Below are 278,152 nucleotides of genomic sequence, written 5' to 3' on the forward strand. Positions count from 1 at the left end.
ACAGCCTTACAGCCCAATTCTATGCGTGTATTGAGTTCAGTATGACGTACTCCCAAGTAATTTTATATAAGATTGCAGCCTTAATCCGCTCTGACAACCAGCACTTTTAACATTTATTTAAAATGTAACAACAGATCTACACTTTGAGCAAAAGTAACTCCAATTGTGTTAAATGTGACTTGTTATCATGAAGGATTTTATAGGATTGTAGCCTTATGTCCCACTCCTAACTAGTGATAGCACTGGCAGAATGTAATCCTAACTAGTGCTAGCACCAGCAGAATGCCTACAGGCACAGGCTGCCCCAAAGCAGCTGTAAAACTGTGGCAGTGCTAGAAGCCGGTGGGAAGGCAAAAGTCTTCCTGTGCATCCTGGCAGACTTTGGGAATCCTGCCCAGTGCAGGGGCTGTAAGCCCAGTGCAGGGGTGGAATGGGGAAGGGTGGAATGAGAAGGAAATGGGATGAGAAGGAAATGGGATTGGGGATGTTCCATAGCACTAACTTGTTCCATTGGTTTCACTGGACCTTGTTGCATCTAACTTTAGCAGGATTAAAGTCTAAACGACTAGAAATTATGTCTGGCTTGTACAGATTTCTCCATATGGGCTTGCTGCTTATTCAGCAGTGGGATTACTGTGATTTGTGATGTCCAACCGCTTGCTCATTTTGATTTTGTTAAAACCCATCCCTTAAAGATCTGGCTGGAAAATCTGGAGAATGCTGCTCGTATTGATCAAGTATTTGTCCAGTTCCTGGGAGTCCCTTGGCTTGGGTATAGCCACTAGCAGTCTGTACATGTGGCCACAGAAAAGAACACTCCTTGTGTGATCTAGGTAACAAGCAGTTCCCAGAATTCTGTTCATCCCTTGGCACATCAGTGATAAATAAATGCCTTTTCATATGAGCTGAGATTTTGCCATTCATACTCAAAATTAAGCACCTATTATTTCTCCATTTCTGGCATCACTGCTTTCCAGCTAATAGCAATTCATGAAGCAGTTTTGGTTGGGGGTTTTTTAGGCCTTAACTGGATATTTCTGTAAATATCACACATTTGAATGGAGTGATTTATCAATGTCACTCAATTCCTTTAGTATCAAGAGAGCATCCACATGGTATAACAGAACTGGTTTGCATACCTGGCCTTTAAATCCAAGTCTCTTATTAGGAAAATAGCGTTGAAGGTCTCTGTCATCTCAGCGCCTCTCTGGGGCCATTGTTCTCTCATATTTGCACTGTGTTGTTCAGATGTCTGCCCTTTTTCAATGGGTTAGAGAGCTGAAACAATGTAGTCATTCAGGACTTATCTCACTAAAGCAGGTTCTCAGGAGGAAGGTATGTTTGTAGGGAGCATTCTCTTGGAGCGCCCATTAGCACAGAATGTTTTTTAAAAATCAAATGCAGGTTCACGGCACTTGACATGTCACTGGTAAGTGAAATTGGGTAGGTTTTGTTAATGGCCTGCTTCACTGCATTGATGCTGTGGCTCACAGGGCCTGGCATACAGTTCCTAGGACTGGTGTGATGGGGTAGTTTGTCCCCTTGCATTACCATTTGAATCCATCCTTGGTTCAGCAGCTGACAAGTGCCTCTGAACTGATATTTTCACACACACATACATGCATGCACACACATGCCCTAAGAGAAGGGCATCACAGAACTATTGCACCATTTTGAAGGGACTGTATACTCTCCCACATCTCATGCAACATCCTATAAACTAATTCAGACTCTGAAAGTTAACTGACTCTATGAAAGAGCAAGAAATAGAATCATATTTGAGGAGGTTTGAGCATTTTGATGTGATCTGAATGATGTTGGATTCTGATGGTTCATTGGCACATGTAAGTCACTACTTAATGCTGTTTTGGTGACCGTTTGCTTTTGTCCTCTCTGCTACAGTTATCAAATATTGATGTTGCCATAGATGGTGATTTATATTACCTGATGTCAATTCAAATACATTTTTGCAGAGACAATTTGCACATTAGTCTGAGAGTTGCCGAGTGCTCGTTCACAAATCACTCGCGTCTATGCTGACTCGTTCACATATGCCAGTCATCAGGTGATACTGCAGTCAGCAACACCATGCAAGTGTGGCCCACCCTTTAGTTGTATTTAGCAAGTCTATGGGATACTTCTTCTTCAGTCACCACAGAGGCCTCCTAAAACCACATCCATGCATTTAGTGGGCCTAAATGCATGGATGTGGTTTTAGGAGGCCTCCATGGTGACTGAAGAAGTATCCCATAGACTTCCTAAATGGTTCATCACCATAACACCACAAGCTGCCATTAGGAATGATCAGCAGAGGTGAAAAAAAGACAAACGAAATGTTGGCACTGAAGGTGGTGAATTGCCACATGCAAAATGATTCATCATGTTTAGCAGCTGCTACAGGACAACAGCCTCAGGCAACTTCCATTCAGTGGCCATATTGTGAAAAGCAATTGTTTGCTTCAGACAATTGTTTTCTAGAGTTAGGTGTGTTTGAGAATTGTAGTGTTTTCATGCGGACAGTTTTTGTTGTTGTTTATTGTTTTGTATGGTCCTTTACATTCACAGGGTGACAACTCTAGATAAGCTAATATTGTCAAGACAGCAGGTTGATTCACAGGAGCCTGTTAGCCAGCCACTGTACGCACAGAGTTCTCCAGCTGTCTGCCCCAGCTATCAGCTCTGAGACTTGCTACAGCCAGCCTGTTCCTGCCCTCTCAGCACTGCTGACACTTCTGCCACTTTTTGACTCAAAGATGAGTCGGAAACAGCAGCTTGTGGCCTCTTTGGGCATCAGAAAAGAAGAACTAGGAAGTTGTCGTACACTTATCTGCAGATCGAGTCTGCGCCCCCCCCCCACGTGCACCCTCACCACACGCTTCCTCCAATGGTAAGAGAAGCTCTGCTCCCCTCGCCTCCAGCAGAGGCCACACGTGTCCATTAACAGCCTCTACCAGGCTCAGAATGACTCAAAAACACATGACTTCTGGTGTTTTTGAGTATGAGGAAAATATGAAGGCTTTGTCATTTCTAGTTTTCTGCAATTCCAAATTCAGAATCCCTGTACAGTAATTTTCATCTGAAGCATAATTCATCAGAGGTCTGCCTTTTACATTTTACTTTCCTTTACAGGGATGACCTGGAAGTTTAGCATTATTACCCCAATCAGAATCACTCAATTGCTTGTGAGCAGAATTGCTGCCTGGGACATATATGCCAGTAATATCAAAAAACCTCTCTCTTTGATTCTGTTCTTAGTTCACATGAAGCCAAAAAGGTGGCTTTTGATGGGGAAAAAATGGTATGTATGTAGAAAATCAAGGTATGCTATTGAAGACACACACATGATATCTGAAACATATAGGTTATTCAGCAAAGCAAATAAAGTTTAGGCCTACACCAAATTTCCAGCTATTCTGTGGGAAAATACATTTGTGAGTTGCATCTCTGAGTTTCAAAAAACAAGGGATTTGGGATCACCTATTACCACAATCCAAGGCTTTCTTTGAGACAACAGCTGTGCTAGTCCCTCCTCCAGTGTAGGTGGGGCCTCAGAATCTGCGAGGGATCCGATAAGCAAATCAGCAGTTTTTGGCCCCTTAAACTCCTGAAACTCTCCAAAGGGGACCGGAGCTCTGCTCCAGTTGCCTCCAGAGGGTTTTCTGAAGCCCACAGAGACTGCGTGCGTCTGCCCACCCACAGCCTCTGCGGGCTTCAGAATGACCAAAAAGGTTAAAAAAAACAAAAAAACAACTACTTCCAGTTTTCCTCTGGAAACTAGAAGTGGCTCTTTTTTCCTACCTTTTTGGCCTTTCTGAAGCCTGCAGAGGCTGTGGGCAGATGCGCGTGGCCTCTGTGGGCTTCAGAGAGGCCTGCAGCAGAGCTCCAGTCCCCTTCAGAGGATTCAGGTGGAGCCAAGTTTGGCTGAACACAGATCTGGGAACCCATGTTGAGCCAGGTCGTGGATAGAAAATCTGTGGATAAACAGGCTCCACCTGTACTTCCAATCATCCTTTGGCAGGATTCCTGTGTTTGAATGTATACCAGCAGCATTTGCCAGTCAAAAGTGATGGGAGCTTCCCCTTGAATTTTTGCCCTTCTGTTGGCAGCAAGGATTACAAGTGACAGCAGGATTCACCTGCTCTTTTTTTTCTGTGCCAGCATTCATATGCCTGGCCAACTCTCGCGGAACGAAATTGCTGGCCTGTCCTTGGTGCTTCCAAGTAAATGGGCATAGGATCATGCCCCAAAGCTGGCATCCTCCTGTCCCCTCCCCCATGCCCAGACAAGCAGACAAAGATATTCCAATTTCATTGTCCCTTGCCTATCTGTCATTCATACCTCTCCACTATGCAATCCTGTACACACTTTTCTGGTAGTAAGCCCCATTGAACACAATGAACAGAATTACTTCTGAGTAATCATAATTAGGTTTTATCACTAATGACATCCATCCTCCCCAGGGTCAAATGCGGGGGGGAGGTGATGATGGGAGAGGGAGAGGCAGCTAAGGAGAAGGGGAGCAGGAAAGGTGCCATTGCCACCTCACTGCCTGGGCTGCCACCCAATATACACGTTTCCAGAAGTAAGTCCTATTGTACATAATGAGATTTACTCCTGATAGGCATACCTAGGATAATATAAACAGATGGCACCTCCCCTCTCTAGCAGGAGGAAGGGGTTTGGAGTGCTGTTGGCTTCCCTTCTTTCTCCTCTCTCTCTCTCTAGATATTAAGCAGAGCAAAATATCAAGCAAAAACCACATTTTATGCCACCTGCCACAAAAGCAAGGGGATGGCACAAGCAAGGAGGTCAACAACTGCTTTTTAAAGCTGAAAACAAGGAGAAGAGGAACTGTGGCAAAGTTCTCTGACAGCCACCAGTCTAGTGTGCCATCTTGCTTACCAAACTCATGGATGTGAAGTCACATGTTCAAAAACCCACATGGAAGAATCCAAACTTACATATTAAAAGGGCAATGAGTGGCAAAGGGTTACTTGGATATCAGCACAAAATTCTCAGAAGAAGGAAAACACTTGAGTTTTGCATCCTATTGTGTGCTTATTCGGTGGAAAATGCCCATTCTCACATGGATTTCTGCTTGTGTGGTTTGAACCTCAGCCTTGGGGTCCTATCCCAAATTTATCCACTGCCTTTGCAAATGGCACTATGTACAGGATGGCTTACAAAATGAAATATTTAAAAACATGCCTGGAATTAGTGCACCATGAGTTCAGCTGAGCACATGCTCACAAACCATATGTGGAATAAGAGGCGCCTGAGGGGGGCATGATTGAGACATACAAAATTATGCATAGAAAGGATTGAGTGGATAGAGAGATGCTCTTTCCACTCTCACACAGAATCAGAACCAGGGGACATCCACTAAAATTGAGTGTTGGGTTAGGACAGACAAAAGAAAATACTTCTTTGCTCAGCGTGTAGTTGGTCTGTGGAACTCCTTGCCATAGGATGTGGTGATGGCATTGGGCCTAGATGCCTTTAAAAGAGGATTGAACAAATTTCTGCAGGAAAAATCCATTATGGGTTACAAGCCATGATGTGTATGTGCAACCTCCTGATTTTAGAAATGGGCGATGTCAGAATGCCAGATGCAAGGGAGGGCACCAGGATGCAGGTCTCTTGTTGTCTTGTGTGCTCCCAGAGGGGTTTGGTGGGCCACTGTGAGATACAGGAAGCTGGACTAGATGGGCCTATGGCCTGACACAGCGGGCTGTTCTTATGTTCTAATAAGCCTCACAGGGTTCAACACCATTCTGTCCCCCACCATACAGTACACCATTCAGTACATCAATAGAGCTGCAAGGAATGGAAGGTCTATGTGCATCTCCTATATCTCCACCCAACCTTCCAATCATGGACCAAACAGGCAGTGGCATTGCTAGGGGGTGCGGGGGGTGCGGTCTGCACTGGGTGACACTCACAGGGGGATGACGCACACTGGGGGATGACACGCTAAAATTGCAGTGGTTAGGAGTAGCCCCATCTTATTATATGCCGTTGGATGTGGAATTTTGAGCGGAAGGCAATGCAAAAAACCAGAATGAAATATCTCCTTTCTATCAAGAGTTATGGCCAAAACACTGGAGAACAAAAAATGCATGGATCTCTATGGAAAGTGAAAGTGAGCCGTATCGTGTGTTTACTTGCGAGTAGGTGAACTTGCCTTAGTCCTTCGGAAAGGGCAGGCTGAGAGATATCCAAAGACATCAGAATGGTCCTGATCCAATGAATGCAGCCCCCAAAAACATCTGAAAAGGAAGTCCCTCCCTCCATACAGATGAATGTATTGAGCCCTATGGAAAGCTAAACTAAGCCTCAAGTTCGCGTTTACTCATGAGTAAGCAGACATGCCTTGGCTGGTGTGGAAGATCAGGTGAAGGAGAGTGCAAGGATACCAGAATGGTCCTGATCCTATGCACCTGGAGCTAAACAAGTGCTCCAGAAGGTAGCCCCCCCTAAAAAGGATCAAAAGAAGCTTTAGCTGATCAGGTGAACCTTTTTGAGACTTGCAAAGCTAGGTGGATCCTGACAGTGATCTGGTTTAAGCAGAAGTTCTTAAATTGAACTGGGCACTGGGTGGGACTGAAAACCTTACTGGTTTTGGAGGGGGGGTATTATTGCAGGCAGGCTACAGAGGAAATTTACTTGGAACAGGGCTGGCTTCTGCTTATTTAATTATTTGTTTTACTTTAATTATTTATACTTATTTATTTTAATTTGTCTGATGATGTCACTTCCACCATTACATGACTTCTGGTGGTTCTTAGACAGATTGTCATTCTAAAAAGTGGGTTCCAGTGCTAAAAGTTTGAGAACTGCTGCAATAAGGTGTTAGTAAATTCACACCCTGGGGGGATGTGACACCACTAGTGACCAAAATAACTAAAATCACAGTTTGGAGGAATAATACCATCAAGTTATATATCAATCAATGCGTAATTTCATGCAGAATGTGTTCTATCTTTATTCTATCAAAAGGTAAAGTCAAAAAACCAGTGGGGGTGGAGTGATGGTACATCACCACGCCCATCACCTGGGGGCGTGTGACACGCTGGCATCCTGCACCGGGTGACATGAACCCTAGTGACAGCACTGCACACAGGCTATATCTGTTCCAGGGCACAAACAATATAGAGCGTGTAGAGGCTATATTTGAATTGTTCACCTGCAGTGGCTCACTACATCATCACAAATACCAAAATAGAAGATTTGTGATAGCATGGCAAAAATTACTCAAATTCTAAATGAGGTGGACAACTCTCTGTATAGTAATAATCACTGCATGTTTCAAATGGAGGTGACATAGTATTTGCAATATGCAAATACTATGGAGAAAGATAATAACTAGAAGCAAGAATTTTTTTTATTTTTTTCTGGAAGGAGGGTAAAAACTGCATCTTACTTCAGGTGAGCATACCTGGACAGAGATGTAATGCATATACCTAACCATCTCAGCCTTCCTGTTCCCTGGGTGACCTTGGGCAAATTGATAAATCTCTTTTCTAACTACTACTAGGATAACACTGAGAATGGGCTAGCTTGAAACTCACACTCAGCCCTTGAGATAGGTCAAGAATGAAACATAAATAAGCAGATAATCCCCTATGTGTGCAAGTGCTTCTCATTGCAAATTCATACCCTACAAGTTGCAATTTCCAGGCATGATTTGTTTAATTTCACTATAAGTTTTTTAAAGGGGAAAAACCAGTTTTCCATGTACAGTCTCTGAGGGAACCTGTGTTTTTTAATGGAAAGCCTGCAGGTCTTGTAAAGATTTCTAACACATCCTTTTCTTTTTAAAAACGTTTTTGCTTGTGATTTAGTAGTCTTCTCAGCTATTACATCAAAACAAAATGTTGCCTTTTTTTGGAGTTCAGTACATAGTGATAAATTGCTCTCAGGGGAGCAAGTGACTGAAGATGATGAATGTGAAAAGTATATTCATTATTAACCGAGACAGTAAATAATTCCATTTTCAGAAATTCAGGAAGTTGGTAACTGGTTTTTCTTAAAGATGATTACCCTGATGACACACACATTTGCCTTTCAAAGGCAAGTTGATATGGCATCTCTTTTCCTTCTCTCAGAAGAGAATTGATGGTACTGTGTGCCCTAAGATTGGGAAATTAGTTACATTTTCAATCTTTAAACCCATGGCTTAGATCCAATGAGTAGAAGGAGAAAATGACTTTCAGTACAATCCTGTGCATGTTTACTTGGAAGTAAGTTTCACAATGTTCAATGGGACTTACTCCCAGGCAAGTGTGGTTAGGATTGCAGCCCTCATTTAGCAACAGAATATTTGTGTCCTGTTCAAGTGCATCCCTGAACATTTGTGACTGCTTTTTTTGTGTGTATCCTGGTTATTTGCATCCCACTATAACTGGGCAATAAACTAACTATAACTGGGCAACTAACCCATGATATATATCCTAAGGACCCAATACTAACCAGTGCGCACTGGCTTACTGCCGGCGTACACTGTCGCAAACATGCCATAAGGCACGTTTGCAAGGCTCTAGCACTGGCAGAGCGCCAGTGGCTCAGCTAGTTGGCTCTGGGCTAGTGCCAGTGGATCATCACGGTGGTTGTGCAGACCGCCAGGTGGCTATGAGGTAGGTGTGGGTATGGGGGAAAGTGGGGAGAGGCGTTCTGGGGTGGGAAGAGGTGGATGGAGGACAGGGAGGAGGCATGCTGGGGGGAGGGAACTGGACGGGAGGGAGGCGGGACCTGTGGAGCTCTGCTATTGGGCCAGCTATTCTATCCCTTTCCCTCTCCGCTGCCATTAGGGATAGACTATTCTGGCTGTTGCCACTCTCCCTGTTCTATTTTGCCAGTTTGGGAAGGAACCCAAAAGAAATTTTGTACCCCCTGATGAAATTCCTTTTAGAGGCCCTGTCAGTGTGTACTCCATGCTTCAAAAATCCTTTCTTTCAGTAATCAGCTTTCAAGGCAGAAAACTCTCAAGGTCTCAGGCTGGGGGCTGCGCAGGGCACGGCACCTTGATTCCCTGCACTCCTGGGGCTGCTCTCATGTGACACCACTGCATGCTTTATCATGCTTAGTTTATAATTACCTTAAAAGAGAGCATGGTGCTGGTGGACATGCATTGGCAACTGTATGAAATTGCTCTGTTAAGAAACTGACATAAGGATCATGTCCATTTCTCCCTGAGTAGCCTTTTTAGATCATGATACCATTTCAATACCTATCTTATGTGAATTAAAGTGAATTAAGATTGCATATTTGAGTGTGGTCCTATGCTGCTGACTATCAGAATTCTAGTAATGGCAGGTACCCATGGCACTCTAAGGGCACAATCCTAACCAAGACTACTCAGAACTAAGTCCCATTGTGTTCAATAGGATTTACTCCCAGGAAAGTGAGGTTAGGATTGCAGCCTAAGCCACTGCAGTTTATGACATTATCTTCCCCAAAGAAAATCTGGAATTGTAGGTCTATGTGTAGCTTCACATCCAATCCAGTGCTTGTCCTGTGTCAACTGAGCATGCACTAGACAGCACAGGGACTGTAAAGCACTTTGCAACAGCATAGGAGTTTGTGGCACAAGCGGGAAGGCCTATGCTGGCCTGCCAGCATCAGTGTAAGGAACGCAACGCACCAGAGCAAGTAAGACCTGTGAGGGAAGGTGGTTTTGTGATTGAAAACTGGAAGAGGGTCACAATTGCTATTCTTAGCTTTTCTGAAGCTTGGGAAGAGGTCTACAGGCTTCGTACACTCTCTAGGGCAGGGGTGCTCAGAGTTTTTGGCAGCAGGGCCACATCGTCTCTCTGACACTGTTGGGGGCCGGAAAAAAAAAAAAGAATTAATTTACATTTCAGATTTGAATAAATTTACGTAAATGAATATATTAGAGACGGAAAATGAATGAATGAATTCAAACCAGCATAAACACTTCCTAATACAGAAGGGGGGAATTTTCAAGCCAGTTCATAAACACATTCACACACTCAAAGGGGGTGTTGGGATCTTCCAGCCTTTCTCTCTCTCTCTCTCTCTCTCTCTCTCACACACACACACACACACACACACACAAGCTCGCTCGCTCGCTTGCTGCCCCCTCGCCTTCCTTCCCTCCCTCCCTCACTTGCGCGGCATGTGCTTCTGCCTGGCCACCCACTGGCCTGCTCGCTTGCCCAGCTGCCTGCCTGCCTCCCTGCATGCCAGCCCGTCCTCCGCTCCTTGCACAGGATCTCTCTCTCTCTCTCTCTCTCTCTCTCTCCTGCGCTCTCCCATTTCCCAGTCTTGACCCTCCGGCTCCACAAGCATCCTGCCCATGGGCCAGGCAGGGGGAGACGGGTCCAGCACACAAGCAGGGCCTTTTATAGTGGGAAGTAACGCGAGACCTGCACGTCTTGCTTTACCTTCCCACTATAAAAGGCCCTGCGCACCTGCTGGGCTTGTCTTTCTTTCGTTGCCACTGAGCTCAGCTGCAGCGAAGGAAAGCAAGACATGGAACTTGCACGTTAGGCCAGCGCAGGCTGGGGTGAGGGCGGAGTGCCTGTTGGAGATGGGGGAACACCCTGGGGGCCGGATGGGGAACCCCAGCGGTTCCCCAAGTTTGACCAGCCCTGCTCTAAGAACCAGCATTGCCAGGGGTAAATAAGAACTTTTGTTCCTGTCAGTGGCACAGTCATGGTGCCCCCCCCCCACAAGTACTTTCAATGGTTTCCAAATTGCAAGAGAGTTTGGGAAGTGCTGCTGTAGGCCATTTGAATGTATAGATAAATTCCCTTCTACTTTTTCCAATCCAGGCAGTAGAAGGCAAAGGAGGGGTAGTAAAGGCAAGTAAGCAGACCAAGATGCGCGCACACATTCCCACCAATCTATGGATGGGCCAGCCGTGAAAAAGTCACAGCACATTGAAAGTGATTCAGGAGTATGTCCCTAACAAGAATAGGATGCTTTTGTGGCTTTTAACATTCCGAGTCATTGCTACTGTTGGACTTGACTGTTTAAGCTGAAAGTGTATAGGATAAGGATAGGTAAGGATTCTCCTTACTTGTATCTAGCTGCCAATTTACAATTCATGGAAAATGTATTCTATATGGCTATAAATACATGGCTATACATCCTTATTCCTCCTAGGCATTAAGCATTTTTTCCTGATAATTTAAAGAAATTGTAGTTAGATTAACAGGTGTGGTCACTTGTAGTGGTTCACTAATTTTTATGAAAAAACACCCACACCCACGTGAGTAAGAGCCCTGTTCTTTGTTGTAAGCATATACACATGCCTAGGCTGGCGAAGTGGCACTGAGAGCCATGCGTAGCCACCAGTGATGAAAGCTTTGCCACTAAACTGATGGATTCCTGAGTGTTACGTCAGAATTTTCATAATGCAGTGTAACTCAAGAAATGCTATTAATGGCTATTCTCTATTCTTTTTCTTGTGACATGTTCCCCTAGTAGTTGCTACATACCATGGACTTGTCGTAGGTTGAGCCTCATGGGAACAGAGAAACATTTTAAATATAACATAACCAATGAATCAGAATTCATTATCTGATCAAATGGTATTATATCTAAAGTGCTATTTACCTCACTAATACCCCTACTTAAAAAAATATTTTTTAATAGAGAATAGAGCAGAGGTTTTTCAGACTGGGGCGTCGCAATGCCCCAACCTGAGGGCCCTGGCCTCTTTGCCCTTAAGGGATGGGGGCAGCCAGGAGACAGGGAGGAGGCAGCAGCGCGATCCCCAGGATCGCGCCACTCAGGGGGCCGCAGGGGCTTAGCTTCACTTACCAGAGCCTCCTGCAGCCTCCCGGGGGTGTGGGGAGCCCTGCATGAGCCTCTGCAGGGCTCCCCAGGTCAGCAGCAGTGAAAGTGGGGCAAATCGCGCCCTGTCTCTGCTAAACCAGAAGCGGAGCGCGATCGCTCCACTTACACTTCTGACAGGGCTGCTGGGACTGGGGTGCACTCACCAGTCCCTGCAGCAGGCGTCCCTGGGTGGGGGGAGCCATGCATGAGCCTGTGCAGGGCTCCCCAGGTTGTCAAAAGTGAAAGTGGAGCGATCGAGCAACACTTCCAGTTTTGCGGAGGCAGAGTGCGATCGCTCACTTTCACTGCTGCTGACCTGGGGAGCCCTGCAGAGGCTTGCACAGGGCTCTCTGCACCCAGGGACGGCTGCTGCAGGGACTGGTGAGTGTACCCCAGTCCCTGCAGCCCCCCTGAGCGGCGCGATCCTGGGAATCGCATCGCTGCCTTCCCCCCAACCCTGCCGCATCCCCCCGCCCCTGCAAGGACTTACTTTGGGTTTCAAACTCCGTGATTGTTTGAAACGCAGGAATAGAGAATAAACTATATATATTGCTGAAGAGTTTTGTCTAGTACAAAATGGAAATTTAATTTGGAACAATTAAACTCCTGCAGCTTCACTTGCCAGATTATAAGTGGGTGCTCTGTGTAGTAATTACATTTGATAAATCTATGGAGTTCTTTTTTAAACTCTGTTCTTGAAAGAGCATAAATTATGCCTTCTGGAGAATTCTCTTGAGGAAAAAATGGGCAATTGATCCTCAGGATCATCTTTCACTTTCTTATATTATAAAATGAAAGTGATTGGGGAAAAATGGATTTTTACTGTAGACATTAAACGAAAATAACTTATTCAAACTGTTATAGAATTTTTTAAAAATCTATGAGCCTAGTCTTGTTTTTCCATCAGACTAATGCTTTTTCCTTCTGCATTTGAATGCCTTTCTTTTTCATCTGAATAACATAGAAGACATATGCAAATAAGTGAGATTTAATTTGCTATATCCTTTTCATATAACTGTTCTTATTTCAGTTTCACCACATATTTTCCCACCAGTGAGCAAAGAATCCCAAACTGAAAGAATGCTCGTCAGCCAAATCTACCTAACTTCCCCCCCCCCCCATGCAGGCATTCCAGGGGAGCACACACTGCATCCTAGGGTGGGAGGGCAGTTGAAGAGGTCTCCTCAAGGTAAGAGAAAGCCTCTGCTTTCCTTATGAGTCTCCTCAGCCTTGTGGCAGCTTTTGCTTGTTCAGAACTGAGGATTGTAATGGCAGCAGAGTGGGTAAGGGATAGAATTTGAATGCCATAGATCCCATCGCTCCACGTCCTGTTCTGACTCACATTCCACACAGTCCCCACCTATGGGTCTCTTTGGACACACATCAGCTATATAAGTCTTGGGAGAGGAAGGAGTGGGGCAGATTAGAAAATGGTGGATAGGATCCGACATGTGCTTTTGCCACCAAGATCCATCCACTCTCCACTCCCTGGTTCCTTCTTCAATCCTCCCCTAAACCACCCACAGCCTGCCCCCTCTGCCAGCTTACTAGCTCCAGTGCAGGGGTGTCCAAACATTTTGGCAGGAGGGCCACATCATCTCTCTGACACTGTGTTGGGGGCAGGGGGGAAAAAGAATTAATTTACATTTAAAATTTGAATAAATTTACACAAATGAATTTATAAGAGATGGAAGTTATATGAATGATTGAAGGTCTTGCAGTAGCTCAAGGCCTATAAAAAGCCTTGTACAAAGCAAGGCCAGCCTTTCCTTTGCTGGCATTGCTGCATCACAGATGTGAAACAGCAAGTAGCGGAGGGAGCCCTCATCCCACAGCTCAGGTGAAAGGTCGAACAGTCGTCCTCATGCTGAGAGCAGTTGCGTCAAGCCAGCACAGGCTCCTACAAGTCTCTGGAGGGCCAGAAGCTCATTGGAGACAGGGGCTCCCTGCGGGCCTGATTGGGAGCCGCAAGTGGCCCCTGGGCCAGGGTTTGGGCACCCCTGCTCTAGTGCATCCTGGATGGGTCACTGGCAGGCGTGTGGTCTTTATATCATCTACTTAAGAGCATTTGATTGGGATGCACCTTTCACACCATCCTAAGTGGCCTTATAGCAGCAGATCACAAGATCCACTGATGTAAACAGGGGATAGAATTTGGCCATTAGTCACACTTGTGTATTATATAAGCAAGGAACCAAGCCTCTAGAAAACATTTACATTTTAGGTATGGTGCTACTGCAAGGGCCCTACTTTGACAAGCAAATGACAAGAAAACAAACTCAGAATATGCAGCTTACCTTTAATACTGTTCTCGTGAGCAGCATACACAGGGGGTGCCTTTTTGTTCCTGCAGTGAAACTTTTAGGGTTCCTCTTCAGTCTGAGGAGGAAAAATGTCTGGATTTTTAAAAATTATTTTAATAATGAGAACATCTATTCAATTCCTTATAGTTCACCCAAATCCAAATATTAGAAGAACTGCACAAGTACCAAATACTTAGGTCACATGATGGGTTCTTATGTTAGTCACCTCAGAAACCTCAACTCATCATAGAATGTTTTACTACTACTACTACTACTACTACTACTACTACTATTATTACTATTAATAATCTAATAATAATAATATATTTCTCTGTGAGGCTATTTTTCACCAAGCAGTGATTTGAAAAGAATGCCTTGGGCACTGGATTTCCACAGTCAGTCCACAAAGCAACTCAGCAATTTCCATCCTATCTAACAGATCCAATCTTCCCCCCACCCCAAGCGTTCCTTATTTAATGAATCAACGGTGGCTCCACACAACCACTAATTTCAACCCACTTGTCCAAAGGGACAGGCAAAAACATGCAATTTTGCAGCAATTATAATCAGGGAAGAATCCTTAGTGGTAATAGTAAGCAGAAAATTTGACAGTCGAGAATTTAAATCAGCATTTGCTACTTCTCCTGCTTCATATTCAATCCAATAAGGCTTTGACAGCCTCCATTAAATCTAGTTAATGGTAATTCATGACAGTGCTGGCATGCTGCACAACACAACTGCCAACACAGTTGAATACATAGGTGTACAGATTTATGCATGAATGTGTGTGTGTACATAAACACATACACACTCAGAAGTTATGCTTCCAGAAAAACTGAATACAGTGCCGGTTAGGATTAGGCTGTTAATGGGGAAGTCCAGGGACCTTACATTTCATCTTTTGGGGTATGTAGCTTGTAACAGCTGCAGATTTACATTCCCGGGTAGGATTGCAAATCCCTCTCTAGCCCAGGTTTGCTAATCTAAATATTTGAAGAAGAAGAGCCCCACACTCGTTCAGTTCTGCCCGATGGCTTTGCTAAAGGGATGACTGGTTTTATGAACCACAAATTTTGGAAGTGAGAATAGAAAGGTGGAGAATGCATGGAATCTCAGGGTCCAAACCTGAAGCGTAGACCCTGGTTTCAGTTTTTCATTCAAGCCTGCGCTTCGAATTGCATCCAGAGTTTATTTGTAAAAAGTGGAGAAGGGGCTGTCTTTTAACAGACCTTGAATTTAATGAGGGAACCCTGTTAATGAAATGAAGTCTATAATGGCAGTCTACAAAAGCGTTAACACTGCATTTTCTGAGTCTGTTCATATTGTACAAGCATTTTATTTGGGCTTTAGGGTTAAAGTCAAAGTAAGTGCAAATCCATAAATACCCTTTTCATGCCATAATTACTGATTAGCATAATTATGTCCTAATGTAATTTCCTTAATTTATGTCTTGGCAGATTGGCAGAAAGTTGCTTTCTTCTTGAGCAGTTTAGAATTTGGTTATTAGATGAGGCCGTTGATCTACAATTAAGTCATTTTTTCCCTTGTAGCACTAATATTAATGGAGCCCTTCATCATGGAAAGGCCATCTTAGCTCTCCGGTAAAATAAGGGAGGAAGTCCTATGGGGATTTCGCTTCCCTTTCCATTGCTACATTTGTGAGAGACATTTGCTAGACATTAAATGTCAAAACCAGACCACTGCTTCTTTTGTAACAATGAACTGACATTTTTCCTCTGTTGCAATGCTACTCCACTCATAAGCTGAAATGTATGAGATCCTTCTAATTTATAACTTTGAAAATTACTATTCCGCATAGATACCCCTCTGCTGTTTCTCTCATGCTACTACTGCTCTCTCTTCTGTTGCCAGTTACCAAATTGCTCTGTGTTGCAGTGTTGTCCTAAATGCCTTCCCTAGATTAAAATCACAGGACGGGAAAGTTATGTACAAAGCATTTCAAAACAATTACTTGTCTATAAGTCAGTTGATCTTTAAGTTCTTTTTCTGTCTTGTATATACTGTATACTATGGACGTTGTTATTTCATTTCCCTTCTAATTTTAAAGAGCCAGTTGCTTTTGAAGTCAAAAAAATAAAATGAGAAAGCTGTGCACGCATACAGCCTCTGTAGCCCTGCCTTGTGTAAACACAGGAAAATACTGTGGCAGCCACACATGTGGTTCTGTTAGGCTGTCTCCACTGATGATATGGGAACAATTGTGGCAGGTACCTGTTCAATTGGAAGCAATTATTGTTTGGGCAAATCCTAAATCACAAAGTAGCACTGTATTATGGCAAATAAAACTCAAAATGCTATTCTCCCTCAGGCCTGGTTTATCCTCTCCTTTTTCACTTTGTGGTTTACACAGTTAGAAAACAAATATATTTTGTGGCACATTACCTCCAAATATAAATATTGCACAGTTTAACAGAAATTACTAAACAATTGCCTTGTGATTTGGTTAGTCTTCTAGGAAAACAGTGTACCTATGTGCAAAGTGCAGCTGTAATAACAGAGCTTCTAATAATCACTGGATTTGCTTGTTTGGTAAAGAGTGGTTAAGTACTGTAGATACTCAACTATAGTACCTAAAATTTTTGCCAAGTAATCAAGCTCCAATTATCACTTTGACTTATCTCCAGGTCAATCAGAGGGCAGAGCCTTTCAACTCTGAAAAATTCCTTTCTTTCTCAAGCAGCAAGCAGGCACCACTCATTAGAAGCAATTTGTTTCTGCAGCAACTTCACTGGGAAATTCCAGCCAAAGTTAACCTTTTTTTCTCCTTCCTTCCTTGCCTCTTGCAAATGCTGTTGCAGCCTGGTTCCATTTTGCAAATGCTTGCAAAGCAGGTCTGCCTTTTTCAACACCAGGATGGGATCCTCCTTTCCATTTGAAACAAGTCCCAGGCTACAATTCAGTGCACCATCATTTAAGAATAACACCCATGGAAAGCAGTGGGTCTACTTCTGAGTAAAAAGGGTTGCAAGTATATGCAGCTGCATCTCTGCCTTTGCCCTGTTTTGCACCAGAAGTGTGCTGAGAAATTCTGGGTGATTGATCACTTTCCATATTATGTTCCAGCTTTTTTACTGTGCTGGTTTTCAATCACTGGTTCATACATGAATTGATGACCAAAAACTAGCAATTGGTGGGACTTTCACAGCCAACTAGCTGCCTCCTTCCTGCCTTGCTGGTCCTTGCAAGGCATTCCTGCCTTGCACGGCATTCTGGAGCAGGACCTGCCTTTTTCTGCCATTATTCCATTATTTTTCAAGTACCCCTAAAGGTCCTGTTGAGTGTCCCTGGGAGTACGTGAATACCTGGTTGGGAAGCACTGCTTTACTGGTATGTTGTTTACAGTGCACTTACTCTGATAGTGTTTACAAAAAGGTGGTGAAGACCAGAATTTAAAAAGTGTAAAAATGTATCTTATGATCTTTTACTATGTTTTTAATAAATTAGAGACTACAGTTCTTGGGTAACAATTAGTGGTAGGTTATTTTTCAGGATCTGGCCTCAGGTAAAATCAGACAAAACTATAGTCAGTCACCCCCCTAAGTTTCCCCTGTTCTGGGAACAGAACCCCTACAGATGCAGAGCCACCACCTGTATTTCTTAAATATAAACATAAGAGTTTTTTCTCTAAGAGCCTGATCCTGTGTTCCTTGGTGCAGCTCCGTGCTGCAGACCACAGTCACAAATGTGCTGTAAGGCACGTTTGCAGGGCTTACTGCCGGGCTCCTGCTGGAGCTAGCTCAACACCAGCTGGTGCTGGGCTAGTGCCTGGCAGGCGCCTGGGTTCCGCGGCTCGGCGGTCTGCTGGACCACCAGGCTGTGGAACAGGAGGTGGGGGCATGGCCGGGAGTGTGGGGGAGGCGTTCCGGGGGGCGGGGGGAGGCGGATCTGCGGAGCTGAGCACTACAGGATTCAAGGTGCTTGGGCAGGGCTGCTCACCCTACACGAGCGCCTTTACTTTAGCGGCGACCAAAAGGTCACTGCTAAAGTGAGTAGCCCCATTGCCGGTCTGCTTCCCTTATTCGGGGGAAGGGGACAAACGTCCCCTTCTCCTGAGGAGCCTCCTGCGGTAGCACAGGAGGTGCAGGATCCAGCGGGAGGCCGCCATGGAGCCACCAGACCTGGGTGCTGCGGGCAGCCAGGATTGGGCTGCCCGGGCGCAATCAGAGAAGTACTTGGCCCAGTGCAAGTCCCTTGCGCTGGCACAGGAGGGTCGCCCTATGGCATGTTTGTGCCTCCTCGTGAGTTGGCAAGGCTGGTGTGAGGAGGTGAGCCAGCCCGTGGAGGCTGACGCAAGCCTCCATGCCAACAGAGGCACCAAGTCTTGCATCGGCCAAGCTCAGCTGATGCAAGACACTGGGTAGGGCGGAGAGAAGGCCCAGGAGGTGGTGCAAGTCTGAAGAGGCCCATAGGAGCCAGGGTGCCTTACCCGGGGGTAAGGGGAAAAGTTTCCCCAAAGGGTGAGCCACTTTGGGCCCCTGTCCTGTGCTGGATTCAGCGCAAGCCTCTTGGCTTGCCTGTTCCAGAGCAGGATCAGATTGTGCCCTCAATCATTTCAAGTGGCTTTTTGTCCGAAATGCATCACACCCATGTGAATGCCAAGGCTGGCCATCTTCCACATGCTTTGCGTACACAGTATTTGTGCCTGATTGCTGAATCCCTGGGACTAAGCCCTACACTGGATCCTCCATGATGCCCCCTAATGGTGCATGCATGGGTACCATAACTAAGACTGGTACTGAGGGTTCAGGTGCCAGCCTGGACAGGTAGGCTCTCTGATGAGTGTGGGCCCCCAGCCAGTGCCCCTCTTGGCCAGTCCCTGACATCATCATTGCACAGATCTATTAAGAGCAGAGTATCTAAGAATATCCCCAAGAATAATCTGCAATTTAGCTTCCATTATTTTCCACTTGTAATGGGGTTACAGCCAGGCCCAGGTCCCCCTGGATCTCTAGGTCCTAGAAAAATGTACCCTTCCCCCCATTGCATGCTTTGGTCCTGTTACCAGAATTCATACTCACCACTCAGTACAGCAAAGGAAAAAATGTGGAACACCAGGATAATTCTCAAACAACTTGGCATTTTTTGTTTTGTTTTGGCGGCTGAGTGCATATTTAACTACTGGTCTTATGGATTATTCATGTGTATCCTGACGGTTTTACTCTGCAGTGTGTGTGTGTTAAAACGGTGTCGTGCACCACTTCATTCGTCTGCCTGTGAGGGAAAGAAAGGTTGCTCTGCAGCAAAGTTGAAAATGCTTAAAAACAATTGGTGAACTGATTGCCTTTCCAACTGGGAATTGGAGCAGTTCCTATAACTTTTTGTCTGAGACCCAAGGACAGTTGTGGCTGCTTTGTGATAAGGAAGAATTATTTATGCATTCTGACTGGCAGGCAGATCTCTTCCTTTTATGTAAAACTGCTGAAGGAGATAAAAAGCCAGCAATGCAAAAGTTTTCACAGCCTCAAAACAAACATTTTACAATTCTGTGTTGGGCCAACCATTTTCCAACTCCTTTCTCCCAAGTGTACTTATTTGAGTCATTGGGATTGCTCTAGAAGAAGCAGCATGAAGATTTTAATCTGCTTCTGTGGAAGTCTGATTAAAATGAAGTTGATTTTTAAAAAAATATCCTGGTAACAATACCTTTCTCCAAGCTCCGAAGGGGAGAAACTGGGTATATGATTTCTTGGCTTCCTCTGGTATAGTTGCAGTTGCATGCTGTGTTTGGTAAGTCTCACAAGGCATTCTGCTGCTTTGTGTGTCAGTACAATTATGAGTACACATGTGCCCCGATATCCGACGGGATTCCAGACCGGAAGCACCCGCCCCGCAGTTAACTGAAACCACAGATAACAGAGAAGGCCCCCTCACTCTCTGGAGTCAAGGGGAGCTCCACATCCCTCACCTCCAGAGGGTCCTGTGAGCCCAGCAGAGTCTGTGCACATCCGTCCAAGGTCTCTGCCAGGTTCAGACTGACTCTTAGAGTCAAAAACACATAACTTCTTATAAAAGCTGGAAGGGATGTTTTTAATGTCTTATAAGGGAAGCCCTTGTGTGTGGCCTCCGCTGGGCTCAGAGGACTCTCTATAGGTGATGGGACGCATGGAGGTGCCTCTTGGACCCAGTCTGTGGATAAGTGAATCTGCAGATATGGGATCCACAGATATGGAGGGACTCCTGTATAATTTTAAAAAAAGAGACTGGTTTGCTACACAAATTTTGAAAGAGCTGCTTTGTGAATTTTGCTGTTGAATATTTTCGGTTTATTCTCTGAATGCTCAAATACTCTCTTTTTCCTGCGTTAGTGCCTGAATTTCACATCCAGTAATGGTCTGTTTCTCTTTGTGATATCTAACTGTTGGTATCTGTTGACTCTATTTGATCATTGACTTATAATTGTAGATAGTATTTGACAGCACTGTTAATTGATTGGAATTGGTGTATCACAGTGATTTTCAAGCTCTATACCAGGGGTGCCCAAACCCCGGCCCGGGGACCACTTGCGGCCCTCGGGGGCTCCCAGTTCAGCCCTGGGAGAGCCCCCAGTCTCCAATGAACTTCTGGCCCTCCGGAGACTTGCTGGAGCCCGTGCTGGCCCAACGCAACTGCTCTCAGCATGAGGATGACTGTTTGACCTCTCACCTGAGCTGTGGGACAAGGGCTCCCTCCACTACTTGTTTTTTCACATCTGTGATGCAGCAGTAGCAGCAAAGGAAAGGCTGACCTTGCTTTGCGCAAGGTCTTTTATAGGCCTTGAACTACTGCAAGAGCTTCATTCATTCATATAAGTTCCATCTCTAATAAATTCATTTATGTAAATTTATACAAATTTTAAATGTAAATTAATTCTTTTTTTTTCCGGGCCCCCAACACAGTGTCAGAGAGATAATGTGGCCCTCGTGCCAAAATGTTTGGACACCCCTGCTCTATATCATCAGGGAGAACTTCCCACAGTGTCATCTGTGAAGAAAACTCTGAACATTTGCAATGGAATTGCAAAGGATTCTGCAGAATGTTAGGGTACACGTATAGCAGAGTTGGTGCCAGGTTGCCTGTGGGTCCTGGGCATGCACATGCAAAGCCACCCATGATTTTGCTATCCTCCCTCTCACCATGCAGATTTCTCATTCCTCATCTCCTCAGTGCAACTTCTTCCCTCCCCCCACAGCCTCCCTACCATCCACTTACCAGAGCTAGTGACAGTTCCTCCCTCAGAGGATGGAGAAGGAGATGGTGCAAGGAGCTAAAGAAATGTACGGGGTGATCCAAAAGTTCCATTACCCCCATATAGATTGTTCAAATGCCTGCAAAATATTACTGTATCATGAACAGAAAGGAAAATAATCTGTTGCCTGTTGACAAGATTTATTCCTTCAATACAGTTGCAGTCAGAAAACACAATCATTAGTAATGGTTAGTAATGATTTCTGTAATCCATGAGTGTACAGTCAACATGTCACTGTAGTCAACAAATTACTACAGCCAACTATTTACTCAAATGTAATTTTAACTGTTTCATTGGGGTTTGCTTTGTTTTAATTGTTTAAACTGTTTTTAATTTTTTTTTTACTGATTGCCCTTACTGGGAGAAAGAGAGGGTACAAATTCTTTAAATAAAAATAAATAAATTTTGAGGTCATCCATGGTCTGAGCGCCTCAATGGGGGGCTATGAGCATTCAGCATGTACCCAGTAGATCTGCCCTTTGAGGCTGCCATTAGTGGTTGGTTCCCACAAGGCAGTTTTGGGCCTCACCGTTTCCTATTTTAAACTGCGAGGGTACCCTGAAACACACCAAATATATGCCCCATGGCTGCATATTTTAGGAATGGTGGTTGGCAAGCTGTCTTTCAGCAATTATTTGTGTCATTGACAAACAACGATAAGCATCCAAAAACTGCAGGATTTCTGCCAAAAACTAAAAAAAAAAAAAAGGCCCTCAATAACCGTTGATTTGGAACCTGCAGACTTGATCATCCGCAGATTCTGAACTTGTGCATTTGGTTACTCCAAGCCCTTCGAACATGATTGGAGCTGTGCTCTGGTCAGGTCTAGAGGGTGATCTGAGAGGCATGGAGGCCACATGTAGCCACATGTGGCCTCCATGACCCTCAGAACGCCCGTTTTGGGCAAAAAACGTGTTTTCTGATTTCTTGGGGAAACTGGAAGAGATGTTTTTATGTCCTTATAAGGCATTCTGAGACTCGGGGAAGTCAGGTCTTCCCTGGGCCTCAGAATGCCTTGTAAGGGCATAAAACATCACTTCCTAATTTTACCCAAAATCAGATCACCCTCCAGACCTGACCAGAGTACAGCTCCAGTCAAGTCTGGAGGGTTTGGAGTGCCCAAATATGTGGAATTGAACATCCGTGGATTTCGGAATCTGCAGGGGTTTCATTCCTGGAACTCCTGAGGATAACAATTGATATTAACTGCATAATATTTAACTGCATAATATTTAACTGTTCTTAAAGATAGACCTGCAATAGTCTTTGATATTAAATTGTATTTGATAGCTGATATGCAGTGGTATTTAGTATCTAATAGCATTTGATTGAGAATATGAAATGGTAATAATATGTGACAGTTGACTGCATATGCCATTTCAACTCTGAAACCTCCCCCCCCCCCCCAAAATTGAGAGATGTCATAAATGGCATTTATTCTATAGCCATTCACATTTTGAGTTAAATATTTCACATTCAAAATCAGCAGAACAATTTGCCCACTTTGGAATGTGTTTGAATATTCATTTCAGCTCTTATTTGTACGTACTGTATCAGTGTGACCTGAATATTTGTGTGAGGATGACAAATGTTCACTAATGAGCAGGCAGAGAGAGGAGGTCAAGCCAACCAAATTTTTTTGCACACCCCAAACAAGACCAACTTGAAAAAAGGAAGGAGGCCTAAGGTTGCAATTCTTCCTTGGGAGTAAGTCCTATTGGAAGTAATGGGCCTTACTTCATGCCCATGCATAGCCTTGCACTGTAATTGATGTTGTATACAAGAATAAAGATAAAGAGAGCCAGCACATGGCTGTTTGTTGTTTCATTTTGTGAGCTACCTGAGCTGTCCCTCGTTTACTTTCCTTCCTTGCTGATGGCATGTCAGGGCAAGCAGAAGGCTGTGCTTGAGTTCACTGAGCTGGAACAGCATATTGATACACAGACCTGAATTCTGCTCAGTTATGCACTTGGCAATAAGCGGCCCCTTGAGTTCAGGCAGACGCACATCTGTGCCTCATTGATAATGTAATAGCCTTCATTACATTTTTGGCTGGGAGCACCTGCACAGCCCTAAGAAGTCAGCCCAGGGCAGCCATTTTGATTGAGGTGATATTAACAACTCTCATTAAAAGTGATGGCTGTAGCGCTGCCCTGCAGTCTTGCTGCAGTGAAGCGTCTGCCACTATTTCTGTTATCAGGCTCTATTTTGAGGAGTTCATAAAGCAGTAATAAAAAAAAAAGTTTGCTCAGCTCTGAGGTGAAATTGCAATACAAAAATAAATTTTAAAAACGTCCAGGATCATTTGAACCAAGCTGGTGTTCATTCTGATGTAGTCATAAGCTCAGAGCATTGTAGGCTTTGAGGAGGCATGCCAAGTACTCGCGTGGTTTATTTAATATAATAGACAGATTCAGATGAGATAAGAGCTTGAAACAATTGGCAAGAGGTTTCCTCTTGGACTATAATGTAGCTCCTGGCTGCAGGCCTAAGACTGGCAGCTGGATTTTGCCCCATATCATTCGTAGATGTGAGAAAATTACTGTATTGCAAACACTGAGGTTGGCCTCAGAGAGGTAGCCCACATCAGACTTGCCAATCAGGCAAAGAAGACTGGGAGATTGAGGAAGCAGGCTCAGCTAGGCCTGGGCAATGGAGTCTAATGGTATACTGGTAGTTAGATGAGACAGGCTAAGCCAGTGATTTTCAACCTTTTTCATCTCACGGCACATTGAGAAGGCATTAAAATCGTCAAGGCACACCATCAGGTTTTTGACAATTGAAAAGGCACACCATGCTGCCAGTGGGAGCTCCCATCCCCCATTGGCCCTACTAATAAATGACCTTCCCTCAAATTTCTGTGGACCACTCGCGGTACACCAGTGTGCCACGGCATCAGTGGTGTAGCTAATGATGGTGTAGCCCGGTGCCAAGCTCAAAATGTTGCCCCGGAAGTGATGTCACAACAGGAAGTGACATCACACCAGGGTTTTTTGAAAAGTGAAAATTGGGAGGAACCCACCTCCTCCTCCCAGCAGCTCACCACCCACTTGCTCTGCTGTCCCCCCTCAGTCAGTGCCATACTAAGGTATCTATCTGCTACCTGCAGTCAAACAAGATTTGTAGCCCCCCCAGACAAAATCAAATTTAATTAAGTGAATAAATAAAAAGTATGCCCCTTATCTGTCAGAGACACTGTGCTGCGGTGAAGAGGGATGGTTATTCTCTCCTTGCTAAATATAAGAGGGGCACCACTTGAAAAAGTGCCTTTTTATCCAGTTAGCAGGGGTAAATGTATTATGATACACGGAAATGAGAGCTGACTCATATTAACACCTTATTGGTTTCATGCTGTATCATGATAACATGTCATTGCAACATGTCAATTACATAATAACATGTCATTGCCTCTCAGAACAATCAGTTTCATTGGTCAGTTTTGAGTTAAGAAATCCATTTTTGTTCCATAAGGCAGTTGTGTTTTCAATTTATGGTTAACTGGCCATAACTTCTGATAGAATACAGATATTCCAATGCAGTTTGTTTCATTGCATTCAGCATAAAATTACCTTTCCAATGATATATAACATGATGGTATTATTCATACGTACATGCCAAGATTTTCACAATTTTGGTCACTGGTGTCAAGCTCAGCTTGTTGCCCCCCTAAAGCTTGATGCCCGCTGCAGCTGCTACCCCCTGCACCCCCTTAGCTATGCCACTGCACGCCATAGTGGTTGAAAATGGCTGGGCTAAGCGTATATAGGGGTATCTCAGCCAGTTAGTAGAATGCTTTGGGAACCAATTGAGGGCTGAGATATTCTTGAAATGAGATCAAGAGATAGGAAGGGTTAAGTAACAGGTGGGGGGTGTGCTTCTTCAGGTGAGCCCTCAGGTTGTTCTTCAGTGCAGTGAGACTGTAGGAAACCATGAGATCTGGAGCAGCACTCTTCCAAACCTCATAAGGAGAGGCAAATCCCACACTGGAATAATGATTATTGCCTGAGGTCTGGATCATGACACATTGAGAGCAAGATTAATAGTTATTTCAAATGTATTAGTCATTCCAGGGAAACAGAAATGTGAAAATGAAATATAGTCCTTCAGGCACTCAAAACAATGTATTAAAAGATGAGCTGCAATCTATGCCACGTGAGAGACTGTGTCCACTCCAGAACATGTTTTTAAGTTTGAGGAAGTCATTGTACCAATTCTAGGGGATAATAAAATGGACACCTATGAGAAGGTAGAGTAGTGTAAGAGCTGAGGATGAATGGCTCATTTTTCTGTCATTAAATGTTTTCCTTTGTTTTTAACATCTTTATCTTTTCTCTGATCAAGGAAAAACTTTGAAACGAGAGACATTTTGTTTCTCATAGTAATGGATTCTACTAAAAATGTTTTTTTAGGACATCAATCAGATTAGCATTTTGTTTTCTTACTTCCAATTGCAGCTTCTGAATTCTTATTTTGACTTTACTAAATAAGCTGCATCATGCCCAACAATCCTCTAAGAGGCAGTATAAATCCTGAATATTACTGACTGGAAACGGCAATGCCCAGAAATACAGGCAAATTTTTTTTATCCAAATATTTAGTGCCTGACCTTGTTGTACTATCCTCCTATCCCCTCTTCCCATGGCGACAACTTCATATCTTCTGGTTGGGAAAAGGATACGGCCCCAAGGAATGAAGGCTATCAGACATTTACAGAGCACTCTTTCTTTTTAATATAAGAACTCAAATGCAGCCTGTCTGGGGAATAACTCAAACACCAGCAAACTGTACCCTTATTGCCCCTTACTGGAAAAAAAATGAGGGGAGACCTCCTGGTGCATTCTTCAGGTAGTGGTCGACCTGACCCAGTAGGGTTATGAGGCAGCCATAGATTTTGCTTGGCAGAATTATTCTAGCCCCAGAGTCCTTGGGGTGCCCTCTGCAGGTGCCCCCTGCAGGTGCCCTCTGGAGCCCTCCCCAATCAAGGGGTTTTCCCATGGTTCCCTGTCTGGAGTGTCCCTCTCACAGGGTGGGCATAGCTATCAGAATTAGCCCCATGTTGGGGTCTTTGGGGCTGGAAGACCAACTCCCCTTTCCTTCTGCTGCCTTTGGCCTCTGCCAGCCATCCTTGCCTTCTCTTCTTTGTCTATCTTCGTCCCTCTCTGCCAGTTCCTTCCTCTCCTTGGATTCCTCTGCTCAGTCTAACCATCTTCTCCTTCATTTCTCAACATGTTCTGTCTTCCCTAAGATTGGGAGATGCAGCACAGTTCAGTTTCCTCAACCCTTCAGGCATAGGCTGTCAGTTGATTGCCTCTATCTTGGAGTCAGAGTGGGAATGCCTGGAAGGGAAGAGGAAATAGTTGTTGTCTCCTCTTGGTTAGATGCCCACACTTTAGTGGGGAGAAGTGTGACACAGGACTCACTGCTGATTTGTTAAGATTTATGACCAGCTTTATATGGCCCAGTTGTATTCCTTGTCTCACATGTTTATTACTTGTATCATGTATTTTTAAGGGATGTAAGGGCAAAACTGAATTTTGTTCTTAGTCTGGAATCCCATTGTTTGGTTAAGACACAGAGGGCTAAAACAAATCTATAGCATAAATACCCAAACTTAGCCAATGAATTCACCTCACTGGACAAGGCCTATTAGAGTGATTCGTTGGCAACCTTCAGTCTCGAAAGACTATGGTATAAGCCTACAGCACCCAGTATTGCCAGGCGGTCTCCAATCCAAGTACTAACCAGGCCTGACCCTGCTTAGCTTCTGAGATCAGGCATGTGCAGGGCTGATTTATGAAAATGGACACTGCAGGGTTAGAACCTATGAGGACCTGGAGTTATGTTTTGTGTGTCTGCTGAAAGTGGCAGCTTTACTAGAATATCACCTTCCGGGAGTTGGTGACAAGAGAGTCGAAGAATTATTTTGCCTAGGTTTCACAGTCCTACTTCTTGTGAATGGTGACCCTTTGATGTGCCTCATGTTTTACTTTTAGAATGTTTGTGCATTATTCTAGTCACAAGCAGTGATCGATTTATGCTAATAACATTAAAAGAAAAGGAATGTTTTTCAAACTCACTCAGTAGGAGCCATCTTTAGATTCTTAACTTCAAATTACCACATTCTTTTGTGAGTAACTATTTGCAGTATGTTTTTGTTTCTATTGATCTCATTGTACAGTCTGGCATTTGTCTTCTATGTGCTGAGCTCAACAGAAACAAGCTCTAAGTTTTCAAATATGTCCACAGACTAATTTAGTGAAAGTGCAGAGCTAAGACAAAGAACATAATCAAGACAAAAATAAAGGTGATTTGATTGTCTTTCATATCTTTCACTGTTAGGTAGAAAATATGTAGTACTTAAGAGATATGAACTACATGTAAATATTTATTTGTACTCAAGTCTATGTGTAACATAGTATGCCTTTTTAAAAATTTATTTGAGAATCCAAGCATTCTACAGATATGTATGAATTTAAACATAGCACACAGTCTATTTTGTACTTCCCTATGTTGACAATAAGAATGTAGAAGATAAATTTCCACAAAATATCACAGAGAGAACGAGGAAGAGAAGACAGAGATCTTTTAATGTGAAGTCACAAGGCAAAGCTTCCAACAGACATTAATAGCTTTGGTTCGCACTAAGCATTCCACTCCTGTAGATGTGAGTAGGGTACAATACTACATACAGCTCAGCTCAAAAGATACACCTGCAGACCCATCCTAAAGACCTGGAGGCAAAACATAAGCAGGCACATCTCTCTCCACCTGGTGCAACAGGATGACAAACTAGCTGGAACACATGCACACCCACACTTGTCCTCTCCCATGTGATTCAGAGGGTTGATAGACATATCATTCACATAATCTGGGTTTGTTTTATGCCAGAGTAAATGTCTGGAGGACTTTGTGATTTGTTTTTTCCATCTGCAAATCCAAAATCAGTTAAAATCCAGTGTTTCCTGAACAGGATCAGCTTTGTGGAAATGCTTGAAGCTAGAGTGCTTAAACTATAAAACTGACCTAGAATGAATTTTGTAATGGTGCAAAAGTCAACTGCAACTGATTTTTTTTTAACTTTCTCACTACACTGGACCACGTTGTGACTGCAGACATCCCGCCCCCCCCCATCTATGGTTTCACTTCTCCATGGTTATCTACCCCATGGATTCATTACTTATCTGTCTTCCTTCAACATTCTTCTTTTGCAGCCCTTCCTGTTCTAGAATGCTAGAGAAAAACTGCAAGAAGCAGTCAGCTAGAACTGTAGAGGAGGGAGATGGCCAGATCGCTAACACAAACAAGAAGCTGTTAGCGTTCTGGTTTTCTCCCTCCTCTAGTGCTCTGGTTGATTGCTTCTTGTATTCCTCCTCTAGTGTTCTGTAATAGAAAGGGCTTCAAAAGAAGAGCACTGAAGGAAGACGCATAAATAATGAATGATGGGGTGGATAACCACGGATGAGAGTGCTGCAAAGGAAGAGGCATAGGAACACGTGGTGCCACAGTAAATAAAGGGTTTGCTTTTATCTGTGGTTTTGGTATCTGTGCAGGGGGGAGGTGGGAACATATCCGCAATAGATGGAGGGCACCTGTACTGTCATTGGAAGTGGCTCTCTGAGCAGCCAGAGGACTTTCTCAATCCTGCTACTGTATATGCCAGGGACCTTCTACCTCTGACCCACACACTCACAGTTTAAAGCAGGGGTGTCCAAACATTTTGGCAGGAGGGCCACATCATCTCTCTGACACTGTGTCAGGGGCCGGGGAAAAAATTAATTAATTTACATTTAAAATTTGAATAAATTTACATAAATGAATTTATTAGAGATGGAACTTATATGAATGAGTGAAGGTCTTGCAATAGCTCATGGCCTATAAAAGGCCTTGCACAAAGCAAGGCTAGCCTTTCCTTCGCTGCCACTGCTGCATCACAGACATGAAACAGCAAGTAGTGGAGAGAGCCTTCGTCCCACAGCTCATGTGAGAGGTCAAACAGTTGTCCTCATGCTGAGAGCAGTTGCATTGGGCCAGCATGGGCTCTAGCAAGTCTCCGGAAGGCCAGAGGCTCATTGGAGACTGGGATTTCCCCGAGGGCTGGATTGGACACCCCCGAGGGCCGCAAGTGGCCCCCGGGCTGGGGTTTGGGCACCCATGGTTTAAAGCAATGGCATAATAACCTCACCATATAACCCTGCACAAGTTCAGGTTGTTCCATAGAATGAATGTGGATTGAGATGTCTGGGCATGTAATGGAGTACTTTCGTAACTACATGGCTATGTACAAATAATTGGCATGTATCTGCTTCACCGACGCATCTGCTTCACGTCATATTTGTTGCTGCAGAGTTGGTAAAACGATGCCTCATAGACTGCAGTGTGGAATAAATAAATTTTACTTAACACTGTATAACTACTACACCTGATCCCAGAGTACAGCTGCCCTAGTTTTCAATTCCCTGCTGGCATTTGCCAGAACATCTTCCCTCCTTGCACCCACTTCCTAGTACCATCATTTCCCACCACATCACTTAGTTATCTGGCCTAAAATAGCACACTTATCACACAGAAAGTTAGTGGTAAAGTATAGCAATGATAATTTGTAACCCAATAGACCAGGTAATCGTTTTATTTAGTATGACAAGGCAGTTACACTGTATTACATTTATATTTTGGAAAGTTGCCTGAATGAAGAGGCACATCTAGAAGCCTGATGCTCTGAACTCCAGAGATGTTCATGTAGAGCAATGGGCTACTTGCATTTCTTATTGTCTCTATATCTAAACCGTTAAATTATTAATATTGATGGATTTTACCTCCATGAGGATGGCCTCACTGCCACTTCTTAAATAGTCAATTGGGAATTTCACAAATGAAATATTGACCAACGATCAGAGCGTGGCTCTCAGTCCAGCAATGGGAACATTAGCTCTGGTTGCAACCATCCAACTAGGTCTTGTGTTGCATTTCATGCATTTTGTTTTCCTTATGATATCCTATTGTGGATCCATTCCTTGATCGTAATCAGGATTGCCTTTGATGGTAAGCTTCTCAATCCTGGGATACCTGCTGAACTAGAGGCTAGAAGGTATTTGAGAAAAAGAATCAGAATATTTTTGCTGTAAGCCTGGGCAGAGCAGTTCAATAAGTGTTCATTTTAAGTTTTCAGCCCTTAGTGTCTTTTGCTTCTGATGGTCTTAGTACACCCAGACACACTAAACTGCCCTTCTCCCTGACCTTCAGAGACTAATTGTGCTGGCAGCAACACATTCAGTTCCTCCAGCTTATAACATTATCACAGGCATTTTAAAAATCAAAATATCAAATACTCTGTAGGGATAATTTTGGAAAGTTTTGGTTATGTCTTACATTGAGTGATAATCTCCAGTATAAACTGCTTTTTATAGTAATAAAAGGATTGGCATCATAGACTGTTTCCTGCCCATTTATACGTTTTTAAAAATAAAATTTCTTTGAAGTTCTAAAGATTTAAGTAACTTGTTCAATAAATTTGTAATCTTATTAAACAGATCCATAATTTGGCTGCACTCATAACCACACTTTCCTGAGAGTAAGCCCCACTGAACAAAATAGGATTTACTCCTGAGTAGACCTGGTTAGGATTGTGTCCTTTGTTAACTGTGTGTCCAGATCTGAACTCACTCCTTGCAAGTCTGCAGTAGAGTAGAAGTGGGGGATGTAGCCTGGTGCAGGCTTCCATAGGCTGGCTGGGATGTTGTCTGGCATGCTGCTGGGCTGCTCAATGCCCTGTGCACCTGTGTGACTCACCTGGGCCTCCCTGGTTGGCAAGCCTACATGCTGGCAAACCCACTTGGGCTGGCAAGCCAACAGGCAGTTGTTCAGGCCTCAGGAGCCTACTGAGCCAGGAGGGAACACACTGACAAGGTGAGTTGTCAACACCCCCAGGAGAAAGAAGTTCTTGCCCCACCTCTCCAAAGGGGGGAGAAGTGAAGCTCCCAATGGAAGGGCTGGGCCAGGGAGGAGAGAAGAAGCCAAAGTAGGTGGAACATGGGGATAAAAGCTTGCTTGGTTCAAAAAGCCTTCTGCAGACAATGGATGAGGTCAGTAGAGGCTGAGGGAGTGACTGGTTGGAGAAGATCCAGAAAGGAGGCTCAGTTGCTCCCAAGGAGGCAAAACTACTGTGAGGTGGTGGAAGAGGACCAAGGGTGGGGATCAGTCCCCTCCCCGCAGCAAACTCTGAGACCTAGTGGGGACTTCAGGTAGTACAGGACCACCCTGGGCGTTGTGGGTTTGCACAAACCATGGTCTCCTATATTCAAGTAAAATGAGAAAGTGCCATTTGCTACAAATTACAAAAGGAACTTTTCATTTCTTCCTCTCACCTATGAAGGAGAGGAAAAGGGGATGGGGGAGCGTGCAAGTCCAAGGCTCACTTCAGCATAATCCCATAACAAGAAATTATGGTAACCAAAATGTGCCATTGTGTACACATGCTGAAGTGTACACAGGCCAAAAAGTATTGTTATACCAATATAGGAAACAGTATGACACATGCAGCTTACAGGCATATACTTTCTAATGTATGAAATGGTCCTTAATCTGGAGCTTTCAGTGCTTCTGTTTGATTTCTCTTGCCGTTAGTAAGAGTTAAGAGTGTTGTCCTAAGGGAAATAACTCCCCATTTATCTGATTCAGTGGAAACTTCACCATAGCATTTCCAGTCCAGCATACTTTATTTTGTTTTAGCTTCTCTGACCTGTGTTTTGTGCTTTGTGCTTTGTTTGAGAAAGTTGCTGTCCTTATAAGTAGGCAATAAATGCCAATAAACCACTCGCAATAAATTTTTGTCTGTAAATCCTGCGGTCAGTCCATGGTACGCCTGCAGTCTTGGTGGCAGAGTATAGAATATGTTGTTCTATTGTCCATATAACATAAAACTCAGAAGTAATACCCAGTAGAAACCAACTATAGTCACAGATTTGTGTTTTCCAGTATAATGATTGATATGGAAGAGTGAGCCATTTCTCTCCTTTAAGGCATTCCTTATTGTAATTTAAAATTAGTGAAGCTTTTGTTCTGACACTATGCAATATATATTTTGGTGATGTATTATGAAGAACAGAAAGTAAGTGAGAAAGTGGGATTAAGACATTTGAGGTTTATAGGTCATAAAGTATATTAGCTGGATCTCATAGTTTGGCCAGTGTTTTGGAAAAGAGTTTAAATAATCATGCTTCAATTTGCCAATATGCCCTTGACGGCGTGCTTAAATCTGTGGTTTCCCCATATTAAGTATAGAAGCAGTGTCTTTTTCTGAACCAAAGTCTTTTTTAAATAGCCTTGAATGTATATTCAGCTTACTTGGCCCAGGATACAGTGAACTACTGAGAAAGGGTGTTTACCACTGTGTACCCTGGCATCAGTGTTCTTCCTCTGCAGCTGCTATTTACCAGACAGTATTTGTACTGAACGTAGCTGGCAGGAAACTTGGTCTGGTAATGCTGAGAAGGGTTGAGAAATTCTCACACCAGTCCTGCTGCTGGCCACTTCAAAGCATTCAGAATCAGAGTAGTTTTACAGCAACACTGTGCAGTAACAAGTTCACGTGAAGATGATTCATTCATTTCAAATATCATTTTGACTGTGCGATACAAACCAGACAACAGAGCCATCCCTAGGAGGGTGCAGGCAGGTTGTGGGCATGAGGCAACAACCAGTGTAGGGCCCCCTATTATGGCTATGAAAGTGCGGGGCACCCCAGGGCATCCTCCCCCAGTTGCCCTACTCAAGAGATGGCTCTGTTAGGCAAGGTAATATGTTTTGTTGGATCAGACCTGTGTTGGCGCAAGAATATGTGTGATTCTGAATTAGACAGAACTCCTAATACTTCATGCCAAACAAGGAATCGTTTTTTGTGCAAAACCTTGCCTATTTTTACACCCAAAATTGGTCCAATAAGCCACACATTAGCCTATTTGTATTTCTTGTTCTCTGAGACCACACAATGTACCTATATTTATAGTGGAAGAGAGTTAACACATACAGTCAGCATTCTGCTATAATGATGTACATAATGGACTGAACTGATGATGAGTACAAATAAGCTTGTGGTTCAAGTCAGTAGAGGCAGAGTCGTGATTCAGATGCTATGCATTCTTCTTCCAGGCAAAATGGAGTAAGAAAATATTTTATTGAAGTGGCTGTTTTGAAACCTCTAAAACAGTAATGATATTTTAAAAAATTAAGAGACAGGTGTTCATTTCTAGTTAATTGGAGCTCTTTTCCATTTACCTTGGTGGATGCAGTGCTGGCTTGACATGTGTGCTCGCGCATGAGTGTTTCATTTAAACCAGTGTCATTCATCATCAGAGTTGGTTTTATTTTCCTTGAAAGTATCTCTTCAAGAATTGTCCCATTTAATTCAGCGTGTGTGTGGTTTGAGTAATAAACTTCACTCTTTGACAAATCTGGATGTTGACAATCAGCTAACCAGAGATATTCAAACTTTGGGTTGCAGACTTAATGAGAGGAACTTACTTTACCCCTGCTAATTATGGACCTTCAAAATGAGTGTCATTGGTAACTGAAGTTCTTCATATGTCCACTGGAATATGAGAAGATAACAGCCTTGCTGGATCAGGCCAAGGGCCTGTCTTGTCCACCTTCCTGTATATCTCGCTGGTCCACCAGATGCCTCAAGGAGCACTTAAGACAACCAGATATCAGTATCCTGTTGTCACTCCCTTGCATCTGACATTCTGAGATAGGCTACTTCTAAATTGCGGAGGGTGCATATTGTCATCATGACTTGCAACTTGTGATAGACTTTCCCACCATAAATCAGTCCAATGCTCTTTGAAAGGCATCTAGGCCAGGTGCCATCACAATATGCTTCACAAAATAGTTTCACAGATTAATTATAACTCTGGGTAAAGAAATAAAATGGAGAGGAAGAGTAACTTAATAAGAATAAGAGAGGAAGAGTAACTAAGAAGGAACTGTAAATGTTCCTTCTTAGAAGAATGTGCATGCATGATCTTCCTCCATAATCAATCTGATACTTTTGCACAAATATGGGAAACACTGTCTTTAAAAAATAAACAAAAAGCAGGCACATATTGTTCAGGATTATGCATAACATTTCTTGGTTTGAACATTCTCACCTTTGTTGATCTGGTGATTGATTGATTTCCATACCTCTAGAGCAGTGATTTTCAACCAGTGTGCCATGGAACGTTGGTGTGCTGCAAATGATCTGCTGGTGTGCCACCAGAGTTTGGAGGTGGGTCATTTGTTAGCAGGGCTTTTGGGAGATGTGAGCCTTCCCACCGGCAGTGCAGTGTGCCTTATCAATTGCAAAAAAAAACAAACCTGATGGTATGATTACAACTAATTTTAGTGCCTTGTCAGCATGCCATGAAATGACAAAAGTTGAAAATTGCTGGTCCTTGTTGCTGAAAGCCCAGCTGAGTGAGATAGCAAGCAGCCCTGCAGCTGCAAGTAGTTTATAAATTTTTTTTCTCCTATTGTGACAATTACATACAAAATGTATGTTGTTCGTTGACCCACTCCAACCCACCATACGAGCAGGACTGAGGGCCCAATCCTATCCAACTTTTCACCACTGATGTAGCCATAACAACAAGTGCTGTGTCCTGTGGTGGTTGGGGGGCAGTCATGGAAGCCTCCTCAAGGTAGGGGAACATTTGTTCTCTTACCTCGGGGCTGCATTGTGGCTGCATTGACACTGGAATAGTTATATCGGATTGGGCCCTGAGTGATGTAGCCCTGGCAGTGGGAAGTTTAGGGACACCTGCTCTGGAGAGAGTGACAGTGATCCTTATTGAACCGTAAGTATCCTTTTCTTACATTAGAATTACAGTCACAATCGTTAGCATAAACAGAAGACTTGCCAAAGGAGTGTCTAGATATAGATGTTATCCTTGATCCTTTATGCAGTTGTGCTGCACTCTATCAAGATCCATTACTGTTAAAGCAGTGTGCAACACGGGGTTGTGCCAGCCTGCTTTCCGCAGCACCCACATGCACTAGACCAGAGAAGCTATGTTTCTTTGTTTCTAGACCAGAGAAGCTATGGAACTGCTGAAGTAAACAAATGAACAATAAAGCCTGTGTGTGTGTGTGTGTTTGTGCATACTCATTTGGGTGCATGTATGTGTACAGAATGGATTCATTCTTCTTCCGTATTCTGATTGTTGACTTGAGTTCTTCTCAACATTGCTCCTTATTTTCAAAGATAGACAAAGCAGAATAAGAATAATACAAATCAGAAAGCCCGTAGATGTTTCCTATAACAGTATGAAATACTGGTAAAGTCTTTTTGCATAACTGACCAGTATACAACAATGAAGGTTGTTTAAACAGCAGTGGAACAAAGATCCCCAACATATTATGGGGATGCTTGCTTAAGAATTTTGAATGCTAAAAAGACATTTTCAGCCTACCTTTAAATATATTTAACAGTACATGGGATTAAGTCACACTGAGTTTGATGAGACATATGCTCTAGGGAACATGCTTAGGATTGCAGTGTCTGTAAGAGGAAGACAACTATTTGGTTGGTCAACTCAAAATTTATCATCTTGGATAAAAGTTCTGGATATACTCTACTTTGCCTGGTGCACATAGCCTTTTGTGTAACAATCCCTGCACTGTTACCTGCTGTTACTCTTACCTTAGGGCTGCACTGCGATTGTATTGGCATTGGAAAGTTGGATAGAATTGGATCCATAGCTGAGCATCTAGAGCCCGGTATTGGCACATCACAGCATTTGGCAGAATTATAATATCCAAAAATCTTAGTGTTCATTTTTCAGCAGCCTTTCATGCAGGCTTTAAAAAGTCCTTACCATTCAGAATGCGGGGAGCAAGTAATCCTCATAATGGGACAGGACCTTATTCCTAGTTGTATATGTATGTAGAATGACTTGTTGACTCCTGTCCTTGATATTTTATATGAGAGGCTTGTGTATTTTGAACACTAGAGAGCTGGCTCATGGAATCGCCAAGGGTCGGACTGGATGGATAATTTGATTCGAACCCTATTTGAGTATAATATGTGATATGAGAATTAACCTTACTTATTGGGTTCTTCCAGAATAATGTTTGCTTCTCTTAACCACCAACAATATTTGTTGTAAACAAATCAAAGATATGAGTCAGGAAAGCATACTCTCAGGAAGGTCAGGGTTGCAAAGTGGTAGAGGGATGCATTAGCCCTAACAATGAGACAGAATGAGCAGGGCAAAAGCACTTGGTATATCACTAACTGTTTTTAGGATTAGTAGGACTTTCATTAACCAAAGGAGGTGTGAGACAATTAGCTGGGCTGCTGGGAGAGCTTGTCAGGAAGTCAGTCAATTATAGGAAGTTCTGTCATTCAGGCCATCTGCCTTTGTTTGTTAGTAAGCTGCACTGGAAATGGCACTTAAATTGCACAAGTGGTGGGGGAAGGTATGTGTAGAAGGAAAGGCCAGAGGCTGAACTGCTGCTGGGAGGCCCAGCCTTCCTTTGAAGTTAAGTCAAGAGGAGCCAGGAAGGTCTTCCCACAATTCCTAAGTCTCCTTGAATTTGTACCAGGTCTCTCTCCAGTATTTTTCTCACTGTATCCGTAGATTTATTTTTCCCTGATTGGGATAGCGTCTGTGAGTGCAATGGGAAGCATTAACCCTGAATTTGGAGTTTATAAAATAAAGTGCCACTGTTTTGAGAGTGGTGATGCATAACTGAAGGCCAAATAGATATGTTGTGAAGTACAGAACTGTGTCTAAAGAAGGACACATTTGAAGAAGGTTGCTTTTCTTTGGCATGCAGTGGTAAGTAGAAGGCTTTTTTACACACTTATTTAAAGCTGAGATTGTTGCACTGATGAATTCTCAATTATGTATGCAAAGTCAGTTGCAGCTGAATATAATACCGATTATGTATTTGGAGAGTGTAATTTCCAGGTTTCAAACTTGTTTTTTTAATGTAGCATTTCGAAAAGAAACGTAGTTTGCAGTTCAGCAGCAACTCCAGCTGCATGCCAAGGAATTTTAAATTGTAAGTTACACTGATTAAATGAATTATTTCTCATTCTCAAGCAAATGGGTTTAGGTTCAGCATATAAAATATATATAATTGTGGTGTAACGTTAACACCATGTACTGTTTAAAAAAATGTCTGATTAACCTTAACGATGGGTTTCATAATATGATGGAAGAAATAAAAGCAAGTGTTGTTTTTTTAAGGGTAGTCACAATTTTTAATTGTTATTTAAATACTTTTTAGTCAGAGGCTCCTATAGTATTATAGATTCTACTACCTGCAGCTTTTATTTTATGATAAAATAAAATTTAATTATTTTATGACCAAATTCCAGTGTTGGGAAAACCCAGCCTGCCTTGACTCGAGTCGAGTCACCAAGTTACTGCCCCCCATGACTTGACTCAAAAATGAGTCATAACAGGGGCACTTTCCAAGTCACCTTTAAGTGATGATCTTGAGTTGAGTCACTCCCCCTTAAAAAGACCCCCTTTAAAAAAGTGTGAAAACCTGGGCTGTTGCCAGGGAGTGTGTGTGTGTGTTTTGGAGCTCTCTTTGAACACTCCCCTGCTGTCCCTGCCCATCTGTAAAGAGGGCAGAAGGGGTGGGAGGGAGTGAGAGAGCTGGGACAGTAGCTGCAAGAGCAAGGAGGAGTGTGAATGAACCAATCCTTGCAGCTCTATTCAGAAGTAGTTCCACTGCAGCTGGTCATTCAATGGGGCTTCCTCCTCCAAGTAACAACAGAGCCACGCCTGCAAAGCGTGATTGCTCCCCTGCCTCCTCTCTCTCCCTGGGCTGAGTTGCCCCCATTAAAAAGCCAGATGTGGGAAAAAGGGGGCTGCTGCCAGATGTCTGTGAGTTCTCTTTACTCAGTTCCCTGCTGCCCCCTTCCGTCTGTAACAGGGTGGGAGTGACTGAGTGAGAGCCGGGACAGAAGCAGCGAGAGGGAGGAGGGTCACAAGCAGCAGCTGGGAGGCTTACCAGGAAGACCCAATCCTTGGCATCCCTACTCATAAGTAGTCCCATTTGTGCCTCAGTGAGGATTGTCGCTCCCCTGCCCTTCCTCCTGCCCTCTCTCATCCAATGGAAATATGAGAATACCCATCCTTAATTCAATGATCATCAGTTTCTTCCTTCCTTCCTATATAGGAAAAGAGAACCCAGTCCCACCTCCCCCTCCTGCTCTTTCTTGCCTTTCTTGCCTCTGCTCTTTCCTCCTTTCTTGCCTCCCCACTTGAACTCCCTGCTGCTCGCCATCAGAATGCTTGCCCCACAAGGTTTTCACGTGGCAAAATCAGTAAGCAGGCACCCACAGACACAGGCAGATTTGAGTCAGCACGCATGGGGACAAGTGCCAAGTCAGGGAGGCCCTGACTCGAGTCTTCCATGCGCGCAAGTCACCTAAATCACGGATTTTTGCAACTCGAGTCCGAGTCACTGACTTGAGTTCCCAACACTGCCAAATTCTATCAGGGCTGCCAGCAGTGGAACATGCATTCTGCTGCTGGCTACTGCTGAAAAAGTGCCATAAAATGCTTTCCAGCAGTGCACTGTGCAACATGATGCTGGCAGGAAGGCAGGAGCCTTCTCTCTCTCTCATTGTTGGCTCTCCCGCTGTCAGCCAGAGCAGGTGAGTCAGTGGGAGAGGTCAGAGGGGTGGGGGAGAGTGGACTGGGGCAAGGAGGAATGAAACTGGGTGGGGAAGGGTAGAGAGGCTCAGGGAAGGGTGAATCCAGCTGCAATGATGCACGCTGGATTCTATCTCTCTTTCCTGCAGCCTCGCTACTCCCTTTTCTCTCCATGGGCTTGTGCTAGTGAAATTTCTACTGCAGGTCTGAGGAGACTCATTGCAGAGCGGGAGGCTTACAGAAGTGTAAGGGAATTGATATCCCCCTTCGCCTCTGAAGCCTTCCCCTGCTGCACCAGTGGGGGCAGAAGGATAGTATTGGACTGTAGGGCTGTAATCCTAAACACACTTATTTGGAAGTAAACTTCTTTTGAAGTCAATTAACATACTTCAATAAATATATTGAGGTAAACAACAACATATGAGGGTGAAGAAAATGATTACATTTAAAGAGTTGTTTGTTCAGAGTATGCCCAAAGGACTAAACCTGCCTGGAGGACAAATGTAACCTTGTGGTATGCAGTGGGCCCTTGCTATCCACAGGTGATCAGTTTCACAACTCCCATGGATACTAAAATCCATGATTACTGAGATCCGCAGGTGGGGGGAGGGAATGCAAAAACTTACCTGGAAGTGGCACCAGGCCCTCCATTGGTCATGCTGGCCTCCCCGTGCCTCAGAACACCATCTGGGTGCGACTGAAAGTCGCTGGCATGAACCGGAAGTGGATTCCACTTGTGTCGAGGAGGGCCTCTGAGGTATGGGTTCTGCATCCAAGGATGATCAGATCTGCAGGTGCCAAGCCCACGCATAAGGAGGAGATGATGCACAATATTCCCTTCCATCTCCTGGAACTGGAGGAACAAAGGCTTTATTTTCCTTTTACAAAAATCAAGAGCTAAACATTGCAATTATTTAATTTTATTTAAACAAAGCTGTGATTTGGATCACAGTTACTCATTGTACACTGATCTATCTGGCTTGTATGCCTGACAAAGTTTGCAACAAATAGTTTCCCGTTGGTTCAGTTTGGAGACTATATATTTTTTTCCTAATCTAATCAGTCTGCAAGAATTTCCTTCACCACCATCCTAAATCTGAAACAAACTGCTGACAGGGTTAAATGCAATGCCTTGTCCTAAAAACAACTTTGGCATTTTTTTTTTTATTTCAAGGCTGATGAAAGAGCTTGCACATACCACATACTTAAGTTGGTATTTTTTTTTATTGTCTGTGAAGAATTGCTATAAGAGCTGTTGAAGCTTACTGACTAACAAACAGCCCAGTCTTAACAAGGAGGCCCATGCTGTTGTACAGTGGCATCGAAACAGACGCCACTGTATCCCATGGGAGCAGCGAGCAGCCAGAGGTCTCCTCAAGGTAAGGGAACATTCCATTACCTCATGTCGATCCCCAGCCTGCCCAATGGGGCTACTAGGGTCTGGACCAGCTCAAATGCTGGTGCAGAAACAAGTAGCCCTGTGTACGGCTTTCAGGCTTGGGGAGGTTAGGATCTATCTGAGGCCTCCTTTGCCATCCCCACTCCCTTCTGGGCCTGAACTGCCCTCCTCCCATCCAGTTTTGCCCCCTCTCTGTCCCCTGCCCTCTCCCCACTCTGGAACTGCCTCTCTGTCACTCAGTGGGGAACTTACCAGCAACAGCTCCTGGGACTCCTCTGACCAGCACCGAGGCCCAACTCCCACCTGTGCTGGCTTCCCCACCAATGCCTCCATCGTTCTGGCTGCCATGATATGTCTTATGCCATTTCTGTCACAGCTATCTCCTGGGCAACATACTGGCCCGGGCTAGGATTATGCTGTAAGCCTGCAATCCTATGCCCACTTACTTAGAAGTAAGTCCCTTTACTATATTGGAACTTCTGGGTAAGAATGCATAGGCTTGTAGTTTAAGAGACTGAGCGCAGAATCATAACCTTGTGTTAGGCTGGCGCGTGGCACAAGTCTTAAATCTTGTTTGTGCCTCCTCATGAGTCGGCCGGGTCGGCGCAGGGACGTGTGCTGGCCCACGGAAGCTGCATCTAGCTTCCACATTGACCTGGGAAGGGAAGGCTGCATCAGCTAAGCTGGGCCAATGCAGGAGTCTGGGGAGGGTGGGAGGAGGTGGGAGGGAGGCATTCTGGGGTGGGCAGGGGGTGTTCCAGGGGCAGGCGGGCAGGGAGTGGGAGGCAGGGCTGGGACTGAGCAGTTATGTCAGATCCCAACCCCATTCCCCAAGCAGCGCAGAGCAGTTCCAAGCTACTCCGTTCTCCTCAGGCTTGTGCCACCTCCTGAGATTGTGCAGGTCCAAGGAGACCCATTGGGGCTGTGGTGGCTTACCTGGGGGTAAGGGGAAGAGTTTTCACTTGCCTCCAGCTGAGTCATTTCTGGCCCCAATCTTTCACTGAATATAGCACAGGACTCCTGGCCTGCCTATTCCAGCAGAAGATAAGATTGATATGTGAGCTGCAAATTGGGACTTTCCTGATTCAAATTGCACTTGTACCATGGACTGTCTAGGTGGCCTTAGGCAAGCCATTCCCCTCTATCCCAACTACAATATGGGGATAATCGTATGTCCTTACCTTACAGGATGTATCAAGATAACACATGTGAAATAATTTGCACATTCACAAAATGCTATGCAATTGCTAAGTATTATTTTTGTTATTAGTGTCACTTCTGATTAACAAACAGTGCCAAAATGCTGTTGGCTATAGGGTGTTGCTGTTAATGTAAATACATGTACAGTACATTAAACAACAGTAGTAGCAGCATTAGCTATAAGAGTAACCCACAGAGCTCATCTGATGTCTCCCTCACTTGGGAACTACAAAGTCTAACCTATTGATGATGTACAGGATAACCTAATTATCCATGGATTTTTCACCTGCAGTTTTATCTCAATGAGTTGAGAAGGGCCCTTTTAAATTAAAGGGGGAAAGTTGTTTAATAATAATTAATGCAAGAAAGGGCAGCTGGCAGGCAATCCATCAATCATTCTCTCTCCAGGCATTTAGAACAGCTTCACACTTAGAACAGCATGTGACCCTCCCTTTCCCCAAGCCCCTGAAAGAAATCACTATGCATTCTTTCCCAGCGCTGGGCTCTGGGTGAAGGGAGGGGTCCCTGTCTTGTAGTGAAGCCTTTCTAAGCGCATAGCACAAAGGTCAGCAAGGCTGTTTTTAAATCGCCTAGCAAAGGGACATTGTTTTTTAAATGGATTTGCTTTAATTCGATTTTTGCTATTCACATGAGTTCAGGGAACAGAACCCTGCAAAATGGAAGTGCTTTGTGCCCGTTTTTAGCGAACTGGGAGTGCTGTGCAGGGCTGTGCAGGGCTCCCCGCACTTCCTGCAGCCTGTTGCAGCCCTGCCTTCTTGAAGTAAGTGCAAAGCACCCCCCTCGCCCCCTTTAGTGATGTGATCCTGGGGATCGCATCGCTGCCTCCCTCCCCTTCCCCCTTAAATGGGTGGAGGAAGCGTTGCACAAACTTGTGGGTGTGCTCTTTGGCAGGGACGTGCAGCAAGTGAGGCAGAACTGCCGCACCAGATCCTTTCAAAAAATTGTCACCGCTGCTGCCACCATGTGAAATGCACAAGCGCTCACAACCCACGCACTCTGAATAGTGAATTGAGACTGTTCTGGTGGCCTTGCATTTTCTTCTGCCTGCACTTCCAAAAGAGCTGAGGCACATTCTCTACTCATGAGTAAATGGTGCATGTTCTAGTACTTGATATTGTTAACTGGAAGGTCCCAGTCCTATCCAACTTTCCAATGTCAATGCAGCTGTAATGCAGCTCCAAGGGAACAAATATTCCCTTACTTTGAGGAGGCCTCCATGACTGCTCCCCCTACCCCACTGCAGGATGCAGTGCATGCCCTGTTGGCTTGGGTGTGTCAGTGCTGAAAAATTGGATAGGATTGAGCTCAAGGTGTATTTCACTCACTCACTCATTCACTCCCCTGCTTCATCTTCCCAAAGGGCATTCAAAGTGGCTTCTATTCCTTCTAACAGTGAAGAAAAGATCCTCAGGAGGCAGGGCCAGAGAAAACTGATCATTCTTTAGACCCCACTACTGAGGGCTGCCTCCCCCTTTAGGCTTGCCTTTCTGATTCTAACACCCTGAATCCTCACATTGTCCTCTGCTTGGATTGGATGAGGCCTTCCTGCCCAGTTATATACATTCTAGGTGAGCTTCTGTTACCATGGTTTCCAAGAATCTCCATGTGTTCTGAAGCTTTTTCATCCTTTTGGCTTTCCTTGCTCGCTTCCTTTTTATTAGTCCTCTCATGTTTGAGAAGCCCTGTCCTTTGAAGTCAAATGTTTATGGGTAGTACGTCCTTGGAAACTTTTCAGTCACGCACATGGTTGACTGGAGTATAGTATGGGTGCTGTTCCTATTGGTTCAAAACTCATGCTAGGTCATGGGCTCCACGTTAGTGCCAGATCCTGGCCTCACCCCACCACTCAACCGCAGCCTGCCCATGAGCCTGCCCACTACCCACCCTCCATCTGCCCTCCCAGACCCCCGCACCAGCCTGGTTCAGCTGGTGCTGTTTTATCTTTTGCACCAGCTCCATGGGGCTTGGGCCAGCTTCCCTCCTCACTAGGTGGTGCAAACGTGCCTTATGGCATGTTTGTGACACCTCTGGGCACCAGAGGTGGTGTTTGTGACACCACATCTTTTGTGGATTGAGCCCTTAGTCTAGTCAGGTCTTTCAGAGCAAAATCTCTGCATTTAAAAAAAAACAAAAAACCCTCTGAACTAAAAATTGGGTGTGAGCATAAATAAGCACTGAGTCTCAAAACGAATCAAAAGCAGTGAAATTTGTTGTGCAAAGGTTCATAATTTCAGTCAACTAAATCGCTTTGTGAACTTTCTGTTGAAAAGTGGTATATAAGTACTGTTAATAATAATGATGAATTGGCTAGAAAACCCAATCATACTGATTAAACATGGCACGCATTCGCATGGGAGATTGATGGGCTTGTTGTTCTTATGAGGCATGTGAGGTTACAGTTTTCCCTGTCAATTAAATTTTCATTGTACTGCCAAATAATACAAATAACTTTTTGCATCATTGGCTTTCATGTTGAACTGCACACAGAATTGTACACTAAAGCAGCCAACACTGATTCTGCTGCTTAGTGCTCTCTTAAATAGTTGCTGTCACAGTCCTGCTCCATTACTTGCATGTGTGCTGGTAGACATTCTTTCTGGAGGTCAGTCCAGGATATTGTTGCTGCCACGTGAACCGTTCTTTCTAATCATTTAGTTTGGGGTACATTGATTTGCTACCTTTGATCGCAGCGTCAGGCAAACCCTGTTTCCATTTGGGACTGTCTCCAGTCATCTAGATTTTATACAACAGTGTTTATAATACACATGAAGTTGTTCTCTCTCTCATATGTGCATCTACTCGCATGCATACATACACACTTGCCCTATGCAGTTTTTGGATTCAAGAAAGAATCAGAATCCTAGGTACATACCCTTTCCTAGACCATCTCTCTCTTCTTGTAGATTTGATTCTAGCAGTTAACATCTGTATCACCAGAACCCGAGTGTGTCTGTCCATGGACTTGATCCGATAATAGCAGTCCCTGTCTTTGCATCTGATTTTCCTCTGTAAAGCATCTGATTTTCTTCCATGCTGAAAATTCTGCAAAAACAAAGAGGCTGGAGTGAGACCAGAAAGACTTACTCTGAGGAAGTTCCACGTCTGTGATTTACGACTTGCTCGTCTAAATATATCTGCGTCCATACACAGAAATCAATATATGCTGGCACATTTGAATTTAAAAATGCAAATTAAAAAAGGACATTTTTAAAATTGGTTGTCTTCTTATATTTAGTAGGGGGAGAGCAACTGTCCCTATTCATCCAGCACTGTGTCTTTTTTAGTGTCTGTTTGCTGGTGTTTCTTCTGCATCTTTTTTGAGTTTGAGCCTTTTGGGGCCAGGAAACTATCTATCTATTTATTCATTTATTTTGCTGTGTAAATTGCTTTGTGAACTTTGTTGTTGAAAAGTAGTTCATAAATATTCATCATCATCACAGATATTACAGAGGCCAAGATTCATACGTATCTGCTCAGATGTAAAACCTACACTGGGTACAATGTATGTGTATCTGTGGAATTAACTGCTGGATGAGATAGCGCAGCTGTACCTGCACCAGCGCAGAGTGTTGCAAATGTGCCCTACTGCACGTCTGCAATGACTTGTGAGGTGGCAGCACTGGCCTGCCGGTGCTGCATCCAGGAGCAGCGCTGGCTGGCACAGGTAAGGGTGTGCCAAGTAGTGCAGGGGTTTAAAGAAGGTGACAGGAAGGCAGGGAGGAGGCATTTCTGGGCCGGGGAGGGTGTAATGGGGGGCAGATCAGACCCAGGAGGGGGTGGGATTGGCGGAGCAGGCTTCACCATATCATAACCCCACCCAGAGTTACACCAGGCTTTTCAGATTTACACCAGGTGTATAGCAAGGTAGCATCCATAACACCTAGGTAAGTGAATGGGTCCCAGTGAGAATCAGTACTGATATTTGTGAATGGCAGAGGAACACAGGAAGCTCATTGGTGGGATGGACTGAGACCACTACTGTGATTTTGGATGAAGACTTTACAATTTTACAGTTTCTAAACTATCTACCCTAACCATGTGGCCAGAAAATAGATAAATCCAGAAAAAGAGAAATATGTTCTCATAATGAATACAACCAAGTCCTAGAGGAGGGAGAATACCACTCCTCTGGAACTACTCTCTAGGAAAATGAGACTAAATATGGTGTTACTCGTGCAAAAGCCTTGAATACTTTAGTCCTGGGCAGAGAGAGGTGTCACGCAATGACTTTTATTTTCTTTAAGAAAATAATTCCTTGTAACCTTCCGTGGTTCTCGCTTATTGGAGAGAATATAATTTTTCTTCCTTAAAAAAAAAAAAAAAGATTCTGTTCCATAGAATATGAGAACTAAAAGCTTTTGAGTGACTCTAAAATGCTAGTCTTTTGTTTAACACTAAAGTGTTGAACATTACTAAAATGCATTAGGCACGCTATCATTGTCATCATGTATAAATGTAGAAATGTTTTCTATTATTGCCACGTACAAGTTTTCTCTGAAGCCAGTAACCATGGCTCATCAGGGACTTGGTTCTATACTGTACTATCTTCCGAATTCTGTAATTTTAGAAAGGAAATTGCTTATGAAATGGGGTTACAGTCAGGCACTGGGTAATTTCTGAAAATCTCATTCATGTAAGTTCGTAATGTAATGTGTTCATAAAATTTGAAGTATAATTTTCTGAAGATCCTTGAAAGAGAAGTTTTATTGAGGTTAGTGAAGTATTGCTGTGCATTGTTCACTCCCCAGGATGAGACAATCAAAACAAGATGTGTGACATTCAGAGAGAAACAATAGATGGTGGGACTTTCATAACACACTTTTTAGTCAATTCCTATAAGTGGTCATGCTGGTATCCATGTTTCCAACTGGGATGTTTCTGTAGTAACGTAGGAATCTACAAGGAGACCGGATCTGAATTAGAGATAGGAGGATTTGCCCATTGATTTCTGCCTCTGTTCTGATTCTACTGGAGTTTTATCCACTTTATAAAAATGTGCTTGTCATGAGCTGTTGGCTTGGTTTGGAAAAGGAAAGAGAAGGGCACTTGGTGGCCCAGTTAGGGTAAGTGTGCCCATTTTCCAGTCTTCCTTTGTGGCTAGAGAAAACAACATTTTTATGTGCTTTCCGCAACCTCTGTACACAGTGCTGCCATCCTGCTGCTGTTTGGACTGACAGTTCACACCTTTGTTTCATGTGTCCTGGTAATCCCATTAAGGGTTACCACATACAGTAGATGCTTTCCCTGGTAGTAGTTTTCAGATTACATTCCAGGAAGCCCTGGGGTTTCTCAGACACTTGAATAAACCTGCAGCCACAAATATCCTCTGCAGTGTGTTGATTCCATGGTAGACAATGTGGACAGGGCTCTCAGCAGGTTAAAAAAAAATGCTGTATAGTGTTCTTGATAGGGTGTTGTTTTTTCCTTCATTCTGACTGGCCCTGAGGGGAAGGTCAGTTAAAATGTGATAGATCTTGACTCCGTGCTGTGTCAAAAAGGGACTTCATGGTCATCCTCCCCACAGGATGGAGCACATGTCCTGTTGGAATGGTTGCATCAGTGCTGGAAAGTTTGATAGAATTGGGCCCTAAGTGAGCAAAAGAGACAGCTACAACATATAACAAGACATATAACTTTAGGCATAATCAAACTTTTTTTGGAGCCCATAACATATTCAGAACAAGCAACTTTTCATCTCTGAGACAACTGTCATGTTTGGGAAAGTGAAAAACAGCATCAGAGGTCTCAAGGTCTGTGTTTTGCCTTCTGCAACCCACAAGTCATTGCTTCTCTCTGAGGAGGCCACGAGTTCTACCTTGCAGTATTGAAGATTCTCCACCTTATGATGATGATGATTTATATACTGCTTTTCAACAACAACAAAACGTTCACAGCGGTTTACAGAGAAAATCAAATAAATAAATGGCCCCCTGTCCCAAAAGGGCTCACAGCCTAAAGAAAAAAGATTAAGAAAAAAGATGAGCAAACAGCCCCTAGCAGTGACACTCTGCTGGAATGAATAGGAATCCACTGCCAAACATCGCTTGAGAAAGTGCCTATTTGCCCAGTTAAGTTATACATTATGGCCTTAAATCTTGTGACTCCCCAACCATTTTCCAATAAGACAGGGCTTTTTGACTTTAGACTCTTCTAACCAACTTTTGAAGAGACAAATCCTAACCAACAGACAAATCTGACTTTAGACAAATCCTAACCAACTTTCCACTTTGCTAGTTAATTAATTTTTTAGCTATACTTTTCCATGAGTTGGGAGAGGGAACACTTGTTAAGGCCTCATGCTCATGTGACCTGACCCTGTTAAAAGTACCAAAAAAAGGACAACTTTTTAGAATTAAACTTTTTATTCTTAAACAGGTTAAAAGTTTTTCATTTTTAAAACCCACCAGGGATTTTTGATCAACACTACACTAGTAATTGCAAGGGAGGCAGTTCAAAGTCTGTTTTATTCACAAGCTTAAAATATGTCCTAGAAATATTCCAAAACTTTCCATGACTGCTGCTGTGGTAAGTGCTAACACAAGAGTTTCTTTGTATTAAAGAAATGCCCAAAACTCTAGCAAAGTGTTTGCTCTTTCTCCGCCCTAAGCAGGTGCCCTGGGAATGTGCACATTTGTTGAGCAGATAAATTGCCCCCAGCAGCCTAACACCAGCACTGCAGTGATCAGAACAAGGAATAGGAGCTAACCAGAGCCCTTATGCCAGATACAAGTTGCTCAGGCTGAAGAGCAAGCTCTGAAGTTTGCATTGACTCGGATGCATTGGAATTAGGCCCTGCAGTCAGCTGATGGAATGCTCAGGAAGGGCTGGTTTGCAGTCTGTTGTTGTTGAAGTCCAGAGAGCCTTTGAACAGGCTCAGAGTAGGTACATATAAGATAGTAGAACTGGGCTTCTGGGAGCACCATTTGTAGCACATGCATTTGGGTGTCTTATAGTGCCTGCGGGTGAACATAGTGCACACTGTGGGGGAGGACTTGGATTTAAATGGGAGGTAAGAAACATTTTTACTTAACTACTTGTAAGCCCTCAGGCCGCCTGTAGGACTCTTTGGACATACACCATCAAAAGCAGTGGCATATGTCCAAGGAGAGAAAAGAAGCAGGGAGGTTTTAAGAAGGGATGAGATGTAGTGTGTGTGACTGCCGCCTGATCCACTCCTCCCTCCCCCTCTCTGGTTTCTTCTCCAACACACCCTGTTCCTTCCCTCACCCACAGCCTTTGCTCCCATACTAACCTACTGGCTTCAGGGGATCACGGAGGGCCATGTCCACGTGACCAGCGCCGCTTGTTGTTTGTGGCAGCAGCCTGGGAATAAGCAATAGCACACCAAATTTTGTGATGTTGCACGCTGAACTGCACAGCTAGAACATGAGTTCTGGCAGTGCCGCCTGATAATAGGGTTTGACAATAAATTTAGGTTTTAATTTGTGACCAAGTCAGAGACTTGCTTTTGTAAAAGAGATATTTTCATTCCAAAACAGAAGAGCTGGGATGAAGTTGAGATGCACAAAGGAGTGACAGTATCCAAGTGAACTATAAATACATTTTAATTGCAGGGTATGAGTGAGCTAATAACAAATCCTTGCCCCCCCCCAGCAGCTGTAACTTAGTGGATCCTTCGCTGCTGAAACACATGGAGAATGAGATTTTGGCTTTCTTTGGCTTCAGGCTGTCCCTGTGGCAACTGTCATCCATAATCATATCAATTACATCCAACCAGACTCGTCCAACCATCTTGTCAAAATACAGTACTGGCAGTCTAATAATCTGACCTGCTCATGACTACTTCTGGCTGAATTTCCAAAGGAAATGGAAGAAACAGACACATCTATACTGACAGCCTGCATGATTCCAAACTGATTTTTCTCTCTCTACTACACCGAAATGGAAAACAAAAAACAACCCCACTTCATCATACTCTGCAATATTCATTATAAACACCTTCTAATCTATAGTGCAGTGATGGCAAACCTTTTAGAGACCGAGTGCCCAAACTGCAACCCAAAACCCACTTATTTATCTCAAAGTGCCAACATGGCAATTTAACCTGAATTGTTTTAGTTTAGAAAAAACAACTCATACGTTAACATCTTTTACCTACTATTACTTGTAACCGTAATGAACTTTTCCTCTAGAACTTTGTCCAATCCCTTCTTAAAGGCATCTAGGCAAGTTGTCATCACTACTTCCTGTGGCAAGGAGTTCCACAGACTAATTACATGCTGGGTAAAGAAATATTGGCAGGGAGGGATGGCTGCAAGACCTTGCCGCTGCTCATTTTCTCAAACAAGAAATTTTTTTTTTAAAGCCCCACTAAGTCTTCAATCCCAGTCTAAGTCTTCAATCCCAGCCACTTTTTCCTAGAAGTAAGCCGCATCGACTCTAATGGGGCTTACTTCTGAATAGACACGCACAGGAGTGGGCTCCAAGGCTGCAATGCCAGCCACCCTTGCTTGGGAGTAAGCCTCATCCACTGTAATGGGGCTTACTTCTGAGTACACACACACTAATGGGGCTTACTTCTGAGTAGACGTGCACAGGAGCGGGCTCCAAGGCTGTCATCCTAGCCACGCTTTCCTGGGAGCAAGCCCCGTTGACTTTAATGAGACTGACTCCTGAGTAGGCATGCGTAGGATTGGGCTCTCAGGCTGCCATCCAACCACACTGTCCTGGGAGCAAGCCCCATTGACTATAATGGGGCTGACTCTTGAGTAGGCATGAAACCAGGTAAACTGAAGCCAGGTGAAGTCTTAAGGCTGCAGTCCAATACATGCTCATCCGGGACAAAGCCGGTATTAAATGGGATGAGACTTCTGAGTAGACATACATGGATATGTGCTGTGAGTCATATACATTTAGGGTCAGGGGTTTTGTAGTTTCGTAAATTGCTCAGAAAATGAAGCTAGTTACTTTGTTTGCACAGAGTTTTTATCTTATGTTGTGGTTAAAAATTAGATCAGTGGTTCTCAAACTTTTAGGAAGTATTACTCCTTAAGTGAGGAGGAGGGGTGAGGGCAGCGACACGATCCCCAGGATCGTATCGCTAAGGGGGCCAAGGGGGTGCTTTCACTTACTCTGGGTGTCGAACGTGGTGTGCGCTCTTTGTTTCTCAATATTCTAATGCTCGGGGAACCCTGCAGAAGGCTGCGTGGGGCTTCCCATACCTCCTGCTGCTTGCAGACACCCAAAGTCAGTAAAAGCACCCTTCCTCACCCCCCTTAGTGATGCGATCCTGGGGGTCGTGTCGCTGCCTCCCCCCACCCCTTAAAGGGAGGTGTACACGAACTGGTGGGTCATGATCCATCAGTGAACCACTGGATTAGGTTATTAATGTGTAAAAGTACTACATTCCGTTTTGTGGGTAAATCTCCTTAAGTTTTTTGCAGAAAGAAAGCAATTTTTGTTTCTCTGCAATTGCAAAATTAGTCTTTTATATATTTTCAGCCTGAGCACATCGGCATGATCTTTGAAAGCATCCAGTCATCCACATGTGCTCTCACCCCTTGTCCATCCTGATTTGTGGAATGAGAGGATTGGGTAGAGGGCAGTTCTTCTTCCTTTATTGAGGAGTCACCTCCACATGAATCTGCCCATCCTGTGAGATCATCTCAGGAGATCCTGCTGCAAGCACTGTCACCTTTTGGTAGTTGGGTGGTGGTGACCCACAACAGGGCTTTCTCTGTGGTGGTGTCTGGCCTTTTGAATTCTGTGCTGCCGGAGTTTAAACCTGCCCCCTTTTTAGTGCCCTTTTTGTAATGGCTTTAAAACGTTCTTCTCCCACCAAGCTTTTGGTTAATGTCTTTTCTTTTAACTCTGGTTGATATTTCATTGGCTGTTGTTATTGTTGTTTGTTGTTGTTTTGCAATGGTGAATTAGTGCTTTGTTTTATTTTTGTATTATTTTTATTATATTTACATTGAGAACTGCCTTGAGCTCCTGCAAGAATAGAAAGGCAGGATAGAGAAGTGTGTGTGTGTGTGAGTTTTTAAATAAATAAAAATAAGTAAATATTTTCTGAAGTCTCTTTGCTGCTGAAAGTTGTTTGTGGTTGTTCCAAGTTATTTGTGATTGTTTGTACTGATGACATAAGTGTTTGTTACCTAAAACAAACATTGGTACAAATCACATGTATTGGAACGTGTGCTGAAAGTTTGTGAGACAAACTGGGCAGTGGTGTTCTTTTCAAGCAAGGCTCTCCTGACTTTCAGCTGCCAGGGCTGCATTATAGTCTTGCTCAAGCAGAAAATAATATATACGTTTTGTACATAACTAAGAATTTTCACAATAGGAGAAAAATAAGAATGTGAGAACATAAGAAGAGCCCTGCTGGATCAGACCCAGGGCCCATCTATCCCGCTTCCTGTATCTCACAGCGGCCCACCAGATGCCTGAGGGAGCATGTAAGAGCTTGAGAAAAATATCTGCAGCCTTTGCAGCTGCTGGCCTGTCTGTTTTCTAGGTTTTCAGTGTTTTCTAGCAATTGCAGCCCAGCCCAGCAATTGCTTCTTCAGGAGGAAGAAGGTGCATGGTGGAGGTGGGGCTGAGGGGAGGAGTAGGGAGGGGCAACATTGAATTATAATGCCACTGGGCTCACCAAGCCAATTAAAATGCACTGGTGGACCAGATGGAGCTTGCTGGCAGTAGTTTGGGGATTCCAGTTCTAAGTTCGCAACTAGTAACTAGATGGTTATTTTTCTGTGGGCTGATTCATGTAAACATTTTTGGGGGGGGGAGGGTATATTCCAGCTGTTGGCAACTTTTACTTTATCACCACAGTCTGTGATGACAAATGAGTGAAATGAAGTATTTGTCTAAACCAGGGGTGGGCAAACTTTCACCTTTGGGGATCCTGGGCCTTTAACAACTCTATGAGATGGCAAGCTGCACCTGCTGAAATTCCCTTTTTTATTCAATTGTTAAAGGTCCTGGATCCCTAAAGTTGAAAGTTTGCCCACCCCTGGTCTAAACTGCCCAGAACATCAAAGGCCTATATTCCAAAGGCATGTTACAATAATGATCAATCTTTTAAAAAATATTGGTCATCGCACACTAACAGCCCAATCCTAACAAAATCCCGCTTCCACTGATGTAGCTGTGCTGCATCCAGCAGGGGAGCAGTCCAGAGGTCTTCTCAAGGTAAGCCTCCGCTGTCCCAGTGGCAGCTATTTGTGCCACAGTGGCAGCTGCTATCTGTGGCAGCTATTTTGCTGGCGCATAACCGAGGAGAGTAAAGGAGAGGGAATTGGGTTCGTATCCTGGTTCATGCTGGTGCTGCTGGGATCCACCCCCTGCCTCCCCATTCCGCCTCCCGTGTGCGCAGACAGTCCCTTGTTTCCGCCTCCCCACTCTGGCCTACCTCCTCTTCCACTGGTAGCCTGCTGCAGCAGCAGGCTGCCGACCCCACCACCATTTGCCGAAAAATCAGGGACTATTTAGAATCTCTCTCACCAAGACAATGTTCAGTCTGAGGTCACAAATAAAGACAGAACATACAAAAAATTAAGAAATCTAAACTGGTGGTGTGAATTGGCCCTGTGTCAGGAGCTAAAAGGGATTAAAAATACATTCTCTTGCTACTGGTCACTTCTTAACACCACTTCTCAGTTTGTCTCACAAATTAGCCTGCCTTCAGCACATATTCCAATGCATTCAACTTATACCAGCAGTTTATTTTAAATAACAAACATGTTTTTAAGTTGTCGATGTAAATTTCATTAATAGAACAGCAAAATTCTTTGGCATTTTCCAGATTTATTCTGTAGCTATTTGTCATCATTTTGCATTAATCTGTCCCATGACCATGGAAGGGGAGAAGGAAATGGAGGCAGCCTTGAGGAGTATTTATGGTAGACTGTGGAGGAGAAAAGGATGATCTGTGTATTGCATGTTGAGGAAGGCAGGGCTGGGGCACAAAAGAAGGCAAGCAGGGCGTGACTCCAAGAGGAAGTGCAGAAGTGGCATTCAGCCAGAACGACAACATGCTGTATACACTATTATTTACAAAATATAATAAATTGTTGATTCTGGGGTCATGAAATTAAAAGAACAATGTTAGGCTGCTATGCTATACACATTTACATGCAAGGTGCAGTTCAATCCAGCGCAACTTCCCCTGCACTATTGTAGCTGCACCCTGCAGGGGAATTTTACAGGCTGGAAGTCTCTGCGAGCCAAGGATGGGAACTTGAGTCAGGTGACTTGATTCTGAGTCATGAAAATCAGCTTTTTTGCTGACTCATGCAGACATGAGTCATCTGCGTCGACGACTCATGTATTGACTCAAGTCTGAGGCCACTTGACTTGGCACTGATTCCCCAAGCATGCGCACTGGAGTCTGTCTGTGTCTGGATGTGCTTGCTTCCTTTTTTGTGGTGTGAAAGACCTCGTGGAGCCATCATTCAGACTGGGTGAGCAGCAGGGAGGTTCCAGCAAGGAAGCAGGGAAGGGTTAATGTTTTGGTTTTGCATCAAGTGGGGTGGTGAGGTCTTTTCCTTTAATGATCACTGGAGGAAGGCATGCAGGCGTGTAAGCAGCCCCCACTCCTTCAGAGCAGGGGCGGCAGGTGAGGCAGAACCGCCCCATCGTTATCTGTGGAAAAGCACTGCAGCAGCCCTGCCTCCTTACACCCAAGGAGACTCTCCTTATGCATGAGGAGGCTTTTCTTACACCCGCTATCAGGTGTAAGGAGAGTCTCCTCAGGTGTAAGCAGGCGGGGCAGCTGTGGTCTCACCAGTTGCCCCCACACTGCATATCCCTGCTTTGAAGGGAAAGGAGCTGCTTGCATGCCTGTGGTGAGGCTCCATACAACACATAGTGCTTTGCAAACCAAAGTGCTTTGCAAACCAAACTAAGTGCTTTGTACCCCCTCTGGCTACCCTACTCGTGGACTCCATTGTTATTTGGGAGGAGGAAGCCTCATTGAACAACTGGCACAAATGGGACTACTTCTGAGTACAGCTGAAAAGGATTGGGTCATTCTGGTAAGCCTCTCAGCTACTCCATGTGACCTCCTTCCCTATTGCCTCTTCTGACCCTGCTCTAACACAGCCCCTCCCACCCCTTCCTGCCTTGTTTACAGATGGAATGAGAACATCAGGGGAGTGGTTAAAGAGAACTCTCTCTCTCTCACACACACACACCCAGTAGCAGCCCTGTTTTTTTTTCCGTGGCTGGGTTTTTAAAGGGAATGACTCATGACTTGAATCTTTTTTGAGTTTCGAAAACACAACTTGGGCGACTTGGAAAGTGCCCCCATTAGGACTCGTTTTTGAGTCAAGACTTGTGACTCAACTAGAATCAAGTTGCACTGGACTTGCCCATCCCTGCTGCAAGCTAAGGGGACATTCATTCCCTTACACCAGGGAAAGCTCCGGCAACTGCAGTGGGGCAACTTTGACCTACATGGTGTAAATAGTTGGTGCAAGTCCACATTGTCCCATGTCAGTTAATCAGGGCTGGGAAGGGGGATAGGATACAGCGTGCACCACTGCCACCTATACAACCCCTCCTGGGCCAAATCCACCCATTCCCCATTGCATTCCCACCATCTCCCCACCTTCTTACACCCTTTCCCCAGCCTTCCTCCACACCACTCAGCATGGAACTTACTGCATTTGGCATGCACTGGGTCTTCTGCTGGCATGTGTGGGCTGGCACAAGCCCCTGCAACTGCTATGTTATCACAAAGTGTTTTACAGCACTTTTGCAATGGCAGGCAGTGGTGCAGTACACACTCTGCTGGCACAGAGGTTGCTTCGGATTCTACTATAAGTCCAATTGAAAGCAGTGGGGCTTCCTTCTGAGTAGCATGCATCGGTTTGCATTGCTTTAAAAAAATTTTTTTTTTTAAAGAAAAAATAATGTAGAAATGAATGCATTTCATTATTAATAAAGTATTTGTATACTGCTTTTCAACAAAAGAGTTTACAAAGCAGTTTACATAGCAAATGAAAAAGATGGCTCCCTGGCTAGGGGGTTCATAATCTGAAAAGTACACAAAAGAGTCAACAACAAAAGATCACTAGAAAAGACAGTATGTTGAAGTGAGTAGGAACAGTTGCTTTGCCCTTGCTGATGATAAAATATTCACTAAGAGCCCAGTCCTATCCAACTTTCCAGCACTGATGCAACTCTGTCAATGGGGCGTACACTGCCTCCTGCAGTGGGGAGGCAGTCACAGAGACCTCCTCAAGGCAAGGGAATGTTTGTTCCCTTACCTTGGGACTGCGTTGTGGCTGCGCAGGTGCTGGAAAGTTGGATAGGATTGGGCCCTTAGAAAGTGCCTTTTAGCCCAGTTAGCAGGTTTGAACTAGATTGAGCACAAGATGATCATGCCTCTATAAATATTGTATTTTTAGAGAAAGACACCAACTTAAAGGTAGTGTATATGAGCACAGAATCTCAAAACATCAACTTAAAAAAAGATTTTCAAAGGAATAGTTATTTGAAGTACTGGTATTGGTAATAACAACTGAGAAATGTTTCAAACTAAAATCAGCATAATAAATCTTATGAAAAAAGTGTTTGAGAAAGCTATGGAGGATACTGTTACACAGATTTCCTCTTTTCACCCAACCCTGTGTGAGCTTCCTTGTGATTCATCCACATACAAATTCTATATATAATATGTAAAGATCTTTATCTTTATGAGTTTGGACTTGCATGTTAAAAAAGAAAATGGCAGACTTTCCTTACTAATTATTGAGGGTAGTTAGAGCCAAATAAGAGTAAAACAAATGAACACACATTACCTGTGTTCTAAGATTATCTAGTATTTGCAGACTATTTTCAGAACTTCTAGATAAATAATCTATATAGAGACATTTTTTCCTCTTCCTTGGTTAGGAGGCCTTGTAAACAGAAGACATAAGTTCCAAGGAAAACATCTGGGCTGTAACCAGAACTTCTTTTTAAAAATATAGCTGCTGTTCTAATTTATTTCTTCCTTCTTAGCTTTACAATGGTAAAATGTCTCGGCCTTGTTTTTGGAGTATTTGCAAAGGCTTAGGCCACGAACTTCTATTGGAACTATTATGGTGAGATTACAAGTCAGTGAATTGATTAGGAACCACACTGTTGCTTCCTCACAATGTCACCCATGCAACCCAATTCTGCATGTATTGACCTTAAGTAAATTCCAGAATGTTCAACAGAGCTTACTCTCAGGTAAAGGTGCACAGGCTTTCTCTTTACCCTGCAGTATTGTGCACACTTACCTTGGAGGTGTAAACATAGGGGGCCTGTCTTCTGAATAAAAATATATGGGAATGCACTCTACATCCACCCCACTGCACATGCTTTTTAAACTCTGCTTAAAGGGTGAGAAAGTGGTAATATTTAAATTTTTTTCTGTAAACAGTGGTGTCATTAAGGTTTGCGTCACTCGGTGCAAGAGGCCAGCGCTTTACTTCCATGATGGACCTCTTCCCATGCATTGGGTGAGGCAACACCCCGGCAGTGGGTATGGTAATGCGCTATTGCCCTGCCCCCACAGTTTTTTGGCTATAACTTTTGATAGCATAGAGATATTTCAATGTGGTTTATTTCATTGCATTCTGCATTAAATTACATATTGAATGATATATAACATGATGGTATTGTTTGAAAATATGAAGATTTTGAAAAATTTTGGCCAGTACTGGTGTCACCTTCCTGTGCATGTCACCCAGTGCAGTCCGTACCCCCTAGTGATGCCATTGACTATAAATGTTTGTTTTCTAACATGTAGGAAAAAGTCCTGTAAGCCACTCCTAGCCCATGGAGTATCCCATGGAGTGGGATAACAAACAGTGTTTGTTATGAGTTGCCCTTGTGTTTCTAATTTTGGGCTTTGAAACTAAAGGCCCCATCTGACTCTAGTCATGCTACACATGAATAGTTCTGTCAGTGTGTAGCTAAAGATGCCCATTCAAATGTGCATTTGAATGAACACTATGTTGAAAGCAGATGGCACTGGCATTTGAACCTGCTACTAATGAGCATTTCGGTATACCTCAAATTTTGTCTCTGTGCTTTCTGATACCGCAAATCCCATGCATGTGTAGGCCTGGCCAAGCTCTTCTGCTGCCCCCCCCCACCAGTGCTAGAAAAAGACTGTGCAACATAAAAGCATATTTACATGGACTCATTTCCCATGCATGCTCCCAGACCAGGGAGCTGACTTATCCATTATATTCATCTAATTTCTCCAATTAAATAAAAAATACAGGTGGAGTCTCTTTATCTGTGGATTTGGGACATGCAATTTTACCTCACCACGGTCCCAAACCCACAGTTCTGTCCCACCTATTGTCCGCTGACCGTCCGCTGACCGTGCACAGCCTCCATGACCCTCAGGTCTTCTGAGGCCTCTGGAAGGCCGAAAATCAGCACTTCTGGTTTTCGACTGACCAGAGCACAGCTCCAGTAGCGATCGGAGGATAGGTGCCGCAATACGCGGAGTTAATTGTTAGCAAATTTCTGTATCTGTGGGGGGTCCGGGAACGGATTCCCTGTGGATACCGAGGCACCACTTGTACTTGTATCTCACTGCTGTAAAAAGTTTCTTACATCCCAATCTGCGATAAGGGATCAAATGTTTCCTTACCTTGAGGAGGCTTCCATAACTCTCCTCCCTCCATGGAAGGATTCCACACACCCCCATTGGCATGGCTGTATAGGTGCTGGAAAATTACTTAGGATTGGGCTGTTAGCTGTAAACTGCCACCATTAATTATATTTGATTGTTATACCATTCTTTATAACAGATGCAAAGTTTTGTTATGTTTCTAAGGGGAGGAAAAGATAACAACAGCCTTCTCATACCTGTCAAACAAAAAGAGAAAACTTTCCTAAAGTGTAACTCAACCCAATCTGCTTCATGGCCCTGCAAGGTTCTTGTATCATCACTGATGCATTTGACTGATCTTGGAGAGAAAAATTCCTCCCACTCATCATTCTCCCATAATAATAATCCTTCTGTTCACCAACTCCTTAGAATATTAATTGAGAGAATAGCTTGGAGACACATTCTGAGTGATGTTTAAACCTGTGTTCACTTGCCTTTCTGTTCTCTCTGTCTCTTTCAAATAAATCTTGGCTGTTGATTGGCTAGTTCTGAGAATCCCGTTTATGATATAAGGCCTCTCCTCACTTTAATTATTGTTTGACAGGCACATTTTCGTTCCAGCTGAGCTGACCTAGCTGAAAGCAGCTGCTTTTCTAAATTACTCTCATTCCAAATCCCTACCTTAAATTTTTTCAGGAGATGATAACTCTGCCTGGGGATTGCATCTTGCCTGATTTATGACACTAAAAATGCTATTTTCTGGTGTCACTGCACTGGTCTTCACATGAGGCAAAAAGTCCTCCAGTTTCCTGAAGCTTGAGGAAATGATGGATGCTTGCTGAGGTTTTAGCCTGTTGTTTATCATGCATTCTAAGGTTTTGCAGATGAAAATAGGAACATTCTTATAACATCCCAGTTTGATCACTGATTCCCCCTCCCCCCACTGTCACACATTGCTGATCTCTACTCCAGCTCTTGTGAGACTTGTTTTGTTCACCTTCCACTACCCTGTCTCCCACTGATTGAAAGGGTGTGTATGTGTGTGTGGTATTTTTGCTCATGCTCAGTATATAACTGATAAGCATATTGTCTGCAATATGTTCTTAGCAATTCAAAATATACTTCAGGAGTTGCAGTATGTGAGGTCCAGTCCAAGACCTCATGATACCTTTGGCAGCATGTCAAGTGGTGCCCCCTTTACCCACTTTCTGATGTTTTAGATGAGCACTATCCTTAGCATTTGGAGACACATCAAATTTCCCCCTGTGTTCTCTGAGGCTGCAATCCTATCCACACTTTCCTGGGAGTATGCCTAATTGACTATAATGGGACTCACTTCTGAGTAGACTTGTATAGGCTTAGGCTCTGATACAACATCTCATATGCATATACAGGCCTGGCCCAAGCTCTCCTGCTGTCCTCATCACCACTTCATCTTTCTCTCTGTCCCCCCTCTTTCTTTTCCAAACCGGGGTGTAGAAGGAGAAAAAAGGAGCAGGCAAGTAGGCAGACAGAAATTGGTGCCCTCCATCAATCTGCTGCCTGAGGTGTTTCACTTGGCCTCATGGATGGGTCAGCCCTAGTGAGCAACATGGTGCTTTGCAGCACAATCCTATACATGTCTCCTCCAAAGTAAGTCCAGTGGAGATCAATGGTACTTATTCCCAGGTAAGTGTGTCTAGGATTGCAGTCTTAGTATCCATGCACATGCAATTATAGACAAGGTGCATTCATTCCATGCTCAGAGATTTAACTTCCAGTGATTCTGGGTTTAGAAGCTGTATCCTGAAGAAATATAACAATTCAAACAACATTGTATTGTATTGTATTGGCAACCTTCAGTCTCGAAAGACTATGGTATCGCGCTCTGAAAGGTGGTTCTGGCACAGCGTCTAGTGTGGCTGAAAAGGCCAATCCGGGAGTGACAATCCCTTCCACACCGGGAGCAAGTGCAGTCTGTCCCTGGTCTGTCTCCCTGGCTATGGGCCTTCCTTCTTTGCCTCTTAGCCTCAGACTGTTGGCCAAGTGTCTCTTCAAACTGGGAAAGGCCATGCTGCACAGCCTGCCTCCAAGCGGACCGCTCAGAGGCCAGGGACAAACAATTAATAAGCCATTCCCCAATCACAAAAACAGGAACAATGATTTACCAAGAAAAGGGATCAGATAATCAGGTCTCTAATAAACAGGGAGAATTGGAATGTACTGTTTATTCATGTGAGCTGTAGTAAAAATATCTCGTTAGATTTAGCGTTGCCATAGACATGTAGATCTCTGACCCGGGATCAGAGAAAAGTGGAGGAATTTGCACAAGCGCTTGAGGAATCTCTTCCAGGCCCGGCCGACGCAAACGCATCCAACAGATGGGAACATTTCAAGAATACCGTTTACAACACCGCCTTGTCCATATTCGGCAAGAAGACCAACAAGGCGGCAGACTGGTTTGAAGCCCACTCTGAGGAGTTGACACCAGACATTGAGGAAAAGAGGAGAGCTCAAGCAGCATACAAGGCCTGTCCCAGTGAGCGCAACCTGCAGGTCCTCCGAACTGCTCGCAGCAAAGTCCAACAGACTGCCAGGAGATGTGCTAACGACTACTGACTCCAGCTCTGTTCCGAGATACAGATAGCAGCTGACACGGGCAACATCAAGGGGATGTATGATGGTATCAAGCAGGCCCTAGGTCCAACACAGAAGAAAATTGCCCCTCTGAAGTCTGCCACAGGCGAGGTCATCCAGGATCGGGCGCAGCAGATGGAACGCTGGGTGCAGCACTACTCTGAGCTATATTCCAGAGAAAATGTAGTCACCGAAGAAGCACTGAACAACATTGAGTGCCTGCCTGTGCTGGAAGAGCTTGACAGTGAACCAACCCTAGAAGAACTTCACGTGGCCCTGGACTCCCTTGCCTTTGGCAAGGCACCTGGAAAAGACAGCATCCCTGCTGAAAGTCCTAAAATGCTGCAAAGAGATCATCGTCACTGAGCTGCATGAAATCCTCTGTCTCTGCTGGAGAGAAGGTGGAGTACCTCAAGACATGAGGGATGCAAACATCATCACGCTGTACAAGAACAAAGGTGACAGGGGTGACTGCAACAACTACCGCGGCATCTCTCTCCTTAGCGTTGTAGGAAAGCTGTTTGCCCGAGTTGTACTAAAGAGGCTCCAGGTACTTGCAGAGAGCGTCTATCCAGAATCGCAGTGTGGATTCCGAGCCAACAGGTCCACCACTGATATGGTATTCTCCCTTAGACAACTGCAGGAGAAATGCAGGGAACAACGACAGCCACTCTTTATAGCCTTCATAGATCTCACAAAGGCTTTCGACCTGGTCAGCAGAGACGGCCTCTTCAAGATTCTACCCAAGATTGGATGTCCACCCAGGCTCCTCAGCATCATCAGATCTTTCCACAAGGACATGAAGGGCACTGTTGTCTTCGATGGCTCCACATCAGACCCTTTTGACATCCGAAGCGGAGTGAAGCAGGGCTGTGTTCTTGCACCAACCTTGTTTGGGATTTTCTTTGCTGTCCTGCTGAAGCATGCCTTTGGAACTGCAACAGAAGGCATCTATCTCCGGACCAGATCAGACGGAAAGCTCTTCAACCTCTCCAGACTGAGAGCAAAATCCAAAGTCCAGCTGAAATGTCTGCGTGACTTCCTCTTTGCCGACGATGCAGCTGTCACTACCCACTCTGCCAAAGATCTCCAGCAGCTCATGGATCGTTTTAGCAAGGCCTGCCAAGATTTTGGACTGACAATCAGCCTGAAGAAAACACAGGTCATGGTTCAGGATGTGGACTCACCTCCCTGCATTACAATCTCTGCGCATGAACTGGAGGTTGTCCATGACTTTGTGTACCTTGGCTCAACGATCTCTGACACTCATTCTCTCGATACCGAGCTAAACAAGCGCATCGGTAAAGCAGCTACCACGTTTTCCAGACTCACAAAGAGAGTCTGGTCCAACAAGAAGCTGACGGAACATACCAAGATCCAGGTCTACAGAGCTTGCGTCCTGAGTACACTTCTGTACTGCAGCGAGTCATGGACTCTTCGCTCACAACAGGAGAGGAAACTGAGCGCTTTCCACATGCGCTGCCTCCGACGCATCCTCGGCATCACCTGGCAGGACAAAGTTCCAAACAACACAGTCCTGGAACGTGCTGGAATCCCTAGCATGTATTCACTGCTGAAACAGAGACGCCTGCGTTGGCTTGGTCATGTCGTGAGAATGGATGATGGCCGGATCCCAAAGGATCTCCTCTATGGAGAACTCGTGCAAGGAAAGCGCCCTACAGGTAGACCACAGCTGCGATACAAGGACATCTGCAAGAGGGATCTGAAGGCCTTAGGGATGGACCTCAACAAGTGGGAAACTTGTTGAAGGTTGCCAATACAGACATGTAGGCAGAGAAACCAACAGATATACTCTTCATGGACTGATTTTTTTCATTGGCTGTATTCAGGTGTAATGGTTTGGCCCTACACAAACAAACCTGAACTTTGTGTGTTCCATCATCCCACTTTGTTTCTTCATGTGTCATGGTTGCTGCTTTCTGTTTTGTTGGCAAGTCATAGATTGCTATTGGGTGAGAACCTGGCAAACTGTGGTTTGCACAAGTCACAGATTGCCCATGGTTTGACACTGATTTGGGAACCTGGTTTTGGGGCAAACCATAGTTTGCCAAGTTTGTGTACAACAGCAGAATATGATTTGCCAAAAAGCAAGCTTCAGAATTGAAGGGAAGAGGATTCTCTTGGGCCCAACTTTTCCTCTAGGCTTATTTACATAGTACTAAACCATGGTTTGGCATTACATCTTAATGCAATCATTATCTTATACATTGAGTTGCCAGCTGTAGATTTAAAATGCCAATTATTAAGGTTATCACACCAAATATGGACCATGAAATGTGCTTTTGGGGTGTAATATAAACATCACAGTTCTGATGAGTGGCCAAGAAATATTGTGATTCAACTGTTAATTGAATGAAAAAAATCAATCCTGCATAATATAGCAGTGAAAAACTCCACGTATTCCAAGTAAATTAACTCAGATTCAAATACTTGCTGATATTTCTTCAGAACATTAAAAAAAAAAAAGAGAGAGAAGGAACATGCATATTCTTAACACTTTTTGCAAAAGAAAAATATTAGTTTCCCTTGAAAGTGTCTATTCAGTCTTATGGTATTTTGTAAATGGCAAACAATTTACATTTGGAAGAGAGCAATTTATTTCTTGTTCATTTTAAAATAAACAGGAAGGGACACAGAGACTCAAGTGATTGATCCTTTTCCAGAAACAGATGTAACTGGTGCAAAATTGGATTAGAGATATTCAGTAGATTGATTTTATTGCTGCTTGCTGAGTTATTAATATAAGGTATCATTGTAAATATGCCCAGTCTAACTAGTTAATCTAAAAGTTTTGTGATTAAATGCTGAATGTAAGGCAAATAGAGATATTGAAATAGAACACTAATTGTAATTGATTTGACTGTTTCCTATTTGGACCAAAACAATTTTTATACAGTATATGAAATATGTGCTGTCCGGATCTATATCGGTGTCCTATTTGGGTTCCTCAATTAAAACAAATGAGATCAAACAAAATGTTTTTCTAAGGGGGAATTTTGCACCAGTAGGATTTCACAACATGTTTCTAATTCGTACACCAGATGGCAAGAGACTTAATAATTGGGCAGTATCTTACAGTTTCACCAAAATGTTCACCCATGTCCTTGGAATACGTGTTGAATCCAAATTAATGAGGTTGGTACTCTAGCTTTAGAGCCCAATCCTCTCCTCCCCGCCCCTTTGCTCTCTTCTGTCCACTCCCAGCTTCCTGCCCACCCCACACTCACAAGCATTGGTGGTCAGTGGTGGGCTGCTGACAAGCGACCACAAACATTCACTACTTGTAGCAGTGACCTGGCTGTGCTGAATGCCGTGTTCCCATTTGTGTTCCCATTTGACAGCTGTAAAGGACCTTACGCTGCCAGAACATTTGGTAGTTAGGAGACTACGCGCTAACAAGCAAGCATGAAGAGGTAGCAATTTAGAGTGCTTGCCCAGAGCAACATTAAGTTTAGGGTTCACTGCTATCCGCAGTTTAGGGTATCTATGGTAGCAGCAGGAACATATACCGTGGGGATGCGGGATGACAACTGCATTTAAGGTAATGAATTTTCCATACTTCTTTGGGGACTATGTTAGTTACCTAATAGGTTTTGTTTTGTCAAATGCTGGATTTATTCCCTGATTAGTTGCTATTGCCCTTTCCACTCATGTCCCTGTCCCTTGCTTCCTGGATTTATTTATATACATATATTTACATTCCTTCTCCAGAGGATGGCTTGAGGCAGTATGCCAAATGCTGCCCACCCCTGACCTGGTGCTCCTCTCACTCCCTGGATTGAAAAAGGATGAGGGGATGAAGCAGCTCTAGCCTACCACTGTCTTCCACACTTCCATTCCGTCCAGCCTTTTCCAAACCAGGGAACAGAATTCCGGTGGGGCCCTTGCAGCCCCGCTGCCATTGCACTGCCCCTCCCCATCTGCACATGAGGCAAAGGTGGGAAAATACAGGCAATAGGCAATGGGCTGCCTTTTGGAACAGAGGGGTGTGGTGCAGCTGTTGCTGGGGCTGGCAGGCTGCCCAGCTTCAATCTGCACCGATCTGGCAAGCCCCGCCCACACACCCTATGTTCAGTCTGAGGTTGGCTGGCCGCCTTTTACAGGCCAGGTAGGAATTGTTTGCTGCTAACCTGATTGGCTGTTGGTTGGCAGTTTTTTCACCTACCCCAGACTGGCATTTGGATGTGGTTGAACTGTGAGTTTTTTGCAAATATGTTTGGGTTAGGCAGGTGGCGTGCTGGCTGGGTAGCCAGGAGTGGGGGCCGGCGTACATGCTGAGGTTAGCAAGGCCAAGGGGTAAGCCAGAACTGCTCTGACAACACTTGTCCAGGTGTTGAGGCTGGCTGGCGAGCCCCTTGGCTGGTTCAAGCAAAGGCTTACACAAGGTTTTCCGGTGTGGGTCTGTGCTGACCGGCTGCCTCGACCCTTTGGGGTTGGCTGTGATAGGATAACTCAGTCCTCGACTGAGTGACACCTTGAGCCAGGATGTAACGCCCTATTGGGGTCAGGGGGAGGTAGATGGCCAGCACCATTTCCCCCGAGCTATTAGATGCCAGCATGCTGGGGGACTTTAGACAAATTTTTCCCTGCTGCAGGTTTGTTTTTTATTAATAAAGTTTAAATCATTCCAAGCCTGTGTCTCATGTGCCTCTTTGGGGGGCGCCAGTGTAAGGAGCAACAACAGCACATGAGTGGAATGAGAGAAGTGGGTACCCCCACCAGTCAGCTACCTGAGACTATTAGTCAGCCTCATGGATAGGCCAACCCTACCTTCTCCCTCCTTACCATTCTGCACACAAGAAGTTCCTACCACATTTATCTTGAGCTACTATGATACAGGAAGATGCTCTGTGTGCAGTACCTGGTAGCTTAGCAGTAATAGAGCACTTGCTTTGCATGGAGGAGTCCCAGGTCCAATCCCCAGCATCGCCAAGAAAAGTAGGGAATGATTCCTCTCTGAAGCCTTGGAGAGTTACTAGTCCATGTCAGCAGTAGTGAACTGACATGGTCTGGCTCAGTATAAGGCAGCTTCATAATGTCCTCTGCTTCAAAGTCAGAGAGAAGGCTTAGTGGTGTTTCTTAGTTGTCAGGCTTATGCACCCTGCACAGCTCCCTGCATCTCCCCCATGACTAGCAGAAGCAGAACAAGCTGCGTCAAAGAAGTTCATCTATTGTATGCCCAAATTCATAATTTCCGCAGGTTTTGGAAGTCAGTTTTTCTTGAACTGAATGGGGTGATTTTGTTGATGCTTTTTGCGTAGGACATGCATAGCACAGATAGAGTGATTCACATTTTACATGTTAATAAAATCAGGTGAAGGAATGAGTTTGTGTGGAGCCCTGTCCTACCCTGTGCAGTCAGAGGACCTAAGTGAAGTTCTCCTGGTTACCTGTCCAGCTTCAGTGCAATAGGCATTGATGTAATGTCATCATGGGGCGTGCAGATCCTTCAAGGGTCAGATAGACAGGTCAGCTGATTGAGAGGGGCTGGGACTGCGAAAAGTGGGAAGTCTCAAAAGCTGAAAGGATACAAATGGTGGAAGACAGAGGAAGAAGGGAGCTGGTTAGATATGAGAAGGAGAGCGAGAGAAAAGAAGAATGGGGGCCCTTTTGCCCAGTAGCCACCTGTCTGACCGCTAATAGGAGCTACCAGTGAGGGGTTAATGAACAACATTTTTTTTAATATACTGTATATGGAGAACTTCTGCAATAACAAAAATATATACTGCAGTATATAATCCAAGGCGGTTTACATAGGCAGGCTGTTCTAAACCCCCCTTGGGATTTTTACAATTGAATAGTTCTAGTCTTTCATATATATATGTCCCCTGGGGGCTGGGGCTAAGAATAGGCCCTCAGTTTGGCTGTACTTGTCGTAAGAGGCGACTAAACAGCCACCGGGTAGATGGGACTCGTCAGCCTAGGAAGGCAGCTCATCTAAGAGAAGGAAACTCTGACCTCAAACCTCCACTGCCTTGTGGCTACATCCAGTTCTGGAAAAGGCTTCAGGAGTCAACCTCGAGGCAAAATCAGGAGCCGGAGTCCCTTAGGCAGTTCATGGCTGAATACAGTCACGTTCTGGCAACTCCTGCGTCGCCACTGGAACGAACCGTATTGGCTTCTGCCTTTCCATTGGACCATTCCAGCGACGTGGAGAGGGGGGATTTGCTGCATGGGTAACAGCCTATCCTCCATACCTTCTTTACCCAGGCTTCGCGCACTGGAGAGGACACTCCAACTTCGCCATACGGCGTCGGCACAACACGGGAAGCAGCAGTTTACCGGTTATAAGTCTTTGCTCGATTGGCGTAGAGCATGACGCCAGGGGCTGCTTCCGACGGTGGGAGAGATCATTGCATCTCATTGGGCAGCTACCGCCCGCCTTAAGCTGGGCAGTCCCCAGCCAGTAAGGTGTTGCCTCGCCACGGTCCGTTAACCTCATGGGGTGCGTGGGGTTTAGGGTGAAAACCGACAAGCGGATCGACAACTCTGCACCATGCAACCGAAAACAGAAAACTACTGCCCTAAAGCTGGGCACCTGGAACGTTAGGACAATGACACCTGGCTTCTCTGATGACCTGCAAGAAATAGACGACGCACGCAAAACAGCTGTCATCGACATGGAGCTGAGCAGACTGCAGATGGACATCGTCGCCCTTCAAGAGACTAGGCTGCCAGATTCCGGATCTGTCAAGGAGAGAAATTTCTCATTTTTCTGGCAGGGAAAACCACCAAACGAAACCAGGGAACATGGCGTTGGCTTTGCGGTCAGAAATACCCTGCTGAAATCCATCATCCCACCTACTGTGGGAAGTGAAAGAATTTTGTCCCTGCAGCTCCAGTCATCAGCAGGACCTATCACTCTCATCAGTGCTTATGCACCGACTCTGTCGTCTCCAGCAGAAGCCAAAGACAAATTCTATGATGACCTGGCCACCACTGTCAAGAAAATCCCTGTAAAAGAGCCATTGTTCATCCTCGGCGATTTCAATGCTAGAGTTGGTGCTGATAACAGTTCATGGCCCACTTGCTTAGGTCAGTTTGGCACTGGGAGGATGAACGAAAATGGCCAACGCCTGCTAGAGTTTTGCTGTCATCACGGTCTCTGTGTCAGCAACACGTTCTTCAACACAAAGCCCCAACATAGAGTCTCTTGGAGACATCCAAGATCAAAGCACTGGCACCAGCTCGACCTGATCCTCACCAGACGCTCCAGCCTTCCCAGCATCAAGATCACACGCAGTTATCATGGTGCTGCCTGCGACACTGACCACTCCCTGGTGTGCAGCAGAGTGAAACTGCAAACAAAGCGACTGTATCACACGAAAAAGGAAGGAAGACCTCGCATTGATACCAGCAAGACCCGGGATCAGAGAAAAGTGGAGGAATTTGCACAAGCGCTTGAGGAACCTCTTCCAGGCCCGGCCGACGCAAACGCATCCAACAGATGGGAACATTTCAAGAATACCGTTTACAACACCGCCTTGTCCATATTCGGCAAGAAGACCAACAAGGCGACAGACTGGTTTGAAGCCCACTCTGAGGAGTTGACACCAGTCATTGAGGAAAAGAGGAGAGCTCAAGCAGCATACAAGGTCTGTCCCAGTGAGCGCAACCTGCAGGTCCTCCGAACTGCTCGCAGCAAAGTCCAACAGACTGCCAGGAGATGTGCTAACGACTACTGGCTCCAGCTCTGTTCCGAGATACAGATAGCAGCTGACACGGGCAACATCAAGGGGATGTATGATGGTATCAAGCAGGCCCTAGGTCCAACACAGAGGAAAATTGCCCCTCTGAAGTCTGCCACAGGCGAGGTCATCCAGGATCGGGCGCAGCAGATGGAACGCTGGGTGCAGCACTACTCTGAGCTATATTCCAGAGAAAATGTAGTCACCGAAGAAGCACTGAACAACATTGAGTGCCTGCCTGTGCTGGAAGAGCTTGACAGCGAACCAACCCTAGAAGAACTTCACGTGGCCCTGGACTCCCTTGCCTTTGGCAAGGCACCTGGAAAAGACAGCATCCCTGCTGAAGTCCTAAAATGCTGCAAAGAGATCATTGTCACTGAGCTGCATGAAATCCTCTGTCTCTGCTGGAGAGAAGGTGGAGTACCTCAAGACATGAGGGATGCAAACATCATCACGCTGTACAAGAACAAAGGTGACAGGGGTGACTGCAACAACTACCGCGGCATCTCTCTCCTTAGCGTTGTAGGAAAGCTGTTTGCCCGAGTTGTACTAAAGAGGCTCCAGGTACTTGCAGAGAGCGTCTATCCAGAATCGCAGTGTGGATTCCGAGCCAACAGGTCCACCACTGATATGGTATTCTCCCTTAGACAACTGCAGGAGAAATGCAGGGAACAACGACAGCCACTCTTTATAGCCTTCATAGATCTCACAAAGGCTTTCGACCTGGTCAGCAGAGACGGCCTCTTCAAGATTCTCCCCAAGATTGGATGTCCACCCAGGCTCCTCAGCATCATCAGATCTTGCCACAAAGACATGAAGGGCACTGTTGTCTTCGATGGCTCCACATCAGACCCTTTTGACATCCGAAGCGGAGTGAAGCAGGGCTGTGTTCTTGCACCAACCTTGTTTGGGATTTTCTTCGCTGTCCTGCTGAAGCAGGCCTTTGGAACTGCAACAGAAGGCATCTATATCCGGACCAGATCAGCTGGAAAGCTCTTCAACCTCTCCAGACTGAGAGCAAAATCCAAAGTCCAGCTGAAATGTCTGCGTGACTTCCTCTTTGCCGACGATGCAGCTGTCACTACCCACTCTGCCAAAGATCTCCAGCAGCTCATGGATCGTTTTAGCAAGGCCTGCCAAGATTTTGGACTGACAATCAGCCTGAAGAAAACACAGGTCATGGTTCAGGATGTGGACTCACCTCCCTGCATTACAATCTCTGAGCATGAACTGGAGGTTGTCCATGACTTTGTGTACCTTGGCTCAACGATCTCCGACACTCATTCTCTCGATGCCGAGCTAAACAGGCGCATCGGTAAAGCAGCTACCACGTTTTCCAGACTCACAAAGAGAGTCTGGTCCAACAAGAAGCTGACGGAACATACCAAGATCCAGGTCTACAGAGCTTGCGTCCTGAGTACACTTCTGTACTGCAGCGAGTCATGGACTCTTCGCCCACAACAGGAGAGGAAACTGAGCGCTTTCCACATGCGCTGCCTCCGACGCATCCTCGGCATCACCTGGCAGGACAAAGTTCCAAACAACACAGTCCTGGAACGTGCTGGAATCCCTAGCATGTATTTACTGCTGAAACAGAGACGCCTGCGTTGGCTTGGTCATGTCGTGAGAATGGATGATGGCCGGATCCCAAAGGATCTCCTCTATGGAGAACTCGTGCAAGGAAAGCGCTCTACAGGTAGACCACAGCTGCGATACAAGGACATCTGCAAGAGGGATCTGAAGGCCTTAGGGATGGACCTCAACAAGTGGGAAACCCTGGCCTCTGAGCGGCCCGCTTGGAGGCAGGCTGTGCAGCATGGCCTTTCCCAGTTTGAAGAGACACTTTGCCAACAGTCTGAGGCTAAGAGGCAAAGAAGGAAGGCCCATAGCCAGGGAGACAGACCAGGGACAGACTGCACTTGCTCCTGGTGTGGAAGGGATTGTCACTCCCGGATTGGCCTTTTCAGCCACACTAGACGCTGTGCCAGAACCACCTTTCAGAGCGCGATACCATAGTCTTTCGAGACTGAAGGTTGCCAATACATACTATGATTTACTTATGCATTCGTCATAAATATGGTTGCTCATCATGATTATAACACAAGGTCTTCAACAGGACTGGCTTCTGGTAAATGTGTGTTTTATAATTACTCTTTTGTCAGGAGCTGTTCCTCATTGGGAAAGTACATCATGCAGAGTGCCTGCAAAATTTATTAAGAGGGGCTCTTTGATTATGCAAAATATGGTGTTTTGTATTTAGAATACCAAGTAGCCTGCAACATTGGTTTTTGAATGAAATAACAAGGCTCTGAGTGGGTTGGATAGGATATAAACAATTACAAATAGTAATTGGGCAATGCTTGTAACCTCATAATCATCTCCCTTTCCCTCCAAAGTCTTGGGTGAACATGGAATGATGAGAGGACTGATTCAAGTTAGAGTTTTGGTTTAGAAACCTGCTATGTCGTTTTGGGAGAGGCCTGAAATGCTGTTGCTTCATAAATAGCATACTAATTAATCAGAACTGTACAGGACATGAGACTATTGTTGCAGAACAAAAGGATGTGATGCTTTCCTTTTCCTTCCTTGGAGATGTTGAGACAATCTTAGAAGTCTGTGTTTAGCGTGGCCTAAATGCTGTGAGATGAATGTATATTTATTTAGAGATATACTGCATGCATTTCAGACTCCTGAGAGGTGCCAAGGTGGCTCACGTAATAAAAACAGTTTCATAAGATCAATAACAAAAACCAAAATGTATAACCAGATTCAAGGGAACAAACCATAAGCAATCATGAGCATTTGAGTTGAGCTGAGTTGAGCAAATGAGCATTTGACTCAACTCAGCAGAGATGGGCAATATTTCACATCTAGATGTCTTTTTTTGTCTGGATGCCTAGACAAAAAAGAGTCTTGACCAGATGCCAAAATAATGAGGGAGATCCAGGTACTGCAGTCTAGGGGCCACAGCCAAAGAGGTACTCTCCTGCATTACCCCAAGTTCACATCAGATACTGAGGCAGATAGAGAACAGAGATGGTGGGCAGGTTTGCCACGCCCCAGAGCAAAGGTCTGTGATGCTGTCCCCCCCCCACGTGATGCAACCCTCAAACTTACCCAGCGGAACAGAGCCTCGCATGATACTAGGAGTGACTGAGAAAACCTTCTGAGGCTTCCCCAGGTTCTTAAACAGTACTTCAGAGAAACCAGAAGTACTGTTAAGATTGGGTCAGAAGCTTCAGAAGGCTTCCTGTGCGATCTGGAGCACCATGCGGACACAGTGCTCAGGGCGTTTACCCCCTGCCCCCTCTCCAGGCCCGCCACTGTTCGTAAGTGAGTAGCAGTCTCTCAGGCAACCTAGTCCCAGGCCATTTAAGATCGAACATCCCCATCCTAACCAACTTTCCAGTGCTGCATTCTACATCCGGTGGTGGTGGGCGCAGTCAAAGCGTCCTCCCCAAGTTAAGGGAACATTTGTTCGCTTACCTCAGGGCTGCATTGCAGTTTTGCATCTATACTGAAAAGTTAGTTAGAATTGGGCTGAAAATCACCACTCTGAATGGAGCCTGGAAGCATACTGGTAACCATTTCCTTGGATATGAAATGGAAGTCGCATGCTCCCAGGCACTAGCCCCGACCAGGACATGCTGCCACATTCTGGAAAAGTTTGAAGCTTCCAAATATGTTGAAGGAACACATTTTGTCTTTGTGAATTTGGATCAGGCACCTGTTTCAGATCTGTAGGATGAAAAACTATAAGCATAAGTTTCTAGTTCTGTTTTGCATACCGTTGACTTTTTTATTTGTAAGACAGGAAAGGGTGGTTTTTTAGGGTTTAAATAAGAATTTCTGTTACAATGCACACAAGAAACTATTGCTTTTGGTAACCACTTTCCATAGATAGGTGGCACCCGTCTAGTTTCTGGATCTGGGTTGAAGGGTTCGACTCTGATTCTGTGACATAATGTAGCATAATTTTTGAAGGTAGCACCTATAGCACTCATGTAATTGATAGGCGATTTGTACTCTTTTTTTTTTTAGTGATGTATATGATCTGGGGGCTGGGGATAAGAATAGGCCCTCAGTTTGGCTGTACTTGTCGTAAGACTAAACAGCCATCGGGTCGATGGGACTCGTCAGCCTGGGAAGGCAGCTCATCTGAGAGAAGGAAAACTCTCATCCCAAACCTCCACTGCCTTGTGGCTACATCCAGTTATGGAAAAGGTTTCAGGAGTCAACCTCGGGGCAAAATCCAGAGCCGGAGTCCCTAAGGCAGTTCATGGTTGAACACAGTCACGTTCTGGCAACTCCTGCGACGCTGCTAGAACCAACCATATTCACCTCTGCCTTTCCGTTGGACCATTTCAGCGACGTGGAGAGGGGGTATTTGCTGCATGGGTAACAGTCTATCCTCCATATCTACTTTACCCAGGCTTCGCGCACTGGAGTGGACACTCTGTCCCAGAAGCACCATTCAGAGCGTGGTACCATAGTGTTCTGAGACTGAAGGATGCCAAGAAGATATGATCTTCATGTTAATTATTTTCATGGGCCTCATACAAACATATAAATCATATCCAGGGGTGGCACAACCTGGAAAGTTGCCTGATGCTGCCTCAAGTCCTCTGCCTCTATACATTTTTTTAAAAAATTGCATCCACTTACCACACTCCTTAGTGATTTCTTCAGTTGCAGATGCAGGACTTCCATGTTAGATTTAGAGCGACCATGCAAATGAAGGAGTCCCTTCATTTGTGCGTAAGTCAAATTGCAAGGCCTGCATTTCTGCGTTTAAAACAACCATGCGAGGAGCATGGTAAGGAGGCTGGTGAGACACTTTCCATTCCCTTTCAGTGCAGGTTGCATTTGCAGCATGCTGGAGAGAGGCAGTGGTGCCAGCAGACTTCCAGTGAAGGGCATCTCCATTCCACTAGCTACTAGTCCCCCCCCCCCCATGATCTGCTGCTAATGCAACCCGCAACATCTTGCCTAATGGCTAGGCTACCCGGATCACACCATAAATGCAAGTACCAATGTGATCTATCAAATAGGGTGTTGGACTTTTCCCTAACAGGTCTGGGTTCAGTTTCAACTTTTGGGACAGGTTTTCAAAGCAGCCTTGAACGAGTCACTCTCAGCCTCACATTCCCACAACTTAAAGTAGTGGTTCTCAAACTAGCACCAGGATCTGCTTTTAAGAATGAGAATCTGTCAGGACCCACTGGAAGTGATGTCATGACTGGAAGTGACATCATCAAGTGGGAAAATTTTTAACAGTCCTAGGCTGCAATTCTACCCATACTTACCCAGTAGTAAGCCCCATTGGCTATCATTGTTAAAAGCACATACATAGGAGCCTGGTAAAAGTACAGATCTGTAACATTTTCCCAAATGCAGTCACATTCCATGGTAGCATCAAGTCTAATATATTAGAAATAAAATATTGAAATGAATGGGGACCCACCTGAAATTGTTTCACGACCCACCTAGTGGGTCCCGACTCACAATTTGCAAAACACTGCCTTAGAGTAATAACTGTTTGCCTCACAAGAATGTTGTGAAGGAAAAAAATAAAACAAGTCAGGGAGGAAGGTGTCACATAACAGACTGGGGGTCCAATCCTATCCAACTTTCCAGCACCAGTGCAGCCACAATGCAGCCCCGAGGTAAGGAGACAAGTGTTCCCATACCTTGAGGAGGTCTCTTTGACTGCTTCCCCACCACAGGATGCAGCACAGACCCCATGGACACAGCTGCAGCAGCACTGAAAAATTGGATAGGATTGGCTCTGATAGCAGCCTTCTAGTATCACTCTTTCTGGGTGAAAAAAGACCCAGATGAAATTATCCTCTGTTGTTATTTGTGGCCTGGAGGAAAGCAGCATTGAGATTGCCTGAGAGAATAGTAGTGAGGTGTGAAGGAACAGGCATTGGGGATAAGAGGGTGGGTGTGGCACAATAGTGGAAGAGATAGAAAAGCCATGCAGCTTGAAAGCTGGGAGGCACCTCTTTTGTTTGCAAGGCTGGTATAAACAATCAAGACAATAACCACATCAAGGGACCTTGCTTATCATGCATAGTCAGCAGCTGCCAGAGGCAAGCTTTTCAAATGATAAGCAGTCCCCTTAACTGCACCTTGTAAAATGGGGAAACAATGTGTGATTGTTAATCCTTGGTGTCCCAGATATCTAAGGAAGTCACCTATTTGGGAGATCTTGAGCACAAACAAGGTTGAAGCATTTTACTCCAGATGAATTAAAGTAGAGTAACATTTACTGCCTAGTTCTGTTCCTATAACCATTAATTCAAATTACAGTATACATTGATGAACATAGCCTACATAGACACTTTGGCTTTTTACTGCTCTATAACCATCCTGCTTAAGGATTCAAAAGGATTATTGTAGCATGTTATGGAATAAATAGTCCTTGTTAAGTGACCTTGCCCTTCATGCCAGAGGATGCATGCTCACAGCCCAGTGCTTTAATTTTTAATTTTTGTAATGTTCATCTGGCCACTATGGATTTGAGGTTCTTTCTGAAAGAACATTTTATTATCTGTTAGATTATCCTGAGGATTCAGAAATACATTGTTAGTGTGTTGATACACCAAGTTATATCAATGTAAGCTGAATGAATGCCTTGAGAATTATGGGCAATGTGCCAGTGAAAAATCAAGTGTGACAAAGGAGAGAATAAAGTCTAGCATCTGGCTTTGCATTGACATGTCTCCAGCCTACAGAAAGATGTAGGCCAGTGTTTATTGTTCTGGAGGACATCATAAAAGGCCCTTGAGGTTGAAACAGTCACTGAAGAGAAACTGGAGCCAGCGTTTGCTTGTACAACACAAGCATTTTCAAAATTAGGGCCAACTCAGATGCACTAAAAAGACAACAACAACCTTTTGCCTTCCACCCTTCCTGGGGGCTGGGGGATAAGAATAGGCCCTCAGTTTGGCTGTACTTGTCGTAAGAGGCGACTAAACAGCTACCGGGTAGATGGGACTCGTCAGCCTGGGAAGGCAGCTCATCTGAGAGAAGGAAAACTCTGATCCCAAACCTCCACTGCCTTGTGGCTACATCCAGTTATGGAACAGGCTTCAGGAGTCAACCTCGGGGCAAAATCCAGAGCCGGAGTCCCTGAGGCAGTTCATGGCTGAACACAGTCACGTTCTGGCAACTCCTGCGACGCCGCTGGAACCAACCCTATTGGCTTCTGCCTTTCCATTAGACCATTTCAGCGACGTGGAGAGGGGGTATTTGCTGCGTGGGTAACAGTCTATCCTCCATATCTACTTGACCCAGGCTTTGCGCACTGGAGAGGACACTCTGTTCCAGAACCACCATTCAGAGCGCAATACCATAGTCTTCCGAGACTGAAGGATGCCAACACATATTAATATAACAAAGTAAAAAAATATACTTTAAAAAAAACAACCAGTATTAATTGGTATTGCTTCAAGACAAGTGGTGGGTGTCCTGTGGAATTCCTTGGACATGATGCACCTACCGATTGTTTGGCCCTGCACACCTCTGCCATATAATTTTGTGGTGCCCAATTATATGGTGCACAGTTTTCCATTATTGTGTGCAAACCCCATTGAAATAAATGGGAAAATCACAAGATGGTTCTAAGAACCATCTTGTGGTTATTTAAAAATCATTTAAAAATTTTTAATTATTTAATTTATTATTTTTAATATATTATTAATATATATATTAATTAGAACCATATATTATATATATTAATATATTAATTATATATATATATAAATAAATTAGAACCATATATTATTAGAACCATTATTATTAGAACCATATATTATTAATATATATATTAATTAGAACCATAGAGCTGGAAGGGACCTTCAAGATCGATTCCAACCACCTGCCAGTGCAGGCTGTCCAGAGCTACAGCATCCCTGACAGATGGCTATCTAGCCTCTGCATAAAGGCATCCATGAAAGGAACATCTACTATCTTCCAAGCAGACTGTTCTGCTGCCGAACAGTCCATGCAATCAGTAAATTCTTCTTGATGTTTAATTAAAATCTGCCATGTTGTAATTTAAAACCATTTAAATTACCCTATAGCAACTGAGAATAACTGCTCCATCTTCCACATGTTAGCCCCTGAGATATTTATAGAAAGTTAACTGTCTCTTCTTGACCCACTCCAATTTGTGAATAGCCTTCTTAAACTGTAGTGCTTGGAACTGGACACTGAGGTAATGTGAAGTGTGTCACATTTATTTATTTATTTATTTATTTATTTATTTATTAATTATTAATTCCTGTTGGCAACCTTCAGTCTCGAAAGACTATGGTATCTGAAAGGTGGTTCTGGAACAGCGTCTAGTGTGGCTGAAAAGGCCAATTCAGGAGTGACCGTCCCTTCCACACTGGGAGCAAATGTGGTCTGTCCCTGGTCTGTCTCCCTGGCTATGGGCCTTCCTTCTTTGCCTCTTTGCCTCAGTCTGTTATTATCTATTACCTTTATTATTAATTTTTAAATAACCACCACCACTGCCGCCGCCTCCTTCCAGGCCTAGTCTGCTCTCCACTCTGCCCCCATCTCTTCCCTTGTTCTGCATTGCCCCCCCCATTACACCCGCTGCTTCAGCAGGTCTTTGGTCACATGGAGGCTGCTCTGGCCTCCCTGCCAGTAACCCGGTAGTGCACATTGGCGGAGTCTGCTTTGCAGCTGCTGTTAAGCAGCCACTGCAACATGTGAAATGTTGGCACCTGGCCAGCATAGGATGGGGCTATAAGGATGCAATTCTATACAGATTTACCAGCAAAAGAGAGACCAATCCTGTGTAGATCTACTCAAAAGTAAGTTCCATTATAGTAAATGGAGCTTACTCTCAGGAAAGTGTGGATAGCCTTAGGCTGCAATCCTAAACACACTTTCTTGGGAGTAAGTCCCATTGACTATAATGGGACTTACTTCTGAGTAGATATGCATAGGATTGGGTCTTAGTCCCTTACTACTTCTGAGTAGACACACATAGCATTGCTCTGCAGTCTAGAAACAGATGTTCTGTATAATTTGCATGCTTGCCTACCTAATTGCTATTGCATGGCAAGAACCATGTCTGGGCTGTCCATCACCAAAGTCTTTTCACATTACCTGTTTTGTAACCACCTCCTACCCCTTTTTTACCTGTTACACCTGTTTTAATAAACACTCCTCATATTTTGATCCTTAACCTACCTGATCTGGTTGACTCAGTGGAGAGAGTATTGCCCTGTTACAGTGCCTGCTGGCCCTATGGCTTTTTGGGAAATCTGTGGGACTTCTGCTATGGACCTGGGAGGAAGGAATCCCAAGACAACCCCTTCTGAATAGTTGTGGCTTTGGAGGTAGCAGTGTTTGCTACATTATATTCCTGAGTAAAGCTGAGATGGGCGGGGGGGGGGGGAGGATGGTGCACGGCCCCTTCCCCTTGACCATTACACTAAGGCATCTGCTGGGTGCCTCAGATGCTGAATGTGAAAGGACCTGCAACAGAATGTGCCATGCTAGGGACAGCAAGCCAACGGTCTTCCTGGGTACGCAGACAAAAGCGCCAGGCATTGCTAAATTCCAGTGGTGATTTGTTTGTTTATTTTGTCTGACAGGAGGCGGGTGAGAATTTCGATGGACTTAAGTAGTGGCGTCACTGGGGGAAAGGGGGGGGCATTCCTGAAATCCTTTGCAAGAGGCAAGGCTGGCTTAAGCTTTAAGTCTGTTGATTTAAAGCTCTGATTTAAACTCTGGCTTAAGCTTTAACTCAGGTGATTGCTGCATCCTGTGGCGGAGAGGCCTCCTCAAGGTGTGGGAACGTACTTCAGGGCTGCACCGCAGTTGCATCAGTGCTGGAAAGTTGAAGAGGATCGGGCCCGACTCCCTTGTGAGCCTGGAAACTCGGCTCGCCAGGACCTTTGGCGAGGCTGTGCTTTCAAGGGGCGATTTGTTCGCCTGCCTGCCTGCCGGGGCTCATTGCCATGCAAAGGGGCTGACATCAGAGCACCTTTTGTTGTCCGAAGCTTTCCATCTCCCCAGAAAGAGACAGAGAAAGCAGTCATGCCGAGCTGGGAGAGCCCATTCGGAAGAAAGCGGGGAGGCGAAGGACTCCAAAGAAGGGACTGAAAGCGCCACAGCCGGCCCAAGCCCAGCTGGGAGGAGTGGAAACTTGCCCGGGGAGCGGGGCCTTGTGGCAGATGCTTTCGGTGCCTGCGCGAAGGGGGCGGGGGTTCCCGGGGAGGCCGTCGCAGCTCCTCTGAGCTCCCCCTTGGGAAGGCGCGTGGTTGCGCCCTGCCGGGCTTGCCACCCTGTTGCGCACCGCTCCGAGCCTGCAAAGTTTGCGCAGGGCAGGGAAGTTCCTGGCTGCGCCCAGAGCTGAGCGCGGGACCTGTGCAGGGGAGGGGCTGGCTGGCTGCTGAGGAGGGGAAGCGGCGGCATGCTGCAGCGCCCCAGGAGGGGGTCCGGCTTGCAAGGCGAGGCGTGAAGGGTCGTGCCCGGGCAGTCGCGCTCTGCTTGGCGAGGCCACCATGGAGGAGGAACAGGCCGCCAGTGCGGAGCCCCAGGGAGACGGCGACATGTCGGAGAGCTTCTCCCGGCTTTGGACGGAGGTCATGGGGATCCTGGTGAGTGGCTCGCGGGAGAAAGGGCGGCAGGCGCGGACATCTCCAGGCGCGCGGAGCAACTCTGGCTGGCCGTGCCCGCGGGTAGTGCGTGCAGAGCCCCTCCCCACCCCCGGAGCCCCTCCGGAGCAGCACCTGTTGGAGAAGTTTACCCGGTGCAAGAAACTTGGCGCGCCTGCTTTGCTCCCTCAGTTGGATATTGAGGGCAAAGCATGATGTGGGGAGGGGGGGCGTTGATCACTCCATCCAGGGTTTTGTAACACTGTTGCTAGTATTATGTGTGTATGATCCGTCCGAGAGTGTTACTATCAAAGGCTGCAATCCTAGCCACACTTTCCTGGGAGTAAGCCCCGTTGACTCTAAGGGGACTGACTTCTGAGTAGACTGCGCTCAAAGTTCGGTTTAGTAAATCTCTGTCTTAAAACTCGTGCCAATGAACCCCGCTCGCCTGTTGATCTGTAAAGCTGCCACTCTTTGCTCTGCAGCCTACAATGCGTGACAATTGAAGAGGGACTCGCTGTGGGTTGGTAATTTGTGCACAGAACGCAAAACTATCAAGTTTGTGTGCCAATTTAGGTAAAGTTTTAAGTTGACACTCAATTTTTAGAGAGAATTTCAGAGTGATTCATCAGGTTTGCATAAAACACACATATGGAATATGCAGGGAGTTAACTATTTCTAAGGTCCTTTTCATGTTGCTTTCTCCCTCCCCTGAGGTTCAATAATTCCATAGCTAAGGCAGATCAAAAATGTTCAGCAAACACTATACATGCCCTGAATTTAATTAGTTCAACCACTGTAACCACACCAGTTGCAGTGAGGGGGGGGCAGAGTTAGCTAATGGAATACTTAACTCTTTCCACCATTTGTTGCCTGCGCAGAACTGCTGTGATCCAATACTGTACTTACAATATAGGTTAAATAATCAAATGTACTGTAATCAGGTATTGTTTTACGCATGGCATATAGTTAGGATAGTATTCACCCTGTGACCCTCCCCATATCAGTCCTCAAGATATGCAAGAAGCATTTTCAGTTATCTTCATAGTTCATTGTCTGACAATTGTGGAAGGGTGAACTCGGGTCATTCAAATTAAACTAAAATAAGTTGTAGGATTTAGAAGAAACTGTCCTGGCAAAATACCATGTTTTTGCAAAACAAACAAAAAACCCATGCCATAGTTTCCCTCTACTATTGAATTTCTTGAGTTTTAAAAGTTGGCTTGCTTCTGTTTCAGTTGGCAGTCATCAGTGATTCTCAGAAGTCCACTTTGAAGATGTTTTTGAAATCCTCTTTGGAGAAATTGAGGAGTAGAACCAATGTAGGTTTAATATTTTAAAATAAAAGCTAACAAAAATAGTCTTCTGTGCCACCAGCACATACCATACCAGCATCATGTAACACTTAAAACATGCATGTTTACTCAGCAGCAAATTCCAGTGGGACTTACTCCCTGATAAGTGTGTTTAGGATTGCATCCTTAGTATTTCATTAAAATGACCAAGGGCACAATCCTAACCAGGTCTACTCAGAAGTAAGTCCTATTTTGTTCAGTGGGACTTACTCTCAGGAAGTGTGGTTAGGATTGCAGCCTAAAACATACTGGGTCCTTACAGGAATGAGAGCTAGCTTGCATTAGATACAAAAGAGGAAAGAAGAGTGTATTACATTTGTCCAGAACTGGTGCAAGACTTTGACAGGTTTTTAATTCCTTAAATTCTTCATCCTTGAAATATTTCAACATGTACATACAGGTATATATTTTAACAGCACCCACATAACTTCCTGTTTTTTGTACTGACTTTTTTTAAAATGAAAGCAGGGTTGGACTTTATGAATCTCTATAGAGCACAATTTTGGTCATATTTAAATGCAGCATGAAATTGATTGTGGGGAACATGCATAATGAATTAAGCAGAATATCAGAGTTAAACTGATTTAAATGGGATGTATGAAGAAAGAAATGGAATGTATGTACTGCAATACCTTGCATATTCGTCAGGTTAGGGACCAGAACATGGATGAAAGTCAAAAATGGATGAATGTCAAAGCATGACCTTATTTAGCTTGCAAATTTATTTTTGCCAGCAAAAACAGCAAATAACTATATTACACATGTGAATGTGTGCAAAACATAAACAGAAATAGAAGAAAAGTAAACATAAGAATGTAAACGGATATCATTTTGGATAAAATTGGATAAAGAAGAAGCACGTGGATGAAATTTGAAATGTGGCTGAAAGAGCAAAGTGATGAAAGTCAAGTGGATGAAAGTCAAGATATTGCTGTATAAAGAAAACACTCACTTTAGTCTTTTCAGTTTGATGGTGCAACTCGCAGGCAAAATTACCAGCTGTTGTTACTGATTCAGTGGTATGGATGGCTCCAGAATTATAGTGATGGAGCAGCTAACTATCTCCTTAAGCAGTGCTTTTAACATTTGAGAAAGGGATGGCTAGAGATGTCTTTATGCCCACATCTGTGAGAACATCTTGGGTGGACTAAGGAATGTTGAGAAAGTGCTCTTCTTCCTTTTCAGGAGTCAGTGTGCTTTAAATTTGACAGACATTTACTAGCAGTAAATGAGAACATTGCATGGGATCAAGAGACAATAGATTTTGTGGGAAATCCCATACTTTCTCAGGAGATTGTTGAAGTTCAACTTTCTACTTAGGTATGTTCTGCAAAAATTCTTTGCAGACATTTAAAAAAATTTATATATTTTTCAACAGTATTTTAAGGTATTTTTCAGGCAACAAATGGAACACTAAAACTAGAGCGAGGACTGAGGCTGAGGATGCTGTTCAGATGCGCTACTGAGTGCAGTAGGAATACAGTAACTGAAATAAAAAGAAATGTTCAATTTTTTCTCATTTTATCAGCATGCTGATTGTGAGTTAATCGTACATTTTTTTCTTTAATAATCTTTTCTCCAAGTGGAAACTGCATGCATTGTGCAATGCATCTTTTGTTAATACAGCAATTAAACTGTGCAGTATTTAGTGTTTATGGTCAAGCCTATCTCATCTGATTCAGAATGGGGGTGTTTCATTTGGATTAATTTGGAGCGTATTGTTAGATGCCCTAAATTAATTCAATTTAAAAGCTTTCCCATTTGAAATTGGCCTTATTGAGCTCCCAGTGATGCCATTAGGAACATGATGATATCAGATGTCTTCCTTTCTTCCCTCCAGCCAAGAGCCCTACCAGTTCCCTATGTCTTTCCCAGACTTACTGAGAGATGCTGGCGGAATGGATAAATGAATCCATTTTGGCAGATCCCTTTCTCTTCCCCAAACTGAAGGGCTCCAGCTAGCATGGATTCTCAGCATTGTTAGTAGTGCTAGTACCTCCAAATCCTTCTATCCCATAGATATATGATTGCAGGTGGTTCATTGGAAACCCATGGGAGTTAGATTACAAATGGTTTTCAGGAGCTGTGAATGCTACTGTGCTTGCTCAGAGCAGCATCAAAGAGCAAGATACTGAGGTTCTTCTAGTAACTGTGCCAGGAACCCTTCACTGCAGGAAGCTTGTAAAATGGGAATGGGTTGAAATGAATCCATCTGAAGTTTTGTTTGGACTCCAAAAGGGTCTGGGTCTCTCTAAATTGATTTGTGAATGCAGACCCATGAAAATTGAACCTGCTCATTTCAAATTTCACCCTCATCACTAGTATTGCAGATTGATTTGTTCCTTGAACTTAAAGAAAACTAACTTTCCTTATCTCGACTGGTGGCACGTCTAAGTCATGTGTGGATTGCACAGTGGAAGAAGCACAGAGAAATGCAGACAGTGTTTTTATTTGGACTTACTAATAATTCAAATTTTGCAAGCAAGCTTTTCATCCGGCTGCATTTTGAGAGAGGAAAAAAGGGTATTATTTTGCCAAATCACTGATCATACAGCCATGTTTCCATACTTTTGGTGCCAAGAAAGAAGAAATAGGAAATAGACATGTTAATGCATTATATGCAAGTCATAGCAGTAAAACTGAGTCAATCTGCAGAAGAGGCTATCTTAAGTTTTTTTGAAAGCATCAGACATATGGCTAGTCCTTTTTTTCTGTAAATAGTAATACTGTAATGCTATAAAGGAAGTTGGGGGGAAAACAGGAGCAGTTCCTAGTACAGGTCCAGCCTATTTATACACAAATTTTTTATACACTGATTTGAGTCAACACGAATGGCCACTGCAAATGAGAAGGAATGTGGTGATCCCTGGAGAAGGGGAAAATGCACCCCTTTAAAATCAGTTTAAAAAACTGAACAGTCCTTTAACAATAGCCTCCTTAATGAGGGGGGTGGGCAGCTGGCTGACAATCCATCAATCCTTCTCACTCCAGCAGACCCTTCCCTTCCCCCTGAGCACCTGAAAGAAAGGTGATTACTTTGCATGGGTGAAGCTAGGGGCTGAGTGAGATGCCTTTGTAAGTGCTTGGAGGAGGACTGATTGATGGATTGTCTTCTTAATGACTCTTTATTTTACATCACAAAGGTTAGCAAGGTTGTTTTTAAATCACAGGAGCAAAGAAACTTTGTTTTTTAAATTGATTTGCTATTTTGCCATCCATGGGGAATAATGAGGCTCAACCTGTAGTTAGTGATGGCTCCTACTATTTTCTTCACTCTTACTGGTTAAACTGGGAAAAGATAGGTCATTGCTACTACCCAAGGCTAAAAATCCCAGGACAAAAGTGACTGTCTTGAGAAAAGCCTCTCTCCTAGGTCAACAGACCCCCCCCCCCCAAATTCAAAGGATTGCTTAAAGTAAATCAGCAGTACCTGATGGTTTGAGATGGCAATCCCACTCCTTCCCAACTGAGCTGGGTAAAACAGTAAGACCACAAGAAGTTTATTAAAAGTCTGAAAAATTGACTTAAAAAGGGGGGAAGAAGGAATGGTAGTAGAACACTGATCAACTGACAAATGGGAAAAGGGGGGCTGGCACAGGATAAAAACAAGGTACTGATCAATGAACGAAAGTAGAAGAAAGGGGCAGATGAGCAGCAAAGTTTGACACGGGGTTAAAGGCCAAGCTAACATAAGCAAATAACTGGGCACTTTTCTTACCCTAATTATTCACGTTGTTTTAGAGCAGGGTCTCCAAACTTTTTGGCCAGAGGGCAGCATCAAATATCTGGCGTGGTGTGGAGGGCCGGAAAAACAATTTAAATATAAAATTTAAAGATTAGAGGTGGAACTTAGATGAGTGAATAAATGACTGAATGGGCTCATTCATTCAACCTCTCTGGCCCTCAGAACACCCTCCAGACACAATCAGAGCACAGTTCTGGTCAAGTTCAGTTGAATGGGTCAGAGGCTTTCAGGGGACAAGAGGTTGGCCGTGGGCTGGAAAGAGGCTTGCTGTGGGACACATCTGGCCCCCGGACCGGGGTTTGGAGACCCCTGTTTTAGAAGGCAGAGGTTTGTGGTGGGAGCAGATGAGCCTTTACGAAACAGCAGCTGCATCCAGTGACAGACCAGGGCAGTAACGGGATCCTTGACTTCAGGTTATATACTGTAGTCTGTGGGTGTTACCTAACTGCACCTGGGGGAGTAGTCATTTAGGGTGTTGCTTGGTTTCTGAATTTCCAGCTTATGGACATCAGGTGGGCTTAATGAGTCCCTGAACTGGCTCACTGTCAAGTTATTTGTTTGCTAGTTAAGGGGGAAGATTGATGCTCAAACAGAGGACAATGGTTCCTGCATCTAGATTACTCTGCAGCCTTTAAAAAAAGATGCTGGGGCATCTTACAAGCCTTTGGAAGAAGGGGTTAGAAGGAAAATTGGAAACTTTCACTACAAATGCAAACAAAACAATCAGAATGTTCCCTCTTGGAGCCAGCAGTGGGACACGTAGCTGTCTCTAGTAATATTTGGACCTCTTGGAGCCTTTGCAGGATAGCAAAAAGAAGCATAGCGTAGGAAGCCATTTCAGAGTATTTATGTAGAAATGAAATGAGAATCTTCTGATTTCACAGCTTGAAGCTGTTGCTTGGAGTCCCTGGAGTCCTGAGTTCCTTGAACTTATCTGTACAGGAAACTAGAGCAAGTAAGGGAAAATGGATTGGAAGTGTGTTTCGGAAGTAAGCCCTGTGGAAAAAAAAGTTGTGCTATGAACACACTTCCTAAATGGCCAATGACCTCATGCTCTTACTACTCTGAAACATTTTGCATCCGATTCTCTTGCTGCCCACATGCATCAGAAAAATACTAATTGGTTCTTTGAGGTTTTGTAATAGAATAAGTTAATAATTCAATGCAATACTGTTCAGATTTTGTAGCTAACCTGCCTTGCTAGTTTCTCTACCAAAAGTTAGTGCTACTAGTCTGGGTTGCATATAACAGTTCAGACTCTGCTGCAACTGGTTCTTTGTCCTTCAGTTATTTAAATTAGACTTTTTAAGTAATAATAATTAGTGAAATATTCTGTTGGTTGATGATGACTGAATCTGGCTCTTGGTCAAAAGATATATGCTGATCAGGACCTGCTGAGAAGCGCTTGCTTTGATGCCACACCTCCTGCAGCTGAGAGATGCAGCAGGAACATGAGTTACTGTATGGATTTGCTGAACTGGAAATGACTGCCCTGTTGTGTTGCTTGTCCTTTCTAATTAACCTCATGAAATATTCCTATTTTAGACACAGGAATCTAAGCCTTTAAGAATAGTTTTCTCTGTTATTGGACTAATTAATAGCAGAAATCATTGCTTCAAAAACCTCAGCTCTCTCCGCCTGCCTCTTTGATGCAGGTGTGTGTTTACATATTCCTGTTGGATTAATAGGGTGCAGTCTGCTGAGAAGTTCTCTGGCACAAGCCACACTAAGGTGAGTGGAAGCAGCCCAATAGCACAGTAGTGCTCTTGTGAAGCTCAATCTCATTTGTGTGGCTCATGCAGTAGTACTTCCAGTGGATTTGTAAGGAGCCCTAAAAAAAAAACTCACTACAGCTACAATCTTAAGTATACTTTTCTGAGTGTAAGCCCTATTGAACTCAGTGTTCAATAGACCAGTGATTTTCAACCTTTTACATCTCATTGACAAGTCACTAAAATGGTCAAGGCACACCACCAGGTTTTTAAATGCCATTGTGAGAAACTGTTGACATGCTTTGTATTTTTTTTTGTGAGAATGTAAGTGCAACTAGAACTTGTGATTTTTCTAAATGAAGCATCACGTTAAAATGTCCTTCAATTTTACTTTTTTTGGGGGGGAGGTAGATTCATTTCTTTTAATTAAGTGCGGGAAGTGATGCAGATCAGAATCTTAGACTTTTTTCCTGTATTCACAGATCAGTAATGTAATAGCTACAGCTTACAGCAGTGGTTCCCAAACTTTTTAGCACTGGGACCCACTTTTAAAAATGGCACTCAGGACCCACCTAGGTTTATCAGACTTTCAAAAAATGAGATCTAGAAAGAAATATTTTTATTTATAAGTAATAATCAGAAAAAAGACCCCAAAACATTTATCTTCCTATTTTTACACATGCTTGCAAACTGCAGGAGCTAAGCTATTTGCAGGGAAATTAGCAGCGATTTTCAATCTTTTTCATCTCATGGCACACTGACAAGGCACTAAAATTGTCAAGACACACATCAGCTTTTTGACAATTGACAAGGCACACCATACTGCCAGCAGGGGATTCACATTCCCCATTCAACCTAGTAATAAATGACTTTCCCTACTCCTGGCACACCAATGTGCCATGGCACAGTGGTTGAAAATAGCTGAGCTGTAGTATCTCAGGTTTTGAAGCAGTTAGTTATTTTTCCATCAACCATTGGCAACCTACTGAAAATCAGGTCGACTCAGACGTAAGTCCTGAGCCACAGTTTGGGAACCACTGTTTTACAGAAGTAATGAGATGTTTAGAAACCTGAAGAAGTTTGAAAGTTTACTAGTAAAGTTAGAAACCTATTAAGAAGTTTTGTCTAAAACGTATACTGTACAATTGTAATGGAAGCTGTATCTGTAGATATTGGGTTTGAAAAAGAATAGGAAGAAAATTGAGAAGTCCTGCTTTCTATATCTTAGAAGATGTATGTAGAACTGGTTGCAGATTTTTCTGTTAACTTCACAGTGTAATCTTTCTTTCTTTCAATATTGGTGGCATCATATACTTGCCAAGATCAAAAATAATGTACCTGACTGATTGCTTTGGGGCAGTGCTGAAGATGTAATCAAGAAGATGCAGATTTTGTTCCCTGTTGGTGGCAATCAAGATTTAAAAAAGTTATGCAAGATATCATAGGAAGTATTGATCATCCTTGTTGAACCCCACCTTTAATTATACTGTTAGGTTAAAAAAACAAATCCATACTCAGAGTCTCTGGAATACCAAGAGCATTGGGCAACCTTTTGATTGCTACAAGGATGCTGATAGCTAACAATTGGAAGAATCTTAATCTTTCAACTGTGAAAGAATGGGAAAGGTGATCTTGGCAGGTGTTATGATTGAAATAAATCTCATTTTAAACCATAATTGGAAAGCAGATCCTCTGCAATCTCATATTTGCTGAAAGAAAGGCAGCCTTTTATTAGAGTTTGGAAGAACATCAAATGACAGGGAAATGTGGTCAATACGTTCTGCAAATGAAATAAAGGTCTTGGAAAACATAATTTTCCTTTTTTGTTCCTGAAAACAGTAACTAAAATGTACAAAATTCTGCTACCAGATTACTTCTGCTCTGTGCCTCATAAGGCACCTGTGTGTTCTACTTAGTGCAACAGGCAGAACTGAGAGACCCCTTCATTTTAAATTTTAAAAAAAATGTACAGCCATTATTGCATCTTTGTCCCAGTAGCCATGAGTCAGCGTTGCCCAAACCAAAGGATGAGATGGCACCTCCCCACACAAACAACTTAAAATCATAGATGCTTGTCTTGGTTCACAAGAAGAAATATCTACAGATCAAAGGAGATTGATACAGGGGTGCCCCCATATCCATGGATTGGGTCTGCAGGGCCCCCACATGTAGCCCCCCCTCGTGTGCCCCCTCTGGAGGCAAGGGGAGCAGAGCTTGGATCAGGTCTGCAGGGCCCCAACACGTACCCCTCGCCTCATGTGCCCTCTCTGAAGGCAGCCTGAATGCTATTATTAACAGTATTTATTAATTATTAATTATTAATGCTAGAGGAGGGAGGAATGCTAGAGGAGGGAGAATAAGAGAACAGAAACAGGGAGCTTCCTGTTAGCGTTCTCCCGCCTCCAGCATTCTGTGTGGCTGCTTCTCATGTTCCTCTTCTAGCATTCTGCAAAGGAAGGAAAGGACACAAGTGCTTGGCCCCACAGTAAGTATAGGGTTCTGTTTTACCTGTGGTTTGGTACCCATAATGTATCCCCTGTGTATGCAGGGGGCACCTATATATTTAAGTTTTTTAAACCTTTTTTCCACTTTGACCATCTGTGTATTGTGTGTACAGACATGCCCCATTATCTGTGGGGGGGTTCCGGAACTACCTCGGTTACATGAAACCACAGATACCATGGACACCCCACCCCCACTCTCTAAGGGGAGGGGATCTGTGCTTCCCTTTCATCTGGAGGGTATTTTGAGCCCTGCAGAGCCTGTGTGCTTCTGCTCACGACCTCTGTGGACCTCGGAATGACCATTTAAAGGAAAGAAACATGTTTTGTCAAAACCAGAAGTCACTTTTTTCCCTTTAAACAGTCATTCTGAAGCCCACAGAGGCTGTGGGCAGATGCTCAGAATATGCTCTGAAGATGACGGGGGCACAGCTCCCCTTGCCTTCAGAGGGCCCACAGATAAGTTAATCCACAGATACAGGGGCTTCTGTATTTTTGTAAATCTTTACTGGAAAAGACAATAAAGATATATATTAAGAAAAGTGGTAATAGGATCTGTTTTAGGTGGTCCAAAAGATATAAAAATTTGCCTACAGTATAAGCAAATAGTTATTTTGTCAACTGTTGTCTGTGCTAGTTAAAATGCTTTATAATATTGAGGCAAACGACTTCAGCTTACATTTGTATCTGGTGTATTGTTGTTGGCACACATAAGATTGTCATTTGATGCAGCACCTCCACCCACATCTTTAAAAATAATTAGATTGAGCTTCTGCCCAGAGGACCCCAAAACTTAACTTTCTGTAGAAGATGCTGCCAAAATCCACTTTTGTAGAGGGTGTTAATGTAAGATCCATGTGACAGTTCAGAGATGAGGCAAATTTATAGTTTTGTTTTTAAAATAAATTTAAAAACAAAATAAATTACTTAAGAAAATACACTAAGTTGAATTCCATAGTAACATTTCTTTGAGCTTGAATGCTGAACCTGTTGCTCACTGGCCCACTGCTTTGAAGGGTCACTTGAGGAGTAGGTCAAAACAATCTGTATGTTTTGAGGCTGAACATTTATGTAGGTGCCTAACAGAGAAGGAATTTTAAATGTCTGGTCAAAAATAAGACTGCTTCCCAAAGGCCTTAATCTACTGAATGGGCTTGCTATTTAACTTCTAAAATTGAGATATCCTGATTCAAAGCTATTCAGTGCTATGGCAATGAGTAACTTCTTCAGATGCATGATTATTGGGACTAAAAAAATACTTGGCCTATAATTTTGTCATTAGATGCATTTTTCTGGTTCACAGAAATGTTTTTTAGAATAGAGCAACTGACTGGAACAAAATGGGAGGGATCCAGAGAGCCGTGCAGGGTATTTTGTGTATGTACTGGCGGTTTTCTGCTTCCCTCTTTGGTCTGCAACAGCCATTTACAATCTCTGAAAAGCCACTGCTAAGGGTCAACAGGCTCTCCATACAGGCATACAGTGTAGTGTATGTGGGGCAGGGGGTGTTGCTGGCAGGGTAGACAGCAGCCCTTCCAAGCATTGTGAATGCGCTTCATGAACCAGCTCTTTGCTGGATGACAATGTCTGTTAATTTGATGCACCGTCAGATAACTATGGCTAGAAACCAATGGAATTTATTTAGAGTAATTGGCTAATCTGGTTATCTGTGGTGAATAATATAAGCCATACAAGTGACAGGTCTTCTACAGCTGTTGTGTGGAAGCTGTTCTGGCATGGAGTAGAAGAAACATACCAAATGACAGAAGCAAAATGGGAGGAAAAAAGACAGTAGACATCTAAAGCAGTGCACATGCGCTCTCTCTCTCTCTCTCTCTCTCTCTGTGTGTACGTACACTGATCTCTTTATAGACCCAGGCAGCTGAATGCGATAACATATGATTCAGGATTTTTCTTCTGTGTCATCTTGCATTGCCCTATTACTTCAGTTCAAGAGTCAATCTTCTTAAGAATCTTATTCTTTTTTTATGGTTCCCTTTTTGATTGCTTTCTTCTCACTTTCGTGAGGAGTAAGAGAACAGCATTGCCATTAAAAACCAATTTTTTTCTGTTACAATTGCTTTTTAAAATTTTAAATTCTCTTCTAGTGTAATTGTTTTACAGTTATTAAAAATGCACTTGTTTGGTTTCAAACATTTTTCAGAGTGTCACAGACCAATGCAATAAACGTTCTTCAATATGTGCAATGAAAATGAGAAAAACGCGTACCTTGCTGAAGTTTTTATTTGGTGGGTGGGAAAAGATGTCCATAAGAATCCAGTGTTGGGATTGCCAATCTGGAAATGGACTATTCCAACTGCTCTCAAACTTTAGGTTAGGGACCCACCAGTGGATCGTGACCCAATCTTTGGTGGTTCATGAAACTGACTGGGCAGATTAGGCTATGTGCATCAAGGGTTAAACAAGCTGCTTCTTATAGCTATGCCCCTTGGCATTCATAAATCAGGCACCAGCCTTTGAAAAGTTCGGTAACTGCAGGTCTGTTCTATACTGGGTACAACAATGCAAGACGGCTGATAGTTAAGGAGATCCATCGGGAAAAGGATTGGAATGCTAGTTTTTGTTTGTACAGCACAAAGCAGCATACTTGAATCGACATACGCCTCTTTTTATTTTCACTTCTGCTACCCTGACCTGCATTATGTGTTGCTTCTTCCTGCACAACGTTGCTGAAATATTTCGCTGTCTGAGTAGCCTTTGCAACTTAGATTTTTTTCAAACATTGGAAGTTTCTCATGATTATCCATACAGCTTCTTTTTCAGTGGTCCTTTTGTCCCCACCTTGACCTCCTTTGTGCAGGCATCTGCTGCCAAAATGAATAGCTGATGAACCAATTTGAAACCACTCTAAGGCTTACTTCATAAACTTCTTGTTCATGATGTGGAAGCATCCCATTGCATAGCATTGTTGAAGCTCAATATTATCAGTCCTTCATCCCTGCAACTGTTTCTTTTGGCTCCATCACCAAAACTATTTCTGCTTGATTCATGCTCACTCTTTCCATGAAAAGGCTTTCTATCAGCCATTGTAGCTAAATGGAACCTCCATGATCGGAGATAGTATGTCTGAATACTAAAGAGATTTGACTGGCCACTGTTAGAAATGGAATAGTTGCACAAGATAAAGGCAAGTGACTTGCCCAAGACCAGGAACTCAGTAGAAGGCATGAATGAAAGTTGAGCTCCAAGCATTGGCTGCCCTCAACAAACAAAAAAATCATTTCCCCAAACTACTTTCAAACTCTGTTAGAACTTAAGTTATAATTTGCACATGGGTGGGAATGAGGCCTGTTAAACTCCATGGAACTTCTCTCATATGTATCAAGCAAAGAGCAACTGTCCCTTTTCATCCCAGCTTATTGTTTCTCCCAGTGGCTGTTGCTGGCGCTTCCTTAGTCCTTCATTTTACATAGTGAGCCACTTTGGTGGCCATCTTCTTATTCCCATTGCTACTTAAGCTTCTTTGAGAACTGTTTTTGTTGGAAGGCAGGTGTCCATACAGTATTCTAATAAGATGACTACCTTGGATCTTAGAATTTTGAAGCAGCGTGACAACTTGGAAGTAGGTTATAATGCCATTTTAAAAAAAACATTTTTTAAAAGTTGTGTGATTTTTGTTCAGTTTGTCCCCAAAATGTCTAATTTTCAATTGGAACATATTCCTGAGGAAAAACATAGCTTATTTCCTGAATGGTTCCATTTATTTTTCCTGGCCTTAACAAGTCTAACGGGTCTGCTTGCTTCCATCTCAGCCTTCTAGCTTTTCTGCCTGCCTACCTACCTGCCTCCCTGCTTTTTTACTTTCCCTAAGGGTGAAGACCAACTGTCAAAAGTATGTTGCCACTCAGATACCAAGTGGCAAAAAGGATTGCAGAGGTGGCATCAATTAAAACACAGACAAAGCTTAAGAAGGTGGGAGAGGAGTGCTTTGGCTTTTTAAAGTAGAACATACTTTATGAAAGATTCTGAAGTAGAGGACTACTTAATGTATTTAAAGATATGAGAAGGAATGTCCATAAGGATTTCCTGAGATTCAGCAAGTCCTCCTAATGTCAGAGGATCCCAGAAAAAGAATGGCTTTCATGCCTCATAAACAGCTAGGCTTTATGAAGGTTTTAACACATCACATCACAATGACAAAACTACTCTTAAGAACATAAGAAGAGTCTTGCTGGATCTGGCCAAAGGTCCAGCTTCCGGTATTTCAATGGCCCACCAGATGCATGCAAGACCACAAGAGACCTGCATCCCTTGCATCTGGCATTCTGAGGTAGCCTATTTCTAAAACCAGGAGGTTGCACATACCCATTATGCTTTGTAACCTGTGTATCCTTGTGGAGAGGAAAAGAACATTTAAAAAAAAGGATTTTGGGACCTTACCAGTAATGAAACATTTTTTTAAAAATGGAATAAATGTATTGAAGCTTATTTCATATGAAAAAATTAGCTTTGTGTAACTGGTATTTTGATGCAAAATGCTTACAAAAATAAAGTGCACAATTTGTGCTTCCAAAATAATTGATGATTGGCCCAGATGTGTGCCTAGCTTAATTTTCTTGGATTCAGAGAACATATTTTCCTTTATCCTGATTAGAGTTCTTGATTTAACAAACCTCAGCTACTAAAGGAGAGTTTGAAAACACAATCTTATATTGTGTCTCATTGGGTACATGATCTGATAATTACACGTATTTGTTGTAATTTTATTGTTGTTGGATAAACTGTTGGAGTACATGACAGATTTTATAAACCTTTTTAACAGGAGAAGCATAAGGCCCTCACCATTGCTACTTCAACTATGCATTTTCATGTTGGGTGTGTCAGGAAAATAGGATATTTGTATGATGTTTTTGGAAGCCAAGTTAAAAGGTTAAGGATCTAGTAAGATTCATATTTATACCTTCTCATGTGTTTTCTGAATGTGCTTCAGATTCTGGATCTGAGTTTTGGCTTTGGCATTGCCTCTTACACTTTTTAGACTTGGCCCTGTGTATATGTGCTCATTCTTACCCATGAAGACTTGTATTTGAATTCCTTTCATTTTGTAAGAATGTGTTTGTGGGAATCTGTTCTACAGGATGAAAGACTAAAGATTAAAACATTATGAATGAAGACAGATGTAATATAAAAGATTCCCAGTAGGTCCTTCAGCTGTGGTGTGAGTTCAGCATGACAGATGTACATACCAGTGCTGGTTCAGCTGTTAATCTTGTCCCTCTGCCTGTACTACAGGAAGGCTGTCTGCTTTGTAAAAAGTGCTTTAAAGGGTTATATGAAGTCTATCCATATATACGTGTCTGTCTTTTTCTTTATTCATATCAAGGGAAGCATGGTGTTTATGATGTTTATCTGTGGTTTTATGTAAGCCACCTTGACAGCACAAGTTTGTGAAGGAAAGGTGGGTGAGAAATGTATTGTGTTTAATTTGTGTAGAACGGCTCAGAATATAGAGAAGGGAAAGGCTTCTTGTTGATCTGTGCTGTCCACAGCCAGTTTTTGCTGCAGATTTTCAGAAGTGTGTGTGTTTTATAAAGAACTTGGCCTGAGAGAGGAAGAGTAGATGTGCAGTGCTTCCAGACTCTACCCCACTGCTCTAAAAATGTTGTGCAGTCTAAAAATGTTGTGCAGTAGCCAACACACGCAGGTCTCTTCCATGGCTGTTGCCCTTTGTGGAAGACTCTGGGGCCTTCTTGCACTGCTTTATTCACCTCTCGTTATGGGAGATCTTGTAGCAAGGCTCTTTCAAGAATTGCAAAACTTTTTTTTATATATTAAATCCAGGGCACCTGGGAGAAGCCCACTTTATGGCCCACTTTATGGTCCAGCATTATCCCTCCTGAACTATTCTGGCAACACAGGTGTGGGAATGAGTTTCTCCCATAGCTTACTTAATTTATTTTTCACTTTTTTATACAAGCCTTCCTTCTTCAAGGAGCTCAAGATGTATAAGGTTCCTTCCCTTCTTTTGCCTTTGCAGTAACCCTATGAGCTAGGTTAGGCTGAGCCATAGTAACTGGTCCTCCAGTCTGTGTGCCCCAGGTCTTTGAATGTCAATCTTTGTGGCATGGGAAGGAGTTTTGCTGCAGGGGCACCTGTGTTTGGGAAGAGACCCATTGGTGTGTAAAACAAACAAACAAACAAACCCACAGAGAATCCAAGACTTTCCAGTGACATGGGAAGCTCAGTGAAATGAGTAACTATTATTTTCAGCAGAAAAGTGTGTTTACAGTTCAGCTAAAAACTGTCCTAATGGGTGGTTTAGTGGACATCCAAACCAGCAGTGTGTTTTCCAGACCAGCTGCTTCCATGAAGAGATGTATAAACCATGAGATGAAGTGTACTTGGTTCATGTAGTTGATAATTAACAGTTGCCATGTTGACCTATCTTTTATTTATTCTTCTGCCCTAGCACTGGATGCCATATTTTTAGAGTTGTAGCTAGATCCTAACATGAAAGCTGGGAACTCATCCATAATGCCTTTGGCCATTTTTGGATCTCAGTAACAGACAAAGTGTGGCAGCAGCAGAAATGGATTTGGGTGACATTTGGAGAGTCACAGTACAGGGAGACGTGATCTTTCAGCAGAAGTGCTGTGGCCCGTCTAGTGCCCAGGATTATACTGGTCCACTGACCCGTGTAGTTGTTCACCATGTTTATAGATTTAAAGCCTTAGGCAAACTTTACAAACCTGTACTGATTATTTTTTCATAACAAGCCAATGTAACATGTTTTTCTGTAGGAAAATAGAGTGAGAGATTAAATTCTGTTTACTTGAGAAAGCAGTCGTTTAGCCTCATCACCAGCCACTTTGGCAATGATGAAACAATATGGGCATATAAGAATATAAACGAATAAAAATACCAGATCCAAGAGTCGAAAAGCTTATAAATTGGCAAGACATAAAGGTTTTATTAGCAAGCAGATATCCCTAATTGATATAAACATGATGCTCTGCACAGTCTCTAGTACTTAGAAGATAAGCATCTAAATAATATTTAAATAGATATTTGCAGTTTAAAAGCCCACAGGGGTGTGATTGTACTTGGCTTAATTAAATGAGTTGAACCCCTGATAACTGTACATTATTGCAACTAAACAAAATAGTTTTTATGCCCAGGCCTCTTTGTGTTTGGCTGGGACAATAAAAAGGCAAGCTCTAGTACTATACAAGTGAGCAGCTTTTATATAGCTAATTTGTCATGCTCCAAAAGCACGGATTATAATAACCACTGCCACTAGGTTCCTGAAGTGAAGTACATATTGGACAGTTCAACTTTTATATGGGGTCACTATGGTAGAATGTAAGCAGTACTGAGTGAATAATTTTCCACCACCATAAGCCCCATGCAGGCGCTCAGTATCCTCTTTCTCTGTGCATGGAGGTGGTGATTTTGATTTTAGAGGCAGGCCCACCTTCTTTATTTAGTCTATATACATGTGAGCCCTTTGTTTATCTGTGAGTTGAGAACTGCACTTGCCCTCCTGGAAGCACCCAGGAGGGTTTCTGAGGCCCGGAGAGGCCATGCACGGCCTCTCCAGGCCTCAGTACACCCCCAAAACAGATTCAGTTATTTGCTGATTTCAGCATTTGCTAGGGTTCCAGGCCAATTGTATGTAGATTCAGTTTGTATGATCTGTATGTTACAGGGAATTGCAAAATGTACATGAATTACACATTTCAATGTGATCATATGGATACACGCTTAGTGATCTGGACAGGTTATGTGTATATGTGCTCCCCAGAATGGCAGACAAGATGGAAGCATCACAAAGCTTCACATTTATCCTGACAAAGTATATTGTATAAGGGTGCTGTCCAGTAGTATAAGCAGTAATATTTTTTTATTAAGGATTTTTTCTCCTCTCCCCTCCATGTCCAGTTTACTGTGGAAATGAATCTGAACCTGAAAGAAGCTAAAGAATTCTATCTGAATAAATGTCTAAATAAATCTGAGGGCAACTGTACTTCGCCCACTTCTTTATGTGGGACTCTTGCAGACATGGCAAGTGGTGCACGTTGGATGTCTCAGCTGTTCTCCTTCTTACATTGGTAAGGCCTTTGGAGACCAACAGAAAAAAGGAACTATAACTAATTGATTTACTAGTCATAGTTAGGATTTTGAGAAATATTCTGCCGACTCTGGCTGAATATTGCTGCTTCTTTTTTATCTCTGCACTGCCAAAAAATCTTTGTCCCTCTGACCTTATAAGTCAAAAAGCTAAACAGAATGTTATTGTTTATATCCTTTAGGCTGTGACACCCAATTTTATAGCAGTAAGGACTTCCACAGGAAACCTTTCTGGAAGTGGGTGGGGTGCAGCTAGTAGGACCAGGATACATCATTTGCATCTGTGTACCCTGCTAAAAAGAAATGTTATGTGACTTGCATCATGAGAGTTATGGGAAACTATGTCTCCTGCTTTGGAAAGTATATGAGGTTTATACAGTAGTTACAGGGAATAGATTTGTCATGTTCCGTAGTAGCCATTCCCATTTCTGATCTTTGTGTTGCTAAAAATCCAGCCCATGGTTACCTTCTGTGCATTTCCTATTGGAATCTGTAGATTTAGGCACGTATAACTGTCAGTTAGATTGATTGGAATCTTTGGGGTTAAAAGTGCTGTGTGACAAGTAATCTTGCATGCTGTGTTGTAAATGCCTGGCTTCAGCTCCAAAGTGCTGAGCATCAACAGACCATGGAGCAGATTACTGAAGCCTTAAACCCCACGAGTAGTCAACAGAACATTTCTAGGAGAACTATTTAAATATGACTGTTTGTTTTCACTAGTTGATTGCTAAACATATACTTCCTGGTGCTTATTTATGTGCATAGATCAATAGAAATATTTCCAGAGTTCACAATATGCTCAGCATGGAGCTCTGTAACCAGGACAACAGATTCCTGTAACTGTGCACCAAATGGGGGAGAAAAATTAAATTGCCTCCTTTGATACAGCAGGCCATTAGGTGCAGCCTGCAAGATGGAAATATTGGGTAGAGTCAGAAATGTCACTATTACTGTTATCCAGATGAGGAAAGGATGCTCTTGGCCTCCAAAGCATGTATATACCTGCATACTCTTCTCCCCACTGTACCACAAATTTAATAAATGGTAATTTGGAGGGGTTGGAGATTTGCTGAACCTTGTGTTGTTCCACTGTACAAACATGCATTTTTACCTTAGTCAACCAGCTATCCCTGCTGCCAGCCCCGTTCCGCACCACCACTGGGCGTTCCACTGCTCACATACACCTAAAACTGGTGTTTAGTGCACAATTGTTCTTATTTGTCCACCCCCACATCCATGTAAAGTGCCAAACTGGGATTATCCTGAGAGTCAGACTTCTGTGCTCCTCCCATCCTCCCCACTCAACCACTGTACACGAAACAGTAGAGGAGAAAAAACATTCTTCCAACATTCAGAAAAGTGCTGGGGAGGAAAGGATATCAGCGGCAGTGGAGCTAGAGGAGGTAACTCTTCTCCCCCCCCCCAATCATCTTCTCACATGTTCTCCAATGCTTGACAAGCGAATGGGGCAGCAGCTGGGCAGACACTGAGCTTGAGAAGTGATGGGCAGGTAATGAGGTACCTCCCACCAGTTGCCACCTCCCCAAGCTACTGCTTAAAGTGGCCTCTCCTGGGCCACTCCTGTCCATATCATTTCCATATGAATCTCAACACAGAGAGTGTTAAACAATGTATAAGAATCTTGTCCATGGTTTGATAAAGTCATGTCATTTTTAGGAGGGTGAAATAAGAGGAACACGTGAATTTGTTTTTGTTTTCAAGTAGCTTCACTATCTTTTATGCCAGTGGTTCTCAAAATTGTGGGTCACAACCTACCGTTGGAACCAAAATGGGTCAGTTTCCCCTTAAGGGGAGTGACCCATAAATGGGTGTCCCAACAGCGCCACAGTGATTGCAGCACTGTGGGCACCCAGGCACATTTCAACATTTCGGGGGGGGGCACTGTGCAGCCTCCCATAGGAGGCTCACAACCCCCTTTGCAACCCTCCCCTCCATTGCAGTGGCCTCTGATCTGCAGTTGGAGCCCACTTCTGTTTTTAGAAACTCTGCCCTCCAGAGCAAACCAGAAGTGGAGTCCGACTGCAGATTGGAGCTCATTGCAGTGGAGGGGAGGCTCGTGGAAGGGGCTGGTTCCTCCAGGAGGCTGCACAGTCTCCCAGGTATGTTGAAATGCGCCTGGGTACCCACGGCACCGTGATCGCTGCGGCACTGTCAGGACATGCCCCATCCCAGTCTGCCCCTGTCAAGACTTACCAGTGCTTCTCAGACTCCCAGAGAGTTTGAGAACCACTGTTTTATGCTCTTTCTAGTTTGTACAAACAGGCATTAGGTATTTGTCTAAGCAAATGCAAAGTCAAGCATCCCTGTGTTTGTTCAAATCTCTCCTTAAAAGTTTCTTCCTTTGTTGCTTCAGATCATACATATGAGAACACTGCCTCTTATTTCTTTGGCTACTACTGTCGTGAAGTTTCTTAGCGCATCCTTTCTAACTGTATTGATCTGGGATCCAGTGCTTAAGCCTTCATGTTCCAAAGTCATGAAAACACAAAATTTGAGTTTTAATGTAGAGCACTGGTCTGATGAAAAAAATAATTATTCATAATGCAGCTCAAAGCCTTAGTCAGCTTTGCTTGGTGCTGCAAAGGACAATTCTTCTATACGTGCGAAGGCCATATTATTAGTAAAATAACTCAACCTTGAAACTAGTAAAATCAGGAAGTGATTCATAGTCATAAAACAAGATAATCTGCCGACTTCTGGGCAGTTTTCACAATCAGTAATTGAGTTTTGATTTTACAGCTTCTTCATCATGCTAAAATACGAAGTCCCACTCAAGTTTTGTACAGTAGAATAGATATTGAACAGTTGTTGGATGACTTAACAACTGAGCCTGAGCCAGTCAAGATCTGTATCAAGATCTGGTCAACTAGAGCAGTGGTTCTCACCCTTTTCAGCCTGGGACCCACTTCTGAGAATGATTGTCTGTCTGGGACCCGCCGGAAGTGATGTCATCAACCTGGAAGTGATGTCATGGCAGGAAGTGATTTCATCACGCAGGAAGTGACATCACCTTTCTTACCTAGGAACTCAAACTGTAAATGACAAAAGAGAATATTCCAACTCAGAAGCTTCTTCCAATTCTCCCTCCCCGCTACCATTGCTATCAAGCAAAAAGAATAAAAATAAAACAACATCTGGAACAAAATATTTGTGTGTTTATTTACTATTGTTTTTTATTTTCTTCTTTATTACAAAAACTCAAGCTACTTCTTGTATTGAGGTGTGTGACTAGGGTGGGTGCACGTGCATCCTACTCACTCACTTACAAGGAGTGAGCCTTGTGGGCTTTGAAATCGCACAGCTGCCAGGACAGCCACCACCATTCCCATCATCAGTATTGCACCCCATTTCACAAATTACCCTGAAGATTCCAAATGCTTCTCTGCTACACACTCTGACTTTACTTTCAGTCAGTTTCACATACAACCCCAAAGATCACCAAAATCGTGGAGCTGGAAGTGAAGTAAGAGGTCACCTAGTCCACCCCCTGTCTGTAGCTTCTCAGACATATGCTCCGTGTAGAAGAGATGGCCAAGGCACTTGGAGACACGTATCATATCTGTTTGACTACTTTTAATAGCATCCCTCTCACAGCTGGGAAGATAGGGATGCCCTACTATTCTCCTCCCAGCTGCTAAAAGGAGCCAGACAGTGGGTAGCTATATTGGAAGGGAGCACTCCCTTGTCCTGGCTTCTCCACACCCCCTCTCGCCTGACTGAGCGTGTGCCAGCAGAGTATGGGTGCTGAAGCCTCCACTGCCACCATCCATGGTCCCCACTCCAGGGCGCTTCTCCACTCTCACTCTCGCCTGCCTAAGATTAAAGGGAGCCAACAAAGGGGTCCTGCACGCCCCCAAGAATGAGGGAGCATGCACCTGAAAATCTCCAAGCATGTTCTCCTCTCCCCTCCTTTGAATGGGGCTGGGCAGCAGCACACTCGCAGAGGAAAAGCGGCACACTGCCTTCCCTGCGCATGTGCAAGCTGCTCTTTCTGTTTGTTTACTCTGTGCCTGGAAGCCTAAAATGGCTCCCCAAGGGTTTGTTCTCCCTTTTTCAAAATGGTGCTGCCTGAGTCTCTTTGCCCTTTTTCAAAATGGTGGCCGTCATCACAACCCACCAGAAATTCATGCGCGACCCACTTGGTGGGTCGCAACCCACTGTTTGAGAACCTTTGAACTAGAGCCTTCAGCTTTGCAACAACCTTGTGTTGGGGCCTGATAGGATTTCAGGCAACCAACTTGGGGCAAAGGTCTGGTGGTCAGTTCTAGAGAGCACAGATAATGTTCTGACTATGTAGTCAAGAACAAGTTGCCATGGGCAACAGTGATCCAAGACTTGGAAGCCAGGCTCAGGGAATTCTTATACAGGCATGAGCCAGTTAACAACCTTCTGCTTAATGATGGTCCGCATATACTATGGTGGTCAAAGCAGGACAAAGAGGCTCTTAATGAGGCAGTCAGGTTTCCCATAACCTGCAGCAGAGTGTCTCTTTATACAACAAAGAGGCTCTTAATGCAAAGAAGATGCAAGCCATCTTCAGTAGCCTGTGCAGCCAGCTAATGTCTAGCAGGGAGTGTCTGTTGACACAACAAAGGCACTAGACTGGGCTGAATGTTCACTTAACGACCTAATCACATAGCAGGAATAAGAGAATGTATCCCTGTTAAGTGGCACACACCTGTATAGGGCCAACATGTATCCCGTTGGCTCCATAACGAGCCAGATTCTTCCAGGGTTGGTTGGATGTAGTTTTCTTCCGGGCTCTATTGGAGATGCTTTAAACAGACTGTGTGCTGCAGAGAGAAGCAACTAAGGAAATGCCAAAGGTACGGTTTTTTAAAAACTTGTTGGGTTCTTTTTTATTTTTACTTGCTGGGTCAGGTGAGACTCTGACTACCCTGACTACACGTCACTGCATCCTGTCCTCCTAACTCACTCCCTGACCTTAAATCCCTTGGCTCTCCCAAACCCACCTTATTATAGAGGCTGGATGGGGTCCCCTGTCTCTGCTGGTGTCTGCTCACAGTGACATCACTGAGTGGTCAAAACAGAGAGACAAGCTGCTTCTCAGCATATTGGGACATGGGATGCCATGGTGGTGTGTGGTTCCACAATAAGGAATTAATCAAATGAACTAAAACAGACATGTATCAGCTGTACTGATCTATGGTGGTATTCTGAACCTTGGATGGTATTTTAGTTGCTCCTTTGCTCCTGGTTGATGTTTTAAAACTTTTATATTCCTGTGGTGGGTGAACGTGAAAGTAGATTTCAACAGAAGACAGCAGCATTGGTATTGCAGAAGTGGACAACTTTGCAGGATAGTCAATAAAGGTGCCAAATGCACCTGTTGGCATCATTGTGCAGGTTTTCAAAAAAGTATTGTGAAGAAATATATGTTGGAGCATCAAATGTAACTTGTGTTTATCACATTGACATATAACACAAGGAGAACACCCAACTGCATAGTTTCAGTACCACTAAGAGCAGGTGTATGTGAAATAATATATGGAGATCGATTGTGTTCCTTGCTTTCATTCTTGAGGTCCTTTGCTGCTGGGAGTCAAGTGATGGAAGGCACAGAGGATTTGTCTGTTACCATGTTACAAATGATCATTGATAAAATACTTTTATACTTTAACTATAAATCAGGGGTCTCCAAACCCCGACCCAGGGGCCAGATGCGGCTCGCGGCCAGCCTCTGATCCCCTGAGAGCCTCTGGCCCAGTTGACCAAACACAACTGAAGTCGTGCTTGTGGGGTGGGGGAATGGGGGTCCATTTAAGTATGTGCTTTATTTCTTGGCTGTGTTGGTGCTTGGAGAAATCCTAGACATTTGAGCCGATTCATTCATCTAAATTTTATATTTAATTTTGTTTTCCGGCCCTCAACACTGTGCCAGATATTTGATGCAGCCCTTTGGCCGAAAAGTTTAGAGACCCTTATAATTATCAAAATTGAGAGCAATGAAACCAAACAATAAGGTATGAACACCAGCGAACGCTAGCATTTCAGTCAAGTTCCTTGTATAATTCCTCTGGAATCTCTTCTGCCAGAGATTCCATTTCTACAGTATTAAACATCATGTCTGTACAAAGCCTGAGTTGGGTAACACAATATAGAGACTGTTTCTGACTGGAAGGATCAGTGCAATGGTGTTTTTACAGAGATTAAGCTGGTTAAATAACTTTTCTGAAGTACCATATATAGTTACATCCAGGTGTCCTCAGCCCAGCCAGCTTTTATTTCTTTTTTTTTAACCCTTATTTTCAATGGCTTAGATCCTACTATTCCTGTTTGTATTTCTTGCTGTGTCCAAACCAAAGTTACGTTCGTAAAGTACAAGGTTATATTCCACATATTTCTTTGTGGCCATTTTTCCTCTTCAGACCTAAGTTCTTAGATAAATGGCTGGTGTTTTGCAGTGGTTTTCCACATAGTAATTCTTGTGTTCCAGGACAGCTCAAATGGTATACTTCTCTCTTGATTTATTTATTTGTGTGTATAGTCATGTCTTAATATTTCATAGAAGAGAACTCCCTTTCCATATTTTCCAGTTGCACATTTGCAGGAAAAGACTGCCAGCTTTCAGTCTGCCATTTTGTTTTGTTTTCCTTGCTTTTTGATTAGGCAGTCATTATGACTCCTTTGTCATTTATGACTTTGTCATATTATGACTCCTATGAGTCATTTGTCCCCTGGGGGCTGGGGATAAGAATAGGCCCTCAGTTTGGCTGTACTTGTCGTAAGAGGCGACTAAACAGCCACCGGGTAGATGGGACTCATCAGCTTGGGAAGGCAGCTCATCTGAGAGAAGGAAAACTCTGATCCCAAACCTCCACTGCCTTGTGGCTACATCCAGTTATGGAAAAGGCTTCAGGAGTCAACCTCGAGGCAAAATCCGGAGTCCCTGAGGCAGTTCATGGCTGAACACAGTCACGTTCTGGCAACTCCTGCGACGCCGCTGGAACGAACCGTATTGGCCTCTGCCTTTCCATTGGACTATTTCAGCGACGTGGAGAGGGGGGATTTGCTGCATGGGTAACAGCCTATCCTCCATACCTACTTTACCCAGGCTTTGTGCACTGGAGAGGACACTCTGTTCCAGAACCACCATTCAGAGCGTGACACCATAGTCTTCCGAGACTGAAGGATGCCAACACCATGACTCCTTCGTAGAGGCGATTGCAAAACTTGCTTCCCCCCCCCAAATGTGACCAGATTATATAATTAGTAAGCATGCTTTCACTGAATGTTGTAGCGAGAGGTAAGTAGAATTAACCTCCGTTATTAAGCCTGTGGAAAGCTAGGGAGCTGAACTCCATCTTCAGGTCTAGGTCCTGAACATTTCATTTTCTCTGAGCTGGAAAAAAGGCACCCAGAATTATTTCTGAGAGCATCACCCGGGCAGGTCAGACGAAGTTCTTTGAGGACTCTCTTTTGACCCTGTCTGTTTTATTTGGTCACCCCACTGCTCTTTTTGTGCCAGTAAAAGAGACCTGTTTTATCCTCTCCAAGATCTTTCCTTGCAAGTGGTTGAATGTACTTGGATTGTGTCCTGCCTGCATCTTTCTCCATGGAAGGCTAAAATGTCTTCCTCAGTCACATTAGTACAACAAAATGGCAACAGCAGAACATAAACTGAATTGGCGTTTTAGTTCTGTGCCTGGATCCTGCTTTTTCTTACTTTTAATTTAGCTCAAAGCAGAATTTTAGCTCTTTAGAGGGAACCTTGATGTGCAACAACTTTATATCCTCTATCTCTTCTGCTTATGGGGAGATTGCACTCTCATCCTAGGGCTTTGATCACATCTGTATGCATTTCGGCCAGCACCAATCACATTGTAGACTGCAGAGGTCCAGTGAAGTGTTGGAGTGTACTCAGTGTATTTTTCAAGGCTTAGTGGATTCTTGGTACAGAGCTGTTTCATAAAAATACCATTGTGTGCCTTGAGGACATGTGATTCAGCCACCTTGCTGAAGCTAAGCAGGTGTAGGTTTGATCAGTACCTGGATGGGTGATTGCCTGGGAACTCCCTGATGCCACCTTGAGTTCCATGATGGAAGAAAGGCTGTAAATATATCTTTATAAGGACACAATCCTAACCGACTTTCCAGCACAGAGGTAAGGGCAGTGCAACTCCAAGGTAAGGAACAAACATTGCCGTGCCTTGAGGAGGCCTCCGTGACTGCCTCCCAACTGCAGGATGCAGCACATGCCCCACTGGCACAGCTATGCCAGTGCTGGAAAGTTGGTTAGGATTGCACCCTAATAAATATAATACCAAACTGAATGCATTTCAAAACAGCTAAATTAAACTGAGCTAATGACTCATGGGGTTGATTTCATTTATTTAATGCAAGGTGTCTGACAAAATGTTGCTCACAATTTTCTTTTAACTTCAAGTACAAATGATTTTGCTAACGCGTTCACGGGCTGATGTGCAGTGACCAATAAATCTAGTTCAGTAAGCTCCAGATCGTTATAACTTGTCTTTGTTATTCACTCCATTAACATCAATCATGATGGATGTTTCCCGGTATTCACATGCTATCAGACTAATTCCCTAGGAATTCTATGATAATTCATCACTTATATTATGTGTTAATGTCATCAGAAAATCCTGAGCATGTGTATTTATAAGAAGGGAGTATTCCAATGTGCAAGACAATCTCAGAAGGAAATATTGGACAACTGCTGTCCTGAAAATGTTTAAAAGTACTTGACTTTATTAGAAGTTTGTTTTCTCCCCCACTTTAAAATACTAGAATATTTCCTCTATTGAGCCTTGCATTCCTGTGAGCATGCTGTGAAATAGTATGTAGAAGCTGCTAACCCACTTTTTACATTCTGTATTTTATTACATTCTAAAGTTATTTGATTCAAGAGTTATTCAACTTATCTTATGGCAGCAGTTCTTGGCAATGGAGCAGTGATAATACTGTATGAATTTGCAAGACAGTAGTGCTGATATTAGCAATCACTCTCATGTTAAGGGGTTTACGTGGGTTTTTGTACCTGAAGGGATAAGATATTGCTGGGAACATTTTTTTTTTTTTCCTCCAAATACTCTTGATAATTTTTTAGGCCAAGTTAATTTCAAAGATAAATTTTTAATTAGGCCTTTTAAAAACCTAGATAAAGTCTTTGAATTGAGCTCAGATATTGGAATTAGCATGACACCATTGGAATTTTAAATTCTATTATGTACTTATCTACAGCTGAATATATCTTGTTATGATAACAATCATAATATGTGCCATCTAAACTACACTAATGTTGTCGTGATTTTCTGAATATTTAGCTAGCACTTTTCAACACTGATGACTATAACTGTTCATTTATGTAGCTTTTATGTTTTTAATTGGATTTTGAGAGATATTATTTTAATCATGAGCTACTGTGAGTCTGGATACACATTTTTTTAAGTGAATGGCAGAATTCATTGATTTGAACCTACAAAAATATACAATACACAGGATGTAGAATACATGGTTATGCATGTCTTTATATACTTGACAAAAGCTGTTAACTGCTTGACACTTATGGTACTGACTATAGGCCACAGTACTGAAGTAGGTGACAACTCACAAGAATCTGGTCTAAAATACTTGCATTTTTAAAATTATTTTTCTTTTCGGGCATTTTTTTCCTATAATTAGCTACGTCTGGAGGAACATTGAAATGGTCTAGTCCCCTGCCTTTTGTCTGAAAGTGTCAAAGGGGTAAGGCTGTGGGATGCTTGAAATCCCAGCCGTGAGTGGGGCTGTAAAACTTCTCAGGTCAATAACAGCGAAGAGCTCACAATGGTAGTTCAGCATCAGGACCTGGGATGGCACACTGTGAGAACTAACATCATGACTCCAGCTAACCAGCAGACTGCAGGCCAGAGTAGGTAATAGGGTGGGGGATCCTAGACCAGCTAACCCCTTTGGGGAAGAGTAGTCAATTAAAAAGGGCACTGCTCTGGTTCTGCAATGTGCAGTCTGCCAAGACTAAAAGGTCATGACTTCCAGTCATACCGGCATGGTGACTTGAGGCTAGGAGGGCTTCCCCAGAAGCATTGTTGGCAAATAAGGATGTTCACAAGAAGCAGGAGATGTATGTATCCTCCCTTGGGATTCTTCATCTTTGGTAGCTAGTGCCAAAACAAGGTGTCCCCCCTCCGTTATTGAGATCCTTGGATGTCTCAGTTCATCTCACCAGATGCAGAAGTGCCCAGTATGCCATGACATTTCAGGTTTCTGAAATGCACATTTGGAGTTACTTTTCAGTACAATAACTGAAAATGCTACATCTAGCTTGACTTCTAAGGCACATCTAGATAGTGTCTCAGAAGTCAAAAGCTTAAAATAATGAATTTCCTTACATTTCTGAAGATCGTTTCTTGCCCTGGAATAGCTCAGCATTTTGTGCAGAGTAACTTACACTGGCTTAAATTATTTTCTCTCTGTCTTTGTTTTAATACATCAACTCCAGCCACAGTCAAGTTGGCCTAATGTGTTTTGTGTATATTCAAAATATTTATTGATGGTAAGCTTAGAACTTTAGGGAATGCAAATACAGTCTGTACAGAATGCCTATAAAAATTTTCTCCCTGTAGCAATGCAATTCTGTGCACACTTTCCTAGGAGTAAGCTCACTGAACACAGTGGGACTTTATTCTGAGTAAACCTGCCTAGGCTTGCACTGTTAATATTTCATTAGGACAGGGGCGGCCAACCTTTCAACTTTAGGGCTTCTGGACCTTTAACAATTGTGCAGAGGAGGGAATTTCAGCAGGTGCAGCTTGTCATCTGTGAGATGACAGCCCTGCATTTGGACTTCAGTTGTATGGGTTCTCCTTCCAGAGATGTTACTTTTTTCTTATCAAATTGTCCCCCAGGCATCGTGATTTATGCACAGTAAAAACAGGAGATTGTTGCTGAGGTGATATTTTGTGCACCTATTCTCAAATGCTTCCCAATATTTTCAGCACATTCCCTAAGGATGCCATATTGCTAGATCAGTACTAACTAAATTTAGGATACAACCTTTAGTATGTAAAATAAATGATAATTTAAAACAATGATTACCAATGATCTTTGAAAGAATACTCTCTCAATATACCATTAGATTGGAATATGTAAATTTAACTGATGAAGAAGCCGGTACTACTGCCAGGAGTACCATTTCTTTAAGCCATTTCTTTAAGCCATTTCTGCTCAGTGTTGCGTATATGCAAACCTTTGGGCCAGGCAAAAATGGGTTAAGGAAGTTTTTAGCTGGGGTAAGACCTTAAACAAGCTAATGGGCTTGTGAGGGGGAGGGCTCTTAGCAACCTGGCCCTTTAAAAAAACAAAAAAACTACAGATGAAGGTTAACAGGAAGTAGTTAAGATCTGCTTCTTCTTAACCTCTAGCTAGTTATTTATAAGTGACCAGGCTGCCTAGAGGCAGCCTCAAGGTCTTAATCTTGCAGTGGCCTTGTTGAAGCAAGAATTTTGCCTGGTCATTTTAATCATGTGGGGTGGTAGGGGGAAGACAGGAGTCCGCGGTTTCCAGTATCTGCAGGGGGGGGGGGTCCAGAACAGAACCCCTGTGGATACTGGGGCATGCCTGTATTTACAAGTTACAATATTTTTATTTACTAAAAATTTGATCCATTTATTTTAATGAGGCAGCCTTAATGAATGCTGTCCTTTCTTTCCCATTTCTCCCCAGAAAATAATAATAATAAATCTTCTGGGTTTTTTCAATTCTTTATTGGGGGACATCAAGTAATGCACATTTATCTCTCTATATTTACACATGCTTGCAAACTGCAGAAGCTGAGCTCTTTTGTAGGGCAGCTATGTTGCAAACTCCAGGTGCTAAGGTGTTTGCATTGTAATTAGAAGCAGTCTGAATTGTGAATAGCCTCAGGGCTTGAGGCAATTACTTTTCTCATCTTGCTATCACTGTCCTTACATTGGAAGTTCTGCTCATTGCTTAGTGACCCACCTCCCAATTCACCCCCCCCCCCCATTGGTTGCAATCCACAGTTTGGGAAATGCTGGATTAGTATTTCCAACTTTATTGATCTCCATGGCAGAGGTAAAAAAAATGTTCTGAAGGGAAGTATTGGTTCATCAGTTAATTTAAGCATTCCAATCTAATGGTTTATTGAGAAAGTATCCTTTTAAACAGCTTTGATAATCATTGTCTTGTATTATTGTTTATTTTAAATACTAAGGGTTGTATCCTATAGTTAGTCCTGACTAAAGAAATTAGCCATGACTTACGTTCCGCTGAAATCAGACTCCTTATGATTGGCTAAACTCTTGAGTCCAAGTCTATGCATATCTGCACAGAAGTCCCATTCTTGTCAGTGGGGCTTACTCCCAGGTAAGTGTGGATAGGACTGAAGTCTTCCAATGGTATTTTTTAATTGGGAAAATGACAATTCATGTAAGTACAATACCCTCTTTAAATCCACTAAATATGGTTTAAAAATTGTTATTCCTGCTGTGTCTTTCTACAGGATGGGTCATTGGGCAACATTGATGACTTGGCTCAGCAGTATGCAGATTATTATAATACCTGCTTGACAGATGTCTGTGAGAGGATGGAAGAGCTGCGCAAACGGAGAGTTTCCCAAGACCTTGAGGTGGTAAGTATAAAAAGAAGAGTAATAGTGCTCATTTTCAAACTAATTGCACATTTTAAGAACTCAGGAATACAGTTGGGCCTCTGTGTTTGTGAATTTGGTACCCATGGATTTGACTCTCCATGGGTCCTGAACGCATAGGGTCAGTCCAACCTGGGCCCTCCAGAAGCTACCAGAGGAGCACTTCGGTGACCTTCGGAGGGTATTCTGAGGCCTTTGGGAGGCCTTAAAAGGTCACTTCCAGTTTTGGCCAGGTAAATGGGAAGTGACATTTTAGACCAGGGGTGTCAAATATAAGGCCTGGGGGCCGCGTGTGTCCGGCCCTCAGGCTCTCAGCTGCTGAGTAGTGCTGAGGTGTTACTGCTGAAAAGCAGCTTACATGGAAATTGGGGACCCCAATATCTTGAAACATGATTCAAATTTGGTATTTTCTCTTCTGTCATTTGCAGTTAATTAGGTTTTTTTTTGTGAGAACAAAGTGCTGATTTCTGGCCATCAGCTGCTTAATGATGTCACTTTCTGCTTAATGACCACTTCCAGCCCTCAGCAGGTGCCCTGAGTGCTAACTTCAGCCCTCTGTATAAAACAAGTTTGACACCCCTGTTTTAGACCTTTAGAAGGCCTTCTGAGACCTGGCCCTTAGAATACCCTCTGAGTTAAAGGTGCCAAGACCTGTAAATTTGATTGTCTGCGGGTTTCAGCATGCATGGGGTTTCCAGGAATGGAACCCTCAGCTTTGTGGGTTCAGCTTTGTGTATAGGAACAAATATTCAGGATCAGTCCTGCATTTCATTTTATCTACAGATATTTTCTGGAAATCGAACCTTTGCAAGGTAGAAAATATTTTTTTCAATTGTATTTTGAAATAACGGGGGAAAAAGTCTGTTTAACCCAAGCTGAGTGTATGAATAAAAGGATTGTAAAAAGAAAGGCTGACCTTTCCAGTGTTTTTTCAGCTTTCTATTCAGGAAATAATCTATCTGCTCCATCTGCAAATCGCACACTCACCCTGAACTATCTGTGCACTGCAGCAGTTTCTATAGATATCCTCACCACCTGTACACCACTTGCTTTTTGTAATTCACCGGTTAACCCCCAGCCAGTCTCAAGCAAACACTAAGTACTGAGGTTAATCCCATATTGGTAACCTGGAGGTTTTCTTTATTGGTGTCAAAAATCCTGTGATGACTTTGTAAGCATTCAAATGATGGATTCTTCTGCAGGATCACAAAATAAGTGAATTCTTATACCCAGACTGCTGGACCTTTGCATTTCAAATGAGTGAACAGGCTATGTTAATTAGATTATAAAGCTACTTTCCCTGAAGGAATGACTAGGAGTCGAAACTCTTAAACAATGCAACCAATTAAAAATATACAGGAAATTAAAATGTAATAAGCAGAGACACAAAAAATATTTGTTAGCAAAGTTAGAAGTTTAATTTTAACCATGCTGTGTTAAGAATCCATTCAGATGAAATTCGATGTTGTTATCAAGTGTTTGTGATATTTGTGATGTGCTAGGGAGGTTACTGTCAAGGCTCAACTTATCAAAGCTGTAGTACTTATTAATATGATCATGTGAATGCCCCATGGGGTAAAGGCACACAGCATGACTTAACTCTTCTAAATTGAATGTCTTAATTATTTTGTGTGACTGAGGAAGAGAGTGAACTATTGTTATTAGTCATGAGGTCTATGACAGTCCTTTAATTGTTCTTTGAGTCACTACATTACTTGTTATTATCTGCTTGCACAAATTAAGTTTCAGAAATTGACACAATACGAAATGCCAGATCTGTTTAGCTGGGCTGACCATAGCTGTTTTCTCATCTTGGGCAGACTAAATTCTTTGTTTCCAACACAGTACAGAAGATAGTACCAGGCCTATCAGGAAAACACACAGCTGACCATCTTGTAGACCAAATATGCACTACACAGATGGAGAGACTACATCAGCTGAGCATATATGACACAGAATTGTACATGGGTAAATTAGCAGCCTGTGCGCATGTGTAATGGCAAACCCATACTGATGAGTTTTGAACTTTTTTGAACATAAGGACTTTATGTCCAGTATTTGAACAAATGTTTTAATATGGTGATAGAGGATTATTTATTTGTTTGTTTATATTTTTATTTCAAGAAATTTATACCCTGCCTTTCCCATGCTGAAGCAAATGTCCAAGGTGGCTTACAAAGTATTTTAAACAACTACAAAGTATCACAACAAGCAAAAACAAGTAATAGGAGTAATGTGGTTCCTGTTCACTTAAGAATGGCTACATTTACATGCGCACTCTTGCTCAAACAATGACATACTTCGGTCTTATATTGCAAGGTAGAAATACAAATAAATTGCTTTAGAAGTTTTAAATTCAATTCCATTGTTACCTGGAGTGACCCACTTAGAGAAGAATTGTGCTTTAGAGGCAGGTTCAAACAGAGTAGATTGAGGCTACAAATCTATGCACACTTTCCTGGGATTAAGATAAAATGGGACTTCTGAATAAACATGTTTAGGATTGTACTGTATTTTTTATGTTTGCAAATGTTTACATACTGCTTTTCAGCAAAAAAAAAATTGCTGATCTTTTGCTCATCAAAGTTAAGGTAATTGACGGAATATAATATTAGTTATACTGTTGTAGTGGGTTTGTGTCTATTTGTATTTTTCTAAGATAATATTAAAAACAAAACCACAGAATCATAGGGGTGAAGGTAACACGAGGTAACAATTAAAACAAGACCCTGTGCAAATTAACACATTTCCACATTCTAGAACAGTTTCATGATTTATATATCCATCCATAGGTAGAGGATATGTGTTTATATAAAATATTTCTATTCTGTCTTTCAGCTTCACAATGAAGCTTCCAATGCAGTGAATATCAGTGTGTGTGTTTTAATCAGTCTTTAAATGACAATAATATAATCAGAAACAAGAGCAATTAGCGACATCAACAACTCATTATTAAAAATAGCAGGTAGCTGGCAAATACGAATTCTACATACATACCTAAATGCAGAGCATTTCAAGATTAGTTGTGTGTTTTTATATATTCTACTGGCTAATAGGATTGTGTGGATGTGGTACCTGGTCTTGGCAAGAGTGAGACAAGAAGAGGGACAAAGAGCCTGTTAGGGTGTCTATCATTTTATTTCACACAAGGATGTGCCTTGTTTTGGAAGTGGCATTTAAGTTTCAAGGCTCTGCTTTCTGCTTGCAACTCCCCATGCAACTCTCATGCAAACTTGCATGAGAAGTGGTATTGTCCAAGTATGTGAGAGGAATTATTGTGCATTACTTTTGATTTGGCTTATGCGTCTTCATGCAGAAAGCCTGCCCCTGAGGCCTTTATATTGTTGTGGAGGTCTCAGAAGGACGTGATATAACTTTCCATAGCACTCCAGTCAGGTTAGAAGTTACTTGCAAGTCTTCAAGTTACTATAACTTTAGAATTCTCTGATTTCTCCTTGTCATGTGTAAAGATATTGATGAACTTTATCTTTCTCCAACTGCATATGATTTTCAACATGTGCTTGTCAAGTGTCATTGATCTGGCCATTTTGATAAGTATGTGGAAAACTTTGATTTCATTTCCAGAGTCCAGTTCCATTATCTTCTCTAATTCTAAGTTGTCGATAGAATTTGAACATGGCATGAGATGAACAGTTTGATCCAAGACAAACAGTTGATGGAGATGAGGAAGCAATGACATCTGACCTTATCTGAAATTATATGATGCAGCAGTGTTACTGAAGCTAAGAAAGTGTGGATCTGGCCGGTGCCTGGATGGGAAACCTTCTGAAAGCCCTGTGTACATTGCCTTGAGTTTTGTGGAAGAATAGTGGGATATGACCATCATAATTTATGCTTTTTCTTAATGGATTTTAAAACCACTTAACATTGGCCCAAATCCTAACCAACGTTCCAGCACTGACATAGCTGTACCAATGGGACGTGTGCTGCATCCTGCAGTTGGGGGGCACTTATGGAGAACTCCACAAGATAAGGAAATGTTTGTTCCCTTATCTCGGTGCTGCATTGCCCTTATGTCGGTGCTGGAAAGTGGATTAGGATTGCACCCTTAACCACTTAACTTCGTGTGACTGCCATACATGTGACAAGTCTTCACAGGGACACATGTTCAATATTTATTCAAGCCATGGTGTCTACTTGCTGCGCAGCATGATAAATATTCAGAATATTTCTAGAGCTGAGTCAGCTGCATTCAACTTTTCAGTTCTTCTACTCCAAGCTTATTGATCTGTGCTGATTTTGTAAGTTAGTAACATTTTTTAAACAAAGTAATGGCTGTGTAATGGTTTCTCAAGAAAGGTCTTTGAAGTGGAAATGCTAACTTTGTGAGATACATTTCAGTTTTTACCTGCAGTGCATTGAAAACTATAGAACCATCAGACAAAGCTGAACCTCTTTCATGACAGGATGGCATGGATAGAACAGTTCTAGTTCTTTAATACTATTTTGTCTTCCAAGCAGCTGTGTACTATCTATTCCAGATGATAATTGACAACGATGAAATCTTTTTCCTGGCACTCAGGAATTTTGGAAGGCAGCTTCTGTCGGCTTATGTGTCAGTTAATGAAGTATGGTTTATGGCTAGAAGACTCCCTTCCATTTAGACAGATGGGCCTAATTTGGCTCTCTTCATTACACAACTGAGGAAGGTGATCTGGAAAAAGCCATGTGAGTTGGATTAGATCACATCAAAGGTGCAGAAGTAGGGGAGTGTTAAATAGATATGAGCAAATGCAAGTCAGGCCTGCATATGATTCAATAGCTCTTCCTTGAAATGGCAACTTGGGGCATATTTCCATATCCATAGTATATTTTGAGTCAAATGTTCTGTTAAATACTGCATTTTTTACCAGTTCCTGACAGTGTATGATCATTGTTGCTAGAGAAATTTCTGAAATGACTGTTGTTTTATTCTGTGAATATGAAAACAAAGTAGAATGTAAAGTTAGTTTGCCTCCTATTTTTCTGTTACTGCATTTTCAATGTTGTCTGTAACAGCAGAGAGAATGTTTAAAAAAAAATTATGGGGCTCCCAAGAATATAGTGTTCTTTCAAACAGTGCAAGGTATTTGAACACTCAAGGCAAAATGATATAGCTTCTCCAATTCCTCTGTAGTGCTGAGCTACCAAGTTCCTTACTCTAATGTCTGTGGTTCCAGGCTGCCTGGTCCTGAGACTTTGTTAGGATGTAGTGCACACCCCATTGGTATGGCTGCATCCATGCTGGAAAGTTGAATAGGACTGGGCCCTTAAACAATTTCTGCCCAACGTCGCATATACGCAACAGGTATCAAATGTGTACACCTGTGTGCTGGGCAAGAAATGTTTAAACTTAAACTGCCCTGACTATTCTATACCAACAGAACTGAATTTCTAAGTGGATAAGTGTGTGAGCACTGTGGACACCAATTTTGTTTTCTTCAGTGAATTCAGATTTTATTAGTTGATAACCCAAACCTTATCTTCACAGTTGGAATCTTGTTTGAAGCATAATCTAGTCTATGGAAAAATGCAGGGTACAGACATCTGAGAAGTTCCATATGTTTTCAAACATTTGACTTGTTCTTGTACTTCTTGTGTTTTGCTGAAAACCATTCCAATGAAAAATATGAGTGAGTTTTCTTAACCTATAATAGGATGTATCACTGCTGAGGTTCAACTGGAAAATTTTGGCTTGAAAATTGAACTGTGAAGATGATGCTTTGTTAGTGACTTTATCTGTTTTCTTTCTGACTTTGAGATTGCATCTCTGACAAAAACTAGTTTGTACAGCTATATCGTTGGAGCACTGAAGAGCAACTATAACTGCGAAAGATCAAGCTGTGTTGTGCTGTATCAGTGGCCACAGACAGTGGCCAACTTGTTACTTGCAGAGGCTACTATCTAGTTGTGTACATTATAACTTTCTGTTATACTTCCCTGTATCTTTAGGTATGGGCATAACTATTGAGGGCACCTATAGTTTCAATGCGGAAAAAGTTATTTGGACGAGCAGTGACATTTTAGAATAAGCTGTGGAAAAATTAAAGAAAATGCTCTTCCCCATGGTTAGAATTCTTCTCTTCTTTGGAATTATGATTACAGTAGAAACAAAATGCTTATGCTGGTTGCCTATCTGTTCTAAGCTGAAATTTGTTCTTCTAGGGTGCAATCCTGTGCAGACCTACTTCTACATACTTCTAAGAAGTCTTATTATGTGTAATAGGGCTTATTCCCAGGAAATTGTGCATAGGATTGTAGCCTTAAGGTTAGTTAATGTCCAACAAGAAGCTGACGGAACATACCAAGATCCAGGTCTACAGAGCTTGCGTCCTGAGTACACTTCTGTACTGCAGCAAGTCATGGACCCTTCGCTCACAACAGGAGAGGAAACTGAACGCTTTCCACATGCGCTGCCTCTGACGCATTCTCGGCATCACCTGGCAGGAAAAAGTTCCAAACAACACAGTCCTGGAACGAGCTAGAATCTCCAGCATGTATGCAATGCTGAAACAGAGACGCCTGTGTTGGCTCGGTCATGTCCTGAGAATGGATGATGGCTGGATCCCAAAGGATCTCCTCTATGGAGAACTCGTGCAAGGAAAGCCCCCTACAGGTAGACCAGAGCTGCGATACAAGGACCATCTGCAAGAGGGATCTGAAGGCCTTAGGAGTAGACCTCAACAGGTGGGAAACCCTGGCCTCTGAGCGGCCCGCTTGGAGGCAGGCTGTGCAGCATGACCTTTCCCAGTTTGAAGAAACGCTTGGCCAATAGACTGAGGCAAAGAGGCAAAGAAGGAAGGCCCATAGCCAGGGAGACAGACCAGGGACAGACTGCACTTGCTCCTAGTGTGGAAGGGATTGTCACTCCCGAATCGGCCTTTTCAGCCACACTAGACGCTGTTCCAGAACCACTATTCAGAGCACGATACCAGAGTCTTTCGAGACTGAAGGTTGACAACTACTGTGGCTTACTACATTATCCATAGAGGTTCTGTTCCTGGAACCCACGTGGATAAGGAAAACCATGGGTATTGAAAACCTGTGGTTTTTGGCCTGCCCTCTAAACCCGACCAGAACTCAACTCTGGCTCTTCTGAAGAGGGTCTTCTGAAGCCTGTCCACCTGAGGCCTCTGTGACTTCATAATTAAGCCTGGAGCCATTTAAAGGCAACTTCCGGTGTTCAGTACCCACGAAAGCACAGCTTCCCTCATCTCCGGAGGTTCCAGGTCAGCCAGCATTATGTGTTAAGGGACCTGTGGATGAAGAAATCCGTGAGTACTAAACCTGTGGATAACGCGGGCCTCCAGCACTGAGGACCTAAAATGTCAGCCCCATCCCTTGCTTACTTTGCATGTTTACTCTGAAGTAAATCTCACTGTGCTCAATATGTGTGTTTAGAATTGCAGCATCGTTTTTTTTAAAGGCTACTTGGTAAATTGCAGATCTTTCTGTTCTTGAAAAATAAGATTTGATAGATGTACATAGGGATAATCTGGAGTTCTAGGTGAAGTTATAGTTGCTGTGATAACGGTTAAAACATGTGGATGCTAATCAACTGCAGCTCTGAAAGTGAATTTAAAACACACTATGAAATATTTTTCAACATCTGGATTTGTTTTGGATTATGGTTTTTAAGACCAAAAATATGATGTTTTCCCCCTCCTCTCCCCCCAGATAGGCAGAGGACAGTTGGTTTATAACTGAGAATTCAAAGGGATTTTATTCTGCTCCTCATACTCCTTATGTTTTAAGTTATGGGACCACATGGCTTACAGACCTTTTGATCTCTTCCCCTTTTTTCAGCTTTATGCAGTCTTGATTTCTTTACAATAGTCTTAAGGGCAATGATTGTAGTGATAATTTGCTTTATGAGGCACTTTTAAAAAGGCATTAGTTGGGGCAAGAATAGTCCAAGTTAATTTGGGTTATTTAAAAAGTCCTTATAGAAGACTTAAAAGCAGATTGTTTAAACTTTGATGCACATAGTCTAATCTGCTCTGTCAGTTTCACGAACCATCAAAAATTGGGTCACAACTCACTGGTGGGTCCTAGACCCACAGTTTGAGAACTGCTGCCCTAAGCCCTACACTGTATCCTTTGGTACTGCAGTGCTATGTAAAGGTTTTGGAACCACTGAGGTGAAATTGTTTAGACTGAGGTTAAATGCCGTCTCCCATTCTTAACTTCTCCAAGGCTGCCTATACCCAATTACCCTATACTGAATGACCTGGGAGTAAGTCCCATTGAACTCTGTGACTTATGTTTGAGTAGACCTGCATAGGGTTGTACTGCAAGAAAATCAGATGCAGTTTGTTTCTCAACAGTTTTACAGGCAGTGGGCCGAACTCATTGATTTCAGAGGAACCTAATATCTGTCGCATTCTGCCACAATACTGTCCCACTCTCTTGCTCACTGTGGCATTTGGTCACAGTTGGATGTTTTCTGTATTGTATTCAGTGGGTCTCTTCTTGATGTTCTCTGTACACGAGACAAATAATTTCATTAGAAAAATTCATTCTGGTACTGTACATGTTTTGACATGTGTTGGGGTAAAGGTTTACTGCTTTTTAACAATATATGGCCTGCTTTCTTAAAATTTTTGACCACTTAATACATAAGGGGACAAAACATGTCGTGCATTGGTCAGTTCCCTGGGTTTGACATTGTGGAAGACTGCAATCCAGCTGGCTCAGGAAATAACTTTACTCATGACTGAATGGATGCCTGTGTTTCCTTTTAGCCTCTTGGACCCTTTTGAAGCCAAACTGTTTTGGTGTCATACTGCTGATACTGAGCAATTCATACATATGACCCTAAACTCTGTCTGGATATTTCAAAGTAGCAGAAAAAGCTGCCATACAGAGAACGCTTTATTAGAAACAAATGTGAAGAACTACTAGTAGTAAGTCTGTATTGCTTGGTACAAGCAAGGGTCCCCAGTGAGACTGGCAATGATAAATAAACATGTCAAGATCTTCTTTTAACCATCAACTGATATTTCTTTATAGACAGAGGGGTGTCTAATGCACCATAAGTGTTGCAGATTCCCTTTTAAGGCACATTTTACATTATTAAGTCTTGCACAAGAAAAATTTCTGTGAGGCTACTCTTCTTGATAGGATTTGGGGAAACTGACTTGTGGCCCTTATTGCTTATAAGAATATCCTGAATCTTTAGGATATTCTCATATGTGTAACAGTGAATGAAAAGCAGCAAGTTTGTTCCCAGGTCTTTCATAACCCAGCACCAAAGCAGCTGTCATCTGTATCTGTTTACAGAGAATATGAGTGTATTGTCATGCCAAAAAAGATAACTTCTCATGGTGGTGGTGAACACAAAATTTGATGAGAACTGTGGCGTTGGAGAGCTCATAAGGAATAGGGAGGTTTGAGAGATGACAACCTCATTTATGCACGCATGCTACAAAAAAACCTGCAATCATTTAAATGCAATGATACATAGGCAAGTCTCATCCTGTTTCGTAGATTTTCCCTGAAGAAATGTCACGTCTTGCATTAAGACATCAAAGATATTGAAGGAGGTGTCAGAGCTGTCAGATTGTTTTCAGTGACACTGTCAGTGAGACATGCATTCCTTTGAACATTGTTATGGAAAAGAGAATATGTAGTGAGCTAAAGTAGCTCTGTGTCTTCATTCTTTTTTAACAGTTAAGAATGCCTGTTTTTAATAATTCACGTCAAAGATTGGAGCTGGGCACAACTGCCGCTTGCAGTTTATAGTGTTTCAAATGAGTTAGTAGGTGCTGCTCAACCTGGCCCTACAGCTTTGGTTTCCAGTAACGATCATGTTACTGATTAGTGGTTGCTAATTTCCTCTAAAATGCAGTTGGCTGTAAAGGCATTGCTCACCCGAGAGTCAAACTAATTTGTCCTGGTGGCTAGGATCCAAGAAGCCATTTGTACTGTGTTCTGTGCACGCAAAGTGGTTGTTGACTTCCACTTTCTGCTTGCAGGCACTGGTACTGCAGAGGGTTCTTCAGCGTTCCCAAGTGGCTTCTTGGAGAGCAGGAGGTACTACAGTGGAAATAGAGGACCAGTAAAAGTATGCACAAAACACCATGCACCATCTTTTTGGATCCTAGCAGCTATTTAAATGGCATGGACTGATGTTACCTTGGGAGATGCATATGTAGCTGCAACATTACTAAGACAAAGGATTATTCCATGCTAAATATTGCATGAGGTACCTGAGAAGAAAGGGGAACTGAAGAAAGATTCAGTGATGCAGAGAAAAATATTTATAAGGCTTTGCCACACACTTAGTAGAAAGACATTCTTCATCTGGTGTGCATGTGCTTCAAAGAGTGATCAGGGCTGTTCTAAGGTCTGAATATAGAAATCTTTCACCCCAACAATTGGCTGTTTTTGTTTTGTTTTTATTTTTTTGCTTTCCCTTCTCTTTTTTTTCAAGCACGTGCTGAACATGGTATTGATTATCAGCAAGAAAAGCAGAGACTTTTATTTATTTTGCTTATGTTTGACACTGAAACAGGCAGCTTGTTCCATGCTAAAAATAGACTGGAAACATATCATTATCTGGAAAATGGTATCCAATTGTGTCTCTGTACCCTATTTCAGTGGTTCCCAAAGTCTCTGGGAGTATGGGATCTGCTGTAAGTTCCTGTGGGGGAGGGGCAAAGGCAGTGATGCAGTTGGAACAATAGAGCCAATGGCAGGGGTAAAAGGGCCTTTTAAAGCTCACCTTTGGAAGTGCTGGCTTCCTTGGGGGTTCGGGGAGCCTGCAGACCCCTCTGCAGGGCTTCCCGTGCCTCCAAATTTGTCTTTTTCATCGCAAAACCAGGGGTGGGTGGGTGGGTGTGTGTGTGTGTGTGTGTGTGTTTTACTATTTGCAGAAGTTTGGAGGCTCAGGGAGGCCTGCAGAGGAATCCACAGGCTCCCCAGACCCCTCAAGATGCCAGCACTGCCTGGGGTGGGTTTAAAAAAAACCCCTTTTCTTCTGGCAGCAGCACCATTGCTGTGATTGAGTTGCTGCCTTTGCCCTCCCCCTACCCCTTTAGGGGACTGAGAAGAACTTCCCTGGCTGGGGCATTGTGACGTTCCAGTTTGGGAACCTCTGCCATATTCTATGTTGCTAATATAACTTTGAAGAACAGAGTGAGCATCCAGTCATCTGGAGCAGGGGTGCTCAAATGCCAGCCCTGGGTCCACTTGTGGCCCTCGGGGACTCCCAATCCGGCCCGCGTGGAGCCCCCAGTCTCCAATGAGCCTCTGGCCTTCCAGAGACTTGCTGGAGCCCGTGCTGGCCCAGCGCAACTGCTTTCAGCATGAGAGCAACTGTTCAACCTCTTGCGTGAGCTGTAGAACGAGGGCACTCTCCACTGCTTGCTGTTTCATGTGGTGACGGCATCTGGCCTGGATGCCTTTAAAAGGGGATTGGACAAGTTTCTGGAGGAAAAATCCATTACGGGTTACAAGTCATGATGTGTATGTACATCCTCCTGTTTTTAGAAATGGGCTATGTCAGATGCAGGGGAGGGCACCAGGATGAGGTCTCTTGTTATCTGGTGTGCTCCCTGGGGCATTTGGTGGGCCGCTGTGAGATACAGGAAGCTGGACTAGATGGGCCTATGGCCTGATCCAGTGGGGCTGTTATGTGAAGCAGCAGTGGCAGCAAAGGAAAGGCCGGCCTTGCAAGACCTTCATTCATTCATATAAGTTCCATCTCTAATATATTCATTTATGTAAATTTATTCAAATTTGAAATTCAAATTACCCCACCCCCCCAACACAGTGTCAGAGAGATGATGTGGCCCTCCTGTGTAAAAGTTTGGACACCCCTGATCTGGAGTGACCAAGTCTTTTAATATGGGTACCCCTTAAGTGAGTGAATTTATGGTTTTTGAATGCTTGGAAAAGAAAATGGATTTAGGAATCCATTTGCTTTAATTGTAGATATGATTAGTCGCTAAAAATTATTGGATGTGTCTTTGGGCATTTCTTTGGGATGAAAGGCACCACTGTTTGATCAATTTTATCTTTGCTAACAGAAAGACTTGAAACATGTTTCCAAAGCTAGAAGTTGAGATGTTTCAGGATATTAGGGCGTTCCAGGTCATAGGAAAGTTCATTGGAGCAGAGGAGGAAAGGGATGTCCTTGTCTGCAGCAGGCTCTATGTTGGTCACCACTGGCATGACCTCTTGTGGTCTGAGTTTTGCTTTCTTCCTCTGCATTCCCTAAGAAGATCAGAAAAAGTTCTCCTTTTCCTGATCTTCTCGGGGAGTACAGAGAGTTATATTTTATAGAGTGGGAGGATGTTTCCGGGGACTTGCAGGAAAGGTGCAGTTTCCTTGAACTTTGCAGCCTCTGTGAAATTGCATGGGCATTAATAATAGTTAGCAGCAGCAAGGATTTCCTAACACTGCTGCGGAAAGGATTTTCTCCTGTGGACAAATTTTGAAAGATGAGAACTTATTGACCTGTACTCATCGGATCAAGATCCTCTCTGGGTTTACCTGCTCTTATATACCAGCATTTCAGCCTTTTCTACAGATTTTCTGTGGGAACCTGAGACTTGTAAAGCTTTGCGCTTTGAAGTGCAGTTGCCCAACAATGCAAATGGTTAAAGAGCCTGTACCAACACAACAGAGTATTGGCCTGTAAACCTTTGAATTAGTCACTGATAATGAGTCATGTAATGCTTAATAAACAGCTGCTTTTAAGGCATAAGAACACATGCTATGGCAGTCACGTAGTATTGCCAAAATGAATTTCCATGCAGTCGCTTCTTGCGCTAAACGGATTTTCTACTAAAACTCTGGAGTGCTTTGGGAAACGTTTGAAAGCTGTTGGTAGAATCGTTTTGTCTCCGCTCTCCCTTCCCTGAAGCCTTGTTGTCACTCTGTCGCTAGCAACCAGTGTCATTATACGAATGATTGTATGTGCCCTCTGACTAAGCACACTCTTTGAAAATCAGTAGCAAGAAATTAGGCTACTAACTGGACCAAAACTATGTCTTGGGAATGTCCAGTTCTTTCATGGTTTTGTTATTTGCTCTTCACTAACAGCGAAATCATATTCAGATTCCTCCCCAACAGCACACTGAGACCGGTGCAACATCTGTCATTTGTTCACCATGAAGATGGGGGGCGAGATACAAGAATCTAGGCAATTGGACATTGATGCGGCCCTCCCGTTAATGCTGCCAGGATCCATGGAAACCTCAGGAAATCATGAAGAGGCAACACAACATCAGGCTGCCCAAAATGCAAGCAGTCAATCATTGCATCTACCAGCCCCAATGTGCGTGACTCGAGAAGCTCTGCCAGGGTGAACCAAGCAGGGAGTACAGGCAAGTACAGGCCAAGGAATGGCCACTGCTGGGTTCACACGCCACCCAGCTCCCAGGAGTGAATACCATATTGACAGTCACCAGCACTAACCATGGGGGAAGATACCACAGTGACACGCCACACACACATGCATGACACAAAGATGCCACAGCATCTCTAGCTCCTACAGGAGCTACAGTGGCCCAGAAAGCAAGGAAGCAAAAGCAGAGAACTTGCAAGGAATACTAGCATCCAAGGATCAAGTCCTTTTATACCCTGCACACAAACACACACATCCAAACATCACTTTTTTTTAACAACCATGGATGGAAGATGGTTGTTTTTAACAACCATGGATGGAAGATGGATGCCCTTCGAAATGAGCAACCAGGTGAATCCGTAGATGTTTCACTCTATTGGCATAGCATAGTGTAGCATTTTTTTGTATGTTGGAGCATGTCTATCATCTGAAGGAGGGTTTAGGATATGGCATGTTCTGACTCTTCCTTATGTCTACCAGGTCTTGCCCCAATCTCCTCCCCATTTTAGCTTTGCCACCAGAGGTGTTATTGCTGGCAGGCTCCATTGTTGCACCACTATACATGGACATATGTATGTCTAGCATGTCTAGAGGAGAGGATTCGGCTGTGAGTCTTAGATAGATATCTTTCTTTGACATGCATTTGGAACTTCGCTTTTCAACCATTGCTACTCGTATCTAGTATCTTTACAGTATGACAGGTGGTATTTAGCCTCATTTGCATAGTAAGCATATACTACTATCCTGTCTGCCCTGGCCCCACTGGTAATTGAAATAATTTGGGGCAATGGTACACCAGTGGGCAAGATGTGACCGTTTTGCTACTTGGCCCTTCAAAACAGGTATACAGGTCTTCCTGGTACCTAAGACGGCTTGCTAAATGGTTCAGCCCCCTTACCTAATGATGTGCCAGTCTCTGTTCCTTCAACATGTGGGTGGAGAATTGCATAATTGAATGTTTCACCAAGGAAATAACTCTCTTCTCCACCCCCCATTAAAAACTACCATGTGGAGGAAGAATTCTAGTCTATTATTATTATTATTATTATTAATAATAGTATTTTTATACCACTTTTCAACAGAAAGTTAACAAAGTGGTTTACAGAGAAAATCAAACAACGAATGGCTCTCTGTCGCAAAAGGGCTCACAATCTTAAAAAAAAAAAAGCTAGACTTCTCTGTGGCATTCCAAGTCTCCACGTTAAAGCAGGTTTGTTTTTACATGAGGAAGAATTCAAACATGGCACCCCTTATTTGCATTTTCAAGAAGCATAGGAAGTTGGATAGAGTGTGTGGCCACTCAACCCCAGGGCCTTTTATCTCATCCTGCTGCCTCATTGAAATGAGTTTTGCGCATGTGTCAGGTAATGTCAAAGTGGCTGTAGCTATGGGATAATTAAAGGTTCCTGTTCATGGGACTTGAGCACTGACACTCAGCTCAGAGTTTTTGCTTTTTTGTGGTATGAGGGATAAGCTTGGGATGCTGGGAGACATTGTGCCAATCCTTAATAATGACTAGTGTTTAATGAAACACAGATCTGTGAGCAAAGGGCTTTAACTACTTAAAATACCTCATCTCACTGCTGTTGCAGGTTTGTATTTCATTTACAGCAAGTCTGGCCTTAAACGCAGTGTGCGTTCACTGCTATATGGAGAAAACAAAGTATAGGATGAACATAATGTATTAGTGTTTAGCTAGTTATATTTTCTTTTTGTTATATTTTATAACAGTTATATTAGTGTTTAGCTAGTGTTTGGCACTGTTGACTTGTTACATGACACCACAAAGGTTCTGCTTCAGGTTTATATTGGTACTACATAGTTTGTGCATGAAAGTGTGTGCCCATCAAGACATTGGGTCAAAATGGGTGATCTTCTTTTGATTATTGTTTTCTTAACATTGTGGTGGCGTGTTATTGGGATGACATTTGTTTTTCCTTATAGTAGTTGTAAACTGCTCTTAATCTTGTAATGGATGGTGGCATTAGCTTGCAGGCCTCCCTTCCTTGTTGATGCAACAAGACAATGGTTTCCAGTCTCAACCTTTCCTATTTGATCTAACTACATAATGCAATACCTCTAATGGCAGATATAAGGCTACTTTCAGCCATGCAGTAATTTCAAACCAAATATGACATGGTCTTTTAGTTTTTATAATGGATGACAGAGGAATGGTGGTCTTAAACAGCTTAAAAATAGTTTGAATTAGTGTGAGGTTGTTATGGTACAGAGCTCCCTTGTGTTTGCAGCCCAAAAAGGGAGATTCTGAAAGGCCCCTGATTTGCATGTCCTTGTAAGGCTGCAGTACAAACTTTTCACCACTGAGGTTGAACGTTAAATTGATTTAATAAAAGAATTTGCCACCTTGACAACCTTCTTAAAGAGGGCTGCTCATGCTAAAGCAAATTGTTTTATTCATTGTGTCTTTTGCTTGTTTTTTTGTCAATTACTGAGTTTTCTGAATTATTAATTTTCAGTTTTCTAATGCAGTGTTTTATTCTCTAAAGCAGGGGTGCCCAAACCCCCGGCCCTGGGGCCACTTGTGGCCCTCGAGGCCTCTCAATGCGGCCCTCAGGGAGCCCCCAGTCTCCAATTAGCCTCTGGCCCTCCAGAGATTTGTTGGAGCGCGCACTGGCCCGACGCAACTGCTCTCAGCGTGAGGGTGACTGTTTGACCTCTCACGTGAGCTGTGGGATGAGGGCTTCCTCCACTGCTTGTTGTTTCATGTCTGCGATGCAGTAGCAGCAGCAAAGGAAAGGCCAGTTTTGCTTTGTGCAAGGCCTTTTATAGGCCTTGAGCTATTGCAAGACCTTCATTCATTCATAGAAATTCATCTTTAATATATTCATTTATGTAAACTTATGTAAATTTATTCAAATTTTAAATGTAAATTCTTTTTTTCCCTGGCCCCCGACAGTGTCAGAGAGACGATGTGGCCCTCCTGCCAAAAACCTTGGACACCCCTGCTCTAAATTATAGAAACAGAGGGTGTGTATTTGTGAGCACCCATGTCTCCTTCTCAGCGTCAAATAATATTTCCAGACGCTAGGCCAGAGTGAGCCCTTAAGGTCATGTGAATACTCTGTGGGCATTTGAATTTTTAACAGTAGTTTTTCAGGCTTCTGTGAGTTCCAAAAAGCAACTTTGTGCAGTGGTGTGTCTGCTGTTTTGGGGTGGGTGGGGAAATCAAAGGACTTACTGTGTGTATGCAAGCCCTTGTTTTGCTTAAATTCACAGAATAAACATTGTTTTTAATGTTTTGCTGAGAAAATAAATGCATTTGGATGCATGCTGAAGTTTTTAAGGAAGACTAACTGTAGCAAACATATCCATGAAGCTGCCCATCCTTCTGGATCATGGCACTTTCTTTGAACATTTTCCTAAGTTTTACCAAGTAGGCACTCCAGCTCTAAATACCTTTAGTTGAAAGTCGGTGCCATATAATTGAAAGTTGGTCCCCTATAATTAAATGAACTTGCGCCTAGGTGGATATGTTTGTGATTATAGCCTTGCACTCAAAGGTGTAAACACATTGCTCAGGCTCACTGAAATCAAAATAACATGTAATTCAAATATTTATGTTCTGGGTGTAGCATGATTGGCTTCTTCTGATGGAAGAAGTGTTAGCACAGAAGTCTTGGGTGGTGGTAGTGTGGTGGTGAAGGTGGCTTAGAAACTGAGAGCACAACAGTAAGAATTTTTGCCAGCATTCTCTTGTATATCTATAGGTTGTTTCCAGGAATTCTTGTCTTGGGCATTTCTTTGGAAAGAAAGCTGACAATAAATGTTTGAAATGAAGAAGATAAATATGAGTGAAGAGGAATATTAGACCGTTTCTTAGACCTTAATACCCCATTCAATCCTGGGCCTTACTTACTTTCTTACAAATTTGTGTCCTGCTTTAACTCGCAAGTGGGCATTCAAAGCGACTTACAATAGGTCATGGAAATATAAAACTATACACATTAAAATTACCTAAAAGCAATAAACAACCTAAAAATTATTAAAAACCAGTAATAAAAATAACTTGGCCCATAAAAACAGTCAGCATAAAATCTTAAATATCCATTTTAAAAGCCGGATACTCAGAAGGAGCAGCTAGTAAGATGGTTTAATCCTTAATTAGCATTATGACTGAGCCTGGCAGTAACTTGCAGCCAAATCCTAACCTGCATTGCAACAGGCAGGGTGGTGCTGTATGCAGCACAGGCTGGGAGGAGGCTGGAGGGCATTGAGGTAAACGGATATTTTTCCTCTTACCTCAATGCCCCAGCTGTCCCTATGGGGCTACTTGGATCTGTGCCACTGAAATTGCTGGCGCAAATCTGAGCAGGTCGTGTAAGAACACAAGGTTTGCGTTCTCAATTAAGGAAAGCAATATTATTAACTCTATACTGTAGGTGGTGGGCGAAGGATGAAAGCAGCATGGTTAGACTAAGAGCTCCAAGTTTGTTCAGGAGAGACAAAATTTGAATTGTTCCAGCCTCACAATCTCAGCTGCTACACTAAACCAGCTTTCCCATTAAGTAACAATGAAGCATAATGTTTTAATTCTAAAGTATACAAGTCTTTTTAACTGAGTTGTTGCTTGGGAGAATAAAATGAAAAAAACAACAAACTGTTTTGCTTCACTATATCTTGCTTTCTATATTAACATGCATCATGGCATGATGATTGAAAGCAAACCGGTGTCATGAACAAGTGTTTTGTCAAAAATTATGTGGTTACCAAAACGTGCTGCTTTAATGTTTTTTTCCCATTTCTTCACCTGCACAACTGTTAATTTACTCCGCAAATGAAAGACCCAGCAAACACAAGGGTGTTAACTGAAATCTCACAGTGAGGCACCACATACCTTACTCAGCAAGTGTCTGCTAGATTGCTTCTCTCTGGCCTTTGCTGACTGGTGGATTCAGAGAGCCTATGTTGCATAAATCCTGCATTTCCATCTCCCTTGCGCTGTTGTGGGGGAGATAGCTGGCATTATTCTTCAGCAGAGTAATCTGATCTATTTAAAATATCTTTCCATATTCAAAGCCTGCATCTGTGTTTTGAGTGAGCTTTTTTCACCTTTAAATGTTCATAGAAGCAAAAGTAGGAATGAATTGTGTTTAAGCAACTTGATTATAGCCTTCAATGTAAATAATTGTAGAGATCACTGTTAGCAGAGGCTGATGTGGAAACTCTTTTGAAATGTGCTAATTCATCAGACCTTTCTCTCTGTCAGTCTGCATTTTATCAGCATCACTGCTTATATGTAGTAGGAGACAAAAAAAGAATGGATTGCTACTGTGGCTTTTAAAACACATTGGCCAGGGCAGATGAATACCTTTTGTTAGGTGTGTTGCTGTGTCTGTCTTTCTTTTGGTTCAGTGCTGTTCCTCACAACAGGGATGCAGAGGTCATAGTCCAAGTCGAAAGGTCTAATCACAATTACATTGCCTTCAGCAGAGTCTTTATGGATAAGGCAGTTGAGAAATGTTAATTATGTAATGAATGCATTTCAGAAAGGACTAGACTTTAATTTTTGAATGCAAAATTACAAACGTATTTCAGAGAGATGACATGCACCCTTTCAGGAAATGGCCCCTTGATAGTTTTTCTGAAATGGTTGAAGCTGACAGTGACTGATGAAATGCTATTCAACTCTATTGAGAAAGGAATTTGCATTAGGTTTGAGTGGACAGGTGCCTTTTGAGGAACAACTTTGGCTCCTGTGAGACCACTGGGGATATCCTATGGTATTTCCGCGTCCTCTCGCCATGCCAGCTGCATAATAAGGAATGATGAAAGTCATAGGGTGCCAAGTTTCTGTCTTATTTGGGGGGGAGGGGAGGCCAGGCGAAGAAATTCAATCATAGGAATGCCTGTGTAGAAGAATGTAAATGCTGATTTGATATGTTAAATGAAAGGTTATGTAATATAGTAGTCTTTGCAAGAGTAGGCAGCTAGATGCAGAAAGAGGCTGCGATGCAGTCAACCATTATCATTTGCACAAACAGGAGGCTCTATTGGTAGAGGTGTTTGAAAACTGTGTAGTTTGTTTTACTCAGAAGTAAGCCCATTGTGTTTAGTAAAACTCAGGTTTACAGCCTATCTTACAGGGAACAAACACCAGCTCAGTTTGGGAATGGATTCAGTTGGGGGGGGGGCTAAGCAGCGAACGAAACAGGACGATCTCCAGGATCAGCTCTTGGAGATTACCTGTTCTTTACCTGAAACTGTAGGTCTAGAGCAGGGGTGCCCAAACCCTGGCCCTGGGGCCACTTGCGGCCCTTGAGGACTCCCAATGCGGCCCTCAGGGAGCCCCCAGTCTCCAATTAGCCTCTGGCCCTCCAGAGATTTGTTGGAGCGCGCACTGGCCCGACGCAACTGCTCTCGGCGTGAGGGTGACTGTTTGACCTCTCACGTGAGCTGTGGGATGAGGGCTTCCTCCACTGCTTGTTGTTTCATGTCTGTGATGCAGTAGCAGCAGCAAAGGAAAGGCCAGTTTTGCTTTGTGCAAGGCCTTTTATAGGCCTTGAGCTATTGCAAGACCTTCATTCATTCATAGAAATTCATCTTTAATATATTCATTTATGTAAATTTATTCAAATTTGAAATGTAAATTAATTATTTTCTTCCCCGGCCCCCTGACACAGTGTCAGAGAGATGATGTGGCTCTCCTGCCAAAAACTTTGGACACCCCTGGTCTAGAGAGCTGGTAACGAGTGTTAGGAGAAGCACTGTTATCCTGGCGGCTTTTAAAGTTTCTGGTAAGTTTAGAGCCTGGCCAGAGAGCTCTTTTTTCAGGACTTTGTCGTTAAGGCAGTAAAGGAGGTGATGGTGGTTTTCCGTGACAAGCTGCTGAACCCCTGTGGAGATACCACCCGATAGAAAGAAGATATTTGGAAGTACTAAGTAAATGCTGTGTATGTTATGCAAATTCCGGTTATCAAGGTTTGATGTAGCTCAAGGCTTTGGAAGATAAAGAAGAAAGAGGGGGAGGATTCCTCCACTTTACTGCAGAGAAGATTATTGAGCACTTGGTATTACATGGAGCACAATTTCATGGATATACATTTATAAATGCGTAACCCTGTACTGGATATAATTTCCTTTTATTAGACTTTGGATTTTGGATTATTTTGGATCCTTTACCGCAGCAGGATTTTGTGAAATATGAACTGGTGATTAGGCTTTGTTGTGTCTCTACTAATAGAGACAAAGAAATTCTTCAAATTTCATAGGAAAAAAAACAAAAGGAACTTTATAGTAAAAGAGAGTTGACATCTAGTGGACTAAAAGAAAATTGCAAGAAGAAATGATGGAACTAGAAGAATGGCAGATCCTGATCCACAGACAGCTGGAGAATCTGCTTGTGATGAGCAGAAATCAGGTGATTCAAACTTTACAAATTAGTGTGGAAGCTTTAAACCTACAAGTATCTAAGCTGTGTGAATTGGAAGTAACACTGGAGAAAACTAATGATCAACAATTTGAGTTACTAATTGATGGGGTAAATTGGAAGATAAGAATTCAAAAACTATGGGATTGGAAGGGAGAAGAGATACCACGAAAAATAGATCTTGAAGGGATTGATCAAGAAATTGGTCAAAAGATGGAGAGAATGTATCAGGAACTGGAGTTGTTGGGAGGAGTAAGAAGAGGATGGATTTTCAAGAAGCAATTGTTGAGAGATGTTGATATGAAGTTTACTAGGAAAAGAAAGAAAAAGAAAAGAGAAAAAAGTTCAGAGATGATACGCAAGATTTGAATTGATATTCAAGATAATGACATGATTTGGTGGTAGAAAGTAAAGTTTAGAAAATAATGGAAAATTATTTTCTCATTTACATTTACTCATTTATATTTACTCATTTACATATTACATATTTACTCATATATGTAATATATGAGTAGTTTGGTAGATCTATAAATTAGATTTATGATAAGTATTTTGTAGTAAGTTGTATTAGAATAAGTTGTATTAATAAAAGAGTTTAAGATTTTATTGAAAGAAGGAACATAAAGAATGGTGGGAAAAGAAGGGGAGAGATAATTATGATGATGGAAATGATGAAAGTATAGAGAATATGAAACAGGGTTTTTAGAGATGAATATGTATTCTTTGTATTTTTTCCCTTTTTATAATTGTTCTTTTTTATTATATTAAGAGATATAAGAAATTATTGGTAGAATGAATTATTAATTAATTGGCATATGGTATCCTGCAACCTCAGTGTTTCTATGTGTGTATTTGTGTGTGTTTATGGAAAGTTTATGGGTCCCCATGCCCGGGGCAACCCCCAGTTTTCTGCCCCCCCATGACCCAGAAGTAATTGCATTGATGTCGTTGTCACCGCAATTACTTCCATGTGGCTACCTCCTCCGTTCCCCCTTTGGAATAATTCCGCACCACTTGTAAGCAGCGCAGAGTTCTCCGTTGGAGCCGTTTGGGGCTGCTGGAAGCTTGCCTGTCTGGGGCTTTGCTTCCAGCATCCTCAGACTGCTCCAAAGGAGACCTTCACGCCGCTTATAAGCAGTGCGGAAGCCTCTGTCAGGGCCCGGGAAGCCCAGAGCATCAGCGCTGACGCTCTAGGCCGCCCTCCCGCATCCTGGGGCCTCTCCAAGGAAGTCAGAGGACAGGGGCGCCCAGGCTAGAGCATCAGCACTGATGCTCTAGGCCAGGGGTCGGCAACCTGCTGCTCTAGAGCCGCATGCGGCTCTTTCAGCTGTCTGCTGCGGCTCCTCCAGGTGAAAGTGGCAAAGAGTGTGACAGGAGGCACCTGTGTTGGGAGGGCAGGCTGCTTCCCTCCACCCCCTGAGCTCACTGCCCTCCTCTCCCTTCACCCACACCTGCCCTGCATTGGTTTCCCTTTCCAATTTTGCCCGCTCTGCAGGCTTAAGGTCCCTTTTTTCCCTTTCCCAACTCTCCAGCAGGCTCAGCCAATCAGCATCCAGCAGGCTCCTGGCTTTTTCTGTTGGAATGGCTCAGGGCCCTTCACTGGCTGACCACCAGCCAATCCTGAGCTGCCCTCCTCCTCAGCCATTGCGAGCCCCTGCAGCCCGCCTTTCCCTGAGCAGGCTCCCACTCAGTGCAAGGAGAGGCTTTTCCTCCACAGCAGAGGAGACATCCTGTGTGTCTACTCAGTAGTAAGCCCCATTACAGTGGATGAAGCTTGCTCCCAGGAAAGGGTGCCTGGGATTGCAGCCGTGGAGCCTGCTCCTATGCGTGTCTACTCAGTTGTAAGCCCCATTACATTGGATGAAGCTTACTCCCAGGAAAGGGTGCCTGGGATGGCAGCCTTGGCACCTGCTCCTACTCGTATCTACTCAGTTGTAAGCCCCATTACAGAGGATGAAGCTTACTCCCAGGAAAGGGTGCCTGGGATGGCAGCCTTGAAGCCTGCTCAAGGCCAAGCGCAAGGATGGGTGAGTGGGAGCCCGCGCAGGTCTGTTCCAGAGTAAGCCCCTGGGCTACTCCCAGGAAGGTGTGGTGGGCTGTATCCTCAGCCTCCTCCTGTGCAGGTCTACTCACAAGTAAGCCCCGCTGTAGTCAGTGGGGCTTCTTCCCAGGAAGGTGTGGAAACTTACACCATGGCTGGTGTAGCCTACACCATGAGGAAGCTGCTTGAATCATTCACTAACGAGGCTATACTATATCTCCAAAACTAGACGTGATAGGGCAAAACGGATGCCATTTTTGGAATTGGCACCCCAAATTTATATCAAACCACCATTAAGTTTGGGAAAAACTTTTCTGACCCTCAATTTTCTAGGCCTGTGTTATTAGGCTTTTAACTGGGATGTTGCATTACGCATGCCATGAGCAATCTGCTGCTTTATAATGAGAGTGAACAGATGCAGCCCATAGCTGCTTATCATTTTTATGATAGAGCCCGAGTCACTTTTATTTAGGTTCCTAACTCCAACAAGAACTTATTAGAGCATCTGCTACCAGAGTACGTGTAAAGTACTGATAAACTTTACACGTGCATTTTAGGCCCTGAATAACCCCAACACAGTTCAGTCCTGAAGTTCTTCAGAAGGCTTTTTTTATTTTTTTGTTAATTATAAATCTGAAGATGCAGCGATTATTGATCAGTTTGTGTCTATGAGCTAGAAGCCTTGACATAAAATAGGCTTATTTTGAAAAAAATGACTTCAGCAGACAAACTGGAAATAAAATCTGTGTCCCCTTTGACCTGAGTGCTTTTAACGAGAAGATAAGACTCCTTAAATCTTTGTTCTCCCACATAATGTTTGTTGTTGCTAACAGCTTTAGCAGACCAAAGAGCAATGCTGGAAAGAAACATGTTGTGTCTGAATTTCTATCTAAGGGATGCTGGGCTCATACTGTGTTGTAGCAATTTTGGCTTCTGCTCTTAGGTCTTTGAATTTGCTTTCTTCTTCCTTTGAATCAGGTCAGTACTTGAGAATGGAAAGTGGTGGAATGGGATGCCAGACCGTAGGTTGTCTTTGTGCTTTGGGTTTGTGCTTTCTTCCTACACCTTGTCTCATTGGGGGGAAGTGAAACTAGGTAATAGGATATTGTGGATATAACTAGTATTAAGTGATAAAAAAATATGCCTGAAGTACAAATGTTTGTCTTTATTAGACAGTGCATCTCATGAAAGACTGAAAAATAAAATCTGAAAGCTTAAAGTGTTGTGTGCAGATGTTACTCCATTAGGGGAAAAGTGCTAAACTGGGTCTTTTCTTTTCCTGTGGCTTTTGCTGGTGTTTCTTTTGTATCTTCTTAGCTTGTGAGCCCTTTTGGGTCAGGGAACCATTTATTTAGCCATGGGAAACCACTGTGTGAATGTTTTTGTTGAAAACTAGTGTATCAATTTTCTTAATACTGTTACTATCTGTTAATACTTTATGAGGACTTTACTAATAAAGAATACTTTATTAATGCTTTATAAGTGAGATAGTTTCAATTCTTCAAAATTTTCCTTCAACTTGGATGTTAAGCAAAAGAACAAGGCAGGAGGAAGTGTAGAGAGACTTTCCACCAGGAGTGCCAAACATAAGGCCCATGGGCCACATCCAGCCTCTTTATCTGGCCCTTGGACTCTCCCAGCACCACCATCAGCTGTTCTTAGCTGTGCTGAAGTGTCACTGAAAGGGCAGTCTGAACGATAATTGGGCTCTTCCATAACTAGAAAAATGATCCAGATTTGCATATTTTCTCTTCTGTCATTTGCAGTTAATGAGTTTCTAAGTGAGGAAAAAATGCTTATTTCTGGTCATGACTTACTTAATGGCATCACTTCATGCTCAATGAAATAACTTCTGGCCCTCAGCATGCATCATGAATGCTGTTTGGCCTGCTGTATGGAATGAGTTTGACACCTCTACTTTACACTGTCACTGATAGTCGGTTCATTTTTGGGAGGTGGGTTTGTCCATTCCAAAAGCCCGTGGTGCAATATCTGCCTTAGTATTAGCAGAGACTAACTATATCTGCATAAAGCCTCTGCTACTCCATATTAAGCCATTTCTGCCCAACGTTGCATATATGCCACAGGGACCAAATGTGTACACCTGTGGGCTGGGCAGAAATGGGTTTCAGTCATGCCAAACATACATCTTATACTCTCCTCCCATCCCACCCTGTTTTACTTAACATCAAATCTGAAGAAGAATTCAAATGAGCTCAAATCTGGCACGTTACTTAGTAACATTGTAATTCGTTCTAAGGAAGATATTACCCTGTTTTGACTTTTGAATATATACCTGGCTCACTCTTAAATGTATCATTTCTTTCTTCTCTTTGGAGCAGTGCAGAAGCAATGCTGGCTCCCAGAAAAACCACCGGTCACCATAACTTTGTGTTCTTGTTGTCACCATTTTTTGTTAAATACTTTTGAGAAGAGAAGAAAGGGAGATGGAGGAGGTGGGACAGTCAGGGCAGGTCTCTAAAATTCATGTCAGTGTAAAATAGTTTCTAGTTTGATTAGGCCTACATGCCCGTGTAAGGACAGATGAATTGATATGTATTGTCCTGCCATTCCCTTAGTACATTATGAATTCATGTATTGATAGTGAGGTTAGATCCTCTGTCCATTGATGGAGTGAAGGAGGCAATTTATCTTTCTCAGCTTCTCGTTAGCTGCCAGTGCTGCTGTTAGGATCCATTTATTTGATTCTATAGTACAGGAATATAGTATCCGATTAGTAAGTTCATATTACAAAAATGGAGCAGTGTCTTTAGGACCAGTACACATCTGCATCCAAAATGGTGCAGTTACTGGATACACCTACCAAATGGACTTGTCAGATGACCACATTTCCAGCAAGTGTGGGTGTCGTCTTGTATAGTTTTTGATGAGCCAGGTAAGTATTGAACTGCAACCAGAGTTTAGGATAACTAGAGTTGTCTTTGTAATGAGAATCTGAAACTAGCGTTTGTAGATTTTCGAACTTGGTTTACAAAAAACTTAGTTAACCGGGTAATTAAGGTTAAATGCGCACTTACACTAAGCCAAAATTACAGCTCCTTTGTGAACTTTTTTTTTTTTTATGAAAAGAAGTATATAAATAATAATAAAGAAACACAGGAAAAGGAAGTGGGAATTTGTGCATAAGAATTGGGACTGGGAGGAATATCTGTTATTGAGAAAAATAGCACATTATTTAGGGCACAATCCTAACTCCTTATGCCAGTACTTTCCAGCACTGACATAAGAGCAGTGCAGCTCTGAGGTAAGGGAACAAACATTCCCTTACTTTGAGGTGGTCTCCGTGAGTGACACCCAACTGCAGGATGCAGCACATGTCCCATTGGCACCGCTATGCCAGTGCTGGAAAGCACTGACATAAGGGGTTAGGATTGTGCCCTAAGTGTCACTTACTATCAGGTAAACATGCAGCATTCATGCAAACCAACTGCAGAAAGGAAAGGGCATGAATGAAAAAAGAGGGAAAGGAAAGTAATTTCACAAACAAACCTTCTGCCTCCTTGAAGTCTTGTTCTGATGACCTTTCATCATCTGCACAGTACTGGCCAAATTTCTTAACACCGTTTTAGCAATAGGAAAAATGAAAGAAATGTATGAAACATGATTTCCCAACACTAGAAAAGAAAATGGCATTGTAAATGCCAGTATAGCTCTTGGGTTTTCTGTTTCACTGAATACTGAATGCTTTGCTGATTTTCTTTTACAGGGTTTGAGATGATAGAAAGGCTTAGCCAAAAAATGGAGCATTCGTCAGTGCTGGTGAAAGATGTGCAAGGAAAGCAGATCCATTTATACTAACAAGCAAGCAAGGCCATGCAGTGTGTTAAGCGTTTTATAGTAGATATCTTGCAAAGCCAGCAGAGAGTTTTAGAGCAGGAATGATCAATATGAGATAGCTTCGCATACTTTTATATCCAGACAGTGGTGGTAGTGTGTGAATTCTATTCAAATACTTCGGGGCTTTGTCACAGACACTGGTGCCAAATGAATTGCAAAAGTTTGTCCTCAGAGTTATAAAATGCTTGTTATCATGTTTGACTGAAGTGTGTCACAGTCTTGCAGCCATCTCAAGGATGATGGAAGAATGAGACAAGGGGGCTGATAACAGGAAGCCTCAAACAATCAAGCTGACTTCGTTTATATCAGATGGTGTGACTACAGAATAAAATGTTTGCTCCTGAATAATTTGTTTTTAATTATTGTGTAGAATATAGGTGTTGGTTGTGATCCTTGAGGCATTCAATTGGACATTAATGTGTTCATTTTTTTTAGCTAAGAGTCATCACAACAAAGTTGCTAGTCATTTTTGTAAATGTGTCTCTCACCTCAACAGCACATGGTGAAATCAAGATATAAACATCTAATATAGTTAGCTTTCAGTGGATGACTTTCATATTCTTGCATCTCAGTTGTGGCACATGGAAAGGTGTTTTGTAAGTCTTTTTTATTGAAAGAGGGAGGAGGGGACTAGGGTGTTGATATTCCAACAAGATCTTACGAGCTGCGCAAGGCATTTCATGTTGGCCAGTACACCCCTGCTTGCCAGTAACAGTTCTGTAATCTGTTATTCCTCAGAAGTATTTGCGATAGTAGGTGGCATTTTCTCAGTGATGTACTTTTCTACCAGTTTGTCTTTTTCAGCCGTGACATGTCCCGCCTCAAAAGATAACAAGATCAATGTGAGTTCACTCTGCTTGAACGGAGGACGGTAACCTACTGAGATCACACAGACTTTATCTACATCTGTAGCCTTTATCTAAGTGTGGTGGCTACTGTAGGGTGGAAAGGATTTTTTTCCCCCCCTGTATCAAACATTCATGGAGAAAATCCCTTTGAAAAAGATCATGGATTGAGTCCCAATCAGCTTTGTAGCAGGATACAGATTATCTTCAGTGTTATTCTATTATTGTTGTCACACTACTGATTTTTACTGAGCACGTATAGAATCTACATGCTTTACAGAGAGAACTAAAGCCCCTCTCAGTACCCTTATGTTCAAATATCTGGAAAAAGCAAAAGAGGTAACATGAGGGAGAGTCTCTCATACATTTTATGGAACTATAAATTGCTTGATTTCGTTATTGTCCATCTGTTCTACCAGGTGAGAACTTCCAGTGGTATCCTTCCATCCACATTTTAAGCTCCTGGCCATATAGTATTTGCAGATGGCCCTTTATTAACCCCTGCTAATTAGGTAAGAGGCACTTTTTCAAGTGGGTGCTCCTTTTTTTTAGCAGGGGGAGAGTAACTGGCCCACCTCACCCCAGCACTGTCTGTTCTAGTGGCTGTCTGCTGGTATTCATTTGCATCTTTTTAGATTGTGAGCCCTTTTGGGACAGGGAGCCATTTAGTTATTTGATTTTTCTCTGTAAACCGCTTTGTGAACTTTTAGTTGAAAAGCGGTATATAAATACTGTTAATAATTAATAATTAATAATAATTACTGGCAGTGTGGTGATCTTCAGAAAGATACCACTATCCAGCAGCTCAGCAGCCAGGTAGTCCAAAAGGGAAAGTTTTTAGTGATATGTTTGGTAGCACTTCCTCTTTTTCACTTCTATGTTCCATGCATACCAGAGTTGCCCCGAAGCTCCATCAGCCCAGGTAAAGGAACCAATAGTGTCTTGGCAAAGCAGGGGGTGGGACACATACCTGTCCCCAGTTTTTCAACTCATCACTATCCGTTCCTCTCCTTGGACTTAAGTCGGCACCAAAGCTGGCATGGGTCCCAGGATAGGTGATCAAGAGGCATACTAGGAAGTAAGTAAAAAAATACTTTTTCTTACCTCACACAGGCTGTCTGATAGCCACTGCCCCCCCACAATAACATGCAATGCATGCTTTGCCAGCACAGCTGCATGGTGGAAGATGGTGAGGGATAGGATTGGGCCGTTACAGTAACTACTTCGAATCTCCTGGATCTTCTGGGGAGTGTCATCAAAGGCAGTTCATCCCAGCCTGGCCCAGCCTGCTGCCTGCTGGGGACTAACAAGGAGTGTCACTGCTCATCCCATGCCACTATCTTCATGGCAGTGCCAGTGGTGATGACCCTTCTGCTGCTGCCCCAATCAGTCACCCCTTCTACTACTTTTGGAAAAAAAGCAACAGGACAAGGATGGAAGAGAAGAGGAATGGCTCCTCTTCTCTGCTTTCTCACTCTGCTGCATCCCATACCTGTGGAGTTGCACATAGGGCAGCAGGAGATGAAACACCACACTATGAAGATGCTGGGGTGGGGGATATCAGAATGTGGATTGTGACCCTCAAGGGGGTTGCAGACAGCAAATGGAGGAGCGTGACTTTGGGTGAAGCCAGAGTGCTACCAGGGCATTCTGAATCAGATTGGCCTTCTGCACCAATGTGCCAGGAGCAAAAGCAAGTTGCCATGGTGGTAACAGGGTCACTGTGCACTTTGGGAGATTGTAGCATGAGCCTCAGGTATGAGAGTTCTCCTTTCTGTACTTCAAGAAGCAAGAGTCCTTTCAACTCCGCAACCTTATATCTGTAAAGTAGCTTCCTTCCCTCTTCTCTCTCCCCTTGGCTTTCCCCTTCTAGAATCTACTTACTAATTACAGTGCAACCACTCCCATCTTTGAAGGAGGGCACTATAATATAATATAATATAATATAATATACAGTATTTATATACCGCCTTTCTTGGTCTTTATTCAAGACTTTATTCAAGGCGGTTTACACAGGCAGGCTTATTAAATCCACGCAGGGATTTTTACAAATTGAAAGAAGGTTCTCTCTTTCAAGAACCACCACATTCAAGATGTTACACTCCGATCTGGTTTAACATTCTGGCCTCCATCCTCCCACGCTCCGAGCAGATGGAACAGCTCAGTTGCAGCTTGCCAGCTGCTTCAAGGTCGCACGGTGCCGGTGGCCTCGAACTGCCGACCTTGTGGATGTTAATCTTCAGGCAAATGGAGGCTCTACCCTCTAGACCAGACCTCCTATACCTCGAGCTATACTCTGACTTTTTAGTCTTGGACCTGGAGAGAGATGGTAGGGTTTCGCTCCATCTTCTTAGCCTAGTTAGTCTGCACAGAGTAGGAACTTCAGGAAAGGTGTGATTTATTTAACTTCTATCAGTCTACCTAATCTTAATGTAATCAATTACTGCAGTGTGGGGGAGGCATACATTTATATCTTCAGAGATTGCAATAACAAAGTCTGTGAAACCCCTATGCTAGGGAATGGGGGAGGGACAAGGAGCTACCAGGTTCTGGTCCCACTTTCTCAAGTGCCACTTGGGTTCCAGGGCCGACCTTAGGGCAGTTTGGCCAATTCAGTCGAATCAGACCTTGTGACCTGTAGGGGCCCCACACCGATGCCCTATCATGGAATTGCCCATGACGAGGTGTGGCAAGAGGAGCACTGTATCAGCTGTCCCGCCCACGCCTGTGTCTATACTACCCAAAATGGGCCTCCTGGAAGTTGTTGGCTGTGATGTCATCACATCATTGCCGACTATTTCCAGGTGCCGCACTTCTCGCACAGTACCATCAGCAATGAGATTGTTGTGGCTGCAGTCTCCATGGCAGCTTGGTGAATGAGGAGGCTGTGGGGAGGGCCCCCCCGCATATATGTGCTGCGTTGGGCCCTGCTGTTCCTGGGGCTGACCCTGTTGGGTTTTGAGGCTCACAAGGGTCAGTTGGAAGGCTGGCTCAAATTCCTTCAATAAGACTTAACATATGCCAGTACGTGAAAGAGAAACAGTTAACGTTGATGCTGCTGTAGGAGTAGAATTCTGAATATAGCAAAAGAGCAATGTGTATGTTCATATTTGAAAAGTGACTTCATTTTGCTGTCATCAGCTATTGGGGAAAACAGCCATAACTCTATCAGATTATGTTGATTTTCTCATTTCCTTCTTCCTATATTTTTCTGGCTGGCTGAAGATGTGTTCAAATTATCAAACCATAAAATGAGTGTGTTCTAGCACCAAGTGCTCAAGGTCATGCTCTTGTACTCTGCAACAGTAAATATGTATAAGTACTACCACCTGGTTCTGTATTGAATGTCACTTTCCTATTTCATTCATAAGCATGTATTGAAAGGAAGGGAAAAATCCATTCTTGAATGACTCAGATTTCCAGACCAAAAGGAAGTTTAAAGAGTGTTTGGAGGAAATGAATCAAAATTAGTGTACTGAGAGTGAGACCAAAGTTGACATCAGCTGATGAGGTCCTGATTCAAGTTCCATCCTATTTAGATGCTGGATTGGTATCTACAAGAAACATCCTTTTAAGTCATATCCACAGAGATCTGGAATTCCCTTCCATGTTGATTCATTTGGCTCCTTCATTGATGGCATATTGTAATCACATGAAGATTTGTCAGTTCATATTGCTTCCCACACAGTAATGGGCCCCCAAAATATTGACTGGTCCCCAACAATGTGCTTACTTTTTACTTGGTTCAAAAGATAAACACTTGCAAACAGCCTCTCCTACCTGTAATCTGAAGTAGTGCAATTGCTCTGCTAACCTCAGTCTGCTGCAGGTCTGGCTTAGTACTGAGTTAGGCTTGCTTGGAGTGCTGCTGTATGCTCCTTGGCTGCTTTTGAAAGTCAGCTATGCTGGCTGTTAGCAAGGACTTGTTGGTTCAACCAAGCCCTTTTGTATGTTGCAATTGTGATGGTCGAGGAACAACCAGAGTGTATGAACACTCTGGCAGGGCAACATCTGACACTTGAATAATTTAAAACTCAAACTCTTCAGACCTTGAGTGTATATGCTGCTTTATTTAACCGAGTCTGTTTTATTTTGATTGATTTACTGTAATTGTTTGGTCTAGATTTTTAGTCTTTTCTGCTGCAAAACTTCAGATTTCCATTTGTTATTCATGCAAACAACTTTCCAAGGACTTCGTTCCCTTTCAGTTCCTCCATGACTCCCCCTTACCTCATTTCATGTTGTGTTTAACAGAGAATGTTTTCATTTTGTATACAACATACAAACTCAGGTTGCTACATGCAAGAGTAATGGAGCAGAAAATTTCTCGTGTCCTGCTATAATGGCTGAAAAGGACAGCTTGGGAAAGTGTAATTGGAAACTTAAAACAGATTTTTTGCTCATCTGAAATATTGGATAATTACTTATCTGATGAATTTTCCTCCAAATGCCCTTACATGCAAATTGGTGGCTGCAGCAGCAAGTCTGGTGTTGACTCTTGTGCTTTAAATGCACTTATTGACTTTTTTTGAAAATTAAACACCTGTAGAAACCTATGGCTTGCCTTCAACAATTTCTAAAGTTAACTTCAACCCCAGCTCAGGATTAATTATGATTGGAAAACCTGTCTCAAACTATGATACTTAATCCCCAATCCTATCCTCCACCATCCTATGTGATGCAGCCACACTATGGAGCACTTGTATTCATTGGTTGGAGGGCAGTCGGGCAGCCTGGGAGAGATAAGCAAAAAAACATTTTTAATAACTTCTCAATGGGCTGCCTGTCCATCAGTGGGTATCCTGGGACCTATGCCAGCTATTTTGCTGGTGTAGGTCTGAGGAGGCAGGGAGCATGCTGGGCCAGGAGAATGAGATTAGGATTCTGGGGTGCACTGCTGCTCCTGAGATCTGCTCCAAACCCCCCCTGAACCCTCCCACCCCTACCTTACCTGCACTGGCATAATGTCCAGGAATCTCTGGCACATACAGGGGGCATCTGGCTGTTTGCACCAGCAGTCCTGCTGTGCATGACAGTGACGTGTTCTTTATGAAATCATAAGAGGATTTACAGTGGTGGATCACTGCTGCCACATCTGCTCCGTAAGATTTTGTTGCCAAACGTATTCTGTCATCAGATATAGTTTCACTACTTAGATGTGCAAAAAAACTACAGATTGTTGTGCCATATGAACTGCTGAATAATTTTTAAAGAGCATTTTCTCTGCATGTATCTCTTGTCAGGGTGACTGTTCCTAGAGCTGGAACAATCTTGTCAATTTTTAGGCACCTGTGACTTTAATGGCCAGAGTCTTATCTATTACAATTTCTACCTCACTCAGAAGACTCTCATAGCAGCAATTTGCTGTCATTGGAAGAAAGAAAGCAAAAATGGAAAGCCCCGCAGCAGTGTTCAGTGTGTAGGCTGGTTGCTGGATGTGTGGTTCTGCCCCTAGCAACCTGCTGCCCTTTCACTGCTGATGTGCCTGCAGAAACCTTTCTTGCTAGTGTAATGGGTCTGGAGTGACAGGGAACAAAACCAATGCCCAGAATGTATTTCCAAAAACAGAATGTTTGAGTGCCCCTGTTCGGTAGTCGGTGCAATCCTAGATATGTACATATGGAGTTGAACAGATGCCGCAGAAAGAAAATCCTGGTTGGGCTGCAGTCCCTATCAACTTCGTTCTAGGCAGTGTTTCCACTGTGGACTCATCTCTCTTATGTGCTGTTGTGCAAAAATGCTGAAATGTTTCTCAGCCAGGTGCACTTTCAGGCTTTGTGAGCAGTGCAGCTCGTCTAATTGCAGGTATTCCTCAAGCTGACGAGAAAAATAAAAATCTTCAACAAATAGTGCTCATTCCTGTCTCTGCTTTTTAACCTTGGAAAACCTTTTGCCTAATGTCCAACTTGAGCTGGCATTAAATTTGAAGTAAAAATTCCTGGCATTTTCTGAAGAGCGGAAAGAATAAAAATCTTTTCTTGAACTAATTTATTTGGCAATTTGAGAACTAGGAAATGGTACTGGAAGAACAATCCTATTCAGAAGTAACAGCACAATCCTAATTTACACAGGAGCAGGCAGACCAGTGGGCCTGCGCTGCATCCAGCACAAGTTTGAGGCCAGAAGCGGCGCAATCCGAGGCAAGGGGTAAGCTTTCCCCTTACCCTGTGTTCCACTGCACTGGCCCCAATGGGTCTACTTGGATCTGTGCCACCTGATGAGGTGGCACAGGTCTGAGCAGAACGGAGAGCCCAGGGGCTGCTCGGCACTGCCCGAGAATGGGGTCAGGATTCAGAATAACTGCTGGATCCTGTTGCTCCCTGCCTACCTGCCCACCCCTGGGAACGCCCACTGCCTGCCCTCCCCCCTCCCAAAACGCCTCCTCTCTGCTCTTCCCATGCCCCCCCAACCCCTGCGTCGGCCAACGCAAACTTAGCTCACCGGGCCTGGATCCAGTACAGGGAGGCCAGCACAACTCCTTGCGCTCGCCTCCCTGACTCCTGAGTTTACACAAACGTCCCTTACAGCACATTGATGACAACTCTGGGTTGGCGCAAGTGACTTGTGTCCGCCTAACCTGGGGGCCCTAAGTCCTATTGTATTCAGTGGGGTTTACTCCCAGGAAAGTGTGTGTGAGTCTGTGTTGCAGGCTGAAATCTTCAAGTGTGAGAATGAATCCCTGTTAAAATCAATGCAGTTCCTAGTGAACATGGTTTGTTGCCATGTGATCCAGATGCTGCAAGATGCTCTCCAATGTAACATTATACTTTTGTTGATGTCTGCAGTGAAGGAAGAGGATATTAAAAAAAAATTCTGCAGACTATTCTGCAGCCCTGGAGGGCTTCCCTGGCCACCTAATACCTTTTAAAGGCATAAAAACATCTGGTTTTATGGAGAAAAAACACAGAAGTAACTTGTTTTGGCCTAAACAGCCATTCTAAGCCACACAGAGGACACAGGCAGATGTGCGCGGCCTCTGCAGGGCTCAGAAGATATTCCAGAGGAGAAGGGAGTTCAGCTTCCCTTGCCTCTGGAGGGCGCGGGGGAGGAGGTCCATCCACATATGTGATTATGTGAAACTATGGATATGGGATCCATAGATGCACACTCCCATAGTAGATTCTTGTATTCGCAGATATGGAGGATGTGGCTTGCTTAATGTCACCTAGTAAGTTCATGGCCCCGGTAAGATCAGCCTGGGAAGGCAGCTCATCTGAGAGAAGGAAAACTCTGATCCCAAACCTCCACTGCCTTGTGGCTACATCCAGTTAAGGAAAAGGCTTCAGGAGTCAATCTCGAGGCAAAATCCGGAGCCGGAGTCCCTGAGGCAGTTCATGGCTGAACACAGTCACATTCTGGCAACTCCTGCGACGCCGCTGGAACCAACCGTATTGGCTTCTGCCTTTCCATTGGACCATTTCAGTGACGTGGAGAGGGGGGATTTGCTGCATGGGTAACAGCCTATCCTCCATACCTACTTTACCCAGGCTTCGCGTACTGGAGAGGACACTGTTCCAGAGCCACCATTCAGAGCGCGATACCATAGTCTTCCGAGACTAAAGGTTGCCAACAAGTTCATGGCAGAGAGAAGGTTCAAATTGGGGAAGTTCTGAATCGCATCTCTTGTCTTTTAGTCGCTATACTACAACAAAGATTTGTAAAGTTTTAAATGTTTCCGATGATTTAAATGATTCAGGGTCAGATTTGAGAGGTCTGATTCTGTACCTTTCATATTCATATCCCAGTGGGCAAGCAGTAAGTCTTTAATGTGTTTTGCCTTAAAACTTCCATAGGTAGACCTTTTCAGGATGATACAGTATTAGTTTTCATTCACAAAATATAGTCCTGGTGCTGCATAAAAAATCAGAACATATAAACAAGACCAAAGTCAAATAGTACATTCCCATGGGCAGAATCGGTCCAGAGTCTTCCACAATGTCTCTGATTATGTGTCTATCAAATGTTATTTGTATACAATTCTCACTAAAGATACTTCTTGCATTTGCCTTTAAAGTTTCTTCAGAACAGTGTGGCTTTTTAGATGCAGAGACAAGAGCGCTTGCTCACAGCACAAACGAGATGAGAGGCAGAGCAGAATCTGGATTTTGTTAGCACAGGATGCAGCTGGTACTCTTCCTAAGAGAATTTGGGGTGGGGGGAACCTTCTCCACCTTCCTTTTGACAATGGAACCTACTGTGCAGTGTAACTCTTACTTGTTTACAGTCAGCTTGGGTAACCAAATTATCCCTCAAAAGAAATGAAAGGGGGATGTAACTGTCCAAAGAGTACATTTAAGTTCTCAAGTACTTGCAGCACAAACCTTTAAACAATCAAAACAAAAAATCATCAAACGGACAAAGCAAAGCTAAATATTTACTGCTCAGAAGCCAGGATCCTTTTTAATATGTAGCAGGTTCTGGTGTATCATTGCGTGCAATTTGAGGATGCAGTGTCTGGTAAAATGTTCCCTCTTTTTTGTTTCCTTGACAGTGAGTGGAGGAGGGGAACCTGGCATGAATTATCAGCATTCTGCCTAGGTACACGGCTGCTTCCTTCCTCTGGCCTTCATGTCATGAAGAGAGCATAAGTGGGGGGGGGGGCACTTTGCAGTGTTCCTGTTACCTTTCCAGCTGGAAAGCTCATTTGGCTTCTGGTTTTGTCAGAGTAATGTATGAAGAGGGGCCTTCAAACATCTGTTTTGTATGGAAAATTATTCTGAAGAAAAGGTGGCAGACAGAGAGAATGAAGAAACTGCAACTTTGTTTCCTCATATTACTGTTTTTGTTTTTTGTTACTTCCCACCCTGTTAAATTTGCAGGCTGCATTGTGTTGTTTCTACATAAAATAACTGAAGTCAGGCTAATCAACATAGGGCACAATGCAGAGGCACTCTTGGGTCAGTGTAAGGGACCGGCCATTTTGCAGGCACGTTTAAGGCACATTTAAGAACATAAGAACAGCCCCACTGGATCAGACCATAGGCCCATCTAGTCCAGCTTCCTGTATCTCACAGCGGCCCACCAAATGCCCCAGGGAGCACACCAGATAACAAGAGACCTCATCCTGGTGCCCTCCCTTGCATCTGGCATTCTGACATAACCCATTTCTAAAATCAGGAGGTTGCGCATACACATCATGGCTTGTACCCCATAATGGATTTTTCCTCCAGAAACTTGTCCAATCCCCTTTTAAAGGCGTCTGGGCTAGACGCCAGCACCACATCCTGTGGCAAGGAGTTCCACAGACCGACCACACGCTGAGTAAAGAAATATTTTCTTTTGTCTGTCCTAACCCTCCCAACACTCAATTTTAGTGGATGTCCCCTGGTCCTGGTATTATGTGAGAGTGTAAAGAGCATCTCCCTATCCACTCTGTCCATCCCCTGCATAATTTTGTATGTCTCAATCATGTCCCCCCTCAAGCGTCTCTTTTCTAGGCTGAAGAGGCCCAAACGCCATAGCCTTTCCTCATAAGGAGGGTGCCCCAGCCCCGTAATCATCTTAGTAGCTCTCTTTTGCACCTTTTCCATTTCCACTATGTCTTTTTTGAGATGCGGCGACCAGAACTGGACACAATACTCCAGGTGTGGCCTTACCATAGATTTGTACAACGGCATTATAATATTAGCCGTTTTGTTCTCAATACCCTTCCTAATGATCCTAAGCATAGAATTGGCCTTCTTCGCTGCCGCCGCACATTGGGTCGACACTTTCATCGACTTGTCCACCACCACCCCAAGATCTCTCTCCTGATCTGTCACAGACAGCTCAGAACCCATCAGCCTATATCTAAAGTTTTGATTTTTTGCCCCAATGTGCGTGACTTTACACTTACTGACATTGAAGCGCATCTGCCATTTTGCTGCCCATTCTGCCAGTTTGGAGAGGTCTTTCTGGAGCTCCTCACAATCACTTCTGGTCTTCACCACTCGGAAAAGTTTGGTGTCGTCTGCAAACTTAGCCACCTCACTGCTCAACCCTGTCTCCAGGTCATTTATGAAGAGGTTGAAAAGCACTGGTCCCAGGACAGATCCTTGGGGCACACCACTTTTCACCTCTCTCCATTGTGAAAATTGCCCATTGACACCCACTCGCTGCTTCCTGGCCTCCAACCAGTTCTCAATCCATGAGATGACCTGTCCTCTAATTCCCTGACTGTGGAGTTTTTTCAGTAGCCTTTGGTGAGGGACCGTGTCAAACGCCTTCTGAAAGTCCAGATAGATAATGTCCACGGGTTCTCCCACATCCACATGCCTGTTGACCTTTTCAAAGAATTCTATAAGGTTCGTGAGGCAAGACTTACCCTTACAGAAGCCATGCTGATTCTCCCTCAGCAAGGCGTCTATGTGTTTTGAGATCCTATCTTTGATGAGACATTCCACCATCTTACCCGGTATGGATGTTAGGCTGACCGGCCTATAGTTTCCCAGGTCCCCCCTCTTTCCCTTTTTAAAGATAGGCGTGACATTTGCTATCCTCCAATCTTCTGGCACTGTGGCCGTTTTGAGGGACAAGTTGCATACCTTAGTCAAGAGATCAGCAACTTCATTCTTCAATTCCTTAATAACTCTTGGGTGGATGCCATCAGGGCCCGGTGACTTATTGATCTTTAATTTATCAATGAGGTCTGAAACATCTTCTCTTTTAACCTCTATCTGACTTAACTCCTTGGTCTGGAGGGGCCGTTCGGGCAGCGGTATATGCCCGAGATCTACTGCCGTGAAGACAGATGCAAAGAACTCATTTAATTTCTCTGCCATCTCTAAGTCTCCTTTTATCTCCCCTTTCCCTCCCTCACCATCCAGAGGGCCAACTGCTTCTCTGGCGGGTTTCCTGCTTCTAACGTATTTGAAGAAGCTTTTATTATTCCCCTTAATGTTGCTGGCCATGCGTTCCTCATAGTCTCGCTTGGCCTCCCATATCACCTTCTGACATTTCTTTTGCCAAAGAAATGTGCCTCCTTGCGCCTCCTTGGGAGTTGGCGCCTCCTTGGGAGTTGGCAAGGTCGGCGCGCAGAGGCTGACACAAGTCTCTGCTCTGATGGAGGCACTGAGCCTTGCGTTGGCCTAGCTGGGCTGACGCAAGGCTCTGGGGTGGGCAGGAAAGAGGCAGGAGGCAGGCGTTCCGGGGTAGAAGGAAGGCACAGGGATTGCGGACCCAGGGGCAGGTGGGTGGGAAGTGGGAGGTGGGGCTGGGGCACGGCAGTTATGTCGAATCCCAACCCTCGTTCCTGGGGAGTTGTGAGTGGCTTCAAGCTGCTCTGCTCTCCTCAGACTTGTGCCACCTCAGGAGGTGGCACAAGACCAAGGACACCCATAGGGGCCAGGGTGCCTTACAAGGAGGTAAGTTTCCCTTATCTCTGGCTGAGACACTTTGGGTCCCTATCCTGTGCTGGATACAACGCAAGCCTCTTGGCTTTCCTGTTCCAGCACAGAATAGGATTGCACCCACACAAAGTGTAATGTAGGAAGCAACAAACCATTACTTTGATGCCATGGAGGAGATGACACTGGTGAATAATCTGCTTGAATAAACCAGTTTTGGTAATCTTTTTTTATAAGGACTGTAACATTTCTGCCTTTGTAGATTTTCCAAGAACTTTTTATCTAAGTTGCTAAGCCACTGGTGCTTCATGCCATGCTAGCTGTAGTTCAGGGAGTATTCCATGGGGTCAATATGCTCCTTTTTTCTCCCCTTTTTTCTCTCTTCTCAATTAGGAGTCCTCCCTACTATTCCCTATCTGGAGTTAACTATAACACAGTGTTGCATCTGCACCAGAAATTATGCTAACCATTGTTATCTAAAGCCAGGTTTTTCATATCTACGAGTACTTCTTGTAAAGCCAGGTTTTTCATATCTCGTACTTCTAACCATGGTAGTAAATTCTGCTCTGAAACCAACTGTGCTTAGGGTTAATGTGTTTCTCTGAAACAGGAGAGGGCAGAAGCACCCAAGCACATAGGTCATAACCATAACCATAGCCTAACCATAACTAGGAGATTGGAAATATTACACCTATGTTGTGCCTAAGATGAAACATTATTGAATGTATTGTATTAGCAATTCCATAGACTTGTATTTTGTTCACTTGTGTGTCTTGATGAGATAGGAAAAAAGACTAAATTTATTTAATAAAATAAAAAGCGCTGATGGGCTACAAAGAATAGACCCACTTGATGTCTAATGTACCACAATGGATATGAGAATGAGAAAATGGTCCTCTGGGCTCAGTCAAAAAATAAACAGAAGGTAGACACAAGCAAGCAGCCTCTGGGAGGAGTAGAGTACTGGTTTAAATATAAGACAGCCACCACTTTAGAGGTAGGAAGCTTATAGTTCCAGATTTCCTAAGAACATAAGAACAGCCCCACTGGATCAGGCCATAGGCCCATCTAGTCCAGCTTCCTGTATCTCACAGCGGCCCACTAAATGCCCCAGGGAGCACACCAGATAACAAGAGACCTGCATCCTGGTGCCCTCCCCTGCATCTGACATAGCCCATTTCTAAAATCAGGAGGTTGCGCATACACATCATGGCTTGTAACCCATAATGGATTTTTCCTCCAGAAACTTGTCCAATCCCCTTTTAAAGGCATCCAGGCCAGATGTCGTCACCACATTCTGTGGCAAGGAGTTCCACAGACCAACCACACGCTGAGTAAAGAAATATTTTCTTTTGTCCTAACTCTCCCAACACTCAATTTTAGTGGATGTCCCCTGGTTCTGGTGTTATGTGAGAGTGTAAAGAGCATCTCTCTATCTACTTTATCCTTCCCATGCATAATTTTGTATGCCTCAAACATGTTCCACCTCAGGCACCTCTTTTCTAGGCTGAAGAGGCCCAAATGCCATAGCCTTTCCTCATAAGGAAGGTGCCCCAGCCCAGCAATTATCTTAGTTGCCCTCTTTTGCACCTTTTCCATTTCCACTATATCCTTTTTGAGATGCGGCGACCAGAACTGGACACAATACTCCAGGTGTGGCCTTACCATGGATTTGTACAACGGCATTATAATACTTGCCGTTTTGTTCTCAATACCTCACAGGTACCTCAATACCTGTGTGGCCTTCTTTACTGCCGCCGCACATTGGGTCGACACTTTCATCAACCTGTCCGCCACCACCCCAAGATCTCTCTCCTGATCTGTCACAGACAGCTCAGAGCCCATTAGCCTATATGTGAAGTTTTGATTTTTTGCCCCAGTGTGCATGACCTTACACTTACTGACATTGAAGCGCATCTGCCATATTGCTGCCCATTCTGCCAGTTTGGAGAGATCCTTCTGGAGCTCCTCACAGTCACTTCTGGTCTCATGGCTTCTAGCTTGCTGGGTGGCCTTAGATATGCCTTAGACAGGCATTTCCCAATCTACAGTATAAAACAACGTTGGCCTGCGTTTGAGATTCTAAAAGGATTACTGAAATGGGTCTTTGAACCTTAGCAGAAAGCACTGTAAAAACGCTAGAATTGTATTACATTGAAGAGATAGGAAAAAAGACCTCTCTCGGCTGCATGTGAAGGTCCTAGATGTTCAAATAAACAATGCTCCCATATTGTTTTACTTTAATGGAATTTTTTGCTTTCGTGGACTGCAGTGTTACTGAAAAATACATGGGGTTTTCTGCTTGTAACCTTGGTTTTTCAGTGGCAGAGAGAGATGCTCAAAATATACCCGTGTCCAATTTTTCACTCGATTCCTGTCTCTTCCATTGTGCAGGCTCTGAGCACTTAGAAGTCTTGTGACACATGGGGAATCTTCTCCAGCAGCCTGGGTTCCCCACCATCCCTGCTTGCATGGCATAGCTGCTGCTCTTCCATTGTTGAGAACAGGTTCAATTAAAAAAGCTTACCTCCATGGAAGCCCTTATGGAATTATCTCCGCACTGGGATGCATGCAGAAACTTTGCACGGGAATGGTCCATAAGTGGAATACTGGATTGCTTACAAGTTGTTTTTACTCTTAAGTCTTCCTTGAAAGAATCAAGTGGGTTTGCAGCTCTGTTGTAATACTCTCCTTGTGTTTTGCATTATGGGAGCAATTCTTGAAGCACTGCCATGATGAGAGTGCTTCCGCTGAATCCGTGAGGTGGCTGTTCTGTACACCTTCTTTCATTTCTCAGCAATGCTGAGACGTTGGCACAGCATTCCCGTGACCATTTGTCAGATGTGACAGTGTAATTGCTTGCCTGGTTTTTCTTTCTGCTTGCCTGATGCAAAGATCAAAGTTTTGCAGTCTGCATCCCAAGGAAGCTATTTGCAGTATTATTCATTTATTTATTTATTTATTTATTTATTTATTTATTTCCTGCCTTTTTGCCCCATGGCCACACAAGGCGGCATACAATAATCAAAAAATACAAAATTAACAATTAAAAACAATAATTACCCATATTAACAGTAGTTACCCATATTCTTCCTTAGAATTTCCTTATTAACTGTATTGAAGTGTACCAGTTCTAGTTTATCAGGTGATTTTGTTGTCCATGATAGTCACTATGAAACTAATACTACACTTTCTATAACATCCAACACCTCTGCCTGCCTGGCTCCTTTTGAACCATTTTTCCAGTGTGTGTGAGAGAGTTGCAGCTGGGAGCTAAATGGTGGGGATGTAGTAATTTGTTTTGGAGGAACTTTGGATCCTTTGTTTTTGGATCCTTTGACCTAGGGCAGAGTTCCCCAAATCTACTTTCTCCTCACCTCTCCCAAAATCCCATAGGGAAATTGTACTGCTTCTTCCTGCTGTGTAGTAGTGCCTTTGTAACAGTAGCAGCCGTTATACCACTTCATTCTTCACTCATAGCTTAGGAAAGGGGCAAAGAGTGGGGATTTGTCTAATCACTGCTGATGTCACAGGTGCTGTTCCCCCCCACCATACTTGTTGGATATGTAAGCATCTTTGCTAATATGGCTACAAAGATTGGCTGTGGGGATCAGATACGCCTGCACAGATACACCTGGGGATCTGAGAGGAAAAGAGGCAGAAATGTTAGATAAGGGTGCTAATGAGGCAAAAAGAAAGAAAGAATGGCCAAAGCTGTGTGTGTGGGGGGGGGGGGGGACGGGACCGTATGCTATTAATTATTATTTCATTATTATTCTTTATGAAGCACTTAAAGAAGCTGAGTTGTAATGTTTAAAATACGTTGCAAAAGGTAGCAAAAAGTGCATTCTTACCTTGAAAATTAACAAAAGGGGAGCTGAATGCTTTTGAATCAACTTACTTTAGTTGTAAGTCTTAAGCTGTTTGTTTCACAGTGTAGGAGAACGAGAGAGGTTACCAAGAGACATGGCAAATGGAAACAATCTCTTATTGTCTGCAACAGTAAGTTTTCAAATAGGACAACCTATTTGAGAGTGAACAAGGGTTGTTGTACTGAATGAATTTATAGCATAAAAGCGATGTCTATCCCTTCTTCCGGACATGACTCTTTAACCCTGAAAGCAGTTTACAGTGCTGTGTAACCCGTGGAGCCATCTAGTGACCACATAATATACTGCAAGGAAAATGAGTGATTATAATGAAATATTCTGGGGGGAAAATTGAGTTTTGCAGTCCCATGAAAATACCCTATGGCAAATCTTGATATTTTCACTAGAGTTAAATCTTCACATTTGTATTTTCCTTTTAAATAAAATTATGGTATCAAGTATATATGTGCTGTACTGAAACCTCTGACAGTGGTTCATAGGATGATTTCTAAACACATTTAGAAGGAGACAGTTTGATGTTTCCCTAACTACCCATGCCTTATTCCATTGCCTTTGTCTGACCTTCATTCCCCTCCTATTTTCTTTTTCTTTGCTTGTCAATACTGCCACACTTGGATGTTACACTAACCTGACATCTGTTCTGTTTTAGGAGAAACCCGATGCCAGCTCCACATCCCTACAGCTGCGATCCCAGATTGAAGTAAGCACAATGGACGCAATGATCTATTTTGTTTTTGCCTTCAATTTGGTATTCTACATCAGTCAGAAAATAAAGCCCGCCGTTGTTCATTCTGAACTCAAAGCAATGAATTTTCTCTTGCAGGAATCTCTTGGCTTCAGCAGTGTGGTGTCAACACCAGAAACAGAAAGAAAGTAAGTTTTGCACTTTACATAAAACAATTCTTATCAAACTATTGTAACATTACCTCAGAATAATCTGGTAAAATTAGCATTGGATGTTTACTTGTCCGTCTGTTGTTTTTCTTGTTAGCTTTCCCATTTCTATCTTTTTCTGTCATTTTGTACATCTTTTTTCATTAAGTGTTCAAATAAAACTGATAGGGTAAATATTTATTGATTTTATACTTCCAAATAATAAAGTCTCTCCTCTGGAGAAAAAGGGGTGAAATATCTGTGAGACTCTGAAACATGAATAAGAGGGTTCAGCCACTAAATCTCAACCTCTGAATCTCATACCTTTTTGTGTCAGAAGCAGTTGTGAAAAGACATGCAGATAGACAGATGGGTTTCCCCTGTAACCTTGGGAAGTGCCCTCAAGGCAGCTACACAGGAGAATATCATCTGAAGAGGGCAAGTCATTTTAAAATTACCAGAGGTTACAGGCATTTTATGCCAGGCTGAAAACTTGAATGGCCAAAAGAGATATGATTTAGGTCTGCACTTGTCAGATGTGACAGCTTGATTGATTGGTACTAGCCTCATTCCTCTGGATGAGCAGCATTGTATCATCAATTCAGCCAGTTACATGCTGTAGAAGCTTGTAAAATCTGTTTGCAGAAGAATGTTCACCTTTTCCTTCTAACCAGAGTCATTGAACCAATCCTCTCTTCTTTCATGCTCTCAATTTCTCACTGAATTTAATTTTTCTACAGTTCTCTGCTTAATATTCTTATTTGAATAATGTGTTCCCAGTTACCCTGCTTGATATTATTATGGGGGCAAAATATTCCAGATATTGAAGAAATTGCTTGGGTACCAAAGGAATCCAGCCTAAAATGGGGATTCTGGCTTGAAGTCCTATTTCTGAACCAAACTGCAAGTTAAGAAATCTTAATAACTAAGCCACAGTACCCCTAAACAACTTCCCTGGCAGCATTTTCACATCCTATACCATTATAATTGTATAGTCTTGGAACATTTTAGCAACTAAACCCTCCAAGGGCTCTTGAATTCACTCCATAGTTAACCTGAAAAATGCATGTCAACATATTGCTTTTTCATAGTGAGAGCTTACTAAAAAATGAAAAGGAAATGTGAAAGCAAAGCAGGGTTAGTGTGCTGCATGCCTGGGAGCAAAAGTGAAAAGGTTCTGATAGCCTGCCTTGCCCCAGTTGCCATTTTGGAGTTGGTCCTTACGTGAATACTATCACAGTGATATTTAAATGTTGCATGTTGTTCGCTTTTTTTCTTATTATAAATCTGTAGGTTCCTGACTTCAAAAGCAGTATCCTAAAAGGCATCCTCCAAAGTGACTTTCAGGGAGAATGTTATAAAAACCCTTATTCTCCCATACTGTTTTCAAACTGGTGAGGAGCTTAGGCCTGTTGACTGCCAGATTTCTTTGGTGCTGCTGCTTTTCACATCATTTCCCTGGGAGAAGAGCTTAAGTCACAAAGTGAAGAGAAGGGTGATTATATGCAGGATCTCATTGCATGGGTCAACCGCTATCAAGCAGTTTGCCCACTTCCCCTGCCAGAAAACCCTGTTGCTTTCTGCTGGAATGGAGAAGACTGCATGGCAGCAGAGTCCATGGCAAACCGCTACACATGAATGGCTCACCATTACACATAGCCAATCATTAAGTTAAATTCAGCATGACGTCCACACCATTCTTGTTCTGACTGAATTTGACCTTGAGAGACAGGTGAGCATTCATAGTGTCCACCTGATACTGTGTGGTGATAAATGTGAAAGTGTACTCATGCTTTTCCCTAATAGATTGTATCAAAAGGTACAAGTCTGTATTTATCAGTGTTTAAACAGAAAAGGGGGAGGGGATCTGATTTTTTAGCAGCCAGGAAGCAATGTAGGTGAGGTGTACTATATCCTCTCCCCATGCCTGCCACTTCCCTCCCTGCAGCTCCCTTCCAAGAAGTAGTTGTCCAGCCAAGGTCGCATCCACATTTGCATTTCAACTGAGAAGAAAAGTGCTCAGGAGATAGGGAGTGGGAGAATTCTGCAATCTTCATCAGGTTGCTGCTTTATTCTTAGAGAGGTGTGCATCTGATTTCCACATGTGCTGCCTCTGACGCATCCTCGGCATCACCTGGCAGGAAAAAGTTCCAAACAACACAGTCCTGGAACGAGCTAGAATCTCCAGCGTGTATGCACTGCTGAAACAGAGACGCCTGCGTTGGCTCGGTCATGTTGTGAGAATGGATGATGGCTGGATCCCAGAGGATCTCCTCTATGGAGAACTCGTGCAAGGAAAGCGCCCTACAGGTAGACCACAGCTGCGATACAAGGACATCTGCAAGAGGGATCTGAAGGCCTTAGGGATGGACCTCAACAAGTGGGAAACCCTGGCCTCTGAGCGGCCCGCTTGGAGGCAGGCTGTGCAGCATGGCCTTTCCCAGTTTGAAGAGACACTTTGCCAACAGTCTGAGGCTAAGAGGCAAAGAAGGAAGGCCCATAGCCAGGGAGACAGACCAGGGACAGACTGCACTTGCTCCCGGTGTGGAAGGGATTGTCACTCCCAGATTGGCCTTTTCAGCCACACTAGACGCTGTGCCAGAACCACCTTTCAGAGCGCGATACCATAGTCTTTCGAGACTGAAGGTTGCCAATACAGATACCGCTAGGAGCCATCTGCTTGTCATAAGATTCTTGTCAGTAAATATACATGTCCCTTTATATGTTTGAAAGCATGCTACTGTAGCAGAAAATTTTACCAGCTGTTTCAAGACTAAGACTAATTTTCACACTTTTAAGTGCAGGGAAGGGAGAGAATCAAGCTTTGAAATTTTCATAGCAAGTGCTTTAAGCCATTTCTGCCCAATGTTGCTTATATGCAACAGGGACCAAATGTGTACAACTGTGGGCCTGGCAGAAATGGGTTAAAGGGAGTTGCCTCTAAAGCATAGCTACATCAGATCCACTACAATTCTGAGTATGTCTTTAGAGTTGAGGGCATACAGGAGCTTCGTATCAGTTTACTGTACTGGGAAACTGTGACAGAGAATGGTACTTCGACCCCCAGATATGTCCTGCCAAGTTCATTTCACAGACTTCAGTGGTTTTCAGCTGCCCTAAATTTCTTAGAGGTGGTGGAATGTTGGTTATTTGACATTGATGGGGGGAAGAAGAAAAGAGAACTCTAGGCTTTTTTGTGCCTCATGGTTGAAAACAGACAGGTTCCCATGCTCTGTGTTTAGAGGTAGCACATCTGCACATCAACTTGCAAGTAAATAGAAGATTCAAGGTTGTTGCCATCTGTTCAAAGCCTGTGAGAAATGAGTTGGTGATCTCAGTCCAATTTCCACTGGACAAATACCACAAAAGCTACCATAACACTTGGCATTAAATTAAGGGAACTCTGAAATGCCTGCTCTAAAGTGTTACTAAATAGGCATACAGACTGAATTGGCTGGAAGAGTGGATCTTGCAAAAAAAGAAAAAACATATTTTTCCATTGCTATAACTGACTGTTCAATAAATGAAGGACATTTAATTTTTGTGTATCTGCATATATTCAGTTTTTAGTGTGAGTTGTAACATACCTTAGTTTTTACTTTCTGAAGGAAAACTGAAATATTTTCCAAGATGATGATTATTGTGCAGGCACAGCTAAATTTTGCTAGCAAATACAAACAGTAATTCTAGATACCCAGGATTCCCCTTCTGGTCTGTTGAACCTGATGGCAGCTCTCTTGGAATTGTTTACTCAGGCAAAAGAGGGAGAGGTCTGATGATCACTGTATTTGGCAGGAAATCCAGGTCAAACCAAGTCTCCTTCTGCATCCTGTCTTTTATCCTGTTTTTAGTGGAACAAGAAGATGAAGTATTTGGGGCTTTTCTTCTTCTTTTTGAGGTTATGTCCTTCATTTGCTTTTAAAGTGTAGTTTATCTAGAAAACAAGAAATTGTCTTTTGATATCTCTAAAACGGATAGTATTGCATGCAGTAACAGTACAGTTGTTGCAGAAGATAGTTGCAGAAAATACTTTTTCAGGATGCAAGGCAAAATCTTTTCTGTGAAATTAATATGCATTTGACTAACCTCACTCCAGAGCCCGGGGTGGTTTTGCCATATGAATGATTTGTCCAGTGTAGGGCATTGGATAGCTGCTTGTTTATGGATGGTACATGTGTGCTTTGCTCGGTGTAACATTTCTGAGAAGCCTTACATTTCAGCCCATGTGAGCCCCTGTGTCTTCAGCAGCTGTGAGGTTTTACTCTCAGCTGCAGCTGTTTGCAAGTGTAAAATCCTTCATGCTGTGCAGTGATCTTGTGTGCATCTCATAATGAACTACTCAGCCTCAGTGCATGTCCTGTGATCTGATCTCTGGCCAAGGAGTTATGATTGAGTCTGAGCTTCTTGTTTGCCTCCAAGTTGAAGTTGTTGGCCTTTCAATACAAATTGTTTTAAACTCAACAGTTCTGTTGCAATGTGAGGTCAAGATCCAAAAGGGGCAACCACCTCTTGGTGTTCTACGTATGCCCCTTGATCTTTGCAGGCTTTTTTGTACATCACCCCCTTGCATCCTTTAAAAAAAAAATATTGTTCACCCTTTGAATAGCATCAGCAGGTTTGAGGGGCTCTAGCTTTTAGAAAATCAGCATTTCCTCTTATACATGACTACAGAAGCGCTTTCTGTTTGCAAACAAAGCTCTTTGGGCCTCAGTCTGAACCTCCAGATCACTGGCATTAGGGGAGGCATTCAACATTTACATCATGTTTATAAGTAACTTATCTACATAGGCGTGTGTACTTTAACAAAGCATAACTTGCCCAGTTTTAAAGAATATGCTTCCCACAACTCTAAGGATAGATCTGTTGCTGTTATCATGGTTCCTGTCCAGCCTGCATTCCTAATCCTGAAGGACGCTGAATCAGCACCCTAGGTCACATTGTCATTTGGGTAGTTTAAGTACTGTCATGTTTGATTCTAGCAGTTTGCCAGTGCCACAAAATTAACTGTGACATATTACCATGAGCTCATCTATAATGAGACAGATGAGAGCTGCACAGCAAGAGAAATGTAAAAGCAAAACACAGAAGAAACAAACCAGAGCTTGGAAGTCTGTTTTTAATCTATGTGCAGAATGAAAGTTTGTTTCTGGCTTTAACCACTGTGAGATTTAAGAGAGAAAGAGAAAAGCAAGTCCCTCTCCAATTTCCATTAAACTTAAGATCACTTAAGTGTGAGAGAGGGAGAAAAGAGCCTCATGTTTGAAGCTAGATTTCATTGGTGGCCTGCTTATTCATACTGCCTTCAAATAGTTTCCCTGAGAGAAGTAGGACAGGAAACTCCCACAATAACACTTAACAATGGGAGTGAGAAGCCAGCCAAGCAGTGCTTGTGACATGTGACGAACCAGACCAGTGTGCCTCTGAGCAGCTGAAGGAATATTTCTTCCTGGCAATTGTTCTAGGCGAGATGAAGGCCTCCTTTCAGAAGAATGTGGAGCTTGTTGCAGTGAGTTGATGCTGTTTGTCATGACCGAAACACATTTGTACGTGGTGACACGCTGTGTTCCTCGTGCCAAGCTGAAGCTGGTCTTTCTGCCTGCATCTCTTCAGAGTCCAAAACTGCTTTTGCTTGTGGCTCCCACCATTCTAGCTTTTTTTCTTTTCTTTTTTACAATTTACTCAAAATGGAACAGTCTTGGCCTCTCACCACTGTGTGCTTTTCGGTGATCTTCATTCTTGTACGCGCAGACCATAGGGCTGCTTCCTGAAGTGAAACCCTACAACCTGGAGAGCTAAATTCTTTTAAGTTCACTGTGAATAGCCTAAAAAATGGTAAACTTCACACATCCTTGATCTGGTAAATCAATTATATCTGACTTTTTCGGAAAATCAGCTTCAGAAGTAAAAATCATAAGAGCTAGACTTGCACTTTTCAAAAATAATTTATAATAAAAGAAAACTTGGATTTCCCATCAGGATGGATAAGAGATCCTGAAATCATGGAAAAGTTCCTATTTCTGGGATAGCGGGAAGCTGGAATGGAATAACAGTTTCTTCCCAGAAAGAGATGGCTTTCTCTTCTAAGCAAATGTGTTCTTGCCTCTGAGGAAACCGGATGTCTCCACTTCAGCTTTTCCTGAGTTGATTAAGAACTCTCTCCATAGCCTAGTTGGGCAGACTTCACCAAAAAAGAACTCATCTGAATTATCCTTTATGGAGGTAGGGCTCAGTAGGCTGGATACATTCCAAGAGAGATGTTCTGATCCTTTGTTTTGAATTAGAGGGGGGTGCTGAGCAGGACTGGGCTGTGCGTATTACATCACCAGAATGGGTTGGCACACTCTACACCAGTGGTTCCCAAACTGATGGGTCGTGACCCTCCAGGGGAACCAGTAGCAGGTCATTCCCCCTTAAGGGGAGTGCCCCAGCAATGACGGCAGTGACGGCACCTTAGCATCCATGGCACTGCTGCAACCAAGGGGCTTCATAACATAGCGCTGGCCATCTGGAAGATGTGAAGGGCTTGCAGCCCACTCTGTGGTGATCTCCACTGCTCCAGACAGCTCATATCTCCTATCACAACCCACTTCTTGATTGCCAATGCCAAGTCTAAAAATGTTGGGTAAAACAATTTTTGTGTGTGCGGAAGCAGTTCTCACAAAGATCAGAGAGGTTCAGGTCCACGCTTTCTACAAGATCCTCATTTCCCTATTTGTCAAACCCTGTTTTTGTCAAACTGCAGCACCTATGTATATGCCCCTACCATAATAGGGGTGCACTGCTTTGGAATGTGTACTCCTTTCAGGCAGGTCTGAAGAACGTTCAGAGAACCCTGTCTTGCATGAGATTCCTGGGATTCATCTGGGGAAAAACTTCAGCACCATTTGGGATGTTTTTCCCAGCTGCCCTTGGATTAGATCTTAGATGTGTTTGTTTAAAACATTTATACCTTGCTCTCCAAAGGGACTGTCAAGGTGATTTACAACAAAGTTACTAAAAACAAGCATAAAACATTACCTAAACCGGAATAAATGCAAAAACAAGAGGTAGGGAATCCAGTAAGCTCAAAACTGACATTTAGCTTTCTGTTTCTAGCTAGACCTAATCCTTGATTAGGCTTTCGGAACCTGAGAAAGTTTATGGGAGCGCAGGACTTCTGTACTGAGCTGCTATATTAACAGTCTTCTAGGACAACATTAATCTCATTTTCTCTAATATTGCCTCTTACCCTCTCTTGATCCATTCTTTGAAGACTTGTTCATAGCCATTTTTCTCCCACATTTTGTTCTTTTGTTTCCTAGAGGTGTATCTGTTCCTGCTTTCTCTTGTCACATTGAAGGAGACAGCCCAGTGCTTTTTGTGCCTAACTAGAATGGAGACTTGCAGTTCAGAGACAAATTCTTCATTTGTGAGTTACACTGAGCACAGTAGACACCACACTGTCAGCCAAGTTCTGTGAATCTGATGCAGTAAATCTGTGGATTTGCTTATATTATAAAGTGAGTATAAACAACATGACTGTATCTGTGTAGTCTATACAGGAGGGAACAAGTTAAAACAAAAGGGGGGCGCCATGTTTGTAACTGCTGAGAAAGTTTTGACCTGCTGAAAGAGCCATTGCTATGGAGACATAATGAGAAGATAATTGAATGGAACTTCTCCATCTTCCATCTTTCTCACATTGATGCCAGCAAGGTCAGAACCCCTCAGCCTTACATTTCCCTTCAGAGTCATGCAAATTTTGATAGGAACACTAAAGACCCATTTTCCTCACTATGTCAACCTTCCCTAAATAAATTACTTCTAGTCAGCCCTACTCATAAAGGTGTCAGTGTTTCACAGTAGTTAGGTTACTGCACATTGTGCAATGTAGGCTGATAAACAAACTGCTTTCAAAGGAAAGAAACAAAAGGCCTTCAGTATCCGTGTATGATTCCTTATATTTGAAGTGATGAATATTTTTATATCAGGCTGTTTATTCCATTTGGGCTCTATAAGTAGTTATTAGGAAGGGAGAGCAAGGTATAGTGAGTTGATAAAGATTTTTGAAAGCAGTCATTTAATGTTTAGAGCTACATTATACATGACCGTTTTGATAACTTTTTGTTGAAAAGCGCTATATAGTAGTAGTAGTATTTTTATTGTCATTGTACGAAATTTATGCACCTTTGAGATACAAGCATAAATACGTACAACAGTTCCAACCATCACACTCTACACACTCACCCACACATTCTATACAACATGCATCATAATATAAAAATAGTATAACAGACCATAATGCCCAGGAGCATGGTAACAAAGCAACTATATCGCCTTATTCAGCGTAATTATGGCTGTGGGATAAAACTGTTCAGGAGTCGTGTGGTGTTGCTCTAATAGTTTTGTATCGTCTACCCGAAGGCAACAGTTCAAAGAACTTATGAGCCGGATGGAAGGGGTCTCTCAGAATACTATGTGACTTCTGCAGACAGCGAGATGTATAGATGTCCTCCAAAGCTGGTAGATGAAGGTTGATGATGTGCTGCACGATCTTAATAATTCTCTGCAGAGCCTTTTTGTCCCCTGCAGAGCAATTTCCGTACCACACCAAGATATCATAGGTTAGGACACTCTCAATGGTGCAAGGATAGTAAGACACAAGCAGCTGCTGTGACAAATTTAACCTCCCAAGCTTCCTCAGAAAATATAACCGCTTTTGTGCCTTTTTTATCAACATGCTCGTGTTAATAGTCCATGAGAGGTCCTCTGTGATGTAAATAACTAGGAGTTTGAAACTAGCAAACCTCTCCACCTCCTCACCATTTATGTATAATGGTATGGTGACTGTATGGGACTGTATGTAAAACAATAGAGATGGCATCATCAGTCGACCTATTACTCCTGTATGCAAATTGACAAGGATCCAAGGTGGGTGGAAGACCAGACTTAATATGTTTCAACACCAGCCTCTCAAAATACCAACCTCTCAAAAATATATAAATACTGTTGTTGTTGTTGTTGTTGTTGTTGTTGTGATGATGATGATGATGTACCTGTGTATTATGTATTCAGTAAATGAGGTCAATAAATCATTTTTATGATTCTGAGGCTACACTCCTATCCACACTTACCTGTGAGTAAGTCCCACTGGGACTTACTTCAGAGAAAATATGTGTAGAATTGCACATGTGAACAGCAGACTTTGGTTTTTCTTTTTTTTTTAAATCTGATTCTCAGGTTTTTGTTTTGATTTAGGAAAGTGATGGTCTTTCAGATACACTGTATTCCTTTAGGATATGCAATAGCCCATTAAGTTTTCTTTTAGTTAGTACTGTTTGATCATATACAGATTATTCTGTATAATATATAAATTTCACTGCATACATAAATGTCAACTTTGCTGTGTCCTAAAAATGAGATTTCAGTGTACTACTTGCATCGTAGGTCACACACTTTCCATTTCTGAAGAATATTACATCACAGTGAATTGATTTCATAGTAAACTACAAGTTTCTGCATCTTAACTTCCTTCAATTGTTTAGGCAAAAATGTAGAAATAGTATTGACATGAAAGCACCAGATTAAAGTTTCAAATATTTTAAAATTGCATGAATTCCTTCCGTACACAACTCTTGATAGTAAGCTAATCTCCTCCCCTTTCATGGTCTGTATTTTGGCCGTCTTTCCCATTTCTTTCTTCATGTGAGTCTCTCTCTGTAGAGTCCTATTACTTTGTGCCTTGGCGTGCATTTCATTTGGAAGCCTGTTAATGAAGCTGTACATCACAGCATAGCAAAACCAAAGGGCCAAAGACACAGAGTGATGGCATTTGGCTGCTTTTCAGACATGCAGAGCTGAAACTTCTGCCAATTGTCACTGCATCATTAAGTTTCACAGCAAGTGTCAGTCTATGAATGGAAGAGTACAAATCATGTCCAGTGCATGTTTGGGGAGAAGCTGCAGGTTCAACACAGTCACAGCAACATAATTGTCAAATCAAACAAGAACCCATTTTTAACTGCCATAAATTTCCCCTCTCTCTGGATTTCAGAAGTAAGGTATTTGAACATTCACACCGCAGTCCGGACAATTGAAAGATATCCGCTCTCTCTCTCCCCCCCCCCCTGCACCAAAGATTGCTGTGTGTACACCATAGTGCAAAGAGGGAGGATTTCATATCTGGTGAACAGCAAGATCTTGACGATAGGAAAATGTATATTGTACTGTATTTCTCTTTCAGCTTTTGCTTTCTTGGTTGCTGCATGTGGAGCTCCCTTCAATAGTGAAGGAACCGAGTGTGATGTGTTAACATTGAAACTGCTACTAACTCAGAAGCCCTTAGTTCAAATCTTGACTCTTCTAATACAAACTTCCCAGCCTTAGGCAACCATAATTTTTCATCCTTAGACCCCTGTCTACAATTTGGGAGTTATAATACTAACCGGCCTTGTAGGTGATTGTTACAATTTCTGCAATAGTATATATGAGGTACTTAAAAAGCACATAAAAGCAAGAAGCAGGGCTTTATGTCAATTGCAGAATAAACTCCCCTCCCTAGCTTGGTCTTCAGCAAGTGGTGCCAATCACACACCTACCGTGTTTCCCCGATAATAAGACACTGTCTTATTATTTTTTTTGGACAGAAAAACACCAGAAGGCTTATTTTCAGGGGAGGGCTTATTTTAATGAACATTGACAGCAATTTTAATAAACAGGTAAATGTGAACAAATCATGCCCCCTGAGTTCTTCTTTTATCCTCCATCATGCCCCCTGAGTGCTTATTTTATCCTCCATCATGCCCCCTGAGTTCTTCTTTTATCCTCCATCATGCCCCCTGAGTTCTTCTTTTATCCTCCATCATGCCCCCTGAGTGCTTATTTTATCCTCCATCATGCCTCCTGAGTTCTTCTTTTATCCTCCATCATGCCCCTTTTATCCTCCATTATGCCTCCTGAGTTCTTCTTTTATCCTCCATCATGCCCCCTCACTCCCGCTTACATACCGGGTTTTTATGTTGTCCTGCCTCAGCTCTCCTCCGCGGCACTGCTCTCAATGGCGCCAGCAAGCAAATCACTGGGAAGAACAGGATGACGCGCTCACTGCTGCAGCTCTGATTGGATGCAGCTCGGAGCGCGGCGTGTGTTTCACCCGGGGGGACGGGACGGTGCATACAGAGGGTACCGTAATGTAGCGTGTAGCACAGGGGATCACCTTCACTACAGTAGCAATCTCAATAGGGCTTATTTTCGGGGGAGGGCTTATTTTAGAGGAATCTTACACAGTAAGGGGAGGGCTTATTTTCGGGATAGGTCTTATTATCGGGGAAACACGGTAGTTGGCCTTTGGCTGGCTGGCTGGCTAGCTAGTTTAGAACCCAATCCTGAACCTTTCTAGCTCTAGTACTGAGCCCCATAAATGTGCTGTAAAGCACATTTCAGCACTGGGAGAGTAGGGAGCTGGTGCTGGGCATGCCCCAGTCAGGCGCCAGCAGGAGGAGAACATGATGCCACCAGGGCTAAGTGAAACCTCTGAGCAGTGGTGCGGCCTCTGGGGTGCAGGGGGAGAGTGCAACAAGGGTGGGGCAAGTGAAGGAACCAGGGTGGAAGGGGTTAAGATCGCCAAATCCTAAACTCCATGTTGGACTGAAAAGCCGGACATGGAGACTCTCTGCACCAGCAAAATAGCCAACGTAGTCTTGCTTTCCCTTGGGGAAGGGGGCAAAAGTCCCCTTCCCCTGAGGAAACTCTTGGCGACTTCCCAGCACCCTCTAAATGTAGCGGTAGCCACTTTGGCGTCCCTGCTCCAGAAGGTACTGGGAAGCATAGGATTGGGCTGCCTGTCTTCTTCTAGGGCTGTTCTTCTGTCTCTTCTCAGCATCTGAATTTGCTTTTATTTTTATTATTATAAACCACTTTGAAAATTGGAAAAACAACGTAAAGGCTTTTAATTTTAAAATTGCACATTTTTCATGAATCGGTGCTTAAAATGAAAGGAGTGTTGTATTAACATTGGCCATAGAAATACTAGATGTTGCAAATACTGGAAAGTCATCTCAATATATTTTGTTATGTTCTCTCTTTTTTTTTTTTTAAATGGTAGTTATGTTTAAATTTGAAATTTAAATAATTCCCCATTTCAGTATTTTATCATGATATTCTGCATGAGGCTCTGACCATAATAAAATGCATTCTTACCAGTTGTGGTTTGACTGCTTCGTTTAACCCTCATTTGTTGCTTTGCTTTAAAATCTTGAAATCTTCACCTATTTGGACCTTTTCTTTATTTTAGATAACAGCCAACATGAATGAAGTTAGTGAAAAGCTGCAAGCCATTTTCTAGTTCTTGTAGTTACATGCTGTTCTCCTTTAACCTGGAAAAATAGTTTTACAAGTGATTAAGGCCAGGAATTCAAGAACTAAAATGTGGTTAGAGATTGAGCCATTGTTCTTACCACTAAAAAACATCTTCTCTTAAAATATAAGATTAAAATATATTAAGAGAATTATAAGAAAGTGGAGATGCTGATGGTTAAGTCCAATCCATATATCTGTTATCTATAGGGTCACCCAGAAAGTAATGCACCACATTTTTTTCTTCAACAATTATTTATTGAACACAATGAAACTTACACACAAGAAAGAATGATGTTTCTTCTACACTCCCTATTTTTCCACATAATCTCCGTCCAGTTCTATGGCCTTCCTCCAGCGAGACACAAGGGCATGTATGCCCTGTCGGTACCACTCCTTGTTCTGGTCATGAAGCCATTTCTGCACTGTGCAAATCACCTCTTCGTCATCCTCAAAATGTCTTCCGCGAATGGTATCCTTTAATGGCCCAAACAAGTGGAAGTTTGAGGGAGCTAGGTCAGGGCTGTAGGGTGGATGGGGTAACACAGTCCAACCCTGTTTAGTGATGTGTTCCGAAGTCCTCAAACTTGTGTGAGGCCGAGCATTATCATGTTGAATCAAACATTCAGCTGGGTTGTTATGGCGCCGAAGTCGCTGGAAGCGCTTCTTGAGTTTGGTTAATGTCTTCACATAAGCGTCAGAATTAATGGTGCTGCCTCTTGGCATCACATCAATGAGTATGACGCCCTCACAGTCCCAAAACACAGTGATCATGACCTTACCGGCGGAAGCAGTTGCTTTGAATTTTTTCTTCTGTGGAGATTGAGGATAACGCCATTCCATTGACTGTCGTTTTGTTTCGGGCTCAAAATGGTGAACCCAGGTTTCATCGCCTGTTACAATCCTGGACAAGAACGCTTCCCCCTCATCTTCAAAACGTTTCAGCATCTCAGAAGAAATGTTTTTTCTGAGAGATTTGTGGTCCACCGTAAGACAGCGCGGAACCCATCGTGCACACACTTTTGAGTAATCAAGAGCACGGATGATTGCATCCTCACTTCCTTTGCTGATTGACAGCTTCAGCGCCAACTGCCTAGTCATTATGCGTCGGTCCTCGCGAATGAGCACATCAGCAAGCTGCGTCTTGTCAGGTGTGACAGCGGTGGATGGCCGCCCCGAACGCTGCAAATCTTGGAGCTCTGCCAAACCGCCTTCTAATGGCCTCACCCTCTGTGCCCAGCGACTAACTGTACTTCTGTCGACTGCAGATTCTCCATAAACTGTACACAAACGTTTGTGAATGTTCCCAACAGTTTCTTTCTCCGCAGTGAGAAATTCAGTGACGACACACTGCTTGTAACGTACATCACTTACAGACGCCATTTCGAAACACTGCTGCAGCTACGCTATCTGTCTGAAGAAACCAAAAATTTGTGTGCGCACTCCTGAAAATTCAAATAATGTATATCTAAAGTTTCGCATTCGTACCATTACTGTAGGCTGAGAAAAAAAATGTGGTGCATTACTTTCTGGGCGACCCTCATATTTTATATAGATCTGTTATCTATATATTTTAGATAACAGCCAACATGAATGAAGTTAGTGAAAAGCTGCAAGCCATTTTCTAGTTCATGTAGTTACATCTTCCCTTAAAATATAAGATTAAAATATATTAAGAGAATTATAAGAAAGTGGAGATGCTGGTGGTTAAGTTCAATCCAATAAGCTTTATTGGCATACATAATACATGTGGTAACAGCCAAAATAAGACATAGAGGGCGCACAAAGATAGGATAAAAATAGAATTAATAAAATACGGGATGTTATCTATAATAGGCTTTACAAATAGGCTAAGTATACTTGGAAGACACTGAAACTAAGTATTTAGAAACCATCTCCATCCTATCAATTGGGCAATCATTGAGGAAAAATTTCAAGTTCTCTAAATCAAAGCCGTTTTAAGTATCAACCGTGCTAGTAAGTGGATCGGGAACTAGCATGATGGGGACAGTAAAATATAATGTGTTGAATAGTTTCAGTTTGACCCCGATTGTAAGGGCAGATATGTTCTGCATAAGTGGTCTTGCTATACCTCCCCTCTCTGACCATGGATGGCAGCAGATTAAATTTTGCTAAAGAAATAGCACACCGTTTAGTTGCGTTTGTCATGAAGGAAAGATATGAAGCCATAAATTCATGATATAATGGAATAGTTAAGTATTGGTGCCTCTGCTGAAAAATTTGGCATAGTAATAATTGGTATTAGGAGTTCCTTTGAGGATGATCTCAACCGTTGTAGCTAGAAAGATTAGGACATGTTTGTTAACTGGCTTTTTACATTTGGTGAAGGAAGAATTTGGTTGTATTGCAGATTAGAACATACTTACTTGTTCTTTAAAAAGTTATTTGGTTATCTTTGTAATGTGTCTTTATAGTTTCTGGCAATAGATGTAGTCAAATGACTTATGAACTGTTGTGTATAAAAGGTTCTGGCTATTGTGTTGAAGGTTAAAATAAAGAAAGAATTATTCTTAGGCCATGGTACATCCATGTGAGAGAGATTCTATGCCAATCACTTGACAAAATCTGTGCAAGGAAATGAAAACTCAATATATGTTGCTTCGTTATTCTGCAGATTAAAAGGCATTTAGAAAATTTATTTTCTAGCTGTTAAACAATTCTTTCTGCTCTCTGGGTTTTTTTCCAGATTTGTTTAGACTCAAAAAGGCTACAGTTTCCCACATTTAAATATGATTTGTATAAACGATTGTATAGTTTTTGCAGTAGGCATATCATGAGAGGAAATCTCTAATATTGAATATCTCTAATATAATATTTCCTATAATGAAAAATAACCTCTTCTTGCTCTTTTCATTGTCACCCAAATGGGTGTCTGCTGGCCTCCTGGACATTTTTTCAATGTCTATACAGGTAAACAGACTGTACAGAGAATAGAACACAACCGAGAATAGAACTTACAGCCTGTACCAGCACTGTTTGTGAGAAGGAGCACAAGACCTTCTAGTAGGGGGGAGGGGAAGAGAGGCTTTCTGTATGCCAGGGTTAGCCTATACATGAGGCCAACTAAAGCAGTCACCTTGGGTAGTAAATAGGTGGGGAGCATTCCTTTCTCTACCTACTTGCCTCCATTGTTCCTCCTTTTCCTCCCTTGCCCTGGAATGAAAAAAAGAAGAGGGGGACCAAGGGGAAATGTAGGAGGGGGAGGGAAGTGCTGAGTTAGAACATAGGAGAGTAGGAGGAGCAGCGACTGGCACCTACTCAGGCAAGAGGGGCAGCATTTGGCATGTCCAGGGTCAGTCCAAGACACCCCCTCCCTGCACTTTAGGCAGCCTGCCTCCAGACCACCTCAGTCCCGTTCCCCCATCCAGTGCCATCTCTGCGCATACATACTCTCATCCCTTTGCTTACCAGGAGTGTGAGCTGCATCCTGCCTGGTCCGTGTCACTTCTGTTTGAAATTGAAACAGTGCAGCCTGGGTTCCCATCCATGAAGCCGTATCATGGCTTCGTATCAAACAAAAGCAGTGTTGACCACAGGATGCGGATCACATTCATAAGAACATAAGAACAGCCCCGCTGGATCAGGTCATAGGCCCATCTAGTCCAGCTTCCTGTATCTCACAGCGGCCCACCAAATGCCCCAGGGAGCACACCAGATAACAAGAGACCTCATCCTGGTGCCCTCCCTTGAAGTAAAATTCCTGGTAGGTAAACTGCAGAGAAGGGGGAAAACGCCAAATTGTCTGTCCCTGCTTCACTTGGTGCTTTCTGAAAGGTGCAGAGCAGTCTCTCCCTCCCCCCTTCTTTTCTTCCAGCAGTGCTAGAAGGATAATGGGCAAAAAGCTCTTTACTTTTTAAACCACACTTGGGAATGAAATGCAGTGAGGTGGTAAAGGGAACAGGTCCTTTTAAATGTTAAATGTCATGCAAGTATGGAGGGGGAAAGGGGGTCAGTGATCCTTCCTTGCCCAGCATTTAAAGGGACAGATTCCCTTTAAATATTATACTCCATGTGAGTACAGGGAGCAAAGGGGATGATCTGGTTCCTGCTCCTGTGGGGAGAGAATCAGTGCGATTTGTGTGTCCACACTGGGCTGGGGGCAGGCAATAGCAGACTCGGGGTGAAGGCACCCTGAATCTGCCACTCCTTCCCCTAGCCACCCTGATTCAAGCCATATCACTTGGCTTCATAGTTGGACTGGCCATGGGCACGACACCTTAGGCATCAGCTTCGCTGTGTGCACATCTCAAGAATAAAAACTGAATGGACAGGAGTACTCTATGTATGTCAGTGTTTATTTGGGACAATGTAGACTGAAAGCACAAACTTAATGATCTGAGACCATGTTAGAGGAGTGGATAAGAAATTGAATGGTGTGAATGCTCCCACAAGCCACTGGTTTAATTACTGTTTGAACCCTGTATCACTGCTTGAATGCTGCTTCATATTGTTCTATGGAGGCCCATTCTAAAAAGAGAGAGATCTTCTGTGCCTGTTGTTTGTGCTCCTTCCTAGCAATCAAACACTTGGCTGCTAGTGCTGTGAGCCCACCCAAGCCATTAATTTTCCTCTTACAAGCTGTTCCAAGTGTAACCTGCATCAGTAAGGAAACTAGCAATGGCATTTTTCCAGCGTGCACCTGGTGCAGCCCAGATCTGGAATTTGGTTGTATCAGTTGGCTGGCTGGCTGGCTTCTCCGGATTAAATTTCTAATCAGACTGAAGAAGAGAGATGATTTGCCATGTCCATGCACTGCTGTTACTGCCTCTGCTTGGATGAATTTACTGAATCAAAATTAAACTTCATGCTATCATTTCCCCTTTCATGATGTCCCTGCAAATTGATGATTATGTTTTTCATGCTTATAAACTGTTGGCCTCTAATCACTTGGATCATTTATACTGTGCACTGGTCTAAAACAAAATACAGTTTGGTTTCCTCTTGGAGCTGTTCAGTTGATCAAAAACTCAACAGTGCCCTCTGCTGCTAATCTTAGGAAATGTCCAAATCAACTTGGTTAACACTTTCTGAAAAAGGCCATATATCAAAGTGTAGTTAAGTTTTGAAGTGTAATTGGGGGAAAAAATCATCTTGTATTCCAAAGGTATGGTAAGGCGGTTGTAAAAGCTATGTTTGTTTTTAGAGTGCAACATTTTATCCTTTAATGCCACCGTGAGCAGGGCCGGCATTAGGAACTGCAGGGCCCCTTGGGAACATTCTCTCTCTCTCTCTCTCTCTCTCTCTCTCTCTCTCTCTGGTAGAATGAAAAACAATCAAAATATGTGTTTAAAAGTGCATGTGAATTAATGGACCAAATTGATCTGAGCATATCTTAATATAAAATTGCATACAAGACTAGAGTATATTACGCTGGAGTGGGGACCCTCTTAGGCACAGGGTCCAGTTGAGAGCTATTGGTCTAATTGGCTTAAAGCAAGCCCTGACTGTGAGTCATAGCTGCTAAATTAACAGCTTTGGAATTTGAACTGAGTCTAATTGTTCTGTTTCTTATAAACTACTAAGCATTGTCATTTCTCCCCCCCCCAGCCCCAATTGGTACTTACAATCTTCATTAGACTGATAAAGATAGTTATGGATAATCAGGCTGTCTTGCTTAAACCTACTTATAAGTTTTGCTGTCATGTACAATTTCACTGCAAACTTGTTTAATTTTATGGCAACTGATATTTTTAAAGCATTCCGTTTACAAATATGGAGTGATGAGGTTTTTTCATGATTAAAGTATAATAGTGATATTGGAATGAGGGGGTGATGAGACATTCGTGAGGAAGTTTGCTCCTTCCTCAGTGACACTTGGTTTGCCCTTTTCTACCTCTAATCAGACATCTGTTTCAGAAGCAGCCCTAACTCTCTGCATATAACGACAAACGGAGCATAGGAGAGAATTACGTCCGAATGAGAAAAGTCCTAATTGGATTTAGCTCACAATTACCTCACATATTGCTCACAATCGGCAATCTGGCATTGTGTGCCACATTGTGAACGCATGTGCAGCACACACGCACGTGTGTTTATGTGACTGGACTGTATCACTTCACAAGTGCGAAATCAAACATATGAATGGTCCTTGGTGCAGTACAGCTCCCTCAAAACCCCGGCCCACAGGCTGGATCCAGGGTTTCAGAGAAGCCATCCACTCCATGAGTGGAGCTTACCTTTCAGCACACTGTGGCTCACCATGTCCCCAGATCAGAACACCATAACGTTCCAGGCAGTCGTGTCTGTCCAGAAATTTGGGTACAATGCCTTCTAGGACATTACACCATAGAGGTGACTGTCCAGAGCGTCGAGTCGTCCCAATCTGGGGCCAGGACGAGCTGTGGTACGCTGGAACGGTAAGTGCCAGTCACACCAGGGAAACCAATAACAGTGCACCGCAGTCGCCAGTTTGGAGACCACTGGTGCAGTGTATTGAATCTTGTGTGCAAGTGAGAGAGTAAACTTGTCAGGGTAGGAGTGATGAATGAATGGAATCACAAAAAGCATGCAGAGGTAGCAATTACTTGAGTAACTAGCAGGCTCCAAGCAATATTTCTCTTCACATGGGGAAAGTGTCCTGAAAATCTCCTTTATTAGAGTGAAGGAAAAAAAATGACTATCTGAAAGGGAGTCACAACCATTTCTTTCATGGGATGCTAGATCAGTCTGTTATAAATTGCTGTTTGGTTTATTTGTGCTAGTAATTTATAATCGGTAAAATAATAAATCTTTACTGTAAGGTTATATATGTTCTCACGTATCCTATTATGGATGTTTTTTGGTATCTCATTTATTGCCATTCAGCTGTTATGATTATTGCAAATAAGAAGGTACAGAGTTAAATCCAGCAGTCAAAGGCAGAGTTCAAGGCATAGCATAGACTACAGTACCAAAAGCCGAAACCTTTTTGTAAAAGGCGTTGTTCTATTTAATTTTTGATGTGGACAGTGTTGAGCGGGGGGGGGGGGGAGTAGAGGACATTCTTTGGCACGTTCTCCTTTGACCCTGTAACTTTAACTCTTTTGTTCTGCATACATATTTTTCTGCATCAGTCACAAGAAGCTTGTTTCAGAGCTTTCAGACTGGAGCTGAGCTAATGCCAATCTATAAGTATGACTGGGGCACAGATACAGTTCTGTTGCTGACTGCTGTATGCATTCCTAAGAAAAAGGGGAACAGGGCAGGAGGGAGGACTTGAGGCCTCAAATCTTGGCTTATTGTAAGCCAGACAACTCCCATAGACATGAGAAGTTTGCTGCAATCATTCTGTTTCTCTCTTGTGTTTTAGGCACACCCTTCATAAATCCAGTTCTGAAGAAAGCGCTGTAGGTCAGTATACTTTGTCCTATTTGTGGTACTTTGATCTTTGAAGCCCATCATCAGCTTTGACCTACCTAACAGTTTTCATATTTCTTGGATTAATGTAACTTGTGTAACTCACTTCAGGGGAATACAGTTTATTTTTAAATGTTAAGGATTATTTATTTTATATAAATATAATATTAATATATATATATAAATATTATATATATATAGTAAAATAAATATAAATATAAAATAAATTATTTTATAATATAAAATTAAATTATTTTAATAGCATATTCCTTTTAAATAAAATTTCCTTATTCATTTGTCATTGATATGCAGACAGGATAAAGTTTTCGGGTTCTCTTAATAAAACCATGAAGACAGTCTTCTCTCCCTGAGGTTGTGAGAGGAGCAGTTATTCTTTTTCTTCCCTCCCTGCTCCATCTTTGAAAATAAAACAAAACCCTAAATAGTGAAAACCATATGTTTTGAACTCTTCTGATACTGTTGCTTTCTTTTATCTCTAGTTCAGTATTTTGCATTGGATCGGGTAATTAGAAAGTGTTTTTGATTCACAAATACAGATAATGGTCATGTAGGTCTCTCTTCTAGATCAAAAACAGCACATGCCTGTGAAAATGTCATTGTATTTTGACTTTGTTTCTTGTCTAGTGACTTGGGGTTTGAGTAATTTTTTAAGGACTTCATGATCATTATTGTAAAAATAAATAACTAAGCATTTCCATTTTCCCCTAAAATCTTTTATCTCAGAGATTCCTGTTCTGCTTTTATCCTAAATAATGTATATTTATGAAAGCCATATTAACTGTGATATTATTTTCAAGACTGAATTAAAAAAAACTCCAGAAAATAAGGAGGTGGAAGAAGTACTTTAAATGTGTGCAATATTAGATCAGGTTTTTAAGGTATAAATTTCCAATCCATGTTGCTTTTGTGTTTCTCCTTAGGTAAAGCAGATTGGAAAAAGAAGAATAAGTATTTTTGGCAAAATTTCCGAAAGAATCAGAAGGGACTAATGAGGCAATCTTCAAAAGGTACAATTTTTTAAACACTACTCTTGTAAATCCTGTATTCAGTTCTATGAGTAACCTTATTTCGTTAATCAGTCTCTGAGCAGGAAGTTACTTCTTTTATTACCTCCTGTGGATATGTCCCTACTGTTACCGACTATATGTTACATACTGTGGATATGTCCCTGGAAAACAGTGTGCTGTATGAAATGAGAAAATTAGAAAACCCTGTTCTAATGCAGATGTGTTCACAGTATTGTACTCACGAATGCATTTGGTCAGAGCCTGCCATGTAAATGACCAGCATTGCTGTTGCTCCTCTTAAATAGCAATGGTGGAAGATGATGGGAAGAGCAACTCCCAGGAGGATGAACCAGGTAGTGACTCATCCTTGGGAACTATATAAGGACCCATCTTTTGTTGAAGATCTAGGGTAATTCAACAAGAATTAGCATCTAGGGTAATTTGTATTGCTCACTGTTTCCTCCCCCAAAACATTGCTAGTCACAAGCCATTGATCCCATGCTAGTTGGAATACACTGCTCTCACCGATGCAGCTCTGACCAGAATATGCAGCTTCTATCGGCTGAAAGCACAGCACAGACATACTTTGAAGGGTTTTATGGCTTTTAACCTTTTCTTATTTATTTTTTTTGGAAAAACATTTTTTTTCCTCCAGTGGTGACTTCATCCAAACAGTGAGAACTTCCTAGGTACTCTGTGCATTGCTTTGCCTTCTGACATATAAACTGTTGTTTCTTGAGCTATTAGGGGCTGCATGTGTGAAATCTTATTTTTGATTAAATTATCTATGCCTGTTCTCCACTCTTATTTACTCTCGTTCTTATGTAGTTTGCCCAACTCAAGTTAAAGTTGCAGAAGTCAAGTTGAGTAATGTGCCCATTAGCAGTTTAATAGAGATAGTATTGCACAGTGTCCAAATCAGACAATTATTCTTTGGATACATTTTCTTGTTCCAGTTGGGCTGACTATACGTTTTTAGCAGGTTGATGCCAGAGCAACAATAGGAATTTATGACAAGAGAAACTCCTGTTATCCCAACCTCAATAACTCTCAAGTTATCAGAGTCATGTGCACATTATCATTAACTCATCAAACTTTTCTGTGCATGGTATAACTTTATACATGTAAAAATATGCCACTCTGTCTGTGGAAGCGGTCTTTCCTAAGTTTACCGCTATTTTGTTTTTTTTAAAAATTACTGAGCCATTTTAGTGCTAACTTCCCAGCGATTCCTAAAGTGCTTGTGGAAGCATAATTACATTACTCTGCAAAAATGCAGTAATTCTGTACCCTAAGCCCAAAGTGTAAAAAAAGTGACATTTTATTCCATAATAATTTATTGTAATATGCCATCAAAGGCATATTTTCCCTACAACAATGGATGATTGAATAAATATTGTGCAGTTGTAGAGAGGATGATAGGAATTGGTTTACAAAGCAGAAGAGATCTTTAGGATTGACCCAACTTCCCAGGTTTTGGATTAGCATTTCTTTTGCTGCTCTGTCATTGTCAGTAATGATTTCTGGCATAATAAATATATTCAAGGCCATGCCTTCTTTCTGAGCTCCATTGATTTGAAGAAGCAAAATAAATCACTAGAGAGGAACATATTTGTCGTTTCTGTCATCAAAGTGTGGGGTGAATTGTAACAGCGTTTGTGCTGCTATTGCTCTCTCTGCTTCCATAAATAGTCTCATTTTTCAGACTTGGATTGAAATGTCTTCCACATTTGAAGGCAGTTTAATGTCAATCTAGATAGCCTAACTAATATGGAAAACAGGTTTTAGAGGTTGGTGCTCTGGGGAGATAATGAAGCACTATGTGTTTTGTTCTGTAAGATCTTTATCCTTCTCCTTTTCCGTCTGTCTATAGGGGAGGATGTTGGTTATGTAGCCAGTGAGATCACAATGAGTGACGAGGAACGGATTCAGCTCATGATGATGGTCAAGGAGAAGATGATTACCATTGAGGAAGCACTTGCAAGGGTACATGATGCAAATATTTGTTTCTCTAGCTTTATTCCTTGATTATCTCTAGTAATAGACATCAGTGAATCACAGGAACATGGTGGGTAGGTTGCCATAACAACCCGCCAGAAAATGCAACACTGAGACATTCTGGATTGGCATCTAAGACCTGTTCATTTGCATTCATTTTTAGAAAGAATAGAACTGGATATGAATGAGCCCTATTTGTATCCATTCCCATTTGTTCTGAAACTAATATACCATGGAAAGAATGGAGACTCTGTTTTTGGGACACCAGTTCACTGCCATTCATGTTTGTTTTGAAAATAAAATATTGTATCTCTGACTAGTAGCTCCCATGTTGAGCATCGCAATGAAACTATCTCTTGTGGTGGCTGTTTTAATTATGCAGCACCATGAACATAAGAACAGCCCCACTGGATCAGGCCATAGGCCCATCTAGTCCAGCTTCCTGTATCTCACAGCGGCCCACCAAATGCCCCAGGGAGCACACCAGATAACAAGAGACCTCATCCTGGTGCCCTCCCTTGCATCTGGCATTCTGACACAACCCATTTCTAAAATCAGGAGGTTGCACATACACATCATGGCTTGTAACACATAATGGATTTTTCCTCCAGAAACTTGTCCAATCCCCTTTTAAAGGCGTCCAGGCCAGACGCCATCACCACATCCTGTGGCAAGGAGTTCCACAGACCAACCACACACTGGTGTGGCAGCATGGACAAAAAAATTGACCACAATATTTTCAGGATGGCACCAGCCCTCCCCACTGAGGGGTCCATGCCAGTGTGTGGACCCCTTTAGAAGCAGCAGCTATGCAGCATCACAACTTGTTACAGTGCTGCCTCTAGATGTCTGGCAATGATGTCTTTGCCAGACTTCTGGGTTGCTGAGCTCTGCACTGTGTGGAGAGAGGGAATGCTACGTGCATAGAAGGAACAGTGGATGGCAGCCATTTTTTTTACATGCCTTGGGCCATGTGGATAATTAAAATGACTACCACTAGGAGGTAGCTGTGTGGTGGGGTCCTTGGTGGAAGCAACAAGTCAAAGGTAAGAGATTCATTTTATTAAACACTAACACAAAAATGAGTTAAAATAAGAATGAAATGAAAAATGTAAACAAATGAAAACTAAAATTAATGAGAATGAAAAAAGAAAATCAAAGTAAAATAAAGTTTTAAAAAATATTGCCCACCCTCTCCTGTGATCTGGTGTTAATTCTTGAGCCTGTTATGAGAGGAGCCACGTCTCAGGCTAACATGCCCTGCCTGTTTGATCAGGTTCTAACAAAGGCAGTTCTGTGGCTGGACCCCTTTAAAAAGTTTGAAAATCTCTGTTCTTTTTCACTATTATGTTATTAACAACAGAATTAAGGTGTGTGTATATGGATGAAAGGATGGAAGGATAAATATATGAGTTGTATTTTAGCTTTACTAAGCATGAACATTCAGCTACTATACTGATTAGATCATTGTTAACTTTGCAGTAAAGTTTTAATACAACTGTTCTCTGAAGCTAAAAATATCTTTGAAATGGCTAGTTTTCTACATATGGATATGTATACTCTTGTATAATATATCAGAATTCTTTCCTTTGTATTTATAATAATGCTGAGTTTATTTTCAAATAAGTGTGACTTTGCAGAGAAGAAAAACAAGATATTGTCACAGCATTTGTGAACTTACACGAATAGGTTGCAATACCAGAGTTGCGGGCAGCCCAATCCTGAAGCTGCTGGCTCCGCTGAGTATAGTGGTGCCAAAACTGTTACCGTTGCATCCAGTAGCACCGCTGAGGCTGCTGGAGGTCTCCTCAGGGAATAGGACTTTTGTCTCCTACTCCCCTACCCCTACTCCCGGGTAAAACCCCAGGCCTAATGGGGCTTCTCAAGTCTGCACCCACTATTTTGCCTTGGTGCCAGGCTTTTCAGCTGGACACGGAGAATAGGACATGGTGGAGCAGAGCTCTGCATGTCCCACCCCCTTCCTGGGTTGGTTCTCCCTGCACCCGATTCTGCTCACTCCATGCCTCCCACCCCGCTCTGAAACTACTCTGCCGGCTGGCCCTCCATGTGGCGCTGAAGCTCAGTGCCGACCCAGTGACTCAGTGCTGGCCCAGCACTGGCAGCCCCTCCTCTCCAGGTGCCACAGACATGTCTTACGGCACATTTGCAACACCCAGTGCTGTTGCTGAGGGGGTTTGGGATTTGGCCCCAAGTCACTTAGGGCACAATTCTATGCATGTCTACTCAGAAGTAAGTCCTATTGTGTTAAACGAGGCTTACTCCCAGGAAAGTATGTCTAGGATTGCAGCCACAATTCCTTTAAGAATTCTATGTTGTAACACATTAAAAATGTACTGACATGTTTCAACAAGTAAGAAAATGCATTGGTTAATCTATGTTTTGTTTTAATTTCAGCTTAAGGAATATGAGGCCCAACATCGGCATTCAGGTAGCATGGACTCTTCTGAGTGGCCTGATGGTCCTTACCCAACTTTTGATGGTTCTTCGAACTGTAATGTAAGTTCCAGTGTCTATGTTGCTACTAAATATGTCGCTACTGTTGTTGATGTGTGAGGACCATATCACGTGGCAGCTGGAGTCTAAACAAGAAGCAAGGAAAATGCAAAGAAAAATGGCCTGAGTGAAGATAGTCTTTTTGTCCCCTTTGAAATTAAGAGGCTTCAGCCACACAACCTCAGAAAGCTTTTTTGTGTTATTTTAATGGACTCTTATCATTGGAACCTCTTGACTGTCAAATGTAATGTTGACATGCCTTTTGCCATAGGCTGTTTCCATCTTGAGTTCTTATCTTCCAAATGTGTGCAGATTCTCCTCCCCCAACACTTTTTTCATCAAAAGGAGTTATTAACTGGGGTGGTTTGAGGAGAAAAAATTCATTTCAGGCCCTATTCATTTTTGTTGTTTTAAAGACTTGATTAATTTTTCCCTGCATTTATTTGTTAATATTTTTCTCTTCATTGTTCATTTGTACAGGATGTTTTCATTTTATTACTCAGTTCATGTTCATTGGGTTTTTTCTTTCTTTAAAACTTTTCCTTACTCTGTCCCTAACTATGACCATGGCAGGCAGTGAAGGTTTTCTTTGTAGCTTCTTCCTCCCAAGTCTGGAAAAACATGTATTGGTCTGAAGAATCAGACTGGAAAAACATTTTATTTTCCTATAATACTCCAGATGTAGCATCAGTTTGGAGCATTGTGAGAAATATAATGACAACTGCCACAAAAACAAAGTGGTCCCCATTGGCGACTGCCATCGTTTCTAATGTATAAAATTTTTATGGAGGTGTGTGCATTGTGTGTGTATGTGCTTTTTTGCAGAGTTTTTCTTTTTAAGCAGATTTGCGTGTATACAGCTGAACATCACCATTAAAAAAACACAAACTGCTGCTCTTGACATGTCGTGTTGGAAAGATTTAATTTGTATTGATCTTGTTCCTTTCTCTCAACCTCTTGTCATTTACACTTTTGCTAATGGTAAATTGAGACATTCAATCCCTCGCTGAGCTAAAATGCAAAAACAATTAGCAAAGGCCAAAGTGTCAAGGTGCCATCTCCCCTGTGACTGTAGTGAGGCTGCCTTGGGGTTGTCACTATGCTGCTAATTCTAGGCTCGGTTTGGAGGTTCCCTTTATTCTTTCTTTTTAATATGCTAAACCAGCAGCTGTATTGGGTTTATGCCAGATATATGCAAATTAGCATTTAATCTTCTTGTTGTTGTATGTCCAGGTCATACTTTAGGAAGTATGCATTATTATTAATGACTTTACTATTCCAGTCATGTCTGTCCCTTATGATATGACGCTAATGCGTCTACACCAGGCCTGCATGTTCTCATCTCTTTTGCCCTTGCCCTGTGTAATTGCAGATGCATCTGAATGCTTGTTTGGCAAGAGAATTTTATTGCTGAAAGCAGTTGTCTTTTGCAGAGTTAAATTCCTCAATGAGTGCTTACAGGTGTATGTTGCTTTTTCAGAAAAACTGGGATGTCATAAAATATATTTACTGACTTTTCAAAAAGGTTATGTTACACTTGAAGTTTTCAAGAGTGTAAGAGTCAGAAGAGTTCCAAATATCCTATAGTCCATTAACCCAGTAGCTGCCTGCCTGCGACCCTGATCAACCTACATAACACCACAGTGTGTCATAAGCAGAGAGCAGGTGCCCCACAGGAAAGGGTCTGCAGAAAAAAATTGTTCTACACAGGAAGGTTGTAAAGCCCCCAAGTCTCTAGCCAACATGGCCTGAGACAAAAACATTTCTCCAGCTTCAGACATGGTGAATCTATCTGATCCATAGAATAGCAAAACCCACTAGTCTTTCAGCAAGATATTTGATTAGCTAGATCTGTTTCAGTCTGGCTTCAGGTCGGGGTTTGGGGCAGAGACTGCTTTTGTTGCCTTGGTGGATCTGTGCCAGGGAATGGACAGGGGAAGTGCATCCCTGCTAGTCCTGCTGGACCTCTCAGTGGCCTTCGACACCATTGATCATGGTGTCCTTCTGGATTGGTTGGCTCAGTTGTGGCTTGAAGGCACTGTTTTGCGGTGGTTCTGCTCTTTCCTGGCTGACAGATCCCAGAAGATGGTGCTAGGGGATGCTTGTTCAGCATCCTGGCGTCTTAGGTGTGGAGTGCCACAAGGGTTCATTCAATCCCCCATGCTGTTCAACATCTACATGAAGCCACTGGGAGAGGTCACCCAGAGGTTAGGGATAGGGTGTCATTGGTATGCTATGCCACCCAGCTCTTTCTCTACTTTCTTCCTGATTCTGAGGGGTCAGTCAGAGTTCTGGATTGTTGTCTGGAGGCAGTTGAGAGCTGGAGGCAGTTGGGGGCAGTTGGCGAACAAGCTGAAATTAAATTCTGAGAAGACAGAGGTTCTCCTGGTCCAGAAATCCACGACTTGGGTATAGGACTATTGGCCTGCTCTGAATGGGGTTGCACTCCCTTTGAAGGAGCAGGTTCACAGCTTGGAGCTGCTCCTGGATCTGCAGCTGCTCCTGGGTTTCCAGGTGGCAGCTGTGGCCGGGGAGCCTTTGCTCAGCTTCAGCTGATTTGCCAGCTGCGACCATACCTGGGTTGCTCAGACCTGGCCACAGTGACCCATGCCCTAGTGACATCTAGATTAGATTACTTCAATGCGCTCTGCTTGGGGCTGCCTCTGAAGACGGTTTGGAAATTGCAGCTAGTGCAGAATGCAGCTACCCATGTGGTTGCTGGGGCTCACTGGTTAGACTCTGTTGGGCCGTTGATTCAGCGACTACACTGGCTTCCGGTTCATTTCTAAGCTGAATTCAAAGTGCAAGTTTTTTACTTTTGAAACCCTATATGGTTTGAGTCCAGGGTATGTGATGGACCACCTCCTTCCATATAACCCTATGTCTATGTATAACCCATATAACTTTATGTAGGGTTCATATAACCCTAGCCATCCTCTCAGGTCATCTAACCGTGCCACCACCAGTAGAGGTGAGGGGGGTAGGGCCATCTCGGTGGTAGCACCCCGTCTGTGGAATTCCCTCCTTCTGGAATTGAGAACAGCTCCCTCTTTGGAATCCTTTTGGCGGGATCTCAAGGCCTTTTTATTTAGGGAAGCTTTTAAATGCTCACATCAGGGGGCTAGCACTTTTTTTATGAAACAACTTTTAATCTGTGATCCAGTTGTGTTTTTATTGTTTTTGTGATTTTAATTGTTTAAGTGTTTTTAGCGCTGTTTTTAGCATATTTAAATATTGTAAGCTGCCTTGAGGACCCTTAAGCAGGGTGGAAAGGCGAGGTACAACTCTCTTAAATAAATTAGATCAGCATTTCTCAGCTAGTGGTACTTGTACCATCAGTGTTTCTTCAGCTGGTGTCCAGTGGTATGCGAGAGGTCCCTGCGAGACCAGCAATGTAATGTGACAAGCAACAGTAGGAGGCTCAGCTCAGCAGGGAGAGCTCCAGCGTGCACTTTTCACAACTCAAAAAGCCCTACCATCCACTCCAAGCCTCTTACTGGTGTTGCGTTTTGTCTGGCCTCCCATCCGGAAGTAACTGACCATGACATGATCACCAGAATGAGTTGTGGGGAAAGGGAATGAGCTTCAGTGGGATAAGACTTCAAGTGCAGTCCATTCTTGAAAATATTTCCTGCCCTCCTCTCTGACTGCTGCAGCAATCATTGCTTATATATAGGCTCTAACCTGACCCTATCTTCTCTATAGAGAAACAATGGTGGCAATATAGGTAGGTAGCTTCCCTACCTCTGTTCTAGATTATGGCCCAGATTCAAAGCAGTTGGGCTCTGATGTTCCTCAAAAACTTGCATCTACTTGTGTTAAGCCCTATTTGATACTATGCCACCAATTTGTCAAATGGCAATTTAAAAAGATGCTAGCCAACACTGAACTAGAAATGACTGCTGTATCCACCTTATATTTCTGCAGAGCTTGCTTTAACTGAGGTCCAGACATGAGGCTATTGAACAGAATGTTGAGGCTTTATTAACATTGCCTTCATCCCACCTGAACACATTGTTTTGCAATTCCGCTTTTTATTCTTCACATGTGACAGCTGCTCATTCTTCCTATGGATCCTTCCATGGATTTATCAGGTTTCATATGTGGAATGTGCTATTCTCAATCTATACTGTGATACAGTATCCAGAAACTGATAATCCACAGTGACATACGTGATGAGCAGAGATTGGTTATGAATAGCTTTGTTACAGTTCTGTGTCCCTATGACAAGATAAACCAACTAGTCATGCTTACAGTATAATACTCGACTATACAATATAGAGGTTTTGAGGGATCATGGGACAGACAGAATGGAAACATCAAGGAGATTAACTAAGTAGCCAAATAATATGAAATCAAGTAGAATAAAGGGAATGACACATACTGTATAGACACATACTGTATATATATAGTTATATATCAGTGTAAAGTAAGCTGAGCAGTTTGGGAGCACCTACTGTTTTTGCATTGTGGAAGCTAAGCAGGTGTAACAAATGCCTGGATGAGAGACTGCTGAGATACCTATTTAAGCGACTCTGAACTTTCGAAAGGAAGTATGGTATACAAGTAAAATACATATTGCCTTAAGAACATAAGAACAGTCTCGCTGGATCAGGCCATAGGCCCATCTAGTCCAGCTTCCTGTATCTCACAGCGGCCCACCAAATGCCCCAGGGAGCACACCAGATAACAAGAGACCTCATCCTGGTGCCCTCCCTTGCATCTGGCATTCTGACATAGCCCATTTCTAAAATCAGGAGGTTGCGCATACACATCATGGCTTGTACCCCGTAATGGATTTTTCCTCCAGAAACTTGTCCAATTCCCTTTTAATGGCGTCCAGGCCAGATGCCGTCACCACATCCTGTGGCAAGGAGTTCCACAGACCAACCACACGCTGAGTAAAGAAATATTTTCTCTTGTCTGTTCTAACTCTCCCAACACTCAATTTTAGGGGATGTCCCCTGGTTCTGGTGTTATGTGAGAGTGTAAAGAGCATCTCCTTATCCACTCTGTCCATCCCCTGCATAATTTTGTATGTCTAAATCATGTCCCCCCCAGGCGTCTCTTTTCTAGGCTGAAGAGGCCCAAACACCGTAGCCTTTCCTCATAAGGAAGGTGCCCCAGCTCCGTAATCATCTTAGTCGCTCTCTTTTGCACCTTTTCCATTTCCACTATGTCTTTTTTGAGATGTGGCGACCAGAACTGGACACAATACTCCAGGTGTGGCCTTACCATAGATTTGTACAACGGCACTATAATATTAGCCGTTTTGTTCTCAATACCTTTTCTAATGATCCTAAGCATAGAATTGGCCTTCTTCACTGCCACCGCACATTGGGTCGACACTTTCATCGACCTGTCCACACCCCCCCCCCCCAAGATCTCTCTCCTGATCTGTCACAGACAGCTCAGAACCCATCAGCCTATATCTAAAGTTTTGATTTTTTGCCCCAATGTGCATGACCTTACACTTACTGACATTGAAGCGCATCTGCCATTTTGCTGCCCATTCTGCCAGTCTGGAGAGATCCTTCTGGAACTCCTCACAATCACTTCTGGTCTTCACCACTCGGAAAAGTTTGTTGTCATCTGCAAACTTTGCAAACTTTGCTCACCCCTGTCTCCAGGTCATTTATGAAGAGGTTGAAAAGCCTTCATAATGGGATCATCCTGTAAAATACTCTGCGTGCATGTGGGTGTGTCTCTGGCCAAGGCTCAAGACTTCTGAGTGGCCCAACTGTGACAGACTCTTCATGATCCCCAATAAATGCAGTGGCAGCAGGAGTTGCTCAACTATGCCACTTCAGCCATCAGTGTCATGTGCCGCCCTTCCCGTTTGCAGTGTTTCCTGAGTAGCTCCCGCAGTGTTACAGGGACCTCTGAAGAAACCCATCCATGGATAGGGAGAGTAGAAGGCTGTTTAGGTGCCCCTTCCTCAGCATTGCAAGGGCATTGCTCCTCTCCCTTTCCCCAACCTGTACCAGTCAGGGAAAGGAAAAGAAGTGATGCATTGTTTTTAGTTTTTATATTGTATATTACTTAGGATGTCAAGAAAGGTGAATAATACATTATACATTGTCCATGCAATTGACAAGAGAAAAGTGAATACCATAGATACTCACCTATAGTACCTAAAATTTTTGCCAAGTAATCAAGCTCCAATTCGCCTTATCTCTGGGTCAATCAGAGGGCAGAGACTTTCCACTCTGAAAAGTTTAGGTTCTTGCTAAACCTCAGGGTTTTTTGGTTTTGGATTTGGTTCTGGCTAAAGGTCATTTGTTTCTATAGTAACTTTCCTTGGAAATTCCAGCCAAAGTTAACCTCTTATTCTCCTGCGACCTGCTTCCTTTTTGCAAATGCATGCATTTGGCAGAGGTCTCTTTTTTTCAATACCAGGATGGGATCCTCCTTCCATTTGAAATAAAGTCACAGGCTACAATTCAGTGCACCATTATTTAAGAATAACTCCCATGGAAAGCAGTGGGTCTACTTCTGAGTAAAAAGATTGCAAATATATGCAGCTGCATCTCTCTGCTGGGAATTGAATTGCACACTCAGTTAAGTGTTATGGGTTGTATGTTATATGTAGAGCTTCTGGCTTAACATACCAGACACCTTAAAGGTGGATTTGATTCATGGATCTCCTATAGTGGTTCCTAACCTTTTTCACTTGCATATCCCTTGGCAATAATAAATTGTACCCTTCATATTAGCAAAATGTTTGTAATAATACAAGCCCTCATCTCCTCTCTATGAAAACCCAGACTTCATGTATTCATCAGTTTTCTCTTTTTATCTGTTTGAAGAACAGAAGACTCTGCCTTTGCACTGTTTTGCACCAGAAGTGTGCTGAGAAATTCTGGGTGATTGATCACTTTCCATATTATGTTTCAATTTTTTTACTGTGCTGGTTTTCAATCACTGGTTCATACGTGAATTGATGACCAAAAATTAGCTATTGGTGGGGCTTTCACAGCCAACTAGCTGCCTCCCTTCCTGCCTTGCTGGTCACAACCTGCCTTTTTTGCCATTATTCCATTCTTTTTCAAGTATGCCTAAAGGTCCTATTGAGTATCTCTGGGAGTACATGAATACCAGGTTGGGAACCACTGTTTTACTGGTATGTAGTTTACAGTGCACTTACTCTGATAGTGTTTACAAAACGGTGGTGAAGACCAGAATTTAAAAAGAATCAAAATGTATCTTATGATCTTTTACTATGTTTTTAATAAATTAGAGACTACAGTTCTTAGGTAACAATTAGTGGTAGGTTATTTTTCAGGGGTAAAATCAGACAAAACTATAGTCAGACACTCCCCTAAGTTTAACCCCCGACTTATCTGAGGGTCATAGAAAATTCCATGATTTTGCTCAAAACCTGCCCTCGACTTATCTGTGGAATCGACTTATGGGCAAGTGACTGCGGTAATACATTTCTGTGATAATAACAAACTACGCAGCTACCCCTAAAACAAGGAACCTGTTCTTCTCTGCTGAGATGCATAATTTCTTCTGCTCAAATTGCACCCATGATTCAATCCTTTTAATAACTGAAAACACCTATGGATGGTTAACCTTTTTTGAAATACTTTAGCAATTATTTCAATATTGAGAGATACCTCCTGGGAAGAAACTCACATTATAACTCCATCTTAAATGTAGAATAGGGACTTCCTATTAATTTCACCAGGCAGTTTGTCACTGGTTAATATGTAATGTGGCCTGAAGCATTCTGGTTATTTCTCCATAATTAGTATAATGTCTCAAACATCCAGATTTTGGGCGATCATTAGTTGACTCCACTGTTTCAAAGTTGTATTTATACTACAAAGTGGCAAACAGATTTTTCCTTCTGTAAAACTTCCTGAAACACTAGGGATGTAATCTTCTGTGCAAGATTGAATATCTTTCCAATTATCACATTCTCACTCTGCATACCGTTATGCACTATTAATTACATAGCCTGGTTGTGTTTAGCTATGCTATATCAAAGCATCATTCCTTCATTAGTTTCTATGCTTTTGAATAAAGTAAGCTTTATTTCCTGTGAAACCTGCTCCAGTTTCTTATGGACACCTGTGGAAAGTTGTTATGATGGATCACAAATTTCCATTGAACTTGTATGATGTGATCAAATTAAGCAAATTAGGGGCAAAAAAATTTAAAACTAGTTATTGAGTTGTCCTACTGTTTGTAGGAAGACTTTTTTTGCATGTTAGCCTATGTAGCTTTGCCTTAGAAATTTGTGGGCTTCTTTGGGGAACAAAGACTAAGCAAAAATGGTCAGCTTGGATGGCCATGCTTAGCTTTTCCATGAGATGAGATGATCTTTAGGAAGCCCCAAACAAGCTGCTGTGAGAGAATAGGAAGGCAAAGTAGAAGAGTTTTAAGTAAAGAAAGCAAAAAGAACATCCTAAAATGAGCTTTAAAGTTGAGAAGCAGTGGATGGGAAAGTTAAAGCCCACCAAAACAAGGAACTGTCAATTATCAGGACTCAAGCCTTAAACCTGACTAATGTGTGTGGGGGGGATACGGGTCTGTACCATCAATACATTCTCACTAAAGCAGCAGATTACAAGTTAAGCAACCTGGACAGCATTAGGTCATGTACAAAATCCTCCAGAGAAGGTTTGCTCTCTAGTTCGAGTAACAAGAGGACACTTGTCCTTTCCCTGAATTGACTTTGCCTTGTGTACATATGCAGGCACATCCAATCTCTGTGGACACCTGCTGTGATGCTGCACGTGGAGCAAGGAGCAACTGCAGCCACTACTGCAATCATTGGAGCTGGCTGCCCACTTGCCCTTTAGTGCGGAGGCTCAGGCCATGGTGTACTACACCTCTCAGCCTCATGCAGCTGCTCATGAGGCCTGGGCCAGTGGTGAGGAATTGTCCACGGCAAGTGCAGTCTGTGAGCTGCTGGCTTATCCACAGACAAAGGCATGGTTCTGGGGTCTGTTCCTGGGGCAGCTCCAGGAACTGGTCAGTCTAGCCAGCCAGATGACTGGCCAAAAGATGAATCCTCTCCCCCCCCCCCCCCGGGAGGGATCGGGGACTGAGCTCCAAGATCATAAAGAAAGGAAGGAGTGACGGAGTAAAGGGAGGTGGAGCAGGGAGGAGAGGGAAGGCCCCACTACACCAATGATTCAAAAGGCCAAGGCCAGGCCATTGAGGAGAAGTAGCTGCCCAAGAGCTAAGCTTGCTGTTGGCTCTCTTGGGACCCGTAGGACCCAAGAAGAGATGTCCCAGGAGGTAGAGGAGGCAGCAGAGTGCTCGAACTACCCCCCCCCCCCGCTCAGATTCTGAGGCTCAGGACTCTGCCTCAGCCCTAGAGGAGGCATACATAAAGAGGGAAGATCCAGCCCTGAGTGGAGGGCACTCTTCCATCCGCCTGCCCATCAAGAGGAGGAGCAACAAGTACACCTTGTATTTACTGCATGCATCCTTCTTTTGTTCCCAGAGTCTTGGCCCCTGACTTGGAAGTAATTTTCTGAAATAATTGTCAGTCCATCAGTACAAAAGCATGTACTGGTTATGCAGATGATCTTCCTGTGTCCAACAAAGGCATGTGTGTGCACACATAAATTGCATTGGAAGAGATGTTGTGAAGGATATCATGTTGTAAGGCTCCCTGAGAGCCCAATTTCGTTTGAAAAAGTTAGGCATAAATTGCTGCGATGTCTAAGAAACATGCATGTACATGTAAGACAGACTTTTCTAGGAAGAGCACTACCACAGAAAAGATCATATCCCCAGTTGTCACCACCTAATCTTCTGACAGCAGGAAGATCCTGAGTGGGGCTTCTGATGAAAACGTAGCAATGGACAGGTCTGAAAACAAGAAGGCAATCCTTCAGATAGCCTGGACCCAGGGCACTGCAATCTCTTAAGTTTGTTGGGCTGAATGTGTTCAGGGTTTTGTTTGTCAAAACCTGGGCTCTAAAACCTTAAAACTATGTTTTAAAGATCAACAGGAGAAGCACGTAGCTGAAAGTGGCATGTATATGAAATGAAACCTTCACAAAATGTCTGGTGATCCTTCAAAGTATCTCTCAATGTTTATTTGCTTTCAACAGAATTTTTAAAAATACGTGGGAGGGTTGTATTGCTACAGCTTCCCCTTGGAGTGGTGGCAGCCGTGTTTGATGGTTCACCCCCTCCTGCTTTTCCCCATTTTTCTTTCACTGAAATTCCATTGACAATAATTAAGGAACTGGGGGCCAGCAAGAGGTCAGAAAGCCTCTGTCAGTGAAACCAGGGATTGTTTCCCATGTACAACACTCTCTTTTTTCCCCCTTGTGGCAAATAGATTTTCTTAGAGCTTATGACTTCTGCCTTTCTTGTAAACTATGCAGCTAGCAAGGATCACAGGGTGCGGGGAGAGATAATGAGCAGAAAGCAGCCAATTGATTGTGCTTTGATTTTCTTTCTCTCTTCTCCCACCCCCACATACCAAGTAGTGGATAGTAGAGTCAATCTTGTGTCTGGTAATGCAACTTCCAAAAACAGACATTTTGTGGAAGGGATAGAATTCCAATGTAATTCTTAAGGAGAAATGCTTCAGCCTACAATTTTGAATTTCAAAGCTGAGAAAAAGCTTTTTCACTCAAGGCAACGCTTGAGGGAGGATTATTCAGAATATAGTGTTGGACAGGCTAAATGCCAAAACTGGTAAGTCATAAATCCTGTGGCATAATATGCAGAGGATGTGCTTCCCATCTTGTGAGGGGATGGAAGGGAAGTCTCTTGTGGCTATATTTAACTATCTCAGAGCATGCAAAGCTTCTCTCTTGTACTGTTTCCTGGTTTTTCCCAGTTCTTTTGCTACATTTCGGTTTCTGAAATTGCCCAGGTTAGATTTTTAATAAAATCCATGTTTCCCTTTTTGGATTCCCTGTTTTGTCCACAGAAACCTCGTTTCAGAGGAAAGAGGCAGCAATGCAAATGACAAAGCCATTTAAATGAATGGCTTTTTTGTTGTTTATTCTACAGTAACATAGAGCAAACATTTCTTTAAAAAGCAAAATCCACATCGCATTTTCTTTTAAACAAGAAAACCTTGCCAGTTTCGGGAGAAAGTGTCCGATTGTTGTCTGCCTTATTTTTCAGAAACAAACCTCATTATTTTTGACATGACTTCTACATTCCATAGTTTTCTTATTGATTCCTTAAATTATGGCATTTTTTCTTCTTTCCAGCATTTGACATACAAAATCCTGCCTGTTGCAGTCACACAAAGAACCATTTCTATATTAATTATAGTTATATGAGAAACATAGGTTAGCAAAAACAAAACAGGGTCCACTTGGATCTCATAAACTATTATTTCATTCATTGATTTTACAATAGTTCTCCAGTATTGTTTTGCTTAAGGGCTCATGCTCCATAAATGAATGAATGTACCAATATAAGAATGACATTTCCACTAGCTTTTTCAATACACTTGGAAATCCAAGAATGGATAAAGTAGCTTGTGGTATTGGGCTTTGGAGTTGTCTGAATTTATTCCAAAATATACACCTCTGGAATACTCTCTGGCTCTGATACTTAGCTGAGGAAGGCTGGGTGCAGACAACAAACATTACCAACAAGCAAGTCCTGGCACCGCATAAACAGGCAAATAAGTGCTTAGGATGAGGCACAATAGTCACAAAGCTGACAGATCATTATATTTCATTGCCCAGGATGTTGTACTAACCAGCAGAGTAATGCATCACCACCTCTACTGTAACTTGCAAGGGTTTAAATTTGTATCTGTATGGCAGCACGCCCTGCTTCCCCCTTATCCCAATGGAAGAGTACCATCCTTTGGATGCAAGTGGGACATTTTCAAGGACAGGGCTAGATAATATGGCTGTATTTCAGTGTTTGTTTAAAATAAATAAGTTCCCTGCCCAGAATGGACAACTCATAAAAAGGGCGGTTGTCTTCAGCCTGCTCCCCAGCACTTCCATCACTCTTGGTAATCGTTATGTGACTAGTCAGTTGAATGTACAGTATGGACCAATATTTGGGGGCAAGTGAAGGTAACTCAAGTTCCAGTTCACCTGGCAAGCTAGATGGGCTTCCAGTTCCTTCTCCACCAGGTCTGTCAAGTTCTGCAGGAGCATGTGTAGGGAGGCAGCCCTTGGGTTTTCTTTTCAGGATACAGCTCTCACCAAACCCTGCCAAACTGACTCCAGTGGGTGCACCTCTGACCACCAGCACTAAGCTCCTTTCTTTCTCCGGTCTCCGCCCCCCCCCCCCGAGTAAATCTTCATGTCACTGAGGAACTTCATGGGTGCATCCTTGGTACTTGACCTTTCCTTGGCCTCTCCCCTGTCCTTTTTCCAAACCTCCTCCTCCTTTTGTGCCTTCCTCTGTCCTTTTTTAATTTTGACTTTCCTTCTGCCTTCTCCTTCTACCTTTTTTACCTCTTTCTTCACCTCTCCTTTCCCTCTTTCCCCCTTGTCTTTTCACTCTTCTTCTCCATCATCTTCTTCCTCTTTTTCTACTCGCCTTTCTTCTTCTCTGTGCCTCCTATCAGATAACAGATTTTCTCAGAACCCTTTTAAAGGGTTGATGACATTCTCCAGCTGTCACCAGCTCTCATTGATTGACAGCTAGGAAACTGTCAGTTCTCACTGAGTTAGCATCACTTGGAGCTGACATCATCCCAGATGTCTCTGTTGCCATTTAGCATGAGCTACACTTCTGCAAAGCTTGCATCGCACCATGGCACACTGCAGTGATCCACAAACAGATGGAAACATAATATGCTTTAATGCAGTGGTTCTCAAACTGGTGGCTCACGACCCATCAGATCGTGTAACACTTCCCCATCCCTTTAAGGGGCGAGGGAAGAGGAGAGGCAGGGAAGCGATCCCCAGGATTGTGCCCATAAGGAGGGCGAAGGGGGTGCTTTTACTTACTTGTCACAGTAAAGGCTGCTGGAGGCTGCATGAGGTGCGGGGAGCCCAGCGCAGCCCTCCGCAGGGCTCCCTGAGGCTTGAAAACATGAGACAAAGTGATCGCAGTGCACCTTCTGCAAACAGGAAGTGCTTTGCGATCGCTCCATGTCAAGATTCCAAGCCTCGGGGAGCCCTGTGGAGGGCTGTGCTGGGCTTCCCGCACCTTCTGCAACCCTTACTATGACAAGTAAGTGAAAGCATCCCCCCTTCACCCCCCCCTTAGGGACACAATCCTGGAGATCATTTCCTGCCCTTGCCCCTCGCCTGCCATGACTGAGGGAGTAAAGCTCCCTCCAAATTCCCACTGGTATATTGGGAATGAAGTTAGGATGGTGTTCCAATGGGCTGCCTCCCAGGACTTTCTGTCAACAATGAACCAACTCCTTTGGCATAGCCATAGCAAATAGTTATGAATATATGTAACTACTGCTAGCATAGTAGGGGGTTTGGGTTGCTATTGCTGGTTGATACGGGTTGGTATTGCTGTAGTTGTAGAACATAACAAGGCAGATTTGCCTCACTTTATGCAAATGCTGTGCTTGTTGTAGTGAGACATGCTGCTCTGCTGGATCAGCTTTCAGTTTAGACATTTGTCCTTTGTAAGCATTATTAAAAACATGTAGAGGAACAGATGAAAGGAGCAGGTAATCCACGCTGGCAGACCTTGCCCCAGCACTACTGCACTCTGAAAACCTGCCCCGTATACAGTGTTTGTCTGCAGAAACAAACTCCGTACCTTGGTGACAGTGGAGAATGAACTTGGGGTGTGGACTGTTGTGAAGTGGGATAGGATAGGGCCCTTGGAGTGTTAAAATGTGAATTTACCTGGAACAGGCTTTTATGTTATGGAGGTACCTGACATATTTGGAAAGCAAACCACCACCAAAAAAGATAAGAACAGATACAAATGGATCTTCTGCTTGAGTAAAATGTTCTGTTTCTTCCCAGTATTGGAAATGAGCTGTGGTTGAGACATGATAGGAAATGGTTGGATTTGGTGCAAGAAGCAATAATGGAAGGATTTGCAACTTCAGAGTGGAAGCATTAGGCGCAGGGGCAATGCTGACTTATAGTCACACTTGTTTTTGTTGGAAGAACAGAGTAAGAGCAACAGTAACAGCTTGGCTTTATAGTTTGCTGACCATCTGATGAAAGGTTGCTTCAGTTTACTGGATGCAGTTCTTCATAACTGCAGATGCTGTTGTTCCTGTTCCCCTGTGGTCCATTGTGCAGTTGTGGAATAGAATGACCCAAGCTGGCCCACTTTTCCCCCAGTATTAGAACATTGCTGATGTGTCAGAGATGCACTTGTTCCAAGAGAAGCTGAGAAAGAGACCCCGCCTTAGCACACATGCCAAGAAAATGGGCCCCATTGGTCTTGATGTATTCTTTTGGCAGCGTTCTGGTGTGCTATCTCTTTAAAGCAAGTATAGTTTTCTGAACTGACTTGGTCAATTTGTTATGGTTTAGAACTGTGGAGCCAGCTGTCTGCAATATGATGTAATGTTGCTATGGAAACTAGAAATGAAACACTTAGGCATTCACTACAGAATTTCTGCATCCAGCATTAGCCAAAATAATTAAGACTTCAGCCATTAGGGGCTTTTTTGAGTGGAGGGGGGGAGCTTGTAGCTGCATGGATGAGAATCAGGCTGTTCCTGTTTACTGTGTTGTATATCCGTGTGTGTTTATTCATCAGGCTATCTAAGAAGTTTTCATAGAACTACTTGAAGAGGAGATGTCTGTGCATATTAGAAGACTCTTGTTTTGGGCACAGAGTTATTAGCTATGATGAAATGTATTGGAACAGAATAGCTATGTGCATGCAGAGGTAAAGCACTTAAGAGCTGTCATATTCCAAGGTCTTTGACCTCTGAGTGGGATACCTACAGTGCAGTATGCAGGAAAATGCTCCTTTTCTCTCACTAAGGAAGGACCTTTCACAGGAGAGAATCACTTAACATAGGATACATATTGTACATTTCCTGTAACTGCCACAACACGAACCTTGAAGAATGTATCTACATATACGGATATAGTATACTACAACAAATTAGGGGTGTCTGTATGTCATTATTTATAATATTCTTGTTTGCAATGCAGAAGTATACAATGTTTTCCAAATCTCAGATTTTTGATGCTGAAAGAATATACTCTTGAGTGTGTGTGAGAAATTATCTGTACCCCAAAGTAAATCCATCACATCAGAATATTGCAATTGCACTCATTTGGCATTTTTAATTAAAAAAGAAAAATTCAAAAGAACTCCTTGTTAGATAAAAACTTATGTCATATCATTAATTACTATTTGTTGAACTATCCTATTTATTTTGCAGGTGGTAGAGCAAATGCTGCATTGTTTATCAGTTCTACAGTTCACATTTTAGATCTACAGAGGACATGCTATACTATACTCTATATTTGGAGCTTTGCCACAAGTTACAGCCCAATAGACTGTAACTGTGCCAGAACCACCATCCAGAGCACAATACTTCAATACTCCGAGACTGAAGGTTGCCAACAACAGCCCAATCCTGTCCAATGCTGTTGAAGCAGGACTGCTGGGCCAGTGCTATATCCAGCACTGTAATTGAACAGGTGAAAGGTCTCATCAGGGTAAGGGAATATTTGTTTCCTTACCCCCTGTTGAGCGCCAACCTGCACACTGGGGCTTCTTGGGTCTGTGCCAGCTTAGTCCCTGGCATAGAACTGTGGGCTTCAGGCTCAGTATGGGGGTTATGATATGGCAGAGGCCTCCTCCACCATCCCCACCCTTCTGCCGGGCCTGAGCTGCTCCCTCCCTGCCCTCCCCCAACCTCAAACCCTCCTCCTGACCTGCATGCCACTCTCCCCCACTCCTCCTCCAACCAGCAGTGAGGCAGGATATGGTGCCTGCAAGATGGTGCAGGCCTTCCCAACAGTGCCTCTTACTCCCTGGGTGTCGAAAAGTGCTTTGCACTGCAGCCGCAGCGCCAGCACTCTTGGAGCACAGGATTGAGCTGTTAGTATAACTTCAAGAATAGTGTGCTGACTGTTTTCCTTATGTTGATGTGTTCCTCTGTCATCAAAATTATGAGCATACAAGAGAGGAACAGGATTTTAAAGAAAATAGTCATTGTCTTTTAAACATAATTTATCCAGATATTTTTTGGATATGGTTTCAGGTAATTTCTGTATAGAGTTTACTGCAAAATGGTTCCCTTTTCTTCATCCTGAATGATGATGGTTTAATGTACCATATTTCTTCACTTAGAGATCACAGCTTTTATATCTGATAATTATCTGCAATGCCATCTTTGTTTAACTAGGATCACTACAAGCCCCTCTTCATATCTGGGTAAAGCATAGCTACAGAGCGATGTACATACTGATTGGCTTCATTATTAAATTGACTCCCTGTGTTGCGCAATTGCACAAGTAGACCATCTGCCTCTTGTTATTTGTAATGGTGTTCCTTTCTTTCACAAGTTCACCCAGACAGAGATTTTCTCCACACGGTAGAAGAATAGTTGTGTGTCTTTTCACGAGTTCTACATGAGTGTAAGGAAATATGTGGCCAGTGCATTTTGCCCAATCCCAAGTACATCTTTTCCCTCTGAATTACAAATCGGATTGTCTCTTTCTTAGGAACAAAGTTCATTCACAGATGGCTCTATCCACAGAGTTCCCAGGCATGTCTTATGCACTGTGGAATCCCCATGTACCCCGTCATTCTGCCACCACATGGAGACGCTTTTGCTCAATGGATAAAGTGAGCCTTTATCTAGATCTGGTTATTATGTGGAGGTTGCTCGATGTTCCTGGCTGTTCCCTATCCTCCCCCAGAATGGTTCCTCTATTGAGCTACCTGCTCTAGCGGTGTACTCTTGGTGCATGTGGGGCTACCAGCTGTTTGCATTGGAGTCCCTGGTCCATTATCCATCATAGCAGCTGCCGAGCCAGCAGCCCAGTCCCTGCACTGACGGAGTGCAAGTTGTGTCATTGCAAGGTTCGGCTAGAATTGGGCCGCAATGACAGATCTCTGCAGGTACATCATTTGTGTTAGATTTCAAAACAGAACAAAAACAAAACTGGTCTACTCTGTAACTCAACGAGACAGCAGATGTTCCAAGTGCTAGTTGAGCTCTTGCCCTGGCCTACATAGTTAGCTTGACACTCTTGCATTTTATAGAAGTCATTGTTAAATAAAGCCCATTCTGTCAGGCTTAAAACAGGACCAGAATATAATGGTGCATTCCAACATAGAAACTCAAATGACCTGAAGTTCACTCACAGGAAGTTGCTCTTGAGGTTTCTAAGCTGGATGTTGGAAATGTGATGAATTGATCTGGGCTGCACATAAGGCAAAGTGAGGGGTCCAGTTGTCTTAACTTTCCAGCTGGAATCTTCCCTGCTCCTTGGAATGCATTGTGTACAGTGGCAGTTCTGTACTGTAAAAGCAAAGAGAGGCCCATACTTTTTCCTCTCCCCCCTTCCACTCTCACACACAAAATCTAATGGTCAAAGAGAGGAAGTAACGTATTGAGCATTGGATCTGTCTTGAAAATGGGAGCTCTGATTTGGTTCACAAGGAATGGATTGTTTCAGCTTGTGGTGTCACTGCTGCTGGAGAGGGTGGATTCCTCTGGTCTCTGTAATGTTTGATACTTGAGGGAAAACAGCTGGAACGGAGCTTACTGCATCAGATGTGAAACAAAATGGGATGTTGGGGAATATGGACTATACTGAGAGCCTGTAAAGGTCAGAGTTTTCCTTTGGTCAGTTCTGGAGGAATGCTGTGTCCATCTTAACGCCAGTCTTGAGAATCTTCAGAATGAGAAGCTCTGGGAAGGAGAAGATTATTTTGTGGCTCCGTGTAGCTAGTAAAAGAAGTCAGAGAAGATCTCTTTCCTTTCCCCTTCCCTTCCCCTTTTTTCTCTCTCTTCATTTTTGCTGCCGCTGTTTTTGATTTAGAAGCCTGGAAAAAAGTAGTCAATGATAGAGTTTCAGCTCCTTTTGGAGAAGCTGTTTATAACCGGATTTTTAAACGTCAAGTTCCACCAAGGCGGACAAGACCAGCGCCTGACCCAAACCACAGGCGCTTAACTAGCATGGCTAAAAGAGTCCTGCCTGAAATGTGTTCAGAGACAATGTGGAAGTAGCTATTATTACACAATGAGAGGCGAGGAGGACCAGGGCAGGAACACATTTTGGTTCCTGAGACTTTACCTTGCGCTAATTTAGACGTCAAAATGGTATGTTCTGCTCTTTTTAAAGTAGTTGGTAATTTTATGTGTGTGAGTGTGTGTCTGAGAGGCAGAGACCAACCTGGGCTTTGAGCATAACAGTTTTAAGTTACAGAGTTTTCCTTGTCAGAGTGCAGTAAGCCTGGGGCTGCATTGGCTTGAAAGTGACTGAGCTAAGGGATGATTCCTTGATTAACATTTTCTTTTGTTTCTTTGCCAGTCAAGAGAGCAGTCAGATGATGAATCCGAAGAATCTGTGAAGTTTAAGAGACTGCACAAACTGGTTAACTCAACACGCAGAGTGAGAAAGAAGTTAATTAGAGTGGAAGAAATTAAAAAAACCAGCACGGAAGGTAAAAATCTAGCCCTGATATTGAAACCTGCTTGCTACTAATTGTAAAGATAGGAGGGGGTATTTCTCTGTTGATACGTGACTAGCGAAATGGTAAAGAGGACATGAAAGAAGTCTTGCTAAGGCAACAGTAGAAATGACTTGTGTGGCTACCATTGTATGTGATTCAATATGTTATAGTTAAAGAGCCCTATCCAAATATCTCCTTGCATGAGGCACTTGCTGATTTAACTATTTTATTGGTCTCTGTTTCATTAATTATTTCTATTATCTGTTTCTTATTTGTTGCGGGTCTGGTTATTTTTTTAAATTTGGATTTATTATAATTTTACTAACTTTTTAGTTGTGGAAACACCAAAGTGAAAAGGCAGCATATAAAAAGCTGGAGTGAATGAATGAAGGAGTATGCCATTTCTCCCTCTGTACACAGCATGCCATTCTAGAAGCTTCTCTGACCCTCGGGAATAATTTTTTTGGTTGCATTTGAGGCAGTAACAGAAAGAGGGAGAGGACACCCCCATTGTACAAAAAGAAGTTCACTGATTCTTTGGATCCAAGTCAAGAAGAGTTAATATTTTTTTCAGATAGTAGAGGGCTCTGCCATGCGAATTTGACTGCCAACTTTGTTTGCATGCTTGGTTCTGCATCAGGGAGCCCATTTTATCAGCACAGTAGCAATGTGCATTGCAGTTTTCTTCTTCAGTGTGTAATGAAGGTGTCTGGAAGAAGATATCAGAAATTCACATTCTTTCTGATCACACCAAGCTGTCTGTAAAAAAAATTACTTTCCAGAAGCTGGGTGGATCTCTCCATGATGACTTATAGTACTGGGTATAGACTTGGGGGATTTGTGGGGAGGAGAGTAATAGCTGAGGCAACAGATAGTTTCATCTTTTCTGGTAAACCCGCAGAATTTTCTGTAACACACAGGAGTTGCTGCCACTTGTCAAGAGTCATTGCCACTGTGTAACACTCATGTTTGCTTATCTGCAAGTTCTAGAGTCGTCATGGAGGAGGGGATCCAATAACTGTGTGATGCCTGAATGAGTTGTGCTTCTAGGGCAGTGCTTTTCAACCTTTTTCATCTCAGCGGCACACTGGCAAGGTTACCGGAATGGTCAAAGCACACCATCAGCGTTTTGATAACTGACAAGGCACACAATGCTGTCAGTGGGGGCTCACATCCCCCAATGGTCCTTTTAATAAATGACCCTCTCCCAAATTCCCACGGCACACCAGTGGTTGAAAATGGCTGTTCTAGGGCAAGGGGAGACTGTGAGACAAAGTCCAAAAGAGAAGGCTTACCCCTTCGATAAGAAGACCAGGGTATGTCTCATGAAATGCTGAAATGTCTGTCTGATTAGCAAGCCACTCCCTTCAAACTCTGCAGATTATTCCTTCATCAGGGACTGATGAGTCCATCAGAAAATTCATGTGGTTCACTTGGGTGGAAATGGGAGAATGCCACAATTCCTTCCATGACAAAGGATTTTTAACCCCCTCATGCAAAAATGCACTGGAGGTTGGACATTTGGCTTCTTTCAGTGTGTTAAAATTATGTTCTGTTATAGGGGAAAGAAATCTTATCAAGCATTTTAAATATTAGTACAACATAAGAATGTTTTGTAAAGTAAACCATTTTCCACTCAGCTCTGCAAAGAAAGAGGTTGAGTTCTAATACAGATGTGGTCAGGGATTGTTTTTCCTGACGTATCCCACATGGACTCCAAGTGCACATCTGTGAACCTTTGAGCAGCAACTTTGTGGACAAAATCTGGCTTTTCAGCTACAGAATAGTCCATGTGATCTCTCTAGCACTGGAATTGTTCCACGTGATCTCTGTCCTGCAAGGCAATTCAAAGATGGAGCAAGAGCCTGCTGATGTAATCCTGGATGTGGCTTTAGGAACAGAGGAAATGTGTGAGGAACGCACAGATTCCAAGCTATTCTTACTAAAGCCAAGAAACAGAACCAAGGAACAGACTACCTAGTATTTAGGTGTTCCTTATATGTCATGATGAAATCTTTCCTGTGCTGTTAGTATTTAGACTTCCTCCCTGTGCATACTCTGAGCAAGTATAACTTACTCCAGTGGTTCTCACACATTTAGCACTGGGACCCACTTTTTAGAATGAAAATCTGTCAGGACCCACCAGAAGTGATGTCATGACCGGAAGTGACGCCATCAAGCAGGAAAATTTTTAACTATCCTAGGCTGCAATCCTACCCACTCTTACCTAGGATTGTCCCATTTACTATCATTGTTAAAAGAATAAACATAGTAGCTTGTTAAAAGTAAAGGTCTGTAACATTTCCCCAAATGCAGTCATATACCATGGGAGCATCAAGTCTAATATATTAAAGATAAAATATTGAATGGGGACCCACCTGAAATTGGCTCATGACCCACCTAGTGGGTCCCAACTCACAGTTTGAGAAACAATGCTTTACTCTAAGGCCCAATTCCATATTATGAATGGTGAGGTGGTAAAATTGAGCGAGCAGCATTCTGGACTGTTACTACAGACAGCAAGTAGGGAGCCATAGTTTGTGATCCTTCCCATTGCAAAAAGCATTCAGCATATAGTAAAATAGCAAATCAGGGACGTCTGTGCTAAAACTTTCCTCAGCTGTGCCATTTGCTACATGCAATGAGTGGGTTTGCAGAGGGGGGCTGCCTGGGGAAACATTCTAAAATATCTTCCCAATTACTGCAGTGGAATGTTCCAGTATTTGACCACATCAGCTTACCATCCTAGCTCTGCCTAATGTGAAGACTAGGTCAAAATCTAATTGGATTCAGTGGAAGTTGCTTCTGAGCTAACATGCATAGAATTGGGCTACATATGTAATCTGGTTTAAACCATTAAACTCAGACATGGGTTTTCAAGGGATCATACTGAGAGAAGGCAGGCCGATTGAGGGATATACTGCCCAGTGGTTAACCTAGTCACACATTCCTTCCTGCTCCTCAGTTTCCTTTTGTACTGGGTCTGCAGCTAAATTGGGCGGGGGGGGGGGGGCTGATAATGGCATTTTAACCAAAGACTGCTGATGTCTCATCCACTTGTAGACTGCTGAACATGCACAGCAGCTCCCCCAAAATAAGGGCAAATAGGCACAAAATAGTAAGAAAACAGGGCATTCATTGATTGGGTATTTCAGCTTTTTACTTGACGACTTGTAGATCTTGCACAATTTCATACCTTTAAAATATGTTTCTCTTGAAGTTCATGTCTATATTTGTCTTCCATGTGACTTTCTTGTTATTGCCTTTCCCAGTGTACCCTCAGAAGTTTTTGTAGCTGATGACATACATTGTGTGCTTGCCAAGATTTCAGAAAAAATATTTGAAACATTTGTTCAATGAATGAGAGTGGACTCTCTTAAGAGTGTGGATCTTGCAGTCTAGTAGGATTGTATTTTGTTACTTTGAGAGGAAAAGCAAATTAATAAGCAACAGAATGTTTAGTGAAGATGTTGCTGAAAATTTTGATTCTCAATCAAAATACCTGGAACCTACAGAATTAAAGATTTCATTTGACTCCAGCTCTGCATTTATAGTGCTACTCTTGTAAAATAGATGAACATGATGTGAAATTTTTTTCTTTATCCTGAACAGGAAAAAGGAAATACAAACAAATTCAGCTTTCCAAATCTGGGCCAGCGTAGGGTAGATTTAAACCTCAGCAGTTCTATTCATATTTGACTTTCATCATACTGTATTCAGTTTGGCAGCTAAAATATATAAAGAACATGTGTTGTGTTACCTCTCATTTTCTTTAACTCTGACATATAATCATAGACTTGGAAAAAACCCAGGGGATTCTCAAGTCTCACCCTTTCCTACCTAGAATAGCATTATATATAAAGCAAGAGATCATCCATATTTTTTCCTTGAGAGTATTCTACAGGCTTCAGAGTCAAGCCTGTTACATAACTGTGCCAGTCACTTACATAAGAAGTTTTCCTTGACAATGTTAAACCTCAGTCTGCATTCCTATGTTAAATCCATTTCTTTAGCCTGCTTCACAATTGCTGGGACCATCCTATGCATGCCTTTGGGGTTCTCTGCACTCACTGTAATTTCCAACCATACTTTTTTTAAATTCTGTCCTCAGTGGATTAAGTGAACAATTATTTTCTCTTTCTGACATCCCTTTAAATACTTGTAAGCTATGCTCATATCCTCATTTCATATAGGCCAAGCTCCTCAAAACCCTGGCCCAGTGCCCAGACCTGGGGTTTGGAGAAATATTTCTGCTCCTTAAGAACAGAAGAACAGCCCCACTGGATCAGGCCATAGGCTCATCTAGTCCAACTTCCTGTATCTCACAGCGGCCCATGAAATGCCCCAGGGAGCACACCTGATAACAAAAGACCTGCATCCTGGTGCCCTCCCTTGCATCTGACATAGCCCATTTCTAAATTCAGGAGGTTGCACATACACATCATGGCTTGTAACCCGTAATGGATTTTTCCTCCAGAAACTTGCCCAATCCCCTTTTAAAGGCAACTAGGCCAGATGCCATCACCACATCCTGTGGCAAGGAGTTCCACAGACCAACCACACACTAAGTAAAGGAATATTTTCTTTTGTCTGTCCTAACTCTCCCAACACTCAATTTTAGTGGATGTCCCCTGGTTCTGGTGTTATGTGAGAGTGTAAAGAGCATCTCTCTATCCACTTTATCCTTCCCATGCATAATTTTGTATGTCTAAATCATGTCCCCCCTCGGGCGCCTCTTTTCTAGGCTGAAGAGGCCCAAACGCCATAGCCTTTCCTCATAAGGAAGGTGCCCCAGCCCAGTAATCATCTTAGTCACTCTCTTTTGCACCTTTTCCATTTCCACTATATCCTTTTTGAGATGTGGCGACCAGAACTGGACAAACTCCTTGAGCAGAGTTTACCATTCCACCTCCACATGGCTTGCCTTTGGAGTAGATCTGGGCATTGGGACGCTCTGGGCAACCACATCAGCCCGAGCGTCCTATTGCATAGCCTTCTGGGATGCCGGGCAGCAGACACGACTGCCCAGAGTACCCTGGTGCCCAGATCTACTTGGAAGATGAGCTGCACAGTGGCAGAACGGTAAGCTCCGGTCTGAACGGGGACAGGTTTCCGTCAGACAGGGGTTATAAGTTTGGCAACTGCTGATCTAAAAGCACCCATTGCCTTCACTCTTTATAAATACAACAGTCCTATTAGATTGGGCGAATAGTGCATCTAGTCCAATAACCTGTTTCCTGCTGTAGCCCTACCAGCTGCTTCTGGACCCAGGAAAATGCATACTTCTCTCCATCATTGCTTCCCTGCAACTGATATTCACAGACAGCTGAAAGTGGAGGTAGTGCGTAGCCATTATTACAACTGACCTTTGATAGATTTGTCCTCCATGATTTTGACCAATCCCCTTTTTAATTTTTTTTTTTAATGAAGTTTATTTATTTATTACTGATACAGGTAAGGAAAATCGGTTAGACTTAGGGCTGAGACTACATAGGTTACACATGAGGGTATTGGCCATCGATTACAACATACATTAGTCCAATAAAATAAAAAATAAAAAATGATAATATCTAAAAATGAAATTATTCATCAATACAAAAATTATCATATTTGTTATTCTACTGATTAATAATTTAACTAAACAATCAATATTTTTTATCTAGAATTATCTAACCAATCATAAAAAGGCTTCAAATTTTTACTTATACGCTCTTCTTACCACTAAACTAATATTTAAAACAAAATATTTCTTATCTGACTCTTAATTTCTGATGTCGCATTTAAGAGGAATGTTTCCAGTTTAAATGGTAATACACACTTCAGTACCTCTTGTAACCGTTTATATATCATTTTCCAATATTTCTTTGCTTTTTCGCATATTCACCACATATAATAAAAAATTCCCTCAATTCTTTATTTATCCAACATAAGGGAGGGCGGAGTCAACACTCAGTGAAGTAGCAGCGAACCTCGGAGGCTCCCGGGGGGACTGCTAAATAGATGTGTTTTTTCAAGTGCCTCAACAATGAAGTACTCTTCGTTGCCGAGAAGAAGGAAAGAAGGCTGAGAGCTTGAAGGGGGGAGTCTCTTGAAACAGACCAATCCCCTTTTAAAAGCCATCCATGCTAGTGGCTGTCACTACTTCTTGTGACAATAAATTCCACAGACTAATTATTCTCTGTGTGAAGAAATACTGTCTTGTGTACATCCTAAATTTTCTACCAATCAGTTCCATTTCCTAAACCCAAGTTCTAGTACTTTTTTCTATCTACTCTCTCTGCACCATGCATAATTTTATAATTCAATCATGCCCCACCTTAATCACCTTTTTTTTCCAAGCTAAAAAACTCCAAATGTTGTAATCTTTCCTTGTAAGGAAGGTCCTTCAGCTGTCTGATCACTTTGGTTGTGTGCTTTTCAGCTCTACAGTATCCTTCTGGAGGTGAGATGTCCAGCCAGCACTATATACACTATTCCAAATGTGCTCATACTGTAGATTTGAATAGGGGCAATACAATCCTAGCCAGCTCACTCTCAATTTCTTTCCTTCTGACCTCTAACATGGAATTTGCCTTCTTTACACCTGCTGCTCAATGGGTCGGTTTTCATTGAGCTGTTCATAACCTCAAGATCTCTTCCGTGGTTTGTCACTGACTGCTGAGACCTCATCAGTGCGTATCTGAAGTTGGGATTTTTAAAAAATCCTTTTATATGTCCTCAACCCTATTATCAACTTCATACGTCCATCAAACTAGCTTAATTCATGCTCAATGATTGTGATGTTTTATTTGCTTTTGTCACTACTCTTTCTTCTTGCATTGTTCTTGTCATAATAATTTTGAGAGAATATTTTGCTACAAACAGTAAATTTTTTCCTTTCCTACAATGTAGCTACCATAGATACTCAGGTATAGTAGGTAAAGAGTGGTTAAGTACCGTAGATACTCCCCCTATAGTGCCTAAAATTTTTGCCAAGTAATCAAGCTCCAATTATCACTTCTCCTTATCTCCAGGTCAATCAGAGGGCAGAGCCTTTCAACTTTGAACAGATTTTCTCAGCTAAGCTCAGGCAGGCACCTCATTAGTTGCTATAGTAACTTTCCTGGGAAATTCCAGCCAAAGTTAACCTTTTATTCTCCTCCATTCCCTTTTGCTGCTGCAACCTGGTTCCCTTTTGCAAAGGCTTTGCATTTGGCAGAGGTCTTTTTTTTTCAACACCAGGATGGGATCCCCTTTCCATTTGAAGCAAAGTTCCAGGCTACAATTCAATGCACCATTACTTAAGACTAACACCCATGGAAAGCAGCGGGTCTACCTCTGAGTATGCAATACAAGGACATCTGCAAGAGGGATCTGAAGGCCTTAGGAGTGGACCTCAACAGGTGGGAAACCCTGGCCTCTGAGCGGCCTGCTTGGAGGCAGGCTGTGCAGCATGGCCTTTCCCAGTTTGAAGAGACACTTGGCCAACAGACTGAGGCAAAGAGGCAAAGGAGGAAGGCCCATAGCCAGGGAGACAGACCAGGGACAGACTGCACTTGCTCCCAATGTGGAAGGGATTGTCACTCCCGAACTGACCCTTTCAGCCACACTAGATGCAGTTCCAGAACCACCATGCAGAACACGATACCATAGTCTCTTGAGACTGAAAGTTGCCAACTACTACTTCTGAGTAAAAAGGGTTGCAAATATATGCAGCTGCATCTCACTGCTGTGAATTGAATTGCGCTCTCCCAGTTATGTGTTATGGGTTGTATGTTATATGTAGAGCTTCTGGCTTAACACACCAGACACCTTAAAGGTGGATTTGATTCTTGGTTCTCTTGCAGTGGTTGCCAACCTTTTTCACTTGCATATCCATTGGCAGCCCATTTCCATAAATTGTACCCTTCATATGAGCAAAATGTTTGTAATTAATAATACAAGCCCTCATCTCCTCCATATGAAAGCCCAGACTTCATGTATTTAGCACAGTGTTGTCTCTTTTCATCTGTTTGAAGAACAGAAGACTCTGCCTTTGCACTGTTTTGCACCAGAAATGTGCTGAGAAATTCTGGGTGATGATCACTTTCCATATTATGTTTCAGTTTTTTTACTGGCCTGGTTTTTCAATCATACATAAATTGATGACCAAAAACTCACTATTGGTGGGGCTTTCACGAACTAGCTACCTCCCTTTCTGCCTTGCAAGGCATTCTGGAGCATGACCTGCCTTTTTGTGCCATTATTCCATTCTTTTTCAAGTACGCCTAAAGGTCCTGTTGAGTGTCCCTGGGAGTACATGAATCCCAGGTTGGGAAGCACTGCTTTACTGGTATGTTGTTTACAGTGCACTTACTCTGATAGTGTTTACAAAAAGGTGGTGAAGACCAGAATTTAAAAAGAATAAAAATGTATCTTATTATCTTTTACTATGTTTTTAATAAATTAGAGACTACAGTTCTTAGGTAACAATTAGTGGTGGGTTATTTTTCAGAATCTGGCCTCGAGTAAAATCAGACAAAACTATAGTCAGACACCCCCCTAAGTTTAACCCCCGACTTATCCGAGGGTTATAGAAAATTCCATGGTTGTTGGCTCAAAACCTGCCCTCGACATATCTGTTGGGTTGACTTATAGACGAGTGTCTATGGTGAGTCTTTTCTGTTTGGTTATAAAAAAAATATAACCTTGCATTATATTTTATGTATGTTTTATTATATAAAATTATGTAATTCAGAAGAAAGATTCATTTAGATTCATGGAACTTTCTTCCAAGTAACTGTGCATAGGATTGCAGCTTTAGTTGAGGCTTTTGGTACACCAGACAGGTACACCAGTATCCCCAGAGTTCCTTACAGTACATGCTAATTTTTTGTTATATCTGTGTGGTTCAAATCTTCAGAAATAAGAATGTCTTCATAATTTTTTCTTATAACTAATACAGAAGTCTTTCCTTCAGTACGTTCCTCTGTGCTTTGTCTTTCTTCACCCAAGTATGAGAAAATTAATGTACTCATTTCTTCCCTTTTAGGTGTGGATGAGCATTCAGCTGATGGCTCTTCAATAGTGGATGACAGATCAGCTCTTTACTCTGGGGTTCACAAGAAGCAGCTATACTTGGATAACTCTTCTGAGAAACAGCCAGATGATGGCTCTGACTCACTGACCACATCTCCTTCATCCAGTAGCCTGGACACTTGGGGTACTAACAGAAAGTTGCTCAAGACCTTCAGTAAATCTGATAGTCGTGGCCTTATTAAGCCCCCAAAGAAGCTTGGGACATTTTTCTCCTATCCAGAAGAGGAGAAGATCCCAAAAGTTTGCCGCTCCTTGACAGATGGAGAAATGAAAAAGAACCTTGGCTCTCTGAGTCACGGGGTAAGTAAAGAAAGCGTTTGCTTTTATGACAACAGGCGTAAGCATCATGTCCTAGTGTCTTTGGAGGAAATCCAGAGTGTCCGGAAGCAGATACGACTGAAAAAAGCAGATTCTAACTACTCGTGTTCTAGAACTTTTCTCTGCCAGCGTCCTGCTAGGAAAGGTGTATCTCCTTCAATCTGTGACCTGCAGCTGCTCCGCCACAAAGTCAAGGGGGGAGGAGAAAGAGGAGGAAGCTGCAGCTTCCCAAACAGAAGGCTTCGAGGGCGCAGCTCAATCAGCGAGTTCAATATCACATATGTGGTTGAGAGAAGCCTGTACAGTCACCTCAACCTGTCACACCTGGTGCGGCCCGTAACTGACAGAACTCTGAGCAAAGCTGAAGAGCAGGATTTGAGGCGATGCCTGCTGGAGGAGGAGGCAGCGGCAAAGAAGAAGTGGGCTGCCACAGTGGACCGCTGTACTAAAAGGGTTCTCTTGAGAATTCACCAAAAGTCTGTGAGTCTAAGAGCCATCACTGAAAGTGGCCTACCAAGTCCCATGAGGTTGCAGTCAGCATTGCTTGTTTTTTCTGGCATAACTTTTGAAATGTCTAATTCATTGGCTTTCTCTTTTCTCCCCTCCCCCTCCCCAATTACTTGCCAACAAGATGTTCCAGTAAGTGTTTTTGGACAGAATGTTCTGGTCCCCAGTGTCCAAACTGGCAAAATTATAAGTAGAAACAGATTGCCCCTTCCACTCAGGATGACTAAATGCATGGAAAACTTTTAAACACAAAACTGAAGTTCACATATAACCAAAAGTAAAGATTGGTGTTTTAGAAAAAAATCAACATTCTTTAGAAGAAATACAGTATAAGTTTGCTTATCTAAATTCTCTCATCCGTGCAACTTTTAAGTAAATAACACTGATGTTTACCTCCACTTTTGCTGTCCTCTGGTGGCAATTGCATAAGTGGGGTTTTGATAGTACTGCAAACCATGTAAAGGGGTGAACACACAAGGCGCCCTGAAGTATATTTTTCTTCCATACCTGTTCCTTTTAGGTGCCAAATCACTTTATCTGGTTCCACATCCAAAAAAAACCATCCCTTTAAAATAGGCTGACATCACTCTACAGTGGATTGTGTAGTGTGCCTCTTCAGATGAGAAGTATGCTACTTTGTGTGAGGGGAAAGTGAGACTAGTGGGTATAAAGTCAAGGAAAGAAAATTCATATCAATTGTGTATTTGGCAGGTTGACCTCCCCCCTGTTGTGTGGTGACTTGCAATTAGCTTGCCTTGAATTTCCGCAGTCTCCAGCCACAATGCATTCAGCTGATTTGTCAGAAGCAGGGTGGCCCAGGACTAGTGATTGCACACATCCATTCAGCCAACCCAGCCAACCCAGTTTCAGAGAAAATTCAATCCCTTGATGACAAAGAGCAGCTATTTTGAAAGAAAACAAATTGTGTGAATTTTCCCTAACCAGAAGATAGGAATTCCTACACAGAAATCATAATTAGATCTTACTACAGTCCCATCCTGCCTATTTTGGCAGCCTGTTTTATGTACCTTTCAAAATATTCCCATCAGCCTCTTGTATTCCTTTTACTTCTGCTGATCACTTGCAGCATGCAAAGTGGGGTATGTTTTCTATGCTCATTAATTTCCACAGTAACCCTGGAAAGTGAGATTGCTTAGTCTAGATTTATAGATTGAAAACTGAGGTTGAGAGCTAGTCGCTTGCCAAAGGCCATCCAGTGAACACATGACTGGACAGCAATTTGAATTGGGGTCTCTCCCAAGGCAGGGTAAGGCAGCACAACGCAATCTTGCTATTCATTAATTCTCAGTGGTTCTCATGCTCCTTTGATGCTGAGGGAGGAAAAAAAATTGTCCTATTTTCCTACAGCTAAAAAAATTTTGTGGAGGGAACGGAGGCACAATAAGACATAGAGGAGCTTTCAGTGGAAATAATTACACAATATAAACAGTAAGAGGTCTAAGACTTTGTATTAGCTCATTTTTAAGGGTGTGCCTGTGATGGACAAAGGAACATAATCTTTCTGGCTAGTTAATGATCCACTTTGGGGCTGCTTTTGGCTAGAAGTCACTATGAAGGTAACAACCAGGTCTGCACAGTGCAAGCAACCTCTTTTTCAGCTGTTTGATACATTCGTAGGTACTACTCTTTGTTAAAATTACTCCACTCATGTGATATTCCTTTTTTTAAAATAACATTTCAGATGGTGATACACCAGATAAATCTGCTTTAGGCATGAGTAGTCATAATGTGCAAATATAAATAGGCAGGGCAACTCTTGTATTCCCTTGAGAGAATGTGAAATAAATTCACAAATTCATAAATTCTCCTGTTGCAAACACAACTGCCATTCCATATGGTTTATTTATGGTTCTGGTAACCAAGAGCCAAATTTTCTTATGTGCTACTTTGGATATGTTTAGCATCTTCCACAGGAGAGAAAGGTGTGTCATTTCTTTTTTCAGGAGGGACCTCTAATTCACTACTTCCTTTGGCTGTATCTTTTTGACCAAGGCAAGAGCCTGATTATACTGCAGTGAACTTGAAACACCCTCTTCCTCTGCAATCATAGTACATGCTTAGTGCAACCTCAGGGAACTGTGGCAGCATCTTGTTCAGTGGAATTGGTTACTTGTCTTTGTTAACATTTATTTTTGCCATCTAAATTTTGTTTTGGTGGTGAAGGTATGCATGAACCTTTCAAACTTGCACCAACATGTGTTTTGATTGCATGACCATTTCATTGACTAGTCCCCAATCTTTTCATCCACAGACTTTGTCTGACAGGTTGTTAAAAAAAATTATTCAAAGAGATGAGGTACATATTTAAAAAACAATTTTTGTAGTTACCCAATTCTACCAGAATAGTAAGTATCATATTGGTACAGCCTGAATAGTTAAAATAGTACTCGTGGCACTTTCGATTGTACGTTATATTCCAGCATGTTGCTGGAAATCATATGATTTTTGTGGATGGCACCAGGGACACACATAGCAAAGCTGTGGGTTTGGGTGTGGTAAGTGTACACCACAGTGTGTGTGTCACACGCACTGTGTTTCAGTTCAGCCTGAAAACTGGATTCCTATATTTGAGATTTAAAAACACTAAATTTTCTGACTTTAGTCATCCATTGTGTTATGTGTGTTTGAGAAAATAATAATAACAGTTGAGAGAATCAACTGTTGATTCTGATGGTGAGAGGATGCTAGCTTTTCAGCCTCCTTGGAAGAAATGCTAGTTACTTCAAAGTGTAGCTTGATAAACTTTCCTTGGTGCAACATTCTTGATACAACATGGAACTTACTAATCAACTTTCGCTGACTAGTAGCCTGGTAATTACTCAATTTGAAAGGGACCTATTGTGTGACACATTTTTGGTGCTGCACAAAATAAAAATTCCCAATCTCGGGTTTTGTGAAAAGTTTTGATTTCCATAAGAAATGATCTGCTTTGATCTGCTTTTTGAGAAAGGATGCAGTTTCATTTGTTGAACTGAACAGCAGCTATGCAATGCTACTGAGAGTTACAGAGTACGTTTCAGTTAATGCAAGTGCTATAGGTAAAGGCTGTTAACTAGAACCAAGTTCTGATGCCTTGATGTGAAAAAGCGACTTTGCTTAGTACGTCTGTTAGCTGTTAGGTGGTGTAATAATGCTGACGTGTTTAGGCAGGCCAAAGCTATTCTAACCAGCATCAGTGCTTTTGGCCAGGGCTGATGTTCTGAAAGTGACTCATTCCACTAGTTCGATCGTGCCACTGTAAATATAACCTACTTTATCTCATAGCTGCAACAAAGCTGCTTTGTACTGTGGAGGAGTTGGTGAGAAATGTGGAGCTGCCGCTTTCCAAGAATGTAACCTGATTCATAAGCCTCTTGGAGGCTTGGGCCAATGGCCATTTTGGCAGAGAGTCTCTTTGACTGGCCTTCCAAACCTGCTATGTATGAGTAGATTTGTGGGACTTTAGATGTTTGCTTCTAGAAGTTCTTCGGCACTGCATAGGTTTGGGTTGTAAGGTTTTCTGTTACTACTTTGCACTCTGCTGACAAAAAGAGGAGCTGGAAATTGTCATGGGTTTTCAATGGGCTACATAAAAAATTATTATTCCAGAAAAAGCTTTAGATTCTTTGCTGTGGAGCCACAGTCAATGTGAAGTTTAAAAAAAAAAAAAGATAATGCTCAAAAGATTTTCAGTGACTGTTGGAAAGTTGTAAATATTATAATGCATGACTGTAAGACTAGAATGTTGTATTTCTCATCATTTTTTTCCTGTTACCATCATGTGTACAATTTGACTATTTTTCGGTATTTTTTTGCACTTCAGAAAACTGTTTTGGTGTGCTGATTTTTGTCATAATGGGATAGACATTTAACCCTGTCTTCTTCTACAGAGGACCTGCAGCTTTGGTGGCTTTGACTTGACAAATCGCTCCTTGCACATCGGAAACAATTTGGATCAGATGGTGAGTACGACAGAGAGGTCCAGATGTGGAAGCCTGTGAGACCCCTTACTTGTCTTACACTGAAGCACAATGGTAGTGTTTACAACAACATAAAATGTCATGGCAGCTGCTATCGTAGCAACTGAACTGGTTCCTCAAACTTCCGAACTATAGTTGGATACACACTGACTGTCTTGTTTACAATGGACAGCTGCTGACGGACTGCACAAAACTGTTAACTATTTGCCATATAATTATAGGGATTAAGAGTGTTGATTACAGCAATCACCTATTGCACTGGAGAAAATGTTAATGTATCCAAATGCTTGCCTTCTGAACTAGTCTTCTGATTAGTTTGCAACTTTTGCAACTATATTGTGTAGAAACAAAACAAGCTTTGCACAATGTCATGCACAGTTTGATTCGTAGAGGAACAAACCGCTGCTGTAGTAGTACAGCTAGCAAACTTAACATTAGCATTACAGGATGAGCATGTGTTCAACTACAAATGCTTAATGTCAGACATAGCCATGTTAAGCTACCTGGAATTTAGGCAAACTCACTGTATTTATTCTAACAAATATTGGCACCTGTTGAAAGCCAGAATGATCCCTGTTGTGAAAAAATGCTATGAAAATTGAATTTAACACAAGGAATAGGACTAGAGCTGTAGGTCTCAGACCTTGAAATTGTTTTTCTTGACTACCAAGATATTCAGTTCAGTCCAGGCAAGAAGAAAGCTATTTGTACAACAGTTATATTGTAACAGTTGTATTGTAACAGATGAGGTTATCTCCATCCTTGATGTTCCTGCAAGAAGTATAAAAGCTAACTATAATCTGACATTTACCTCCAGGACAGTGTATGTGGAATGATTCCCATGGAGTATGTGTAGGGAAAGGTTATGTCAGAACAGGTACCCCATTTTGTATTATTAAAGAGGAACCCCTGGAGCAGGAGATGAAAGGTATTTTATTCTGGTCCATGAATCTTACCTAAAAATCAACCCAAATGGCCAATTTCAAGATATCACTTGCCATACTTTTTTCCATATCTATATCCATCCATACTGAGATGGATACTCATTTATTCAGAGCCCAATCCTATGCATGTCTACTCAGATGTAAATCCCATTAGAGTCAATGGAGCTTACTCCCAAATAAGTATGAATAAGATTCCAGCCTCATTCATTCATATGTATAGTATGCCTCTATGGGAACTATTCACAAAAAATTGTTCCAGGGAAGGAAATGTAATGGAGAAGGGCTGTTCTTGTCAAGAGTAGCATGTAGAATGTTTTTTGGAGGGTCTGAAATTTGAGCTATAAATTTTTTTTACCAGGGGCTGCACTCCTTTGTTCTGATAGTTGGCCATGGAAAGATGAGGGTAAATAATGAACTTTGTTATAGTCTCTTTTCCATTTTACAGGGCAAAGATAATGATTTTTACAAAGAAGTGATCAAATCCCCCTCTACTTCCCGCATATCCCTTGGGAAAAAGGTGAAATCTGTAAAAGAGACCATGAAGAAAAGGATGTCTAAAAAATACAGCAGCTCCTTATCAGAACAGGTATGCAACTTTTGGTTTGTTTGTTGAATAAAACTTCTGGGAGCTTTACTTTTTAGAGTGCTGTAAGACTTGTTGATTCCTGCTTTTTAAGGGATCTCTGAAACAACAATGTCATTAGACAAACTCCCCATAGGTATAATGTAGTAAAGCAATTCAAGTCCCTTTCAAAACTATTTACTGTGAAAAGAGCTCCAATAAAATCATAAAAAGGAGTTGGCATTGAGCTAGGCCAGTAAAGTGCACTGTTCTGTAGTGTATACACTGGTAATTTGACTGGTAAAGGATGAATGCTTTTTATACAGTCTGTACTAATCTTCTGGCAACCTAGCAATCTGAAGGCATTTTCCAACACATATTCAGAATGACAAAGTAACATGCACTTTACAGCAAACCTCTATCCCAGTTTTAAAAAGGCATTAAAAAATTTCAGATATATTTATTTATGAAAATAGATTATGTGCCCTGTTCTATTGACCAGTTCATTCATTTTTATGATTTTTATTAAAAGCATTTGTCCAACTTTTTGTTTTAGTTTTTATTGCTTGGAAGCATTTTGCAATAAAAAGAAACTTCCACAGATCAGTTAAGATAACCCACCATTAAAACAATCAGTAGAAGAACAATTCAAAATCTACCATTTAGCTAAAAAAAATAAAAATTAAAATACTGTTTAAAACACACACACACACACAAAATAAAATCAACTACAAGTCTAACCTTGTTATACACAGATTTTTTATACAGGGATTTGACTCAACACGAATGGCCACTGCAAATAAGAAGGAATGTGCTGATCCCTGGAGAAGGGGGAAAATGCACCCCTTTAAAATGCTTTTCTTACTATTGTAGAGATTTTTATCTCAACATGATGAGAAGGGCTCTTTAAATTAAAGGAAAACAGTCCTTTACAATAGTCAGAGAGAGGGCAGCCAGCTGACAATCCAACAATCATTCTCTCCAAGTGAACCCCTCCCTTTCCCCTGAACATGTGAAAGAGAGATAATCCTTTCTAAGCACCTGGAGAGAGACTGATTGTTGGATTGTTGTCTTAATGACTCTATCTTAACATCACAAAGGTCAGCAAGGCTGTTTTTAAATCACCTGAGCAAGCAAACAGACTTTGTTTTTTAAATTGATTTGCAATAGTGCCATCCATGGATTTTTGCCATCCACCTGAGTTCTGGGAACAGAACCCAAGCAAATAATGAGACTCAACCTGTATATGAGAAATATTGCAAAACTATTACATTTATATCCTGACTTTCACCATAATAGATGACATCCTAGACCAGGGGTGTCAAACTTAAGACCCGGGGGCTGGATGTGGCCCGCGGAAGCTTTTTATCCGGCCCTCAGGCTCTCAGCTTCTGAGCAGTGCTGAGGTGTTACTGCTGAAAGGGCAGCCCTCATGAAACTGGGCTCTCCCATATCTTGAAATATGATCAAGTTTTGCATATTTTGTCATTTGCTACTAATAAGTTCCTAAGTTAGAAAAAGTGCTTATTTTTGGTTATGACCTGTTTAATGACATCACTTCCTGCCTAATTACATCACTTCTGGCCCTCAGCAGGCATCATGAATGCTATTCGGCCCTTGCTATGAAACGAGTTTGACACCCCTGTCCTAGACAGTCATATATAAAGGCACGGACCAGACCAGAACTTATAGTGCAATCCTAGGTGTGTCTACACAGAAGTAAGTTCCATTGTGTTCAGTGGGGCTTACTCCCAAGAAAGTATCTATAGGATTGCAACCTAACAGTTTTAGCTAGACTATGTCCTAAGCATAGACTATGTCCTAAGATCTCCAGCAGCTCATGGATCGTTTTAGCAAGGCCTGCCAAGATTTTGGACTGACAATCAGCCTGAAGAAAACACAGGTCATGGTTCAGGATGTGGACTCACCTCCCTGCATTACAATCTCTGAGCATGAACTGGAGGTTGTCCATGACTTTGTGTACCTTGGCTCAACGATCTCCGACACTCATTCTCTCGATACCGAGCTAAACAAGCGCATCGGTAAAGCAGCTACCACGTTTTCCAGACTCACAAAGAGAGTCTGGTCCAACAAGAAGCTGACGGAACATACCAAGATCCAGGTCTACAGAGCTTGCGTCCTGAGTACACTTCTGTACTGCAGCGAGTCATGGACTCTTCGCTCACAACAGGAGAGGAAACTGAGCGCTTTCCACATGCGCTGCCTCCGACGCATCCTCGGCATCACCTGGCAGGACAAAGTTCCAAACAACACAGTCCTGGAACGTGCTGGAATCCCTAGCATGTATTCACTGCTGAAACAGAGACGCCTGCGTTGGCTTGGTCATGTCGTGAGAATGGATGATGGCCGGATCCCAAAGGATCTCCTCTATGGAGAACTTGTGCAAGGAAAGCGCCCTACAGGTAGACCACAGCTGCGATACAAGGACATCTTAGGGCCTTAGGGATGGACCTCAACAAGTGGGAAACCCTGGCCTCTGAGCGGCCCGCTTGGAGGCAGGCTGTGCAGCATGGCCTTTCCCAGTTTGAAGAGACACTTTGCCAACAGTCTGAGGCTAAGAGGCAAAGAAGGAAGGCCCATAGCCAGGGAGACAGACCAGGGACAGACTGCACTTGCTCCCGGTGTGGAAGGGATTGTCACTCCCGGATTGGCCTTTTCAGCCACACTAGACGCTGTGCCAGAACCACCTTTCAGAGCGCGATACCATAGTCTTTCGAGACTGAAGGTTGCCAATACAATACAATGTCCTAAGCTAACAACCATCATACCATGCCCTAAGAAAGGAGGTATATTGTTACTTTTGGTTATTCCTATCCAAATGGAAGATCTTGCATCTCCTCACCTAGATTCACCTCTTTCTATTATTTCTTTAAAGATTTATTTTTCTGTGCTGCTATGTTGTTTTTATGCTACTATGTTTTATATTTTTATATATTGCTGATACTTTTATGACATTTAGTGCTGCTGCCTATGACTTAAAAAAAAACCTGTTTTGTTGCATTGTTTATGCTGACAGTTTTATGCTGTACATCTTTTATTTATGTAAGCTGCCTTGGGTACCCACATTAGTGGGGAAAAGGCAGCATAAAAATATATTAAATTAATAAAATCTTACCGTTTGGCATGAAATCCCTGTCCCACTGTTATGTGCTCTCTTCTCATAGGTACTGTAAAATCCTTTTACGGAAAATTAACAGTGCCTTTTTTCACCTTCAGTTTTTGGGGGTGAGGATGCATTCCTAAAATAAATAAATAAATGAGCATTGCAAATTAATTGAACAAAAAGAAATAACAATGCAGAATGTTTGGCTTTGTATGGAAATATCAGACTTTAAAAGCCATTCAGAGGTAGATAGTTATAGAAAAAAGGAATTCGTCACGGGGAGCAGCTCTCCCATCCCCCTTGCTGCTTGCCTCTGGTGCGTGGAAGGCTATTTCAAGAGTCCATCGCCAGTGGGCCCTAACAGGTCACAGGCCAGTGGTTCCCAAACCTTTTTGACTAGCGGCCCCCTGACCTACTGGGCCATATGGCTGCAGCTCACCATTAGGGCTACAATCCTCTACATCAGTGTTTCTCAGTCTGTGGGTCGGGACACGCTAGGTGGGTCGTGAGCCAATTTGAGGTGGGTCTCCATTCATTTCAATATTTTATTTTTAATATATTAAACTTGATGCTACCTTGGGATATGACTGTGTTTGGGGAAATGTTACAGACCTGTATTTTTAACAAGTTGATATGTATATTCTTTTAACAATGATAGTCAATGGGGCTTACTCCTGGGTAAGCGTGGGTAGGATTGCAGCCTAGGATAGTTAAAAATTTTCCTGCTTGATGATGTCACTTCCAGTCATGACATCACTTCCGGTGGGTCATGGCAGATTCTCATTCTAAAAAGTGGGTCCTGATTCTAAATGTGTGAGAACCACTCCTCTGCATTATATAGGATGGCTGGGTTTTCATGAGGATTCTGTGGCTCCCCTGGCTGGTTTCCGCAGCTCCCCATGGAGCCATGGCTCACAGTTTGGGAACCACTGACACTGGGCAACGAGGTGTTGACTGAAAGCCTGTGGAACTTTGGTTGTACAGCAAAGCTCCTCAAGTGGATGTGGTGTGCCATCATCAAAGATCATTTTTCTGTATCTTTAATTTCCTGATTGTAAAACTTCTATAGCTGATCTTTAAAGTTCATTCTTAAAAGATATCCTTTTAAACTGCTCTTTCAGTTTTCTCTGGCCAAAATCAATGTGTTTTTCCAGGCATGTTGCGTTTGGCAGACTTCACTCAATTTGGTTTGGTAGGTTGTCAAAATACCCAACACTTTATATTTTTTATTTGTTCATCAGTCTTTCCACTTGAACTATAAGCATAGTAAGTAATTGTTGGCAAGCAACCAATGGCACTGGCATATCTTGCAAACATAGTTTTCACTGATTAAATATCGCCCTCTAGAGGACTGTTGAATAATCTGGATTTGACAGTGTACCATTCTGATGTGTTCAGAAGCTAAAGGCTGGTGTTTGATAAGCAGAACACTGTAGCATGTGTTTATCTTTATGTCCTCTGAGACATGCTAGAATAATAGTGCCAAGCTGAATTCAGGTTTCCAGGCCCTGTATTTTATTCTGTCTTACACTGATCTCCAGTGATGTGGGACTCACTTCTATTCAGAAACCCTCCAAGGAGGGACTGTCACTTTGGTAGTGTATTTGCTCAGTACCATATCAGAGCAAGTCTGTAGCTGTTAGATACTGCTGCCACTGTAGATGAAGAATTCTTCTGTGAATTTGTGCAAAATGAGGAAAACTTCATTGTCTGTCTTCAAGTAAAGTCTGTTGTTGTCCATCAGACCATCCCAATGACATCATATTTCTTGTATAAAAATAATTATCTGTTTAATTCAGTACAATGGCAATAACATATTTATACACCCATCTCTTTTAAGTATCATTTCAGACACATTAGATAAGCGCAGAACGGCAATATAATGCTAGTAGTTGTACTGAACACTGCATGGCTCCTGAGCATCCTGAAATGTTCTAACACAGTCAACTTTTGGCAGGCAACCTTAAGTAAGATGCCTGGATCATTATTCAGTACAGCATTGTTGATACAACCACTATAATAAGTAAACATCAAATCCTAATTTATTTTAGTGCTGTAAAGGTTATTTATTTAAAAGTCTTATACCTTGTCACCCCTTCTGACCACCCCTTAAGGCAGCTTCCATAAATACAATAAAAACATTAAAAAGTGCAACAACAACAAAAATCACCACCACCCCACACATAAAAGCAAGAGGAGCACCCTGTCACAAATCAAACAATAACAAAAGATGCTAAACAAAAAAGCATTTAGACCTCACAGCAATGCTGACAGGGGGGTTGACGTTCTGGACTCTTTAAAAAAAGGGAGTTCCACAACAGTTGGTGCCATCATGAAAGAGGCCTACTCTGTGTCGCTACCAACCTAGCTTAAATTGGTGGCAGCACACCAGATTACCTTAGCAGGTAGTGCACCTCATTCAGAAGGCAGTCCCTCATGTGTGCCAGTTTCAAACCATAAAGGGCTTTAAAGCTCAAAATCGGCACATTGAATTGGAACTGAACTGGCAGTAAGTACAATCACAGCAACCACAAACTGCCAACTTCTTGTGACCAAGTGAACTGCTGTATTCTGCACCAACAGCAGATTCCGGACAATCTTCAAGTGCAGATCCACGTACAGCGTGTGGCAATAATTGAGCCTTGGTGCCGCCAATGCATGGACCACTGTAGTTGGGTCTGATTGATAATTGACACTTATCCATATGCTGAGTTAGACATGCTGTCTTTAATCCAAAAGAATGCACTGTTTATTTATTTTTTGCCTGCTTTTAAAGGCTTTTTGTGCTGAGCTTGGAACGGTGATGTTTTTAAAATGTGTAATTCTTTAACAACCAAACTTCAGTCTATTTAAAACGCTTCTTATTATAGACAACTTGTAAAATTTATAATGACAAAAAATAACATTGTGATAATAAGAATAAACAATAAAGAAAAATACATATTACGGAAAGAATTAAGAAACAGACATCAGGAATAACCTGACAGAAGTTAACTGTATTGCTAACTGTCAAAACCAAATCTGTTTAAAGATATTAAGTGCATTATACCTGAAAACCTGCTATAAACTGGAGAACTAAGCAATGTGAATATTTCAGTGCCTTAATTTGAAAGCACAACTGCTGGTTTGTAGTTGTTCATGTGATTCTTGGAACTGACTGAGGACCCAGTCCTATCCAGCTTTCCAGCACTGGTGCAGCCATAATGCAGCCCTGAGATAAGGGAACAAATGTTCTGATACCTCGAGGAGGCATCTGTGACTGCCTTCCCACCACAGGATGCAGTGCACGTCCTATTGGCATGGCTGCACCGGCACTGGAAAATTGGATAGGATTGGGCCCTGGTTTACAGTACAATCCTTGCTTAACTCTTTCAATTCTATGACATGTTGTGTCCTGTAAGCATCTTAGCTCTTAGCATTAGGAATTGCCTGAATACTTGCAAGAAGTTACAGGCAGCAAAAGTGTTCACAACTAGAGTACAAAAAGTACAGAAATTTTTTTAAAATGGAAGGCACTGTGTATTAGCAATCTGTGGCTTCAGTTTCCCCAGAGATTTGATTTGTGGGAAGATGTTTCCTGATGACTCTGCAGCATGAAAATAACAGGTTTCGTTCAGTTGGGTTTGTGATTGCATGTCTGTGGAATAAACCAGCAATTCCTGTATATCAGCAGGTTTTCTTTTAATTTCTTGCTCCAGCTACTCTTGCACATCTTTTCATACATTTTCTTGCATTGTCATTTATCAAACAAAGTGGTTTCTTACACACCTACACCCCCACACAAACATGAATGTGTGTACTTCTGATTGCATATAGCTTCTACAAATGATTGTTTTAGCCAGTATGTTGCCAACGTTTGCATGGATGAGATCTTTTTGAATCTGTCTTGTTATTTGAATGAATGAACAAATTAAACAGCGCCTGAAATGTTTCACATAAAGGATTTTTGCTTTGCTTACAGTTCTCATTTCAAAGTTGCACAATCAGGTCAGTTCATTTTAACATCATACATAAGAAAAAGATGCCAGTAATTCACTCCAAACTATAACAGTTCTTCATCTGACATTTCATGCACTTTATTTTAACTTTGTCCAACCAGCAAACTGCCTTGAAAAAGCCTGATTCTAAGGCTTACAGCAGTAGCAACAACAGAAAACAGCAAAATCAGAAGTAGATGCTAAGGTACAGGTGAAGGATACAAGATATGGAATCAAATCATTTTGAAGGATGTTTTGATGTTTAAGGCAACTGGATGTAAAAGAAAAAACTATAAAACAAATTACTGAACTATAATACATATATGAAAGAAAGAAACAAGGAAGTAAACCTTGTATGATTTTTACCATTTCTGGTCTTTTCTATCTCTTGCAAATAATATTCTATAGCCTGAAAGGGCGAATTACCTTAAATTGATTAAATTGATCTAAGTATTAAGAAGTTTGGTGTCTTTTTAAAAGGAAATTTCTAGCTCTGGAGTTCACAGCAGTTATTACTTTGTGTATACAAAGGACATTTTCCAAAGACAACCGGGTAGTCACAGACACGAGCACCTACCAACTAAGCACCTCAAACTTTAGGGTTGGGTGGGTGCAAGTGAAGATGTACTTAAGTTGCCAAACTTAAGGCTACAATCCTACACACACTTTCAAGGGAGTAAGTCCTACTGAGTTCAGTGAAACATACTTCTGATAATACATAGAACTGTGTGGAAGGTGGCAATCCTATACACCCTTACCTGAAAGGATATTCCATTGAACTTAATGGGATTTGCTTTTGAGTTGAAATGCACAAGATTGCACTAGAAATGGGAGGCTTTCGATGACTGTAGAAAAAGACCAGGGTTTAGTTTCCAGTCTTAACACTGACTTTCTGTGTAGCTTTGGGCAAGTCGCTTCATGTTTGTAGGACAGGCCACTTTTTCTCCTGTGTAAGATGCAGTTACTATCCTTGCCATAAAAGAACCTGCTCTTATCCCCTTCTAGAACAGGGTCTTTGGCCCAGCTTTAGTATGCTACTGCAATTCAGATGTGTAGCAATGTGTTTTATCCTAGATGTGTTTCTTAGCCAGTGGTACTTGGGTGGTATCTGGTGGTACTCATGGGACCCCTCACAGGACCCACCACCTGGCAGAGAGACCAGGAACGTGACACAACAGTGGCAGGAGGTTCCAAAGTACGCTTTTCCATGCTAAAAAAAGCCTTCCTGCCCACCTGAGCCTCTTACTGGTGTTTGACATGTTGCATCTGGCCTACCAACCCAAATGTAACAGGCAATAATATCATCACCAGTTACTTCCGGTGGTAATAGTTGGACCTTATGAAGTGGTATGGTAGAGGACAAACTTTGAGAAACACTGTCCTAGATGGTAACAATTGGCAAAGTACACAGACACTTAAGTGTATGAGAATCTGAGAATAAAATTGCGTGGTAATTTTCTTTCAGGAATCCAGCCTGGATGTAATGCCAGAATCTCCTCAGTCACCACAACCAGATACTGATTCTCTGGATAAACCCAAGCTGAAAGCTGGTGGCTCAGTAGAAAGTTTGAGGAGCTCCCTAAGTGGTCAAAGTTCAATGAGTAAGTAATAGTAGAAAACCATCATTTGGGTCATCCTTACTGTTGCTTCAGAATCCGGAATTATTATTTTTTTGTTGCAGCAGCAGCACAGCACATAGGGGGGAAAAATGTGAAGCATGGTTGAAACAACAGATGCTGGAGGGCAAGTCAGTCAGCACTTAGATGCTGCAGAACTTCAGCTCTTATCTTCTCCAAGCAGGCAGCATGTGCACCAATATTCCTAGGGTATTTTTCTTGGCAGCCTCAAAGAAACTGCTTTGTCTGACATAACAGGGATTGTGCCTGTGAAGGGAATGAACAAACCCAATGCATGGTTCAGAGACATTGTTGGATTTCCTACTGAGTAGTGCTTGATAGTTTATAGAAACACTGAGTTGCGCTTTCCGACTTGCTGTGTGACTTGCTGGGCATTCTCACTTGATGAAAAGTATAAAAACAATGCTACCAAAAGTTCGTGCTTGGGCGGTTTTGCACAAAACAGGTACACTGCATGCAGTCATCTATCAATTCATCTGCTGTAAATTAATAAGAATCTGGCTGATAATGTGAGGATGGTTTTTGCAAGAGGAAAAAGCCCACAGGCTTCATGGCACTCAAATGTTTCAAATGGAAGCATCATGGCTGCATAGGAAGATACTTGAAAATGAAAAGTTGGAGCCACCATATGCCTGTCTTACAGAAGGAGGACTTTCAACGAGAGAAGTGGCTGTAGCTGACACTTTCAATCATGTATATATAATTTTGTGTGTTTATGAAACTTTGGGTGCTGGTGAGGTTCCAAGAATTCACTCTTATTTTCAGAAGTAATGTTAGACGCACATTCTAACAATTAGATGTGGCTTTTTGCTAAACTGAACGGATGACTATGTCAGAAGAGAGTCTTTTGTGCTTGTCTTGTTTTTGCTTCCCTTTGGCTTGGAACAGTATCCTTTCAATCAAAATCAGCCCAGCATTGTTGAGGGTTCTGTTGTTGCCTGCAGTGTTGACTACAGAAGAAGAACCCCACTGGGTCTAGCCAAAGGCTCATCTAGCCCAACTTCCTGCATCTCACAGTGGCCCACTAGATGCTGCAGGGAGCACACAAGACAACAAGATACCTGTATCCTGTTGCCACTCCCTTTCACCTGGCATTTTGAGGTAGTCTGCTTTTAAAACCAGGAGGTTTTACATTCCTATCATGGCTTGTAACTAGTTATGGACTTTTCCTCCATAAATTAGTCCAATTCCTTTTTGAAGGCATCCTGGCCAGAAGTGTGGCCATCCTGTGGCAAGAAGCCCCATAAATTAATGACATGCTGGGTAAAGAATATTTTCTTTCTTCTGTTCTAATTCTCCAGACACTCAGTTTTAGTGGATGTCCCCTGGTTCTGGTGTTGTGTGGGAGGGAAAAGATTACATGCTGCTGGGGGAATGGCTGTTATAGTGGTTGCTGCCTCCAGTGCTTCAGCATGTGCTGAGAAAGTCTGAACCAAGCTGTTTGAATACAGTGTTGTGGCAAACATTTGCAGCAAATAGCTCTCTGGGGAGCCACTAAACGTAGTGTGTTTTTGCTAGCACTAATATTAAGAGATATCATGTGTGTGAATAAACAAACTTAAAGATCAGAAGGCACAGAGCTGCTTGCCTTCCTTATAATTGGTCCTCCTAAGAAGCTGCTGGATTTTGTTGTGGTTGAAAAACTCTTTCCATCACAAACAGGTGGACAGACAGTGAGCACAACAGATTCCTCGGCCAGCAACAGAGAAAGTGTCAAGTCTGAAGATGGTGATGATGAGGAACTTCCATACAGAGGGCCGTTTTGTGGCCGGGCCAGAGTTCACACAGATTTTACCCCCAGCCCTTATGATACTGATTCACTCAAACTCAAGGTACCAGATTTCCTTTTGGATGATATGCCACTGATCAAATTCAGTGAGACTTCCTAACTAAGAAAGTGTTCTGATAAGCTTTGTTTGTGCTAAAGCCTCTGGTTGCCTATTGTAACATTTTGGCTAGTTCTTCACATGTCCATTTTGCTTCAAATTAGGATTGTGAGCTGCTCTTTGTAGCAGCAAAAAGTACAATATGTTCCCTGTGCAGATATTGAGTCCTACTATATTCTAGTGTGTGCGCACACAGGCATACCTCCCCCCCCCCTTCCCAAAATAGGAGAGAGTAGCTGGTGATGGCTCTTGAGGATATTGCAGCAGCCAGGATTTTACAGTGCTCCTCACACATGCACAGGGATAGGAGAAGATTAGGAGAAGTGACATTCCAGGACATTTGTACTGAACATCTCAAGCTATATCTTTAATGAGATGCTGACTTGCCTGCAAAAAAAATGCAGAGTGGCATCCTTATCACTGACAGGGTGTGAGAAAGGTGTAGATTGTACAAGCCATGCTCACCATTTAACCTCCTCTTCTAGCTCATTCAGTTTTGTTCTTTTGGTCTCTGATATTATGACATTGTTTGAGCAGTAATGGATATTTTCAAAATAAGCAAATGGTTTGGAGCAGTGCTTCTCACACATTTAGCACCGGGACCCACTTTTTAGAATGAGAATCTGTCAGGACCTACTGGAAGTGATATCATCAAGCAGGAAAATTTTTAACTATCCTGGGCTGCAATCCTACCCACACTTACCCAGGAGTAAGTCCCATTTACATCATTGTTAAAAGAATATACATAGTAGCTTGTTAAAAGTACAGGTCAGTAACATTTCAGTCATATACCATGGTAACATCAAGTTTAATATATTAAAAATAAAATATTGAAATGAGTGGGGACCCATCTGAAATTGGCTTGTGACCTACCTAGTGGGTTCCAACCCATGATTTGAGAAGGACTGGTTTGGAGGATTGTTTGCTCTAAGGCCATCTGCTCTAAGGCTACATTCATATCTTGTGCATTTAGAAGCCACAAAGCAAGATTGTAATAGAATAGACTGGCAATAGGAATCTCTCTGTAAAAATCTGTTTTAAGTTCAGACAGTCCACAACCTCAACAGCTGTCTTGGTTTTGATTCTTGTGTCTGGGATACATATGACGCAAAATCAGCTTGTACTCTGATTTGGGGCTAATTTGGACTTGGTGATGTCCTACATAGGATTCCTGCCATGTCCTCTACGCTGAGTGTCTCTAAAATTACAGCTGGTCTGGAATGCTGCAGTGAGGTTGTAGTCACCATCTAGAGAAGAGACATTGCATCTGATAACTTAGGACCTCAGGCCAGTTAGGGCATTTAAATATTAAACCCAGAACTTTCACTGGGCACAAGGCCTGATTGACCAGCTCCCTGTTTTTTGATAGGGCAGTGAAGCTTCCTTAGAATTTTACCTAGAGATTATTACTTGCATTCTGTGGCTTTTAAAACAACCGTTATCCTGCACATGCCTGATCTCGGAAGCTAAGCAGGGTCAGGCCTGGTTAGTACTTGGATGGGAGACCGCCTGGGAATACCAGGTGCTGTAGGCTTATACCATAGTCTTTCGAGACTGAAGGTTGCCAGCCAAAACAACCATGGAGCAGTGATTGTTACATCATTGCTTTTTGTTTGATTGATTGATGGGTTTTTATTGTAATATGTTGTGTTGAGGATTATTGCAGGCCACTTCAAAGATCATGTCTTGTCTGAGAAACAGGATAGAAATACCATAAATTATTTACTATGGTTAGCTTTATTTATAAAAATGAAAGTAAGTTCAGTTATTTCTTTTTATTAAAGAAGCCCACTGGAGAGGCAGAGAAATGAGTGGTGAGCTGAAAATAAAGTTAATGATCAGAGAGCTGGAAACGTATGCTGTGAATTCACTTCTGCTCCACTTATCAGCAAGTCAGCAAAAAGTATTCCAAGACATTTTCTAGCACCAGGCAATTAGAAGAAAGACTTAACTGAGATGGAGTTGGGAATGTAGTTTCCAAAATCTTCTGAAATGTTTAGAAGTATCTGTTTTACTTTTACTTAGTTAAAAATAGTACAGAGGTAGGTAGGTTTCTGGACTATCTTAAGCTTAAAAAGGGAAAGCCAATGAATATGACTTTTATAGACGAAATATTTCATGCCCTCTTCTCTTTAAGGCACCAGCTGCAAAGTAGTATGCAGTGCAGCGTCCTCCACAACCCTCCCCAGAGTGTCATGCAGTCCGTTTATTGCCCCTAGAAGTAATTAAATGGCCATAACCCTCTTAGCCACTTAACACCTCTCGGGCTTCTCCAGTTTCAGTTGCCAATTGCTCTTTAACCATAAGAGCTTACAGTCCTGGTAGTCAGGCCAATTTGGTAAACCCCTTGAAGCCGTGCTCCAGCCTGAGCCTCTTTGACTTGGCTTGAACCCAGGAGCCGGTTCCTGTTACTAGGGTCTCCAGTTTCCAACCCAATCACTCTGGATTAGCTCCCACAACCAGGTTCCCTTGTTCCATCAGTCGCAATAATGCAGTCAGTTGTAATAGATAGGATTTATTGAAGAGAGATTTAAAGAATAGTTATACAGACAGCACTGCATCAGTCATAGATTTCAGAATTTAGGGTAGAGCATATCAATACAATACAATACTCTACTAAAACACTAGTAAAAGCACTACTAAAACAATAAAAAACTAACTCCTAACTCTATCACTCACCAAAGTCTTACACTTCCAGAGCCCAGTCTAACCCATCCCTGCTGCAGTCAAGGCGAGTCCATCTTGTCAGAATGGTCAAAGCTCACGGCCCCTTAGCCAGAGACAAAGCTGTCACAAAGGAAAGCTCTTTCCTCTTCACCTTTATAGGTTTCCTGACCCATCCACCAATTAGAACTCTGAGCCAGCCGAACATTCTAGGGGTGAACCTGCCACAAGTCTCCTTGCTCATGGACTCCCCCTCCCAACCTGAAAAGTTCACAGCTGTACCTTGTTAATCAAGTTGGTCTTGGAGCCAATTTAGTAGCTTTGTACCTTATCTGAGGGCCCTGTGAAATGGCCGCCTCCACAGTTCTCTCAGACATGGTATGCACTAATTAGAAGTTGGTTACACCTGGGCCTTGTAACTCAGGCCTAGCCACTGGCTACATGCAGAAGCTTTCCTTAGTCCTGCGGTTTTTCAAACTCTCCCGGTGTTTGAAACCCGCAGTAAGTCTTTGCAGGGGTGGGGAGAGAGGCAGCAGGAGCAGGGGGAAGGCAGCAAAAGCAGAAGTGGGGTGGGTTTCCCTTTCCCTGACCTGGCGCACCCTGCAGGTGCTCACGCAGGGCTCCCCGCACACAGGGACAGCTGCTGCAGGGACTGGAGGGTGCACCCCAGTCCCTGCAGCCCCGTAAGAAGGGAAAGTGGAGCGATTGTGCTCCGCTTCCGGTTTTGCAGAGCGGGGCGCGATCACTTCGCTTTCACTTTTCCTGACCTGGGGATCCCTGCCGAAGGTTGCATAGGGCTTCCCGCACCCCTGGGAGACTGCAGGAAGCTTGGGCAAGTGCTCCCAAGCCCCTGCAGCCTCCCTGAGCGGAGCGATCCTGTGGATCGCGCCACTGCCTTCCCCCTGTCTCCCGGCTGCCCCCGCCCCTTAAGGGGGCAGAGGCCAGGACCCACAGGCTGGGGCGTCGCGACGCCCCAGTTTGAATACCACTGCCTTAGTCTGATATTACCTGTTCACTAAATGTTCACTTTTCTGTCACATGCAGTACTTATGTCTTCCATTTAAGACACAATGAGCACTAACTAGGTAAATAGCAAATCAGTGTGGAACCTTCAGGTAGATGTACTTGTCCTCTCATCTGCAGAAGGGGGATATAATCGATATAATCAGCAAGCCTCCCATGGGTACCTGGATGGGCCTGTTGAACAACAAAGTCGGCACATTCAAGTTCATCTATGTGGATGTGTTAAATGAAGAGGAAGAGAAGCCAAAAAGACCCATAAGGAGGCGGCGAAAAGGAAGACCACCTCAGCCCAAATCTGTTGAAGATCTCCTTGATCGGATCAATCTAAAGGTACACTGCCATTTTTCTCTTTTACTCTTCTAGTCCAGTATGAATGTCCCTATACAAAACATGGCTTTTTGGTTTTGTTTTGCTTCTTTTTGTTCTGTTTACAGTTCAGTGGGTTTTTAATTGACAAGACAATTCTATATTATAAGTTTCACAGCAGCTTAACTTATACAACAACAGTTCGCACAGTTAGTAATTGTTTAATCTTAAATTGGCACAATTCCCAAACATTCTTTGTTTAAAGAAAAAATCTGCCATTCATCAGTCTCAAATTTTAACAGCCATTTAGTGTTCTCATAAGGAAACAGGGCTAAGGACAAACCAAAGGACCAAAGTCTGGTGTTGATGAGTGTTAATGGTCTGAGGATGAGGCTATTAGATGAAAACACTTTTTGCTTGAGACTTGCATTCAGGGCAGGCAGGCTGTATCAGGAAGCAGACTTTTGGTAGGCCAGACTTTCCATGAAACAATGTGAAAGCTTTGCACAGAGTGGCCAAGTTGGAGGGGTGACAAAATGATAAGCCCCCCCCCCCCCCCCGTCTGTCTGCCGTATTCACCAGCCTGCCACTGATGAAGTGACTCTGGTCAGTGCTCTAGTCTTCTTCCAGCTTGCTGAAAGGGAGCCAGAAGTGTTGCAGCCACTGCCTTCTTTCTCAGGGTTGCTGGAGAAAAGGAGGGTAGAGAAAACTCTCCCCACACACCTGGTTGTTTATGAAAGCACTAAATGGGCAGGAAGCACCACCTGGAGTCCAGCATGCGCCTTTCCTCCTGTTCATATGAAATAGGATCAGCGCAGAGGATGGAGGCTGCATGCTGACAGCAGCTGAAGGTAAGAGAGGGGAAGGCAAGGAGTGCAAGTATGCCTCCCTCCCCTCTCCTTATCCTCTAGGGAAGTGGTGCTCAAATGGTGGGTCCTGACCCACCATTGAAATGTAAAAGAATCACTTTCCTCTTAAGGGGAGTGACCCAGAAATGAGTGTCCTGATGGCACCACAGCAATTGCAGCACTGCAGGCACCCAGAAGCATTTTAACGTGAGGGGGGGGGGAGCAACTGTGCAGCCTCCCGGAGCGTCCTGGGGACTCACAGCCCCCTGCATGAGCTTCCCCTCTGCAGCAGTGGGCTCCGATCTGCGGTTAGAGCCCACTTCTGGTTTCAGAAACTCCAAGTTCCAACTGCGAATTGGAGCCCACTGCTGTGGAAGGTAGGCTTGTGGAGGGGGCTGCGAGCCTCCAGGACACTCTGGAAGGGTGCAGAGTCCCCCCAGGTAAGTTAAGATGCTTTTTGGTGCCCACAGCACTGCGATCACTATGGCACTGTCAGGAGAACTCTCCCATGCCAGTCCCCATCCCCGCAAGCACTTAGCAGTGCTTCTCAGACTTCCAGAGAGTTTGAGAACCACTGCTCTAGGGTGAGTGCGTGCACCTGTGGGAGTGGTAAAATGGAGGGGATTGGGAGCTTGGGAAGGCATGGGCCATCCCTGGTATCACATGAACATGAAGGTATGATTAGCATTGAAATCCTAGCTGCAGGGAAGGAAAAGAGCTGGGCTAAGCAAAGTTCTTTAAAAGAATTACAGCAGAGGGTCTTGAACCTTATTGCTGGTAAAGCCCTAGGGGTGAAACGTTCAGGGGGAAACCGCCTCAAGGAGAAAATATCAGAAATGGAAACCCAACACTAGTTGGGTACATGAATGTTATCAATGGAGAAATCGTAAACACAGTGAGAAGCCTGTCCCCTGCCTTCCCAGAATCTTCACATGTTTTGTATTGCTAGTTTGGCAGTCTGAAAAAAGCGCCCAAAAGCAACGTCCCAAGTATTAGCTCACCTGTCCAGAACAATGAAGACCCAAGGCTGGGACAGGAAGAACTGGCAATTACTGTCTCTTCTGAGGTATAACCTTTGCAACCATGTCATTCCGGAGTTCCAAACAGTTTATTTTTCTCTAACTAAAAGCACACTCAGACAGTGACCTGGTGAAGTGGAAAGTATTCGTGCTTGGCCATGCCTGCTTCCCACATCCATATTTGGAAGGCATCACTACATAAAGTGGGATGTATTAGCTCTACTCTTGTCAGGCAAGAAGAGTGCCTTCCATTTCTTCACAGTTGCATAATTTATCAGTTCAAAAGCTATAAAATATCCGGGGAGAACGAGAAGACTTGCAAACTCTTTTCCTCTTACTTACCAAAGGTTTCGTGTGGATTATGTCTGGATAAGGATACGTGGTGTCCTTATTTGAACCGTTGTTTCAAATGGACATGTTGTCTTTGCTTGTTTTCAAAACTGCTCTAAAGATTTTAATTGGAATAAGGTAAAAGTAGCTGAAGTATTTAAGAGCTTAAAATCATTTTCTAAGTTGCCCTGCATAAATGATGGCATGAGAGATGGAAGGATAAACATGCTTTTTTCCAAGGTATTCTGTCTTGCAAACTCTCATTAATTTGAGGTGCTGAAGAAGAGGGTCTCTGTATACTTTCCTTCTCTTGTTGGGTTTCATTGATGCTGATGTAGAAAGGGGGTCTTATCCTCCATTTTTCTGTATTTTTTGCATTTGCTGCTAGTGGATTTCCAGAATCCATTTGCCATTTATTGAAGCAGTCTCTTCCATCAGCTGACACCACAGCAGCTGTGATCACCTGCTGCTTCCAGCCTAACTTAAACACAAAAAGGAACCAAATAAAAGACTCAGTGAATAGCTTCTGGCTTTTGAATCATCCTTCCCACTCCCCAGCCACTGCCACTTGCTTGGCATTTGCAAAGCTTACTTATTCTCTTTATCTCTCTCTTGTAATGTGTGCGTCCACATAGTTTGTAGACAAGGAAAGGTGATATGTTAGAACGATATAATAGATCAAAAGATAGGAAATCTAATTTAGAAACCTGATGCCTGATTTAAACAGTGCCTGAATACCAGTTGCTGCTGGTTGTTCCTGCACCGTAGATGTGATGCATGCAGTATATCCTGATCACATGGGGCAAAAGCTTTCTACCTTGCCAGAGTAGAATGGCGACAACCATGTGCAACAGCAGCCCTGCCATCCTGGTAATGGTTCAGTCAGGCCTAGATTTTTGTAGCACATGAGTCTGATAGGACAGTAGGTTCTTCCTTGTTCAAAAACTAGGGGAAGGGTGTCAAATGGTCTTGCCCCAAGTTAAAATGGACTATCCATAATATCTGGAAAAACTGTTCCAAATATATGGGAGAGCCAGTGTTCAGCTCTTCTGAAAAAGAAGGGTGTTCCCTCAATAACTGCTTATTATGCTGTGATATTGGCACTACTGAGTCCAGGTTTGGGGGGGGGGCTAGACAAGAAAGTGTCAGTGTATAGGCAGGAGGTAAATCCTTGGTTTTGGGGAAAGAGCTGCTCAAAAAAGTAGGTGTGGTTGCAGCATTGTGGTATCAGAATCTACCTGTGCCTGTGTATGTGGCAGAGTCCAACCCAAGTACCTGCATGTCGTGGGCAAGTCATTTTTTTTTGTGAGCTGCTTTTTGAGTTTGTGTCTCACTGTGGGGAAAATTGAATATAATGTTGGAAACTAAGCAGGAAGTGACATGGTTTGGATGAGCTGGTGACTGAGAGAAGGGTAAAGAAAGCTAAAGAAGATGGGGGGTCAATAGCAATACTGCCTGAAGCCTGCATAGAAGCAGGAAAGACCCAAAGAACATTTGCCACTGGCCCACCTCACTGATCTTCTTTGAGCATCCAAAGGCCCCTTCCAAGGATAGTAGCCTAGAAGGAAAGTATAGCCAGAGGGCTTGAGACTGATAAATGGAAGTCTCCAATGCAAGCCAAATGTGCTCCAATAACGATACCCACATAGTTACATTGAAGAAGTACTACTTCCCGCCATGACTGATCAATGCTGAAGGCATCTTCAGGCAAGATCTGAAGACTGGCTATTGTGGTGTGTAAGAATAGCTAGGATAGATGACTAGCGCTACTCTTCTTGGTGCCTGTGTCCTGTGTCGGCCACTTCCTGGTGCTGATGTTAGCCAACATAAGGGCTGATACCAACCAGCAACATCAAACTAGACCTTAATCAAGATTTACATAGGAGCATACAAAACCTATTGAAGGCAGAAGAAGACACTGGAGCTTTGCGTTAGCTGATGATGGTGCAGAGGTAGAAAGTGTGACAGGATACACTCTTCCCTTATACTATATATAGCCTATGTTGTATTTAGCAATTTTTTTTGTTTGTCATAGGAACACATGCCCACCTTTCTGTTCAATGGCTATGAAGACTTAGACACCTTCAAGCTTCTAGAGGAAGAAGACTTGGATGAACTTAATATTCGAGATCCTGAGCACAGAGCTGTTCTCTTGACAGCTGTGGAACTGCTACAGGAATATGACAGTAAGACATTGAATTTGTCCTCCAAAGCATGTCTGAGAATTTTTAAATGTTTGGGAGGGGGCTTGGAAATTGTAACACTCCCAATATCTCATTTTCACACTAAAAAATTCTACCAGGCCTAGCTGGGCACTAAGATTTCTGTGAAGTTATAGCATTTCACAATTTCATTTGAGAATGTTTCTCTATTAAATTCTTTTTCAACATTGTATCTGTATTTTATGTAGCTCTCAGTGAATCAGCAGAACCTAGATAAGCGGTAGTAATTGCTGCAGTAATTGTGTGCGGGGGTGGGGGAAAGGCAGCAACACGATCCACTGAATCGCACCACTTTGAAGAGGCGCAGGGGCTTGCCCCCACTCACCAGAGTCTGCAGCAGCCTCCCAGGGGTGTGGGAAACCCCTGCACCAGCCTCTGCAGGGCTCCCCACGCTTCAAAGACACTCAAAATCATGATTGCGACCACTTCTGGTTTTGTATTCTCTGATTCTGCAGAATGGGGATCACATTGTCTTCTCCTCTCCCCACCCCTTAAGGGGACAGAGGCCAGAGCTCTCTGGCTGGGGCGTGGTGACACCCCAGTTTGAGAACCACTGGCCTAGATAACTGTTGGCAACCTTCAGTCTTGAAAGACTATGGTATCGCGCTCTGAATGGTGGTTCTGGCACAGCATCTAGTGTGACTGAAAAGGCCGATTCGGGAGTGATAATCCCTTCCGTACTGGGAGCAAGTATAGTGTGTCACTGGTCTGTCTCCCTGGCTATGGGCCTTCCTTCTTTGGCTCAGTCTGTTGGCAAAGTGTCTCATCAAACTGGGAAAGGCCATGCTGCACAGCCTGCATTCAAGCAGAATGCTCAGAGGTCAAGGTTTCCCATCTGTTGAGGTCCATTCCTTTCAGACTCCCCTCTTGCAGATATCCTTATAGTGCAGCTGTGGTCTACCCGTAAGGTGCTTTCCCTGCACAAGTTCTCCATAGAGGAGATCCTTTGGGATCCGACCATCATCCATTCTCACGACATGACCGAACCAACGCAGGCGTCTCTATTTCAGCACTGTATACACGCTGGGGATCCCAGCTCGTTCCAGGACTGTGTTGTTTGGAACTTTGTTCTGCCAGGTGATATCGAGGATGCGTCAGAGGCAGTGCATGTGGAAAGCGTTCAGCTTCTTCTCTTGTTGTGAGTGAAGAGTCCATGACTCGCTGCAGTACAGAAGTGTACTCAAGACGCAAGCTCTGTAGACTTGGATCTTGGTATGTTCCGTCAGCTTCTTTTTGGACCAGACTCTCTTTGTGAGTCTGGAAAATGTGGTAGCTGCTTTACCGATGCATTTGTTTAGCTCGGTATCGAGAGAAAGAGTGTCGGAGATCGTTGAGCCAAGGTACACAAAGTCATGGACAACCTCCAGTTCATGTGCAGAGATTGCAATGCAGGGAGGTGAGTCCACATCCTGAACCATGACCTGTGTTTTCTTCAGGCTGATTGTCAGTCCAGAGTCTTGGCAGGCCTTGCTAAAACTGTTCATGAGCTGCTGGAGATCTTTGGCAGAGTGGGCGGTGACAGCTGCATCGTCGGCAAAGAGGAAGTCACGCAGACATTTCAGCTGGACTTTGGACTTTGCTCTCAGTCTGGAGAGGTTGAAGAGCTTTCTATCTGATCTGGTCCGGAGATAGATGCCTCCTGTTGCAGTTTCAAAGGCCTGCTTCAGCAGGACAGCGAAGAAAATCCCAAACAAGGTTGGCGTGAGAACACAGCCCTGCTTCACTCCGCTTCAGATGTCAAAGGGGTCTGATGTGGAGCCATTGAAGACAACAGTGCCCTTCATGTCCTTGTGGAAAGATCTGATGATGCTGAGGTGCCTGGGTGCATATCCAATCTTGGGGAGAATCGTGAAGAGGCTGTCCCTGCTGACCAGGTCGAAAGCCTTTGTGAGATCTATGAAGGCTATAAAGAGTGGCTGTCATTGTTCTCTGCATTTCTCCTGCAGCTGTCTAAGGGAGAATACCATATCAGTGGTGGACCCGTTGGCTCGGAATCCGCACTGCGATTCTGGGTAGACACTCTCTGCAAGTACCTGGAGCCTCTTCAGTGCAACTCGATAGATAACAAAGGTTATCTGATAACAAATAACCAGATATCTAGATAACAGTGGTGCCACAAATTGCAGAATTTAGATGCATTTTGCAAGTTAGTGCTGCTTCTTCAGTGTTCTAAGACCTGCTGTGTGCTAGAAAGAAATCGGATAGTGGTACAGACCAAAGTTAGAAGAAGCTAGGATTAACACATCATAAGAATCGTAGTTTTCAATAGTAAAAAGATAGGGCTGTAGAAAAACAGCTGAAGATACAGAAAGTCCATCTGCAAATGGTTTACTAGGAAGTGAATGCCATTAAACTTAGCAGAGCTTACTTTCATGTAAGCATATATAGCTGATTTTCATTTGTCAAGGAGAGACTGTTTTGCCTGTCTATATACAGTCCCCAGGCACCTATTACTTCATTTGTTTGAACTTGGCTTCTTCCTGAAAAATGAATGAAGTGCTTCAGGTGGGTTGCTACCACCTCTCTCTCTCTCTCTCTCTCTCTCTCTCAGTGTGGTCTGGTTAAAATTCTGGAACTGCCTAGGACAGTGGTTTCCAAACTCTGGGTCAGGACCCAATTTTTGGAGGGTCACAGAACTGACAAGGCATGTTAGGCTATGTGCTTCAAGAGTTAAACAACCTTACTGGGAGAGAGCACTACTGTTAAATCACTATTATAGCCACAGAGGCTATAAAACTTTTTTTAGGTGTGTCCGATGCTAAAACGTTCGGGAACCACTAGAAGAAAATCTAATTCAAATTTGGCAGCCTTCAATATTAGTTTTGTTCTTGTTATGAAAGCATAATAAAACACACGCAACTGTGGTCAGATTTACAGGAGTACGTCTCTAAAGAATGCCCCCTACAACCATGATGATAGTGTAGTAGTTCAGCTGCTTAGCAATGGTAGTTGCTATGAATACCCTGAAACGTTGCATCTCCGCAGTGGCTCCGTATGCTGAACGCAAAGTCTAGCTAAAGGCTTTTGCTCTCTGATATTTCCAGAAATTGGTTCTGCTCTCTTTCTTTCTCTAGCCATTTTCTCATGACAGCCGTATGCCTGAAGAACAATGACATGGTCACTTTTTGCTTTTAACACCAGAGGTTCTCTTACTGTGTACTGATCAGCATTTTGGTAGGAAGGAAAAGAGGCTGTGCATTGTATCATTGCTGCCTTCTCACTCTCCTCCTCTTCTTCTTCCAGGTAACAGTGACCATTCAGGCTCTCAGGAGAAGCTCCTCATAGATGGCCAGGGCCTAAGTGGATGTTCTCCCCGTGATTCGGGTTGCTATGAAAGTAATGAAAACCTGGAGAATGGTAATTACTCATATGCATATGCGTATCTTCCCCCAAAGAGAGAGAGGGGCTGCTAAATTTATTAGATGTTGTAGTTCCACATGATGCACTGTGGTTTGAAGCACCATTTCCCCCAAACTGTGATAGGACCTTTGCCATTACCTAACAGCAGAGCTTAGGCTTCCTTGTGAGCAGATATGCTATCTCATAAGAGCAAACTCAATTTCTGAATATATGCGGACACTGGAGATACAGCTGTTCGGATTGCAAATATTGTTGACTGAGGGTGGGAAGAAAATGGTATGGCGCATCCACGTTTACATAAGAATCAGAGTCTCTCCCATTCTCTCTTCTACAATACGTTCACTTCTAAATAAGTTCAGGCTTCTTTATTTATTAATGAGGAGGCCATTTGGACTTACAATTGGAAGCCATTTTGGACGGCAACACCATTAAAGGAGACAAAATAGGCAAGCAGGCATATCGTCATGGGTGTTTCAAATTCAGATTGAAGTATGTGGGCTATGGTTTTTTGTTTTTAAAAATTATTGTGTTACTTTCTCTTCTCCATCATTCACTTCCTCTTCCTCTCATCTGTAGTTCTAAAACTTTGTGATTATGCTGTGCAGGAAGGGAAAGCAGTGGAGACATTTCCATTTTAGAGCAAGCTCGTGTGCACTTGTGTCTCCCTGTACTTGGGACGAGTTCAGCAGTGAACATTCACATGGCATGCTATTGGATCTACATACAAAGCAACCATGTGTTATACATTGACAAAGTTTAGCATTTTGTAGATAAAGCTTTGAACTGTAGATGTATTTATTGAAAAGAAACATCCATTGCTTTTTCTTTTTTTTTAAAGAATGTTCTCTTTAAAGGATGGGAAGATAGTAGTCTAGGATCCTGGGTCTGCGCAAATCACAGCCACAGGGTTGCCGTCTTATGAAAGGGCACTTGCAAACAACAAAGACTGCAGATGGTACAGATAAACTTGAAGAGTGTATTCATCTCCGAGAATGAGGCTGATTTAACTATTAGCCATTTTTTATCCTATATCACATCATACATGTTAAAATTAAATACACAATAAGACACAATTAGCTTAAAAAGCAATACTGACAAATAAGTATGTTACCCTTGAGCAAAAAGGCTGAACAGTGCTTTCTGCTCACCAGCATCTTTATGTGTTTGTAGGAGGTTGTAGTGGAAGGGTCCTCAACTCTGGCTGCAAGGATAGTTTTATGGAAGGAGTTTAGTTTCCCATCATGGTCTCCCCCTAATTGTAGCTTTGATCAGAGCAGAACCTAAGAAAATCTTCTGTTTTCTTTACAGTTTCTGCTTATTTCTGTTTATCGGGTTTCTGCAGCTCAAGTAAACATGGGTTGCACAGACAATAGGATCCTGTGCATTTGACACAAACTTCTGTTTCAGAACTGTAATGAAATTAAATGTTACAGAGCTTTTGTTTCAGGCTTGGGATAGGACAAACAAGTTCAAGAGATCACAAATATTGAATGTAATAATGATATATGGCAAGGGGACATATATCCATATGTCCCTACATTCACTCTCCTACATAAATAATGCAAACTTTGGAAATCTCAGTAGCTGCTCATTTACTTCACTGTAACATTCTAATAAAGTTATGTTAGAACCAAAATGCATAATGACATAATTGTCACCTGTCCTTGTGGCCTTTAGTTGCATTAAAAAGGGCATTCTTTGTGAAGGTACTAACAAACCAAGATAATCTGGGGAAAAAAACTTTCCATGAGCCTTTTAACTCATGCAAGAAAAATCTCAACTCTGTATTGTTTATTTGGTATTCCTTGACCAAGCCAGCAGGAAGTTCCATCAGCCTTTTACAGGATCAGTTTCTTTTTGAAGGAGTGAATAGTGTAGACTTAGGATGCTGTAGGATGTGTGCTGTTGCAGATTTACAGGTTGAGCAGACATTATGGAGGTGCAGAAGTAACACAGGCAGGTAGTACATAATTCACAGCTAACATACATCTTAAATCAGTGCTTCTTTTCTCACCTTTCCCCTCTAATGTTCAGGTGGCTCAGGTAGAGGCTTATGAATGCATGAGGGTTATTTGTGCAGAAGAAGAAGGTATGTATGCATAAGATTAGTACAGGGATTGCAAGATACAAAAGTGAAATAAAGTTCAACATAACCAGAATGCCTTTTTTGGATGCACTCTAGGAAGTCATATAGGGACTGTTCTTTAGTTGTGGCACTCTGTTGTGTTTGTTTACAGGATATATTGGTTTATAGTTGCCTACATTAACTTGCTGTGAGGTGCACAAATAAAATAGACAGACTTAACAGATTTCATGGAATGGCGCAGGGGTATGGAGAAGGTCGAGGGTCGAGCAAATGCTGGGTTAGAATAGGGAGGACTGGGGGTGCGGGGTGCTAATTGGCCAAGATCTCTCAGTCATCCGCCAACAAGGGGCACTCCCAGGCTGTTGCTGAAGTTCGCAGCTGGCAATAATCAGCCGGGCAGAGAGATACCTTCTCACGGCAGAGACAGAATGAGATGGGCCTAGCCTTTCCGTCTTTGCTTGGGCCCAAGTTCTCATCGTGGAGGGTAGGTACCGGCCTTGGCCGTTACAGTATTTGAAACTATTTCTTTTGTATTTTACTTAGTAGCAAAAATAACATCCTGAATTGTTTTGTTTCAGCTAAAACCCGGAAGCCTTGCCTCCTGCCCTCCAAATTAGCCAGTGAGTACAGTTTGAAGGATTTCCACAGAAGTCCACTGGTTAATTTTCCAACTCTGCCCATAACGAAATCAATAGACATCCTTCAGCAAGGAGAGAAGACACAGCTCAGCTGCATCCGTCATGCACCAAAAAGCTGCCTCAAGCCCCCAGTAGCCATGGGTCTCAAGAAGAACCGCAAAAGTTTACCAGTTGGCATCTGTCGGAGCTATGAGACACTGGAGGGTACTCAGAATGTACATATGTGGTCAAGATCTCATTCTCTAGGTGACCTTAATGGAGAACCTAGCACTTGCTCAGTAAAAAAGCTGGACACTTCCTCTCATGGTGGACCAGATGCAACAAAAAAGGCAGTTGGCTCTGATGGTGGTGCTGGACAGGTGACAGAACTGTTGGTGGACAAAGAGAATAAAGAAGCTGTTGTTTCTCTTAAGGGAAAAACAAAGGAATTGCACTTCTCTGCAGCCATCCCTTCTAGTGGAACGCTTCCTCTATTTCTTCCCCCGAACCGTGACGTTCAGTCATCTTCACTTTCACGTTGTGTAACATGGACTCCTTCTGAAAATTTTAAAAAGAGCATCCATGAACATGGGAGGACTGATCATTCTTTAGTCGCCAAAGTTACTATAGAAGCTGATCAAAAGTTCACAGGTGAGGCAAGAACACAGCCAAAAATCCCTTCACAGCCACCACCAGTCCCTGCCAAAAAAAGCAGAGAACGCCTTTCTAATGGGCATTGCCATTCTCCCTCAGCCCTTTCTAGTTCAGATGCTCCATCTTTACCAGCAAAAAAGACCAGCTCATGTGGCCTCTTGGATTCCCGTGGATTGACTGTGTGTAGAACCTCTTTAGAACAGGAACCCAGTAGTCCATTGAATGTACAGCCTCCTTGGTTATTGGATCTTCCAGAGACTGCTAGTGTCCAGCAACATGTATTAAAGTTAGATCCTTCTTCAGTGAGGAAAACCTCGTGTAATAGATCTCTGGATTTGGAAATGTTGATAGAAAACAAGCTGCAGGCTGAAAATATTGATCTCACAGAAGACCCATATTCTGACAAGGTACAAGGGGGAGCTGAAACCTTCCTTACATTAACTCTGCTCATCTTTCAAATAGCTTTCTTTTCACTTTCTGTTGATCTATAGCAGGGGTGTCCAAACTTTTTGGCAGGAGGGCCACATAATCTCTCTGACACTGTGTTGGGGGCTGGGGGAAAAAAGAATTAATTTACAGTTCAAAATTGAATAAATTTACATAAATGAATATATTAGAGATGGAACTTATATGAATGAAAGAAGGTCTTGCAATAGCCCATGGCCTATAAAAACCTTGCACAAAGCAAGGCCGGCCTTTCCTTTGCTGCCGCTGCTGCGCCACAGACGTGAAACAACAAGCAGTGGAGGGAGCCCTTGTCCCACAGCTCACGCGAGAGGTCAAACAGTTGGCCATCACAGTGAGAGCAGTTGCATCAGGCCAGTGCAGGCTCCAGCAAGTCTCCAGACAGCCAGAGGCTCATTGAAAACTGAGGACTCCCTGAGGGCCGGATAGGGAGTCCTCAAGGGCCGCAAGTGGCCCCAGGGCCGGGGTTTGGGCACCCCTGATCTATACAAAAGTTCTGTAGAATTGTGAATACATTAGTAATGAAAAGGATAGACCAGAAACTACATGTAATTTACTGTCGTCCCAAACTTGTTCATACATTTCAGCCACCATGTGAAGGCATCTTAAGTTACGCCATGTCTGTGGAATGGCTCACTGTGCAAGTTCCATAATTTCTTTTTTTTTTTTACCATCAGCTCTGGTTTTTGGGGAAGTTTCCAGTAGTGAGCTGCTGCATGTGAACAATTAACTGCATGGCGAAAAACTATCATGTGAAGTGATTTAAAGGAGCCTCTGTGTGGTGGCTGTCCTTAGGGCTATCTCCTCAACAGTTTCGGACAATGGATGATGATCCAGTTTCTTTGGAAATTGGGATTGGCAGCCACCTACCTTTTGCCTTTTGGGTATTGTTGTCCACCTGAGCTCTCCTACTTGCTGCCTGGGAACCATCATTAAAGAATGACCAGCTACTGCTTCCCAGCCCATCCTTTCAGATTCCATGCTGAACTGTGCAAGTCAGACTACTGATGTATACAGCAGCTTGACTCTGGAGAAGAGTCTGCTTCTCCATCAGATGGTGTCCAAAGGTGTCTCACAGTTTCAGTTAGCAGAAGAACAATCTTAGAGCCTGACACCTTTAACAAAACCCTTTAATGATCACCACATCACAAAATTTAGCATGCTGTATTTGCTTCTGATGTCCACTGATGTTTGGTTGTTGGGAGAATTATGCCCCTAATTCCATCTCATGAAAGTAAAAGAGGCTTTAAAAAGCATTACTTTGGCTGGTCAGGGCCTTTTCTGAGTTCTGGAGCAACAGAGCCTCTCGTGCTCAAGATATTCCATGATCTGTAATGTGTGCCAAACCAGCACAAAAGAATACACTGAAAAATCATATTCAATTAATTTTCTACAACTTTTCTAAGAAATAGATTTAATACCCAAGAATCACAACTCCCATCTCTAGGTGTCTATGAAACTGGTGAGGATATACACAGATGTAAACCTGTAATTATTAAGACACGGGCCAACCATTTGTGTTTAATATTCGAAGAGGAACGTTGGTTAACTGGGATTTCATTTGTTTCTTTATACACTCCTTTCCTTCCCCACTGGCTGGAATTCATAGCATGGCCGCTGCAGGATTCCTGAAGCTTTGGTGCAAAGATACTCTGAAGAGTTAGAACAACCTGAAAAAGAAGTCGCTACTACCATGGACCAGAATCGGATAAAGCAGCTGAAGAAGCAACATCGCCTGGCAGTGAGTCTGCATTAAATTATCTTTATTTTGAATTCAAAGGACTAGACGGAAAGGCAAAATAATATCCTCAGAGTCCTTTCACACCTTAGCAGCTCAGGATGCATGTTTTTGAAGGACCCCTAAAGTGTGTGTGTGGGGGGGGGGGGGGATTAAATGTAAGTATGAAATTCTAGTATAGTCCTGGCCTTGATGTCCTAGTTATACAGGGAGTTTTTACATGATCCCCACTTTTAGCCTGAAATGTGTAACTTCAGAGGGCTTCTACAATTGGTTTTGCTGAATGGAGGTTGCCCCACAGACAAGCCATTGTGTAGTCTCACTAGCCACAGAGCTTCCAGAGATACAAGAATCAAACCTGTGAACTTAGACATGCAGAATATATGTTGTAACATTGCATTTTGTATCAGTGGATATTGAAACCAGGTCTGTATTTGCACAAGATGTCATCACAAGGCCATTGGGCCTTTCATTGGCTACCATTCCATTGCTAAATAGCAATGTAGTTTTAGTTAATCCTTTATCAAGTTAATCTTAATCTTAGACTAATTAATTTAGTTAATCCTTTATCAAGTTTAAACTCTTTCACTATGTGCTAGCAAATGATTCAAATTAATGTTTTAACTCCCAAGAAGCAGAGAGGCATTTTATATAAATTATTTGAGATGGATTTAGGCTTCTTCTAGTGCAGCAGTTTTCAACCGCTATGATGTGGCACACTGGTGTGCCGCTGGATCAGAGGAGGCAGGCAGCAGCTGTGCGCCCGCGTGCAGGAGAAGCGGCTGCTTTGAGCCTCCCTCAGCAAGGAGAACAAGCAAGGGAGCAGCCAGGGAAAGGGCTGGTTGCGGCTGCTTTGCATCCCAGGCAGCAGCTGAAGAGTCCGCTTGGAGCTTGCTCCTGCTACTGACTCAAGCTGCAACCTGATCCTCAGTTTCCTGGGAGTAAGCCTCATTGGCTACTATGGGGCTTACTTCTGAGTAGACATGCATAGGGTTGGGCACGAAGGCAGTTGTTGCCTGCCTGCGTGCTGATTGCCCAACCAGAGAAGCCCGGAGGAGCCAGGAGGTGGGAGCTGCAGAGTGAATGAGAAGAGGGAGCCAGAAGCAGGCACGCAGGTACATAGCGAGCGAGTCTGCTGAGGCCCCCAATCTAAGGACTGGCTGGCAGTCAGGCTGCCTGAAAGTCCCTTTTCCTTGCCAGTTTGCCTGCAATTCCCCAAAGCGACCCTCCCTGCACTTTGGGGCTTTTAGAGGAAGGGCGCTGGGCCACAATCCTATCCACGCTTACCTAGGAGTAAGCCCCATTGACTATAATGTCGCTTTCTTCTGAGCAGGCATGCATAGGATTGGGCTTTTGGTTGCACTCGTTTTTTCTTAAATACACAAGCAGGCAATTGGCATTTCTCTCCTCTTCTCCCCCACCCCACTCCCCCAGGCATATTCCCCCCCTTCAAATCTCACAATCACAGTTAGCAGCTCTCTTACTGTCCCTCCCCTCACTTGTCCACACCTTCCAAAGATACAGAATCACTGCCTCACATTCTCTCTCCCCCACCCCCAGTTTAATCCCAGTTTCAATCAATTCTCCTCACTGCCCCTCACCCACTATGTGATCAACCTGCCCTGTCTTTGCCAACACTTTCTGGCACTTTTGATAAGAATTTGAACATAGAATTCTTCCTTCTTTTCAGAAACCACATATACTTCCCTCTCCATGCTTCTTGTCAATTTTTTTTATCATGTAATGATTTAATTGTATTAATTCAAGATTAACTGTAATGTAGTAATTTAATGTAAGTAAAAAACTGGTAGTGTGCCTTGACAATTTTAGTGCCTTGTCAGTGTGCCATGAACTGAAAAAGGTTGAAAATGGCTTCTCTAGTGTTAGAAATTTCTAAATGTGTGGAAAGACAAGCTAGTCTCTCATTGTCAACCAACTGGTTTGAACTAGTTGTATTTTGTTTTCTCTTCCTCCAGATTCCAAGTGGAGGTCTCACTGAAATCTGCCGAAAACCCGTGTCCCCTGGAAATATCAGTTCCATAACAGATTGGCTGGTTTCTATTGGCCTCCCGATGTACTCTGATTCCCTCGTGGCTGCAGGAGTCAGTGACCTAAGCAAAGTGCCTTCTCTTTCACAAACTTGCCTCCATGAAGCTGGCATCACAGAGGAGAGGCACATAAACAAGCTTCTGGCAGCGGCAAGACTTTTCAAAGCTCTCAGTCAGCAGACAGCTTAACATGCCCTTGAATGTAGTTTCCGCCTGTTGGAGAACTCACTGTTTCCTTCAGTGTCCATTTCATCTTTAATTTCTTCAGAAATCAAACAGGATCATAGCAAAGCAGGTTCTTTGGAAGGCTCTGAAACCAGTCTGTATTTTCATCCCCAATACATAAAGGAGAATAGAAGCAACCATCACTTGAGAGGAAAAAGATATTCTGTGATTTCCCCTCAAAGAAAAAATACAATGAATTTATTTCGGTTACTAAAAACTCTAAAGGTATGTTGCAGCCCAGTGTGAATTGTGTCAATTACAACAAGAAGGGATCCTTCTACTTGCTAGAAGACAGTAAAGATAAAATAAATAACAGTTGTTGGGGATGGCAGAGTCAAGAGAGCAAAGTTAGGCCTTCAAGCATTTGGGATTTTCTCTTGACCAATGATGGATTTACAGCTCTCAACATACATGCCAGTAAGCCCATCTCATGAGTAAATGTATTCAGGATGAAAGCCCTTAATGGATGCTCTCTGCTTATTTCTTTCATTGTAGCAAATCAGTTGTATAAAAACAAACCTCGCCTTCTTTTTTGAGTGCTTTTGGTGTAGTTTTTACAGGCTGCTGAGGCTCTAGTTAGGCCAAAGTTCTGAACTGGATTTAGTTTATAGCTAATCCTTCTTTTGTGTCAGTGTAACTTATCTGACCAAACCAGAAAACTTCTTATTTGTATAGAATTAAAGTCATTTTGATAACTTCTTTTTTTTAAGACTCACCTTTTTATTTGCCTTAAAAAATGTTTTGTGCCATTTACTTATCAGCATCCATGTTTGCCCATAACCTTGCTTTGTTATTACTTTTGGCACCTTACAGATTTTGTCTATGGCAGTTTCTGTAAATTTTTTCATGGTGACATCTGTCTTCAGTGGCTTTTTGTTTCAAAAACACTATGGATTCCTGTTCTCAGGCTAACAATTTGTTTATGGCAGTCTGCATTTTCTGGCATTACTAAATGGCTAAAAGATTTTGCCTCTTGTATGTACATAAATATATATTTATATATATATATACATATAAAAATTATAAAAATGTTTTCAAGTTAATCACAATTTTGTGTTATATTGTCAGTTGCTATGCTGCAGCTTTGACTTGGTATCCTGACCATATTATTGGCTTCTTAAAAAGAAAAAGAGAGGGGAGTAAACTGAACTAAATTAGCAAACTGTCTCTTCCACAGTATCAGGACAATTAATTTGTAGGACAAGAATTGTATTCCATTTTATTGATCATTTGCAGGTGTTGAAATGACTTAATTTGAACAAAAATCACCATTCTGGGCTGATAGAGCAGTCTTTATGATCTCCACAATACCAAGTTCTTTTTGAAAACTATTAAAAAGTTATATATATACACATACACATTGTAAAAACTCCTGCTCATGTGTTTGAATATAAATAGTTTATTTTTGTACATGACTGACATTTTGTATACCAAATAAGCTCAGCTTGAGTCCTAATATCTAGATTATTCTGTAGTACCCATAACAAGCTAGATTACTTTTCATTTACAGTAGCACAGACTTTTCAGAATAGATCACTGGCAAGAAGACAGGAAGAGGTAATGAATCCAGTGTGGAACTGGGATCTTGTTCTGTCATGCTATTTAATCTTCAGAAAAACACATCTCTCTTATTCTACCTATAAAGTTGAAGCAGTTTATAAAGCGTCTTTAATATGCATTCAGGTGGAGAAACAACGTATCAGAAAGGATCAGGGCAATAATATGGCTGCCCTCCACTGGCTTTGTCCTAATCAAACATGTCTTAAGGCCTCATGCTTTTTTATCATTACCTTTGCAGTAATTCAAGGTTGAAGCAAAACCATAATTCTGTCTAGACCAAAATTACTGTATCTAGAACCGCTCTAGACTTTCCTTGTTTTGGGAAACTAACAGAATGGCGACGGAGAGCGAGAAAAGTGCCAAATATATACATGTGGATGTTTGTTTTTTAAAGCAGCCTCACCCTTTGAAAATGAACAAAACTTTCTTTGAAAGCAATTAAACTCTGGGGCCATTTTTACATCCTCAAAGTATAGAATTAATCCTTTATTTTCTGATTATAAATGTGTGTATTGGTGCTTCTTTTGCATAGCTCATGCACAAGCTCTTCAGGTTCAGAGCACAAGGCTATAATAATTCACTCAAACTTTCTCCAAGCATATTAATATAGCTCAGGATTTTCCAACCTGTGGGTCATGACCCACTAGATGGGTCACAAGCTCATGAGCAGTGGGGCCATGACCTGGGCCCTCCCACCACCCACCTACCTTTTCTCTGATTTGGTTCCAAATCAGCATCATTCCTGAAGCTGAATTACTCACTGGGAGGGTGTGGAGTCCCTTCTGGGTTGCCCCAGGCTGGCAACCCACTCTACTGGCTTCTGTGGGCCTCAGAATGGTCTGCAGAATCCTTGGAAAGCCACTTCCAGTTTTCAGAAGCAACCCATAAGTGGCTTTCCAAAAACCTGAAGTAGCTTTCCAAGGTTTCTGGGGTTCCTTCTGAAACCCACAGTGGCCAGTAGAGTGGGTTGTCAGTGTGGCAACCCAGAAAAGCCTCCCTATTCTTTCGGTAAGTCATTCCTGCATTGTGACTCACCATAACAGGTGAGATGGTTTGTGGCATGGAGAAGATTGTGAACTGCTGGTATAGCTTAAATATTGCTTCCAGTCTTTACATAAGCAGACAATTAAAAACTAATTCCCAGTTATTCACCTCCATTTAAGCCTTTTTCTAAGGTGGTTCTGCTACTGTTGCATGAAAAACAGACTGTACCTCTTGCAGTCATGTCTCAGAATGGTCTCTATGGGATTAAATTTTTTCTTTCAATATAAAGCTGCCAACTGAGATCAGGCTTCTTAAATCTTATAAATTTAAATACGCTTTGTATATGTAGGAAGTATGATTGCTTTTGCAATGGGACAGATGTGTGAGCATGACCCCCTTCTGCTGGTATTGCTAGAAATATGGACAAAACTGATAAAATGGTGCATGGGTAGGTGGAGATGTTTTTCTATAATTTTCTATTATATTCTATTTTAAATAGAAAACAGAAATTTTCTCTTTCTATTTCTATTCTTTTCTAAGGACGTACTTACACCTTTTTCTTCCTCACCACAATTGTTTCCGAATAGCATCCACTTGTAACTCTGCTTAGTGTTGGCAAGTACTGTATGCACATTAAGCATTCACTAAAAAAGAGCTACTTCCCCATATTTCATTTTACAGCAGAAGAGTGCTCTCATATGTTACTACCAGTTGGACCAAGTTAAGAAAAATAGGAGAGACATTCTTTGGGCAGCATACAGGTGCATAAGAGGAAGATTGTCTCCATTGACCATTCCTGGAAGACATTTATAGATAGAGTGCTGTACAAGTATACTTTTCCACATATTAAAAATATAATCTAGGTTTCAGAAGTGGCCCTATGTCTCTTGGACTACAAAAACTTAAGAATTTTGCAAACATTTACTTACAGTTTTATCTATTCCCACCCATATCCATCTACATCTTCAGAATACAGATTTGTACACACACAAGTTTCCTCATGTGGAACCACTATCTGTTCATTTTAAGTAGAGAGGGCAGCTCATCAACACAAGTTTGCATGTACACACATTTGTTCTTTCTGATAAAATTTAAGGGACATTTCCACAGGGTGCATCAGACTGTATGTGCTGCTCTGCATTGGCACATAACAGCTATAAATTGGTGCAATATGGTCTTGATCATTAAGTTTGCAGAATTAGAAAGCAGGATTTCTGTTGGTCTATGGTTTAGGTATGAATATACTAAAAAGAATAATTTGCAATGTTCTTGGAGAGTCCTGAAAAGTATCTGTTTTTAAGAAAGAGCACAACAGATCAATTGTATAGTGGAATATATACACTTTTTTTGAAAGGCAGCAATAGAATATGTTAGAATGTAGAACTGTCATTTTGTTTTTGAGCTTGCAGAGTTATATAAAAAAGAAAATTCAGTTGTTACTCTTCTCAAGGAAAATGCTTTATGCTTTAATATCCCTGATCTCTACAGCTTAAACAAAGTGCCAAAGTTTGTTATTCCTTTGCCCAACTGTGCAGGAATCCAATACTGCTTTTTCTGATTTTTGTCTGTACATTGATTTTAAATGCTTTTATATTCATTCAGTCTTGAGTTACACTTGTGCAAATATTTTGTTTAGTTTGTGATTGAGCAGCTGTCCATTTCCATAATATATATATTGATCCTATAAATGGCTTAAGAACTTTAGTTTCGTCTCCTTTGGTTCCTATGAGAAATCCCTAGAGATTTAAGGAGCTTGATGCTAACAACATGTTATTCACCATCTGCTCATTTCATACAGAGTCCCAAACAAATGTTGTATCAGAAGTTATAGGTATGCATAAAGGCAGAATCGCATGCTAATAAAAATCTGGTCTTCTGCAGCTAAGCAAGCAGTCTACAACTGGAAAAAGCTAACTGGTAAGGAATCAATAGTCAATCACAATGTTAGAAAAATATGTTTTGATGGACCCGACGAATGATCTAGCTGTAAGCCTGATTTCAGGTGCAAGTTAGGAATACGAGAACTAACTCATCAGTGCTTGAATTCTTGTTGATAATATTCACGCAGTCCCAAGTGCAGCAAGAAAGGTCAATTCACCAAGTCATGGCTGTATATCTGTATTAAAGTAATTAGCCTAAAAATAAGAGTCCAAGCTAACTTTTTACCCATAACTGAGACCTCTTTTTGGAAAATGAAAATTTTAAACAAGTTATGTAACTACTAACAAATGTTGCACTTTCTGTATATGAAATCAATATTTAAATAACTTATTTTTCTGTTTGCTGTTCTTAAATGATGTAAGTAGCTGTAATATACAGTACCAATATGTCCTTGCAGTTTGCTTCAACTTGAGAAAGTTGTGTATAGTTGAGAGAGAGAAAAAATGAAAAACATTACTTATGAATGTGTAAAGATTATTGTGCTCTGTTTCATTTAGCAAAACAGGCAACAAAAGGAACTTTCTGTGTATGAAAACTATGCTATAATTATGTCCTATTGTTCATAGGAAAAAAGTAAATAAATCCGTCAACCTCATGTATCTTTTTAAAATGTTGTTAATTGTTAAAATAAAGTCGAGAGTTCCTTCACTTTACATTGAACTATGTTTTTGCAGTGGGGGCAATTGCTGAATCCACATTCACAAGTTTAACATAATATATGAGCTGCAAAGCAATGACTGTCAGTGGTCATTGACAGTCTTTCAGATGTCCCAACGGCATCTGATACAAATACCCTGGGCACTACCCTTCAGGGGCCTTTGCCAGCTTCACACCCCCTGCCACCTGTTTGTTTGTTTTTTTAAAGAAACTGGCAACTCTGCCAGCTTCTCTCTCTTTAAAACAAAACCAGCCTCCTAAGAAAGAAGGGGGAGGCCCAGAATCGCAGCTGAAGAGGCAGCAATTCGAGGCTGAACTGGGCTGCCACCCCCTCCCAGGAAAGAGGCACCCCTAAGGAGGCAGCATGCCAGAAGTCTTGGGTACCCCCGGGGAGAAAGGCAGATTACAAATCAAATAAATAAATAAGTTGCTCAATTCCCGGTATGCTGACTCTCCAGGCCGCCCTCTTATATCCTCCGGAGGAGAGGAAACAGGCAGCCTAGACAGTCAGCGCACCAGGAGTCACTTGCCACTCCCAGCGCACTGACTCTCTAGGCACCCTCTCATCAGCCAGCTCGATGCCTCTCTAGCTGCAACTCTAGACAGCTCCTTGGAGGAGAGGAAGGAGGGCAGTGCAAAGTGGTGTGGAATCATACCGGGAATAAGCTTGTACTCCCAACGCGATTCAAGAAGCAATTGTGGTGACATGAAGACATCACTGTCGTTACTTACAGGTCAGGGACAGGGGGTGGCAAAAAAGTGGCACCCCAGGTGCAAAGATGCCCAGAAACGCCACTGAGATGTCCTTTATTGCTCTAGAAATGGCTTCAGCTGCCATTCATATGCTCACATTGTAACTGGATTGGAACTTAGATATCTTGTGCTCTTCCAATGCTTTAAACCTTTCTTAAATGCTTAAAGGTTAAATGCTTTAGCCTTTCTTTCTCTTGGGAAACCCAAATCCAGGGTGACCAGATATAATGGAGGCTAGAGTGCCTATATTGTTAACCATTCTATAGAAGAGGGAATTTTGGCAGGTGCAGCTTTCTAAACCTTTCCATGTTGAAGTGCACCTGCCAAAATTCCCCCTTTTTAAAGGTATAGGCACTCTGTGCTCCATTCTATCTGGTCACTCTGTCCAAATCCCAAGATTCACTGATATGTTCTTGATGGAGCACATCCATGGTTGTACAAGTGCAACAACATAAGAAATAGAGGAGATGCAGCAGTATCAAGAGTGGATCTACTGGTGTGCCATCTGTACGCTTACTTAACAGATAACAGTAAGTAAGTCCCAGTGAACAACTTTGCTCTAAATATAATTGTTTGTAAGAAAGAAGCTGGGGAATAAAAGGAGTTCTGGATAAAAGAGGAGGAGAAACTGTGGCTCAGAGCAAGTGGGAATACATAAATTTATGTTAATAAATTTAAAAGCCTGACTTGATAATTCAGATTGAGAATCCTTGCAAGGAGTTACATTTACATACAGTTTTTCCTTACCCCAACTGCTCCCCAAAATGCGACTCCTGATGGCTTCTGCTTAGCCTGACCCAAATCAGCTGGTATTTGGTAAACTGTTTCTTGCTGAGTGAGACGAGTGGGCCAGTCAAATGTGTCCAGAACGTCGCGAGTTTTGTAGTGATTACCATCCCTTGCTTTTGGTAACCATTGAACCACTAGTTTGATATACCACTGGCTAGAGAATAGTTAGATAACAAATTGGTCATATCACTAGAAAATACTGCTACCAGAATTGGATAGTTTATGTTGAACTAAGGTGGATCAAATGCTTTCATTTCTGAACTTGGTTCACAATAAAATCTCAGACTGAGGGCTGCTGAAAAAAAAAATCTTCTGGAAAAATATTTGGGTTGACAAGTATGCATAGATTTAATCTGTTTGAAGGAATTAGATACTCCGTTTCAATCTGAATGTTATCACCTTCTTATACGCATTATGCATTTCCATTTCTAGCATGCAGTCCCCACTGGTTGACTCTTGCTGCTTCTAATTCCTAGCAGAGATAGCCTTGGTGTTTTCCCACCCAGTAACATGCCACCTCTGTCTAGGCTCCTGATAAATCATACCTCTAGTCATTTTCTGCAGTTTTGTCAACGCTAGTGGTCCTGCCACATCTTTAGCAGGTAAGTATATTTAACTATACACTGTCAGCAGTTGAAGCTACCAAGGTTTGGGTGGGTATGTATAGAGATCACTGTTAACCCCTTTAGAAATACCTCACTAGTATTGCATATCTACTCAAAAGTCTCATTGAGTTACTCCCAGGAAAGTGTGTATAGGTTTGCAGCCTCATTAATGTGCTGAAGTCAAACCCAGCAGACTACATTTGTGAAACGTCAGCAGTTACCATGTTTTATCATTCTAGCTTGGAAATGGATTTGGGCAGCTGAATAATGAATTCAAATAATGAGCATAGCATCAGCCTTCATAAGCTGTGGAGTGCTAATCAGTTCCTGGTTTGATCTTCAGTACTATCCCTGCAGTCTTTTTCCACAAGAGGACACTGTTTCATTAACCAGAAATGGGAGACTGGGCTTTTCCTCTGTGAGTTATGATACAGGAGCTGGCTGTTTCCAAGATACTGCTGAGTAACAAAACCAACTAGAAAGCAACACCAATTGCCTTTCCTACATTCCTTTAAGTGGAAAGAAACAGTGATGTCTTCCAAAATGGCTGCAGCCTCAAATATTTTGGGGCATTTGTCAAACACAAATCCTAGAAGTATTCCTATTTGAGGCACACATCTAATCTCAAGTTACTAGTGAAGCCACATATGTGCCCTTTCTGAAAAAAAATTGCAAGCAATTCAGTTTCAAAAGATGGGACACAGCAAACTGCCAGTTACAAATTATCATCCTCTTCCTAAACTGGTAAAAAAAAGCTACTACCTTCCTGGGTGCTTTTCAATTATTACATGCATGTGTTACTTGTCTGTAACTAAGAATTACTTCACTGTAGCAGAAGCATTGCATTACTGAAAATGGTGTCGGGTGCTTTTTGTTTTTTGTTTTGTTTGTTTTTGTACAAGAGCAACATGACAACATTTATTAACCAAAAACAATCCAATTGTAGTGAGCCTGGTTTCCTCCCTATAACTTCTCAATGATGTGGCTGATTTCTGTTATGTAAAAATAATTAAAAATCTGCTCATGATGGAGGATCTGTTCATAATTTGCTAATCTCAAATTCCTATAGAAAAGCAGCATGGTGTGTCATACGTTCAAAGCAAGGCAATGAAAGGATTGACTGCTACTAACTTCTTCACAAGTATTAGCGCTATGACTTACTAGGCACGGGTCTATCCCTTTTCCCTCATTCTATAAAATTAGAGTTAAGTGAGTTCATTTCACAATCCATTCTATGTTAAACACAGAGCCAGTGCCGTAGCTCATGATCGTGTAGCGTGGTGCCAAGCTCAAAATATTGCCCAGGAAGTGATGTCACAACAGGAAGTGACAACACACCCAGGCTTTTTAAAAAAGTGAAAATTGGGAGGAACCCACCTACTCCCCCCAGCAGCTTGCCACCCACTGTCCTAGCTCAGCATGCTCCTCCCCTCCACATTGCCTATTCCTCTTTTCTTTCTCCAATCTAGAGAGTGGAAGGAGAAGGGATAACGGTAGAGACAAGCAGGTGAATAGAAATGGGCACCTCTCCCACCATTCTGCTACTTGAAACGACTGCTTCAGTTGGCCTCGTGGATCAACGGGCTCTGACATCATTTCCTTTTCATGCAGCCCTGGAACTATTCTGAGTGCGAGATCAGCAATAATACAGCAAAGGCCTACAAGGCGACCAGAGGCTTTTTTCCCTCAAGTCCATGCCCACACAGAGATATGCAAGTCAACACTGTGGCATTCAAGCAGGCAGGCGCCGCAGGACCTTCCTTTTTCCAAATGACCTACTGGTTGGACGACAACATTTTAGGATAGGCTAGAGAGGGATAGCCTCAAGAAGAAGAGATCTGAACTTTCCCAAATTCATAGGTTTCATTTTCCAGTTCTTTGCCAGGGGCCTTTTCACCTCTAGGCCTTAAAGGTCCACAGTGCCACAGCAGCTTTGGCAGCTTAAAATCCAGTTTACTCTGGCCCCTCTGTTGGAAGCCAAACCCAAAGTACATTTGCAGCCAGCGGTTGTGTTTTTCCACCTCTAACTTTGTGGGTTTTCAAATCCTCCTGTCAGGTTTATTTCTGGCCTTGGGCATGCCCACTCATGAAAGGGGCCAAAACAACATTTAGAGAATGCACATGTTTAAACAACCTGAAAATTTACTTGGCTCCTTACTAAAGTCTTTTGTCTCAAGAGAATGAGGAATGGAGTTTTCTGGATTCGTTAAGCATGTACTGACCTGAAGCCAGGCTGTTAACTTGGCCAATTTTCTTATTTGGTTTGAAGCTCAATTTTATAAATGTCTTTGTAACAGGAAAGGTCCAAAGTAATTTGATATTAGTATTTTAAGGAGAAAACACACAAATGTGATAAAGTACAGGAGGATTTCTACTTGTCCTCTGTTCTGGGACATGATACATTTTTGCTATTTGGCTCAGAGCTATCAAGAGGAAGTCTTGAGAAGAGAAACGATAAGATACCAGTGAAATTCCAGTATAAATGTTTACATACATTGAGAACGATGCTTGCTGGAAAGAGCTGCCAAGTTCCATGTGGTCCCAGTGAACTACTGTGGCATCAGTTCAAGTGAGCCCATAGCACACATACAGAAAGAGCACATGTCCAGCATCAAAACCGAAAGCACTTCATCCCCCAGCTCCCCAGGCCCTGAAAGTGGTTTGTATGTGAAGCTGCTATCGTGTCAGACAAAAGAGCAGAAGCACACCTCTCATACATATTGAGGCCAAGCATCGTTTTCCAGGCCCATGGCACAAGCTTGTAACATGGCCCCCTTTCGTCATGCTGATGTACATGATGTACATGATACATCAGCAACATGTAACATGCTGATAAATCCTATCAACAGCATTAACTCCTACTGTTCTGAGTGTTTCAATGCCCCCAACAGTGTTGGTACTTGTCTCTACCTCCTATTTTCAGTTGGATACAACATTCTGTTGGCTCAGACTGGAGCAGAGGCAATACCAACAGGAACCCTGGGATGTGTAGTTCTTGAGAATGAAAAATGCACCTGTAAGAGGCTATCTCTAGGATTACAAATTGAGAATGTTTCCTATACAAATGCTCCCTTGTTTAGATAAAGACCTGGACTGGCAGCTCTCTGTTCCAAACATTACTATTTTGGTTCTAAGTTCCTTCTGATTGGCTCCAGAACATCTCACAAGAACTCACAAGTTTTAGACATTCCATATAGTGAAATAAGAATAGTGAAATAATTTTTTTATTGTATTGTATTGGCAACCTTCAGTCTCGAAAGACTATGGTATCGCACTCTAAAAGGTGGTTCTGGCACAGCGTCTAGTGTGGCTGAAAAGGCCAATCCGGGAGTGACAATCCCTTCCGCCTGGGAGCAAGTGCAGTCTGTCCCTGGTCTGTCTCCCTGGCTATGGGCCTTCCTTCTTTGTCTCTTTGCCTCAGACTGTTGGCAAAGTGTCTCTTCAAACTGGGAAAGGCCATGCTGCACAGCCTGCCTCCAAGCAGACCAGTCAGAGGCCAGGGTTTCCCATTTGTTGAGGTCCATCCCTAAGGCCTTCAGATCCCTCTTGCAGATGTCCTTGTATCGCAGCTGTGGTCTACCTGTAGGGCGCTTTCCTTGCACGAGTTCTCCATAGAGGAGATCCTTTGGGATCCGGCCATCATCCATTCTCACGACATGACCGAGCCAACGCAGGCGTCTCTGTTTCAGCAGTGCATATATGCTACTGCATGTATTCGATGCAAACGCATCCAACAGATGGGAACATTTCAAGAATGCCATTTACAACACCGCCTTGTCCATATTTGGCAAGAAGTGAAATAATAATGGTGAAATAATTCTACACAAATACACATGCAAGCATAATCTTTAATTTAGCACTACATAATCAATCCTATCTAACTTTCCAGCCTTGGAAAGCAATCCTGAGTCAATCAGCTCTGAATCACTTCTATTCAACATTCCGGCACTGATGCAGCCATGCCTATAGGGCATCATGCAGTGGCAGAGCACAGCTGGAGGTCTCCTCAAGGTAAGGTTTGTTCCCTTGCTTCGAGACTGTATTATGGCTGCACTGGTGATGGAAAGTTGCATAGGACTGGCTCCTTTGTTTGGTGGATTTTATTGATGTATTTTTTATTTATTTGTTTGTTTTAATGCATGTCATAGTGACTATAAGATGCATTGAGCACATTTTGCAGAAGGGAATAAACATTTAAAAAAAATTTAAAAATGAATAAATAAAAACATTGGATAAATATTGCAGGCCCACTTAACAGTAGATACGGAACTTCACTGAAAGATACACAACATTCCAGCCTAACATTCGTTCCAATCTTGACCAACGTAAGATGAGAGCACATTTGCTGGTACTTCAGCGCAATGGCAAACATTGCTTAGCCCAATCATCCATAGCCTTACCCATGGAATTTTGGCAAGGGAATAAACAGTGTTGCTGCTAGCAGCTGGGGAACACAGCAACCAAGCTCCATAGAAAATGAAAAGATTTGGGGATCTTGGTGGATCACAAGCTGGCAGAGGATGTGACCAGCTGATACTATCATGCCATTCTTTTTTCTGGGAGGCTGCTTGTGAGACATGATGCCAGTAAGGCCACCCTAAGACATTGGCAAAATCTAAATGAATGGTGTCTCCTTGCATTTAAGAAAATGCCATACAACTTGATAAACTGCATTTATTAGTGATAAAACATAAAGAGATTAAAAAGAAACATTGGTTTATTATATACAGGTATCATCTGAAGCAGTCCTGCTGCTGCTGGGAGTTCCCTCTGTAAACAGAAGCTTCCTGGGCTTGCGGTAGGAGCCTTCCACTCACAGAAGGTCCCTGACTGGGTGGAAAGGGCCCGTCCATTCATGCTACAAGTTTCCAAAGGCAGAACAACGAATCAGGTTGCAACATTTTACTACAATATTCACAATGTCTTCTCGTTTCAGTTCATTATTTAATAATAAATTCACACAAAATAAAAACTGCTCTTCTTTTGGGAAAAATAAAACTGTTCCACTAGTAACCAAATGGCATCACTAGCAAACTCACAAAATCTGTCCCTCCTTCACCTTCCCTATAAATCAATTCTAGTATCATCATCTCACTCCTTTCCTTGAGTAACCATTCTAATTACACTTTTAGTAAACTCAGACTGCAATCCTAACTCAGGTGGGACCTCCCTGTCTGGGGATTCGGGACCCACGGTTTTATCTTACCACAGATTTGTAACCCACGATCTCCCCACCTACTGTCCTCCAAATGGGACTGGAGCTATGCTCCAGTCACATTCAGAGGCTCTTCTGAGGGCCAGGGAAGCTGTGTGCAGCCTTTCTGACCCTCAGGAGACCCTCTAAGACCATAAATCAGCACTTACAGTTTTCAGCTAAAACCAGAAGTGCCAATATTCAGAGGCCTGACCCTCAAGGAGGCCCTTTAAGGTCTCTGGAAGGCTGAAAATTGGCACTTCTGGTTTTTGGTCAAAAACCAGAAGTGCCAATTTTTGGCCTTCCAAAGGCCTTAAAGGGCCCTTGAGGGTCAGGGAGGCCACGCACAGCCTCCGCAGCCCTCAGAAGGACCTCTGAACATGAATGGAGCACAGCTCCAGTCATATCTGAAGGACAGTAGGTGGGGAGATCAGGAGATCTGATTAGCCACAGATTTCTGTATCTGCGGGGGGGGGGGGCAGTCTGGGAACGGATTGCCCGTGGATACTGAGGCACCACCTATACACACTTTCCTTGGAGTAAGCCCCACTGAACACACTTATTTATGAGTAGGCATGCTTAATGGCAAATGGTGCCTCCTTGAAGTGGACATGCTAAAGATCCATCCAAATGGCCAAGCCACTTCTACGGCTAGAAGCCAACAGGGTCAAGGGGCATGGCTCAAAGAAAAAACTCTGTTTCTCTCAGGTGAACAACTGCTGCATGGAGAAGCCAACCAATCTCATCCACACATGTATCAGGTTGCCACAAAACATGATGCAGACAGCAACTGTATCACAGAAGAAATAAAGAACATGATTGCAGAGAAGTGTTTTGCTCCAGGTCAGAATCTGTATTAAAGGTAGGTGTTGAAACATTAAACTGCTACTTCAAGACAACCTTCATTTACTGCCACAAGACATTTTAAAGACGGCCAAAGTAGTACATTTACTACCCAGGTTCCTACCCTAGCAGACAACATGAAGTTCTCAGACTGCCACAGAGTCATCACAGCTGCACCAGCGTGGCTTGCAAGGGGGGCAGGACTTATAGTCAAAAGTGGGAATTTGGTCTCGGAAAGAAAGGTAGGCATACCACAGAACTCAAGCTGTTAACAGCAGACGAAACTGGGCCGTTCTTCATTCCTGTAACATGGCCAAGCACTGACCTACATACTGATAAAAGGTACACACACCAGTCCTTGACTTCCATCCTTGTTCTGTTCCAGAGGTTTGTCCAGAAGTTGGAACAGATTTAAGTGTGAACAGTGCGACTGCATCTATGCGAAAGCACAGACATGGCCTTCCATTGGTTGGGCATCCGGAACTTGGAAACCCAATGTAATAAAGCAAACTGGAGGATAACTAAAGATTTGTTTCTATTGTGCTTTGAGGGCCTCAAAGGAATCCACAAGTGGTCTCTTCAAAGCACCACAATAATACAGCTGCAATTTTTCCACCCACTCATTCTGGAGTTCTTCACATGCCATCTTTGCCCACAGAAATTCAGTCAAGAGCTTTCATAATAAAATCTGAAACCTGAGAAGAGAGAAAGACCATGCTGTATTATAGAATGCACACTTGTGTAGGACACTACTAGAACACTCAAGGTGTTTTAACCACACATGACTTTGACAGATGTTCTGTCATAATCGAGATACAACACTAAACAAATTCGAGTGTTCCAAAATACTTCCACATATTGTGAGTCTCAGAATAAACCCTTTGGGAGTTTTCCTCAAAGTAACTGTATAACATGATAATACACTTAAAGTGATATTCAACAAGACCCCGGAGTCCTGCTCTTAGTTTACTGCCAGAAAGCAAAGCAAGCAGCTGCAGAGGTGTCAGAACTCATGCTTCCCTCACAGTGGGCTTCTTTCTCAAAGGCATGCTGCCATCTGCTGGGGAGCACAGTGACCAAGCACATTAAACAGTCAAGAAAAATGCCCATAACAATTTGCAGACATAGCCATTCAGGTTCATTAAAAAAAAAAAAATCTGAAAGCAGCTTTAGGGTAGGTATTGCCTTTATTAGGAGCATATAAATGTCACAAAAGTGAGCTAGCTTTCATGTTCATCAATAATGCAGGGGTTGCCGCATGGACATTAAGCATAAATATAAAGAAGGGGTAAAGAGTAGAGGGGAAAAGAAAAGGACTTCATGGGGCAAAACAAGAAAGCCCAAGTTTTCATGATGTGATGGACTTCGTTTGAAATGGAAGAGGTGTTGTGCCAATTTAATCAGGTTAGTTTTGGGCTTATGGCTGGGCTTGGGCTCAGCCTGCACCAAACGCCAAAAGGACAGGGAAGAATGTTTGGTCTACCCTTGAAAAAACACACACCAGCAGTTTGGGACAAATGACACATTGCACCAAGCACATTTTGTCCTGATGTGCTTGATGTCTTTGTCCTACACCAGCGGGGGGGGGGATCGTATCCAACCAGGAGGGACTGTGGTCCCGAGCTCTGCTGCGCCTTCACACCATGGCTGTTATTTGCCCCAGGAGAGAAGCTGCCATCGTTCCTTTAGGGAGTAAACAATAGTCATAATAAGGATCTGGATGGTGACTACAGCATGGCAGCTGTCTGGAGAAAAGAACCAATAAAGTTTAATGCCATCTGTAACTTGGTGCTTATTTGGTTTAATCTCTTTGTCGTTCTCATCTATTTCACAAGATCGTTGTGAGACTCAAATAATAAAAGGAAGAAAAGAAGGAACTGTGAGAAAAAGTAAATATATAATCACAATAACTATGAGCTGGTTCAAGTATTCTTACTCTTTTTGTGCATTTGTGTTGTGTGCATGCGTGCCCCTCCCACTTCTGGAATGCCAGGGCTTTTAGTTGACTTGTATATGGGAGGGGGGATTCTTCTGAACTACTCTTCTACATGTGTTACATAAAATTCTACTAGTAGCATGCAGACTATTCAGGTGAACTACATTTTCTCCCCTATGATTGAGCTAAAGAGCATTGGTGTGAAAGGAACCGAAACATGCATGCTCACTGCACATTCAGGGCACAAATGCATGAAGATAGGCCATGTCAGTAAGTTTCATCCAAATCAGCTCTGGAGCACATTATTATAACACGGAATTAATGTGTACGGCAAGTCATGTATATCCACACTCAGCTAACTCGTACTACTGTTTGGGTTCTAGTTTATAAGTGTAGTTAGGCAATCCGTCACTGACCACAGTCATCCTGACAATGAGCATCAACATGTTTTGTGTATCTTGATAGTATTTCAGGTTTGGAACAAGAAACTCTAAGAGCTTCAGATCTAAAGTAATCTGAATCCACACTTTCCTATCCCAATCCTATCCACACTTTCCTGGGAGTAAGTCCCATTGACTCTAATGGGACTTACTTCTGAGTAGACATGCATAGAATCGGGCTGAAAGTCTCCTACTTTTATGCTCAAATGGACAATTTGTCCCCAGTGCCTCTCTTTCCTACTTGCTGTGGAGAACAAAGATTTTTAAAATCACGCTTATTACAGAAGGTGGATCAAAAAGTTGTGAAAACGGGTCATTTAAACTCCATACTGTGAGTCATCACTCTTGCAAACCATCTCATGACCTGAAACCCTTAAACCTGCAAGTACAGCTTTAGCTAACAGTCATCAATCTCATGTGTGACGATAGAAGCCAAACATCTTGACAAGCTCAATGCAAATCCTTGGTTTGGCATATAGAATCACTACCCAGAATTAAATTATGACTAGAATTACTACATTACAAAGACAAAATTTAACAACCAATAATTAACAGAACCCTATAGAGAAGAACTTATTTTCAGTCTGTAACTTATGATCTTCCACCAAGATAAAATGGTCACACGGTCCCTCATTTATGTTTCACGCAAGAATCTGAAACCAAGGTCACATAAGCATAGCAGATTTGCATCTCTTGAGAATGGGTTCAAATTTTTCAAAAACTGTAATAAAAAATGGAACAAGAAAACTACAAATACATCCACCAGCAAAGGAAGAGACGTTACAGGTATTTCGTAGTAGAAAACGACTTAGCGAGTCAAGCCAAACGGCACAAAACCACCTGCTAACATTGTCACTGCATGTAGTGATTGCTTGGAGAGGATAATTCCGCATTTAGTTTCATCTTACTTTCCTTAATTCATTTCTGAATGACGCGTGTGTCCATTTTTCTAGACAAGCTGGGGACATAACAAGCTGCCTTATTCCTGAGTCTGGCCAGTGGTCCATCTAGCTCAGTATTTTTGCCAACACTGACTGGCAGTGGCTGTCCAGAGTTTCAGAGAGGATTTTGCCTCTGCCCTACCTGGAGATGCAGGGGCCTGAACTTGGAACCCTCTGCACACAAAGCAGATGGTCTTCCATGAAGCAACAGCCCCCGCGCAGTCACGTAGCTGGCCTAGGCTAGATTTGAGCAGGGTGAAATGTGTTTCTGGATCTCAGATTAATAAGCAAAAGCAACAACAAAATTCATCAACAAGTTTTTGGAGGGCCAATTGTTTGGCTACGTTTTGGTCAACTGGACCGAGCCCTGTACATCATAAAGAAGTTCATACTTGTTTTCATTTGCTCTGCCTTTGTCAGTGATATAATCTTGCGTGTGCTATTATGATTTAATCCATTTTTAAAAAATAAAGAAAAAGGAGCCATTTCCAGTTAACATTGTTTTCCCAGAAGGGGATACTAAAGAACTTGCTGCTAAGCTTCCTGCAGCACATGCCATGATTAACTCTGTGTGTGTGTGTGGATGAGGGCTCTTTCCAAGGAGTGAGCAATCCATCTGGCTGAAGTCTGTAGCACTGCAAGATCCGTTACTATGCTGCAGAACCAAGAGCTTCTGTTAAAAACCTGCATTAGTCATCAAGCTGTTGTCCCACTAATCTTGGATCGCGATGAATAGTGTTGGCCCACATGCTCCTGATTGTTTTAGCTTGATTCGGGGGCCCATTTTATTTGTGTCCCTGACCTATATGAAGATCTGAAGAACTGCTGTTCTCTATTATCACATTTTCTGAAATAGAAAATAAAAGCATTAGCTGGACTGAAGTTTATAGGAAGCATCCAGGTTTTGCAGCATCTGTGCAGCTGGGCTGCCGCTGCAAGTGGAAAATGGCTACCAGCCTCTCGAACAACCCTGGCTCTGGCAAGTCAGCATGGGGGTGGGCAGAACAGGATGGGGAGGGGGATTAATGGGGCAGAGACTAGGTGAGTAAGGGGTATGTGTCAAGGGTGAGTTGCCCGGTGTCCAGAGGAGCAGGCGCTCTGAAATGGCAGCCGCTGCATCCAATGGGTGATGGGCCTGTTTAGCCAGTGCAGAGTAAAGCAACTCTGTGTCAGCTCCTCTCCATGCCAAAATCAACCCTGGAATAACTTCCCTCAGCTTCATTATAGTTCTCTCTAGGGCTATCTTATTAAGTAGATCCCAAAGACAAATAACATTTATGCCCTGCCAGTCTATTCATATATCTAGATTTAAGGACTTCACCAGAGGGCTCTGAAGCACTTGGTATCAACCAGAAACAAGATCCAATGACTTGAGCTCTTCCAATGTGGGTAGCTGCCTGGAGTTACCCCAGCTCAGGGTTTGCTACTTTTCCCACCTGCAGAATTTATTTCTGCTTACTGCACTGCCCACAGAGGCTTGCTGCCCCTTTAAGGGTTCCAAGCCCAGACTCTGAGAGGGCCCCTTTACCTAACAGTGGCACAGAAGAGAAAATTTATGCAGCTGAAGTTTTTCCCATCAGTGCTGGCAGAATTCATCAATACCAACTGAGACGTCTCTTTTATGAGGAGCTTCCACATGTTTTTACACCACTGTCTCTTCTCCTTTCTGCTCTGTTGCTACCCAGATAGTGATAGCAGAGTTTTAATCTCCGGTGGTTAACAAAAAACTATCATTGCAAACAAAGTGTACCTGAGAATCATCAAGCTGGTGCAATTATTAATCAATCTTTCTGTACGAGCAAAGGCTCAAAGAAAAACTGCATTGCTGAGTAACTACGTTTCTGTTTTTAAAGATTCAACTTAAAACAAAATGAAATTCACATGAATCCAAAGGATCACGTCCAAAGCAATTATTCTTGCTGGCAACTGTCACCTTCTTTTGAAATTATTGCTAACGTGGCTGTATTGAAATGGATGATCCTGAGTAATGGAAATACATTTTATGACTAATACTGGACACTAGGCAATAGTTATAAATAGTTTTTAAGTGATGTATGCAGAGAAACTGTGTATGGCCAACGCATACATTAGCATTTTTAAAATGCAGAAAACTATGCTATTTCCTTGTGGTTGCTTGTTGAGGCATTTATCAATTGATCCGGCTTTGAAGAATGGGGGTATCCTAAGCCTGATTAAAATTTTAAACCATTCTGGCATCATACCGACATCCCCAGGCATGATCACATGTTTTCTAATAAGTACAATCTCTTTTCAGTAATGTCAGGGATTGTTTGCTTTTTAATGAGACTTAAGTTTCCAGTAACAAATACAATCCATATCACAAATACAAAAAAAAAAATCACTATGATTCAGCTAAAGTAAAGCACTTTATTTCAATGGAAAATATATAGGCATGAGCTTAACTCTTTCACTTACATTAATTGGAATTAGTAGCAGTATTTTACTTTGACTGGACTGTATCCTAATTTAGTGAAGTGCATGTCTGAAACGTACAGGAGTAACGGATTAGCAGTGGAAATAGGCCTTGGCAGCTGCCCCCAAATAGTAACCCTGGTTCTGTGTGAGAAGGCGCAGAATTCAACTTCCGTAGAATTGCAGCGCACCCAAAAAAAGCACATTTCTAGACCTTATTGCTGCAAAGACTGTCTTGAAACCTTGGGCTCAATGCAGGATGACAACATGATCTTGGAGTTAGATTCAGATTCAGAAACCTTTATCAGAATAGCACACAGACAAGTATCATCATCAAGACTTTAATATCAAATAGGAGAATCAGGGCCCAATCCTATCCAACTTTCCAGCACCAGTGCAGACACAATGCAGCCCCGAAGTAAGGGAACAAATGTTCCCATACCTTGAGGAGGCCTCTGTGTCTGCCTCCTCACCACAGAATGAAGTGCATAGCCCACTGGTATGGCTGTACCAGCACTGGAAAACTGGATAGGATTGGGCCCTCAGTCAAGCTCATTCCTTTGTATCTTACTATCAATAGCAACTCTCCTGAATATCTTGATATCCTCCAGTGATAGGATGCACCATATCTTCAGCAGACCAACCACTTAACTTAGTCAGCATCAAGTCTAGATATTGTAGACCCAAATCTTGGTACAGTGGACAAAATAGAATCATATGTGCTAGAGTTTCAACGCCCCCCCCCACCCCAGTTGGCAGGAACAACTTCTCTCAGAATAGGGAGTCTCATTAAATCTGCCGTATAGGATTGCTAATGGCATCACATTGCACCTTGCAAGTCAAAGTGCTCTGCGGTCCTGCAGGCATATTAAGAAACGAAAAAAGGGGCTAGCTGTCCATATTTAATAATAATAATAATGTCTGAAATTATTAAATACAAATGAAACAAAGCAGACTTATAAAAAAAGAACAGATAGAGAACAGAATGAAAATGTGGGAAAATAAGCCACTGCATGGACAATATTTGCAAGACATTACTGAAAAAACAACCATCACCAAGACTAGGTAGTGGCTCAGAAAAAGGCAATTTGAAGAAATAAACAGAGGATCTAATAATGGCTGTGCAAGAATAGGCATTAAGAACAAATGCAATAAAAGCAAAAGTAGAAAAAATAACAAATGACAAGTGCCGTCTCTGTAAAGAAGCCGATGAAACAGTGGTCCACCTAATTAGTTGCTGTAAAAAGACTGCACAGACTACAAGCAAAGGCATGGGAAGTAGCAACAATGATACACTAGAACATCTGGGGGGAAAAAAACAAGTTACTTGCAGCCCAAAACTGGTGGGGCCACAAAATTTGAAATGTCATTGAAAATGGAGATGCCAAAATATTATGGGATTTCCGACTACAGACACACAAACATCTATCGCACAATACACCAAACATATCTGTAGTTGAGAAGAAAGAAAAACAAGTCAAAATCATCAATATAGCAATATTAGGGGAGAGCATAGCGGAAGAAAAAGAGCAGGGAGACTGTCATTCTAAAAAGTGGGTCCCAGTGCGCAAACGTTTGAGAACCACTGGACTAGAGAATGCATGGGCATGGCACTTTCATATTTTGGACGATTTCTGACATGCTTGCAAAAAAGGTTGACAACCATCGACATAAAATACACTCATTCTTGGAGCCATCTAGCCCTATCCAGATCATGATAAACAAGAACCTATAGTTCTGTTCCTGGGTTAAAATAGTAAAAATAAACTTTCACCCCATTTATGGTTAATTCTCCCCCCAAAGGGAAGAAATATGTTAATAAAGAGCATTTTAATCTGCTGTTAGGGTTGGAATGTTTTTAATTTGCTCAACAGCTCATAAATATTTCTTGGGGATGATGGTGGGAGCCACATGATCACACATCCTTTTTCTGGGAGCAAGGGGAAAGTTTCTGGGAGTTTATACTGGGAAACACCACTTCACTGTCACCAGGGAAGGAGCTGATCTATTCGGTAGTGATTTTGAGTCATACAAGATTAAATAGTGACCTTTCATTCAGGAACATTTCTCTTAGCCATGGGGAAGGAAGACGATACCCAAAAGTTTGGAAAATAGTCTTTGGAACCAATTAAATGCCAAGAATGTATACTGCAGTGATTGCCAGGTACACATAAAAGTCAAACACTCAAGAAATTTCATTCAGTTGTGCAGTCCAAAGCAAATCAGTCACAGACAAAACACTTTACAAACTATCTTTCCTTTCACTAAGAACCCAAATAATCCATTCATCTTTTAGAAAACTGACCAGAAGCACAATCCACCAGAGCAGTGGTTCTCACACATTTAGCACTGGGACCCACTTTTTCGAATGAGAATCTGTCAGGACCCACTGGAAGTAATGTCATAACTGGAAGTGACATCATCAAGCAGGAAAATTTTTAGCAATCCTAGGCTGCAATCTTACCCACAATTACCCAGGAGTAAGTCCCATTGACTATCATTGTTAAAAGAATATACATAGTAGCTTGTTAAAAGTACAGATCTGTCACAGTTCCCCAAATGCAGTCACATGCCATGGGAGCATCAAGTCTAATATATTAAAAATAAAATATTGAAATGAATGGGCACCCACCTTAAATTGGCTCACAACCCACCAAGTGGGTCCCAACCCACAGTTAGAGAAACACTGCACCAGAGCATTTCCTTTGCCAGTCCCACTGAAATGAAATGGAGACTGTGGGTCAATCCTATTCAACTTTTCAGTGGTGATGCAACTGTGCCTACAGGGTGTGTGTGTACTGCTTCCTGTGGTGGGCAGCAGTGACAGAGGCCTCCTCAAGGAAAACAAACATTTGTTTCCTCACCTTGAGTTAGCACTGTAGATGCATCGAGACTGGAAAGTTGGATAGGATTGGGCTCAGTGAACAAACCCAGTACTGCTCAGTGGACAGTGGTCCAAGCCAAGCAACGTGCACCAGGATGCTATTCCCCCCTCCCGAACCGAGGAAAATTAAACTGCCCAGTATCTACTGTCTTTGACTAGAACACTCACATCATTTTCATTTAAACATATTCCATTGATAATATCATCACTTTAAACAGGTATAGCAGCAGTTAAATTATTGTGGCTAATTATGAGTATGATCAACTGACACGTCCTGTCACTATACCTGCCAGTTCTCTGATAAGATACTTGAGCTTCATATCCTTCCACCTGCATCCCTTTCACCTATTTCTTCACCTTCCCTTCCATATCTGTATCGCAAGAGCTCCACTGCCACATTAATCTCAGTCTTGATTTCCCTCTCTCTGCCCAGACCTTCCAAAACAGGCAGGAACACAGCCTTGGGATCAACTTTCCTTCAGTTGGAAATCCTATGGGCTGGGAACTAGTATGGAGCACGCTTTATGGTACAGTAAATGCCATTCGGATGGGGTGAGTTGCAGTGCGCTTCCAGGTTGCCACCAGAGACAATGAGAGGCACCCTGCATGTGGCAGCAGACAGGAGCGGTTCCGCTGGTCCTAGTTCATTGGGCAAGGGAGGGGGTACCTGCGGGGAGAGTAAGATGTGTGTTGGAGACGGGACAGGGTTTATCCCAATGCAAGCAATGTGCACCAGGATGCTATCCCCCTGACATGCCCCCCTTTTATCCTCAGACTTGTGCCAGTTATATTGCTGGCAAAGACCCAAGGAGACCCATAGGCAATCGGGCGGCTTATGGAGGTGTAAGGGAAAAATATTCCCTCTTGCCTCTCCCAAACCTCCTGATCGGCCTCACCACCATAGCAGACAGCACCGCCTGTTCTGCATATCTGCATGCTATAGTAGAGAATGGGGAAGGATTGGACTGGAAATGCTGTGCCCAAAGTCACAGGACTGAGGGTCCTATCCGATCTTTCCAGCTCCTGTGCAACTGCAGTTCAGCCCCGAGGCTAGGGAACAAATGTTCCCTTACCTTCTGGAGGCCTCCATAACTACCCTCTCACCATAGGATGCAGCACACACCCCATTGGCACAGCTACACCAGGGCTAGAAAGTTGGATAGGATTTGGCTCTAACTTGACACCTGAAGGAAACTAAGAAGATTCCTGACAACTCATTCAAAGATTCACAGGGTGGGGAGACAGTACATTGGCCTACTCAGCTGGGCCAATCCCTGAACCCTCAGTACTGGTGGCAGTTGTAGTGCTTAACAAGCCAGCAGGGGATGGCAAGGGTCCAAATGCAGGGCTCAGTCTGGAGTCTCTGGAGCAGAGTATATTGCTCACAAAGGGAGAGAAGAGGGGTAGCCAGGTTGTGCGAAAGGAGAGACTGGGATTGGTTCAAATGGGGCACTGTGTGATCAGAAGCTAAGGGAGATAAACAATACATTGAACAGATGAAATATCTTACAAACAGTTCCATTTTAGCACTGGCACCCATCACCGCTACTAAATATTTATTTAGTGACTACTCTGTGCTGGGCATTTACCAAAAACAGTCCTACTGTTCTTAACCAGAAAGCTTATGGTCTCTATAGCAGTAGCCTTCAAACGTTTCATTTTTAAGAGGAACCCTTTTTAAATTAGGTCACCTACCATGAAACACCAGTGCATTGCTGAGAATTCTGGGAAGCTTTCAGCAATTAATGGCCTGGACAGGAGTCTCACATGAACTGAATCTACACCCAGAAACAAACCTTGGAATTCAGGTAATAGGTGGTATCACGTCTCCCATTGTTATTACAGGTTCAGCCTCAATATTCGCGTGGGTTCCCTTCCAAGCACTCAAGTGGATGGCAAAAAACACATTATAGCAAATCAATTTTAAAAACAAAGTCCCTTTGTTCCAGTGATTTAAAAACAGCCTTGCTGACCTTTGCAATGCACACAGTGTCAATCAGTCTCTTTCCAGGCACTTCGGCTTCACTAGGAGAAAGCAATTCCTCCCTTCACCAGGAGCGCCAGCAAGGGGGAAAGAATGGAGAAGGTCATAATCACTGCCATTTAGCCTTAGTTCAGGTGCTAAGGGGGAAGGAAGGAGTGAAGCCTGCAGAGAGAATGATTGATGCATTGTCAGCCGGCTGCCCTCTCTGGCATTATTAAACAGCTGTTTTCCTTTAATTTAGAGGACTCTTCTCATCAGATTTGAGATAGAAAAATATGTGGATTCTTAGGTTATACCTGAAATCACTTGCAAGACTCTCTCTGCAACAGTAAAAAGCAGTTTTTAAACTGTGATTTTAAAGGGGTGATATTTTTCCCCTTCTCCAGGGATCAGCACATTCCTTCTCATTTGCAGAGGCCATTCATGTTGAGTCAAATCCGTGTATAAAAAATCCAAGTATAAGGCTGGACCTGTATTTTCATTGAGGAACATCCAGTCAGCTTTTATGCAATCTGAAAACACTGGTGTACACTACAGACCCCCTATTGCTATTGTTCTACTGCCAATGTTAATAATTCTATTATTGCAGCACCCATAGGTGTAGCTGAGATTTTGAACTGCCAACAAACAAGAAAGTGATGCTTGCCAGGGATTTTTGCTTAATATTTGCCAGAAAAGCATGGGTGTTGTCTGACAAGCCTAGTGAGAAAGATCCAGGGCAGTCTTGTGTTTTGCTTGGGCTGATGGCAAGGAAGCACCAGGTCTCAGAGGTCTTTGGAGTGAAGACCACCCTTTGGTTCATTGCAGCACACACAGAAATCCAACCCTTACTGGTTGGCTTGTGAGAAACTTACTGTAGATACTCGCCTATAGTATGTCAAATTTTTGCCAAGTAATCAAGCTCAAATTATCACTTCGCTATCTCCAGGTCAATCAGAGGGCAAAGCCTATCAACTCTGAACAGTTTCCTTTCTCAGGCAGCAGTCAGGCACAGCTCCTTAGAAGCTATTTGTTAACCTTTTATTCTCCTTCCTTCTGCTGCAGCCTGGTTCTGCAAATGCTTGCAAAGCAGGTCTGGTTTTTGAAACACCAGGATAGGAATCCTCCTTTCCATTTGAAGCAGGCTACAATTCAATGCACACTTACTTAAGAATAACACCCAGGGAAAGCAGTGGGTCCACTTCTGAGTAAAAAGGGTTGCAAATATATGCAGCTGCATCTCTCTGCTGTGAATTGAATTGCACACTCCCAGTTATGTGTTATGGGTTGTATGTTGTACATAGAGCTTCTGGCTTAACGCACCAGACACCTTAAAGGTGGATTTGATTCATGGTTCTCCTGACCATTTAGTTTCTAAATAAAAGCCTATCATAGAGAATTTCTTAGGTTGTATAGCTATCCTGTGCATTTCCTGGGAATAAGCACCACTAAACACAATGGGAATTATTTCTGAATAGGCATGCCTAGGATCTATGCTGCTCTCAAGACTACCACAAAAACACTGGTGACTATTACCCCATAGATCCTCCAGATCCTCTCTGGGTCCACTCCCAAGCCACCAGACATCTCCATTTTTTAAACTTTAACAGTTGGTGAACCCTCCTGAGATCCTCCTGGGATCTCACCAGCGATAACAATGTCAAAGTAGACAGACTTGTTAATATTGGTTATTTTCCCATGTCTAAATGTATTTCCAGTTACAGAGTTAAGAACTTTCCTGTCTCTTCAGCCATCCAGTGAAAGGTTCTTATTTCCTTTCTTGAAGGTTAAGAACCAATACAGAGTCTATTCAGTGTATGTTGTCCTCTTTCCTGAATAACTTGGTACCAGAATCTATACCTCAGGATTCTGGAGAGACTTATGTGCTCCTGTTTAAATAGGAATTATTTGTTGTACTCCTCTGATGCAGCCATAGTAGGAGCACAACGAATGATGTGCCTGCAGGCAGATTATGAAACTGTCTTGTATTTATTTATTTAAAAACCATTTATGTCATGATGAAGGTTAAAGAATGGCCAGAAATCCAGCTGTGAGTTTCCTTCCAAGTTTGAAAATGACACATTGGTTTGAGCTTTTTCTCTCAAATGGCTATCTGAAAGGGGGAACAGTTAAACAGCCCTAAGGAGTACATATGGGCAAGAATGTCCTACGCATTCTGTGTGACACGTTGGAGTCATCAGAGATGGGATAAATAAAGTGAGTTGTATTGCCAATGGATTATATTGCTGAACAACTTGAGAGGCATACTGCTACCTAACAAATAAAACCAGTTTTGTTTGAAAAGCTGTGTCAACTCTGCTTTCATGCCTGCCTTATGATGTTCTAGTTGAGTGCCAGATTGATGCTGGGTGAGTAGATTCAGGGGTTGAGAACTTGGGAGCGCAGCTTCTCTACTCCCTCAGGGCCTTGCAAAGGGACTAGTAAGCGAGGGACTGGTGACAGCAGAGTCTCGTGGTCACAGGTAAGAAACATTCACGAGTACCACGACTTAATCTCACCTTTCCTTTTTGAAAAGAAAGGTCACAAAGTGGCTAACAACAATGTGAAAAATAAAATACAACAAAACACAAAATAGAAAATCAAAAAATAAACAATAGTAACAGTAACAAAACAAAAACCACATATCATGCAAGCAAAGAAGTGGAACAAAAAAGTGGCCCTCACTATACAGGGTCAGATGAAGTAAGCCTCAAACAACCCAGAACCACTCAGCTGGATGATTTTCTGCAGATGCAATGGCGGCAGAGAAAAATTCCTTCCTTGATGCCATCACCACCACCAGCATCACGGGGTCTAATGGCACTTCGGGTGACATAGTGATGTTGGCCCCTTCTTCACTGCACCATCCCCTGCATCACCACACTGCTCCCTGGCTGCACCATCACCCCTCCCCCAGCATCCAGAGTTACTCCATCTTGGAGCCAAACAGACACGGGAAGGCAGGAAGCCCAATGTTGGTGCTGCTTTTGCTTCCTTTGCTGCTGCTGCTCTTTGTTTCTTCACTGTCTCCTGTTAGTTCATGCCCAACACCTCGAGCACCTGCTTCTGTTACACCTCTGATCACCATTCAGTTGCCTCTATGGATTCTATATGAATGGATCCATATGAATCTATAGATTCATCATGAATTTCCTCCACCCTATCAGTAACCCATTCGCTCATGGTCTTCTATGAACAGGCTATTCATAGAATGTGTCCATCCAGGATGCTTGTTCTTTCCTAGCTTGGTTTCACCCACAGTAATATAGAAACTACTATTATTTACTGTAGTGCATGAAGGAATGTCACATTTGCCATTGTGCCCAGTGAAGCCTCTGGCAATGATTGGCTGAGTTGCTCTGTCACTGAGTGGTTGGGCAGGTACCGGTATCTTTGGCAGCCAATGACCCAGCAGACTATGTTATTCTTAACCTAAGGGTCATTCACTGCCAGTTGCCTGGCAGATATAGAGTCAGAGGTCTGCCAAAGGAGGAAGTAAAGAAACCAGAAAGGTAAAGGTAGCCAAGAGCCGAAAGACATGTTATATTAAATGTTGCTAATGCAATGTTTAAATCTGTTTAAATCTCCCTAGTTTAAATCTGGGAGAGAGAGGACAGCCGGGCCAAAGGGGAGATGCAGGGATGATGAGGAGAGACAATCTGGTAGTGATTTGAAATAAGCAGTCAGAACTTTGCTGCAGGCCTCTAGCCAGTCATCAAACAGAACTACCAATGCCCTCAGAGCAAGGAGTGGTGTTTCATCAAGCACTTGCAGCTTTGACCTCAAGCTTCATTCCAACAGTGCTGCCTTCATAACAGTACAATAACTTCAGGAGGAACAGGAGATGCCAACAGATTTACCTGTCTAAATTTCAGCATCCTACCAGGTAATCTCTGTCTCCCCTTTTCTTTGCAAGTGCTTTCATTCAATTTCTTTGAATTCTACCTCTTGCCTCCCCACCTCCAGCACATTCTTTGACTTTAGTTACTTTTCCTGACTCTGCCCATTAATCACCCTTTCTGCTTCACAATAACCTGAGGGCTCAAGTGTGCCCATATCTTAAGATACCTATTAAGTGGCACAGTGTGTTTATACAAGTTGTGTAACTTATGTTCCTGCTGTCTGCAAAGGGCATGGAAGCTGAAAACCTCCAGCTACTTTTGTATGACTGGTAAGGCAGATATGACCATGCTCTCTCGCACACACATAGGCTCTGCAGGATAACGTTTTTGAAATTATTTTGGCAAGATAATTTGTCTGGCTGTGTTTATAAAATTGCTTCATGAATTTTTATTCTTGATATGATTCTTTCAGTTCTGTATATTTATCTATGCAAGCACAAACCTGCCAGGAATTCCCGGCACAATTCCACTTAGCTCTCAGATGCCAGCTCTCACGCATGGCTTATTTTTACACTAGCAAAACCCATTCCCAGCCAGCCAAGCTGTTTATACTGGTAGCATTAATTTGTACATTGCTGTTTAAGAGATAATTCTTTGCACATCCCTTATCCCCAGGACAAGGGTAAACCTACCATGAAACTGGTTACATTTCATTAGAAAGTTTCTTTTTTATTAATTATTATTTACATTTCCTGGGTTAGCTCCAGGTTTACGGTCTCAGGTGCCAAAGTGTTCTTTCACTACTGCCAACCCACTAAATACTCTGGCTCTGGATACAAAGTTTGACCTCAAAATAATGTAGGAATTTTGTTTTCTCATTTTATAGCTTACTAGCTTAACTGAGGGGAGAAACTAGACATAACAGGCAAATACCTGCACTGAATCAGGACAGTTTTTATTGGATTTTGGTAATGACAATAAGCGTTGTTGGCTGCAATTTCAAACAGAGAAGCTAGGGGGACACACACATAACCCTTTCCCTGCCGTTGTTTTCTACTTAAAACCCCTCCCAAGCAGTTTCCCTATTTTGGCAGGGTTTCAAAGATGCATTCACAAATGCATCATCCTCATTTCCCTGCCACCCAACAACTCGAAATTGCAGTCTCCCACCAATTTTTTTTTTTCATTTTAAAACACCTGTTGAGGGTTCATTACATATACAGGTGGAGCCTATTTACCCAGTTAGTTCCATTCCATGATTAACAAAAACCGTTAAATGTGCTAAATCCCATAGAGTTATGCAAATAGGCTGCAGCCTGACACTTCCGGATGAAAGGAAACTAAGGCAGCTGTTATCAATCCCCTCCGCTCCATACTCAGCCCTCCCGCTTCTTTCACAGCTGGGATGCTGACCTTTAAAGAGTCCAGTCCTATGCCCACCTACTCAGAAGTAAGCCCCACTGTAGTCAATGGGGCTTACTCCCAGGAAAGTGTGGATCGTTTTGTTTGTGTCAGCTGGAGCAGGACCACCTGCACCTTGGGGGGGGGGAATTAGGCAAACCCTGGGATTTTTAAAGCAATCCCCTGTCTTCCCCCTCCGTTCTCAGTCCTCCCGGTTGCCAGCTGTCCCTGCTTCTTTCACAGGTGGGATCCTGACCTTTTGAGAGTCCAGTCCGATGCATTTCTACTCAGAAGTAAGTCCCATTCTAGTCAATGGGGCTTACTCCCAGGAAAGTGTGGAGAGGATTGTAGCCTTGCTGGATTGTTTTGTTTCCATAGACTGGAGCAGGGAGAGCCTGCACCATGGGGGGGGGTGGGGATTTGGCAAACACTCCCTGGTTTTTTTAAAGCAATCCCCTCTGTTGCTACCGCAGCTGCCCCTGTCTGTCTGTCTGTGTGGGAGAGAGAGAGAGAGACAGCTCGAGATCAAGCGCTGCACATGCTCTGGCTGCAGAGGTTTTCTGCCCCCCCCTTCCCCTCTTCAACCTCTTTGCTAGCTCAGGTGCTCCAGGAGTCTACTGTTTCTTAGCAAGGGGAGCCTCTTCCATGGCTCCAGGGCTATTTCCCTGCCTGAGCCTTTTTGCAGTGTTTTGGGCTGTCTGGAAAAGGAGCGAGATGGGGGGGGGAAGCCGGCAAAGGTGTGTGTGACTTTCAGTCCCCCCCCATTCCCATTGAGACAAATCCACAGATTTAAAAAATCTGTGGATAAATAGGCTGCACCAGTATTCGCATGTAACTAACAGTTTGTCCCTAGGATCTTAAGTAACCTTTCTTGAAAGCTAAGCTTCATCAAAATATCTGAAACAAACAGGACCATCCTATGCAGTTTACTCAGAAGTAAGTTCCACTGTGTTCAACATGGCTTGCTCTCAGGTTAATGTGCACAGGACTGTAGCCTTAATGCAGTGGCCAAGAGACCAAACTACAAATCAGAACTTTCCTGGTTTGACTCTTGCCTCTGCAAGCAAGCTCTCCACCAGAGCACTGTCACAAATGTGCTGTAAAGTTTCCCCCTTCACTGAAATGAATAAGGAAGCTCAAGCAAGTGGAACATAGCTTCAACTTCTTTAAGACTTTCACACCCACAAGAGATAGCTGGATCAGAGATTGATGTTGCTACGTTCATTGATAGCAAATTTCCTGCCAGATCACTATCACCTCCTCAGTCTACTAAGACAAGTAGCATAATATCACAGGTCATTCCATTATGCTGATGAGAATGAGAAGGTTAGCAGACCAGCGGTTTTCAACCTCTGTGCCGTGGCACAATGGTGTGCCGTGAAGCTGCCTCAGGTGTGCCACAGGGCCAAGGAGTCAGGCGGCGGCGGCTGCGGCGGCGGCTGCGCGTGGGAGAAGCACCGCTTAGAGCCTCTTGCGCTGTGGCAGGAGAAAAGGGGCAACCCACGGAAGCGCTGATTGGGGGAGAAGACTGAAAGAGCTCCCAGTGGGCAGAACATGGAGGGAGTGAGGGCAAGCCAGCAGGCGGAAGCTGGTCCAGAGCCAGAAGCAGCTGGCTGGAAAAGGATCCCAAAGAGGCCCTTTTCCTTGCCTGCAATGCCCCAAAGTGACCCTGCCTGCATTGCCTCCACTGGCAGGGTTTTGGCAGTAAGGGCGCTGGGCCACAATCCTGTCCACACTTACCTAGGAGTAAGCCCCATTGACTATAAGGCTTGCTCGCACTCTTTCTTGAATACATGAGCAGGGAAGTGAAGCTTTTATCTTCCCCCACCCCACCTCCTCCCCTCCTGCACACACATTCCCCCCATAACTGCAATTAACCCCTCTTTTTCTCCCCTCCCTTCCCTCTTCCCCACCTTCCAAAGTCCAGAGTCAGTTGTCTCCCATTCTCTCCCTCTCCCTCACCCCAGTTAATCCTGGTGTGGATAACCACACCTTCCTGAGAGTAAGCCCCATTGAACAAATGGAACTTACTTCTGAGTTGACCTGCTTAGGATTGTGCCCTCAATGTATTAGGCTGCAATCCAATTGAACAAAATAGGACTTATGTCTGAGTAGACCTGGTTAGGATTGTGCCCTTAGTTATATTAATTAAATTAATTGTAACATAATAATGTAATTAAAAATTAGTAGTGTGCCTTGACAACTTTAGTGCCTTGTTAGTGTGCCGTGAGCTGAAAAAGGTTGAAAATGGCTGGTTTAGACAAACAAACCATGCTAGTGCATTTCGCCATATTGACGTGTGTGCTAAAAAGTGCACCCCAGGAAAGCTGCCGGGAGGATAATCTCTTAGGAAGGAGAGAAATCATGACAAAATATATGCAACATGCTTTTTTTGTTCTCCATGCCTCCCTTTTTTGTTAAAGTATATCACATTCTGTCCTCCAGGTATTGAATTTATGCTTATGGCCTTGGTTGTTCTTTCAGGCAAATAGCAATTAAAATGTGGCTCGTATTAATATGTGGCTCACACTGCTTTGCAATGAAGGCAGCAGTAGAACTGCCGCCACAGTAGACTCTATGTCTTGCTACATCTTCCAGCTGAAATTGTTTTCCTGGAGCCAGGCCACACCATGTTTAAGCTTACTCAGGGAAGCAACCTTTCCCCACTATTACTTGGTTTTGAGACTGCCAAACCATTCATGTTCATAGAGACAGAAAAGATCTGAATTCTACTATAGGCAACCTACAGTTTGCAGAGCTTCTCTTTAAGGTGACAAGATTTACATCGTAATCCTATGTGTTTACTCAGAAGTAAGTCCCATTGCATTAAGTGGGGATTACTCTCAGGTAAGTCAGTGCATAGAGAACTGCAGCCTTAGAGGCTCATTTTTTAAACCCATGTTTTAAGACCACAATCCCATGTTATTTGCTCAAACTCCCTTGGATTATCAGTGGAATTCAAAAAGCCTGATGCTCATGTTTTTCTGAATCAGACTGTACTGCACATGGCACTAAGCATTCTCTTTGTAATCTTGCAAGGCTTTTAAGCATATGTTTCATTTTGTGTTCTGGTCTGCTGCCCATGAGCCATGTCATAGGGTTGCATTTGGTACTTCCAAATCAATTTTCCAGCTGATTTCTTTTTAAATTAAAAACACTGTGACACATATCCATACTGTTACTTATGAATGGTGTGCACATGTACAAATTACTGCTTATGTCTTTCCTGGTTATTGCCTATGTGCATTTTGGAAAAAAAAAATCTATCAGCGTTTACATCCATGCCAATATTTATGATACAACGCATATCTTCCCCCCCCCCCAGGACCTGGGCTATAAAATACAAGGTGCAACATATGAAACGACTGTTTGCCAATCATATTTTCCAGGCAGCCAGCAAACAAAACCAATCTCTCAGTAAGAACTATACAATCAACAGTCTTATGACTTCATAAATTGAAAAGACAATTTCACATATAAAAGTTCAAATATTTCTAACAAAGAATTATCAGCCCTCTCACAAAGCTACAATTTAAGTTTGAAAGTAGGAAGAGCTTCAACATTCTTGGCTAAGCTATTTTCACCCTCAAGGGATTTCTGGGAGCATATCGTTTTATTCCTGCACTAGTCTACCAATTTGCTTCCAGGTACAATTCCAAGTACTGGTTATCAACATTAAAGTCCCAAACACCTTAGGACCACAAAGTCTTGAGGACTTCATATGAAACTGCTGGTCTGCTGAGTTCTTCTTGCATGTCCCTTTGCCTTCTGAAGCACAACTGATGAAGATGCGTACCGGGCTCCCGACTTACTGACAGATGGGACAGTCCTGGCAGACTACGCAACACAGCGCAGCCTAGGGGAGGGTCAGAGGCCAACACACCTTGAGCAGCAAACCACCCACAGCCTCGGTGCACTTTGTGGCAAATGCAGTGGCAGCCATGTCACAGACACAGGAGGCACCCATTTTAAAATTATAATATCATACTGACCCACATTTCATCCCATATTCTGTAACAAGGAACAAGTTTGAATAATTTACAGCTGCATTGTAATATTTCAGACCGCAATTATTATCCTCTTCAAAATTTAACATCTTTGTGTTTGAGCCATATTTATAAATTTACATATGTTGATAGCCTAGCCTAGTTTTCTCATCTCTCACTTAGGGGAAAGAACTCTCTTAATTCGAGGTAAAAAGAGACTGCATCAACTTTAAACACTGTGTGAAGGAGTGCTTTGCTAGCCCATTTCCTCACTCACTCCTCACTTTAAATGCATCGCAGGATCGTGTAGTGAAGCACTTCTTTTTGTGGTCCCTTTAAAAACACAACAAACCAAAAACCAAAAAAGCACTTCCTGCTTTTAGTAAAGAACTGCACAACACAAAGAGCAAAGTGGGGAAGTAAGGGACTTTTGTTTGTTCTTGGAGGGGAGTGTGTGCCCCAAAGAAGCCAGCAATGGTGAGTTAGGAGCAGCAGACCCAGTTTGGCTATCTCTGGGTTCAGTTTAACAAATATCTTAACTGTCCTCTTTCTAGCTTCTGGCATTTATTTTTATTGTTATTCTTGTCATGCCCTTACTATTGTGCTAGCAGACCTGAACAGCCATGCAAAACATTTTGGGACACAGGAATTTTTGCCAAAAATATTATTTAAAATGTGACACACAGTAATCTGTGCCTTGCAGCCAGGTGAAACCTTATTAACTGGTGTTGGACTGCTTGATCTGAAACCAATTTAAGCCTTATTGGTCAATGGGACTAATCTCATTTAACTGGCTTGTAAATCAATATATTAGTTTGGTGCCTCACATGAAGGATGCATACATGCTGCTTTTCGAGTTGCAGATGAATTTGAATGAGTTTTGTTTTTGCTGAATGCTGCCTTGAGTACATGGAGCTCATGCATTTAAGATATTTTAAAGTCAAATCTGCTATTTTGAAAACCAGGAACTGAATTAGAACTCTGAGCAACTGACCAATCAAACCACAGCACAGTGTCAGCATGTGGCAATGTCAGGTGGCCTTGTATCCTTTCCAGAGCCCCTATTCTGATAGCTCTCACGATATCTTGACATATTCTAGCAGATGTGCTGATAGTCTTCATCAAGGCAGGAAAACTTCATATGGGTTTGTCAGAGAAGGCAGGCTGACAAAAGGAAGTAGAGCTTAGTGGTTAGTGGGCAGTCACTCCTCCCAGCTTCCCACTTGCCCTTTACTGGAACAGCAGTCAAATGGAGAAAAACAAATCCACTGTCACTAGTGGAACCCCAGGCTACAGAGACCAGGCAAAGGAAGGCCATCACCCTAAACCCTTAACAGTAATAAGCAAGTGGTAAAAACTTTATTAAGGATTCATCTGTCACATTGGTTTACTACTAGAGAGACCACTTTTAATGTAGAGAATCTTGAACATGCCACTACACCTTAACGTTGCTTTTAGCAATTACTACAATAGCTAGAGTCTCCAAGTTCAAGAAGGTACAGAGAGTGCTGTTGCTTATTTAGTGCTTTCCAAAGATACCTGGTTGACTGCTGATGAGGCCAGAAAGGCAGTCTGCATGGACCTTTAGCCTGCCCCAGCAAGACTCTGTTGCAGTACGCAGCAGACACCGCAGCTCAAGAGACTCAAGGTCAGGCAGATACTCCAGGTAAATAACAAGGCAAAGACAAGGCAGTGCTCTACCACCAGATGTCCTTTACTTGAAGATATATACAATATTTACAGTGCAAAGGCAGCTCAGCAAGCAAACAGCAAAGATAGCACTTTTCTTAATTCTCAGATCACCAACTCCACCGACGTAGCTTCCTGCAGACACTAATTTAATAATAATAATAATAATAATAATAATAATAATAATGTTTATATACCACTTTTCAACAAAAAGTTGTCAAAGTGGTTTATAGAAAAATCAAATAACTCCACATAACATCTCCCACACAGCATATTGCACACGCTGCAATATATACTGGCACTGGCCAATGAGAAGTGGGCTACGATCTGGTGACTGCATGACTCATTGTCTGGTGACACGGTATTGCAGGGTATTGCATCATCCCTGCAGTGTCCTGTTGCATCAGCCAATCCCATGATGCGCCTGGGCTACACTGCATGTATGCAGGCCAAGACATCAGGGCCTAGCCTTGCCCTATCCAGCCTGCAAATTCACTATAGGCCTGGGGCATATATCATAACAGACCCTTTCCAAGATCCATATAAGGTCATTTGTTGCCCTTCTGCCTTGCCCAGCCCCCCCTCTGGCTGCCCATCTCATCTTCAACTTAGCCAGGATCTCTTTGCAGATGATATCTCCACCCAGCTGAGCTACCTGGGCTTTCATTGGCCATCTCTGTGCTGTCCTTGTTGGCCACAGCTGCTAGGTAGAATGGCGTTAAAAGCAGAACTATAATCCACAAATAACAGCCGTACATATGTACCCCATTGTTCCAAATGATGAAGGACTGTATGTAAAACCATAGAGATGGCATCATCAGTCGACCTATTACTCCTATTACTCCTTGCAAATTGACAAGGATCCAAGGTGGGTGGAAGACCAGACTTAATATGTTTCAACACCAGCCTCTCAAAACACTTCATAATTACCTAAGTTAGAGCCACAGGTCGATAATCATTGAGAGAAGCAACTACTGTCTGCTTAGGAACTGGCACTATGATAGATGTCTTCAAGCAAGTAGGGACAGAGCAGTTAGCAGGGTAAATACTGGAGTACAACACATCTAAGCACTGGTGTAATATTTTACTACACTAGCAGGGCAAATTTTCAGGCCACTACAATATTATACTTTGCTTCCTGAGTAGAACAATAGTGAAAA

The 278,152-nt window shown here is 42.8% G+C and overlaps 1 protein-coding gene across 3 annotated transcripts; it reads left to right on the forward strand.

Moving 5' to 3' along the window:
• The first annotated feature begins 78,830 nt into the window (after positions 1-78,830).
• On the forward strand, positions 78,831-243,166 carry SASH1 (SAM and SH3 domain containing 1). 3 transcript variants are annotated; one of them, XM_066615509.1, is made up of 20 exons: positions 78,831-79,142; positions 109,067-109,195; positions 152,562-152,612; positions 152,736-152,785; positions 172,428-172,468; positions 173,416-173,502; positions 175,376-175,488; positions 177,916-178,017; positions 196,413-196,545; positions 205,565-205,911; positions 210,327-210,398; positions 211,806-211,946; positions 220,489-220,624; positions 222,323-222,492; positions 226,354-226,563; positions 230,772-230,922; positions 234,202-234,315; positions 236,983-238,082; positions 239,750-239,881; positions 241,855-243,166. In XM_066615509.1, the coding sequence occupies exons 1-20, from the start codon at positions 79,047-79,049 to the stop codon at positions 242,113-242,115; spliced, it is 3,636 nt and encodes a 1,211-aa protein (XP_066471606.1). In that variant the 5' UTR covers positions 78,831-79,046; the 3' UTR covers positions 242,116-243,166. The 3 variants fall into 3 exon arrangements, with proteins under 3 accessions (XP_066471606.1, XP_066471615.1, XP_066471623.1); XM_066615518.1 differs by lacking the exon at positions 109,067-109,195; XM_066615526.1 differs by lacking the exons at positions 152,562-152,612; positions 152,736-152,785 and having other exon boundaries at positions 79,055-79,142.
• The last annotated feature ends 34,986 nt before the right edge of the window (positions 243,167-278,152 follow it).

Source organism: Tiliqua scincoides, chromosome 1 (assembly GCF_035046505.1).
Source record: "Tiliqua scincoides isolate rTilSci1 chromosome 1, rTilSci1.hap2, whole genome shotgun sequence".
NCBI classification, from domain to species: Eukaryota; Metazoa; Chordata; class Lepidosauria; order Squamata; family Scincidae; genus Tiliqua; species Tiliqua scincoides.

What these genes read in the sequence shown, in the direction of transcription:
- SASH1 (XM_066615509.1), top strand. Translation starts at nt 79,047, where the DNA reads ATGGAGGAGGAACAGGCCGCCAGTGCGGAGCCCCAGGGAGACGGCGAC. An exon ending in CGGAGGTCATGGGGATCCTG is followed by an intron (nt 79,143 to 109,066) that starts GTGAGTGGCTCG and finishes GTCTTTCTACAG; the next exon opens with GATGGGTCATTGGGCAACAT. An exon ending in AAGTGGTCAAAGTTCAATGA is followed by an intron (nt 220,625 to 222,322) that starts GTAAGTAATAGT and finishes CATCACAAACAG; the next exon opens with GTGGACAGACAGTGAGCACA.